A 237,188-nucleotide genomic window follows, 5' to 3' on the forward strand; every position below is an offset into this window, starting at 1 on the left:
TAGCTTGTTCCTCTATAATAAATAAAATTCCTGAAACTGGATAGAGAAGGATGCGTGGAAGGTTTCTGGCTGACCTGACAAACATACCACATGGAAAACATTGGTTTAAGATGGAGCCTTACAGCCTGTCAAGAGTAAACAACTTTAAATTAGATTTGTACAGAGCAGAGGTTTCATGTTAAATATGTTGCTGCCCTTTGTATGAAATTGTTGTAAGAAATACTGTACAAATATGGTGAATTACATTTATATTTTAACAAGGAGTTTTTTCACACCCCCTACCTAGATGTGTCATGTGTAACGTTTTTCACTGTAACCTGTGAAGCAAGTTTTGACAGAATTTGGGGCAGGATTATAGAGGGCAATATGTTTTGGGCCAAGAGTTTTAAGAATCCTCTACCCACCATAACCCTGTCTGTTAAAGTTTAGAGATTCCTCTTTCCTGCTCTGGTGGTGAGAAAATTAAACTTCCAGTTAGGCACAGGGTCACTAATTACTGTAGCTGGGCTCCTGTGTGATGAGGTTAAGCTGTTATTAGCTTGCTCCAAAAAGGGTGAGTCGCCCTGCTGTTATTGTGCTTGAAAACCATTTCTACTCTTTAAATAAAGGGAAAGACTTGAATTGCTTTGTTGACTCCTTGGACTACAGTCGTTTGCTAGGCATGAAAAAGACTGATCTACAAAGGATTTGTGAAACTGGTGCTCTCCAGATAAGAGTCAAAAACTACTTGTTTTAATCTTTTCATCTCAACTTCATTTAAACCCCCCAACAAGGGCTCGGAATAGATTCTTTTATATAGACCTAACTAGAATTTCATTCATTTTTCACAAAATGTAAAAGCATGTTTTTCAGTTTGTTGGTTGAGTCACTGATACACAGACAGGGCCCGGAAATGAAGTATAGAGTATCTAATTAAAATGCTATTTTAAGATCAAGCACACCTTCTATTTACAGACACTAGTCATCAGGCAGGATAGATCCTGCTTCTGCTGTTTGGTCCTGCTAAATCGACACCACTGGCCCACCGAGAAGTAAAGGACGTCTGAGCCCTTTATCCCCGTCTCTGTCTCACACTGGTTTCTAGGAGCTGGTTTGGTAACTGCGGCGCGCCTCTCCTATCAGCTGGGTCTTCTCGCTGGCATTCGTTGGCTGAAGCACAATGGGGGTGTCTCCATCTGTGAATGCAAAAAACGCTCCTGAGAGCTTGCCTCAGACGAAAGCAGACCAGAGGACTAGCTATTAGCGCAGTAATTGGAGTGTAACTACCGTAGGTATATTGCAATATCACAGTATAACAGTGAAATTGCTATAGTGTAAAGTGTATTATAGCATATCTTGTTATAATGCATGTCATAAAGATATTATAATGTAATATAATATCTGTAATAATGTAATACAGGTCCTGGGTACTGTAGCCCCACCCACCTTCTGCTTTTTGTTCTAGCCAAGCTCTCAGTTACACCACTGAAACCTTGAGAGACTCAATCACAAAATGGATTTGAACTTTGTGCTGTTGTTTTCCTTGTAACTTATTTCTGAGGTAAAGTCCTGGGTGGTGCAGTTCTGAGCACTGCAACCTTGCAGCGCTGGGGGCCTGAGTTCAATTCCAGCTCTTTCCGAAGCCCTGAGGAAGGATGGGTCAGTTAAATTGTCACCTGAATATCACCTTCTGCTTAGAATGTGGAGTGTGGTCCCCACAACAGAAAGGCTGCCCTCTTTCAGGAATCTAAGGCACTCAATATACAAGCATTGTAACTCTGTGCTCCCATTTGGCAAGAAGAACAGTCGAACTGCAGCGGGATTCCACAGACTCAGCAAGGGCTGGTACCTCCATGACAGGCTAGGGAACGAGACATCATTCATTACTCGGGCCTCTGTCCTCCCTCCACTGGCAGGGAGCAATGATTGATTCATCGGAAGCATCTGTTTAAATACCACAAGCTGGCAGCCGGCAATCTGTCTGCAAGAGCGTCTCCACACAAGCAGAAGGGAAATTGTGGAAAATGTGTCACCAGATCATGCTGGCCCAAATGACAAGTATTTGAACCTTGCGATGTAAAATTAGCGCATTTAAGCTTTGCTGAAATATGAAATAATTCTCTCCTTAAAGAATGAGAATTAACAATGATGGATCCCAGTAGTCTGGAATGGTCAGTTTTGAATCAGTTCTGCTCACTGCAATAATCCTTGTACTTGCAGAGCACAGGTGAAAACTGTGCATGCAGCCTATAGCTTTACAGTACAGCTCTTATGCTACGCCCTTGTCATTCCCCACATGTCCACAGTACAAGAGAGATATAGAGACTAGAAGAAAATGAAGAGGAGCCATTGCTGTACAACAACACCCTGAACATCTCAAGTGGGGTGTGTTAGTCACAGAGCAGGTGACCTAGCTGGGAAGACTGAGAGACAGAGGGAGAGAGCATCCTCTGGGTGAAGAGAAGGAAAATTCAGTGGGAATTCTCCCTCGTTTTTATAAGGGAAAAAGGTGAGAAAGGGTGAAAGGGGAAATGTCGGGGGGAAAGTCCAGTGCCACATGCTTTAGCGAATTTTTAATAATCATTTAAAAAATACATTAAAATGCTAACAATGTCAGCTGCTATATTACCCCACAACTCACAACTGGCAGCCCACTGAAGCTCAGCAGGTGTGAGCCTGGTCAGTACCTGGATGTGAGACCTCCTGGGAAAACTAAGGTTGCTTCTGGAAGAGGTGTTAGTGGGGCCAGTAGGGAGCACTCAGTCTGCAGTCTTTGTGGGTCCTAATGCCCCAGTATAGTGATGGGGATCTTTATGTATTGTAAAAAGGGTGCTATCCTACGGATGAGATATAAAAACCAGGCCCTGAGTCTCCTTGGTCATTAGAAATCCACGGGCGTTTCTCTGTTTTCCTCCTCACTGTGGTGGCGCTTTTTGGCTGCATTTTCTAGGTGGGGGCTACACATTGGTGGTGGTGAAGAGGAGTCCCCACTAACTGTAAAGGGCTAAAGTGGCATGTCCAGAAAAGCATTATAGAAGTGTAAGGGATTATTATTTGATTTAATATTTTAAAACAATAATTAACAATAATAAAAGAATTCATAACCTTTATAACTTTATGATTAATGACTTACTTCAAGCAATTGAGAGAACCTCAGGGGAACCTCAAGAAAAATGGGGTTTTATCAAGAAAGAAAGGTTTCTAGGAACCTAGGAAGGTTTTTGGTAAGTCTTTAACGAATAATTAAACCCAAGGTGAATGGAAACTTGGGCTTGTGAAGGACTTCTGAGTGCCTCTCAAACCTCTTCCACTGCTCTCTCAAAGCGCCTCTCCGGCCCCTTAAGCACAAGAGATGAGCAAACACGATCGTCAAGATGGGTGAAACACCTGCCTTCTGTAAAATCGATTAAAAGGACTGATCTATTTTTTCCAGCTATATCAGTGTGTGTTAAGTGGATGGCATGGCATGACTTAGTTTTGCACCTAGAGAGAGGCACTTGTGTCTATCATCTCTTCCAGTACACCAACCACAGAAAAGCAATGCATTAGGCATGTGAAATGCCACATCGAGTGAAAATTTCAAAGACCTCTTCATTTTTCAGGACCCTGTCTATATAAAGTTTGTACAAGGCAGTTTGTACCTGCCTTTCTGGTGTGAAAAACCTTGACTTTCTGAAGCAGTTCTCAAGGTGTTCATCTTGAATGATGTGAACGCAAACTTAGGTTGTGCCTGAAATTTGCAGAAAAGTTTAGCCAGACTCCTCCCACATAAAAAGGATTGGTTTTGTTTGTATTGTTTTCTTGAATAAAATAAACAAGAGATGTTCCCAAGTCTGATTTTCTTTTTCTTTTTAACAGATGCATTATAATAAAAGGTGGAAGGAACCAGATTCAACGTATTCTGTTTGTAAGGACAAGATTTAGAGAAGGGAGCGTACCCGTTGGACACAGGTTAGTTTTATGGCAATGGATTTTAATATTCTTTCACAGTTACGTATTTTTCATACATGTTTTCGGTAGTTTGAGGGTTATTTTCAATATACATTCTCTATCAGGGATATCTTTGTACACAACTGTCCTGCATGTTTATCTTATGGTTTGGCAAAAAAACGGTGCGAATCTGACATATTTTAAACGTGTAACAGCATGTGAGCTTTTCTATTTTTGTGAAATGACTGAAAATAACTCGCACAAAAATGCATTTTGACTAATGACTCACATAAAGTAGTCATCAGTGCTTGTGGAGACCCACTGCAGACAGGCAGCTAAGTGGCCCAGAAACAATATGTCACATCCTGGCATCTGGTAGAAATACCTACAGTAGCTTATATTGTTGCTAATTAACTGGGTGACTTTGTCTATTGGGAAAAACACTCTTAATCTTTATCAGAGCTTTGTGACATCAAAGTTTAATGTTTTACAGCCTTTTCTAAAATAAATTGGTAATGACCGTAAAAAATTAAAAATAAAACACAGAAGTGCGATTAACGTACTAAGCTGTGATTTTATAAATGTATTATGACATCAGAAGCTGTCTCTGCAAAAAAATTTTTTTTATGAAAGAGCTCCTTGTGAAAGTTGTTTGGAATTATTGTCAGAATACCCCCTGGATGGAATGTCCATCGCAGGGCACACACGGACACAGAGATGCACACCCACACTCTGGGATCAATTGTCTCAGAAGCCAAATAACCTGCCAGTTCATCTCTTGACAGTGGGAGGAAACCCATGTGAACCCAGGTTGAACATGCGAGCTCCACACAGATAGCACCACCTTGCTCTGCAAGGTTATGTATCAATGATAAACACTAAGCCGCCTCCCTGAGATTCAACCAAGTGACAATTATTTTGATGCTTAGAGAAACAGTGGAGTGACAGCAAAAAAGCAGAGAGCTGTTATATTCTTTGTTTTCACATGGGTGTTATTATTTAAGAAAGGAAATACAACCTTTTGCTGGACCCCAACAGAGCATCAGATTCAAATCAAAAATAACTTCACACTGTAGTTGTTTTCACTGTGTCATTGTTCATGACTAACTCTTGTCATTCTCCTGAAAAGACTCCTCCTAAAATGTCGCCTGCAGTGCAAGTAAAAAAACAGCCGTTCATGATAACTCTCCTAAAATAGCCAGCAGCTACTGTACATCACCCTGCAGCTCACAACGGGCAGCCTGCTGATGCTCAGCAGGTGTGAGCCTGGCCAGTACCTGGATGGGAGACTCCTGGGAAAGCTAAGGTTTCTGCTGGAAGTGGTGCTAGCAGGACCAGTAGGGGGCGCTCACCCTGGGGTCTGTGTGGGTTCTAATGCCCCAGTATAGTGATGGGGACACTATACTGTAAAAAGGTGCTGTCATTTGTTGGTCCAGACTCTCTTTGGTCACTAAAAATCCCAGGGCATTTCTTGAAAAGAGTAGGGGTGTTACCCTGGCATCCTGGCCAAATTTCCCCCAGCCTTTACCAATCATGGCCTCCTAATCCCTATCACCCCTCTGCTCTCCTCCCCACTGATAACTGGTGTGTGGTGAGTGTACTGGTGCACTATGGCTGTTGCATTATCCAGATGGGGCTGCACATTGGTGGTGGTGGAGGGGAGTCCCCATTACCTGTGGAGTGTCCAGAAAAGCGCTATATAAGTGTGAGAATTATTAGTATAAAACAGCTCACGGAAGAGCTTTTGGATGGGGATGTGTATACAGACATGACGTCCTTGGGCTTCACGGGGTCCGAAGGTCACACAGCCAGTGCGTTCTGGGGCGCGGCGCTCACCTCTCTCCATGTCCGTGCGGATCTGCTCCTCCAGGTCCTCCGGGGACACGTAGCCGTCCGGGTCCTCCTCTCCCGGGACATGGGGCTTGCACTTGCCGCAGCAGCAGTTACAGCAGCAGCACAAGCAGCAGCAGAAGTAGCAGCCCGTCAGGAGGCCGCAGATGGCAAAGAGACCCTGGGCGACAGCAAGGCCGACTGCGGTTAACTGCGAGGGGGGACTGGCAGGCAGCGCTCTGATCTCAAGAGTGAGTCAAAGGTTTATTCCCTGCTGCAAAGAGAAGGAAGGAAAACGCAACGTTTCGGCTGTGGAGCCTTCTTCGGGTGTGAGGGGAAACATTGTGTTGCCTTTCTTCTCTTTTCAGCATGGAACAAACCTTTAGCTCGTTCCTTTGCAGCCTACGCCTGCTGACGCAGCTCCCTACTTGATCTCAAGAATGACAGGCACTGGCTGCATCGCGGAGCCACACAGAGATCAATGAGCCTGGATTCAGCTGTCCCAGTGCGATACTCCACCTGTCTCGAGGGGCCCCAGTTCTTGACTTATTGTTCATTTTCCAACACTGCTCTCCGCCGGGACATAACACAGCAAATCCCGAGCTATGCCAGATCTTTTGAGAAAACCTGACCCGGAATTAAGTTAAACAGCTTTTGCGCTGTCCTTTGACAAGACAAATTGGTAGAAACATGGAACTGGCCTTACCTGGTAGGAAAATTGCATACTTGATTGGAAATAAACTCACATAGGATTGGTGAGAAACATCTTCCTTCAGATGTTTTCTCAAGAACCCTTTTTTTTAATTTTGCACTTCATTTTCATTTTTAGCTTTCAAGCTCATTTTGAACTTGCTTCATTAACAATCTCACTGTAGAATTCACGTATGCCTCTTTCTGAAGTTTTTTTAAGGACATATTCTCAATTGTGTATCAAATAAAGATGGATATCATCTGCGTCACTACTGGTCAAATCCATGTTGTCTTTTTGGTGATGAGTAATTGTGGATTTATTTCTACATAAGGTTGTGACAGTGTTTGAACTTAAATTGATTTTTGTTTGTGGGAAATTTGGACAGGACACTTTTATGCCCCAGCCTTTGTGATTTGTTTCTCTATTGTGGTGATGAATTGAACTTAAACATTACCAGTGAAAGGATCTGGAATATTGTAAGATGCATTCAGCACTATCTAGTGGCGAAATAACCACTTGGAATTCTATTAATTTAACAATATACTTTTTTCCCTTTTATTAATACTTTTCTCCTGGACAGCCCTGGTTTATCTTTTATCCTTTGGGATTCCTCTAAAATACATCCCAAATGTTGTCCACTTTTAGAATTTCGATGATATTCCCAGGACATCTTACCTTTGCCCACCAGCTGGAAAGCATAAAATATGTGTTAACATTTTCTTCTCCGAACTGCTGTGACACATAGAGACCCAGGGAACCATACTTGTCGTAAATGTTCTTCTTTGTGGCGTCACTCAATATAGAGTGGGCATTGTTTATTTCCTTGAATTTGTCCGTAGCATCAGGATTCTCCGGATTCTTGTCTGGATGGTACTTCAGAGCTAGTTTTCTGAAAGAAAAGAGAACACTGGCATCTCACCATGTGTGCTAATCTAATCACTGAAAAGCATATTCACTGCTTAGTTTAATGAGCTCATTTTTCAGCTTATGTCACAGAGTGGCAAAAGTGAGTACAGGGCAGTGGCTTGGGGGCTAGACTGACTTTAAGTAGGCATTTAATGGCCAGAGATTCTGTCAGGATCTGATGTGTCCTTTTTTCTGCTTCCCTCATTTAATTAAGGTCTCCAAGCCTTCCTGGTGAAAACAGTAGGGCAGCTGGCAATCAACAAAGACTGAAGGACACTGTTCGTTTAGACACACTTTAATTACCACACAATCAGTGGTACTGCAGCTTTATCACTCTGCAACGCAGAACCATTGTAACTCTAGTCATTCTCCCGTACAGACTCCTCCTAAAACTTCCCCTGCACTGCAAGTTAAAAAACTGCAGTTAAATTAACTGCAAGTTAAAAAAAGTTATTTTATTGTCCTAAAATACCCAGCAGCTATATCACCCTGCAGCCCACTGAAGCTCAGCAGGATTGAGCCTAGTCAGTACCTGGTTGGGAGATTTCCTGGGAAAACCTAAGGTTGCTGCTGGAAGAGGTGTTAGTGGGGCCAGCAGGGGGCGCTCACCCTGCAGTCGGTGTGGGTCCTAATGCCCCAGTATAGGGACGGGGACAATATACTGCATAAAAAGGCACCGTCCTTCGGATGAGACGTAAAGCCGAGTCCTGACTCTCTGTAGTCATTAAAAATTCCAAGGTGTTTCTCGAAAAGAGTAGGAGTGTTACCTCAGTGTCCTGGCCAAATTTCCCCCGGCCTTTACCAATCATGGCCTCCAAATCCCCATCTCTGAACTGGCTTCATCGCTCTGTTCTCCTCCCCGCTGAGAGCTGGTGTGTGATGAGAGTACTGGCGCACTATGGCTGCCATCACATCATCCATGTGGGGCTACACACTGGTGGTGGAGGGGAGTCCCCATTACCTGTAAAGCGCTTTGAGTAGAGTGTCCAGAAAAGAGCTACAGAAGTGTGAGCAATTATTATAATTATAAGAGCCCAGCGGAGCAAACGCCACCAGAGAACAGCAAAATAGTGAGACAGAGCTTCTTAACCTCGTCCCATTCCCTTCCCAGTGTAAAACAGGGAGTGGGGAGAAAAGTGCGCTCTCCCCCGAACGAGGATGAGCCACTAGTTTCTGACCACAGAGGGAATCGTGTTACAACGGAGCAGCGTAAAAGCCAGTGAGAGAATACGAGGCAGAGCATTACAGCAGCGGACACTGGAGGCACCTGGAGGCAGGAGCTGAGAGAGAATGGAGAAGCGTTGCCATGACCTCCAAGCAAACGAAATGCAAAGCGGTTCAGCAAGGTTCCGTTCACTGTTTAACAGAGGTGCAATCCCTCTTTCAGTGAGAGGAGAAGTGGAAGCACCCTGAAGCGCACGTCATGCCATAGACATAGAGACGCAGGTCCTGAGGCTGGGAGGCTCAGGTGAAACATTGCAAGACCGGGAAAAGTCTACCAAGCTGTTGGAGCTTTAACCCATTTTAAGTCATTGAAGACAAATACCACACAACGTGCAATTTGTGACCCACAATGTGCAACACAGCCAACATGCAATTTGTGCCGAAGATGAACAGCTCTAAGTGATGTGGCTTCATCAGGATGACGACAACCTGGAGAAATGGCTCCATTAATTGTCTGTAGATACATTTATTTATGTGGCTGATGTCTTTATAAAAAGCGACTTACATTTACACCTCTTTAAACAGCTGTGTATTTTACTGGCGAAGTACATTGCTCAAGGGTACAACGGTAGTGTCTCACCTAGGATTTCAACTCTTGACCTTCTTATAACAAGCTCCACAGTGCTGCCTCGTCTTAGCCAATTAACTATGTCAATTAAGCAAATAAGTTCAGAGCTAGAATGAGGATGCTGAGGATGCTAGAGGTCTAGCAGAGCAGTTGTCATCCTGGATGACTGGAGTTGCCCATCCCTGCTGTAACTTAGTAAATAATACAATGGCTTCATTTTTCTGCACATTAACAAGGAAACTATTACTGATCAAATACCCAAGATTTTGCAGATACTGTATGTCTTTTGATATGATCAAAAATCACCAGTCCTGCATTTGCTAAAGTAAAAAGAACTATGTCAGTTGGTGTTGTTTTATTTATTTATAAGCAGGCAAAAGCTCCCACCCTCACTCCCACAGCCCACTGGCCCACCTGTGGAGCCCTGGCTACAGGGGCAGATGGCTTCCCTCACAGCGGGCTTGCAGACACTGGCTGGGGGGCAGCCTAGAGGGGGTCAATGAACTAAGGTGGAGGAAATAAACAACCCGAAGGCAGCTAGCATGAATTCAACAATCCTGTCAGCCCCCTTCCCAGCAGCCCCTGGCACAGAAGCTGCATAATTAATGTCCTATCACTGCCTGCAGTACAACCCCAAGCAGATACGAGCGACGGTACTTAAGTAAGGAGCTTGTGAAGTATTTCCTGCCATTAACTTAGATCTCCAGGCATACAAATCTACTGTGGAAACTAGTAACAAGTACACTGTCATCAACAGAAATCACTTTATGGCTTTTTTTTACACCTTCTGTTGAACAATTAGTTAAATGGCAAATTCATGCATTTGGAAAGCCTTAGAGATATTATCCTTACAATTTTTAACAAAGGTATAATCCTTCATTCAAGCTAGCAAGTCAATTGACACATTCTCACTTACAATGATGACCTTAAGATCCATTTATACAGCAGGGCATTTAATGGAGCAAACAATGGGGACAACAGAGGACAACAGTAGCATCCTACCTAGGAACTGAACCTGTCTGTACCCACAGTCTATTGCAGCTGTTACAGTATGTACCCTGGCCAGGATACAGACACTGGGGCTGGGCAGATTGTCACAAGTACAAGATGGCAGAGAGGATGTAAATAGGAATATAGATGAACACCCCACAATATCTTTTCCAGAAAACAATTACTCTTTAATCTGACAGGCAATGTAAAAAAATCAATATACAATAGGTCAGTCTCTATCTGTTTCATTTGATTTTTTTTGGGTGGTAGGGAAGCACCAAAGGGATATGGTTGTGAGGCTGGGAGTTCCTGATTGAGTTGATTATCTGAGGGTTTCCCTAACACCTACCTTTTCTACCACCCTAACACACTTTCTATCCCCAGGATCATTAACGACATTAATGAAAACCTTCCCATCTTACAGGATGATCTGTCCATCCATCCTTTTTTCTGACTGCCCCATCATCTCATATCCCCGATCACCTAATCTGTGTAACCTTCTTGTTCCCAGCTCCCTTGACCGCCCTCAGCAATCATCCCCACCAGGCACTTTCCCCTGCAACAGAACTCGCTGCATCAGCTGCAAATATATATATTCAACACCACATTCATTCAAGATCCCTCAGGACAATTCCAGATCACTCAGATGACATCTTGTACCTCCACCAACCCTTTTTACTGTATCTCTTGCAGAAAATGCCCAGCTATCTACACTGGGGAAACAGGAAGGAGACTCTTAGACCCCTTCAGAGAACATATCAGGGCTGGGAGGACCAAAGATTTCTCCAAGCCCACAGTTTCTCATTTCACCTCTAACAGTCATGATCACACTGATCTCTCCGTCTGCGTTCTCAAACAAGGGTTTCTTAACTCCTATAGCAGACAGACATCCGAACCCAAAATTATCCTGAAACTAGGATCACACCTTCCTCCTTCTCTCAACTACAGACTCATTTCTTTTTTAATCCTCTCTCTTCATTGGCAGGTTTCGACTTCACTCCTCTCCTCACCTCTCTTGACTTCGCACCACCTGAGTGCCCACTCTGCCTCCCCCCTGCTCCCGCCTCCTCTACACTCCCAGCTTTTGTTCTCCTATGCTTTATAAGCTGCTGACTTTCCTCTCCTCTCTTTCTCACAGCCGAAGAAGGCTCCAGAGCCAAAACGTTGTGTTTCTTTTCTTCTGTTATCAGCATCGAATAAACCTTTACTTGTTCTCTTCTGAAAATATACCCCATATATTTTCCATTACTGGAAAATAATGCCCATTACTGTTATTGCTTATTCCAAGAACTCTAACAAGTTATTTAAACAGGCCTACCTTTGCTATATCCATGCTGGCTCCTCTTAGGAAAACAATAAGAGCTAAACGGTACTAAAAACTTTTAGCATGCACTGGCTGATTTGGTTTCAAGGAACAAAATGTGATAAAGATAAATACAATCCTGTGTTTTCTTTAATAACCTTCTCAATTATACCAACAAAAAGAGGCACAAATCAAGTATCTAGATGTGTACAGGTATGGTAAAAAAAAACCGCAGCAGTTTCAACTGACTGCAAACCAGTTTAAGACATCTGGGACCTATTAGCATTGTTCTGACACCTATCTGTACCATTCCTTGTACATTAGTTTAACAAATTAAGAAAGAAGATATGGAAAAGACAAAAACAATGTACTGAGCTTGGTTAGACATGTAGATGTGACAGATGTTCCAGGATAACCAAAATGCAAAATAACCATCTCTCATCTCAATAAATTTGAACTTTAGAATTACTAATGATGATAATGCAGAGTTGTTGCTCAGTGGGATTAGGGGTTACAAATGTTCTTCATTTACAGAAAGCATTAAATCAACATAACTGTTTAATATAATTTGTTTTCTGTTGTGGTACTTGAGAAAAATAATAATTGCTCTTCAACGTTTTATTACATTGTGTGTACAGTTGCATATTAATTTCTAATTAAAATAATAAACTTCAAAAAGATGTAATTACTGCAATGATTAAATATTCATTAGCAATAAACAGATCACCGGGAAGAGCTTTTTTTAATGCAAACCATTTTAAATAGCCATTTGAAAGAACATTAATGAGAAGAGTTTTTTAAAACTGTGATGTGCACGTTTTGTAGTAATGAATCAAGGACAAAGGAGTTTTACTTATTTAATTTTCTTCCAGAGTGATTTTTCATATTTTGGGAAGTAGTTCATAACTAAAAGTTAGGAGAATGAAAACGAGAGATTTTGAATCCAGTTCCTGTCTAGAAGGACATAGGTGAATATCCATTTTAAAGTTTGTTTCTTGTTTTCATGTGTTTTATATGTGTAAGTAAATGATTTTTTATTTCACTGCACAGTTTTATAGAAACTACAGTGGGTGCTGCATCAACATGTAACATGCAGCAAAGAAACATGTAGAGGTTAATTCCATGCTGAAATGTAAAAAGAAAAAAATGTTTAGACAGTAAAAGCTGCCTGTGGTGTGTGCTTAACAAAACTAATCATGAAAGAAATACATCAGGTGCTTCTGAGAATGGTACATTATGTCCGATTCTCTTTAAAAACTTAAAAAAATAAGCAAAAATAAAAATCTCAAACTGAAATCGCAAAGAAATAATTCGACTCTTTCTTCTTCTTTTCTTACAAGTTACTGAAGTTAATTCCTGGTGTAGCCTGCAATATACATTGAACGCTACAACATCTACACTATAGAAAGTTTGGAATATTCTCAAGTTTGGCAACTAACTCTACGACTCCAGATGAAATAATTTTCTGGAGTCAGTAAATCCCTGTAGTGACAGAAGAAGAGTCTGTTTTATGTTATTTCCTCTGAGCGGAAATGCATTTTTCATGCTTCCTCTAGGACTGCTCCCGAACAGCAGCCAGTATGATACTTTATTAATATAAAATAGTATTTTTAGGACTAAAACCTTAAAAGAAAGAACACCATCTGTTCCGTTTCATTAATATTTTAAAGTCATGGGTCCATCCATCCGTTTTCTAAACCGCTTTGTCCGGTACAGGGTTGTGGGGGAGCCGGAGCCTATCCCAGCAAGCAACTGGCACAAGGCAGGATACACCCTTGGCAGGACGCCAGTTCATCGCAGGGCACACACAGACACAAACATGCATACTCACTCCAGGGCCAGTGTTCCCAGAAATCAATTAGCCTATCAGCAGTTTGGACTGTGGGAGGATACTGGTGCTCCTGGAGGAAACCCACAGAAACGGGGAAGCCATACAAAATTCCATACAGATCCAGGAGCTCCCAAGGTCTGGAACTGAACTCATGGTGTCATTTTAATGAATGCGTTTCTTACTAACTGCAATTAGTGTGATTTTGAAAGGTCTAATCTTACATGTTTACAGAGATGACAGCTCCATTTTCTAGTTTGGGTCTATTTTGTCAAAATCAAGAATTGAGAAGGAGGTTTGAATTGTTTTATTGATTTCCAGAAGATGGTTACCTTGGCATAATGCAAAAAAAAGCTGCTGTAATTTGTGAACAAACGAATAACATTGAATCATTTCCTATGTTGCCTGAATAATCAATAAAAGAATTTAGCTGATTCAACTTTTAGATTTATAATAAAGCAGTAAGACAGTGGCTACAGTTGGCAGTTAATCTATAAACTACATTAAAAAGCAATAAAATGGAGAAAGAAAGATAGAAATCGAGGTATTAAGCAAATAAAAACTTGAAAATTGAGAACTGGTGAGAGTAGCAGCAGACAGACATGCATTTCCCCTCAACCGGAAACAGATTTACAGTACAATGTTACTCATTTAATAAACACTACTGTCCTGGAAAGCAAATATAAGGGGAGAAGGAGGTAAGGACAAAAGACATTTCAAACAAAAGTTACGGAGGATGTCAAATCCTATTCTTTACCATTTCCATATACTGCACCTCTGACGGTTTCAGCTTACCCAGTTCCACATTTTCACCCAGTTTCATTTCAGAATTCGTCCCTCCACCCCATTCCCAATCTTCACTCTTGCAGCAGCTCCCTGCTTCATTCCTCACAAAGCACCCTCATTCTTACGATCAGATCATCATTCTCCTAGCCAGGCAAGATAAGCCCATAATGCAAACCAATTGAATTATGCCTCTACACCACCTTAGTCAGGGTTTGTCCAAACAATTGAAATGATATTTGCTCTTTTCACAAAGATCAAGAATTATGCATCATAAAATGGCAATAAAAAGACCTTTATAATGGGTGCAAGCATCTCAGTTTTCAAGCAGATTGCAAGCGAGTTGCAAGGTAAGCATAGAGAGTATGTAAAAAACAACATTGCCTTTACTACTAGTTTTCTATTGAACTAAATTATTAATAAAGTTATTTTACATATACACTTGTTTCTTGTTACTTACAGTAAGCCACCTAGCAAGAAACTGTTGTTGGCAGTATTGGTCATAGATATATTTCTTTGCATTGTATTGGTCTATCTACTATTTACACACTTAAAATTAACAAAATGAAGCATTATTACTTACTTATACTAAACTATTACTATAATTAGGTATATATATAATATACTTTTTCAGAGCCAAAATAGCTCGGTCAGAAGAGCATCAGATTTAGAATCCAAAGGTTCTTTTTTCAAATTCCTATTCAGGTGTTTCCTAAGGGGCCAACATAGATTTAGAAAAGGTAGGTTTTGTTTAAATGGCTTTTTAGAGTTCTTTGAATAACCAACAAAAGTAATGGACACATGAAGACCATACTATGTGAGGTCTTTTAAGAAGGGCTTTAATAAACCACATAAAAGACTAAAATTCCTGTTATAGGAGGTAGGCATCCAAGGAGAGGCATGTGTGTGGATTACGTACTGATGAATGGAAAGATAACGGAGCACCTGTGGTGATGTAATTAGTGGTGTACCACAGCGATCTGTATAAGGACCACTGCTCTTCCTAATTTGTGTAAAATCTAGATTCTTGTTTATTGACTAAAACAGTCCCATTTACCAGAAATAACACACATGGTCTCCCTGTGTTCATGTGGGTTTCCTCTGGGTGCTCTGGTTTCCTCTCACAGCCCAGAGACATACTAGTAGGTCAATTGCTTTCTAGGAAAACTGGGCGTGGTGTGAGTGTGTGCGTATTTGTGTCTGTGAGTGACTCCTGCGATGGACTGGTCGAGGTTATATCCTGCCTTGTGTCCATTGTCTGCTGGGATAGAGCCCAGCTCCCCTGCAACACTGAATTGGATGAAGTGGTAAGAAAATGGATGGATGGAAGAGTTAGAAGAAATAACATGTTAAGATATATACTTAAAAGCATAGAATTTTAATCAATGGCTGCTAAAATTGTACAAAAACAACTTGTAGTACTGAGAACTGTGAACAGTGCTAGTTGGCACAATATAAAGAAATGCTGTCAATATGGAATCATTCCAGAGAAGAGGCATCAGATACAGTCACATACCATCTTAAAGAGATGTCCTTCACTGACTGGCTAAACGAACTGGCTTCTCAAACAGAGAAGATAAAGATGGGACCTGATTCAAGTAATAGAAATCCTAAAAGGCAACCCAGTGGACTTCTTCATAATCAAAATTGATAGACTAAACACAGGTCAGAAGAACAAGCTACTGAATGTGAAATTGCATTACATCCGGAAACAGGAGGTGCATTCATACACAAAGGGTTGGCAGAGTTTGAAGCAAGCTACCAAGCCGTGTTGTTGAAGCCAAAACCCGGACTTCTTTCAAGAAATGGTTGGATGAGATCCTGAGATCAATTAGCCATTAGCCATTATCTCTAAGTCTGCTTAGATTACATGGGCCGAATTGATATGTTCTTATTTATAACTTCTTTCAACTTAAATTGTTAAATAAACACATTTAAAATTAATTTGGAATTTTAAACACTTTTTTAAGAAACCAGAGGGTTCAAACCAAGCAGCTCCCAAGAACACTGAAGTAGAACAAATTCTGCACTGAAGCTTTTTCAAATAAGGCTGGAGGTCATTATGAGCATTTATTTAGGTTTTTTTGGTGATGTCTACGTTAAGTCTAGCTAGCCTGAACAGAAGGAGGATGTTCTGTATAACTTTGTGTAACTGTATAACTGATTAATATTAAAAATCTCAGAAAGGAAAGCATTCACTGTAAGACATCTGTTGTCTCTAACAAGGTGAAGAAGCTGCCAGGTCAGTTTTGTGTTTGGGCTACAAACCTGTAGGATTTCTTTATATCTTCATGGGTACAGCCTTTTTCCAGACCAAGGACTTGATAGAGAGCCTCTCCTGAGGTGGACAGGGAGCGTTGTCTTTGCTCAGCCATGTCATATAATCATTACCTAAAACTGATGAGAGAAAAACAACAAATAGTATCCTTTTTCATAAGATCTGATTGATAGGAAGAAAGCCTGTGCTACCCTTTTATTGGAATAACATTCTGAAATGTGGATGTCCTCAGTTGAAAGATGTTCTAACAAACAAGGAAAATTTGCCATTATCTTCATCATTATTGCATTTTGCAGCAGAGAAGCTACTGACAGCAGTGAATCCATTATAAGACCAATAAATGTTATCAAATCAACCTTGAATTCTGACTCAGTAGTAATTGATTCATTGCGGTGACCTTTTATCTACTGTTTATATGAGATACTGTCACATGAAAGTAATATTTGTTTATTACATTTATTTACTGTTTACATTTGTGCTGTGCAGCTTGTACATTTCCATTCACTCATTCCTGGACCACTCTAGAATTTGAAATTAGTATGAACTGTACACATATCTCAGCTATTTGCCAATTTAACAGTGTGAATGAGTTTGGCATACATAAGTGACATAACAGAATTTGATCTACCCCTCCCCCAAATGGAAGTCAAGGTTAATGTCCTCCTTGAATGGATCTACCCTTAAATATCTTGAATTATCTTGGAAAGTATACACAGTACAGGCCTGGTTAGGATCTTGAATTAAAGAGAACCCCCTGGACATCCTGCCTAAACCTTCTGATTTATTATGTCTTACTCAGTATACACACTAGAAAGAAATATCCAGAACAAAAACACAAATGTTATTGTCTTTATGGTAAAGTCAATTTCTCAAGTTATGAGACACCTAGAATGTACATTTATTTTCTAGGTCAACTCTAAAATGTCAACTACCTTGGATAAAATTTCCAAAGTGATTCCACAAGAAAAATCTGCATGATTTTCATGAAGACAGGACCTGAAATGGTCTCCTTAGCCTTTCAAAAATGTAAATTAAATAATAAAAATAATGAAAAAAATAAATGGAATAAAATATACCACTTTAACTGTTTTATTTTACTATTTCTGCTTTTAAATAAAAGTATTTTTACACTTTGTGGTATTTACACTTATACAGTACACTTATACAGGACTTATGTTTTCATAAAAAACTAGGTATACACGCTATAAAAAAAAAAATAATTAATAATTGCTTAGCACTTTTCTGGACAGTCCACTCAAAGCGCTTTACAGGTAATGGGGACTCCCCTCCACCACCACCAATGTGCAGCATCCACCTGGATGATGCAACAGCAACCATAGTGCGCCAGAACACTCACCACACACCAACTATCAGTGGGGGAGGAGAGCAGAGTAATGAAGCCAATTCATAGATGGGGATTATTAGGAGGCCCAGGATTTTTAATGACCAAAGAGAGTCAGGACCTCGGTTTTACATCTCATCCGAAGGACAGCACCTTTAATTTAGAGTATAGTGTCCCCATCACTATACTGGGGCATTAGGACCCACATGGACCACAGGGTGAGTACCCCCTGCTGGCCCCACTAACACCTCTTCCAGCAGCAACCTTAGTTTTTCCCATCCAGGTCTCCCATCCAGGTACTGACCAGGCTCACACCTGCTGAGCTTTAGTGGGCTGCCAGCTGTGAGTTGCAGGGTGATTTGGCTGCTGGTAATAAAAAGGCGGATGTTTGCTTTTCTACTTCTATTTTGCTGGAAAATTTATAAATTATCTATGTACTTTGGTGCTTTTCCACACTGAAAGGCGAGATGAATATTCCTTTGAAAAAAAAATATTCCTTTGCCGATGTATCTAGTTACAAAACATGGTTCTGAAAAACTTTGGTTGTCTAGTGTTTTGTGATAAGTAGTCAGCGTTGTTGTGTTTTGATTTTGCTGGTAAAAATACAGTATATATTATTCACCTGTTGTGCAGTTTATGTCTAAAGAGCTGTTGTCATAATGCAGATTATTTCATCATGTGCATTTAAAGCATTGGGGTTAACACTGCTACTACTACAAAAAGTACCATGGGGTCTTTCTAACCAAGTAATCGGTCCTGACCAACTCCTGCCTTATTTAACTTCTGAGATCTAACGAGATCAGTCTGCAACGTAAAAATACTGGAATAAAGGTGCACTAAAACTAAGTTCTTAAGTAAAAATCCCCAAATAAATTTAAGAAGACTTAAGTCTGTTAAGGCTGTTACTTTCCACCACTGCTATAAAATATTTGTTACTAGTGGCTTTGTTTAGTAGTTTGCATCTACCTCTGTTACGGTGCTCTTTATGTCTATTGTCGCAGATTTAAAGTGGAAAAAAATAAATCTGCTAGATTTATAGATCCCAAACAGCAGAAGAATGCTCAGTCTTTGTTAGAGGTCAAAATCTATACAGTATATCTAACGATTTAATAGCTGAAAAAATGTAAACAATAAAAAAGGGTTACCATTCAAATTAGTTGTTATCATGAGATTTATTACAATGTTATTGATGTAATCCATTCAATTAAGTAAATTACACACTGAAAATTAATTATAAAGAAAACAATGTATTGAAACTTCACACAAAAAAAGGCACGATGGCCAAAATGTTGTGTTTTTCTTTTACTTTTCAGTGCGGAATTAACTAGTTTCTTCCTTCACAGCTTGCATGCTGATGTAACGCTCCACTGTAACCCAAATGTTATATTCAAGCAAATGGCCTTGTGATGGAAAGTTGACAAACACTGGCAAAACAGTGACAAACTGTTTTAATCTTCAGCTTTAAGTGCTGATCCTGTTATCCTGTTTTACAGTCTTAAGAATATTAAAATTATAGCATATTACTGTACACGATAGCAAGGCCATAAAATACCATTTTTAGGCCATACCATAAAATAGTAGCATCTTTTATGAATTAGAACCACTGGTGTTTATCATCATGCAGATGAAGGTTAGCTACAGTATTTGTTGTCTAATATGCCAGTACAGCAGGGAGTGAAATACTGTGAAGTACAAAATGATATCAATCCATCAGTTATTGGAAAGCTGCTTTTCAAGGTGAAGGTCATGACAGTCAAGATCTACAGTATCCTGGAAGCACAGAGCACAAGTTGGAACTGAGAGCACATGACTACTCTTGCACTGGAGAGGTTTTTAGTCCACTTTAAAGTGAAAGAGACAATTTAGGACAGCCAATCAAAGCTACCCAGCATGCCTTTGGGAGGTGAAAACCCACAGAAATATGGAAAAAACACATAAACTCCACCAGGAGGGAGTTGCATCTGTTAATAAATAGAAGATAGCCACTTCTTCACAGCAAAAATAAAAAGTCATTTTTCTAAAATAAAATGTCTCAACTTTGTTTCTTCCTTTCCCTTAATAGTGGAATCTCTTTCAACAGTTTTTCATTTTGATAGTTTAATTTCACCCTCGCGCTTTTTGAAGGTTGTCATTAGTGGACACTTAATAAAATCCAGTTTAAATTAAAGGTACTGTACCTAAAACCTGCAACACAAACAGAAGAGCATGGTAATGGGGTTACCTGTTATAGTATTTTACCCACATATGAACAGACACCCTCAGACTATGAAACGAGGATGAATTAATCCTGGAAAAAATACTGAGATCTGCTATAACGTACCAGAGATAACATAAACAGAGTACAACATTTCCGAAGAAGGAAAAAACAGAAAAACGTTCACTGTTATTTCAAGACAGTCGGATTCTGTATTCCTCTAGTGTTCACTAAGAAACATTATCTCTTGAGGTTTTCCATTCATTATTGATAGGGCTGTGGTCAAGAAAAACCAAATATTTTAAGGCACAATCCTCTCGAATGAATATTAAATCCAATGCATATTCTAGGCAGGGGCTAATTACCTCTGAGGGTATGTGTCTAACTAAAGTCCTCCAACTGATTCACAGTGATGATTCATATTAATTTTATAATTACCTTTGTGAGAACAATACTGCCTTTGGGGATTGTATTTGCATACATGGGCTCTACACATTTTATATGTTGTTTAACCACTTGCTATTATTTGTTATTCAGCACACAATGTCTTTTTTGTGCTACATCCCAACCAGAGCTCAAATGTTTTCTCAAAGCTGATGAATAATTATAGCTGCAACAGTCTGCAACTCACAGAGGAAACTTGTTCAGAATGTGCATAAATGAAGCATGACCGCTTGAGAAGATTATTAGGAAATCTGAAAAATGCAGTGTTATACATGTTTTTGATCAAAATGTCATTCATCTCTGATGTTACATCTGATGTAGCTATAACATCAGAATATGAACAAACAAATATATTTTCCTACAGTATGTGCTGTTTCCCTGTGATCACACATGATAGTTTGTAATGCAGTGGTTTAACAGTTTGATACTCCTTCTGTTTCAAGTTTCTAAGAGCAATGCCAGTCAATTTCACAGACCTTCTTGTACAGCATATATTGTATGTAATATCATGCAAATTAACCAGGCCTATCTAAGGATATAAAGGTTTGTTTCGTACTTTTATCACACATTTGCTTTTTACAGTAAAACCAGCTTTGTAATTGCTAACATTTAGCCAAAAAAAACCAAGTGCACATACAGATTGGACCTGAAGTAAATATGATAAGTGCAAAGCTTCAATAAACACTAAGCCCAATTTCCCATAATGCAAAACTGAAAATAGTTAGACGTACAGCACTGAAGAGCAAGACTAGTTAGAACCCGCATTCTGAAAGGTGCACTTGATGCCTGAATGATGTCTGAACATAATTTTTTCCTTACCTGTTCCACAGTTAAAGTCCCCCGTTCTGAGCACACTACAAACCAAGGTAGTTAGGTCAATAGAATCAGGTTGCTCGTCTTTGTCTCATCAGGCTAGTGGCTGGGAAAAATAAAACATTCATTGAGTCCTGGGCTCATATTTCCGAGGCAACCAATAGCGCAGAAATAGCGAGCACCTACAGTTTCGATCAGGTTTCAAGCCTACGGTTATGGTGACCACGAAGTTCCACTTAGGGCAGGTTGTTCAAGGAGGTAACGTTCCTTCATCGGGAAGCCCACTGCAGCCAAGCGTCTGTCAGAAAACACAACTCCAGCCTCTCTGAGCCATTCATGATGAGCTGGACTACTGGAAACAAAGCCCTCACTTAATGAACTGACAGTGGGGCAAACCCAAGTGATGAAGTCAAGAGATTTAAGCAGAAGACAGGGAACTGCAACTCCACGAAAGCAGCACAGGCCCAAAAACACTGTTTATTGATTAGACCTGTGCAGGATCAGACAGAAAAGGTCTGTACTGTATATCAATAAATTAGTTAATGCGTTTGAAAAAGCAATATATCAGTAAATTTATGATTGCTGAATTTGCCTTTTTTTAGAAAGTGTCTTAACAACTATAGAAAGTGCTTGAATGGATTAATAACACCTACAGTGCCTTGTAAATTGTTTTACCCATTGCAATCGTGTCCTATTTTATTAAATTAAAGCTCTCCCTTGTTAAAGCTCTCCTTAACCAAATACCTTCCTTATGCACTTCCTTATGCTTGGTTGTACAACACAGTTGTGTTCTTCTATCATATTTTTACTTGCCCAGACATTTGTGGGGCGGTGTAGCACAGCGTAAGTTTCTACTCATAAAGTTCCAGCTCCAGCTGTGTGCATGGGGACTAGCATTGCTGGGAGTAATCCCTGTAATGAACCGGCCTCCTGTCAACCTAACAATTATCACACTATATAAAACCTACCTGTTCTTGCAAACAATTTAGAATGTGCTGTTGCAATTCGATTAGACCACCCTTCCCATCATCACACAGCACAGAAACTGCCCTTATTAAAGTTACTAAAGAACTTCTTATGGCAGCTGATTCTGGCTCTGTATCCTAATTCTAAGACCTGTTTGCTGCTTTTGACACTCTAACACTGTGTCTCTCTTAGATGTTTCGGTTCTGAAGTTATTTTCGTTTAGTCTGGTGTTCCTCAAAGCTCAAAACGCTGCCCCCTGCCATTCAGCAGTTACTGTACATGGTCCCACTTGGTCAGTTATTAAAATCGGATAGAATGAATCATCATCTCTATACTGCTGATACTCAAATCTACATCCATACTAAACCTGACTCTGAAGTAGCTATCTCTGCACTCTCTTATTGCATCTCTGACATAGAAATGGATGAAACAAAATTTCCTTCATATAAACTGTGATAAAATTGAAGTCTTGCTTCTGGGAACCTTCCATCAGCTATGTAAAGCCAATGCAGTAACCCTGTCTGTGGATGGCACTGTACATGAATTTCAATCTAGACTGGGGGTGATATTTTATCCAAGCTAAATGTTGTCATGGATGTCGGGAGGCATGCCTTGGAATGGCCAGGAGACCCTATGCATAGCGGCAAAACAGGGGTTAGCCCGGGCTCAGGGGCTCAGACGATGTCGGGTAGAAACCTATGCCCTCAGGCTGCGGAGGAGACGACCTGGTGCTAGGCGGGTCTCAGGACATCCAAACCCTCAATGCTGAGCGAGGAGGAAAGGGTGACCCGGAAATATATAGTCCCAGACAAAGACACACCGGAAGGACAAGCAACGCACAGGGAAACTAGGGACAGGACAGAGTAGGAGCGCCCTCTAGCTGTAGAGTGCGTGACAAATGTTTGACCCACATATCCAAAATACTGTTAAAAACATCATTCTTCCATCTCAGAAATGTCTCTATGTTGCCTAATCCTTTCAACTTGAACTTGAACACCTATGTTGCCTCTGACTGTAGCTGAAAGGCAGATCAACACATTCATCTTTTGCAAAATTGATCATTGCCCTGCTCTTCTCGCTGAGGTATGTAAATCCACACAGAACAAACTTCAGTATGTCCAGAGTCCTGACCAGGTTGTGTGCAAATGATCACATTACTCCTGTTCTGGAGTCCTCGCATGGGTTCTTATCCGGTTTTGAGTCAACTTCAAAATCCTCACGATCACCTGCAAGTTTCTACATGGCTTGGCACCTATTTTACCTGTTATGTTCCTTCTTCCCAACTTGCAACCTTAGTTCATCGGACTCTGGTCTGCTGTTTGTCCTCTGAGCTTTATTATTATTATTGACCACCACTCAATTGCATTTCTTATGTTCTTACATTCTATGATCTTCACACTAGTCACAAATAGTTTCTTAAATGTTGAAAATCAAACCCCACTTACTTTTTTGGTGTCAAAATTCCATATTTGTAACAGCTCTGGTATCGTGCATGTAAGGTATCAAGCGCACCAGACAAATGAAAATGTTTTTCAGTGCACCACTATACAAGATTTAAAAAAAAATGGATGTTTTAGCTGAATAGAGAAGTTGATGTCTGTTTCCTAGAAAAAAATGTGAAGCATCAGAGTCTACACAATTACAACACAAAGGATTATGAAATGGAATTGTTTTCTTTGTGTTACATATAGACCAAATTAATGTTACTACTTTGTACTCCTTCAACTTTGTATACTACTTTAGCACTGACATAGTTGTACATTGCGTTTTGGTTACAAATACAGTGCAATCATATCATGCAGCACAGTTTAAATATTTTAACTACCGTTAGTGCTTTTTTTAAGTAAACATAACGAATGTCAAATTAATTAAGATCAAAGGCAAATTGCAAGAAAGCAGAGTTTTTAGTTTCACGCACGAATGATGTTGAGTGAATATAATTGTAGAAAATATCAACCTGTTTTACATTAAGAGGAGATTTTGTTGTACATGTTCAGCATTTATTTATTAAAGCAGTCCATATTTTTTATACTTTTTTTACAAGATTGCATCCATGTTGCACATGAAATCAAATATAAAAATTCACAGCAGTGAAATACATTATGTTATTTGCGGCACAGAAAAGCGGAGGGGAAACAAATAAGCCGTTTTTCACCTTTAGAGAAACAGCGCCACCTAGCAGTATGATATGTACTTGTTCTTACTGTTTTAGGAACAAGTAATAGGTTTATTCCATGCTCCAGGGCCGAAACGTTGTGTTCCCTTACTGTTTTAGTATTGGGTAACAATTCAATAAATGAAGTTCCTATAAATAAATTAAGCGTAGAGGGAACCCATACTTAATATATTTAGAAAATATTTGGAGACTGTCGATTAATGTGATAAAGTGACCAATAAATCTTATTCAAAAACCCAAAGAAAAAAGTGCTTGCTGAGAAAGTGTGACTGGATTTACTGTATCTCATTAAATGAATATCTTACAGTGACAGGTAAATGAACTGAGTATCTTTGTATTTGAAAAAAAAAACATTTCCAGGACACTTAGATTCAAGTATTCCAAACTGTCAAAGAAACTGACATAGTAAAACAGCTGTGAAACCAGAGGACAAGAATCCCAGTACTCTGGCTTCCTTATTCAAACTGCTGGATAAAGTCCTCAGAGCAATTAGCTGTTCGCAATCAAACAAGGGCCCAATGAATCAGAATAAGCTACTGATTTACAGGTTATATGTTTAAAATTTAAATACTCCACTCCCTTGTTAGCAGCTACTAACAAACTGCTCGTATTTGTCAGAAAATTTAAAATAGTGTGCCTTTCATTTTATTTGTTTCTGTTCAGTCCACATTATCTCCCTGACCATATTTTTTCTTGCTTAAAACATCTGTTTTAATTTCTGTCTGTCAAGCTCATTCCATGACAACTTGGTGAAGTTACAGTCAGGGGATTGGAGAGGCAAACTATATTTATAACTATATTTACTGTATGTATTTAATATGTACTGTATAGATAATTTTCCACCAACTCTTTGGGGTATTGTCATGCTCAAAAACCAAACCATTGACACACAAGGTACTCCCAAGAGTACATTCCAGGGCTTTGAAGAGCAGAATGATATAATTCTATACCAAGCATATCTACTACTGTATTTGTCCATCCCCTATTGGGTTAGGGCTCAAACAACATGTTTAAAATCTCTTTTCTTTTTTTGTTGTTTGTGGCATTACCCCCTGTTGCTGAAAGGTTTTACTGGTTTGTACCAAATTTCTCCACTAATTTCTTGGTCAGTAGTTTCTCTCTTTCTGGTGTGGCTACGCTTGTTAATACACTTGTTAATCCGCATTCCCATACATGAAATACTGACTTCGCTTGAATTTTCCCTCCCATATCACCCTTCGTCTTCAAATGTAAATACATTGTCATCATGTTTAATCCCATTCCTTTGAGAAAATATACTGTAATTAACTCACCTTTATCAAAATGATCTGACTGCTATTGATTACCAGGCCCATCAGTGTCTAATCCTGACCCGTAATTTCATATCTTTGTGGCCTCAGTTATTTCTGTGAGTTTATAATTCTGCTGTTCATTATAACTATAGCTTTTTGATATATACTGTATATAGTGTTGTATAATTCTTTATCTTATGGACTCCTTTATCTTCACCTGTAGTGTAAACATATTTCAGATAAGAAAAGGCATTTAATTCATGTTCAAAATTACATTGAAAATATTATTTAAATAATAAATAAGTCCATTTCGGAGCCACATCCCAGATGGGTGTCATTTTTGGTTGGTTAAGATCATTTAATGGCATTTGAAGTTCTAACCAGGGTTTCTACTATAAGTGGATTTTAATTTATAGATCCAAATTAATTACAATTTCAGAGATAGCTATAATATATAATGAATTAGCAGGTATATTTACAATATGTGCATCCTCAAAACTATATATATATATGCTGTCTTTAGGGAGGGCTCAACACATGTATAGCCAATTTGTTATGTTGTTTCTCAGTATCGGGAGAATATTGGCTGTACATTTTCTAAAATGGTCTTGACATGTTGCCCTTTATTCACCTTCAAAAGACTCAACAATATTTATGGGCCTCAAATCCTATAGACCCTTCACATATCCTGCAGGTCTACTTATGAAATACTAAAGGACAGGTCATACTGGAAAGAGATTAATTCAAATACCAGCATGAAAAACGCTGTCTGGCCAGGTTTTGAGGTGTTTTCTTCCAGTTGCTCATTGTGACCAAGTCGAAAGTCAATGTTTCACGTCATACCTCAATTTGGCCACAAGATGGAACCAAAAACAAATATATTCTATTATTTTTAAACCATTTACCCATAGTTTCCTCTTGCCAAACAATGCAACCCCGGAATAAAAACGTGTCAATAAAGATTTAAATTTGGCTCCATTCAGTAAGTTAGCACACAGAGTGTGTTCTACAACACAGCTGGGTTGAAGGAGAAGATACAGGTTAGGTTTTGGATTAGGCTTGAGGTAAGAGGTTGAGGTAAGAGTTGGTTTCAGATTCAGAATTGAGGTGGGGTACTGTTGGTGCTAGATTTGGAATAAGAATTAGTTTTAGGGTTAAAGCTACAGTGGGATATCAGAAAAGGGTAAGGTTGAGGCAATGGAAAAGTTTATGGTTACAATTAGGATTAGAGTTTGTAAAGTTGGATAATAGAGTTTTAGTTGGGTTTAGGGTTAAAAATCTCTGTTTCTCTAATCTAAGTAAATTGTTGAAACTACATTTTAGTTTTAGGGTTGTAGGGCAAAGTTTGTTATTTCTGTGTAGCTAAGGCTTGGGATAGTGTTGTGTACAGGTTAAGGCTTACAGTGAAGGTTAACATTAAATTTGATCATAGTGTTAATGTCATTGACGGAGTCAAGGTTAGTGTTTATGCAACAGTGTTCGGTGACTTGAGTTTAGCTACAGTCAGCATCAGTGACAACACAAAAGAGTGAAAAAGCAACACAAGGATTTCTTGTTGCTACATTGAAAGATATCAAATAGATTTTTACATTTCGAAGAAAAGATCAAACATCCATAAAATGAAACCTAGAATGAGACGTCTGGTTCTGTGCTTTGACAAAAGAATAAAGGGAAATCAACATAAAATAAATCATATATTCATTATCATTTAGTTATCAAGATTTAAAATAATCTCTTGACGGGTGTTGTAGGATAAATATAAAATCATCATGTGCTGAAAAAAAAGAGAAATAAGTGATTCAGCAAAGCAATAATAAATGGTTTAACATAAGGCACTGTGCAGGCAACTACTGCAAACACAGGAGCACATTACCTGCTTGCAGCTAACTCCCAGGTGGTGAAGATCAGGCAGGGCTCCTGCCACGTGTGGCAGAAGAATGGTTCAAGCAGCTGGGCAAAATCAAGGGATTATGGCAGAATATTCCAGATATGATCAGATCAGCCCAAAATAAAACTTTTTTTTTTCAGCAAGTAAGCATTACAGCATATTTGGGGGGGAGGGCAGGAGTAGAATTTAAAGGAAGGTTCCCTGGGCTGAGTTTCAGATGTAATGTTCGCATGGGCTTGTTTTTCTTCCTAACGGCATCAGCAGCCTTTTGTCAAGTGCAATGGCTCATGTAATATATCCATTATAATGTGGTGGGGATGGCAGGGGTGGGCAAGTACTGTATATTCCCCAGAGAGCTGTAGGGAATGTCCTGCCACCCTCAGTCACCTGACCAGCTGCACTATATTTATACAAATGCACTCTCATGTGTTAGTGTTACATTATTAATAATTATAGCTAGTGTTACTGCATCCCAGCAAGATAATGCAAAAACTGAAGATTAGCCATCTCAGTCTCGAGAGCAGAATTCTTTTCCGATGTTGTGGATCGACCTCTAGGCTGCTCTAGCCAAGAAGAAAGAGAAGCCCAGTGCTCAACCCAAAAGCTGCAGGAGCAAAAATATATCTGGGAAAATGTTTTAAAAAGCAAGGAAAGACCGGAAGATATAAAGAAAACAAAGAGTGGACACAAAAAATTGTTAAGCGAGGGTGCCCAAACACATTTGTCAAATAATTTGTTTTTCCATGTTGCTGGCATGGTATCCAGGTTTTATTGTCTGCTGTCAAGCGTCAAGAGACCCATGTCTCTGAAAAGCACAACTGCTGATCTAAAACTAATTGAATGCTAATTAATGAACTTCTCCCACACAAAACTCAAATGATCCTCTAAATGAAAGAATTCCGGTTTCCCCCGCCCTCTGTGTCCCTGGTGATTTCAAAGCAAGATTTTCAATTACAATTTACTTGTTCCGGTTTATTGTGTCTCCCCGGACTGGAAAGGGCGTGTAATTATGCTTAAGAGAATTAATTCAATGCATCTCCTGGGGTACAGGTAGGTGTGTTGTATACGTGATGCTTGGGAACGAGCTTCCTGCCTGGGGCTTCAGGATATGTCCAGGGACTGGCATGTACTGTACATGTACATCTGAAATAACTACTTGAGAGGGCTTCCCTTCCTAAATCGTCTCACAGGAACATATGAGCTTTTGCAACTAGAAAAGAGAAAGAAAAGTGTGCAATACTCCTCTGAACATTCTCGCCGATAATGTTAGAATAATTAATGTTACAATACAATTCATGTGAATGCTGCAATACGGTGTTACAATAAGCTTATTTTAGAAAAAATATTACATGAAGGTGTTTCAGTTACAAAAGCTCTCAGTTTCATCCCGAATGTGATATAAATTCAGCAAATTCTGAAGACAGAGCTGGTATTCGATATGAGTAAAGAGATATTTAGCATATTGTTACAAGTGGAGGGGTAACAAAATGAAGAATAAGCAGGAATTGACTGACGGCTTAGTCAACAAGCAAAATAATCATAACCCCCAGCTATGGATCTCTCTTTTTTTCACTTGAGTGGTTGGTATAATCAGAGGCACATGAATCCGTTGTTGTTTGGCACAGCAAAAAGAGTAATAATCCCGGCACACTTGGTTAAACAAACACCTGTATTTATTAACAAATCCAAGTTCCCTAGAAATACAGAATAGCAAGCTCTCTTTAGCAAGGATCAAATACATAGCTCCAGTAAGGTTTTTTTTTTGGAAGATCATGAAGTAGGGACTCTAGCCTGACACAAGCTTCAAATTCCTTCTTCTGCTGTCTCCTCTCTCTCTTGTGATCTGACCTTCTTTTTCTCCTCTTTCCTTCCCCTTTCTCTGTCTTAATCTGAGTTTATATGGTGTCTTTCTGGACAGTTGATCGACACTTAATCATTTACATAGGACCTAATTAACTACCGTAAAGCTCTGCACCAGCAGCCATATCATCCTACAACTCACTACTGTCAGCCCACTGTAGCTCAGCAGGTGTGAGCCTGGTCAGTATCTGAATGGGAGACCTCTGGGGAAAAACTAAGGTTGCTGCTGAAAGAGGTGTTAGTGGGGCCATCACTCTGCTCTCCTCCCCACTGAGAGCTGGTGTGTGGTGAGTGTACCGGTGCACTATGGCTGCTGTCGCATCAACCAAGTGGGACTGCACATTGGTGGTGGAGTCCCCATTACCTGTAAAGCGCTTTGGGGAGGAGAACAGAGTGATGAAGCCAGTTCATAGATGGGGATTATAAGGAGGCCATGATTAGTAAAGGCCAATGGGAAATTTGTCCAGAACACCGAGGTTACACCCCTAGTCTTTTCGAGAAACACTCTGGGATTTTTAATGACCACAGAGAGTCAGGTTGCAATAGTAGTAGTAGTAGTAGTAGTAGTAGCAGTGGTAACAGCAACAATAGTAGTAGTAATATTAGTGTTCAAATTTATCATCTTTGTGCTAATTTCAGGCCAATGTTTTTGCACTTGCTCAGGGATTCATGAATATAGCGCACAGTGTAATATCAAGAATCCTGCTGTCCCTTCGCTTGCCTTTGTGAATGGTTTGCACTACCTTTTAATTGCTTTGTTTACCCGTTTACCACAGAATCCGTGAGCAGGGCTGTGCTGTTGCATGCTGAAGACCTCACCCTGGCTCCTAGCTCTTCTGTGAATCCCAGGCTTGTTTTTCCATGGATGTTGAGCAGCAGCCAGGGACTTTATTAAACACTCTGTTGACATTATTGCAAGAAACATAAGCATTACTTTCTTGGTCACCCAACATGTTCCTGCACTGGCATAAAGTAAATAGCTTTAGGTGGAGTCTTTGATAGTGCAGATTTCAGGAACAGATTGTGATCACTTTTCCGTGTCCCTGAGGTTACCGCGTGACAGTAAATGAAAGCTTAAGAGTTTCAACACTGTAAGAGTATCATTATTTCTGAGGTTGACGTAATTGGTCACTAAACAAAATCCATCAACAGCAAAATAAAAACGGTGTTAAAAAGACATGAGTATTGTAGAAAAGATGTGATCTTTGAACACTTTGGAAATAGTTATAATTCTTTAAATGTTTTACATTATTTCATTTTTTCTGAAGTTTGGGATAGAACAGTTATGTAACTATATGATCACTAGCACACGGACTAAGACCTCTCTAAAATAATGTATAAAGATGCTTTTGAAGAAAACATTTCATATAAAATAAATGAGACATTTAAACAGTGCGGCTTTGTGGGAAATTAATGCCACAACTATGAAAAGATTTTTTAAAATTAATATCGTACCAATTCAGTTAAATAAACCTTCATGATAAATGAATGGTTTAAATGGATCCCACTAAAATGTGACTACTATATAAAATGAGTTCAAATAAAAGACTCACACCTCTACAGTGAAAGACATCAAATTATGCATAAAGGACTGTTATTAATGTATCCTATTTAGAGACAAGATTTTCTGTAAAATACAAACACGTTAGAGGGGAAATGTATAGTTTAACCAGAAAATATTAATTTTATGTGGTTATTTCAAAAGTTTAAAGTGCAGATGTTGGTGTTGAGTCTTCATTTTGAGAAGAAAATGCAAGGGTCTGCGTTTATTGTTCTCCTCTCTGAAAGGTAAAAAATGCAGTTTGGACTAAAATATCCTTTGGGATCTCACAACCATGTGTACCGTTAGAAACCTGCAATACATACACAGTAAGAAGAAATCTCTTTAAAATGTCACACCCTTGGCAAACATTTCAAGCATGTGACTGCCAGCTGTTGCTGTATATTTGAGCTACTGTTATCAGAGACAATCAAGCTTGAAGGCTTGTGTAAGTATATTTGAAGAAAATGTGTTTTTATTATATTTAATAGGAAAAACTGAATTAACAGGAAATGCCATGTGCTTTGTTCTTCCGCTATTAGTGTCAATCAAAGTATTTTAAAGTTTAGCTTTTCTTTCTGTATTCTAGACTGATAATGTTGAAAAAAAAACTTTGCTGCACCCCGTTCTCATCTCTTTTCAATTTTTTTTTTTCCGGCCAGATGTGATTTTCTACATGGGACAATCTTTAAATGCACATTGAAACTATGCAATAGAATGTCATTTTAACTGTTGCAAGAGTCAAGGTAGGTGTGAAAGTCTTTGCTTTTCTAGGAATGATGGTGAAAACTCGTGTATGTCGTATTGAAAGAGCCTTCTAGCACGTGAAGTATGGTAAACCTTCAGACCAGCTTTGAGAGCTGCAAGCTCAGACCTTCCAATCTCTTCAACAGTTCGCGCTGCGAACATTGTCTTATTTGAAAACAAGATTAGACTAAGCCGGATCCACCCAGTCTATGTACTGTACACTCAGGTGTGTTTGTAGTCATCTGCCTTGACATATGCTATCAAATCTGCAGTTAAAACAAAGAAAAAACAAATTGTCAACATAAACAGAATTTCATTGCCAAAATGCAAACATGTTAGAAACAATACAATATACCTTTGCTTCAAAAAACAGCATTCGTGAATGTCTCTAATTTTGATTAGACTCTTGGAAGGAATATATTCATGGAAAGATTCTCCATTGGCCTCACAAAACATTTCTCCTTCATCGAAGGCTGGCGTGACCAAGGATGACTCTTTTACTTTTTCCTGAGTGTTTTCTAGTAGCAAGAAAGTAATAAAAAAGCTTTAATTTATTGTTTTTAGCATTCACGTCATGTCCTGAAACACAAATTAAGTGTCTAATGAATAATATCTAGTCGCAGAATTCATCACACATCCAACGGTGTTTTGCATAGTCAGCAGGAGCAGCAGGGAAGAATACCCTTACTGAGCCTTGTTGAGATCAAGTAACAATAATTTACCTGGGTGGTGACAGAGAGCTGTGACATAGGACAAGCCAGTGTCCCATGCAAAGATGAAAGAAGACCTGAAATATTCCGGTCAGGCAGAGGAGATGGAGGTATTGTGGAAAAAAAGAGGCCGTGTGTGCAGTCTTCTCCCATCTGTTAAGGAGAAGTGAAGGAAAATCTTCTTTCAGTCTTTCTACAGTTTGCCTTTATAGACCTAATGAAGTCACATAATCAAAACAGACATCTGTCTGCTCTCCAGTCAAACACTACATTGTCCACGGAAAAAAGGACATTTCATCTGGGTGGACACTGCTAGCCCCCAGATTGGATCTTCAGCAACTATAATACTGTAGCAAACCGGCTGTTTCCTTCACTGGGCTAGGCAAAACATAAAAATCCTTTTTTGTTTATCCTTAACAACATTTATTTAGCAATTTTATGGCACTTAATTGGGAATAAAAAGGTCTGTGTGCTGTATACATCCCAAAGTTGTTTTTTTTCTGACGAATCACATTACTTTCTATAAGGCAAAATCAATATATAATTTTCATAATGTGGAGTTGCACACGGCTAATTTTTAAAATACAAAACATTTCAGTGTTACAAAAAGTATTGCAGATAAAGTGTCACATAAATCATACTCGAAATGTGGTCTGGACAGGTGCCCCAACTTGATTGAAAACTGAGTCTTTATCAGTTACGACCAGAAAACCCTTATTGTTGGCAGGAAGTGTAACAAGTTACTTCACAAACCTTTTGGGTCTTGAAACCTTGGCATACATTTGTATTTAGATCAAGAGATAAAGAGCCTGGCCTTCTGAGCAGACTGGTAAATTTGGCAGCATTGCCTGGAAAAGACTAGCGCGGCGTCTCATCCTGCCCCCTGCTGGCAAGCCAGTTTGCTGTTGTCGCCAAGTTTCTCCCCAACAACACTACAGGATTCAAACTCAAAAAAGAAAAAAGGTTCACGCCAGATCGGATGACTTTTTTAATTAACTTGATTGAACCTCAAACCAGTGTCAGAGAGCAATTCATACCGTCGATCTGACTCGATAATCTTCACAGACTCCGGTGTAACATAAAGCATTTCAAATAAAGAAACGGTTCATCATAGACAAAGGGGTCATACTTAAATATTAAAGTTTACAACAAGTAAATGTAAAAAAGAGCAGCCATGACCATCACAAGCATGATGGATGGATCATTTAGGAACAGCTTGTGCCAATTAGGAAGCAGGTGTTTTTTCTGTTATAGACTAACAATTAGCAATCAGCATACAGATATAGTGTGCTAAACAGGACTGTTATGAAACACACATAATAACATGCATCAACCTGTGTCTTCACATTACTCACAGACTGCACGTCCTGTAATGTTTTGGCAAACCCAAGTTTCAAAGATCACTTCAGCACAAGAAGCAGCGCCCAGGTTTGTTTTTAAACACATTACTAGCGGCACATTGTCAAACAGGCGCCGTGTCAGCAAAAGGTCATATTTTAGGCTGGTTTTACATGCACACGTTATTAACAAGACGATCTCGGGTAAACGCTGATCTGAAAACAAAACATAGAAGTGTTACTTTTTCTTACTGTAGAAATACCCAGCAGCAGAACACCACAGCCTTCTGAACTCTTCTGGTACCTTTGACAATACTAGCCTGTGTTTTGTTTCTGTATTTGTGAGATGATTGAAATGTTATCTCACAAGAACTTTATAATTAGCTCGCAATATGTTTAATTGTTACCTTATAGTGACACAAAGGCAGACCAGTTGTACAACACAGAACAGGTTTGTGCATGTCAGTCCTAGCAAGGGATAAGGCTCTATCCCTATGTAAGAGGAAAGCAGCTCAGCAAATATGGATATTGGGCTGCCGGTAAATAACAATTAAAAATGAAGGGTAACGTTTGAGCCTTCTGTAGCAATTAAAACAGAGCCACCTCTTTTAAATCCAGTTTTAACATTAAATCCCACCCAGCCCAGTACAGTTATCACTACTGGTACCAATGTATTTGACTGGAGTAGCCAGTTCCAAATCTTTAAGCTACACTTCAGGGCAAGCAGAACAGACAGTGCGTTTGAACCCTGCAAGCAAACTGATTATACTGTAAAACTCTTATGACACAGTAGCAATGTAGCTAGATATATCCTAAGAGCATCTGTCTTAACGTTGCTGAATTGCATAGTTCCGTTTCTGAATTGTATTGATTATTCTCTAATTACATCAGCACATAAAGCAAATTACAATATACAGAAATATTGTTAGGAAATATGTGCAGTTTAACAAACTATTTATTGTGCTTATTCAATTAGTAAATAACATATTGGAGGACGGAGGGCTGATATGCATAAAGCATAACTACTGCAATGTACTCGCAATTAGTGAACAAAGCAAAACGTTCATCTTCATATGAGATTTACTACAACTGGAATTCTTCTGTGAGGTTCCCCCACTCAGGGAATAATTCCCGGCTCCTGTTGTCTCGTCATAACCTTTCCACTTGGCAGTGAGAGCAGTTAACACAAAAATCATTGCTCAAGTACGGCGGCATGACTCACACCAGCTCGGTAATCACCAGCCACGCGGCCGACCGGCGCGAGGGCAGACCCCGGCTGCGGTGGAATACCCTACTCGAGGTCCGCGAGCTCGTTCCGACAGCTGCATGAATCACAAAGCCTCGGAATCACCCTTCCGGCGCGGCCAATGGGCGGCGAGGTGACAGAGCCCGGCCGCCGGGGCGCCCAATCACCGAGGGCGTAACAGCAGGGGCCGCCTCGCCATTGGACCGAGCCGATAAGAGCGCTTCGGCGTTCCCCCCCTCCCTCCCTCCCTCCTCGGCGCTTCAACAGCTCCATCTCTGGCAGGTGGTGCCTGTTCTCATGAAGAGTCTGTAACGTTTAGGAAGAACCCGGGGGTAGTAATAGGAAATCACCGTGCCCTGCTTTTCTTTTTTTTTTTAATTCTTTTTTTTTTGTTTCGCTTTTTTAATTTTGTTCGGGGTTTTTTTTTTTCCCTCTCTCTCTTCCGTGTGCGTGTGGTGCCAAATCAATGTGCGGTTGTGCCGATGGAGCTCCAAATGCCGTGTCTCTCCTCTCCTCCCCCTTCAGAGCCAGCTCCTTTCTGTTTTGTGGTGCAGTGAGTGAGCCCGATGTCTTTGAAACGCGGCGTGAGCCCTGTGCCTGCAATGTGAGCGAAGGGGGGAAAAGGGACTGAATAAAGATGTTGATACTTGATCAGCTGCTGCTGCTGCTGCTGCTGCCTCTGTCGCTGCACGTAAACACAGACTGAACAGCCCCGGGTCGTTGTAGCAACAAGCTTTTATTATTTCGTTGGAAGGCTTTTCCTGTTTATTATTATTATTATTTTTTGGTAAGATTGAGAAGTGATTGTGCCTTTTTTTTGGGGGAGGGGGGAGGAGGGGGGCGGCTTTGATTTTGTTTCCTACGGCGGAGCCCTGGTCATGATGAAGCGCGTCTGAAAAAGAGACTTACAAAAAAAAAAAATGAGGAAGCATTTTTTAAAAGACACAAAAAAGACGGAGGCCTCTTCCTTTGTAGGCCCCGATCTGGACTGAAAAGCGGGGGGGGGGGGGGGAAAGAGGGGCGAAGAAACAGCCCGATGAACAAAAAGCCGAGTAAAATGGGACACAAGAAGACACGCGAGGAAAAGAGAAGAAGATATATTTTATTCATGCCCGCTGTCCACGCAAGTCCGATGTCTTTCCGAACAAAAAGTACTTTTTGTCTTTAACATAAAACTGATTATTTCAGGAAAAAAAAAGAGGAAGACCGCCTGTTTATGGGGGCTTCATAACGTTTTTTTAAATTCTTTTTTTTTTTTGGTGTGCCCTTTACTGCGGCTATTTATTTTTTTTTTAATTGTTATTTTTTTAATTTATTTTTTCGCGGTTGTTATCCTTCTGACTCTCTCGACTTCTCTTCGACCCGGAGTTCAATGGAAGTATGTTACCAGCTGCCGGTGTTGCCTCTGGACAGGCCGGTCCCCAAGCACGTTCTCAGCCGGAGAGGAGCCATCAGCTTCAGTTCCAGCTCGTCTCTCTTCGGCGGCCCGGACCCCCGGCAGCTATCGCAGGTAAAAAAAAGAGCAACCGAGCGGCTTCCTAATAACCGGACCCTCATCATCATCATCATCATCAATATTTTTTTATTTAATCGTCCCCCCCTACGAGCCCGGCAGCGCGCCTCTGCCTGCTGCTGAAAATGAAGAAAACATCACCGTCACAGATAGGGACGTCTTCTTCAGCGGACTGTGCGAGGACAGGACGGTGGAGGAGACGCGTTTGGAGGGTTATTTCATACACGTCCTTGAGTTAAAATACAACAAAAGGGGGATATTTCTGCGTGGGGGTAGTGGTGGTGGTGGTGGTGGGGTTATAGTGTGTGTCGTATCTCCACAGGATGTAAACAGACCCCCCCCCCCAGTGCCCGGACAGTGTCAGCTATAGCGGAGACCGTCCTCCGCCTTCATTCCTTCAGTCGGCGAGACCGTGGGAATGGCCACGCACTCGTCCGGCGCCTTCCGCGTGGAAGTGTCGCGCAGTTCGCGGCAGCTTGCTGGCGTGTCCTGAAACGGAGACTAAGACGTTGTTTTCCCCCCCGCGAAGGCGCCCAGCGTGGAAGTCACCTCCCCCCCGCTCCACGACAGTGCTACTGTCCACATCCATGTTCAGGCTGTATTTCGTGGGTGAGGGTCGCGGCTCGTGGAAATTTTTGCCATGAACACAGGCCCAACACCTGAGTAGATTGTAATACGAGTTTTCTGGATGTTAGAAACATGAGCATCGGCAGAATGGTCGTTTCTAATGACGTCTATTTAAATCTCTGCGTATTTTAAGCTGCTCACTTCGTTTCCCTGTTTGTTTTTGTGTTTTCATGTTCAATTTCTCAAGGGAATTCGCTAACGTTAGAAATGCCTGAAAGCTAAAATGGTCAAATGTTGGACAGATGCTGTCATTTTTGATGAGTTCAACGAGGGAGTAAGAAATCCCACTTAACAAGTGGTTTCTAGGAGCAACTCTTGTACCTAACATCTTCAGAGCTCATTGTTTTATTACGCGGAGTGCTGTACGGTTAGTGCTGCTTAAGTCAGTTTACAATATCTTCACATATTCCACAAACACTTCTCTGCACTCTTCTAAAACCGTCTGCTAAAATGGACACAAAAAGTACCTTCTTTCTAACGAGTAACAATCTGTTTTTTTTCCTCATTAACCACGTTATGGCAATGTGACTTTCATTTCCTATAAAAATGTTATTTTTCAAGGCTCTAGTCAGAAAAAAAGAAAGCAGATACTTTTGGTTGTAGCAACATTAGGTATTGTGAATACAAGTTTGTTGCTGTTTTGCTGTGTACCAGTTGCTGAAGCAGATGCTATCTCACTCTGTTTATGCTCAAACCAAAACTGTGTATAGGTGACCGAACTCAATTCTAGGAACTTAAACATTTTTTTCCAGAAGACTTAAGGTTATACCGTAGAAAAGAAGTGAAGTCATAATTTAAAAGATTTTCTAGCACTGGGGCATTGTGAGAGATTTTGTACATTTGTGAAATGTTTAAACTGAAACAGTCTGTAATGTTAGTTTGAAACATGCCTGAAGTATCTAGTATCTAGAAATGTTTCCTCTTGTGTCTAATGGATGAAGCTAAACTAACATCGACAGTGTAACTGAAGAGGTGGCTCGTTGTAACTTGAAGTTCAAATGGTAGATTTTAGTCAGCCTTGGTCATTTTCAACGTATATTGCTTTTGTGTGTAAAGTTTGCTCATTTTTCAGCACAATACATTCTATTCAATAGTAATATTGGGAGAACATTCAACTAGAGCCCATGAGTGAGGCCTTTGCCCACATTGTGCTTTACTAAAGAAGAAGCTTATGGTGTCGGGCTGATGTCAGTCTGAAAATAAATAGTGAGCTTTTTTCACCACTGGAATACCCCCCTAGGTGTGAGTTCCCATTGGTTGCTATCTAAAGAATCAAAGTCCCGTAGCTTACCAGCAAAAAGTTTTTTTTAATACACAATCCATTCAGTTGGGTGTTAAGTTTCACTGAGGGTTTCAGATACACACTGTGCTTTTTGTGAGTAATCACAGCAGCCTGACATCAGATACAGCGCTTTGAGAAGCCACCTTTAAAGGCGCTATATAAAATAGTTTATTATTATTATATTACAGTATGAACTGTTGCGTGCGATTGTATATTGAATGTGATATTTTAGCACTGCTTGTTTTTCAGTCTTACCTTTTCATGTTATATACATGTTGAATTTCGTTATGATGAGCATAGTATGTTTGAATCTCAACCTCTTTGTGACTTTTTGATGTTTTAACTCCAGTGTGCCACTTCAAGCTTAATGGCATTCGTACTGTACGTTTGTTGCTGCATACTAAGTTGAGGAAAGAAGCCGTAGTAAAATAGCCGGAGGTCTTTTGCAGAGAACAATGTGGGCACTGAAATAAATTATTGTAAGGTCAAAATCGTAAGGCTAATGTAAGCTGTGATTTTTAAAGCAAAACCTCATTAGTTTTCAGCATCTTTAACAATACATTTAGAGATCTTTTACGAGCAAAAAGAGAATGACTTGTACCAAAACACATTTGGAGGTATATGTAGTTAGTGAGGTTAAAGAAGTTCACCTTGAGTGCCAGATCTGTCTCGACTAGATTTATGCCTACCAAATCAGGTTCTTGTATTGCATTGATACTAGAGGAATTAAATGGAAAAGCTTGCGCGATGGATTACAGAAGCTTATTTGTTCCTTTTGGGAACAAACCCGGGAATCGTGCTTGATTTATGTGAGCCAGTTGATAAACTATTTCAGGAGATAAAGAAGAATGCTGAGGGTGGAAATGAGAAGGCATAAATTAGTTTTAGTTTGCGAGCTGCACCCAAAAAGTGAGTTTGGTGCAAGTCTTAAATTGAGTGCTGATGCAGAAATGTAGGCCTGCTGGCTGTTTCTTACCCCTGAAAGTGAGCCAAGTCTTCTAGACCTTAACTGGTTTTGTTGTTGCAGTGGAGATTTTAAACTCTGTCCAGATTGTAGAGTCTGTACAAAACAAGGGAGGTAAATGTGGTTCCATAAGAAATTGCTTTGGCCATCTAGTTAATAATGGAAATGGCTGTATTGACTGCTGGGGTCACACACTGTCACACAAGGCTGAGTCTTCAGAACGGGTGCTAAGGCCTGTTCAATCAGAAAATAAAATACAATTTTGTGTCTTAATCGTTCACGCCAGGGTCCAGATGAATTCCAAAAATGTGATGCACCCCTCCCCGAAAAAGTAAAACTTACAAATGATTGTGATTTTCAGTGATTGTATGATCAAAAGGCGATTGTAGAGAAGTGAACTGTGCTATGAAATGAAACCTGCTTTGTGACTTTTATAGGCCCCAGTTCTTGCAAAAGAGCACAAGCCAGTCAGTGGTGAATGGCTGACACGAACCTCAGTGTACAGGGCATCAGGTCATGCGCTGTACTTGATCTACGGCTGACAGTGCAACAGGGTTCTTTCTTGGAGGGGCCAGGGAGATTGTTGCCAACTTGGCTCTGCGTGCTTTGAAACTTTTTCCTAGTAGTGAACAGATTTCAGAGTTTTTTCATGGGTATGGGTATAGGTAACAGTAGCATTTTAAACATTTGTTACTCAGCCCTAGGAGACCCTGCATTGTAGATATGCAACTACATTTACATTTAAAATGTTAGGTTTTGTTTCTCGATTGGATCTGTGCTTGGATCTTGCAAGGTTAAAGATCCCAGATAAAATATATATTTTTAATTAAAATCAACTTTGTCATTTTGTCATCGTGTGTCATTTTAGCGTCTGCCTGTGCCCGTTTGAACCGGTGTGTTAAGATTTGAAAACACAAAGTTGATTGGCAAATTAATCAAATAGAAATGAGACCTCTAGCAAAGTTTCTATTTTGTATGGAAGCATGTGGAATAGATTACATTAAGGAACAACTACATTAAGGAAAAACATGCCCTTGGCAATAAATACCGAGTCTAGTATGTGAGGTTATTTTTACTTTCTCTTAAGGACGACATTGTAACCTGGCCATTTTAAGTACAAACGGAGTCACAAACGTTTTAATATTAGACATTACAGTTGAGTTACTACATCATGTAGTACTGTCAATACTGGTTGTAAACGGTGTTTTCTAGAGCTGGTGACCTGAACCAAAAACCAAATGGACTGAAAATGAATCATCTCTGCTTGGAAGAAAGTGATTTCATTGGCAAACATTATTTTAGCTTTCAGTTTAAAGGGAACTGCAGTGCTATTTTTATATTTTTGGGGCTATAAAGAATCGGCATTGGTGAGGTATTTCAAAATACAATGAAAGTAAAATGCACACAGTAACGTATAAGACCCTCAACGAAATAGATTAACTTTCCACATATGCACAGTGCCATAGTCTGTGATTCAGAATGAAGCAAGAAAACTTCCAGTAAGGTGGAGCGACCCTATCACCTTGTAAACAAGCAGAATTGTGAATACATCTCTTCTAAATATTGTTCTTGACTTCGAGACAGTTTTGCCGATAAATACTACTTGTTAACTCTGCATGCGAATCACAGTGGGACATTTCTGCAGTGAAATGTCTGCTGCACAACCTGTATTCTCTTATACATCGCATTACATTAGTCATTATAGTGACTAGTGAGCAGGAAGGCCACCTTGCATTGCAGTTCACGTGAACTCTTGCTTCCCCTTGTGGCAAGGGCAGTGGTTTGTGACAACACGGTGCCCAAACAGTACTTTGACAAACTTCATTCGTGATTTGTAAAAGTGTGGCGAAAACCGTCCATTAATTTATTTTGTAACGGAGATTTAATAACTGGTCTGAGAAACTGGAACCGCGGCTACCCTTGAAGGTTTTGCCTTTACGGTTAAAAGCTCAGATGTCCCTTGCATCAACTTTCAGTCTTGTTGCAATTCCCTATCTCTGGTCCCATGTCCATTTACTGCCCAAGCAGACCCCTGTCTACTGAGTTCATGACGTAGTTCCTGTGTTTCTGGCCTGGGCGAATGAGTAACGGATAACGGGCTCAGTTAACAGGGGCATCCTGCCCTGACACTGGAGCTGAGACTTGACACCCAGGGAAAGTCTTGGCAAGCCCAATGCAAAAGGACAGTGAATCGGGACTGAACTAAGCTGTGATCCAGTTCAGTGTGAACGCAAATATGTTGGGACCTTTATTTTATAGCTCAAGAATAAATGTAACATATCTGCTTCCTTTTGTTCCCTTTTCCCCCACAGGCCGACTGTTTTCTGAAGGAAAATCCAGCGTGTTTGTTAGCTTCTGTTGCTTTTCCTTAATTACCTACCTGTCGGGGCTTGGCTACTATTGTGGTGGTGATGTGGCAGATCAATGCTAATCACTCCTGCTGCTATGTGTTGCAGAACTTCTATCTCTTGCAAGGCTTGAGTGTAGTATGGGGGATTCATTTCCGAATGTCTGAAAAGTATATTGAAATGCATGCGGTCCTCATGAAGAGTTTGTGCGGCTTGTATTTCTGAAAACGGTCAGTCTCGCCGGTACTTGGAGACGAGAACGTGAATGAATTCTCTGTGCTGTGGCACGAGATGAAAGGTCTGTAGCTGTCACCCTCGCCTCCCCACCCACCCTTAAAATCTGATTGATGACCCTGTGGGTGTGCAGTTTTGGAAATTTATAACCTCTTGCTGGTTTTGCTACTATTGCTCTTGCCACATAGTCCTGCTTGTTTTTTAAGTGAGGATGCTTACAGTGTGAGGTCCAGCGTTTGACAAGCAAGGTTCCCCAGGTCTTTAAAGAAAGATTGTCTGAAGGCTGGGGCTCAGCATATAAATTGCTTTACCTCGTTTGCACGTGAGATGAATCAGTTCTCCTCCAGGGTTATCTGACTGTGTGTTTGCACTGGCTGAGCACCCTCCTTGTGGTCTTCTGTTTATCATTGCTGCTAGGCAGTGCTCTTTGACAGTGTTGCTTCTGTGTTTTTTAGGTTATTACTAGGCCGTTACAAGCAGCTTGTGGTTTGATTGTGAATGGTTAAATAAGGTGCAAAACATTTTGCTTTGTTCTAAATTAACTTATGTTTGCATGCATTTTAAAATGCATAGACCTAGATTGTAAGTTTTGGCAGTCAGAGTTATGGTAGTAGGGAAATTTAATTCACAAAGCGCAAACAAGAATTTTCTGTGTGCTATATCACAATTGCCATTTTTTTTCACTGTCAAGTTTATCTCATTTCAGTGCGGTTGGGATTTGGCTAGTGAATGAGAATTGTTTTTCTCTGTGTTCTAGGGTTACTATGGTTGTGAAAGCAATATCTTCTCCCTTAAGGTACCTTTCTGAGACTATTGCATGTAGCTGGGGAGCAGAATTCTTGCACAAATACTTTTTTTACATTTCCTGTTGATCTAATGGAGGAATCGTCCACATTTCACTGGAGCTCATACTGCATATGAGTGATTTTCAGTGAAGTTTACCTCTGAAACATGAATGTTGTTCCAAACCCTGAGTCACTTCACTGGTCTTTTACTTAGCAGAGTTGATTCTTGTTGTGAATGTCAAACTTTGAGGTTTGGAGTATTGCTAATGACAAAAAGATTGAAATTGTTCCTCTGACTGGCCACCACCAGTCAGACCTCAGTTTTTACAGCCATGTTTGTGATCAGAGTTTACAGCTTCAAACACTGTTAAACACATCCATCAAGTATATTTGAAGTGCTCTGTATGCATCAGTGCCCATTCAATACCATCAAGATGAGATTTTCCTCATCTTAACAAAGGCTTCTGTCCTGATCCTATGAGTCTGTCCAAAATCGCTTGTTTTCATTGAGTTGAGTGCTGGTTGGGAAATACTCATGGAACTTTCTACACCAGCTGGTGTTTACTTATACATATGTAGATGAAGTTGTAATGGGCATCAACAGCTTTGGTAAACCAGTTTTGTTTATTTACTCTTCAGCACTATGTACGTTTGAAAGGACACCAAGGTCTTTTGACCATACACATGCTCCTGCAACTTTTGTCTGTTATTGCCTGGCACATTGCAAATCACTAAAGAAGTATATTCGTGCATTGATGGTGGCGTTGGGTACTAAGGAGTAAGGTTTTGTGTTTTCTTGTATGCTTTTGTTGCAAACTGTAGAGCTTGCATAGACTGGTTATCAAGATTTCACTACTGATTGAAGTTCAATGGCAAATGAAAATACAGATTTTTTTTTCATTTTTGATTTTTATGCTTTAGCAGTTTTTTACTTTGTCCTTTCATATTCACAACTGGAGGCTTTCGTCTCCTTAAGCAGGATAGCTTGAACGTTACTGCGATGTCTGCTAGTTATAAATGTGAAATGGTTTAATATCTTATAAATGCTGTTTAAGTTCTCAGGAACATTTGACAGGGAATGATTTCACTTGTGCGAGCTTTCTCATGCCTCTCTGCTCCTGTGTGCTCCTCCTGCACTCTGGCAGCATGCTTGGCTAGCGTTGACATCGTTCTGAGCTGCTGCAGACTCTGCAGACTCAGCACTGATCTCTCTCGGCTCCGTTCCCTCTGCCGAAGCACAGGCACATATGACCAAATTAGATTGCGTTGAGCATTTTCTTCTCCTAAAGTGTCTATTTTCAAATGGCATTTTTTTCTAAACAGAGGTTATTGTGAATTGTTGTTAAAATCTTAACTGTTTTTAAAATGGTATTCTGTAAGCTAGCTCTTCAGTCTTTAGCATTGCCTGTGTTTTGTATGGAGATACCTATAACATTTAAATCAATCTACAAATCTAGTCTCTTTCTTCAATGTCAAAGAAAAGAGCAGTGCACAGATGGGTGTTATTCCTAATGGGCTTTGCACTTTTTCATAATACCCAGAAGCATCCTGGAGAAAAATCAGATTATTTTTAATCAGCTTAAATATTTCTGTTGTTGTTTTCCAAATCTGATGACCTTCTATTTTATGGTGCCCTGCAAGAACAAAAGTAGAGGTTTTAGTAGGGCTTGGAGATCAAAATAAAATCTTGGTTCTGTCCTGTTGACCAGTGCTGAAAACCCACAAATGTATCTTACTTTCCTTTGAGTGGATATGATCATTCCTGTCATGGTTTTGACCACCCAGGGAACTGCTTCAAAGCCCCATATTAGGTCCTTAGGTGGACTAAGTTGCAATCAGGTCAGTCTAGGTGCTTTGTCCACATGTAAATTGCATCTGTAAAAGAACACTACTACAGCTACTGTATCTGTGAACGCTGCATCACAGAGCCTTCTGTTCTTGAGCAAAACACCATGACCAAGGTTGATAAAGGAGCCAATTAGGAAGTAAAGTAGAGACTGATTGGGGAAGGTCAATTATAATACAGAACATGACCTCTTTTTGGTTTCTTTTTCCTGTCCTACTTTGAAGTAAGACTTCATTCTCATTTCAAAAGAGTTACCTATACTCCAGTAAGTCCAGGGTCTCTTTCCAGTGCTGAGCTGGGCTATTAAACCTCTAGAAAGAATGGAATTGGTGGATTCCTTTCGTTGGGGCTTTCGTCTTCATCAGTTGTAGCCTGCAGTAAGAGTTACAGTAATGTGCCAAAGTGCTGAATGTCCAGGCTTTTTCCTGAACAGTAATATCCAAGAGTCAGAGCGCTCTGCAGTTAGCCACATATTCACCAAGTGCGATATGTAAGCAACAAAAAATAATATAAAAATAAAAACTTTTTTATTTTGCGGGGGGGGGGGGTTCTGTGTTTTCTGCAGTGCCAAGTAGATTGTTAATCTGCAGCATGTTTTGGTGGTCAGTGCGTCATTCCTTATTAGATTGTGCTTTGTTTCTGAAGTAAGAGAGTTTGAAGAGTTGTGGGGTGTATGGTGTGGTGAGAGGATGCTTAAACAGTATCGCAGTCCTGGCATACAGCAGCGGATACACTGTAGCGCACTTCCTCTTATGGTAGCTGGGTGAAGAACTGAAATGCGCCATCAGCCCCCGTCTCTCCTGGGGGCTGTGGTCACCCTTGGCGTCAGCTATGCCAGTCTTTAGGACCCGCCCATTCATAGTCCCTGAGCTACTGCGGTTGTAAGGGGCTCCTGTGGATTCTTCCTCTCTGCCACGGGAGACCGGCCCCGTGCCCTGTGTTCTGAAACAGTCTCTTTTTGATGGGCGGAGCGGTGGCTCTGTGGCTGCGGATCTGCACCTGTGGCTGGGAGGTTGCCGGTTCAAATCCCGCGGCCGGCAGAGGAATCCTACTCTGTTGGGCCCCTGAGCAAGGCCCTTAACCCCAGCTGCTCCAGGGGCGCCGTATAAATGGCTGACCCTGCGCTCTGACCCCAAGGTTTCTCCTCGTCTGTGTGCCTGTGTGGCTCAGGGAGAGCAAGCTGGGCAATGCGAAAAGACAAATTCCTAATGCAAGAAATTGTCTCTGGCTAATAAATCTGATCTTATCTTTGTCGTTCCTGTGGGTGCTTGAAGTCGGACTCAAGGGGCTGTCCTGCCCGTGGAGCTGGGCGGATGTGCTCAAGCCTGGGCTCCAGGGGCAGCGGTCTAACTCTCCGCCCGCGCCGCAGGAGCGCGACGGCACCGCCGCCACACCGTTTGCAGGCGGTTAACTCTAAATCTTTAGATTATTAATAGCTCTGTAGAATAAAGCTTTTGGACTCTTAATGGTGAACGTCAACAGAAAACTGCTTTGGCGTTCAAATTCTTGTCCCTTATACAGTATGCCTGTGCGAGAAGTCAAATTGCAAGTACATTTTATGCGTGAGGCCCGAACAAATAGTGGGTCTTTAAGTGAAGATGAGGGGTTATACTGTAGTAGTATTTCTACCATGAATACATTTCGTCATATGAAAGTCACTCTCTGAATATCTAGGAGTGTGCTGCTGTTAAACTATTTCATGTTTAAGACTCTGACCTGGGTTCCAGTTTGTCTATTCACAAAGACCTCATTTGACAGCCTCTGAAGACCCGAAGGAGTAATATAACAAATGGGGGGAGGATCTTAGACCATCTGAAAAAAAAAAGCTTTATAGAAATTGTGTAATCATTCAAAAAATGTAAAGTATGATTAAAATGTGAAAGTACTCTGTATGGATGACGCATCTCCTCACCGAATGCTGTGTATTTTATGATTAAGATCTCCGACACCTAAACCAAGTCTGTGTTTGATGGTGTTTTCCTGTTTTGCAATTCGTAACAGGTGTTATTGCTGTGGAGATAGGAGAGCAAGGTGCCCGAAGAGTTAATAACGATCTTGTTTACCACGGATATCAGGGCACATGATCAGGGAAGCGAACAGGAAGATCCTCTTCTGTCATTTGATTCTCTCCCTCCCTGCCCATCCATTTCAGAACCACTAGACTGGGGAATCTGTCTTTTCTTGGGAGACCAATCCCTGTGCTCCCTTAATGGGGGTTTGAGCATTAAATGTACAAAAAGGACCGATGATGTCCCTTTGGAAATAGAGGCTTTGCAGTACTACAGTTTGCCAACCGCAATTGCAATAGTTCAGTGTTGCACCTGGTAAATTCATGCAGTTTTTCTAGAAACTTTTAGTTGTTGCCCTCCTCTTAGACAAAAGGCTGTGTTGTGTTAAAGTTAAGTTATACTAATCTCTTGTGCGTAAAGCAACAGAAAGTTGTAGCTTTGCTTCAAATCAGGTTGATATGGTGTCCTTAATTAACCTCTTGATGGTGTACCAGTGTTTTTTATTTGACGCAATGCATTACATTTTAAGTGCAGGGACACTGAGTCACTCTATACGTTCATTTTATTTCCCTGTATAGTCCCTTTAATCTTGTGTTGGGTGAGAATTTTTTTACACCATGCAAAAGTAGAGTACAAAATGTAGACTGATTTATGTAAATCAACATAGAATATCTCTTGGAGAAGTACAACACAGGAGTAGTTTTGAATTCTCTTTAACACTCATGAGGCCTACAGTTTTTTGTTCACACGGGCTGTTTATCTTTAGAAAGCCTTGATAAGGTTGCTTTCAATACAACTTGTCGAATTGACGTAGTTGTGGGATGTGGTAAGCATGCTGTTTAGTGGATTGCATTTCACAACCTGTTTGAGTAGCTCCTGCAGTGATGGTATTTTGAAAGCCTGTTTTCATTTGAAAGGCAGCAGAAGTATCTGCTTCAGTAAGCAGTATGGACCTGTTTATACTGAATATTATCTCCTCTCCATCCATACCCTTGCTTCATTCAATAATGTCTAAACTAGGTTTAACTTTCTGCTCTGTGAGATTTTGATAGTCATCACTTCATCAGAATTTTCCTAAAAATATTACCCATAATGAAAGATGTAGTACAACTCAAGCTAATAGTTGATTTCAGAACAATGTAATGGCTGATTTTGTTACCCAGTTTATGTAATTGTACTATGCAGTTTCCAGAGTTCAGTAAATACACTACAATATTCAGTTACAGTACAGTATACAATACGGTATTCAGTTTTAACTAGCTGTTCAAGTCTCTGTTGCAGAAGTAAAGAGAAAGCATTTTCTTTTCAGCAGGCGTGATCAAATATGGATTTTAAATTGCTATGTAAAAATGATTATTCATAAGAACAAACAGAAATTACTACTAGAGGAGGCTGATTGGGGTATTTAGAAAAATTGGTTGCAACGGTGAGTGATGCAGGGATCTCATTCAGGCATTTTTTGAGGATACCCAGCACTTCAATATTGTGTCCTAAGAAATTCCACTTCTACAGGGCTGTGTTAAGGGGGAACTGCGATGCTATTTTTGATATTTCGGGGTTAGAAAGTATCTGCATTGATGAGTGCATTTCAAACCACAAGAAAAGTAAAATACACACAGTAACGTGCAAAACCTCCAATTTGCAGCACAAAATAGACTACATTTCCAGGTGTGCGCAGCACCATATTCTGCAATTCAGAACGAGGCAACAAAACGTCCAGTGAGGTGAAGCAGCTCTATGACACTGCCAAAAAGCAGGCTTGTGAATACATCTCTTTTAATCCGATAGAAATATTGCTCTCAATTTTGAGACGGTTTTGCTAACAAATACTACGCATTAACCCTGCGTACATATCACATTGGAACATTTTTTGCAGTGAAATGTCTGTTGCACAACCTGTACTTATTCACTTGTACATCACATTATAGTAGTCATTACAATGACTAGTGAGCAGGAAGGGCTGTTTCACATCACAATTTGTGCTAACTCTTGCTCTTGGTGAGACCAGAAGTTTGGGACAACATGCCGCCCATACAGTACTTTCACAAAGGTCACCATTTTGTGCTTAGTTTGAAATTTTTTAATTTTGTATTTATAAATACACTTTATTTTGTTACTGAGCTTTAATAACAGGTCTGAGAAATTGGGTCTGCAGTTCCCCTTCAGCTGCTTATCCATCTTTGCGAGGCAACTGGAGTTTCCAGCACAATTTTAAGGTTTATTAAATTGTCGCTTCTGCCGTTTTTCCCCCCTTTTTTATTACAAGAATAAAGTTAAATTTGTGGTCCTTTCATTGAAAATCAAATTTACCAAAGCTCAACGTGTCACTTGCAACAAAACATGCCAATTTGAAGACAAAGGAAATCACACTGTGGTTGGTTTAAGTTGTGTTGCAGTATTGTAATGTGGCCTTTGTTTACTGTCTCAGTCTAAAGAAACATTTGCCTTTGAAGAGGGTGATCTACAGCACAGGGCTGTATTAACAGCTTATCCAGCTTTGCGATGCGACTGGGGTTTCCAGCGCAATTTTAGGAATGCGAAGTCTCCTATGCTTCATCACACAGAGAAGTGGTAGAATTCACAGGGATGCTTTGAATTTCTGAAGCGCTGTCGAACAGTCTTGCTTTAATCTCTGAGAATTTATGAACAAGATGTGTATTCTGGGTAAACGAGGTCATAGAGAGTGTGTCGCCCCTCTCCTTGTTGTTCCCTATGGTGAGTGTCATCTCTTCTGCTTGACTTCAGTTTTTTTACTTTGCATTTTATTATGCAACCTTTTCAATGCTGTAGTTGAATGGATTAAGTGGAACTGGTTTTGTTGCCACCTATTTAGATTTTTTACATGTCCTCACTTCAGGTTAGGAGTTGCAAAATCATATTAATCTTATTAATCAGTCAATAAGCTAAGAAGCCAGCTGTTAAAGGGGAACTACAGTGCTATTTTCATTGAGTTCAAATCACAATATGAATAAATACACCGTAACGATTGTCACAAAGTAAACGGAAGTTCCAGGTATGCGCAGCGCAATATTCTGCGATTCAGAACGAGGTGACAAAACCTATGGTAACTTGAAGCTACATTGTAAACGAGCAGGCTTGTAAATATATCTTAATCCAATAGAAGTATTGCTCTCGACTTCCAGACAGTTTTGCCGATGAATACTACAGACTTGTTCACTCTGCATGCAGATCACGTTGGAACATTTCTGCGTTGAATGGTCTGCTGCACAACCTGTACTTATTCGCTCGTACATCGCATTACAGTAGTCATTACAGTGACTAGTGAGCAGGAAGGGTTGCCTCACTTCACAATTCGTGGGAGCTAGAATGCAAGTTTGTGACAGCGTGGCAATTTACAGTCCTTTTGCATAATTTACAATTTTGTGCTTAATTCAAAATGAGTAAATTGTTTCTATAATGACAATGAATCTATTTTTTTTGCAGAGATTTAATAACCAGTCTGAGAAATTGGAACTGCAGTTCCCCTTTATTAGTTTTTTAAGTGTAACAGACAACAGTCTTTAACATGAAGCACTCTCCTTGGTAGGCTTAGGCTATGGAATAAGGTTTTGTCGCTGACATCCAACTTGTTTACGGTAGAGGTTGGTCATTAAATTTCTCCGTAGTAAAATCGTTTTCTCTTTATTAAGCTTTTGTAAATGTGGATTGCCACCCCTCATCTGTTGCTGTAACTTAATGTTATTTACTGAAAATGGCTTTTAAAATAAAATGAATTACAAGGTTTTGATCTTATAATCTTAACTCTTCAGTCAGATACAGTTTGACTGCACTGACGTTTTGTAGTTTGTAGAAGTTTTCATCTTTAAACCAGATAAACACCTAGGGTCTTTTGAGGTTTGCTTAAAAAAGGGAATTCCAATTGCACAATTTCTACTAAATGTGAAGCGATATGCAGCCATTTGCTGAGATGTAGAATTGCTCTCAGTAAACAAATCATGCCTTATCACTTGTTTGCATTCAAGATGCATATTGCAAATTCTAAGAAATATTTACATTCATCAAATGCTAATATACTGTAGATGAAGACACAACTTTAAAAAATGTTACCTAACACTGTTTCCTGGATATTTTTTTTTACTTTCTTTAAGATAATCTGCTGACAAATAACACATTTTGCCTTTAAAAATGTTCTGTTTGAGCATATGAGTTTGTAGTCAATATACTGAGTGGGGAAAAAGATGATTAAGTATCATTTATAACCCAGCAACATTAGAAAGCTTTTAAAGAGTCTAAATACCCAGGCAAGGCACTGTAAACTGTATATGCTTCATGGGTCTTTTGACTTATTTTTGTCAATTGCAATCAACACGCATTCATTTGCCGCCTGTGCCCTTTCTATCATAAATATGTAATTACCCTCTTTGTCATGTGTTGAACATACACTGTATAAAATTAGCTCAAGCATATGAAGTACAAACACTAGGGCACTATTGGTATTCCTGCATTTTAAGCCTATGTAGTATTTATTTTTGTCTTGTTCTCTTAGTTGTGGATAAAGCCTGGTATTTCTGATTTTACTGTCAAAATTTCCCTTTAGCCGATTTAAATCCAAAGTCCATAAAAGCAAAGTTAAATCGAGGGTTTACTGAACATATGACTCCTGAACAAGCATGGACGAAATGAGAGCAGTGCACTCTGTTCTCTGATATGCCCAGGGCCAGGTTGTGATTTGCTGGCATCGCCACGGTGCCTTAGTGGACAGCTTGCGTCGCACTAACAGCACTTGAAGCTCACAGTACCCCAGCACGTCCCTACAGCTCTCTGGGAGTCTGTGTTGCAGTTGGCTAATAATGTAACCCAGACTCGAGCCAGTGTTGCTTGTAACTGTAAGGCTCAACACAGTGTTCCTAACAATCTCCGTCGCCGATTGAGCTGTCTTTGAGTCCACGCAGTATTATAACAGGTTGTTGTAAGTGACTGTTGAAGTGTCTTTAAGAATCTAGATACAATGGGTAATGCCTGGCTAGTGTCACCACATAGAGTTTCGAAGCTTCAGAGCAAGGAGGTGTTGGCTGAGATGTAGGAGTGCAAGATTCAGTGATCAAAGTAATCGTGAAGTTTACCTTGGTTAACCTTAGTTAATTAAGCTCCTGGCAAGTGTTTGAGTGTTGTCAACAGTCTAGGATCACAGCATAAAACAGGCAGGTAAAAAGAAGAGGAGGGGATAGAAACTCAGAGAGGTTAGAGATCCTTGTCAAGATCATCTGGACAATACTTAATGGGAGTTAAGTATTTGAACCTTGTTAAGCAGTTCATGTTCTTGATGATGTTAAGAGAGCTTGCTGTTCTGATGTTCTTAGAAACTTTGATTTCCTCTGTAAAGAATCCCTTGGTGAAAAATGGCCTCTCCTGTTTAGTGGGTGCATTTTTAGAATAGGGAGACACGATCCCATTCATTTTGTGGTATTTGAGTTTAAAGAGAGAGATTTAATTGATTTACACTAATTATGCCAACTGCTCAGGTATATTCTTGGCAAAATCTTTACAGGTTGGGGGTTATGATTGTTTAACTTATTGATTAATCTGCTCAGTCAATTTCTGGTATTTCTCCAGTTTTGTAACCCCCTATTTGTAGCAGTATTTGTATTTCAGGTTATATTTTTAAAAGTGAACTGGCAATGTGCTTTTTAATTTTAAAGCTGAGTTTCCCTGTGTGTTCTGAAAACGGCTTCACAGAAAATGGATTCCCAAGCTAGAAAAAAATTTGGTTTATGATAAAGTACAAGCAGTACGTCTCCGAAAACTAAAGTATGTGAAAAACATTGAACAGCTTCTGGTGCTCTTGCATTCAGTGGCCTCAAACTGTTGAATTCAGTGACCTTGAACTGTGTCTTGCCTTTTAAGTATACCTGATTTATTAAACACTGAAGAAAGCTCTTTAGATAAGCACGAGGTCTGATGCTCACCAAAAATATTTTATCTTTTTTTTTCCTGTACTGTATTTTGCAAAAAATGTTTGCAAGCTGGACTATGCTTCAGGCCAGTTAATGCTCTTTAAGTAGCAGACCTTGAAATGCGTCTTGATTAGAGTTTCCACAGTCCAGGAAGTTCTCCCATATTCTTTAAGAGTATTTTTTAATGGGCTCTGAGGATGTGGATGTTTGCTTTGACACTAATTTACATTTTGCTTTGCATTAATGGTATGATATCTGTAGGAAATAACTTCTGAAGTAGTGCAGCTTTGTGCTTTATTGATTAGCTGCTTTTAATGTGATCTGTATTTCTTTTCTGAGTCTTGCCGCTCGTCAGTATTTTATGTATTCTTTTTGACAACATTCAGATCACAAAACTCTGTTCATTTTTCAGTTTGTGTTTCTAAAATGCCTAGTTCTGGATTGTGATATGGAAAATGTGAAAGAAAACAGTCTGTTCCATTTCGTGTACAGAACAGTGCTAAAGAAAACAATTGAGGAGTTGTTAACGTTTAGCCAAAGCGTGACATTCTGAACAACATTTCTCGTATATTGTAACTTATTTTACATTCTTAAAATTGCAACGAGAGAGAAAGTGACGCAGTGACGTGCTTTTTAGTACCAAAACAGCCTTCATGTGGCATTTACCTGTGTCAAAACAAAGATCAGAGCAACCTTTCAGAAACGGGCTGTGAACAAAACCCGCCTGAGGCTGACATCTTGCCTATCTTGCAAAACAAAACAGTGTTGCATTTATAGCAAAGCCTTGACCCATCTTTTAACCAGTCAGTCCGCTGCTGAGCTCTGGCCTTTTATTTTTCATTGTCACTTGTAGTAGGATGTTAATGAACAGACTTCTTAAAACATGTCATACTATGCTGTGTGAATTAACTGATTTTCATGTCTCTGGGAATGTTTAAGACTTTGGCCACCTTTGAGCACCTTTGCTCACAGTTTTGAAATCGAACCCCTATCATGAGCTAATGCACTGCAATTTTACACAAGGGTTTGCAGCCTTCTGATTTAATTCAAAAAGCAGAATGCCTGTGCTTAGTTTTTGTGAAATGAAGAAATGAAGAAATTTGCAGTTTGGGCCAAACTGTGCAATAAAAACAATTGATTAAATATTCCAGATCATAGGAAACCTGACACAGAGATGTATATCATTGAGCGCTGGAATGAACAGTCTAAGGTTTGTCCTTTGTCTCTAATCCTACCAAGAAGTTTCCGTCATCTGGTGGATTTCCATCTGTATTTATTACACACGAGAGGTGACCTTTTGCACCAGGATGTTTAGAATGCTCACTGTATGCCAGTAACAAAGGCACAGTTTACATGAATCATGAATCATGAGCAAATGGACAGGTTCGACTGCTGCACTTGCACTAAATCAAAAGGGCGATCTCTGAAGTTTTGTTATTCCAATCTCATCTGAGTAGGATTTGAAACTTTGTCAAAGTTTAATGATTTTATTTGGGTCTTTAAAACTTCAAACACCTTCTTTCTGCCTGTCCCCGTACCATAAGAACCTAAGAAAATGCAAGAAATGCTACCAATGAGAGGAGGCCTTGGGCCAGATCGATCTCTTGGTGGCTACTTGCTTAATCCGAGGCTCTCGCCCAGCTGTTTCCTGAGGGACCCCAGGGCATCTGCTTCAGTAACATATCTTGGCATTTTGTTTCACATCCCCATGAGCCTGTGTCCAAAGACATGCACTCTCTGGGCTTACTTCATCACTACCTTTTCACGTTTCTGAATACTTGCCAAGTGTCCTTTTGAAGTCAGAGAGGTTATGTTCCTTTAACCTGTTTGCGTAACAAATTCCTTTATGGCCATATCTCTGATATGCTTGTTAATCAGATACGGATGATCAAATGAAAATCTGGAATTTCCCCAGTTGTTTAAGTATAAGGTACAAGTTCTTAGCTGAAGGAGTTCAGGTATTATAGGTAGGAGTTTTTTTTTTCTCTCTCCAACATGAGTGTTGATCAGTTATCAGTTCTACAGGTCAGATGGTGTTTTGTTTTACTTTCCGTGCTGTTTTCGTAGTCTGCAAAGGCAAAGTGTAAGTCTTTGTTTCGGTGTGACCTATATATTTGCAGGTTTCTTGTAAAAAAAACAACAACAAACAAACCCAAATGAGGGTTGTCTTGTCTGCTGTTCGATTTTTGTGAATTCAAACAGCATATTCATGTGAAAGTGGGTGAACGGATCCACAAACCTGCAGAAAACTGTCATAACCTGTCTTCGCTTTCTTACAGACTGGCTCCTGTTGGTTGGACCGTTTTTAATTCCAGTCTGGCACCGTGCCGAAAGCTACATTAATGCTAAATGCTGAAGCATAAAGGAGCATGGTGAAGAATGCACATTCCCCATCAGGTGTCTTTGATGATTGCTTTTGACTTAAAAAAGATCACTGTAGGCTTAGAAATCCAAAAAGCATTCAGGTATTCCTGTGGAATGGTGTAACATACATTCAGTAATTAGAAAACCAAAAAGGAGGTTGTCATTTTTTTCCTGTTGTGTCATATACACGTTTAGCTATATGCAATCTGTAACGATGGATAGAATTGGGATTGTTTTGGAAATAAATACTCTCATTTTGAGCTCTCCATCCCTGGTCCTGGATTTATAGGTGTAGGCAGGTTTTATATGTAATCTGTAAATCATCATTTTCTAAAGGCCTGGATCAATTTATCTATAGTATGATCAGTTAAACAGGTGGTGTTTAATTAAATAATATCACTTAGAAAAAAATATAAGTAGTTTTCAAGGATTCATGTTTCCTCATTGAAACCTTCCTTAATTAATCAGTTGCTGAAATGTGTTCCAGTAGTTCTTTTAAACTATTATTCTCTGGGTGATACTGGCATTACAGAGGGCATTCTTAAATAATTATAATATGTGCCACCTTCCCAGAAATTATCGCATTTGCTTCTGTAAACACTCTGGTTTGAGTCAGTCCAGAGCTGTGCAGTCTCTGTTCCTGTTTTAATTTGGGAATGAGAGGCTGCTCCAGTTATGTGAACTAGAGTTCTAGATCCTACAGGCCTGTGACCGAAGGCTGATAATCTGCAAACCATCTTGCAGTGCAGCTGCAGATGAGGAGCACCGCTCGTGGTTTAGAAAGCTAGAAAAAAGCTAGGAAGACACAAGTTGTAATTATGCAAGATGTAATTGCGAGATCACTCCATTGGGTAATCAAGAGTGACTCAGATGAGGCATTTGGTCATTGATGATGTGTTTCCGATGTCATAGGAGACACCACCCTGCTTATAGTTTAAGGTTCAGAAACTGGTTTCTAATTATGTCAGCTGAAATAACTGTATTACAGTATAATTGCAATACAGGAGGTAAGCGAATTGGTACAGTCTGCTTAGTGTCTCATTCTGCGTGGTGTGATGTCTTCTTTCATTTGCGTGACTGTTTGAATTTGCATGAACTTTACTTTGAGCAAGGTTGTATGTTAGCCTGATTTAAAGAGATGCACTAAATTAGCGGACCTAAAACATGCAGTATCGGTTTTTTCAAGTTCAAATTGCTTAAACAACCAAATACTTTAAAATGACCAAATTGAAAATGCCACCATGTGTATTTCTTTGTGTACAGTATTATTAGGGTGAGTGCCAAAAGGTTGTTTTCCTGTAAAATCTCCAGTCTACTCAAAGCAGCATTTTATGGAAAATATCATACAACACTGTAGAAAAAATGTCTACAGCTGCCACTGATTTACAGTTTGCTTTTTTGCAAGCCGCAGAAAAAAAGATTTACAAAAATTCTTCCTTTTCTGTAATGTTTTCATGTATTCCATTTGTTTTTTGTTTGAAGTGTAGTTTACTCATGAGCTTTTTTTTTAGATAGGAGCTGTGGCAGTGTCTCAGTGGTTTGTGTTCCCATGATTTTCTCGGAGAATGCCCATCGCTTATTCTGGGTTTGTTCATTGACACGGGGAACCAGACAAGCAGCCCAACTATCTTGCAGCTTTTTGTTCTGGCACAGTGTTTAGAGGCACAGTAGCTCCGTTTGTGTAGTTCAGCATGGTACTATCAGAGATTAAGATCCTTTGTCACTGAAGAGTTAAGCATCAGCAAGCATGCAACTTTTGTTCAGCTCCTATTTGCTCTTTTTGCTTAAAGCAATTTAAGAACTGTTTAGCCATTTCAACGGCAATTCTATGGTAATAAGCTTTTTTGATTTTTTAAACAAGGAGGTATTGTATAATTTTGTAGATATAAACATATTAAGGCTAATGTTGTAACAGATTGTCTGAGTGAGTGTACCTTTGCTGGCAAAGATGGAAAAGTTTTGCATCTTTGTTTTTGCTTTTTCTATTCAACTTCTGCTTTAAGGCACTAGTTTGGATAGAATGTCTCAAATTAAGAGTATGTAAATGTTTTGCGAATGTAATTTGAGAGGGGAGAAAGAGCGAGTGTGAGGGGAGTGAGAGAAAAATAAACTAGCTGCTGTGCCAGGGGCACAAATCATGTAAATGTAGAATTATGGCCCTGGCCAAACAGGATCAGCCAGTGTAGGCAGGAGTGAAGAATGAGTGGGAATATTTTTAATGTTTAAGGTCCAGAACCTGAAATTAGGAGGACAGTGAAGTGCGGAGAGCAACTGCAAGGTAAGGAATTATGACAGGAATAGTGAGCAGGTGACACAGTCAGTCAGGTACAATACTTCGCTGATTAATGAGAATCATGGAAAGTGATTAGTGAATACTTGTAGATAGGAGGATGATCTGAGTGAGAGAAACCCAGAGAAAAGTGAACTAAATAGTGGACTACGTACTTCCCCAAGAATGGGCCAGCTAAAGACCTCGGAGCATGGAGGGGTTCTGTCCATGAGACTGAATAATGGGCCTTCACAAGTGGGAGAAATCTGTGACATGCTGATTTAAGACTTTGATTTTCATGGTTAATGTGCTGGAGAAGTGATAGTGACACTGTGAGACCTGCACATACATGTCCTCTGAACAATCTGGAAAAACCTCTGTGACAAACTACCATTGGTCTCAGTAAAATTGAATCTAGTGTTTTTTTTAGCTCCGTAACATTGCAGTGTATCTCTTAGTTCATCTTGTGCAACACTACCAGGCCCACAGTGCCTTACAGGAGAGCTAACACCAACTGGAATTGACCATCGTACAGTAATGTCACTTCAAGCTTGCAGGAGCTTTGCTGTTGCAGTGAAGCGAACAAAGCCCCTCAGCTAATTAAAGTCCTGTGAGTCCTGACATTGCTCAGTCAGTCAGGGTCTGCTACTTCACAGTCACTATCGGCTAATAACATTGCCCAAGCTCAAACAAGTGACACCTGAACTGTTAGGATTGAGCTAAACTTTTTCTGAGTTAGTACAAAGCTTTGCAGGTTTTGATTATGGGTATTGAGAGTACATCTGCTGTGTATAACATTTGTCCCGTCTGAAAATTGTACTATATTGTTCACCTGTTAATAGTTGGATGTCAGTAGTTGTCTGTGCTTTAAGCTGCAACCAACATCCTGTTTACTTACTCTTTGAACACTTTAATATAAGCACTTGTGACTGGGTTCTGAACTCGGTATGAATTTATTTGTCCAAAATATTACAAAATGAACCTTAAAACTAGGCCCTTCTCACTTTATTTAAAGATGTAAAGTTAATAAAGTGTGCCAGCGTGATAGTGGCTTGTAACAGTTTTGGTATTTCGTGCAGTGCAGCTGGCCTGGCAGGAATTCAGTTACTTTGAGGAACCCAGTTGCTGAGCGCTGCAAGCTCTTATCCTGCTGCTCATCGTGTACTGGGGCAGTGGGCCTTGTGATGGAACTATTTCTCTCTGTGGTTCTCCACTGCAATCTGCTGTGAAGTCACTCCAGGTTGAGAGGCCTAATTTGGTCAGTATGCCTTCAGGCAGGCACATACCTTCACTCTGTTTTTCGACTGGCTTGTTCAAGGCCAACACCAAGACTGACAGGTGTGTCCTAGAGGCCAGTGGCATACCTTCTCCTGTCCTATCCTGGCTGGGCTGATTGTCTGCATTGCATGTGATCTAGTTTCTCTGTGGACTAGTCAGTTAAACCAGCTTACTATACTGAGTTACTTGTATCTGGTAAACAGAAAAGATTATCAAGTACAATGATAACGGATGCCTATGTAGTTTCAGGGATTTTTTCCATTAAACATTTGTCTACAGTATAAAAACATTGGTCATAGTGGCTAAAGCAATTTGTATACTATGTTTTTATAGTTTGAGACTCAATAGTCATGGTGTTCAGAATGGAATTTATCCTCTAAGAATTAGATAATAAAATCATGATAAACTGTGCAAAAAGAAAAACAAAACAAAAAACATTTTTTTTTATCCTGGCATTTAGCTCCATATCCTCCATCCATTTCTCTTTTTGCGGTATATGGGCTTACCTCACAGTTCCATGGTGTGGTCATCAAAACCACCTTACCCATCTGCGTCTTTCGACCCAGTTGAAAACCAGCAATGCCGATCAGCTGTTACTGGCCGCTCCCTGCCCAGTGTGCCTCCGTAAACAAGGGTCTTCATCACCGTTGATGGAGGTCTGACGACAGAAGCGTTCCTGGTACTTACCAAGCCTGTCCCTCCTCTCTCCTCCACTCTCTGACCCCCCCCACCACCACCACCACCACACACACCAGGAGTGTGGAGAGTGTTTACGAGTTTGTTTGGCTGTTGCTACAGAGCGAGAGCGACTGCAGGGCTGAGAGCGTGAGTGTCCCCGCCCCCCCTCGCTGGGATCTGCAGCTGAGGAGGCAGGAACTCGGCTGGGGAGCAGGGGGCACAACGGAGCAATCCCAAGCAGTCAGTCCCCAGAGCGGGGCGGTCAGGTGATAGCAGTCAGGGTAAGACAGCTGCACAAGGCTCTGTGTCCTCCAGAGCCTGTGCCACTCGCTGCCGCCAGCCTGCCTGCCTTCCTGCCTGCTGTGATTTATTGAAGTCCTAACTATTCCGGCAGCTTCCAGTGGAGAGGGAGGAAAAAGAAAGACTATGATCCTCGACGCTGGGGAGATCCAATGGGAATTGTATTGATTTGGTCCCTGATTGTAGCCCTAATCAGGTGGATAACCTCAAAGGTAGGTCATCTAGCAAAGAGAAGCTGGTGCTGAGCTAAATGCATTGAGGGCTATAGACTCCTCTGCTGTGCCAAAGCAGTGTTGCTCTGGCACAAAGAAATTCAGAGTTTTGCATGAGTTTGAATTCCAGTTTGGGTGGTGTGATGTTTGGATCAAGTGATTTTTGGGTCTTCGATGTCTAACAATACAATTGAATGACTTGCTACGGTTTTGTGTAGTTTGTGAACCGCTGGTAGTGGTGAAGTCAGCATAAATGGGATCATACAGGTATGTTATCAAGAATTATTTTTTTTAATCCATCCAGCATTTTATGAGTTGAACTGTTTGAGAACACTCATGATATACTGTTTTGTAGATGTACTGCTCAGTGACTAGGTCTTTAACTGCTGCTTCACTGTGGTGCTCTTTATGGGAGTCGGACCCTTTCAAGTGTGTCACTGTCGAAATGTAATTGGACAAGAAGACTTTTGAACGTTTAGGGTGACTTATTTTCTTGATGTGTTCAGCTCAATACGCTGTGTCCAGAGTCTAAAATGGACCAAAAACATCTGACGTCAGGCACTGTGAACTCTGCACCTTTAAACTTTTTTTAGTATGATAAGATTATATTTTGAATAGTTTGAGAGATACACAATGTCCTTTCTTATATCCTTTGTATTTCAGAAGAAAGTAGTCTTTGTTCTTGTCCGATTAATTGAAATCCTGTTGTAATTGTAGCGGTTCATCATTCCACATGATGATCAATCAAGAAATATAGTTGGCAGATAATGCTACATAACCGAATACAGCAGAGAACTTCTCCTTGGCGTGCGTCTCTGTCTGGCTTTGCTGGCCAGACTTACAAGGGTTACTGTGGATCACTGAAACTAAATCCGACAGCTAATCAGACATTTCCCTCTCTCATGTTGTGCATAGTGTTACTCGGATTCACTTAATTAGATTTCTTGGGATCTGTTGACTCCTTGTTAACGTAACTCTGCTTTGTCTGTCCCATCAAAACCAGTGCATTCCTAGTGCTAAATGCATTGATCCTTTTTGAGCTTTTGGTTGTCAGAAGCCTTGCGTTGGCAAGAAACATTCAAACATTTCACAGATTGAACCAATATGGGATCTGTGAATAAATTGTTCTTATTTTTTTAGGATTTTGTGGATATATTATTAGCATACAAACAGTTGGCTGGACCAGAGAGGTCTGTCTGTCTGCCTCTCTTCTGTAGTTAAGTTCTGTAATATTTGATTAATAGCTGTAGACTGCCATCCCTGTACAGTATATCCAACTGGCGTTTCTCACTCAGTTTCCCAACTTTTCCCAGTATTTAATATTGCTTATAACTCCTATGTTAGTAAATATTTGTGTGTGTACATGGTGACATGTAAGCGTGCACATTTCCTGGAACCTGAGCCTGCATTTAACTGGACAGAAAGGTTTGAATTGGAGGGAGGCCACTCTGTCTGTCTTGCCATGTGGGTGATGTGGATTCAAGACTCTTCAGGCCTTTCAATTCAATGAATATACAGTACATGATTCAGTTTTGGTGTTTGTGATAAACACACAGTTCTGCCCTCACCTTCATGCCCCTTTCCCAAAGGTACTCACTCTTGTGTTCCTTTTGTGACCACAGTGGAATGAAAGAATCGGTCACTGGTCAATTTCTTTTGAAGTTCAGCGACACTTAAATCAAATTTTCTTACATTTTCCTTTGGGATCTGCCTTGACAGAAATAAGGGTCTGGACCCTCTCAATAGCTGAGAAGTGTATAAATCTGTAGGGGTTATTTTCATAATCAAAGACAAGTGCAGAAAATGGAAAAAGGTGAAAGACGTCAACATCAATAGCAGTAATGTTCAAGATTGCCGTCCATTGAAATGAAAACTTAACAGACACAAAAGGGTCCCAAAGAAACCACTGAACTTTGTTGTAATAATGTAGAACAGACTGCCCTTCCCAGCTATAACAGCCTTATTGTGAATTATTTTTTTCATGCTCCTTTCTGTCACATCCCTGCAATCAACAGTAATTGGATTAAATCACTAGTGGAAGAGTTCTGTGTTTTTGTTGTTTCCTGTACTTATTGTTCCATTAGAACCAAACCCAGAAGAAGGGATTGGGGTCAGTTCTCTGCTTTACTTTCAGTTTCCTCTTCAGGCAAATTCAGTTTTGTTTAATGCGAAAAAGGAAGTGGAATTGGAAATGACATGCTGACATTGACTCCAGCCTTGTCTAGAAAATACACCGTAAACGAAAATACGCCTGTAATACTGGTGAGTTTTATTGATGTACCCATAATCCTTTAAACTTGATGGAATCCGTTCCTTGTTTTGTCCATCCTTCCCTTTTAATATGTAACATGAGGCAAATGGGTGTTTAACAGAAATGATATTGTTAAACTCTGCAATTCTGTTCTTATGTCATGCAGTGAGACCATTCAACTCTTGCGAGTGGTTTGTGCAGCTGCTTGAATTGGACCTTGTGACAAATCAGTTAGCTTTAGGAGGTGCAGATCTGTTGTCAGGAATAATTTATGATTAATAATTGCTTACACTTATATAATGCTTTTCTGGACACTCCACTCAAAGCGCTTTACAGGTAATGTAAACCACCAATGTGCAGCCCCATCTGGATGATGCGACGGCAGCCATAATGCGCTCACCATAGATGGGGATTATTAGGAGGCCATGATTGGTAAGGACCAATGGGAAATTTGGCCAGGATGCTGGGGTTACACCCCTACTCTTTTCGAGAAACGCCCTGGGATTTTTAATGACCACAGAGAGTCAGGACCTCGGTTTTACGTCTCATCCGAAGGATGGCACCTGTTTTCAGTATAGTGTCCCCGTCACTATACTGGGGCATTAAGACCCACATGGACCGCAGGGTGGGAACCCCCTGCTGGCCCCACTAACACCTCTTCCAGCAGCAACCTTAGTTTTTCCCAGGAGGTCTCCCATCCTGGTACTGACCAGGCTCACACCTGCTGAGGTTCAGTGGGCTGCCAGTTGTGAGTTGCAGGGTGACATTGCTTGGTGTAAGAAGTACTGTACATACTGTATGACCACTCTTTTCCCCATTCTGCATGCCCTTATGATCTGGGATGTCAGTATAGCAATGTACACGAGCATTAAGATGAGAAAAGTAGATTTGTTCCAAAGTATTTGGAACAGTAGGGTCTCACCATTGCTAATTTAGTTAATTAGTTAGGTTTCTAAATCCTAATGAGAGTAATAAACCCTTGGTATTGGAAAAGATAACCATGGTCCACACAAAGGACCAGGGCAATCTGAAAGAATATCGAAAGCTTGAGAAGAGGTCAGGATTCCAGATCTGGCACCAATACCTTTTTTTTCAAGTAGTGAACTGTGTGGTACATGTGTGTATAGCTTTCAAATGAGGCTTTTTTTTAATGATTTTTTTTAGTTTTCCACTTTATCTAAAGGTGATGATGGCTTGTTTCCAAGCCGACAGATCTATCAGCTGTGTATTAATTATGTTTTAGGAATGCTTTTGTCTAGCTATCTATTACTTGGCATCCCTTGTTGCAAAAAAGTAGGGAGTTGGTGACAGTTTTTAATTGCTATTCCAATGGAATTTAAATGTAACAGATGGACATACTAAAATGTGTAGAAAACCTCATGTACCATAGCAATAAGCTTGTGCCAATGATTTGCGTTTTGTCATCTTGTAATTATTTAGAAACCTTATAAGTGACTAAAGTCACATTTAAGGTGGGATAGAGAACAAGCTTTAAATTTAACTAGAACTTTATATTTAGAATCCACACAATGTACTCCAAAATGCTGGTTTTACGTAAGTCAAAGAAAATTAGATGATTCTGAGTTGCATAAGCATTGAACTAATTTGCTATAGCAACTCCTAAATTAGTTCAGGCACAAAAGATTATTTTGTGCCACAACTGGTGTAATAGTCTCTCTTTCCGTGTGATCAAATTGGTTGAACTTGACTACAGAGTGCAGACACGTACAAATTCACATTTAACTACCTAGTTAAGTGTGAATTAGAGCTACTTGTCTATAGTACTTGTGATGCAATAAATCATTCAGAAGACCAAGGAGCTTTTGAAACAAGTTGCATATAAAGTGGTAGAAGAGCACACATGAGGCGAAGGGTACTCATCCCGTTGAGTACAGTGAAGCTCATTGACAAGTGGGAAGTGCACCATACCGTCCAGGCTCTACCCAGATCAGGAAACTCTAAAGCCAACGGTGGTTTTGAAAGATTTGCAGCCCCTTTGAGAAAGAAATTTACAGTTTGCAACAGTGTAAAAATACTGCATACTGTACATGTTGCTGAAGGATTGTAATCTAAATGCAAAGAACTAATACCTAGTGCAGCCACCCAACATAGCACATCAAGAAGTGAATTCTGTCCCAAATGTTTAGCTTAATTTTGGCAGTATGAGGTTATGGGGATTATTCTAATCTAATTACTCATTTATTTGTCTGATGTTTTTATCCAAAGCAACTAACGTTTGCAAACATTTATACACAGGGGTATTATACCAAAACAATTCGGATGAAGTGCCTTGCTCACAAGTACAACAGCAGTGTCTCACTTGGGATTTGAGTCCATCACTTTCCAGTAATGAGTGCAGAACACTCACCATTGTTCAGCACTGCCTGACCTACTGCTCCTGGGACTGGGAAGCCTGTCAAAAGTTGAGGGGAAAATGGGTGGCGCAAAGTCCAGGCAAATCCCAGAACAGACCCCGCTTGAGTTGGTCAAGAATCGAAAACGGAGTTGAAAGGTCACATTAGGGCGTAGCACAAGGCCAAAGCCACAGTGGGAATGCTCTGATGACAAGAGAGTAAATGCCCTTGAGTGGTTCCTGAATCGGAGTCCTGAATTGGATCCAATATGAATCCATTATCCAAGTTGTGAATGCTGCAGTTTATCAATGAACTCCAAAATACCAGGAACCAAGGTCATGAATTACACCTTTCGGCTGTGTGAAGCTGATAGAGATCCACCAAGTACCGACTGAGGTTGCAGAATAGTTATAATTCCAAATTTGATTGCATATTTTCTTTCCAGGTTTTGCTGACATTTAACCTCTTTCACAAGTTATCAAAAAAGAAGTAAAAATGCTCTGAGCATTAGTTTTTAGAGTTCAATTGAAAAACAATGTTTTCGTTTATAACTAACACATCAGAATCTGATTTAAGTAGAGGCTGAAAATTTTTGCAAGGCTTTGCAGCTTTCAGAATTGTTTAATTTCAGCAGGGGCTCGACGTTGGCAAATTTGTTTATTTGCAATTCGATCTGGCTGATGGGGTTGTGTAAGGAGGAAGAGTGGATCGGATGAAACTGAGCCAAAGGTTGTTAACTACAACTTTCGAATTCGCAGTGTCAAACACTAGGATCATGAGACAAATCTGACTAGTGAGTGAGCCTCTCCTGGTCTTATTTTGAAACGGACACTTCAGGTTCTGTGTAGGCCGCGTCGGGAACGATGGGCTGGAGACGACTGTTGGAGACTGTAGTTTTATCGCCCGTTTCATTACAGTGGGGCGCTAATTAATCACGGGGGCAGAGAGAAGGAGGGACCCATGCTATTGTAGCATTTTTTACTTCAGGTTTGTAATTATTATTTTGAGGAACAGGTGAAGGTTTATTCCCTGCTGAAAGGAAAAGAAAAGAGACCCAACGTATCAGCTGTGGAGCTTCTTCAGGTGTGTTATTATTTTGAGTTGATAAGTGTTATTGAAATTAATTTAAAGCCAATCCCTTACTAATTTACTTATAGAAGGCAGTGTAACTTTATAGTCTGCATGGTTAAAAAATATACTGCAGTGTAGTATAGGGGTGGACTTTATTGTGTGCAAATTTGGCTATTCGTGACAGTTCTCTGCAACAAACCCTCATAATATGTTCGAGACCTTACTGTTTATAGCCCTACTGGCAGTATAGTTCTTAGCTGTGACACAAAGCAATTTATTGTATAAGTTTGGCTGGAATTACTTCTGGTGTCCCTCAGACAAGTGTGAGGTAAAATATTTGCAGTTAAAATGCAGCAAGAGGTGAGGTAATTTTGAGATTACCACATACCACATCGGTGCAGTCTGAGACTTTAGATTGGTGGCTGATGGTCATGAGACTATGCCAGTTTCTGAGGTTACAAACTTAAGCGACACATGATGGTGATTCAGAATATTATGGACCACAGAGCACTCCTGTCTGGGTTTGGTATGGAGAAAGCAATTCAAGTTTTCAGTCTTTAACCTTGGTATTATAACACAGATATTGAGTAGTGTTCCTACAGAGATCCAGCAGAGTGTCCAGCATGTTACAAACAGTGCATTAGTACTCAGTGTGGGTTATAACGAGAGAAAACTATTTTACTGTAACGAGGGTTGTATATGTGCAGTCCTAGCATCGTTCCACTGGTTACCAGTTAAATATTGAATCAACTGTAACATCTTGTTGCTTACGTTTCAGGCACTAAATGACCTGGGCCCAACTTAAATTGAAGGATTTTCTCTGTCAGCATTGACATTGTGCCAGAATGGAACTTCTGCTTTGTCAAAGATACTCTTACTTATCCAAGGACAAATTAGTGCTTTCCGTACTATGGTTCCACACATTTGGAAGTCCTTTCCTGGGTCTATTAAGGATTTGATTATGATGATTGTTTTTGTTAATCACCTCATTTTGATAGGTTTTAATGTGTAATTTCACGTGTGTAAATATTTCCTGTCGTTCTGACCTGTATTCTGTTTTACTGTATTTTGTGAAGCGCTTTCATATACTTTTAAATACGAGCCACAATATAAAATACTATTACTTCAGATGCTTGTGTGCATGTATATATGGAGTATAGCGGCTGTACTGTTTATTTTTCATCCTGAGATCTATGCCAAACTTAATTTTCATTGATGTTGAGGTCATTGTACCTTGGCCTCCAAGTAAAAACTCTTAAGTAGTTTTCAGGTAAACAAAAACTGCCAACCTTGAAACTTTGAACAGAAACAGATCTTTTTGAGTGTGCTGTAGTCTGGAGCCTGATTTAAAGTATACAGTGTCTGGAGTCTAGACCTTTGAAGGCTGTGTGCACAGTCACATCTGTTTCTGTAAGACATCATAGGCATTTGTCACAGACTCTACACTCTGTGTAAGTAGTCCTTGTGCATACTAAATAAGGTTTTTAATAGTCCTTAACAAGACTTCCAGCAACCAGTACCCTTAATATTTTATTCTGGCAAGCTGAGATATGTTTTTGTAAAAAAGGAATAGTTGGTAAGTGTCACTAATGATTAACATTAAATGTTTGAGCAACAGCCTTGTGAAATATGTAACGAGGAATGCTTTAAATGCCTGCGTTAGATGTTTCTTATTTTGCTGCAGAAAACCATAGAGCAGCTCTTTTGTGCCTCTGTTTACGAGGATTTTGTTTTGCATTTTAAAGCTCAGAGGGATGAAGGGGGAGGCGGGGGGGGGTTGAGTTGGTAATGGATAAAAATCAAGTATGCAAATTGGTTCAGCCAATTGACGTCATAGAATGAATTTGATGCCATCTTGGGACACCCCAGCCAACTATCTGAATGTAGTCCTGGAGGTGTGCCAGTGTTTCCTGTTAGCTGTTTGTGGTAGAGCTCCGAAAGCATGAGCGCTTTCCTCCGAAGGCTGCGGGGGTACGAGGCGCAGGGCCCCGCAGAGGGGCGCTTTCAGGGTCTGTATCGTCCTCAACAGTGCGCTATTGTAAGGAAAACAAGAAGGAGCAGCAGGTGTATGTGGATAATATAGCTCCTTGGAGGGGGGAAAAAGTCATAATATTTAAAGATAATGGATTTATTATAACCTGCTTTAATACCCTCATGGCAGAGGGCAGCGAGATATTGCCATAGGAGCGTGTGATGTGAGATTATTCTGACGGGTGGGGGTGGACTTACTGTGACCTTGCAGCTTCTCGTACTTGGGCTGCACGCAGCCGCAAGAGCCTGGACTCCTGCTGAACGTTTCACAGCTGCCGCTTTGGTTTCTCTTTCATAACCTCAAACCCCGATGGGGGGGGGGGGGGGGAATAAAAGTGGATAGCCATTTGTCTGTACATCGAACTGCCTGAGCTGTTTTGTAGAATAAAGTGTAGCAGAAACCTGGTTTTTCAGTTATTTAGAGGTAGCTGTGTTGTGCATCAGACAACAGAAACCGTTCTAAAAGTGGGAGGGGATGAGGGTTGATATTAGGTGGTGCTCGGCACAAGCATTGTATTTAAATATGCCAGCAGCCATATCATTCTGCAGCTCATAACTGGCAGCCCAGTGTAGCTCAGCAGGTGTGAGCCTGGTCAGTACCTGGCTGGGAGACCTCCTGGGAAGTTAAGGTTGCAGCTCGTCAGCAGGTCTCTCAACGCCACTTGTCTGATTAAGAAAGATTAAGTACTTTCTTAATCTTGTCTGATTAAGAAAGTACTTCCTAAGATGGTTTAAAAAGGCTAAGATATCTCCCCAGATCCTCACTAACTTTTACAGATGCACTACAGAAAGCACACTGACAGGTTGCGTCACAGTGTGGTGTGGCAACTGCAGTATTGCTGACCGCAGAGCCCTACAGCGGGTGGTGAAAACTGCCCAGTCCATCACTGGGGTTGCCCTTCCATCTATACAGGACATTTATGACAGACGGTGCTTGAGGAAAGCTCTAAGCATCATCAAAGACCCCACACACCCCAGCTACAGACTGTTTGACCATCTACTATCTGGAAAACGGTACCGGAGCATTCGGGCCTGGACTACCAGACTCGGAGACAGATTTACCCCTGCACTATCAAACTATTAAACTTCCAGCCTCTCTCACCTACGATCTGAACCCTTACTGTGCCTTCTCTCTTTATCAAAATTCAAACACACATTATAATCTAACTCTACCTCACGTCAAGAAGTTCACGCCCCATAATTTTCTATCCTTTATTTCACTCTGTTGATGTATGACTTTGCACAGCTGATGTTGTTTTGCACATTGCCTGTTGTCTCTATTTTTCTTTTCTTATACAATTGTATTGTTGTTGTTTTTTGCCCTGCTTACCGTCTGAGAGCTAGCTAAATAGCATTCCGTTATACCATATACCTGTGTATGAGTATAATGACAATGAACTTGAACTTGGTGTGCAACAGTTCTGCATGTGATTTTGATGAATCACATGTCAGGAAGGTGTCAACTGAGAAATAGTTTCATGACTGTGGTAATAATGTGGTAAGAATTTAAGTAACATACAGTAGATGATGATCTGAGAGAGACCAGTATTACATAAATGTAGTGAAGAAACAGCCATATATCCTGCAAGTACTTATTCATCTGTGTTTATACAGGTCATTTGTATACATTAACATACATTTTAGGATGTAGTTGTAGGCTGGATTAACCAAGATTTTTCAAGTGATATGTTGCTAAGATACAATCTCTAATGCTGTTTAGTGCTACTGATGCTTTAACTAGAAATAAGGAACTTTAGAATCCGATAATAGTTTCATGTCTCGTTTTCTGTTTGAATGCAGAAAAAGCACCTCTTATTCAAATGATAAAAACTGTAACATTGAAGTTGGTAACCCATAATTCACCACTGTGCCTTAGGGTGTAGGTAAAAAGTAACTCTTTAAATCTTCACGGACCTAAATACAAATATGGTTCACCACTGTGCCTTAGGGTGTAGGTAAACAGTAACTCTTTAAATCTTCACGTACCTAAATACAAATATGGATGATATTTACTGTTACAGGGCAGAAAAGGGCTGTCTTTACTCTTGGTAGCCAAATCATGTAAAAAAGTTTTGCTTTGCTTGCCAGTACGCCTGTAACTGTGGGTGAATATCTGTTCAGAAAACATGATCGCAGAAGTTGTCTGACATGGAGACCAGTTTGATTAGCCAAATTGCCGCAGTGGAAGGAAGGCATGAATCATGATGAGAAAATTACTTGCTGTTCGGGATTACTGGCTACAAATGTGTAAGAAAGTACTGCACCAAACTGACTTTTTAAGATGCTGCTTTTAAACATTTCCTTTCCTCCCTTTTTCTTTTGCCCAGTTTTTTAGAGTTCTTGTTTTATCTTATCATGAGTACAGCGTTCTTTAACATAAGTCAATTTAGACTTTAAACAAGACTTTAAGAAGTCGATTCAGAAGGGAATGCAGCGTATTTTGTCTGTGTGGATTGTGTGGGAACGTCCTAAACGATAAAAAATAAGATGGGGAAGCTCCGAACTTGATGTAACCACCTATTAGGCTAAAAAAAATCTTGAACAGATAAGACTGAGAGTCCTGATTCAAGAATTCAGAACTCAGAGGAACTGACAAAGTCAATCTAACATTGTGAAAGCGAATACCCTGACCTTTCAAGAAATTGCTACATGCAGTGCACGAGTAGCTGCTTGCAACCAACTGAATTGAATGGGGCCACATATCTTCTTCCTGTTTGTAACCTTTGTGTTTTTTGCAGCTCCCCAAAACAGTCCTTTCAGCTTGATTTGATCAGACAAATTGTTTTAATGTAGTGTTGTATTCTACCAGTGTCCTTTCAATTACCAGAAAACTTGTAAAACACATCTAGTTAATACGGTTTATATTGATATTTTGATTGAATTTCTGAATTGATATTTTTAAAGTAAATTTGAGTTTATACAACTCCTGTTTTTGCAACTTTAAAAAATTTCATGATATATTTAAAATGCATAGATTTCCCTTTACATCATGGTAGGATTTCCCAGTGTTGGATTTAAAACGCCTTTATCCCACTTGAGAGTAGTGTTCCATACTTTCAGAATGCTCATTTTTCTTTTCATTTTTTGCAGAGACGTGGAGCAATCTCCTATGATAGTTCTGATCAGACTGCTCTGTATATTCGTATGCTAGGTAAGTGCTGTTTCTACTTTTGCTGGAACTCCTGTAAGTTGAGAAAACAACTTTGTCTGGTTGTACTGAAAAAAAAGTGGTTTTCAAGGGTGTTTTTTTAATTCACTTATTTAACAATTCAAAGATTGCCAAACTACACAAGTCACTGAAACCCTTGCTTCCATCCAAATGATCTTTAAACCCATGCTGAAACCAAAAATATAGAACAATCACCCATTGATCAGATCCCATGCTTATTTACACAGTAAAGACCACTGGGTTAACTAAAGACCACTGTTATCTAAAACACGTATTCTAGGAAATCTTGAATTTCCTTTCATCTATGTTGAGTGTGAATCTTAAATTACAGTACTTCCAAAATGAAGTGAATATGGCAACTTGTTTTTTTTTCTTGTATGTTAAGCTTCAGTCTTGTCATTTATTGTTTGGTGTAATTGCATTTGTTTGCTGATTAACTGGAATGATCACTAGTGAGTGCTCTTGATCTATTTGGCATTCCAAGGTAAGATTTATTGTTATATCAATTCCTGAATAAAATATCAGGGGCCAACGTTTTCTTTTCTACCTCTTAAAAACTTAATTAATCCTGCTAGTTTGACAACAGACCCCTTGAAGTGAAAGGTGGTCTTGAGCAGGTTTGCATGCAGTTGGGTCCCTGCTTCATACCTTACACTCATTGCAACGTAAATGAACCTGCCCTCTATGTTCCTGCATGAGTGATGAGGCAGTTAGAGAAGTGGAGAAGGACAATTCTTCAGTGACTTGTTTGCTCAGACCTCTAGTAATTTTACAAGATGAAGAGGAATTGTGATTTCTGTGAATAGCTGTATTTGTCATTGTGACTTTGTTCCATGTGTGCTTCAGTTTATAATTTTTTTACCACAGTCTTGTCCAGTGATGTCAGCCTTTTGTTTGTGTTTTGTTTTTTTTCCATCATAAAATTTCAATGGTTTTTGTGTTCATCACTTCCCATCAATTTCCATTCTGAATATGGTGCGTTTGTCCACAACTTCATCAGTTCAGTGAAACATCAATGAAGAAAAATTAAGTAAGCAAGTTATTAACTGAAATTTGAAATGTTGCCTAAAATAAACCAGTGCTAGGAAAGACAAATAGTCATCACAGATGTTAAAACAGCAGTTGCACACAATACAGTTGAGTTGGCAAATCCAATTTGCAGATCATCTAGAACATGAACTAGACTATAGTTCTAAATGAACTTAAATGAGCATTAGTGATTCCACCTTGTTTGTGTCTGATGATGTTATACAAAACCCTGATAAATCTTAAAAACATTGACTTGTTTTGCACATATACGCATCATATTTTCTAAATTTATACACACCTTTGACGAAAATCCAGGCCTTCAATCAATTTATACTAATTAAAAGTGAAAGATGTATATGCCTTTCAAAATTGGCCATTATGTTTAATACACACTTTTCATTGTTATCTTATTCTTCAGTCCATTTGAGACTAAGCCTGAGCTCCGCGACAGTATCTAAGTATCTTGGTAAACTTTGTAATCTCACTGGTCCTCAGTTTTAGTGAGGGACACCAGGACCAGGGCATGCAAATCACACCCAAAGCTGAGCAGATCATTTCTGTTCTTAACAGAAGGATGAACTTATTTTAAAAATGAGCTTCACCTTTCTTTGCTAATCATAATGCTGTCATGATTCTGTCATTTGGTCACATTTGTAAGCAATATGCTACTTTTTTCCCCCAACTCTGGTTTCATGTTGCCCTAGAAATCTGCCACAGACCAGATTCATGAGGCCAGCATATGACAGTAATTTTGTAAACATTGTAGCCTGATATTGCTAGAGTTTCTGAAGATGTTTAATTGCTATTGGTCTGTTACTCTTGGTAACAAGCTATCCTTCATGATCACTTTTGTGTCTACATCACAAATTTGAGTAAAACATTCTTGCATCCGCTTCCTGATAGGTTTGCAACCTTTGCTTTAACCTCAAACCTTTTGATAAATAATCTTATATATAATCTTTTGTCTGAGGTCCTGAGTGGTTTTTTTAAAGTACAGAGACATTCAAGGTACATGCTAGCAGCTTTTACAAACATACTGAGGCTTTATTACCAGATTTATAATTGCACTGTTGATATATTCAACATTTTCATTAGTTTTCACATTTTACTTCATAAAAGTTGAAATATACAAATGCACCTACATTTCTTTAGCTAACTTTTATATACAGTTCATGAAAGACATGAATAATTGGGAGGCTTCTTGCTGTTGGACAAGAGTTCTAAAGGTCAAGTCCATTTGATTTCTCACGCTGGGTTATGCAGCTCTTGTGCCAGTGCTGTTGTAGGCGAGTTTTCTTTTTAATTAAGTCTAACTGTTGAGCTTAAACATTGATGGCTTTGTAAGTTGCAGTTTTACTAAGTAAGAGTTACACTTTTTCGTTTGATTTGTCAGTAGAAAACTGGCCATAATTGCTGTTCATTCTTAGTCGATATATCCTTCATTAAAAAATAAATTTGCTTTTAAAATCTAGTGGTGGCTGTTTATGTTATAAGAAAAAACGTACTTATTCAATCTTCTATTTTTCCAAGAACATGAAAACACTTGATAGGGCAGCAGAATTTCTTAAACCTGCAGCTAATACGTAACCGAATGAGACACATTACCATTTTACAGTTTGTAGTAAAATTGAAATGACTGAGTGCAGCACATCGATGGTGAGATTGTCATTCACAGGCTTAGAGCTTGCACCTCACAGCTCCCTTGATAGCAACGACCTGCCCTATGGCAAAGACCCCGTGGGATGTGCGCTGTGGGCTACTCTGTGGGCTAGAGTCTACGGTTCTAGGGAGGAAGTGATGTCATAGTCTATGGTTCTAGGGAGGAAGTGATGTCACTTCTGTAATATGCTCAGTGTCACTGAACCCAGTTTCACTTGCACTCAACGTGCAGACAAACACGTCGTAGCCCACCTTTCAATACTAAACACATTTTATCACCCCCTAAAACTGCAGTTCTCGTGACATTTACAATATGTTTTTATTTTCCTTTTGCAATAGGTTTTTTTAAATATGGGTTTACATATCCCATGCCCTTGTCTTCTAGTCAAAAGCAAGGCAGCAGAAGATAAAAAAAGAATTTTCATTATGCATTCCTGCTCAAAGACGTCTCTGGAGAGGTGGAAGTACTGTTCTTTGCCAGTATAATTCTGCGATGGACAGAATTATTAATGACTAAGCAACTTGCTGTTGCTAGGCTTTCAGTCAAGTGACAGACAATGTTGCAAATAAATCTGCCTTGCAAATGAATACAATTGCCTTACCCTCCAAAAACTGAATCAAAATGTGTTTTTCAGCGAAGGAATTTTTACCAATTTTTTTTTCTCGGTTAATATTTTTCTTGTCAGTGAATTAAGCTTTAAACTGCAATTATGGGGAAAAGTTTGCACATTTTGAACTACTGTTCTGTATCTTTATATATATTTTCTGAGAACTGATGCAAGTGACCAGGAGTAAGAAAAGTGTGAAGCTGTGAATTATAGGGCGTCCTTTGGCCTGTGTGTTATACCCAAGGTGCTTTTTGTTCCGAGAGATGTGTGAATCTGAGAGCCCTTCAATGAGTCATTGATTCTTCTACATACCTGTTTAAAACAATCTGAAGTTATTTTTGTTGCGTGTTTGAATTATTTCACAGTATTCTTCAAGAACATCCTGGTCAGCACTGCTTGCTTGTTCCGTTTTGCATTGTTTGTATCAAAGATTTCTACCTTATGTGTTTCCTTTACCTTGATTATTTTAAAACCCACGTTTCACAGATTTAGTTTCATCATTCACATTTTGTGATATTAAATTTTAATTCACAGTTTTGGTATTTTGATAGGGGCTTGTGTAATATTCAAACAGCTGTTTTCAAGTAAGTAACTGCTAGTGGGAAAGTTTCTAATTTTACAATCATCAGCAACTGAATTGCTGAAAGCTGCCATTATTTTGTATTACAGTTTGTGCAAATTTTCTTGAAAGCCTTTGAAAGATGAAATATTGAATGAGTATTAACAGATGTCACGCTAGGTTGCACTGACAAGCATCATTAAAGAGTGTGTTTTACGTTTTGGTTTTGTTTGAATGCAAAGCACAAGCTTATTTATCCGTTTTGATGCCCCTGCTGACATTTACTTTTAATAATCATTGGCACGATGCTGCATGCTCATTAGTTGTCATACATTATAAGCTGCTATTTGTCATTGCCAGATAAGCTGTTTTTCAACTACAGGCCTTGTTGAAAGTTTCTTGAGGGCTGTTTTTTTCCTGCCTTCCAGGAGATGTGAGAGTAAGAAGCCGGTTGGGATTTGAACCAGAACGACGGGGCTCTCACCTGTACCTGTACATCGACTTCCGAATTTTGCACTGTAAGTATGAAAGTGTGAAAAGTAAGTATGAATATGATATTGGGTGTTTTCTGTGCTGTGGCATTCTACCCGTGCAAGACCCGAATAATCAAAACAAAATGTGGATTTTGCAGATAATAAACACATTTTAATTTTGCAGACACATTTTTAATTATCCAGGGCAAGCTACAGCAATCACAGTTTGTGCAATGAGTATTGTGGTTTCATGTGCGACGATTGTGTTGTGCAGTATGTAATCTAATTAGGTCAAAGATATAAACTGGAGAATGGATCACTGTCATGAATTATGCAGTAAAAACACTGACCTCATGGAAAGCTGGTTTTGTTGTGGCTGTCAAGAAGAGCAGTGTAGTAGATGAATCATAGGGTTCAGGCTAGTGTACAAGTCTGATTAAATGAGCTTTGAGAACAGGCTGGAGCGTGCTCGTAGATGCAGCAGTCCTGATGTTAGCAGGTGGATGGAGCCACGAGGGAAGAGAGCAGTTAATGAGAGGTGGAAGAGAGTAGTTAATGAGCAGGAGTAGAAGACGTTGAGGGACTGAACTAGAGGTTAGTGGTCAGTTTCAAATACTGGACATAACCTCATTCACACCATTCCTGAGACTGACAACATGAATAAAAACAGATGGGTATGAAAGTGTTTTAACAGTACTTTTATGTAAATTGTTCTATTGAAATCATGGCAAAAGCAAACTGCGAATTCAGTGCATATAGGCATATTCTAGTATAAAAGCACAAAACGGGGGTCTATCCAAATATAAAAAGAGCAAAGGGGACAGGGCTTTTTTTGAAAGGCATTGTGGTGTTGTCTCTTTTTTCCCCGAGTTCCTTTCACTGTCTTCCCCTTGTTTTTAAATATGGATGTGTGCCTTGTCCCCAGCCCCTGGCGCAGTCGGGAGAGCCACGGTGTCCGAACCTCTGACCACGTCTCTTTTTGTTGCCTTCTGCTGACGGCATTTTGCAATAACTTCCACTGTGTTAAAAACATGTCTGGCTGCCAGCATTGCCATGCCTGGTGATGAACTGGTTCCGATCAAGAGGGTGCCGTTCAGTCCCCCTGGCTCATTTAGTTTTGCAGAAGCTCCTACTAGTCTTGTAGCCGCTTCTTAAAAGAAGGCCAGGGCGCTGCCTTCAGCAATGTGACCTGGCAGCCTGTTACATACACCCACCTCCCTTAACGCAAAGAGATGTCCCCCCGTTCTCCATTTTAAGTGCACTCTTCCACAGTTTCCGGACTTGTCCTTTATTTTTGTGTTGCGCTGTTAATAGTTTTTCTTCTGGATCAGACAGTGTTGCACATGCTGAACTGGCAGGGCCCTCTCCTGCCCTGGCCACTCTCGTACAGTTCTGGGGGAGGGGAGGGGAGGACCGCTGTCTCAGCAGCGCCTTGCCTTGGCTTGGCTACAGTCACAGTGGGGACGGCCAGGGCAGCTGCTGGTGTCCTCCGTCTGGGGATGGTATTCTGTGCTCACATTGGCTCCGCTCTGACACCACCCCACTCCCTCAGCATCCACAACAGCTCCATTCTGGGACTCATCCAGACTGCTCCAGCCAGTCTTTCTAGCCCACCACTAATCTGAATCTAGACAGTACAGAGTTATCATAAACCATTTTAAATATTGCCTTTAAAAGCAATTGTGTAGTGCTTTACAATATTTTTACACAAAATTGAATTAAAACTAGAAAGACAAGGAAAATACGGCCGATGCAGAAGATAAAACAATCACAGAAAAAGACTCTAAACAGGCTTTTGGCTAAAAAGTCCGTCAGTCATAGGACAGTAATAATAATCCAAAAGAATTGGGAAAATTTGAAATGGCTATTGATGAAAACCTTGGACATTTTGCTTAAAGTGCACAACTCAAGATGTTTAAGACTAGTTTTTAAAACCCTGTTAAATTTTTGTGAAGAATGACTGATACGATTGGGACAGAATAATTAGCAGCTGGCTTTTTGTTTACCATCAAATGTAGTTTTACCTAACAATAAATAGTTTCTTTCTCACAAAAGGCTATGAGAAACAGCTGACAAGTAAACTTTGGACTCGGCAGATCTTTTCAGTTAAACCAGCTTTTGTCTGGGGTATTTTTCAGTTTTCCCTTGCGATCTTGTATTTTGGGATATTTCATAGGCTCCCTCTCACTGTTTTTTCTTTTTTTTTTGGTTTTAGTTTCAAGTCCCAGGTACACTTTTTGAAGATATTTTAAAAACAATTATGTGCATTTTCAGTACTTAATTCTAAAGCGCTAAACAAAACATGTAGTTGAAAGTATTAGTTCATTCCAAAGCCATACACAGCACTAAAAATGTGCAGGTTTAATATTTTGCGATGCCTTCTTTTGGTTTAGGCAACGCAGCATATACTTACAAGACCAGCAGTCTCACTCTGAGGAATTGCAGTTGTACAGTATTTGTACAGTATGTAGGAGCCCATTGAACTGTTCTGGTGTTGCGATTTACAGTGATCAATTGAGGGCACAGTGTTCACACTTTAAGATTCCTCGATGCAAGGTGTAATTTGGGACATAGACACAAGTTACTCTAAATTACCTTTGGGCTTTAATGTTCCCACCTTACAGGGTATGTTATGGGAGCTTCTGTGAGGGTCACTGGGGTCACTTGGTAGTTTGGGATGCATAAAGTTTTGTTTTTTTGGGGGGGGGATGCACCGGATGGCCTAATACCTCCTCAAATCTCCTCTTGTCACTTTTTCTGGGAGAAGTCGTCTACATACAATTCATCCCATGATGGCTGGATCCACCTGGTCAGTCCCTTGTGTGCGTTTTGTTCCTCTGCCTTAATGGCGGACGCGTCGCGTGACTCACTGCAGTTAAGAGTTCTGGAACTCCGAGTTCGAAAAGCTGCTGCTGCTTTTTTCCAAGACGAAACAAATTAACTGAAATTCTGTGGCCGACGGGTTTGTCTCGCCTGCTGGGCGTTGTGCTCAGCTTGCATGGGGCCGAGTGAGAAAGGTGCGTAGTAAGGTGGAAAGAGGCCCTTTCCCAGGGAAACATTCAGGGAACATTTTCAGACTTGATTTAAAATGGCTTGTTGGTTTGTTTAGTTATCTTTATTAGGTCACTTAACTTCTGTATGATTTGGCTTGAGGAATGTGAAGTCAGGTTAATGTTGAAAGATGTGTTTTCAAAAGAAATTTGAATGGTGTTTACTTTCTGTCATTTAAAAATGTGTTTCTCTGAAATGTATGGGGAATTTGGAGGTGGGATGCACTTTGACAAAAACATCTAGTTTAAGCCCCTAACCAGGAACATTTTGACTTGTTTGCTGTACTAGTAAATTATTAAGTTAACTATGACAGAAAATGCGATCTGACTATACTTAGAAACTATGTGGATCTGGCTGTGTGGATGGCAAAACAATTTAGTGTTTTTAAAAAGGATTTTCAAGCTAATCCGTTTTGAAGCAATGTAGAAAGATCGCTAGTGTCACTCCGTTTTCTTTTTTGTGGATATTTCTGCAATTCTAAATGTGAAACCAATGTTATGTGCTTTAACATGTAGCTCCTCCAAGCAGAAGTGCTTTAAAATCTCTCCTCCCCTACGTTTAAAAAGTTGTCACAGACTCCTTTATGATTTGAGGTGTTGGTTATTCCTGTTTTACAGACGTTTGTTTACAAAATAGATTAATAAAAAAGCATTGAATATTCTTTTTTTATTAAACAAAGGCAAAACCTGCTTTGTCTTGGAAATCCTGGTGATGGTGTAACCCCTTTGGTGTGTTGTTTTCTTTTGCCCTTCTCCTGGTGATGCCCCCCCAGCCCGCCCCGAGTCCGCGGGCCCTTTGTCTGCCAGAAAGGTCCGCCGGCTGTTGAGTTTCCAGAGGTACCTGCACTCCTCGCGCTTCTTCCGGGGCGCCCCTCCCCAGAACCCCCTCTACATCCTGGACGATGACTACACCGGCCAAGCCAAGGTCTGGGCGCGAGAGAAGAGGGAACTTCGCTGTCCGGTTTCATCCGTGGCTTTTGCCATACACAAACGCAAAATAGCACGTAACGCAACATAAAATACACTTTCAATCAAACAGTAGTCTTAGATGTGCATCAGTATACACGCATCCTGCTCTACCCATATCACCATTTCACACAGTCTGATAGCTCCATGCAGGGAGCAGTCACTTAGCTGTGGCTAATATACTGATTGCACACGGAACAAAGGATTTCTTTTAGACATTTCTCTTGACCACAGGCTTTCTAAAACACCTCCTTGAAGGGAGCAGCTGAAAATGGGAATGAAGAGGGTAAGAGGGGGGTCGTCATGCCCTTTTCGCTCTGGGGAAGCTGCTTTAAAAGAAAGTTATTCTTTTACTTAGGAGGAAAAAAAAGAGACCTGGAAAAGACAGTTATGAACTGGAACTGCTAAGATGTTTCACCATTTAGAGACGCTGCCTGTTTTGAAGTTTTGGAATGTGAAGCTGTCATTAGAAGAGTTATAAAACTAAAATCGTTTGTTTACTACAGAAAATCTGTTCTGTTTGTGAATATTATGTCGATGTTTAATGTTAAGCACAGAATACCTTTTAAATTTTTTAACATTAACATTTCTGATTACAGCATGAAAGCAAGTTCTCCATAAATTTGCTGATTTATTGTAGCTCTTGTAGCACAATCACTGTGAACACAATTAAAATCCTTTGCTGATGTGTAAATCTGTGTGGTCATTTTAGAAATATATTTTTTTACAGTGTATGCTGGAAAAAGTTGGAAGCTGGAACTTCGACATATTTCTGTTTGACAGGCTAACAAATGGTAAGTTTGATATACAGTAGTCTAGGAAGCTCTGTGTTGGAACCTGATTACATTAAATGATTCCTAAATTTATTTTACTTCCAGAATGCTTATTTATATGTTTGGAGCAGCTCACCGTTGGTAGACACAGCCAGGGCTGGGCTTGAATCTCTTGGCTCCTGTGATTTCCTTGATGCCATTTCAAACAAAATCGCCAAATTAAACAGGAGCCATTGCTGTGAGCCCAGAAGGAAAGAAATAGCTCCTAATGGAATGATTCCTAATTGGACAGCCGTGAAATGAAAAAAAATACAGTACATTCTTGAAACAGTGCATTTGGCTAACGAATTGTGATGGCAATGGCTTTCAAATAATTTACATTGATATGGCTTTGCACACAAGAATATAAACTTCATTATTAATGTCAGCAGCTTGTACATTGAAGGGCTGAATTAGTATAGTAACTGAAGAGGGGGGTGTGAGGGAGTGAGAAGCAATCTCATAATCCAATCCATGTTGTTAATTCCGTTGTTTTTATTTTTTCCAGGAAACAGCCTGGTCTCCCTGACTTTTCATTTGTTTAACCAGTATGGATTGATTGATCTCTTCCAATTAGACATGGTAAAACTCCGTAGATTTTTAGGTAATTGTTTTCCTTTTGATACAAGTTGTGCATGCGATTGTCCTGGATGTTTTAGTTGGGTTGGAGACTTTTTAATAAATATACATTTGTGAATCTTCAGTGATATTTAGAAAAATTGGGTTTTCAGTTACAATGAAATGTTCACAATGTTTCCTATTTAACAGAACATTGTGTTTAATGAAATAATTTGTGTAGAGCATAGTTTACATGGTCTTAAACTATAATGAAACAGTAGGAGTGTGGCTGTGCTTGCACATAAGCAGTGAGGTGGTGATGGAGAAATAAAAATGTATATATTTTTATGCCCTCTTGGAATTGTGCAGTGTTGTAACAGTTTGATTAATCTGTTTGTGTTTTTATTAGTAATGGTTCAAGAAGACTACCACAGTCAAAACCCGTATCACAATGCTGTTCATGCTGCTGATGTGACTCAGGCCATGCACTGTTATTTAAAGGAGCCCAAGGTGAGGAAGGCCATTTTATTTTCTGCACTGTACTGTAAGTGAGCTTAACCAGCGTGTATGTTTGCTGTCGCGGTTTATTTTCATTCTGGTACGGCAGATGGCGATAAAATGAATCAATGTTACTGGTGATCTTTTTAATGCCAGTTTTTCCAAACTAAAAGTAATATTTTTCAATGCATTGTCACTGGGGATCTTTCTGGACAAATGTGACCAGTACAAGCAGGATGGGTTTGACCTGAGCCAGGGGTACTCTGTGTTGGAGCAGTGTGTGTGTGTGTGTTCAGTAGTAGTGGTGTTTTTAAACTAGGAAACTGAGGCAGATGGCTCAAAGTGGGACAGTTTAGGAAATTTAGGACTAAGAACACGAAGATCAAACTTAAGAATATATCCATTCTTATGCTTATAGCTCCATGCAAATAACTTGAAGACTAAAATGCAAGAACATGAGGCTGTTGCACAATTGCAATAAATAACTTATTGTGATATTGTGGGAAAATATGAAACCTGTTTAGGGAAGAATGACAGGGCTGACTGTAGAATTAACAGGTATTCCTTGTTTTGGGAAAAAAAGGCTAGACAGAAGGGGAGGTGAGATGGAACTGTAAATAACCTGCGTGCCAGATAAGGGAGGCTAGAGGGGTATGTAGAATCTACATGGGTAAAGTGGAACAATATTAGCTCAGGCCACTTAAAGAGATTAGGAATAGAGTAGAAAATGACATTATTTGGAGATGTCAGTTTTCCATGCATAAAAGAAAAGCTTTTATGGTCAATGAGTGACTCCTTATTGACCTAGTCTTTTCAGACAGCCCTGATCTAAGGGATGTATGTGATAAGACCACAGTGAGGTTGTAACCATAATATACTGGTTTTTGATAAACACCTTAAAGCACCAGTCCAACATTACGGTTTATAATATTAGAATAGCAGGCTAAGAAGTAATGAGGCACGGTTTGCAGGCAGTGGACTGAGAACAGATTGTTGTGGAGTCAAAGGAGGAAGAAAGGTGGTTATTCTTCAAAAACTATATTAATAGTTCAAAACATATTACTTGCTCAGTTGGTTAAGTTTTAAGCTAGGGAAATAAGGACTGGATTGTTTAAGAAACTGAGAAATCAATGTTTTAAAGATAAAGACCTAAAAACTGATAGTACACCTACTGCATAAATATCATTCCAATGATTTAGGTTTTGGTTTAGTTAGAAACTAAACTAGCTGAATTTGCAGATCATACAAAAACAATAGAGTCACAAACAGAAACTGCAGGAATGAATGTACAAAAAGACTTGGACAAAATAATGGACTGGCTAGATGCTAAGCAGATTAAAGTTAATGTCAGCAAGTGCAAAGTGATGAACGAAGGAAGTAGGAGCATATCACATAGGTGACTTTTACAGTGTACTTGTAAGATTTTTTTATTTTATTTTTGTCATTATACCACAAAGAAGAGCAATAGGAATTATTCTGTGCATATTGTTAAATATGAGCAGGTTAAAGACCATATACATGTAAACTCTACAGAACACAGAGATGTATGCACTGACTCCAGTTCCTGAAGGATATATGTAGGGTAAGCCCAGGAGGCTTTCAGATTCATTGCAAAGAAAATGTGTGGAGACTCATTTAGGGTGGAAAACAGGAATTTGAGTTGTAGGAGATAGTCGAAAGCTTCAAGTTTATATAGTAAAGGGTTGGATCTACTTGGCTACTTGATGATTCATCTTTTTTAAATTGGGATGAAACTAAATCACCATTCATTTGCAACTTTTGTTAAAGGTCATGACTTATGATCGTGACACTTCAAGAAATTGGAGCAAAGTTTCCATTTTTGATTATACTGTATTTCCAGATATTAAAAGGACTCCCTGTCTTGAAATGTGGCTTTTTGTTCCTTTTTAGCTTTCCAAATCCCTCACTTCATGGGATATCCTCCTGGGTCTGTTGGCAGCTGCAACACATGACTTGGACCACCCAGGAGTTAATCAGCCTTTCCTCATCAAAACAAATCATTACTTAGCAGCTCTATACAAGGTAAGAGCAGGCACTGTGGCAGAGTGTGATCAGAAGTCAAATGTTTTGTTTTTTAATACAGGTGATGACGCCTCCTTGTGAGTGAGGAAAGAGGAGAGATAATCCACAAGGTTTTGATCATATTTGTATAGAATAGGTTAGACTTGATTAATTCTAGCAGGTATATCGCCCTGCAACTCACATCTGGCAGCCCACTGAAACACAGCAAGTTGTGAACCAGGTCAGTACCTGGATGGGAGAAAACTAGACAAACTAAAGTTGTTGCTGGAAGTGGTGCTAGTGGGGGCCAGCAGGGGGCACTCACCCTGCGGTCTGTGTGGGTCCTAATATCCCAGTATAGTGACGGGGACACTATATTGTAAAAATAAATGGCACCATCCATGGGAGGGGATGTAAAACCAAGTTTCTGACTCTCTGTGGTCATTAAAAATACCAGGCCATTTCTGGAAAAGAGTAGGGGTGTAACCCTGATGTCCTGGCCAAATTTCCCCTGACCTTTTCCAGTCATGGCCTCCTAATAATCCTCATCTCTGAACTGGCTCCATCACTCTGTCCTCCTCCCCACTGAGAGCTGGTGTGTGGTGAGTGTACTGGTGCACTATGGCTGCCGTCACATCATCCAGGTGGGGCTGCACACTGGTGGTGGAAGGGAGTCCTCACTAACTGTAAAGCACTTATTATTATATTATTATAATTGGGGGTAAGGGATTTAATTCAGTTTGTATAGACAGAAATAAAATGCTGTGTATGTGCTAAAGTTAACAGTTTGGACCTTTGTGTAATAATAGCAACCAAGAAATTAAATGTTATATCTCGCAAATTATAGAACCGTATGCGTTATTAGAGTTTTTAAAATGGGGAAATGGTACTGGATCATAGCAAATTCATAACTGATACATGGGTGGGCATTGACATGATCACCATTCCAGGTATAAGGGGGGATGCTTTGAAGCGATTGGCCTATTTCAGGGATGTGGACTTCTCAGTTGTCATCTGCCTTGTTTTAAAGGGTGAAAGTGTCTTCACTGACATTTTAAGAAGGGAAATTATCTATTTCTAAGTCACTTAAATGTTTTAAATTGAGGTCCTAATATATGTATTTTTTCATATTTAACTAGATTTTTGCTTAACTTTCCACATGTCATATTGTACTTTTCTTCCTGAGAACTTTTAACATTGATGAAAATTTTAAGCCCTTATGCAAATTGTCTTCAGAATATACTGGCATGGATAGAAATTTTATTTGCTCTTTACTGCCTTAGGGAAATTAAATTTCAATATTATCTATGTAAAGAAGCCTTTACACAGTGAAATTAAAATGTGACAGTAGCAGCCTTCAAAGGGCACTAGATAATTAAGCAAATCCACTAACATCACCTTGCATCCAAAACCTGTTATTTCCATTATAAAGATTTATATACTGTGTTAATCAAAGCTGTGAGTCATGGTTGCATCTTTATTTTCCTTGACTGGAAAGTATAGGTTCATTTTGTGGTGTCATGAATAATGCAAGTTTCCAAAGACATGCAGCATCCTGTGTTTTCTGTATATGCAAAGTATGTACTCAACTGGCACAACAGCAGAATTCTGCAGCTAGCCTTAGACAAAAGAACTAAAATATTATCCAGGATATTTTAAATTGTTTTAAAGGATTCATTTGTGGGTTTAATGCTTTAGTACTTAACTACAGTACTGAAATCATAAAATGTATTGCTGCTTGCTTGGCTTTATGTGCTGGCATTGGCAGCAGTAGAAAAGATGCCTTTGTGTTAATTTGCAGAATACCTCAGTTCTAGAGAATCACCACTGGAGGTCAGCAGTGGGCCTGCTGAGAGAGTCGGGGTTGTTTGCACATCTTCCTGTTGAAGAGAGGTGAGAACACTGAGTTTCTGGAGTCAGAAACTTTGATTTGATGTACAGCAGTTTTTACCCTGTAGACAAAACAGCATTCTACATAAATGTCCAAATCATCTAAAGGTATTTGTCTTATTACGTATAATAACATCCGTACTACTTCACTAGGTGCCTCTTTTTCCCCCCCATGAGTATTAGACAGTTTAAACAGATGTCTTTTAGCTTTTATAGAACGGGTTGGATTTTTTATTTTATATTTGCACACATTCTGTGCTGTATTATAGTGTCTATTTAATGCACAATCTGACAGGGTTCAACTAAAATCTGTGGCTACAATTAAAATAAACTTGTTTTGAGAAGCACACATATACTAAATGTTAAAATATTTTATTAGGCCATGCATTATTTTTAAGGCCATGCATTACAAATGATTAAGGTTAACTAGGTAATGCGACACAGTTTGTAACTTGGGATCATCATTTTGACAACTCTTGATAGATTCTTTATTTTAAAATTCTTAATGATTACGTTGTTTACAGTGTGAACTTCATTGATGTAATAAAAGTATTTATGCAGGTTTGAGAACAGGTCTATGGTTTCCTAGATTTACTTTCAAACATACGCTTGTATTTACTTGTTGGTAATTAATAATATGCCACAAATGGTAAAGTAATAAATCAGGAAATAAAGACATAAACATGGTAAAAAACTGTTTATTTATGCCTTTAGTACTAAAAGCAAATCAAATATAATCCAATTTGTCAAGTAAATGGCCTCTTTGTAATTTTCTGTTACTATATTCTGACAAAATTTTGAATGTAAATTAACAGTACTGTTTTGTAGTGTATATCTGAAATCTGGTTAAAAGACCAGCTGTAACTACTGAAGTGATGACAACATGAATGAAGACATGAAATATTAAAACTGGGTAAAATTACTCCCTCAAAACTGAATGAACTTTGTTCAGACCATTTCATATTTCATCATTTCTTGAAAGGAAAAAAAAAGGAATTGTAATATCAATTGCAATATCGGGGCACTAGTTTTAGTTAATTTATTTTGATTAATTGTATTCTGATGCAGTATGCTGACCCTATATAATAATAATACCCCCTCAGGCTGAAGATGGAGAGTCAGCTGGGCTCCCTGATTTTGGCCACTGATATCAGCAGACAGAACGACTACCTGCAACAATTCAGAACACATCTGGACAAAGGGGACCTATGCTTAGGAAATGCAGGTCACCGGCATTTTATCCTCCAGGTATAACCTTTGTTTTTTTTTAATATAAAGATAATTATATATCTTTGAAGCAAGAGCTTAGCATATTGGCAAACTTTTCCTGTTGCAGTCACACCAAGAGCCTGCCGATGTTTTCTGCAGTAGTGCCTGCTTGTCTGGCACTCTGTTAAAAGTACCGCAGCAGTATCAGCTTTATTCTTTGGGTTTCCGGTTGCACCTTTAGATGGCTCTGAAGTGCGCAGATATCTGTAACCCATGCAGACCTTGGAGACTGAGTAAGCAATGGAGTGAAAAAGTGACAGAGGAATTCTTCCACCAAGGTGAGAGTTGTTCTAGATCTGCTCTTTGTTCTTATCTCAAGTTTTCCATCAGCATAGAAAATAGGATGTTTCTTCTGGCTACACCTTTGTACTGGTGTACTGCCCTGGGCTGCGTTTTGGTGACCTAGGATAGGATGATTATTGAATTGGTGCAGTAGTTTGAGGAAACGGTAAAATCAGTTAGCAAAGGACATGGTGGCCTGGAGTCCATCGCTGCATTTGATCATCCTTATGTTGTGATATTTAATATGTAAAAATTAATTTTTTAATAACAAAAGATAATTGAATTGATTGGTTTATGTTTTATATAAGCCTGTTTTTATAAGCCTGTGTCAAAGTGTTTTTTTTTCAGGTGACATTGAAAAGAAATACAAACTTGATGTCAGCCCACTTTGTGATAGCCAAACAGACACTGTTGAAAATATTCAAATAGGTAAGATAAATTGACCAAATTTTTGGTCGAAACTTAATAGTGTGGTCTTTTAAATTGTTATACACGGTATGATGGCTGTGTTCCAGTTCAGGGATCTCCAAATCCAGTCCTGGAGAGCCCCTATCCAGATATTCATACAGGTCACCATAAATCACCTGTGATTTAAAGATTAGGTATACTGAGACATTACTTGATTAATTGATCAGTTACTTAATGAAGGGAACAGTGATCATTGAAGGCCACAAGAAATTGATTTTTGTTCCAAATGACCTCTTAATTACTTAATTGACCACATGACCTGTTTAACTGATCATAGCTGATTTGTTCCAGGCCTTGATGAATTAATTGATTATTAAAAGCCCACCTGGAAAACCTTCAGGATCTGGGTTGGAGACCTCTGGCCTAATGCACATTAATCAAATAAGCACTTTGAGTTTTAAAAAGTGCACCTTAACACATGTAGTAATGATGATGTGAAGGCACTTGGGATACCTACCAAGGCCACATTTCAAAATTACTTCAGACTGGCATTTGTGCAAATCAAAAGATGACTTTGCCTTTTTAAAAGTGTACTTGTAATCTAATTTCTCCTGAGGCATAATTATAATCCATAGCTAAGCATGGTCTGCACCTCCTGTGGTTCCAGGCTTTATGACCTATGTGGCGGAGCCTCTGTTTGTGGAGTGGGCTCGCTTCTCAGATACGCGCCTGTCTCAAACCATGCTGGGGTACCTGGGACTGAATAAAGCCAGCTGGAGGGGGAAGCTGCAGGAGCAGACCAGCAGCGGGGATGACACTGACCCAGCCTTGGAGGAAAAGGACTCTGAAGTATTACCTCAGGGAAGCAAGGAGTTATGACTCTCCGCCGAGACCTGGCCAGACAGGGCAGAAGTGTCAGAGGGGTATAGGAATGGATTGGGACTTAAGTGCCATCACTTAATGGAACACCTTTGCCAGAGTTCAGTTTGCATGCCTCTCAGCTATTAAAACCACTGATTTTATTTTATCCCTTGACATAGAGCAATACATAGATACCTCATTTTGCTTCTGCTGTTTTATTTATTCTCCATTCTTTTCTGCATTATTCACTGAATACATAACCCTTTTAACCGAGAGCTAAAGGGAACAGTATAAGAAACATGTTGTGGTAAAGTGCCATTTGTAACCTTTTTAAAAAAATTCTTTAAACTGTTCTAATAACCTTGAGTATTTAGATTACTGGCTGTCAAAGACTGCACAGACAACCTAAGTATGTTCAATTTTAAAGGTTTCGTTTTCCTGTGTTAAAATGTGAAAAGCCCGCTCCTTTTGCTGCCTCTATGAAGACTGTTTACAAATGTCTTTTTGTATTGTTTTATAAGTTAAATGTTGGTTCTGTAATTGCCTTTTAGCACAGGTGTCAAGAACCACTTCCATGGGGGATTTTATCCTACTGATGACATACAGTACAGTACAAACTTCAGACTGCAGCTGTAACAAACACCAGATGCCATAAACCCTGCAATGCTCCATTGTTTTTTTTGTTCTTGCACTGTGAAACTCTTTGGACGCACAGCCCAGGTTTCAGTCTACAAGGTACTGGGAATATGGCCTTTTCCCTGGATTTCGAAACTGGGAGCAGAACGCTGGCTTTCTTTCGGAATATTGTTGCTCTTTCAGTGGTGGCAAAGCATGTAGCTGTCACTGTCCTTAACACTTGAACAACTGCTCTTTCATTAAAAACATCAGAACTGAATTAACACATTTAGCTCAGGGTGTTGCCAATTTATCTGGAAGAAATTAAGGGGGAGCATGACGCCTTTAAAGCAGGAAGGCTTGTCCCTTTTCAAGGCAAAGAAACACGTTTACTGAAGCTGAAGAATGTGACAGTTTCAACAAGAAGATGCATTGAAATGCAACCTGGAAGACTGCAACAGATGCCTTAAAACTATGCACAAAAGCTAAGTGACCAAACCAGTTTTTATTTTCATGAAGTGCTGTTTATTGTTCTCTTAAAGCATTGTCCACCTGTTGGCCTTTAGTGTGACAAAATTTGAACATTTTTGTAATAAAATTGAAGAATGATTTATTTTAAGCATCAAACATTCCATATGTTTTGTATTTTAAATTTAGTTCTGTACAGATAGCACAAATGTGTTGGTTTTGTTTTTTATTTTAAATGATAACAGGTGCTTTTCTTATTTTAGGTAATGTTTTTTGTTATTACTGTAAAAGACTGTTTGATGAACCTGTTTACAATTTGTTGTAACAGCCATTTTGGGGAGAATACTTCAGCATCAAGCCATTTTGTATAGGCTTTGCCATATTGACCTTTTGATACATGCCTGTTGCAGTTACATTTTGATGAATAAAACAAGCTGACAATTTTGCAATGTTTTTTTTTAAGTAGTACTAATCTTTTAACTTTTTTTCTAAAGGGTTAGTAGGCTCTTTGTATAGTTGTGAGGAACTGAATGTAGGAAATGGTACGTTTTTTTTTTTTACTTTTTTCAGTGCAAAAGAAAAGCAGTACGATAGGTTAGACCAGAGGTTCTTAACCTTTCTGAGAGTGTGACCCTTTTTTGGGGTAAAAAATATTTCACGACCCCCCCACCCCCTTATATACCCCCACAGATTTAAAAATCATCAGGTTGTATAAACTGGAAGTCTTCTCACTCAATGATAATTTTGATTTATAAAGCACCTTTCATACCATTTTTCGCAACTCAAAGTGCTTGTTACCAAAAATTGTTAAATCTTTAAGCATATTAAAATAAGTAACAGTACATTAAAAGAACCATGCACAAACAACACAAATAGGACAGAAAGTATATAAGAAAAATCAAGAGTAAAAAGGAATAAGTTTTGAGCTTCCATTTAAAAATGTCCACAGAGCCGGCCCCCCTGATATTTTTAGGAATAATATTCTGCGGTTTGGCCGCGTAGTAGTAAAAGGCTGCCTCTCCAGTCATCCTATGATTACTTTTTGAAATAATCTTGAAAAGTTGTGCACCTGTTGCACTGGCCTTGATGGTTTTTACAGTACAAACAGCTTCATCCGTTACTTGTTTGAGCTCGGGCGGCATTTCCTTGGCCGCAAGGGCTTGTCTATGAACCATACAACGCCTCCACAAAGCGAACAGAGCAACGGTCTGTACTTTCGCGACGAGCCCAGGAGTGATTGCCAGTCATAGCTCGGACACCCGTCTGAGCAGATTCCCACACACGTGTTCCGGTCAATTTCGTGCTCGCGTACACGTGTCCAGCACAACGAAATGTTGATCGCCAGTGGCACGCTCGGGAAGGGAACAAGTAATAGCTTTATTCCATCCTGAAAAAAGAAAACACGTTTCGGCCATGGAGCCTTCCTCATGTGTGAGAAAGACAAGGTAATGTAGCGGGAGAACAAAGGCTGGGAGAGAGGAGGCGGGAGCGGGGGACAGAAAGAGAGGCCAGTCAAGAGGTGGGAAGTCAGAATAGATGTAGAGAGGTGTGAAATGAAACCGTATTAGGTACTTTTCGCTCGGGAAGAGGACGACAGAACAAAATATCCCCGTTAATCTCTCTCTCTTCGACAAATCTGGCGTAAACGAGCGTTTTTCGATCTCCGGAGACATCAGTGGTCCTGTCAAGTTGTAAAGAAAAATACACCCTAGATTTGATCTTGGCGATCACCTGCTCCTCCACGTCTCTTGCCATACGCCCAATACGGTTACACACGGTATCACTTGACACTGATCTCAATGCTAGCTGCTCTGCAGCGCTTTTCCCCCACACACGATTGAAATCGATTCCTTAGCGCACGGTAAGAGAAATGTCTCACCTAACGTGTGTGGCTTCCCAGTTTTGGCAATCCAGTAAGCTTTGACGAAAGACACCTGCAGTGGCTTCTGGTTCACAGTCGTGGCTCTTTGGAGGGCAGATTGTTGGCCTCTTAGTTCCTGTAGCTTTTGTTTTTTAAAAACTCAACAGGTTTATACTGCAAGGCCGAGTGTCTGGTCTGCAGGTGGCGTAGCAGTTTGTAGGGTTTGAGGCTTTCCTTAGCCAGCACTTCGCCACAAACCACACAAGAGCGGTCGTGCATCCTCTGCATCACTTGTGTCTGTGTAAATCTGTACTTTTCGTCGTATTTTCTCATTTTCTTCGTTTTTTTCCCGTTAGGCGTTTTCTGCAGTGCGTTTCTCCACGTGATCTTTAGCTCTCACCCTTCCGGTGCCACCTATAAATAAACGCTCCATTGCTAGGCTAATCCCGATTTGCTTGCAGAAAAAAAGGGCTACAAATATCAATGTGATGGTGACACAAAAAGCCGTTTTTCAGATGCAGGAAGGCAGGTACAGATTATTTTGGTGGTAGTGCCTCTGCAGTTAAGTTTCTGACTCCTGCGAATTAAAGGAAGAATTGTAGACCCCCCCTCAATCGAAGGGACACCTCAGGAAAAAGTATCTATGTAAATGTGGAATCCCTACACCTTGATGTGATGACAAATACATAATACATATGATGATAAAGACAAGCACATTCTATTTCCAGTTAAGATGCAAAACAAACTTGCAAATAGTACAGAGGAAACTGAAGTTAGGTGGGTATGTCATTGTACCCACAAAATGCTAAATCCCCAAATCTGCTAATTTTATTTTATAAAAATAACGTAATATTTTGTGTTGGAAAAGTATGGAAGCTTATTACCGCCAGGGCAAAGAAAAAAGTTTTGGGGGTTTATACAAGATAGCATTGCGTTTAATTAACTTGCTGAGTTTAAACAAGAGAACAATGTTAAAACGGAAAACGGAAGCTTATTGGCACTACTGAGAAAATATTTTTTTCATTTAAACGAGGTAGTATTTCGTTAAACCGATAAACTTGTTGCATTTCTACGAGATACCATTCCGTTTAAATGCAATAATTTGTGAACAGTATTGCCCACTATTTTAATATCTTGCGTTACATATGCAATAATATTGTCCCATGCAAAGTACCATTAATTATAATTTATTATTCCTTACACTTATATAGCGCTTTTCCGCACACTCCACTCCACGTGCTTTACGGATAATGGGGACGCCCCTCCACCACCACCGATGTGTGGCATCATTTCTACTCGTCACAGAAAAGGTGAAAACGACATGCATTTAACTCGGGAATGCTGAAGGTGTTGTACTTCATGCATACAAAAGACAGAACACATGTTCCTGTAAATTAATGCTTTAGCACAAAGAGAAGTGTGACGGTATTCTTCTGATGTTGAAGTCAATGCTAGTATGCATGGCAATATTATTGCATGATATTAATAAAGTAGGCGATATACTGTAGTTCACAAATTGTGTTTTAACGCAATACTATCTCATATTAACGCAAAAGGTTTCTCGTTTAAACACACTATTATCTCATATAAAGGCAATCATTTTCTCGTTTAAATGCAATACTGTCTTGTATAAACGCACTTTTTTTGTATCATTCCAAGTACACCTCAGATGTAATCTAGTTCCATGAAAGGAAACGGCTAATTGCAGACCTCGAGATGAATGCAATCCACCGAATGAATTAGCGGAGAAATCGGAAGTTGGTACAGAACATAACACAGGCAACATCAGCTGGGATTTTCTTAACCACTTTTACTTGTTTGCATGATAAAATTACTGAAAACAGCTTGTACAGTGATGTTTCCAAATACATCGAGCAAGGTACTGTTTGAAAACCAATATTGACATGACAAGTGGCTTGCATTATATACCAGCATGATTCCAGTTCCAAGAGCACTCTGAAATTTTGTCATTAACACAGCAGAAACTGGATAAACTATACAAAACATTTTTATACAGACACTGTATAACAGAATTAGTCTGCTATTGAATACTACTGCATAAATGTGTACATTTGCTTAATTAAACCTAATTAATATGATTAAATGCATTCAAAAGAACGATGTTTTCAGTTTCAAACTTCTACAGCAAATATTTTAATCTCAAAACGGTCTCACAGAAATACCTTTGGTATCGTAGAGCAATAAAATGATATGTAGAAATAATTACAACTTGTCGTCAAATAATCACATTATCCTTCTAATTTATAATCCAAGAGCTTTTCTTACAGCACAACTGTTTACTCCATGTATGGCATCAAAAACAAATGTACTTTTTTCTTACTGAAATTTGTCCTTTGACAAATGCAAAAGAATTGAACATTAAATTACAGCATATTTTTGCTGTTCTCCGGATTTATTCTGCATTGTGTGAAATCAATAAAGTATATAGAAGATCAGTGGTCTCAGACACACCATCTTACAAAGCAATTAGTTTGGGAAGAATATGTCTGCTCTATCACAATGATATCAATTTCAAAACGTCCACCATGAAAATTAAGTATAATGAAATGCCACATGCTCGTACTTTGAAATAAAATACTTGAAATAAAAGCTTGTACTTTGAAATAAAATCTGCATGAAAACAATTAATCAGAAAACACCAAACAAGACCCAAGTTTTTCCATCTGGTCTCATTTTTAAGTGCTGCATCTTTTCTTGGGAAGATGGGAGTATTAAAACCTGACTATGTGAAGCAGGTCATACTCGAGTCCTTACGGTATATGCATTTATGTCATGCAGTAATCTACAGAACAAAACAAAAAACAATCTAGAACTTAAGTTTAGATTTTTATAAATAAATAAAAACAAGTTTTAAATTTTCCACTTCCAGAATACAATAAAATGCTTTTGCCCATTTGCTTCAGAGAGTATTGTCACTTTTTTTGGTAACTGAATACATCTTAGAAGAACACAATGTTCCGACATGTACAGAAACGAAATGGCATTCCATTTCCATGACACATTTCAATTTCTTTATGTGCCTTCTCATTACAGCCTTCCTTTGATAAACCTCTCTTCTGCTTTCTGCTTCTCACTTCCACAGTCCTTCAAGCTCTTTGCAAAACCTGCTCTCAAGTCTAGGTACAGGGACAAAACAAGTCCGTGTCTGGGAGAAGAACATACCTCATATGCCCTCTCGAACGCCAAGAGTGACAGAAGTGAAAATATTCTGGCACTTGTATCATACTTAAAAGGCAAACACACTTTAAAATTCGAGAGACTCGAGAGTTTCTAAGACATTGTTGCCGTGGCGGTGAAGATGGAGTGCTCTCATCTAAATCAACGGCAGCTTATATTTGGACTTACTTTTTTATAAACTGTTAGGGTACCGTTAAATTAATTCAAAATGGGAAAAAAGTGAAATATACCGTCACAGAGCTCAGATTCTGACTGGTCTCCATTCTGCTGTAATGAGGACCATGCAGAAGAAGGCACTCGTGGCAGCTTCATAAAGAATACCCCCTCTTCACGTCTCCCAGATTGATGCCATGCATTTTTAAATGAATGGGTCCAGTAAGAATTGGTAATAAGCCCTTAAGTAGAATTTAATTAAGTTACAATTAACCTAAAATAAAGATTAGCAGATTCTATACATCAAGTCAAGAAAGGGTCCCAACCTTATCAACATACTTGGGAAAATATCAATCTGTCCTGTGCCAATAAAAGGGTGTGCTGGCAGCTGCAATGCGGAGAGCAGGACAACTGGCAGGTTTAGTGATGCACTAAACTGTTATAAAAAAGAAAGGCCATTACTAATCTGTACCATTTTAGACACTTGATTCTAAACAGAAGTACATTCTAGTAACCAACATCTCGATAAGTAAGGTTTGTCGAATTTTGACTATAGAGAAAGAATTTGCTTTGCCAGGAATATCCTGACTTATAGTGTTTAGTGTTTTACACTATCTTAAATACAAAATATTTACATATTGACGTTATGTTTTAGACACGCTGCTGACTAAATCCCTCCGTTTTCCAGTGGGCTTCAGCATGTGTTGTCCAAACTGAAAAAAGCAAGGGAAAATAAAGACGTTAGATTTCTCTTTACACACAAATATCTGACACTTGCGTAACAAAAAGCAATTGCATACCCATTACATACATACACAAACACCAGGTATGTGTTCCCTTAAGCCATTAATTCAATATGATTTTCATTTTACTAGCGAGTTACTGTTATTTTTTTCTTTTGTGTGTCTACAACCTGCCAAAGCTTAGATACTTTACTTCGTTCCAGTCTGCATGTCAGCATCTGTCCTGAACACCTGCGCTGAGTGAGGTTTTCTTTAGGTAATCCAGAGGTTGGACAAGCTTCTCTTTAATCGCATCTACACCTCTTACTGTTGTATGTAATGTACCTCGGTGTTTCAGTTCTGTGTGCTAGAGCCTCTCCTTTATTCTGCACTGCTTTTCTTATTACCAATGAAGTGCTGGCAGTTCTTTACAGTTTCACACTGTGGCCCGTTTGATGCTGAATCAGCTTACCGGTGTGGTCTCGCCACAGGTCTGCGTTTCGGAAGCCGGAAGGTTAATATCGGTTTCGCACTGACTGTCCCTCTTGTACCGATGAGCGAATTTCCGTTTCAAAGCTGCAGCTATAAGAGCCGCTGCGTCTGCAGGCTCACACGGCTTCGCTCTGGCTTGGCATTGCTCCGCTCTGTTGGAATCAAGGCACAGATGCAAAGGTCCTCAGCAGCCGTGTACGCAAAACTTGACTACACCGAAGATCTGAGCTGCAACACTTCCAAGCTGGATTCACAATGCTTTTACCAATTGATAAAGAATTTACAGCCGTCAAACAGGACATTGAAGTGTACAAGCACTATGAAAAAGGAGGAAACAGTATTTTCACACGTGTACATTGCTGTGTGTTGTATATTTATGTAACACAGTGTAAATAATATTAACCTGTCCTAACTGTACCTTCTGGTTATTCCTCCACTACCAATCTGTGCCAGAGAAGCCAAGAACACACATGCATTGTTGCTCTCAGTATTTCCTGAGCGCAAGGGATGAAAGTACCATTAATCGTTATAAATTTCCTTACATAACAAGGAGCTTTTAGGGCAACAGTGTGGAGCAGCAGTTATGGATCTGGCCTCGTAACTGAAAGCATATAAAATTCCAGCTGAGACACTGTGGTTGTACACTGCCCCTGGGCAAAGTAGTTCTCCTGAACTGTTCCAGTAAAACTCCCTGCCGAACAAATGTAAGCAAATGTATGTCACTTTGGATAAAAGTGCCAGCCAACTAATTGAGCAATACTGGTAAAATTGAGAAGAAGAGGCACATCTGTATACCAAAAAAAAAATCATTCCAGCCATGTTGTCAAAGCTGACACCCCGCCTTTTTTTCAAAAAAGATTGATGGCGATCCTGGGAGTCATTAGTCACTAGCAACCAAACAAGCTAGGCAGAAGAAACGGCCTTGACATATGTTCTATAAACGCTTTTAAAGATGTTTTCATCCATTTTCCCCTAAACGTTGAGCTCCACAAGAGGTGTAAGATCGAGAGACTGACTGATCGTGGTTCTCTACTCACTTCACAGAGCGCAGTTTCACTTTGCTCATGTCTTTGAGCACTTCTAGCATGCTGGGCATCGCCGGCTGCTTGGGGCCCGAGTCCAGCAGGCCCCGGCCGGCGGTCTTGTTCCCTCGCCGCTCCCTGATGAGGTCTATAGCAGAACTGCAGCGCTGAAGGCCTGGGGGGGGCTGGGGAGGGGGGGGAGGAGGTGGAGGAGGGGGCGGGGGGGGAGGAGGTAGGGGCGCTCCAGCTGGTAAAGATGCAGAACCTGAAAAAGGACAAACAGAACATGAGAAAAACAACAGAACACAGGGCACAGTTTTCTCCTCTAGTCAATGAAGCAACCTAATTTGCTTAGATAGCGCTCTACTATCAGATAATTATTTCACTCTTTCACTATCATCTTAGAACATTCTGATCTGGGTATTTGCAACAGATCTCCCCGTTTAGGAAGGGAAATCTACACATGAAGTGTCCCTCTAGAGGGGTCTTAGTCAGTAACCAGAACACGGCGATGTACTGTAATCCTACCACCCTAATGCAGGTCCCTAAGAAAACTCGCCTAGGACCCTGCTTTATCCAATAAGTAACATAAGACCTTTTAGCTTAACCACCAAATACCATCTTCATTTACCAGTTGCTGGCACGGCTATGACTGAGGCTGTTATGAGGAATGGAAATTGTTAGTTTTAACTTTAACTGGTTTTCTTTCTTTTAAGACCGGTGTGAAATCTCACCCCGAGATTTACTTGTCTCACTCTCCAAACAAATTGTAAGGGTTTAATCAGTCACTCTCCTGCTCTTTCGTGTGTCTTTGACAGAAAGGGCTGTGCACTAGTGCAAGGACTGTCTCAATGCCGCCCCCTTGTGGCTCTGCCCCTTTTCCACCCTCTAAACCTGGGTGCCCTGTTACAGTATTACAAACAGGCTAGTTTACTTTTCACTCATTAAACTTCAATTTTATGATGTATGGTTTACACTGTGTTCGGCAATATCATACTGGTTCCCAGTAATTCAGTGTAATTATGTAAAAGTAGCTGCTGCCCTCCTTTGAATGTAACAGAGTTGCACTGAGGCCTCAATGTTTTATTCACAGTGGCTGAGAGCATCTGCTTATTTCTGCCTTTACATCTTTCCACATTAGTACCACATAGTACTAGTACTTCTTGACCAACAAAAAACAGAACAGTGTAGATATATGAGAGCTATACAATAACACTTTAAACATTAACGCTAACCACTCTATTCCCCTATTGTAAAGTAGTCGATAATCTTTTAGTCCATTTAACTCTTAAGTACGCAATTCAGACTAAATTGTGTTAATATAAACAGGGAAAGTGTATGATGTTTTTCCAATGCCATCTGCCTAGTCCCTCCTGCAGAGGTAGCTGTACTGGAAGCATCTATATCCCTGTCTGAACCAAAGAATAACAGCTCATGACTTCCATCACTTCCATTCCGATCACTGAAACAAAAAAGATGAAGATTCCACACTTCGTGGCTGCAAATCTCACCACATTGTTTGGGTTCTAAGCTACAATAATTTTAACTTGTTGGGATTCATTAATATTTCATTAACATTATTAAAATTGTATCTCTACAGGAATGCTGCTAAGAGACAATAAGTGGTCTTCTCCTTCTTGCTCCTTTCACACCTGTTTGTCTTGTCTTTGGAACCTCAAGCTCAGGCTGTTCATGTATTACTTACGTTAATAATGCTTAGCACTGTATACTGTTCTACAGATGATACAGACTCTATATACATAGACTCATCTCCATTTGCAATGGAAAAAAATAGCTTACCAGTCAAACACTTCAGATACCTTGGTATGGAGATTTACTCATGATGGTCACTGGTATTTCATGCACCAGTAAATGCATAAATAAGTAAATAAGTTTAATGACATTTTTGACAGATGTTTTTACACTAAGCTGAACATAGTGGACCAGCTTGTCCAGTTTCCTTCAAGCTCATGGTGAAGCATGAAGTGCTGTTGCTGTCACGGGCAAAGCATTATTACCTGGTGCTTCTATTGCTGTGGCCTAAATTTAAATCCCTTAATCCTTTATTAGATCCAGCAGTAGGAGGTGATACTAATGATGGTAATGTGGCTGGAGAGAGGGGAAGGGAGGGTTTTATTCCTTTTATGCGTTTGCTCAAAACCAACAAGCTCAAACAACAACTGGCACATGATATTAATACAAAAAAGAGGTCAGTGCTAATATACCAGACTTAATCGTATAACAGTGAGAGGGTCTCGGGTTCAAATCTTGAACATTGTTTCCAAGTGCCCTGCTGCGCAAATCTGTACTGTACAGGTTGTCAAAGGAGAAATGTGCAATTTACTTAACTGGATAAAGGATTACAAAAAAGAATTAATCGTTGTAGCAAGATTTGTCCAACTAGAGCATTATCTGTTGTGGGTATCTCAGATTTAAGGAGCTCTGTATTATGGTACCTATACCATTAACTTAGGAATCTCTCCATAGCTAAAAAATATTCCTTCTAAAGGTACCAATACAATTTTTTTATGGCTCTCTAGTGACATCTACTGGTGACAACTGGTACAAACGGTGAGGAAAAGCACCTAAAAGAAATGGAAAATTGTTCACAAGACGGCCAATTCCATGTTCTTTACCTGCAAACAAAATCCTGAAGAGACTAAATAATGGTCAGAGAAGAACAGGTTTAAAGATCAAAACACTTCAAAAAATAAAAGACAATTCCTACCATCAGCCTGAGTCTTTTGCTCCTGGATGAGCACGATCTGTGCGATCTGTGCTCGGAGTTTAGCCAGTTCATTCTCAAGTGCAGTGATTTTCTGGATGGCCTCATCGTTGGCATATGCAGGACTCTTTGGCTCTAGGTCTTCGCTGTTTAGGGTTGGTAAGGACAGCTGCTTTTGAAGAGGTTTACCAAAATATTGCCGTTGGTGAGCAGTAAAAAGAAAGTCTGGTCGAGCTTCTACCCTATTAAAAAATTGTAAGAACATATGCATAATGTATTACTATATTGTGATACTATTACTTCCAAGCAACTACATGCTTTGAGTTAATAAACTCATTCTTTTTTTCCATTTAAACCATGTATGAAATATATATTCATTTCATAATCTTCACTTTTCAACAACTTTTCACAGCTTCTTGTGGAAAGAGGCAAAACCAGTTACACATCTTCATAATTAAGACTCCCAATTTCTAAAAACAACAATGTAAATTAGTGAATAAATATCCTGGAAAAATCATCTTAGGTTTTGAGTTGAATTTAACTGTGAGGAAATGATCAGCTTCTTAGTTTTTATAATTTCAAATCTATTTTACACCAGACCCAATAAACAAATGTTGTAAACAATGCAAAACACATACAAAATACAGATGTAATATAGTGTAACAGTGAAAAAATGTAAAAAGCAGGCGGAAGGAGTGAATAGATAAGGAAAAAAAATCACTGCCTGGTACCCACTGAAGGCTTGACATGATTATACACCTTCAGATTCATGTTTCTGGTTTTGGAACAAGCTTTGGTGAATAAATCATCTAATTAAACCTGGTGAGTTCAAAGTATGCCAAAATGACATAAACTCGTTTCAACATGTACATCCCATGCAGGTCTAAACATGCCATGAATCATCTACTACCTGTGTATGTTAAAAGACTCTTCTTCATCTTCGTCAATCCAAGCAACGTCTGCAAGTGAAGTTACAAGTCCGTTTTCTTGAGTTGTGCACTGCAGACTGCTGGGGGCATCAACATAAGGATGAAGCTGAAAATAAAACACAAAATTTAGTCTCTTTCCATACTGTGAATCTGGAGTAAGAAAACGATTATTCATTCATTAATAATATGCCATGTAACTCTTATTTTAAGGGTACTCGAAGATTTCAGTTGGTTTTGGCTGAACTGTCAGTGTATTCTGGTTTGCTTAGCATTGTTTATAATAAGCATTACTGCCACTTAAAAAAAGTGCAGAACAGATTATTCAAAACACAAAATCAAAACAACCATCATTGATCACACAAAGGCTGCATTTCAAAACTAAACACATGCAGAACACGTATACAAATTAGAGGTCACTGCAAATGTCTGGAGTCTAAAAATCGTGTATAGAATATGAACTTGAAAGTAATAGCCTTCACAACTGTTAAAAGCAACAATGCAAATATTTTGAAGAGATTCCACCGTAATCAACTTCGGATTCACATTACGCCAGCAGTGCACAGCTCCAGTCTTGGAGAACTCTAAGGTTTTGTTTTTTTTTTCTTTCCACCAGAGCTCTTAATCACCTCCTTAAATAATGAACTCTTTCTTTACATCCAAACCATTTGCTTGGTTGAACAAGCTGAAGTCTTAACTTGTTCTTAAGAAGCCGGAGAATTAAGATCAAATGGAACATGCAAAAACAACTACACGGACCACGTACGAGACCAGCCGAATATACTTTGGAAAGCACAATGTAGCATGCAAGAAGCTTCAACTAGTATAAAAAATAAGAGCTGTATAATTCTGTGCCATGATAAACAAATCTGATACTAGGATTTATCTGTGTTATCAGAAGGGAAGTTTTTGGTATGAAGCAGAAGGGAATGGCAGGGCCAAACAAACATCAACACATGCTATCATCTACCCAAGACATCAGAAAAGAGAACTGACCTAGAGGAGGTTCACAGCATTTCTCACCAAAAGCACAGCTAGAGAGGAAAGAAGGAAGAAAGAGCAAGATACAACCGGCCATCAGAGAAAGACAGTACAGAAGAAAGAACAAAACAGTGACAGTCATTTAGATTCTTTATCATTTCAGAACATGGTCTTGAAGCTTGAAAAAGGTCATTTTTTTTAATCTCTTCCCCCCAAAAAATTGTGATTTAAGCACACCTGGCAAAATATTAGAACAACTCAATTTTAATGTTTTAATGGTTAGTGTCTGGTCACTACAGCACTCCACTTGTAGTGATTGATGGCAACATGACCGCACAGGGCTGCAAGTCCTGAGACCTTACTGCTCCAGCATACAAACACCCACGCTTCGCATGTAACAACAGCTTCCTTGCAAGTTCACATAGTGAGCTAAGCTCTGGATGCCCTAGTTGCCAGACTCTAGCATTACTAAAACTTTACGGCTGGTTCCCCAGGTTCCGGAGGGCTGGCACGTCTACAGGCTTCTCGTGTCTAATTAAAGTACTGGGAGAAACTGTGAAACTGGTCCATTTAAGCCAATAAAGAACCAATTTACATTATGAGTGCAGTGGGACTGAAATCCTGTAGAGAGACAGGCCCTCCCTGAGCAGGACTGAGGATCCCCATTTAAGTAGATGAGCTTGAAGAACTGTTGAATCTAGAGCTCAGAGATCAGTGAACTAGGTGATCTAGGAGAGGAATGGGACAGAATCCCACAAGACAGCATTTAAAAAACCTGCATACCATGTGCTGCAGATGTAATGCTTATATTGCTTAAAGAGGTTACCATACAAAAAGCCTATCACTTTTACAGCAGACCTCCTGTTGATGATAAAATGTTAATCAGTACGAGGAATTATCTTATATTGTTTTCTGAATAAACTTTCAGTGCACATACTAAAAAATACTGTTGCATTTAGAAGTTTCTACTGCTGCTCGGTATAGAACATTTCAAACTGTAGCAGAGGTTTTAGATCCTGGAAAGTAAATATGAGATGAATTAAAAGTTTATTTTAAAAACCCACAATTAAAGAGGAACTGCAATGTTATTTTTATATTTGAGAGTTAGAAAGAATTGGCATTGATGAGTGCATTTCAAACTACAATGCAAGTGAAATGTGCACAACATGTAAAACCTCCAAATAACATTACATAATATGCAGACTTTCCAGGTATGCGCAGCGCCATGTTCTGCGATTCAGAATGAGGCAACAGGACCTTCAGTAAGGTGAAGCGACCCGATCACATCGTAAATAAACAGGCTTGTGAATACATCTCTTTTAAGCCAATAGAAATATTGCTCTCGACTTTGAGTCAGTTTTGCTGACAAATACTACTTTACTTGTTAACACTGCATGCAGATCACATAGCATTTCTGCGGTGAAATATCTGCTGCACGGCCCGTACATCACATTAGTTATTACAGTGACTAGTGAGCAGGAAGAGTTTCACTTCACAATCCTCCCGAACTCTCACTCAACTTTGATTGGGATGGGATTTAGTACACATTTATCTATTACACCAGAACTACCTACATTTCGAATTGAGAATTATAATACCAGCATGTCCAATGTGGAAAAAATACATTCTGCATTGTATTTTTCAACTGTTTTATCCTTCCCTCTTTTGCTGAAGACATTATGTCACAGGCAATAGAGACCAACATATTCTATGATATTCCCAGCGGTCTACCTAATTCACTCTTTAAGTCATAGATTCAGTATGAATCTATGGTTAATTGAGTCACTAATGGTTAACTGAGATGAGTTAGCACTGTGATTTGAAAAAAAAGTTTACCAAAATTAAACTTCAATATTTTATTTCACAAGACAAAACATTACAAATAATATGCACCACAACCCACAGAATTTACATCAACATACATATTGCACAATGATTAAAAAATAAAAATCTCTAAGACACGATGTATGACACCTACATAATGCACTCTGCAACTTATTAATTCGCCATCTGTTTGTTATGCAGGGCTGTTACTCAACTTCTTAGGAGAGTTGCCATACAACACACTCTCCTTCTGCCCACATCAGCTGCTCTTTTGTAGGTTTTCAGAAAAAAAGTCTATGTAAGAATTTGAACTGGCCTCTTATGAATTTATTATTCTATACCAAACTTCTTCTTTATAAAGAAGAAATAATTTGTATATCACAACAAGAGCAAACAAACAGATGGGAATTCATCAGGAAGGCAATATGGTAACAATTCTGATATTTCAATTTCTAAAATTTGCAAGTATAGTTCCATAGGATTTTTCTTACTTTTACTCTATTATCTGTGAAAAAAGGGCAGACTTGTATTATCAAGGCGTTTGAATTGATATGATATAGGATCTGGATCAGCATCCGACTTTGGAAGTCAGCTGGAGAATCATTTCTGAAAGCACAGTATGTGCTGTGTTATGTCCCTGCAGAGTAACTACGCCCTGTACTCTTATCCTACCTGAAACCGCACGCGTGGGCAAGGTCTCAGAGGGAGGCTGGTAGCTATCCTCCTTACAATACTTCGAGAAGACCCATAGGGCTTGTCGTTCCAAAGGGCCTGAAAAAGAAAAGGTTGGCTGTTAGCTGGTGAATGTGTTCATCAGCAAAACAAGCCCAATGAATTTTTATTTGGAATATTAACGCTGCTTATGGTTCCTTATTCCAAGAAGATCCAGGCACGATATGAGCCAGTGTCTTTTTTTTCCCCTCCCCTTTCTTTTCAATAGCAAACCTCTCTCTGTGTAGCATACCCATTATCATTCACAAATAAGGCTCCCTGCTCAAAAAACACTACCAAGTTCTTCCCTTAGTAAATAAATTTCCAACCTTTTCAAATTCATTAAGACTTTGATTATGATTCAATTACTTTGATTCAGACTAGATTATACTAAACCTCATTGCACTCTGCTTAAGACACTAACATTTAAGCTTCCACAGTGACAGAAGCTAGAAGTAATTTCAAAAGATAGAAAACAACTACAGTATATCTTAAACATGCATGGAGTATGTAACAGGACAAGCTGCTTAAACAAGGATATACTTCTTCAGCTGTGAAGCGGAGAAGAAAAGATCGCAATAAGCAGATTTCGATATTTGTGCAATATTTGTACACGCTGTGGAGTAATACAGGGGTGTTTGGTGTGGGGTGCGGAGCCCCGGATTCAGGGAGGCGCGTTGCTGTGGAAACCACACCTATAAGTGAATAAGTGGAATGAGCAGCAGGTGTAGAAGTGGTTTAAAACCATGCTGAATACTTCTCAGGACCTTAGTCTTGCTGTAGCTGCAGTGGTGAGAGGACGTGGGAGACTAGTTCTCCCAGATGCGGAGGCTCTGCTGTGAGAGCAGGACAGTAGCGGGTGTGAGACGCTACTCGGCGGGGCGATGTTGGAAGAGCGTGCCGCCGTGTATGAGTGAACAGAAGCTGGCTAGCCGCTGTAGTAACCCCGCCAGAGGGTGGAGAAGAACGACGATCCCGTAGGAGATTGTGAGAGGAATAGCCTGCGAGGAAGGGAGTGAGAACGTCAGACTCAGAGGAGACTGACAGAAGGAAGAAACGGAGCTTTATGACATCAACCGAAGATTTAAAGGGACAGCGTCCTGCTAGGGTGTGAGAGCAGGGCTGTCGTGTCTGCTGTATGAGCGAGTTGTGATTTGATTAGTGAGTTAGTGTGCGTGGAGGGACCCTCCCCCTGGCAATACATAGTATCGGGGAAGTGAGTGGGGTCTATCTGGCTACAGCCCTCTTGGAGATAGCGCAGTGGTGGCTGGGCACAGAGGGAGGTGTGCTGGCAGCTGTGAGTTCACAACCTAGGGGCGTGAGAGTGAGGCACCAGAGAGGTTGTGAGTGTGTAGAGAGGGACAGTAAGTTGGGTCTTCGGCACGGTGTGTAGCATGGAAGAGACGTGGTTAGGAAGGTAGTGCGTGTGTTTGTGTAACCCAACCTGGTGACATCGGGAGAGGACGTCAGGGCTGGAGGTGGACCTGGGAGGCCGAGGCACTGGTTGTGTGTGAGACAGTGGCCTAAAGGAGTAGGAGCAGGAGGCTCTGTGTTGGTGTCTGGGAGCAGGCGGTTCCTAGCAGTGAGGACAACAGGATGAAACTTGGTGAGCCTGGGCGAAGGGCCCAAGAGTAAGGGAACATGGAGTCACGTGTCCTGTTACCCCGATAAGGGGGCCGGTGTGAACACCACTCTTGGAGTGACACACACACTACCTTCCTAACCGCGTCTCTAACGCTACACACCATGTATAAAGAAGAAGAAAAGGAACCTAAAAGAAACTAAAAAGAGGTGTGTCAGGGCTAATGGGATACCTGACCACACCCCAGATGCTGGCTACAACCCCCGTGGCACCACAATGCATTCTCTACTAAGTCTTTGTGAAGGGAGTCACTGACCACTGGCCACGTGCACACATTCAGGGCACATTGTAGGTGGTCCTAAGTGGCTTGTTATCCACATAATGTCAGAAGAACTTCAGGCTGCAGGCTTCATGCTACATGAGGCCCAGAAACCTTGCAAAAGAATTCTAAGCTACTACCTTAGGTACTGTGCAACTATTATAGCAAACCCACAAACACAGATACTAATCTGTAATGTAAAAGTGTTGCTTCTTATTACTATAAATCTAGAGACAGTCCAAGACTTTACATTCCTATTACCTCATAGGTAAATAAGTGAAAAATCAAATGTAAATCTGTTTCCCTGTACCCCTCCACTTACAAGAAAAATAGTTTCCTAACTTCTTATTTGTAAACAAGAAATGGTATTTTGCCCATCGAGCTCATTTGGTTATTAATTTGAGCACTATACACCCTTTTTGATAAACAATTTATATTGAAGGACTACCGTCACATTTAATTAGATTTTCCTTTTTGGTGTCTAGTGATAAAAGACCATGCGACATCACATGGTGGAAAAAATAATTGAGACCTTTCCCTGTTACTGCACTGTTTTTCAGTCGTAATATTTGTTGGGTAAACATTTCTGCTGTACCTTAAACACAAACCTGCCAGAACAATGAACACCCTGTTAAAGAAATTCTTTCTTCTCTTGAAAAACAGATTAAATTGATACAGCAAATTGACACCCAAATGGAAAATGTGAAATGAGCAGCTTGTGATTAATCTTAGAGTGGTTATATCACATTTATCCTAGGTCAAACTGAGGTGCTCGTCAGTTCACTCTGGGGGTTCAGTCTTGTCTTGTTGGTGTTTGACTGCCTTGCTGTGATTTGAGTAGTGTGAAAACTGTGCTGGCTTTTGAGAAATCTTCAAAATACAAAAAGCTTAACTTTCACTATGGAAAATGACAGAATGATCTGGCCCATTCAGCCCAAATAGGACACATCCTTCTCCAGCCTCAAGATCCTTTGTTTTACCCCTAAACAGTAGGAATTATAAGAACTAAGCTGCAGTATAAGAACTGATTTACATAACACCAACTAATACCAAATATAGTAAAGTAAATCACTGCATAAACTACAAGTAACCCACTTAAGAAAAGACTTCCATGATCGTTTTTAGCTGCATTTCGAGAATACTGACTTAGACCTTTATAGAAGAGGAGTATGGCTAGTTTATTTCTAATCCTACGGTGCCTTAAAATACTTACTGTAAATTTTCTTAGGACAAAAAACAGTCAAATTAAGACATGCTTACTATTAACATCCACCAAACTATGGTAAAGAGCACAGAAACTGCATTATCAGAACATGTTTTTAAACCATTCATAAATCGTTATCATAGGCCATAATTATGGAAGAGAGAGAATAATCATCAGGATGAAAGAATTAGGAATTCCTAACTCCCCTCATTCCAGTTCTCCCTGCTGCTGGTTCTTGTAAAAGACCTTATCCCAATTCATTGACCCACAACTCGTCAGTGTACTGGCACTACAGTACAAGCCACAACGTCCTTGAACATGAGCTGTAATTTCCAAACGTTTATTAAATAAATGTGACGGGACTTTTTCCATCACATAGATCACGGTAAAATGATCAGAAAGCTATCGGAGGGAGAGAAAATGATCATTATTAACCAAAATAAAGATTTTCACAGATCATTATTTTGGCATGGCAGGCTTTCCATACCAGGAGCTCTTTAACTATTTTTTACATGATTAAATAGTAGAGATACCTCTGTAAGTCAAGACATCAATACAAAGCATGTCATATATGCAGGGGATTTGAATAGATGACAAAATTAAGTTATATGGGCAATGGCAATAAGGACTGCCAGTGAGAGGAGAAACAAACAAAAGGCACAGTTTTATGGGACCTCAGTACTGAATAAAAGAAAAACAGATACTCACTAAGTCCATGACTGCTCCTGTATATTCCAGGATCATTTTAACGACCCGAATCAGATGGGCAATCATCTAGGGAGTTTCTGCAAGGCATCTTCAACATCATCTTCTGGGTTTCCACAGGTTCCCTACTGGACTTCCATTCTCCTGCCGTCTGAAATGTGAGCACCAACAGGATGGAAGGCACTGAGGCATGCAGCACAATGAGAAACATTTACATGCAAATCACAAGCACGCTTGAATTGCAGCTCATACTCGCACAATGGAAACCAGTAACTATGCGTCTTAAAGAAATGAGACAAAGTAACAAGTATTGCACTTTTTTTTATCCAGCAGCAAATCACTCTGCAACTCACAGCCTACTGAAGCTCAACAGCTCATCAGTGCCTGGATGGGAGACCTCCTGGGAAAGCCAAGGTTGCTGCTGGAAGAGGTGTTAGTGGGGGCCAGTAGGGGCGCTCACCTTGCAGTCTGTGAGAGTCCTAATGCCCCAGTATAGTGATGGGGACACTATACTGTAAAAAGGCGCCATCCTTTGGATGAGACGTAAAACCGAGGTCCTGACTCACCGTGGTCATAAAAATCCCAGGGCATTTCTGGAAAAGAGTAGGGGTGCAACCCTGGTGTTCTGCCCAAATTTCCCACTGGCCTTTACCAATCGTGGTGTCCTAATAATCCGCATCCATGAATGGCTTCTTAACTCTGTTCTCCTCCCCACTAATAGCTGGTGTGTGGTGAGTGTACTAGCACATGATGGCTGGTGGTGGTGGAGGGGCGTCCCCATCACCTGTAAAGTGCTTTGAGTGGAGTGTCCAGAAAAGCACTATAAAAGTCAAGTGGACTTCAGAATCTGCAGCAAACACCACAAGCCAACTGAGATCCACTGAAGTGTATTAAAAACTGATAACAGGCGGCACAGTTCTGAACAGATGGATGATAAGATGGATGAACAGCTGGATGAAACCTTGGGACCAATTACCTGATAGTAAGCAAACAGGCTAGACAGCTCGATCGTCTCCCTCTTGTATGAAATACTTAATAGAAAAAATGTATTTATGACAATCTATATTAAAGCAAACAAGAATATTATATTCAACAGGACATGTAGAAGACTGCTCTGATAAGATAAAGTCATGCAAAATTAATATTAATAATGAGACAAGTATTTTTAAAAATATAATCAACTACTTAAGGCATGTAGAAATGCTGTATATATGTTTAAAATATAATACTGAGTAAACACTAATAAAACTGACAAGTTTTTCACAACTCTTATAAACACAACAATCAACATGATTCTATTCCAATTTCAAAGGACAGATGCTTTGTCCTCAACTGTTCGGAGTCTCCTTTCATATTGCAGGCAGTAAGTAAGAACAATGACCTTTGCCGTTTGCTTTCTGTACTTTGTGACCGACAACAATACTCTATTCTTAAACCTTATCAAACAACATGTTTTTCACAAATCTTTTTCCTTCTCTGACTTAATTACAGACTCTTTACCACAACGACCCGCTTGACAATGAGAATCAGCCAAGTATTGTTAAACAGAGAACACCCTAAATTATACTGCAAATAAAAAAAACATTCTTACATAATAGCATTTAAAAACCTTAATAATACATAATAGTATTTAAAAACCTTAATAATACAATCTCAGGATGACTGACTGTACAAAAGAGCTAGAGAGCACACTGTGTTACATTTAGTTCTGAGTATAAAGACCCGTACAAAGTCTTTGAGCTGAAATTCCAAACGAAACAACGGGTGATGGCAGTAAAAAGGATTTGGAGTGGGCTTTTACTCATTCCTAGCTCTACTGTAAGTAACTGACATTAACATTAAATAAGAAACTAAATTCCAAAAACATTAATCCCAAAAGATTGTTTTTGCAAAAACCACGTCTAAAGGTATGTAAAATACCTTAAAAAATATAGACAAGAGTATTTTACATAAAAACGCATAGGGCCACTATGTTACTTTATACAGCATATAAGGTTCATACACTACAGCCCTCAAATTCTCAACCATTTGAATGCATCAACAGCATTTTGACAGACCTATGCAGAAACTCAATTACTCACAGATATTGGTACTTTAAGAATACAAAAATACACAAGCTCCAGCATTTATTTTGGAAAAATTATTTAAATTATTTTGTGTTAAAAACTGATTCAACAGTACATGCCGACAATACCGTGCATGTTTGTAAGCTCTGTTAGCAAGCTCAGTGTTCCAGCTAGTGGAGATCAGCATCTTGCAGATCTGAACAGCATCTCTTACCTCCAGTCCTCTTGCATGACTGTACAACACACAAGGAGTACCACAGGAACAGTGAGAGGATTAGATATATTAAAAATGGATTATTTAATGGGAATTTGCACAAATCTAAAGAGGACTGTTCATCATTGCTAATGAAAGAACTCTGAGCTAATGATTCATCAGCTCAGAGTACTTGAAACAAAACCAATAATTTTGCTCCTATTAGTCATACCACTTTCCATTTTCAGCAATTAAAGACCAGTTTCTGCCCAAGATTTTGTGGAAATGAGGTAAATGGTAAACGATTAAGAGCAAAGACATGTACAGTACCTTAGACTGTATTTGCTATCAACCCAAACTCAATGACAACATCTACTGTCCCTCACCTCGCAATACAGATCTAAGCCCTCCTGAGGGGGCAACAGTTTCTTAAGAAAAAGACACCTTCTGTTTTATTTGTACAGTACAAGCCAAACATTATTTGACCATTTTACCATGTAGACCTACCATTGATATAGCTTCCTTTTGAAGTATCAATAGGAAATAAAAACACTGCCACCACGTGCTCTCAATTACTCATTTCCTAATTGCTGATGATTTCTTTGGTTCAGGGACCTCACGACTGTTAACGTGACAATAGGAATGAGGAACAGATAACATAAAGAGAATCAACCTATCGAGAGTAAAGAGCTGCAACTCCCGCATCCAACAGGTTATTTAGGATGTTGCTTAATCTTAAGGCTTTCTCCTTTGTCTCCCGCTGCCAAAACACGCACCTGTTTTTTCTACATCTTATCTGCAATTTTTATGGTTTAATTTGTTTGTTTTTTTCCAGAAAAAAAGAAAATCTCGCAAGGCACCATATACAATAATGCACAAATGTGAACAATCATCATGGCATGGAAGACCTGGTACTTAAACTGTTCAAATCTAACAACTATAGTTCTACCATTTAAATTGTAGAAAACAGCTGCAGCGGACTGAGGGGATTTCCACCGAGACTGACTGTCAAATGATCAAAACATTACAATCACAACATTTCCACAACATCTCAATGATCGTGCGCAAACACGGACCGTGTGCATTGATGCGATTATACATCGACACTTCGCTCCAAAGCAGGGCGTTAAACATACCCTGTAAAAATAGAAGCTCCTAGTAGATTCGCTAGGAATCTGAAACATGACCGCTGATTTATAGATACTGTTTAAAAAAAAAACTACTCTTGATTCTAGAGACAAGGAGTAAAAAACGAAGGTGAAAGGCTATACGACCCCATTAAACAAATAAACCCAGTACCGCCAGGACCTCAAAGTGAGGGGCATCGGGAAAAATTGAAGTTATTGTTCATGGTCAAGACGCCCTAGACCAGCAAATATAATTTGACAGGCATTTCAAAACGCACCATTGGAAGGCAGGCTAAAAAAAACAAAAACGCGTAAACTAAATTCCTTCCGAGCGACTGTGTAACCTCCCACTCAGACAGGCCGCTGGCGTGAAGGACGCGCTGCTCGGACTGGGACATAGCGTGTTGTTATCCTCGACTCCGGCTCAGCCGGACCTCTTAAGACAGCACGACACCCCATGATCATAACAATACCTCAATACCTTTTGAACGTTAAACAAGCTCTACGAAACTTGGCGAGTATTAAGTGTCCAGGGCAACCGGTTTTGAACTTCACCGAACAGCGGCAACAGTTCTTTCAGACGAGCACCGTTTATTTTTTAGGGAAAGCAAAAAACGTTTCTTCACTGGTTAAAATAACTAGGGGATAGCAGTATTTGCTTGCTTAAAACAATAAGTAAAGTTATTAACGTGCCCTCTACCCGATAACTACCGTATACGCCAAAAAATATATATTTTTTTAATATAAGCAACCTTACCTCCAAGCCAACCGAAACCCTTTTCCCAATATTTCCACTCCCGGCAGCGCCGGGGCGATGGAAGAGTGGGAGGGGCTGGACATCGTGTTGCACGGGCCGCCGACGGCCAATCAGCGGCTACGGGCTTCCACACTCAACCAATAGGTGGCTTGACCGCTGCCAGCGGTAAGAAGTGATGGGGAGAGACCGGAAGTGCCCGCCTTCTGAAATATACCGTGATGCAATTGGCTGCCGCTCTGTACAACCAATCGGAGGGAAGCACGGAAAAGGCAATTCCTTTATTTATTCCCAGTTCTTAAACTGCATTAACCTGGGCTTTGTTGTTCTAAGCGGGGTAATAATATGCTGTTTAGTACGATTTTTAAAATGACGTAATTGTATTTCACCAACGCAACTTTAACGATTAAATTGTATCATAAAACAAAGACCCTATGCATCCCAGCGTTCAGACACTGGGAAAAAAAATGAAGTTATCATGACCTTTCCACTCTAAGAAGGCTTCTCCTGAATGGCGGCTGAACCGGGCGAGTCGTACTGAGTTATCCAATTACAGGCAGCGAAACAAGAATGTGGTTATTTGTGACCTGAATGTGGAGGAAAAAAAAACACACAGAATGAGGATTTGACTGGACTTTTTACACTGGGGGCTACTTCTGTGTTGACTGGAAGCCAAGCGACGTTTAAAACGCGGGCAGCTGGACACAACTCTTTCATCTCCCCGGAGAGCCAGGGCTGACGCGGATCGCAGTGCCCAGCCGGAGAGGGATCCTCGGTAAGGACAGCAGGGTGTGTTTATCCCCCCCAGAAGGTGACATGGTGGAGCCGGAGTGCAACACAATGAACGAGAGCGCAGGAGCTGGCCTGGCCTCTGTCACGCATCTGTCAGTTACAGCAGTGTGTGCACAAAAACCCAAAACAGTTTCTGAGCAGTCCAGGAGCGTCCCTAGCTTTTATTTATGATCATATATATATATTGTTTGTGGCCTCACATTAAAGGGGAATGTGCGTTTCACAGTTAACGGTGATTTGCTGTTACTGTCATGCCCGTTCACCTTGCTGGGTGACACGAAAACTTTTTTTTGTGTGTGTGTGTGTGTTCCCTCGGCTACGATTTGGGGCTTTACGTATTTTTTTAACGCCAGTCGTTCATAAAGTAATTTAACTTTACCTTCGTTGACGATTGCCCGAGCCGCTATTGAATATAACTATATTAATGGAAGTCATTTTTTATCGTGGGTTATTACATCGCTGTAGCTTGTAGCCTGTCGAGGCTCAATGTCCCGCAGTGTCAATTTGGGTTTTAACTTGTTGGTGACTTGACCACCTCAGTGTCTTTCACGGGTGGGCTGCTGTCCTGAGAAAGACATCCTGTATACTGTTTGTCGCGGAGGTAATATGAGGGATGTGAGGTCAAAAGCATAACGACTTTTTAAGTGAAGACACTTTCCTTAATGTATGAGGAAATACCAGTCCTGTTAATTCAGTGTTTAAAAGAGCTGTGGAGACAGTTCAGTAAAATGTGAAGGGGCAAATAAATAAATCAGTTGTATCAGTGTGTGAATGTGCTAACCAGCATTTACACGTGAAGCTGTGGGATTTAAACAAAATGAATACTACAGCTTTATTTAGACAAAAGAGCTGACAGAAGAGCAAGGTAAAAACTAACATCTTCCATCTGTGAATAATCAGACCATTTGGCATTAAAAAAATTGGAAATTGAAAGTGCTCACTCATATTTTAGAAGACATCAGATTTGCCAAAAGACTATTTTTGCAGTGTGTGGGGTATTCTGTTTGTGGTCACATATGAGAGTAAATGATTGAATGGATGCCACTCAATCTGAAATATGGATTACTGGAATCCGGACATCCACATTTTTGTCTGGTGACCTTTTTAAAACGGTCCGCAGTTTTAAAACGTGCGAACTGAAAGAATACGTGTTGAAACCCCTCATCTGAACACTGCTAATTCATCGTTAATTGCTAGGCTAGATAAGTGATGTACAAACCCAGATATTGCTAAGTATAGTTTAATAAACAATATCAAACCTTTCTGGATGTGAACAGCTGTTACCATGTTCTTGTTCTCAAGTGACCGATTAGAGCATGAGCTGATCATAAGTAATAAAGCTTTAAAGAGAACTCCCACCAAAAGAGTGAATACTTAGGTTAACAAAGATTCATCCTTACTGGGTAAAGTTTCAGAAGTACGACAAATAGAGATGATCTCAGTGTGAGAAATCATACTCATTATAAACGTCCTTTTGCTACAATCTAACAGGCAGCTACAATCTGCCTCTCCATTGAGTGAAATTTTGGATATCTTAAATTTCCTGTGCTTCAGCTCTGGACAAGCAAAGCCCCTAGGTGTCAGAGGCTCTGTAACAGTAGAGGACATCAGCCTGTGTTCAAGGTTTGTGTGGAGATGTTCAGTGTGTTGACCATGTTGAAGCGCGTCTGATGGGAACTCTGTAAGAATGTGCACACATGCCAGACTCCGTCACAGTGTGTAAAGTATTTCTCTGGGTCTGCCAGTGCCTCAGAAACCTTTCAGATCTTCAGCATTGTAGACGGGCCTGAGCTGTCCTCCTCTGGGACAGGAGAGGATGGCAGGCTGTCGGATATTTCGAGAGAATTAACACCCTGACAAATAGAGATGATCTGAGTGTGAGAAATCATACTCATTATAAACGTCCTTTTGCTACAATCTAACAGGCAGCTACAATCTGCCTCTCCATTGAGTGAAATTTTGGATATCTTAAATTTCCTGTGCTTCAGCTCTGGACAAGCAAAGCCCCTAGGTGTCAGAGGCTCTGTAACAGTAGAGGACATCAGCCTGTGTTCAAGGTTTGTGTGGAGATGTTCAGTGTGTTGACCATGTTGAAGCGCGTCTGATGGGAACTCTGTAAGAATGTGCACACATGCCAGACTCCGTCACAGTGTGTAAAGTATTTCTCTGGGTCTGCCAGTGCCTCAGAAACCTTTCAGATCTTCAGCATTGTAGACGGGCCTGAGCTGAGGATGGCAGGCTGTCGGATATTTCGAGAGAATTAACACCCTGCGAACATCGGCATTAACACGAGGAGGCCCATGGCTTCGCTTCTCCTCCTGCGATGTGAAAACGAACCCCATTTCCCTCGTCGCTGTCTCAAGTCCGCATTTTTGTCCCCGCAGAGCAAGCCGCCTGATTTGATGTGCATGTCACAGTAAGTGGCTGCCATGAGCTTGGAGCCCGACGCCCTGGCTGTAGTGAACCAGCTGAGAGAGCTTGCAGCTGATCCCCTCAACAGGAGAGCTATCGTCCAGGATCAAGGGTGCTTGCCGGGCCTCATACTCTTTCTGGATCATCCTAACCCTCAGGTTGTCTACTCGGCGCTTCTGGTAAGGCCTGGAAACCTCACACTGCTATAGCCGGGTTACACTTTGTCGCCCTATGTGTCTGTTGAAGAGGCGGCCTGTTCTCTTTTATCTTTACATTTTGAATCTTTGGAAGCATCCTGGGCTGTTTCATTGTGCTGGCCTGCTGAAAGTTAGTTCTGTACTCTGTGTCTCTAGGGCTTTGCGTTTAAATGTTTTTGTCGAACATTTTGGAAAGATAGAATGTAAATGTTCTGTCTGTTATCCTTTCAAAACAGCAGATGACGCTAATTTTCATGAATGGAATTAAAATGTCTCTGTGGAGCACAGCTGACAATGGGTTAGTCACAGGGGTCAGACAGCAGAAACTTTCGATGAGAGAATCATAAAGGCAATGTTAACTCCCTTTTGAGAAATACTGTGAGAACGTTTCTTTCAGTTTACTTGTGGAAATGAAAAAATCGCTGTCTGTGTTAAACTACTGTCACTCATGTTTCAAAAACATACTGTATAGACCCTGTTCATATCCTCACTCGGGAATCAATTTGATGTGTTTATCTTTCTAAAACAACCTATGCTTTCCCTTTTTGCTTAGCCTTAGCTTTTTTGCCTTTACTTTTTTACTTGTTTTTCTACAATATGCAAATCAAACTCAGAAGTACCTTTGTGTGTCTTCCCCTACAAACCCTTTTCCTCACTTTACTCTCAGCGTTTTGGTTATGTGTCTATTTTGTTTGGCTGTTGTTTTCAATGATTAATTGTTGCTTTAATCCTTAAACTCGGGATGTGATGTTATTAAGCCGTTGCTATTCTTAATTCTGTCCACACAGTCTGTTATAAATGATGCGAGAGGACAGTCTTTATGTTAGACTAAAGACAAAAGTGGAGATAACTAGATAAAGCTATATTGAATTGTGGATCAGTTGATTTAAGTGGTGAATTTAAGCAATCTGATTTTTCATTATTTTTTCCATCCTGCTAATTTCCTAGTGACTCTAGACTCCTACATGTTTTATTTGACCAATTTATAAAAAAGGTTCCAAACAAAATGTGCAAAAAACATTTTACTAGTGTGGGGCTCATGAAGTTAGAAAGGTAAGGCCTTTGAGATGCAGTAATTAGCTGCTTTATGAATTCTTATACAGTGTAAACTAGAACTATGCTCTGGTTATTTGCACAGAAGCTTTGTAAACATTAAGAAAGTAGTGTTCTTTCGTTTGTTCTCTTTTTATTTTTTTGTATTACGATGATGCCTGCTATTGATTGTCTGAGGATTCATTCACTTTTTCACGAAGCTTAGGTAAGCAGACACTTGTTCGGCATGTAACAGCCTCTCTCAGATAATGTAACAGTTTTACTTAGAGTTTGACACTTTTCTCTCAGCATCCACAGCCATAAAGCCGAATATTCCTGTCAAGGGCTGCGGGAGCCCAAAGCCTGTTGTGGAAGCCAGCCCATCATGGCCACACACTCTCACACGCACAGTTTAGAGATTTTCACATTCCAGCATATCTGGAATGTGGAAGAAGGCCGAGGCACTCAGAGAAAACAGATGGCAATCTTGGTAACATAAGAACAGCTAGAGTTGAGTGGAAACCCTTTAGTCTAGCCTGTTTGGTAGCTAATAGCAGCCAAATAATCTGAGGATCTTGGCCACTGGCTATTTCTTGAAAGAAGGCAGGGTTAGCAACTTCAACAATGTGGGTAGTTTGTACCAGACCCCCTCATCCCTTTGGATAAAGAAGTGCCTTGTCTTCTCAGTTTGAAATGCACTTCCACATAGCGGTTTGTGTTTCACTGTTCTTCAGGAAGAAGTCCTCTGGTTTTTCTTTGTCAAGGCCTCTGAGGATTCAGAAGGCTGAAAAAGGACTAAAACGTTTTAGTTCCTTCAGCTTGTTAGTGTAGGACCATCCCTTTAGCTCCGGATTGTATCTGGTTGCTCTTCTTTGGACTGATCCCAGAGCAGCAATATCTTTTTCATAATCTGGAGATCAGAACTGTCCACAATATTCTAAACGAGGTCTTACTAGTGCATTGTACGATTCCAACATAACATCCCCTATTAAATTCTGTGCTTTTAGCTATGGATTTGAGTATTTTCTATATTTTGTTAGTATTTTTGTAGTATTTTATTTGTCATTTTAATTTATTCTCCACATTGTCTAGAAGAGGGACTTCTAATACTGTACCACACACCTGCTAGATTTTGGTCCCGCCAAACTCTTTTACACGTGAAACTTAATTGACTTAGTAATTGCATTAGTTCAAACTCTTTTGCTGTTTTTATCTTTTAAAATTTTATAAGGTTTTGTTTTATCTCGTGTATTTTGTAAGTAAAGCGAAATCCCAGAATTTTGAGGCGAACAAAATTTGCAAATATTCCAATCAAGCAGCTTGGTAAATCAATTAAGACTTAAATCAGATCATTAAGATCAGCTGGAATAAAAACCAGGATCAGGACTAGAAACTTCTAGTCTACAAGAAACTTTGGATTTGTCAACATACTGTAATATATTTTATAATCTAAAAAACACATAAGTACAGTGGTCCTTATAGAGATCCCTGTGGTACACCACTAATTCCATCATCCTTAATCTTTCCTTTCTCGTTTCTGCTTATTAACCAATTCTCAGTCCAATCTAAATAGAACATATCTGTCCTACATATGTGCATTACTTTTGATGTTTGTTTGAAAAACTCTAACATGTTTGTTAGTCAAGATTTACTGTCCATTTTCTAAATATGTGTTGATTATGCCCTAGTATCTGATTGGCATTTGCCTTTCTGTTGTGTGTAATAGCTGGACATATTTACGGTCCAAACTCTGTACCAAACAGGAGGTAACAGGTGTTACATGTCTTTCTGATGTAAATTCTTGTTTTGCCTATTGGTTCACAAAAACACATTTTTAGCACCTAAGAAAATTAAATGTGCACTTTCTGATGGCAGGCATTTGTAACTTCTGTTACAAATTGTTGGAGAGTACTGTTCTTTTTTTCTATAATTTAGAAATAAAGTTTTAAATAAACAAATCAGTATTTATGTTACAAATAAAGAAATTGCCTGCTAGTTAGTACAAATGAAATGATGAAAAGACATTGTAACCTCGTTAGCACCTGAATCAGCTTCTGTTTCTTTATGCTGCATCATTCAAGTTTGATAGTGTGAAGGCTTTAAGTTCATTGTGAAGAATAATTCACATTCTCGCTCTTATGATTAATAACGCAAATATTCAAAGGGAAAAATATTTGTCCTGGCTTTTGGCAGAGCACTGCTTTTGCATGTTCCCAGATCATTACAAAATGTTCTCCACAGGCATGGAAAGGTAAACAAAAGACACGTGATCCAAAAAAAACAGGCAAATGCCAGCGAATACACAGGCTCTGTAGGATGAAAGTCAGCTGGGCTCTGGGTGGAGGAGCAAACATTGTGTAGGCGGTGGAACAGGAATGATGCACAGTGTTGTTAATTTCACCGATTGTCCATAGGATATCTTCAACATCCCTTTGCTTCTATTTCTAGTGTTGTGTGTTACCTTTTCTCATTTTTGACAATTGAGCTGGACGAAGAACAAAGCTCATTTTGTTTTGCTTAAAATGCTGAAATACCAAATAGCAAAATATTGTTTTGTAGTGTCATAGCAGGTTTCTGCTTCCAAGATATTGAACAAGAAGCACCGTTTAAAAGTAATGGACTGCATTTGGTTTCTATTGCGTTGTTATGTTGAGTTCTCAGAAGCTTGTTGTGTCCTGCCTCAGGTTGAAACGTGAGGCAGAAATACTGGTTATCTTCGAGTAGCTGAAGCTGATCGTTATCCACCCCCGAAGCACTCGTGTGGGTGCCATGCAGCAGCCTTTATGTCCCACGACTCAGCAGATGGGTTAGGGAAGTGAGAAATTGGTCTTGTCAAAGCAGCACCTCCTACATCGCAGTGTCCCCAGTTATTGTATGGGGGCATTGGCTTTTTGGGGTTCTGCTGCACAGGAGAGAGTGCCACCTACTGGTCTACCTACATTCTACACCACTTCCAGGAGCTGCCTGGATTTTCCTGCAGGACTCCTATCCTGACCATTCGTTAGTTTCAGAGATGTGTTGGAGCCAGATTAGAATGCTGCTGTCTAGCTTAGTGCTGAGTCAGACAGTGCTCGTGTGCTAATTACCTTTTTCAATTCAATTCAATGTATTTTTATATAGCAGCTTTCACAACAAGGTTGCCCCAAGGCGCTTAACAATGCAAGTAACCATACATGTTGTGAATAAAGACCAGAAGACAACAGAGGAGAGGAACCAAAAACTCCTTAGTAAGGAGAAAAAAAAACCTCTAGGGGTCCAAGGTCAACTGGCTGCCCAACCCCTTTGGGCATGCTAACATTATATAATTAAAAAAAAAGGAAATAAATGAATGACCATACTGCCCAGTGATGAGACAGTGTATATTTGGTCCTGCTCCTACAATACCTTCTTGTGCTTCTTTATTTTTCTTTTGCCATATTTTAATACATTAGACCAACAAGTGTGACTCCAGGCCTGTTTTCTTCACCGTCAAACAGTCAAACAGTAGTTCGGAACAATCCAGCTATACAGGTGAATCAATGCGGAGTCAAAGATTAATTTATTTTTTGATGCTTCTTCCAGACGAGCACTTTTAATTGTGGCTGTCAAATTACTTGCATGATCTGTTGATGATGACTTTTTGAGTTGTTTTGTAATTAAGCCTTGTGTGCTCCCCACTCATATTATGCTTTTTCTGCATACAGAGCAGTGAGGTATGGAGATCTGAACCCCGTGCTGTGAGTGTTGACACATGCATCTTTGTCCTTCACAGGCTGTGCGTTACCTAGCAGAATGCCGTGCCAACAGGGAGAAAATGAAAGGCGAGCTGGGGATGATGCTGAGTTTGCAAAATGTCATGCAAAAGTAAGTCATTTCTGCAGGACTCAATTCAGATGTCACTTCCCAAAGAGAGAAATTCCAAAAAAACCTTCAGTGTCTTTTAACAGACTGTTGTTTTGCAGATTTGAAAAATCTTAATATAGTATCTTTTATGTCAGGCCATCTCGGGGTGCTTTACAAATAAACGTTAACCATAAATGTGAATGAATTGCATTGATATAGTGCATTACATCCCAAAGGAATTTACTTATAGCATGGAAACCTATCACCAACTGAAGGGCAGCTCTGTAGAGAAGTGACAATTTGCTTTACTAGTTGAATTAGTTGAAGGTGGATTTTTCATTGTTGATCAAGTTTTATCAGTTGTTTTTATTGAATCTGCTTCAACTTTAGCACTGATCTGCTGGTTTGGGAATCTGAATCTGCAGAGAACAAACTGGAAAATACTATCAAACGATGTTAGAAAGTCATTGGTGCTATCCCACATCTTGCTAGTTACGAGTCTTGCATAAAGCATATTCCTTTCTAGAGAACCCTTCACTTGTTTTGTGTAATGAATTACAGTACTCCCCTCAGAACAGATTCCCAAGCTAAAAACAAACAGCTTTAAGTCTTCATTCATGCCTGCAGCCTTAACCTTGTATTTTTTCTTATGCATGTATATGTGTGGTGCTTTGTGTTTTTCTCTCTTGCCTGCTGCTGTAAAACCAATTGTCTCTTGGGGATAATAAAGACCCTCTGTACTCTGCTATTCCACTCTGTCTGCTAGCGGGGAACTTCACATACTGTGGGCCAGACAGTGTAAGCTCAGAGTGGAGTCTAGGTAAAACACTAGGTTAAATGCCCCTGCTCTTACGAGTGTCATGAAATGTTTACTGATGCTGTAGTCAGAACCTCTGTTTCAAGTCTCATTAAAAGGACAGCATCTCCTGTACCCATACTGGGGCAGGAGCTTGGGGACTGTCTGGTCCAGAGAGAGAGGTGTCAGTTACTGGTTCCCTTCAACGTCTCCCATCCCCGTGCTGACCAGGCCCAGTCTGGCTTCCTTCCTGAGGTCTGAAGCGATCAGCGCTGTTCTCATTACAAACACATGAACACTCAAAACCATCAACTTGAAAGTTATAGTAGTGGTTATTTGCCTAGGTGATTGTTCGGTTGCAGTTTCCCAGGCTTTGCTGAAATGATTATTGGTTCAAAATGCTAGAAAAAATGTTTTTACATTTGCTTTCTGCAGTTTTGGCTTACTTCCTAAAGCTGCAGCGAGGGACTAAATTGTTTAGGAATAATTCTTTTTCTATGTTAAACAATATGAATTTCAACATGGCTTCTCCTATCCACGGCTGAAATAAGGATGTTCTTTCCATTTGTCTGTTGTTTTATTTTTGCTGTTCACTTCAGGGCTTTTCAGGTGGCAACAGTTTCTGTACATGTCTTTATCTCTTTATTGAATCATTCTATTGAGCGTGTGTTCACCTCAATTCCAAGATCACATGGAGCAGATTGTAGCAGCAAAGGCAGGTCATATTTAAGTGTCTCAAGTGTATTATTTTTTTCTAAATAGCGGATTGCATGAGCGTGCCACACTCACAAAGAAGCCCATGATGTTTGGCAGCTTGTGACATATGAATACAGCCTCATCCGTGTTCTCTGCTACAGAACTGAATTTAATAGATTTCCAGCACATACTGGTAATGTTGCTTCTTCTCTGCGTGACTGTGATCAATTCCTTTTGACAGGGTTTGGTATCAAAATAGCAGCAATCTGTATTAGGCACTATACCCGTCAGTTGATCTGTAATCGATTATTGGTTGGTCGTTGTAGTTTGTCTGAATTGCAATTGCAGAAAGGTTTCTTCTTGTATGAGGTTGCTGCTAATCTTTATGCTTGCAGACAGCCCTGCCAGAAGTTGGCAATCCATTGTATGAATTTTTCTTTCTTCAGGCATCCGTGTGACCAGCCCAGTCACTGACCAGTCACTTCATGTAGGATCACGCTTGTCAGGGATTGCCCTGAAGTTTGAGAGGCTCCATCAGCTTATTATTTCAAGGCTTAACTTTGGCGAAGGTCATTTATTGCTGGGGTCTATATCGAGTCTGAGTAAAGATAATTGAGTAACATCTGCTATGCAGCTGTGCTGTGTGCTCATGGTATTGTTGTTTTTTCAAGATTTACAACCTCAAGCTTTCACACACCAACAGCTGTCCATTTCAGTATTATTTAATTCGCCGTGATCCCCTTTGCCAGTCCACGCAGATTCTTGCTCTGTGCTTTTTTGCAGATGGGGCAGTGAACGTAATTATCGCACAACATTGCGTTAGTGGAGTTTTTAAACACATATCTTGTACAGTGTCCTAACAAAGCCTGGGAATGTATGCACATAAAGAATCTAGCTTAAAGCAGAAAACAAATGATTAGCCCTGAATGTGTAGATGAGGCAAACAGTTAAAATATGCTAGTAAGCACACGTCCAGTCCTATTACTGTTGACTTTGTGACACATCTGCCATCTACAGCCTGTGGGTGCTTTGTTGCAACCTTACAAATGTAATGTGTAATAGAAGGTTGACAGTGTGAGTTAATGTTTTTGCAGTGAAAATGCCTCATTCTTTCAGTTCTTAAAAGTAAAACAGTGTAGGTGTCAAGTAGGTAGCTGCGTCAGCATGTGTAGGCTGCAGAGGAAAAGGTAAAGGTTTATATATAGCTGGGCATTTTCTGTAAGAGATGCAGTAAATAAGGTTACTGGAAATACATGATGTCATCTGGGTGATCTGGCGTTGTCCAGAGGGGCCTTGAATATGCGTGGTAATGGATATATATACTTGCAGGTGATACAGCAAAAGTGCCTTGTGGGGATGATTGCTGAGCGCAGTCAAGGGAGCTGCGAACAAGAAGGTTACACAGATTTGGTGGTTGACCATATAAGATGATGTGGCGGTCAGAAAAGAGGGTAGCGGTGGAGGGATCATCCTGTAAGACGGGGAAGTTGTCATTAACGGTCCTGAGGATAAAAATAGTAAGGGTGTTGGGGTGGTTGGGAAGCACCGATGGAATGCGGTTGTGAGGCCAGGGGTTCCTGATTGAGTTCATGATCCCAGGGGTGTTTTTGGCTCGGGTGAGGGCCCTGTCAATAACATGGGTGTGGTATCCTCTGTTGATGGAAAAAAAAAGAGTGCAGATTGAGGACGGGGTTATGGAAGTCCATGTCATCATTGCAAAGTCGTTGGAGCCTGAGGAACTGTGAAGAAGGAGAGAGTTGTTAGTAAGTGTGGGGTGAAAGGAGCTGTTCTGGAGATAGCTGCGTGAATCTGTGGGTTTGTAGTAGACAGGAGTAGAGAGTGGTGGATGGTTAATAGATAGGTTTATGTCCAGAAACGGAAGAGTAGTGGAAGATATATTAAGTATACTGTATACTTGAGGGATGGGTGGAAGGTGGTGAAATGATGCAGGAAATGCTCTAGCTGGTCGTTAGAGCATGAGGCAGCCATCGATGTATTGCCTGTAGAGGTCAGGGACAAGGCCGGTTTAGGAAGCAAAGAGCATTCTTCTACCCGACTGACAAAAATATTAGCATAACTGGGTCCCATCCTGGTACCCATGGCAACTCCCCTGACCTGCTGAGGTGTACACCTTTACTTGTTCCAATGTAGAGTATTTTAATTCATTGTTTTAATGCAATGGTTGTCCTTTTAATAGCTTCACCACATTGTCTAGAAGGTGAAAGGCTTCAGCATAGACACTCGTGACAATTTGGTGACTGTCAGAGTCTGTTTTTAAAGCAGAACGCACCAGGGAGCAGTCCCTTGCAGTGCTATATTCCTTACACTTGGCAGGGAGTTCTGTATATAAAGGTGCAGGCTAAACGTGGGAACCTCAGGTTCAGGTGGAATGTTATGTGCTAGAAGAACAGTGACAACGTTCTCCTGCTGCATTTTTTTACCACAGATTTCCTAACCTTTCTGTTCATGTTGAAGGCATGGAGGGTTCTAGCTCCAGTTTGTCTTTTTTACTTCGATTTACTTCGGGACAGAACTTTCCGGCTCATAACCTTAGATTTGCCGATTCTGGCCTTTTTACTCAGCCGAAGACAGAACGGGACACCGTGTTCTCAAGTGCAGCATCATGTCTGTGAAACTCCCTGTCCAAACGCATTTGAGACTGTATTTTCAAAGCTCAGAGACTTTTCACTTCAGTTTTTAATGTGTAATAGTGTCTCACTCTTTAGTTTCACCCAGTCAGTTTGCTGCACTTCTTTCTTTTAGCATTTTTTGCTTCTGTTATGTGCTGTGTGTACTATTGTATGGCGCTTTGACTTTCTTGAAAAGCATCCTTAAATTTGGATTGTAGCCGTTGATTATTATGACTGTTAATGCTCCACTTTGAATCATTCTATGTATGTTACTTCCAAAACGTGAACATTTTATTCCTGCAAAGAAGAACGCAATGTGTGCTGCACTTTTCCTATTCTGGTGTTTGATTGAATCAAAGGGTATTTAAAAAATGTCTTTATTCCTGCCTTACGCTGTCATTTAAAATGAGATGCAGATTTTCTATTCGTTGTGCAACATGTAGTTCTCTATTTATGCTCTTGTAATTTGCATGTTTTAACATGTCTCAAGAATATATATACCACTTCTTAACTGAGGATGCTACTCATTTGCTCTCGATCGCAGTCAGCAATAGGCAAATTACTGGAGTATTGAAGGCAACGCATGTTGCACATGTAATTTTATTGTATTTGGGAGTTTAATTCTCTAGTTGGGAGCAGACCTAAAACACCCCCCACTCCATTTGCGTTCATTCTTAAGGGATATGAGTTCTTATGTGTTGTGGATGGATGCAGCCTGTATACTTTGGTCTCCTTTGTGCACAAACCTGTGCCGTGTTTGTCTACTTCTAGGACAACGACGCCGGGAGAGACCAAGCTGCTTGCTTCCGAGATCTATGAGATCCTGCAGTCTTCCAGCAGCGCGGAGGCAGACCAGGCTGAAGGGGCCACCTCCTGCAGGCGCAAAGCCCAGTTTTTCCTGGGAACTACAAACAAGCGTGCCAAAACAGTCGTTTTACACATAGATGGGCTTGATGATGCTGTGAGTGACTATAGTCTTATAAACCAAATCCTGATGTTATTTTAAATAAGCCTCTGGTGACCTGTAGTAGTTGGAATGACCTTTGTTGAACATGTACCTGTAGATCATAATCCAGGCTTCCTGATAGTTAGTCAGTAAAATACAGCGGTAAAAGCTCCAATGTGTTTCAGAGCTGGGAACAAACAGTTCAAATTAAAGGGGAACTGCAGTCCCAATTTCTCAGCCCGTGGTTGTTTAATCTTAGTAGCAAAAATAAAATCATTGACGGTATGGAAACATTTTACACATTTTGAATTAAGCACAGAATTGTGAACTTTTTTAAAGTACTGTATGATGGCCATTGTTGTTGTAAGCTACTGGTCTCGCCACAGGCGAGAGCAAGAGTTCAAGTGAATTGTGATGTGATGCGGCCGTTCCTGCTCGCTAGTCCCTGTAATGACTAATGTAATGAGATATGTGAGTGAATAAGTACAGCAGACATTTCACCACAGAAATGTTCCAATGTGATCAGGATGCAGAGTTAACAGGTGTCTTGAAGTCGAGAGCAATTTTTCTATTGGATTAAAAGAGATGTGTTTGCAAACCTGCTTGTTTACGATGTAATAGGGCCGCTTCACCACACTGGATGTTTTGTTGCCTCATTGTGAATCACAGAATATGGCTCTGGGCATAGCTGGAAATTTCATGTTCTGTGGTTTAAAATGCACTCAACAGCGCAGATTCCTGTTAACCGTGAAATATAGGAACAGTGGTGCAGTTCCCCTTTAATAATATCGTCAAGTCAGTGAGAGGTTTGACTCTAGCTGAAGGCTCGGGCTGAACTGGAGCAGAAACCAACAGGGGTGTGGGTCACCTGGACCACGATTGGAAACCACTGATTTAATGCTTCTCTTCGGACCCGTTTTTAAATTAGTGCTGTTTTCCGCTATGTTGCACCCCAGAGCCGGCGAAACCTGTGCGAGGAGGCGCTGCTGAAGATTCGGGGTGTCATTAGCTTCACTTTCCAGATGGCGGTGAAGAGGTGCATAGTGCGAATCCGGTCGGACTTGAAGGCGGAGGTGAGTCCCATCCGGCAGCAAATATGCCTGCTGTTTGCCACTAGTTCTGACATGTTCCTAGGGTTTTATTTAATTTCATGGATTACCTAAAAGCTTTTTTTTACTAATGTGTTTTTTTTGTGTGTGTTTTAGGCACTGGGCTCTGCAATCGCTTCTACCAAAGTCATGAAAGCTCAACAAGTTGTGAAAAGTGAAGAGGGAGATGAGGTGAATGTGTGTTGAATGTATAATCGCTACAAGCAGGCAAAATTTTCTTTTTAAAGCTCGGGGTCTGGGGAGGGGTTTGCATTTTCAAGCTTTTTTTTTAAGTTTTAAAGGGGAACTCCAGTCTGTGTTTCTCACACCGGTTACTAAATCTCAGTAACAAAATAAATTCATCGACAGTATAGAAAAATTTGGAATTTAAGCACAGAATCGTGTACTTTGTGAAAATACTGCATGGTCACCATTGTTGTTGCAAACCACTGGACTTGCCACGGGCCAGAGAGTTTGCTCAAATTTCGACATGATGCTGCCCTTCCTGCTCACTAGTCACTGTAATGACTACTGTAATGCGATGTACGTTTGAATAAGTACAGGTTGTGCAGCAGACATTTCATCTCAGATATGTTCCAACGTGATCTACATGCAGACTTAACAAGTAAGTTGTATTTGTCAGCAAAACCGTCTCAAAGACGAGAGCAATATTTCTACTGGATTGAAAGAGATGTGTTCACAAACCTGCTTGTTCACAATGTAATAGAGCCGCAACACCTCACCGGAAGTTTGGTTGTCTCCTTCTGAATTGCAGAACATGGCGCTGCACATACTTGGAAATGCTGATTCTAGCTAACCCCGAAATATAAAAATAGCATTGCCATTCGTCTTTAATAAGGATAAGGAAGAATAAGAATAATCTTTTATTTATAAAGTGCCTTTACAAACCCGGTGACACAATACATATTGATAAAAAGTACAATAGAGGGGAAAATAGAATATAAGGCAATCAGGTATAGTACCTGGTAAAAAGATGGATTTTGTCAAAGAATTTGAAGGCACAGCCACCAAGAGATTTAGCCCAGGGTACAGGGAGTAAAGGACTCTACAGAATGAAGCTTATGGAAGGCAGTATAAAACAAGAAGGAGTCAGAAATGTATGATGGAGTCAGATTTTTTTAAAGCCTTAAAAGTCAAGATCTTATTGAATATGTGACTTTATAGGCACCCAATGTAGAAATGTAAGTCTAGGACTGATAATCTGTCAAGGTCTGGTGTGTGTTTGAGATCTAGCTACAGAGTTTTGGACACATTGCCACTTACTGAGAAGAGTGTTAGGGAACCCACAGAGTAAAGAGTTGTGGAAATCAAGCCAGCTGTCTCTTAGAGAAGTTAGGATTACATTTCACTACAACTCAACAAAGACTGATAAAGGGTTTGGAAAGCAAGAAATTTGACATCTCTTAAAAAAACACATTAAGGAGCTTTGATTAACTTTGAGGAGCTGTTTTGGATGACCATAAGGCCTTGATGTACTTTTACCTCTTGAAATTTTTTTTTTAAACTTGTTGTGCATGTAATTTTAAAAAGCAGATGAAGTCGACCACGTTTATACACACAAACCCACCGATCTGTTTTACTACTGTTCTTAACTGTAGGTGCTGAAAGAGTGTCATGCAGTTGGACACGCAGATCCTGCAGAGCTTGGCTTAGCCTGTGGCATTTGCAGTGCGAATATTACTTTCCCCCGCTGCCCTCTGCTGTGTTCAGTTTCCCGCTCTGCCCAGGCCTGCAGGAGAATCTTCCGGAAAAACTGCCCCCCCCCCCACCCCCCCCGCCTCGTGGCCCGCTCTCAAAATACCGAAGTCGCAGGGCCTCAGGTCCCATGGCCAGCCGTTCAGCCCCGTCATGAGATAAAAGCCATTCCAGACGTAATTAAAGCTCTGATTTTTTTTTCTTTCTGGAATTGTAAGGACTTTTGCCACCTGGAGGACAACAACAATTGCCACCCCACAGCTGTTCCCAGCAAACCTGCAGCTCCTCTCCCTGGCTACCGTTCAAATTAAAATGTTCACAGGCTTATAGAAATTGTTTCTGGGTACGCCACGGACAATAAGAAAATATCTCCCGTAAACAGAAATGGCTTTCTTCTCCGTGGCTGATACGCAGGAATTAAGGTTGACTTTTTTCAAAGAGAAGTTTTCTCCTAGAGATTTCTAGATGCCTAAAATTTCATGGGTAGACATGGCACTTTAACAGCTGTTCCAGGAACGTGAAAGGGCTGGAGTTTATTCATCTTTGCCTACAGGAAATTTGCCGATTTTTGTTTGCTATAACGTAAAAATTGGCCAAAGGCCAAAGTGGAGGGTTTTAATGTGCATTGTGTTTTTTTATGTACTTGCAAATGTTGCAGACTAATTAGATTAAGTTCCTTAATACCAGCAGTTCAGTGTTTTTTGACATAAGATTACAGTGACGGCTAGGGTCTGGTTGAGTTATTATGTCTCGAGTGTGTACTATATGTACTGTAAGCAGTGTACTGTGCTGTGTACTGTATGTCCAGCACTATTTACAGAGGACATTGTGTGCACTGCTGTGTCATTAATTTAATCATATCACCCACAAGAGCTAAGAGGCATTAGATGTCAACGATGACGAAACAGTCTATGACCCTGTCTACAGAACTCAATCTAATCTTGAGAACCGCACTCAAAAGAGTTACAGCCAGTTTAACACCGTACTGAAGAACGCCTTTCTCCTTAGTCAGGCTTCCTGCATCAACACACATTCAAACAGTTAGGTTACAGTTCCCAGAAGTCCATTGGATAGTACGGGTACTACCCTGTCACACACTCATGTCTGTAAAAACACAGTGATGGGCACTCTCTGTATGCAGCTGCCTGTGCAGACAGCCTGTCGGACGCTCTCTGTATGCAGCTGTATGTGCAGACAGCCTGGCTGATGCTCTGTAGATGCAGCTGCCTGTGCAGACAGCCTGGCTGACGCTCTCTGTATGCAGCTGCTTGTGCAGACAGCCTGGCTGACGCTCTCTGTATGCAGCTGCTTGTGCAGACAGCCTGGCTGACGCTCTCTGTATGCAGCTGCCTGTGCAGACAGCCTGGCTGACACTCTCTGTATGCAGCTACCTGTGCAGACAGCCTGGCTGACGCTCTCTGTATGCAGCTACCTGTGCAGACAGCCTGGCTGACGCTCTCTGTATGCAGCTGCCTGTGCAGACAGCCTGTCAGACGCTCTCTGTATGCAGCTGCCTGTGCAGACAGCCTGGCTGACGCTCTCTGTATGCAGCTGCCTGTGCAGACAGCCTGTCAGACGCTCTCTGTATGCAGCTGCTTGTGCAGACAGCCTGGCTGACGCTCTCTGTATGCAGCTGCCTGTGCAGACAGCCTGGCTGATGCTCTGTAGATGCAACTGGCTGTGTAGACACCCCAGCGGACTCTCCGTAGATGTTTTGGTAGACTTTGTTTTCTCTGTTGTTGAAAAAGCTGCCCTTTTCTTTCCCCATTTGCCTTCCCTGATTTTCTAGGTGATGATCCCATTCCAGGAGGACGCCCCAGTGGAGGTGGAGCAGAACACGGAGCTTCCCGAATACCTGCCGGAAGAAGAGAGCCCCTCCCAGGAGCAGGACAAGGCCGTGTCCCGCGTGGGCTCCAAACAGGACGGCAGCGGGTGGCTGAACACTGCCGCAAACTTTTTATCCCGCTCCTTCTACTGGTGACCCGGGGGCCGGCGGGGGTGGGGGGGGCCACGAGAACAACTGTACATATGGGGTGGGGGGGTGGGGAGGCTGGGTCCCTGCAGGGTGGAGGACTGCCAAGTGCAATTCGCAATAATCTCACTGCAAAATCAAGAGAACAGGTTGTGCACAAACATATGCTGCATTTTTTTTTTTACTATTAACGATTGAAGCCATCAGAATATAATGACTTAACTCTGAGTTGGCCTTTTCTGCTGTTTCCTTTTTTGTTTTCTTTTTTTTTTGGTCTGTCAAAACCAGTCTTTTTTTTGTTTTGCTCTTTGGTTATTAACGGGTCCACCTTTTTAAAGCCAAATGTCTTGTACAATGAAGCTTTACCACACAGATTTTGGTGGAGTTTAGAACCATTGTGTAGGGATCTGTGTTCCCCTTAGAACAAGCTCTTTTAGCATACAGGAGATTAACGTGCATGAATTCAGGAGGTTTGTTTTTGGACTTGAAACTGTAATATTCCTTTAGTTTGGTTGTTTTTTAGATTGATAATCACACAATTATTCATTTCCTTAAGCTCTGCTGAGTTTTGTCAAATGTGCACTAATTCTAATATGTTACTTTCAGGCTGCCTTTTTGTTTTGTTTACACCGGTTTGTATTATTCTTTTGTGCCTGTGTTTGCTGTTTTAAACACTATTTATGTTTTCCCAGTCTTTTCCTTTACGAGAAAGGTTTTATAAGGCGGGCAGCATCCACCTTCTCAGTAAAAATAGCCCCTTAAAATACTCTGGCTGGCCTCGATGCTGCCAAAGGTTATCTTAAATTAAATTGGTTTTTGTTCTTTTAAAAATGCATTCAAAAGTGAAAATAAAGAGAATTCCTATTTCGGTATGTTAATGGCTCATTTCCAATATATCACTGTCAATAAACAATAAACAAACCTGCATAGCAATATAGGGAACTCCAAAGCCTTTCAAATAATTAGTATCCTGGCTGGGATTCTAGCTTGTATATACTGATTACCCTAAAACCAGATGTTTATACAGTTCTTCACTGCACACAGCAAGTATTGGACTGTAACTTTCTGTTCTGAATTTAGCCCCAACTGACCAGGTAGCTGGTTTCTGTGTATCCATTAAAGAGTAGAAGGGGCTTCTGTTTGGGAAAAAGGACTAAATAACATCTAAAATAAAATGTTTTGAAGTGATAGGGTTAAAGTTCAAGCCATGTTTTTTCTTTTACAACATGTGGTATTTAGGCTCATACCAGACAAAAAACTGTCAAAACCCGTACATTTTTGTTTTCAAAACTGGATTTTTAACCTACACATCCTGTTCAGTTTTCTGTGTAAACACAAAGTCACTTAGTAGCTTGCCAAATGTGTTTTTGTACTAGTGCTCTCTTCAGCAAACTTAATATAAGCATCTGCACAGTTCAAAAGCCGCACTAGTTCAGATTTTTGAAGCCAGCAGTGTCCTTACAATGGTGTAAATTAAGTGATATTTTCATGCAACTTTTGTGAGGGATACTGGAGCTTTTTTATTTATATTTCTGAAAATAAGGTTTGTGCTTAAAGAAGCTACTGCAGAGTCCAAAATTGCTTTCAATCGAATTATGCTCAGTTCGCATAAAAACATCATTATCTGCTGCCAGGCAGTAACAGACCTGTGTAAAAACAGTATTTCTTATTATCATTATCTCACCAAGACGTTACAGCTCTTTGCAAAAGATTGTGCTGAGGGGCTCTGAACAGGTAGTACGACAGTAAAATCCCACTGACAGTTTTGGGATCTAATCGTTGAAAATCTTGAATTTAAGGAACATACTTGTCCATAAAAAATGCCTTTTTTAAAAAAAAAGTGGTATGTTAAAAATGGAGATGCAGGATCAACAGTTTTCAATATTGTTTTAGAATGCTGTTTTGCTCTTCTGAAAGAAAAAAAGTTTTTTTTTTCCCGCCTGGCTTGTGTAAACGAGCTTACAGTTCTCTGCAGTCAGATTGAAAAGCAGTTCTTTTATATCTTATTTTAATGAATGGCTTTATTAGATTGTCAAAACTCCTCTCCTGGCCCAGTAATGCTTTAAAGGAGCTTAACACCAGGTGTAGGTATAACTAATAGCAAATAAGCCCATATCCAAAAAGCATTACAAAAAGATTACACTATAGGTTATTGAAGTGAAATAGCACTGTGGTAAACTTTCGACAACAGTCACTCTAGTTACACTTGAAGTATTCAGATGTGCAGGTTGCTATGATGCAATTAAGACGTGATTTTGTTTCCTTTGCATGCTACCTATCACAGACAATGCAATTTTCTGCTGAATTTTTAAAAGGCTACATTATTAAACTTAAAGAATGTAAAATATCTGCCTATTTATGTCAACAATACTGCACTGAATATCAAATACTTTTGAAAAGGGTAACCCAAGCTCTTGCAAATATTGCAAAAATTTACATTTGCAGCTGTTACTTAACACTGTTGTGTATTTTGGTATAATATTATTCTGTTTGTGCTTTGCAGCATGTTCTTATTTTTGTTCAGATGTCATTAAATACCAATCACATTGGTTTTACAGAAAACTGAAAAGTGTCTCAAGTTATCACTGTTATAGCTTCACATTTGCAAAGTGTATGTGCTATTTTATGTCGAGTGTTAACGATCTCAAAGAAATCAAGTTTTCCATTTGTAACTGATGCAGAGAATATGAGTTAATAAAATTAAAATTAAAGATGCATGTTTTACTATGGTTCATTACTATGCTGTTGTTTCTTAAACTTCTATTGCTTTGAAGTGCAAGATGCATACATTTCTTTTAAAAGAGCACAGAGAGCCTTGATCTTACTTTACTGTAAGATCCACAGACCATAAGTGTGTCCACATTTTTTTCAAAAATAAATGTAAACTTTTTTTTAAAATGCTCTTATTTTGTTACTTTAAGTGACTTTTAAGCATGCTTGCTTCTTATGGTATCTAAAATCAGCTTCAGAGTAATTCATTGTCTTAAATAAGCTTTTATTTGTTGTCATTCATATTTTGTGATCAAATATGTTGGATGTCCCTGTCCTTCGAGTGCACAATAACACTTCGACAATTTTTAAAAGATATAAAGTGAAAACATTGCAAAACATTGATATGACATTGTGGTATTAAGAACATTTAAAAACAAGAGGCAGTCGTTTGGTCCTTCTAGCTGTGGTAGCTACTCTAGGAGCTAATTAATCAATAGCATCACCCAGGTGGGGCTGCACATTGGTGGTGGTGGATGGGAGTCCCCATTACCTGTAAAGCGCTCAGAGTGGAGTGTCCAGAAAAGTGCTGTATAAGTCCAAGGAATTATCTCACCATGCCATTTCTTGAACAACATAGATGAATATTTTGTTCCATACTCCCACAACCCCTTAGATAAATAAGTGCCTCCTGTTCTGCAAACCAAATCTACAAAAAAATAAACCTGAGAAAAATCTGGCTATAAACTAGGAAGAGTGATTGCTCACTAGACTGAAGCGAAGAATAAAGATATTAGTTTATAAATCAGCAAAATAATACATTTTCTATAAAGCAGGGAATAAAGTACATGCAGGCTGAGAGGCTCAAGCATTTTGTCAAATCTAAATTGTTTCTGCTTCCACTGCCCTTCTCAGTTCTTCTCCTGAGAGTCTGTTACACAAACCCCAGTGCTTCAGAGATGAGCTTGGTTGCCATTATACAGTTTGTTCCTTTTCCTGTTAAATTAGAAATGCAGTCAAGAAGCATGCAATGCATTAGAAGTCACTGGACAGATCATTGAAATGGCTCTGTGAGAAAAGCTTGGGCTTCTCAAATGTTTTCAAGTACATTTTAAATGCTGTGTTTGGCATTAACATGCCGATGCAGTCCGCTACAAACAAGCTCAGAAATTATAAGGCATCTCCCTTTTTCTGTTGCAAGAGCTTGTAACAGATATTAGGTCTGGCACAGATTTGTCTCCCTCAGCATTTACCAAAACAGAGAAAATGAGTGGCCTTTCAGGTGCTCCGTGCCTTCAGACGCGATGCATACAGTTCTTGTTTCAGTCCTGTGAAATATGCACAGCCCCGGACTTTGATAAAATCAGGCAGGGTGGCTACCCTCCTGCTAATGAGAGTAATAGCCGCAGCCTACAGGGCACTGTGGAAGAAATCCAACAAACACATGACGTGCGTGCCATTTCATCCAAGGCTTTTCCAGTTGACCAGGGCCCCAGTGTTGACAGGCCTTGCCTGTTGGGGGAACCTGGAGCTCCACCAGTCCTGGCCTTTCGCATCAGGAGCCACACAGCCGGTCAAGGGACACGGGCATCTGCTTCGGGGAACCAGAGGGCAGCAGAGGGCGAGCGCAGACTGCACTGCTGCGGAGTTCAAAGCGCCGAGGACAGCATCTGCAAAAAAACAGAACGTGTGGAAATCTGTTTTCCCGTTCGGTGTGGCAGCACAGCAGACACCTCCAGGTTACTGCTTGGCGACTGGGGAATGAGCAAAGCAGGCACATCCCAGACAGAGGCATTGTGTTGTCTCAGGACCGAGAGATCAGTGTAGGCTGCAGTTAGAATCTGCCAGGGATCGTTGTTGGGGCAAGCCTTGACAGTTAGGGGCAGGGATGATGCTTTTCTATCTTCCTGTGGAGCTCTTGAGAAATTCCACATGTGCTGTAAGCACAGGTGCTGCATATTTGACTCAAAAACAGAATCCAATCAAAAGAGGTAGATAAGGTCAACGCATGAGCGACAGAGATTTCAAGTCCAGTACAATCTATAAACTAATGTATGTTTTAGCATGCAAAGCACAGAATTCTGGACATAGTACTGAAGTCTGTTTAGGACCCCCATGCTCTTGGAGTTCCCCTGTGTTTGCTGTTTTTTCTTCCAAATGGGCTCAAACCAGCAAGCAGATGAGTCACAGGCACCAGTTAGCACTGGCAATTAATTAAGGGCCCAGCTGGAACAAAAACCAGCAGTCACAGGGGAACTCCAATACCAGGACTGAAATCCACTGCCTTAGAAGATACTCCAATAAGTAAGGTGTTGAGTAGTATAATCTTAATGAAATACATGCATGTACTGTATCAATATGTGACTATCAGACTGAACAAAGGCCTTAACCCAGCAATGTTACATCAATGAAAAAAAAATACCTTTGTGACATTGCTAACATGAACTTCAAGTAGAAAATAACAGGGTCAAAAGTAATACCCAGGTTTCCAACTACCATCAAGGTTTGAATTTCAGCATCATCAATAACGCAGAAGTCTTCAGCTGCGCGAATCTGATTTTGGAAGCCTATGAGAATCACGGTTGTCGGGGTTGTCTTTCCATTTGTGGTAATTATAGACCAATACGTCTGATTAATATTACATAATAATAAAAAAAAGTTATTTTATATACAGCCTTTAAAAGTACCTCAGAGTACTTTACAGTAGGTGTAAAAAAGAAAACAGCTGTAAGACTAGCAGATTAAAAAATAAGCACACATAAGAAACATGGTTAGAAGTGCAGCAGAAGATACAGTACATGGTCATTAGAAAGTAGAACAGACATAGACAACAATTAAATAGAGGTTTTTGAGTCAGGATTTGAAGGAGTCTAGGGAAGGTGGCTCTCTGATATCCTTGGTGATAAAATTCCACAGCTTTTGGACATTAACAAGAGACGTTGAACCAGACACCTTAGTCTTGTTGCAGAGTGTAAACAGGCTTGGGGGACAAACGGAAGATAAGAATCAAAAGAACAAGGTTGCAAGGTGAGGAGTAGAAAGATAATAAGTCAGACAGGTATTGAGGTGCCCAGCCATGAAAAGCCTTATACTGTAAGTGAGCATGGGGATTTTGAAGTCGACTGGAAACCTGTTAGGAAGCCAGTGCAAGGACTCCGAGACAGGAGTAATGTGATTACTTGCACGTGTCCTGGTTGGGATTCTTGTTGCCGAATTCTGGACATATTGGAGTTTATTCAGTGTGGATTTAGATAGCCCAGCAAGTACTGTAGGGCGTTGCGGTAATCAATTCTACAAAAGACAAATGTGTTGAACAGCTTTTCTGCTTTTCTGCCGAATAGCATGACCTCAATCTTGTCACAGTTTAAGTGAAGGAAACTTTCCTCAAATCCTCAAAATCCTCAAAGACATTGATAAGGTGAACAGTGAAACACAAACTAGTGTTATAGATGTGTATTTAAAACCAACAACAGGGTGCCCTTCTTATGCAAATTGTTGTGAGAGTGTGAAACAACCTAGCAAGCCTTCTAAGTGGAAGCCTAGAGTCTTTAAATAAATGGATTGACAAAATATGGCTTTATGAAAGAATGGTATATATGTACTGTTTTTATTGTTTGTCTTCAGCACTTTAATACAGGCATTTTAAATGGGATCTGTAAAAAGGCATAAACTAGTTTTGCTCATCCCTGGGATCCCACTTTGAGAACAATGCAAAGTTCATGTGGTATACAAGCTGACCAGCAGATGTCACTGTTTAATGCTTCTCAGTTGTGCTGACTTGCTTCTTCTGTAGTGTTGCTTTTCAAGTCTTTACTGTACATCCGAATATATTTATTTATCTGTAGCATCAAGTGATTTGAATTAAGTCATTACTTAATTCATTGATTTTAACACACTAAGACATGAACCCCAGCCAGTATACAACCAGTTTCTCATGAGGGTGTCTGAAACCATTCTGACCACTCTGAATTGTAGACTGTTAAGAAGGATCTCAGTTTTCAAGCTTTTTTTTTGCAATCAAAGGGGCAAGAAAGCAGTTTATTCTCATATTTTATCAAGTGTCTTTCTTTACAAGTACATTCCTTCCCTAAAGATTTTTTTTTTTGGCTTTTTTGCTCAGATGGATAATACAGATGGACTAATAGGCCCATCTGTGCTTGACTGTGATTAAGCTTTGTGTTTAGGATTGTGTTTCTGTTTACATTCTCATGGCCTCGGTGCTTCTTCAATCCTTCCGTTTCTTGCATATCAAACCTCCAAAACATTTCTCATTTCTCATTTCATCACAATAACTTAAGCTTCAATTTTCAACTTTGTGGGTCACCTCCAGGCCTCAGGTTGTCTTCTACAGTCCAAAGACATGCCATTAGGTTCATTCACTTTTGTAAACTGGCCCAAGTGTGTGTAACCTGCAATGGACTGGCATCCTGTCCAAGGTACATTGTGCTTTATGCCCAATGCTTCCTAGCATAGGCTCTGGGCCAGTGTGCCCCTGAATTAGGAAAGCTGTTATTGACAGTGACAGAGTGCTTAGAAAGAACCTTATAATTAAGGTAATTCTCTCCCTTTTTAAATTGCATCTGTGATAGTTTGCGATAAACTGTGCCTGCAAGAGTTTCCCCTCAGAGCTGGAGTCTGACACTTTCTGAGAGAATCATTTACAGAAGGTGTGTCCGATGCAAGCGCGGTGTGAACACCAAAGGAAATAACACATACTTTAACACTGGAAAAAGAAAAGTTCTAATTGTTCTTCAAAAGCCAAGGATCCCCTTTCACACGGAATCTATGAAAGGCTACAATCAGCCCTTTAAACCTGTTTGCTTGCTAGTAGTTAATTGTTTAAAAAAAATGTGTTACAAATCACTTTGACGATCGATGACCAGAGAGATATGCCTAACATCAATCTGGGAAAATTACCTTTTGGAAAGGAGAGAGCAGCCCTTATTAATTTCAAGTAAAAGAGAAAAAAAAACAACGTTTTCTTGTCTTATGTTCATAACGGAGTTACGAGAAGTGCGAGCTTACTAGACGTTCTCCCATTCTTCTTCTGCACCAGCAGAGGGAGAGAGCGGGGTTAGAAGACCAGGCCTGCCGTAGGACAGCTTGGTTGCTTAGTTACTTAGACACTACAGCTGGGGGCCTATGGAGCAGGAATTCAACAGGGACTGACAATAAAGAGGCCCCGGGAGGCTGGCAAGAATGTAGTGTGAAGGGACCGTATTTAACATGAAACAATATTGTTTTCTATTTGCAGAAATGTTGAACAAACTACGTGACAAATTCTGAATGTACTACACATATAAACTATATGTCACGACAAGTGAAAAGCTGTGGATGAAAGTTTAAATATCACGGACACAATTTTACAAAAACCTATTGAATAGACGGTGACTGAATTGTACCGTATGCTTCAGTCCGTTTTCTTCAGTTTAAAACTATTCTTAATCTGGGTGAGTGTTTTATTCAAGAAGCTTGTTTTTACAAGCTGGGCTCACAGGAGCAGAGGTTGTGTATTCTGTACAGTAAGAGCAGCCAGAAAGAATACTGCGTGTGATTTTTAATTTTTGACGATCGCGCAAAGAATAATCGTTGCTACTTGTTAGCAAAAGATGAAATTCTTATTTCTTCTGAGATGGGGCCAAACATCATTACAATAAATACAGAGCAATTCCTTTTATAATATCTGAAACAGAAAACGGTGAAGCAATAAGACGTGCATTAGATAGAAAGGTGAGGTACTATTGCTGTGTCTTAGTACTATTCCAAATCATAAGAATGAAAGAGTCCAACATTATTTAGTGCAAACAGTGTGCATATAGATTTCTCTGAGTGGATTTTTCGGAACAAAAGATTGCAACTGAGTGATAAAGCGTCTGATCGCACCAAACCTAGCGAAAGCATGAGAAGGATTAAACGCAGGCTGCTGTAATGTGTGTTTACACTAGAGGGAGCCAATTAGCTTGAAAACCGTTGTGGTTTCCCCATTAATTTTTAAGTGTGCGTGTGTGAAAAGAGAGATTATACTCAGCGCTATGATAATAAATAAGTATATAGATTAAATTAAATGATAATATCATTGGAGAGGAATATAATAAATTATCAGTGGAAACTGGGAACTGCATTCTGAAAGGAATCAGAGGACACAAATGGAAACTAGTGGAAATGCGTAACTGAGCACAGGAGGCACGTTTTACAGAAATATGTCGTAAGTGTCTTGAAAAGTCTATTGGGTCTGAAGCTGACACCTTGGCTTTTTCCAAGAAAAGCCCACATGAAATCCTTGTACCAATTAACTTATACCCATTAGTAAAATAATAATGCAAATTATTATAGTCTAAACATAAAGAGATTGATAATTGATAGAGTTTTAGAATTAACTTAACCATGTACTCTCCATATGTACTACCCACTAGAATGATGGGATGATAATAATAATAATAATAATAATTATTATTATTATTATTATTATCATCTAATCTTGTAACAGCTAGTTGATAGCAAATGCAGAATGTGCAACAAGGCAGAAGAACATGTTAGCCATATTGTTGCAGGCTGTACACCAACAGACACAACAAGGTGGCCAGGTACATCCACTGGACTATGTGCAAGCATCTGGGGGTACAAGTGCCTGACAAGTACCAAGAGCACGTACCCAAAAAGGTTGTCAACACCACCGATATCACCATCATGTGGAACGTGCCTGTAGTCGCAGACCGAAAAATACTAGCGAACCATCCTGACAATGTGCTGCATGACAAGAAAGAGAGAACAGGCCTGCTGATCGATACAGCCATTCCAGACGACTCGTACATCATGATAAAACTAAGAAACTGAGAAACTGAGTAAATACAAGGACCTGGAAATTGAGATCAGCAGGATGTGGAATGTGAAGACGAGAGTTGAGCCAGTCATAGTTGGAGCAGTAGCGACACTCAAAAAGGGATTTGATCATAACCTTTTGTTGCTCCCAGGCCATCCATCAGCAGGCAAGGTGCAGAAGATCACACTTATGGCCGCTGCACACGTCCTTCGTTAGGTGCTAGAGTAAATCTCTTCGATCTCTTGTTGAGATCTGGATTTACAAAATACCGCAGAACAATATCTGGTGAGAGGAAGAAGAAGTTATAATAATAATAGCAGCAGTATAATTATTCAAAGTGGAAGGAAACATTGGCCTGTGCAGATCAGATTGAAATTTATTGCAACATAAATGTTAATCGTAAGACCTTACTTAAACACATAGAGAGCTCATGGTTAAGCTAATTCTAAAACTTCCATCAATAATGCTGTACGCTAAGCTATTCAGGTTCAGCTCTGGGTCTGTAAGAGTGTCTGTGGGATTTGTTTCTATTTGTTTCATTTTTTAAACACGCCAAAAGAAGAAGAAACGACAGAACCCCCTCCCCCCCCCAGCCAGCCATACCACTCCGTGGTGCCCCCTCCACATATCCAACAAAGGGCCTGCAGGAAAGAGTTGGATGGCTACAGCAGAGCCAGAGGCACTGTGCAAGAAGGCTTTGACCACCTCGACCACAGCACTCCAGCTTCCTCTGAAACAGCCACAAACACTGACAGAAACCAACTGGCTTTGTGGATCCTAGCAGTAGCCCTAGATACAAGATTTTAAGATTTTTTTTTTTAAGGAGAGGATCCAGCAGTGCCAGGAACTGGAATTTGGAGATGCCCGAAGCAACACCTCCAATTTTTCTTTTTATGATGGGACCAGGCCAACAAATCTATTTCTGCACTGCAAGAGATCTGAGTTATCATTCTTTAAAAAAAAACTAAACTACTTGCTGGTACAGCAAGAAATATATTTGTTTACTAAAAGTTTGCAAAACAAACTGTGAGAGATGATTAACAAGTAACAATTCTTGCATTCCTATTGTGATAGCTATCTGCATTGTCTAAAACCTGGGTATGTTCCCCTGAGATATCTGCCTACTTATGTATGAATACATTATCCGCATGATATAAAAGCTTTACACCATTAATGTAAACTTGCAAAAAAAAAGATTTTATGGAGATACCAAAAATGTACATCTCCAAGCTGAGACAATCTGACAATTTTATTTGAATTCCAACTCCCAGTCAATGGGAGCAGCAGTAAATTACTTACTCTTTGCTGGAAATGATATGACACATGTAATTTATGTCAAATGATTTCCTAAGATGCAAGTGTAAAGATCACCATTTTGTAGATGTAATAACTCTTCTGAGGAAGCTGGTGTTGTGATTTAATTTAAATGTTATAGTTCTTCATCTCAAATATGAAAAAAGTAGGATAACACTGAGTTCAGTGCTCAGAGATTATATAAATGCAATGCAAAGTAGCAAGGTGCAGGTTCTGAGGTCAACACCCTGCATGATTTTCCAAGAGAAGCTCACGAGTTTTCAGTGGAGAGCATATTGAATTAGAAGACATGAAACTGGTGTAGTCAGGAATAAAAATTTGTATTGCAAGGAGGGAGATAAAAGCAGAGAATAGATGTAGAATTAAAGATTCTGCAGAGTTAACAAAATAAAGCAACACCAAACTACTACTAGTAGTACTAGGCAGTGAGGCAGTGAGACAGTGATTAGAAAAGACTAAGTCACAACAAGAGAAACTATAATGCAGAGCTACAATGTTTCTATTGTTTACAATGTACTATTGTATTCACTTCCAACGAAAAGATAAAATTATTCCCAGCAAGCCAGATATCAATGTACTTTACACTATTGGAGTGAGGAAATCTACTGTAAAGCAAATACATTTCACTCTGGTACAAAGTTCATTTGTGTGGGGCACACACACAGACACACTCAAAGATAAGATGCAGAGAAAAAAGATTCAGCAGTAAGAATGTGCTTGTTATGAATATAACAATTAACTAATCTAATATTGAAACAATGACCCATAAAAGGTTTGTTGCAGCAATATACAGTATCATGTTAAATAACTGTATAGAAGGGTTGCACGTGACTTATACACTGTATATCATAAAGTTTAATTTATGTTTTTCAGGCAAAATATGATACTGGCTTAATTTGTGAAGAGTCTGAATGCATGCATGTTCACTAAGAGTGACAGCCATATGGGCAGGCTACAAGACATGAATAAGATTAAAAGGGTCATCAATACAGTCAATGAAGTAGAAAATAAAATGTGGGCAACTGCCTCTGTGGTGCATAGTACATCTCATTTGTCTGCATGCAGTTTATTGAGTGACTGCATTTAAAAAAAAAGAATTTTGCTATAAAAAATAAATTTCATATCCTCCTCTTAGCATTTTTTTTCCAGTTCCACGAAGGTTCACTGGACATGTGTGTTCTGTTTTCTGTTTCTTTCGTTGATACAGATGTCAGGTGCCATATCAGAAACAGTTATGTTATGACAATCATACAGGCAAAGGCCCAGCAAATGCTGTTACCATTTGTTCAGCTGGGTGTACTGGAGCAACTGGGGTAAAGTACCTCACTCAAGGTTCAATAGCAGTGTTGGAAACAGGGACTTGAACCCACAATCCACTACTCAAGAACCTTACCTACTACTCTACTGTGTGCTGTCCCCATACATGAGGGAGGAATGAGCCATATGCAAGGAATTACTATTTTTAAAAAACAAGAATGAGAAAAACCTCTTTCAGTCTGAAACTTTAAAATCAACAGTACGGAGCCTAAAAGTATGGGTACCATCAAAATGGAACTTTTTTGTTCAAAAATTGTTTAAAAACACTGAAAATGTCTTTAAAAAAAGAACTTCATCTGGTGGGAGTACTGAAGCTAATTGCAGGCACACACTGCGCGTTTGGATGCAGATGGAAAACGAATCAAAGGCATGATCCCCAACAGCCCTGCAGATTACTTCTAAAATCCACGCTTTGCAAGATCTGTGTGATTCTTTTCCGGTTCCTTGCGGTGGAGGTTCAGTTGGTAAGAACCTATAATACAGCTGAAAGCGTTCTTTCGTAGTTCGCGAAGATCTGTGTGATGGAAAAAAAAGTTCCATCAGAACTTGCCAGACCTATTAAAAAGGCACATGCCAGTCTCATGTCAACTAATTCCTGGGAACATTCTAAGTAGCTCCTGCTCATGCTGTGCAAGGAGTATTTACAAACAATGTGTTTGCAAGTTCAAATATAGCGGGGCTGTTGTGTTAGAGTGTTCTGGAGTGCAGTAGGAAGAAGCCACAATATACAGTACACCGTAGTGTACTTTTAGATAGTGTAAAAACAACCGGGAGCAAGAATTTGGGTGAAGTTGAAGTGCAAAAATTGAACTTAGCAGAACAGGCTAAGTGGGGGCTGAGTACAACAGCTGAGTACCATACGGTTGTACGGTGTAGAAAAAGCAGGGGAATGTCGTTCATGTTACTGAGAACTATTGTATTTTTAACTTTCGCATTTTAGTTAACAGATTTTTTTTTGTCTCTTTGGGTTTGAAAATCTGTGTTCAAACCAACCCTGACACTGCCATGCCCTCTGACAACACAAAGTGTCGCATTTTTATCAGGATCTCGCCTTTTCCGGAAATGATTTTTGTGCATAAAAATAATCATTGTAATTTAGAAACAGACAAACAGGTTAGCTTACTTTCATTGCCAACTTGAGTATATCACTTATGCAAAGAATTGAACATATTAAGAAAAAAACTAACAGCCATTTAATGATAAAATGCATGGAACCTTTTTAGAGGTTTTGTTCTTTTCTGGTACAGAAACGTTATGACGTTATAACATTCTCAAACACACTGGAAATGGCATTCTCAAAAATATGGAAAAAAGCACTGTAGACACACAGCTCGCATACATGCGCCAGTATGGTTCACTAAATATTATTTTAAGAACTAAAATAGTAAATAAAACAAATAGACTAAATATTATCTTAGAATTTTATTTCAGTTGTTTCTGTTACGGTTTTCACACTTAAGCAGATCGTTTTTTAAAAAAGCGATGTTTAGACAGATAGGTTCATTCCTATCTCGATTGTGCGCCGTGTATGTGAAATGCTGGGTAATGTTTAAAATGCATCCTGCAGCTTGGTTTTAGCCTGTCCAGGAAGACTGTGCTGCCGGCGCCCTGATGAAATGCGTGAACACAGGAGATAATAATAATTGCAGCAATAGCTCATTATAGCTCCCAGATGATTTGGAGCTGTCAGGAGAGCGCTGTCCTCTGACATCGCCACAGCCGTGCGGCATCGCTGACTTCAGGCGCTGATTGGTGGGATGAAATATTGCCGGTGAAAATTAAAAGGTCCCAGTGTCAAAATAATTCATGATATGCATATCTTCCGCCCTGATGAAATAGCTGATATCTGGATTAGTAAGATAATAAAACTGATCAGGCTACAGTTAAACAATTTCAGCGGGAGAGCTGTTCATTCTCTCGGTGTCAACTGTACTGGTTTAAGGGGTCAGGCCTATAAAAGAAAACCATCCCTCCCCCAAGAGCACGAGCACGCACCTTGCCATCGCCTCATGGGGATGTGAGTCAGAAATTCTCTTCAGAAAATGCCCAAAACTTTCCATCAGTGGGTCTGCCGCCTACCATTAGTGCTCAGCATTACTGTGTGACATTCAAATTCCCCCGACTGACAGGTTATTAGGAAAGCAGTGCAGGCTGTACATAATTAAGCACCATATCTTTGACCTGTAATGTGAACTGATAGCGATATTGTAATGGAAGAAGTATGAGAAATACTTTATTGAAACACTAGGAGATGAGAAGGCCTTTCAAACATAACAGCAGGTTTTTAGAATTACATTTTCAAGTCTATCTTAGTAGCAGGTTGTCATGCAGTCAATAGTGGAAAAACTGAGTTTTATTTCTGTGTACAGAGGACAGGTAACAGAATGGAAAAAAAGACTTTTTTTTGGTTTAATTTATTTCAAATTGAAAGAACACTTCTACAGCATTTAAAACAAAAATATCAGCCAGGGACTAAACGTTTTTAGCTATAAAACATAGTACATTATATCTAATATGCTTTCACAAAACTACTGTAAAAATGTACAATATCCTGCACATGGTATGAGTGTTAATACTTATCAAGTGATCTTCTGACATGTATTGTTGTGTGTAAGCGAATTTGCATTGGGCATTTGTCCTATTACTTTTCTCTCTATTTTTTCTAAGCAAACCTACTGTAAGTGCATTCAGGTTGGTGGGTTTCCTGGCTGTCACGGCTTTCTTAAACTTTACACAATGTATAACACTTCCGTGCAAAAACCTCCTCTTGATCATATACATGTGTACTTTGTATTGCTTTAGCACTGAAGTGCGAAGCATCCGATGATCCTTTGATGATTATATGTAGAATCTCACACAGCAATGTTTGATACTCTGCCACATACTGTACATACTGTTTTCACAAAAGTATCTCTTCCTTGATGATTTCATCATGATGGAACTGTAATGTACTGTACTATCTGATACAAAGAGGGCAGGAGAGTGGTTAACATTACTGCCTCACAGCTGGTGGGCCCGGGGTTCAATTCTGGACCTGGGCTACTATCTTCATGGAGTTTATATGTTCTCCCTGTGTTTGTGTGAGTTTTTTGCCAGGAGCTCCAGTATCCTCCTGCAGTCCAGAGACATACTGGTGGGTTAATTGGCTTCTGAGAAAAGTGGCCCGGGTGTGTGTGTCTGTGTGTGAGTCCTGCGAGGGACTGGTGTCCTGTCCAGGGTGTACCCCGCTTTGTGCCTATTGCTTGCTGGGATAGGGTCTAGCACCCCTGTGACCCTGAACTGCATGAAGTGGTTAGGAAATGGAGAGATAAAATATTTACCAGTACTAAATTGCTAATACGTACTGTATATTAAGCAATAACAAAGGTATTCACACAAACACAGGGTTTATGTCCATGAACATGCTGACATAGAACACATCCAGTTAATGACCATATCAATTCATCTTGGAACAGTGGGAGAAAACCAGGGCACCCAGTGAAAACATGGAGAAGTTACAAACTCCAGGCGGATAGTAACCCAGAGTTGAACCCAGGGCTAAGTGCCAACCAGTGCCATGTCACCTATAAATATTTTAGTTTGTTCATTTTATTTCTTTTTTGTTATGCTACTTAATTGTTGTATTGTTGTAATTGTGTTTTATATTGTGTATTCTTTTTATTTATTGTTGTATTCTTCTTATTCATTGTTATTGTCATCCTGTAAAGCGCTTTGAGAAGCCACCTTTAAAGGCGCTGTATAAAATAAAGTTTATTATTATTATTATTATTATTATTAAGTGTGATACAATAATTTAATCCTTGACCTGTATTGTAGTACATATTTCCAATTTTCTTGGAAGGCAAAAATGTCAGTGTTGTAGTGCACTGTCTCTGCCTTGTGCCACCAACAGAAACTCACCAGTCCTTTCATTGTTTTTTATGAGCCATGGATCTTTAACTAACACTCAATTAAACTCAATTAAAGCTACACCTTTAGTCTAAATTACTGCTCAGTAATTTGCTTAAAATTAGCCGTTAATATATTTTCATATTATTCTAATTGTCACAGTGGGTATACTGTATATACACAAAATAAAAGAAAATTAGAGAAGTGTTTTCTTATAGGAACATTTGTCTGGGCTATGTCAGTTGGGCACTATGAGGTCTCTCTAAAACAGTTTGAATCTGTGGTTCAATCACATGGAGTGGAATCATGGCAGGTAACAAGTAAAATATTGACAACCACAGAGGATGAGGTAGAATCTATAGGAGTAGAATTCAGCTGCACAATACTACAGGCCTCACAGTACATTGGACTGGTATGGTGACATTAGAACTGCTTTGGGTTCTGAGGCAGCATTTAATTTTACTGCGATAGGAAACCTTAACGTTGGTGTAGTGGGTTCAAGATGTGTCTGGACTGTGCATGACTCAACCGCTCACAGTCAAAGCACAGAGCAGTTTCAATTCAGACTCTTACTACCCTACTACTACTACACATTTTAGACTACGAGTGTTTTGTTTTTGCAGTATATATTATTTTTAAATGCCATGCATGCAATACCCTGTACTGGTCTGCATTTAATGCCATCTGCCAAGAGTTTGCCCAGTCATGAACTTTATATAAAAATGTTCTCTTTCTGTATTATTTTTGGCTGTTGGGACTGTTGAGATTGAAAACTTGATAACCATAGCAAACCTAAGGAAGTGAAAACCCATCAAGATCTTTAATCAAGGAAACAATCGTTTAAAAATATTCAAAAGTGTGTGGAAAACAAAACTAAAATAATAGCACGCAAGTCCAACAAGTCATTATTTTATCCTTTCGTTGATTTATTTACCATTTATATAATTATATTAATAAGATTCCAAAAGGGAAAGGATACATCATTTCCATCTCTGCGTAGGATTTGAAAGTGCATTACACAACAACTAGTTTGTTGGCTGGAGGTTCTGCTTGCTCTTTTCAACAACTACTGGACCTTGCAATGAGCAGTTAAAACCATCTGGTATTCATACAATTCCAACCGAGGTGTGAACACGATATACAGTATATTCAGTTTGTACTGCAGTTTTACCTGAACAACAATGCAGACAACGTTTTGTACAGTACGCGTAGTAAGAAAATCATTCTCAATAAGCATTATAACAATACGAAGCCAAGTTTTTTTTTTATCATTTAGTTAACTCTCCCAGTTCCACTGAAAAGTAAATGAAACTGAAGCTGTGAAGACTTCTCTCACACGGTATGTTCTGGTTCTCTGCCTTTTCTGTGTTGCAGGGCTGTTGCACAGAAGGCCTGTATTCTCTGCTAGCTCTGTTTGCTAACCCATCCTTACCCCCTTTCGTAACTATGGCAGATGGCTCTTGATGAATCCTTCATAATCATGTCAGAAAGGCAGCTCAGACCAGAATTCATCTTTTTTTTTATAAAAAAGAAATCATCTGACGGAAAATTACACAAAGATGACGGCCGTCACGAGGCAAAGAAGGGCTTTTGGAAATCCTGTTCTGAAAGAAGGATTTTTTTTTATTCTTTCAAGCATGCATACCCGGCGCATCGGTTTCTAAACATTTCATTTATATTCAGAAATATTATTAACCCTGAAAGACATATCCATCCCATCCCTCTCCTGAGTGTTCCTGCCTAATTGTGTCCGTGTTTCCGTTTGTCGGTTCCCCTCTTTGCAGTGCCTCGTACCCACGCCCCTCCTTGTCCCTTATCCCTCTCCCTCTGCTGCCTTCATTAGGGCCCAGTAATTGTGGATCAGGTGAAGTTTGTTTCAGCTCATTTCAAGGTCATGCACCACTACGACCATTTTCCTGACTCAAAGGGCACATAATTTCACAGCCATGTACTCCTCATTAATCCACCTTGAGTGGGTGCTCAGGAAGTTCCAGATCAGAGATTTGTTTTTGTCTTGTTTTCTGACTCACTGCATCTCTAGAGCATTAGATTAACCCTTATGCTGGGTTTCATATACCCTCATCCAGCCAGCGACACATTCTGTCTTTTTTAATCCTTTGTATTTAGAGATGAATTACCTCCTCTTTAGGAGTTCTAAGTAGATCACGAGATTAAAAAAAATCAAGTGTGAACACCATCTCTGTAAGAGCCATTAATAATGTCAGGGATTCACTGCCCAGAATTGCCAGAGGGGTTTGCTGTAAGACCTGCTGGTCAACCATTAAAAAACATTTATCCACCCGAGAAGGTAGGTTTCCATTAGTTCAAAGTGAAAAGGAAAGCTTAAAAGCCAACAGATATGAAGAGTGGGATTAGCTTCTATTGGTCATAGTTTAGACAAAATGGGATTCTGTTTTCAATATGATGCTAATAAAAGTATATACAGTTGTATTACCCTAAATCACAACAAAAACAGAACTAACACTTTCTGATTTAAAAATCTCAAGCAAATGCTCAATGTATACATTAGCAATGATTATTTTCATTTACTCCCTATCTCTTTTTCTGTTGTAAAATTAAAATAAAAAAGCAAGAACTTCTCTTCTAATATTCTCGTGATTTCACAAAGGCAGTGAGTAATTTCTATTAACAAGGAGTTTTGGCATATAAATCGCTTCTGCATGTTTTAATGATTGTCTTTTTAAAATGTATGGCATATCTCATAAATCAGAGTAGCTCATGTATCTAAGAGAAGTGGTTTCTTATGCTGCAATTTGTAAATCTGGATTTCTACATAGGTTTTGAAATACTGTGTGAAATGTCTGTCCTACATAGAGGGGAAATATGGGTAAAATTAATAAAAGGTTTCTGAAATTATTGACCAAAGCCTTTTAATTACAAAACAAGTTGCATCATATCACATCCTGTATGTACAGTATTTATCTTTGAATAGTAGTGAAAACCCATCATTTTAAATGGAAATTCTATGCTTGAATGCAGTTACTTGTAGGAAACATATGTAGGCAGAAACTGTGCACTAATAAATGTTGTGCATTGTTACACATATTTCAATACGTATTATGTTTTTTGAAAGAATGGTCAAAAAGGATTCTGAAGTATTTGACTGTATGAGGACATTATGCTGTCTACAAACAATTTAATCACATGCTGGCGAAAAGTTTATTAAGTGTTGAACTTCTGTTGTTTTCTTTGTCAGTGAAATACCCAAATGTCCCACATTTAGTAACACCGTCTGTACTTTTTAGAAGTATTTGCACTTTGAAAATGTATACATCTCTAAGGAGAGTAAACAACGAGTCAAAACTGCTTTGCTCATTGAAAACATTTTCAGCTTTTTTTAAATGATCATAAATATGCGAAGTTTAAAAATGATAGAAACTCAACTACCATGTTTATTTTAGTTTATTTGGCTTGTTGTTCGGAAATGAATAATTCATAACCAAAAAGGGGTAGAAGTAAAATTAACATAAAATAACAATTTGCAAATTTATCGTTCGCACTAATTACTTGCCTTATTTGCCATGACTATAATATTAAATATTCATAAATGTGTGATTATTTCCTTGATTTGACTTGGGTTTAAATTTATCTGGTAGTTTCAATATATCAATTTAGAAAGCAGCACAGTAAAGGAAAGAAACAATGAATAAAAAAATCATGTTTCTCCAGGCTTCATATAACGGCCTCCTTGTCTATATATTTTTGTTAATTTAGAATGTTTTAGATGTTTTAGAACGTGCTGTGTGACAGCTGTCTAGATTGCCTCTCTTTGCACAGCTGTCATTGACTTGCTTTGGAGTTGCGGATGGGACATTACCCCAGTCCCCCAATTGGATCACTCCTGCAGTCATGTGGGTGCCTGTCGAATACCATGTGCACTGGGGTGCGCAGTTCCTGCCCCATCAGAGCTGCTGGGGTACAACCAGTGGACTCCCGAACTGCCGTCTGGTGCGCCCATGGACTAGTGGCGAGGACGCTTTCCCTGAAATATGACTGGACATATTTTCTTTTTCTTTTACTTCCATCACACAAATTATTTATTATTGTACAGCACTGATTCTTTTAAGATTCAAAGATATAACAACAATAATAATAATTGCTTACACTTATATAGCGCTTTTCTGGACTCTCCACTCAAAGCGCTTTACAGGTAATGGAGACTCCTCTCCACCACCACCAGTGTGCAGCCCCACCTGGATGATGCGACAGCAGCCACAGTGCACCAGTATGCTCACCGCACACCAGCTCTCACTGGGGAGGAAAACAGAGTGATGAAGCCAGTTCAGAGAGGGGGATTATTAGGAGGCCATGATTGGTAAGGGCCAATGGGAAATTTGGCCAGGACACCGGGGTAACACCCCTTCTCTATTCGAGAAACGTTTTTTTTTGTCTCATCTGAAGGATAGCACCTTTTTACAGTATAGTTTCCCTGTCACTATTCTGCGGCATTAGGACCCACACAGACCCCAGGGTGAGCGCCCCCTACTGGCCCCAGCAGCAAACTTGCTTTTTCCCAGGAGGTCTCCCATCCAGGTACTGACCAAGCTCACACCTGCTGAGCTGCCAGCTGTGAGCTGGCCAAACGATAATAATACTAGTAATTATAACCAATACAATGTGCTTCCCAGACCTGAATGCCACAGGAATAGGAATAAATAAAGATAAGCAAAACATAAAACAGTAGACAATACAGCAAGTGCAAAACTCTTCATCTATCCATCCATCCATTTTCTAACTGCTTCTTCCTATTAAGGGTCATGGAGGAGCTGGAGCCTATCCTGGCATGCAACTGCCGCAAAAAAGTAAAGCGCTTTGAGTGGAGTGTCCAGAAAAGCGCTATATAAGTGTAAGCAATTATTATTATAATTATTACTACAGCCCATTGGAGGCCATACATACTGTAGACATGAGACATGCACATACTGTACTCATGCCAGGGCCAATTAAACTGACAGTATGGTTGTGGACTGTGGGAAACTGTAGCATCTAGTGAAACTCCACACAAACACAGGGAGAGCATGTAAACTTCATTCAGAGGTTCACCAGACAGGAATTCGCAGGACCCAAGACCAGAGAGAACAGAGCCACAGATTTAGACTATATCAATTTTTCTATGATTTTATCAATGAGTGCTTTTCAAGATACTCCCAATGCTGTGCAATGGAACACACATAACAGAAAAAAATATAGAAAAACAGCACAGACAATTCATTTACTAAATGATCAATTAAAGGATACAGTGAAAGAATAGATTTTTAAGTAAGTAAATGTTAGGTTCTCTCATGGATATCTCACACACTAGACTAAACCACCGCTGTTTTCTTTTAAACTGCTTGATGGAGTTCACATGTTTAGTTTGCAACTGAAGAAATGGTGGCTGCAATGTGTTTTTTCCCCCAGTGATTTTTTTAAAGTATACAGTAGCATTCCTTTTAAGGGAAGCTGGTTCTTCTCTAGTTTTGAAGCAACAGAGCTGAGCCTAAGTAAAGCCTCAGCAAGTAAGTTTCATCAACATGGGGGACACAGTTTTGCCATCTTTGCACTTAACCTCCAATTCCTGACATTGTCATATCAAAATTGATTTAAAATATTTCCTCTCTGCTGAATGACGTTGACTAAAACACGAAGTGTGGGTAATTTACCTCTATTTGCACATTAATTCGGGCCCACCTGTGATGCTGAATGTGCTAAGTAGGTACATCAGTTTTAATTACAGCCCTTACTGAGTGGATTTAGTTAAATTACTGTATTAATTATAAAATTTGCTAGGTATCAAAATGACTAACTGCTCTGTAAAATGCCTTCCCTAAACCGTCTGTTTTTCCCAGAATACCTCTATGTGGGTCCTTCATATGATCTTCACATATACTGGTGATGTGAAGTGTTCAAAGATCTAATTAACTAATATTACACTTTGAAGTAAGGTGCTTAACTAACGTAAGCTATGTTGTGTTTACTGTACATATCGCCCATTTTGTTGTGCTGTTATTACCATTGTTGTCATCCTCATTTTACAAGTTCATAACTATATATATAATAGAAATAAAACCTATTTCTTGTTCCTATATATCTCAGCACACTATGAAGAAAATAAAGCAACCAACAATAATTTATTCTGTTGAGACATTTGAGAACTAGTAAAATATATGGCAATATGTCTCTATAATTAGACCACAAAATAACCTGTGCCAACCATTTTACTCTGCTAAAGTCCAGTTCCAGCACCGTAGTTAGTATTTCCCAGGTAAAAGTCCACAAAGAAGCCACCGTGCAAACTAAAATAATTATATTTTAAAATAAATGTTACAGTCAAACATAACATCACACATGTGTACATTTTGTCCATGTTTTTAATTATCAACAGAAAGCTCTACAACTCTGCAATACTACCGTGCTTCAACAGAAAACTTACTTCAAACAAATGTCCTCTGCTTGTATTACTCCTGTCTCGGTAACCGTTTTATTTGCTATCATCACTTCGTTAAGTTCAACTTCAACTCTAATAAAGGACAAATAAACACATTTGCAGGGATTGATGGTATTCTAATAATCGTACTAAAGGAAATGAAGGGTATTATTTATAGATCGTTAATGGCACTCTTTCAGTGGTCACTCAATAGAGTAATAGCTATTGACTGGAAAATTGCTACTGTAGTACCCAGCTATAAAAAGGATGACAGAACCAAACCAAGAAATTACCGAGCAAAAACCCTTGCTTCTATTTCATGTAAGGTTACGAAAACAATAATTAGAACTAAACTAGAAGCTCATCTGAATAGCAGGGGAAAAGTCAACAAGTGTTTTTAAGCCTTTATTAAATTGAAAATGTCAACTGAGATTTACATGTACTATGATGGCCTAAGGACCCTTTAAAATTGGGTATTTACTTCTTAAGAGATTTTTGACCAAGCGACAATAGTAATGGATATGTACACAACACGTGATATGGTATTTGTAGGTTTTTGTATGCTTTTTAATAAAATCCACATAACACATGTATTCACATCTGGGGACCTAGGCATTTGATGTAATCCATGTGTTTGGATTGATGACTGGAATTGGAATAGAAAACCAAAAGTAAAGATAAGGTGTGAATGCTGAAATAGGGTTATGGAACTACTGGAGTACTACAGGGATGTGTATTAGGGCCAGTGCCCTTATTTAGTTTTATAGGTTATCTAGTTTGTCATATACAATCCATAAACTAGATGAGTTTATTTGCAGATGATACCAAAGAGGATTAACAAACAACACAGATGCAAGTGTCACGCTCATAAACCCCTCCTCTTAAGGATGCTCCAGCCCTTCCTAGTTTAGTGTTTATCCCCTGCACCTGCCTCCAGTTCCTGCCCCCCGTCCTATAAAAGCCAGGCATTCCTGCCAATCTGGGCTCAGCTTTGGAAGATGGACGCCTGGAAGCCCGCCTATTTGCGAGTCCAGGAGCAACTCGGCGGTATCGGCTTCAATGGCATCCTGACCCTCTGAGTCCGGGACTGGGAGCATCTGGTCCCGTGACCCCCCTTTTATTCCCCTGACCCTCCTCCGAATCCCGCTCCAACCCTGTCAGGATGGATCTCCCGGTTTTGGACATTGGAACATTCTCGGATTTGCCTTGGACTCCTTGGGACTGTTTGCCTTGGACACACCCCCCTGAATACCATCACACCTAGAACACACCCCCTGTATTCCTTCCAGCCCCTTTGCATGCTTTTTTCCCCCTCATGTTTTCCTCACTCCTCCCCAGATTGTGCTGTCTGCATGGGGTCCTGAAAGAACACTTCATGACAGAGTAAATTAAAAAGAGACAAGAGGTAAAATTCCAGACTGGGTAAACATTCAGAAGATAACATTTAATCTAGACAGGTGCAGAAATAAAAAAAACATAAGTTTTAAATATAAGATGAGAAACACTGAGCTATGTGGCTACTGTCAGGGAACCTATAGGTAGAATCGGAGGATCCTTAAGCATGATCGGGATCCCACAGAACCCAGAGTAGCAAAGGGACGAGCCAAAAGACGAAATCCAAAGGCTAGGTGAATAAGGGAGGCAAAGTGTTCGGTAACAAGAGATATCCAAAAACAATCCAAAAGTCAAAATCCAGAAGGCAAGGTCAAGAGGCAGAGGCTTCATAATAGGAGATCAGTCAAAAGGCTTGGAAAAACACACTGGAGAATACTACAAGAGGCTTCTCAATAGTGAGCATGGGAAGGTCTGTGAGGGGGTGTGATTGGATGATTGGTTAGGGAGTGAGAATTTTAGGAATCTGGTGCATGTGAGAATGAGATGGGTTCAATCAGGGATGAGATTGTGAAGCAGTGGTTCTGGGAATGCAACGTCGTTTGCGAGGGAGAGTGTGGGGTGTGGCAGGGATAGATCGGCGTTTCTGAGGTAGAGTGTGGGGCGTGACAGTTACCTATTAAAAAGGAATAGGTGCTGGTGTTAGCAAGAGGATTGTACTCCTCTCGGTTATTTGAGAAATCACGAAATAGGAAAAAATAAAGATAGGGGAGACACTCTAAAGTATACACTGTGAACAAAGGAATTATTGTGCCAAAATTGAACAGAAAAGAATACACTGGAACCTAATTAAGACATTATGAATCCTCAAAGCATCAACAAACTCAATGCAATAGATGTCTCTATAAACAATAATGAAAACATGAACCAGTGGAATCTAAGGCAAATGCATTTACTGTACAAATGAAAATAATTTTCACAGAGGCTTGTGGGAGTCTGGAACAAGCTACCAAGTACTTTGGCAAAGGGACCACCAAGATTCATCAAGAACATCACAACCAATCAACACACCAGAATGTTAGAGAATACTATACAGAAGGTTTTTTAACTAATTATTTGGTCAGATCCCACCCTCAATTAGTTTGCAATTCATGGAACAATATGGCTTTTGTCTGGGATGTAAACACCCTACCTACCCCATATTTGTTAAGCGAACAAAACAACAATCTCAGACATGAAGAAGACTCCAAAGCCAAAATGCAGTGTTTAGTTTTCTTTTTGGAATTATGCTAACACAGATCCCCACTTGAAAAAAAAACATGAATCTATACCACGTTCTGCCTTGCCTTAACGTAGAGTACTTTCTGTGAACACGCTGTCTCCGCTCCCTTTTCTTTGTGAAGAGAGCTGACACATTCTGATCTTGACCCCACACTTGCTCACTGTAATGTAAACATGATAACCATGTGCTTAGTCCACAGACTTGCATGCTTTCACACGCACACACACACACACACAAACACATAAAAATGGTCCACAACAATACCTTGTTCCTAACACTGCACTCTCTCCTTCTCCAACATACTGTACTAGATACTACATACATATACAGTACATTGCATATTATATGAAATAATTATTTTAATGCCTTGTGATATTTTCTGGTCATAACTGAAGGTGTTGTAGAAGAGCAAATTGATTGTGATAGTAATGAAATCTTATCAGAAAGTGGTGAAATGTGCATTCATCCAGATATTACACAAGGTAAATGAAGGACCAACACCTGACATTCACTGTAATATTGCAGTAAATCAGTACACACAAGATGATCACTTTCACTGCCCTTTGTAAAACATTTGACCGGATGGTTACTGGAAAAGGTCAACCAGTTGTCTCTTTCGACAGCACCAACGGTAATAGTACAGTATGAGTGATATAACCTTTGCTTTCAAGTCATCCTTTTTTGCCAGTGGAAACAACTGTCATTGTACACGATTGTTGTCATGGCAAATTAGGTCTGAGCAGGAAGCACTGTTGTATACATTACGACTTCATGCATTATGTCTTCCACAAATGATTAGTTGTCTTTATTCACTCCTGTGATGAAAACACTTGCAAACACTTTCACAAAGTCTTCTGGGACAACATTTTACTGTTTTTAAGATTTTCCAGTGTAGTACTGTAGACTTCCAGAAATTTAACATCAAGTGTATTTTTTCAAATGTATTGCAGTTTGTATTACAGTTTTGTATTGTACTGTATTACAGTTTATAACCCTAGAAGTAAAGTCCTTAGCCAAAATACTACCTCCATTGAATAATATGGTGGGTCTCTACAAACAAAAAGAACAACTTTAACAGATTTTAGCAAGGAGACCTCCAACCTTGGTCCTGGAGAATAACAACCTGCAGGTTTTTTGTAGGTCACCATTACATTTACAATTTCCGAAGATATGGAACAAATACATTGTGATCTATTAAACAAGCACATTTTTTAAAATTAAACAATGTGGAGATCATTAAGGGCTTCAATACAACTACTCTCCCGTCCTTAAAGACTGGAGGTCTCTCAATTAAACTGATTACTTGCTTGATTCATCAAAGCCGACCAGTGTTTAAAAACAGGTGTCCTGTAAGGCTAACTGGAGGTGGGGGTCACTGCTTTGGTATATTTGCCACAACAATGAAATATCTGAAGCATGATCTCTTACCGCAGGGTTTTGCAGCCCTTGTCCTGGGGACCTACAGACCTGCTGGTTTTCAATGCAGCTGAGCTTTTTACTCAGATAAATCCTTCATGGGACCTTTTAAGTTCCAACGAATGCTGGCCTAGTTTGGAACCTTTGCAGGTTGTAAAACCAAACAAAAAAGGATTCAGGTACCGTATAACAATACTCATAAGATTAGAGCGTACACAACATGTGTGAGACATTTCTTTATCTGGAAGATCTGGAAAGAGTTAATTTTATCACATCTGGTTCTCATCAGAAATCCAGGTTTAGTCAATAGCTAATGACTGTTTAAAGGACACAATTGTCTTCTATCAGATGGATTCTTATGTTCCTCACAGATTAATATTCAAGTATTACAATGAAGCTGCTATTGTAAATAATAATGTTTAATATCTGGTTTGTTAATATGGTGTGTTAATGAATCTGGTTAAATGATGGAGTGGCACACTAACTGATTTATTGATTGAATGATTGATCAACCACTCAAAGTAAATGACTACGAGTATCTGTTGTGTGTAATTTAACTTTAGGATTATTTCACGCATGACATCCTAATTTATTTAACAGTCATTGCACATTGTGGGGGGAAAGAAACGACACTTATCTCACGCTGATAGCTAATGTTGTGACACAACACAAATACAGCAAGAGCAAAGGTTGTGTTGAATTTCCGCCTCATGGACAAAATATACTCCATACAGTAAAGATGTACAAATAAAATACAGAAAGAGTGAATGAAAGAGAGTAGGTTTTGAATGAATAAATAAGAAATGACGAGCTATGAGTCAAATGTAATCACTTAATATTGTGACTAAACAGTATGACATTCGGTTACTGTGACTACGAAAATCAATTTACATTTGCTTTAAACATTTGAAAAGAATGTAAGTTATGGCTGGAATCTTTTTCTAAGGTTTGAGTTTACATGGGAAAAAAAGCAGATTGCATTCTTAAGCCAGGTCTGAGGACTTGCAGTGCACGACACAGGCTATTGATAGTTTCGTGTTTGAGTTGCTTGTCAAGAATGTGGGCTCAGCTGAAAAATTGTCAAGGGTTGGATTTCAAAGAATAGAGGGCTTAATTTAGCCCTTGGCATGGGCTTTCATGTTGTAAAGCACTAGATTAATCTTAATCGCTCAGCAGCATTAGACTATATGTCATTCTATTAAAGAAATCACATTATCATACATTTCATTAATTAAATTCTAACCCAGCCAGTCCACCCTGCAAAGCATCACATCTAGAGGGGTAAAGAAGGGAAGGAAATGAACAAAGGGCAAGCACACTTAACTGTCACTTTCTCACAAGTAAAATAAAAAGGGACATATTTGCAGGTCAGGAGCCTTTTGGGGCTTCATGAGATGACATTGCCTGGTTAGTTTAGAGGCAAATTTCTCTTGACAAGGGTACTCGTGTTGGTCTATGACAGTGTACAATTTTTGAACCTTCTGAAAAGGTGGCAATACAATTATGTTGGCAGTCAGGTGTGTCAGAGGCTAAGAGCATCAAGACAACTTATCTGATTATCCCTTGCAGTACACACAAACACTAAGTGCCTTCAAAGAGCTTGAAATGTCATAGATACCGGCATGATGAATCTTCAAAGTGGATTTCAATGGGGAACAGAGGACTGTTAATGGCTCCACTTATCTTTCTGAGTCTTGCATATCGGTTTATGTATTATGGTATCAAGCTGCAATCTCCCAAGTGCACAGAGCCATAATTAGTATGCATAAATGGCACTTCAGGTGGGCATTAAAGGCTCACAATAGACACTGAGACATTTGCCAGGGAAAATTGAAAAAAAAATGAATTTAAAAGTTAATGAATGCCAGGAAAGGGGTTGTAAGGATGCTCACACAAGGGTCAATGCACAGAGAAGGCATTTACATAATTGTTCAAACAACTGAGAGGCTATATGTATTCTAGATTGAGGAAGATAGTGTACATGTGTCAGCTATGTGGCTGGACATTGGCAGGCAAACTCCAGGATAGATACTGATATACTTACTTGTACTTATAAAGCAGATCTTAGTGGAATCTATTCAGGCAACGGGATTAACACCTCCTCTAATATGAACAGCGACATGGGGGAAGAGATTTTCATATATTGGTGCTCTTACTGTCAAGTTTGTCAATTCATGGACAACAAGTCGGTACACAATTGTATATGTACTAATAAAAACAGTGAAAACCTTTCTGGTATGACCTTGGAAGTCCCATGCAACCAAATCTGAGACTTTTCCATTATCCCAAGTGGCACTAATTCGCTTGCCTAAAAGAGTGATTAAGTACAAATAACTGACAAACATGGTGGCTCCCTTGCCTCCTCTTTGATTTGCATGTTTACTGTATGTTAGCTACGCTTCAGCATTGACCTGCATTGTCATTTCCCTGATTACCTCCCTGATTCACTTTCCTTGTTTAGTAATGTGCAATCAATCATAATCAATTAGCCAAAATGTTGAATCATTAAAACCATTATCATTAATTAAAATAATTATCACTTTCTGCCAATGCTTCATTACCAGCGTAGTGTAATGTGTCTGCTGCAAAGACGTTTTTTTTTTCCTCTTGGCAAAATATGCAAACAAGATTAAGGTTTGGGAACTTTCAAGAGATGGATTGATGAACATACATTTTTCTTCATGGTTATCAAAGCTTAACTTTCTGGTGCCCTTTATAAAAACCTCTTATACAGTGGCAGTCAAGAGGAAACTTACTATTGCAAGCAAATTCCATTTTTTGCTGCCTGAAAGAATATTGAATTTTAATTTTCTGCTTGGGATTAATATCTGTTTGTTTTAGATGTGACCTTGTACTGTACCATTCAAATTGTATTTTAATTACACAAATTGATTTTTTTCAGATTGTTTTCTTCACTGTGTCCAAATATTTCGAATACAACCATTATGTCCTTCTGTCCACATGGCTACTTCTTTCCACTGATGTGAGTATGTTGTTTGGCCAGCGTGTGTGATGGCCCACACCTGTCGGAGAGCTTGCTGTGTTACGCAGCAAGGGGGGAGAAACACGGAACATGAATTAATCTTGATATGGTTTATGAGGTTAAAGAGTGACAGTCATCAACTGAAAATGCCAGCAGCTAACAGATACACATTACAATAATGCTTGGAAGGTGTAAGGCATGAGGCCAGGGATAATGCGAATATGGCAGAGGGTGTGGACTAATGTGTGTGGCTCAGAAAGACAGAATTGGAAGTAGAGAACAAAATGATATGAATGAACATGTGACAGCATGCAAACATTTTTCATAAATAATGAATTGATGTAGGGACTTGTGGTTAGCTGTCATGTGATAATTCAGGAGGTGCCGCACTGGAATAATGAACTCTAAAAGTATAAGCAGTGACACTGCTGTCGTGTAGTGAAAATGCGGGGAAGGCTCTGAGTCTCGGAAAGGAAGGATTCCATGGAAAAGAATGTCTTAGCTGCCGTATTTCCATGTGGTTGATGCCAGTTGGAATCCATGTTCTAGCGGGAGGTCTATGCGAGTCGTTAGTTCTCGAAACCGGCCCTCATCATAATAGAAGAAAAAACCCAGTGTACTCTGCACTGTGTTAAATACCTGTGTGTGTGTATCTTCTACATGATTCATAATGATCTTTATACAGAAAACTTGCTAGTGACTTCACTGCAAGTACTAGTGTTAAGGTTCTTTCTAGAAGAGCAAAAGCCTGTGTTTCCAATGAGTGGAAATGTACAAGTGTATGCCTTGGCTTGGAGTGCCGGAGATACTTCGATGATGCACTGCGTGACAGGGTGGAGCGGGAGGCGCCGCAGCGCCCTCCGGTAAAAAGTCGGCGCCCCGGGTGAGGGCAGGGAAGCACCGGCGAGAGGTGAGCAGAGACCACAAAGAACACAAAAAGGGGTGAAAAAAATAAACAAAAAGACAAAAAAGAAACATGTACCGCTGTGCCTCGTGACCTCCAGGCTGGGCTCACCCTGGTTAGCGGGGTTACCGGTTTGATAGAGCAGGGCGCGCAAGGCAAAAACAAAACAAGAACTTAGTGCGTGATAAAGGTGCGTGTGCCTGCCCCGGTGAAAATATGTGGTAGGACAGGCAAAAAGAAAAAGACAAAGAAGGCCTTAAGCGGGTGCAGTCCCCTCCGGGACTGTGGGTGTAAAGCTCCCCCTTCCAGGGGGGTTCTGAGCATCTGGAACAAGCTACTCTGAAATGTTTATACCCTGGCGTCTTTCAAGAAATTGTTGGAAAGGGTCCTCAGATCTATTAGCTATTAGAAACCCAACACTTTCTACAGACTGGTTATTAAATTTCGGTAATAAAATAAATTGATTGACCGTACAGAAATGTTGTGAACTTTGTGAAAATACTGTATAGCCGCCATATTGTCACAAACCCCTGATGTGGACACAGGCATCCCATATGGGCTGTAAAAGTTATGTTTTTGAGACAAAAAAAGAAAATGGATGGATAAACTAACATGCCAAATCTATGTTCACATGGATACTGTTTCCATATCTATGTTTTCTGAATATGTGAATTACAACTTTGACTATTACTAGGAGAATTTGCTGCTACTACTAGTAGTAAAAACAATACTGTAAGAATTTGTTCAACATCTCACATGATATATCAGAGAATGAAAGGTCACTTCCACAAAATGCCCTGTAAGACAAAAGAGTAATACAAGTATGGAACCTTTCTTTTCTGTACAGCTTATAATACTTAATTTCCAGCATCTTTGATTACTCAGTAGGAGGATTTCAATAAGCACAAGAACAAATCACAAAAAGGCAAAATTTCAATTTCACATTTGACTCTACAGCACCGTTCCATTTTTTGTCCCCATCTCTTAGACTATATACTGTACATTTACACCTGAAGAGGGCTCCACAGCCGAAACTTTGTGTTTCTTTTCTTCTCTTTTCAGCCTGGAATAAACCTGTACTTGTTCCTTTACTGTACAGTTGGTTACCACTGCTTGTTGTCTCATAAACATAACCTTTACTGCACATATGGGATGTTGTAAGTGAAATTGCCCATAATAACTTAATACCATTGTAAAAACATCCATATAAAAATAAGTGGCTCCCAAAAGGATATTAAAATGGTGCACCGATGTCTTCAGACACCTGTGACATTGAAAGCCCCATCAGCACTTGTACTTTTATCCCTTCAAAATAATGTAATTCTACAGCCCTCGCTTCTGTCTCCATCATGCATGGATAGGACTGTCAATTGTTCTGAAAGATGCACATCCTTTTTCATTATGGAATAGGCAGAAAAAGACTATTAATGAGATTTAAAAATCCTAGAAGCGAACATGGGAAAAAACCCCAGGGGGAGCACACAGCCATCATGCTTAGTCAGGACAGTAATGCTGTCTTTCCAGACAATTTTCAGCTTGCTCATCCTCAAGACGTGTCTCTTAACCTGGAAGGGACCTGTGGTTTCAGAGCTCTTAATAATTGGCTCGCGCCAAATCTCCTGTTGAAGTGACTTAAGCTGCTGGGTCTGTACATATCTGCTTCAGTCGAACTTGAATTTTTTTTAGGTACAGCTAAATTTGAAAGCCTGGCCCCTAGAGGTCTCTCCTGGTCTTGTTCACATTTTCAAACACTTTTTTCAGTGCCTTTCACTGCCTTTTAGGAATGGATAGGCATAATTAGGCGGCTAGGCGGAGCGGTAGCTCTGTGGCTAAGGATCTGCGCCTGTGCCTGGAAGGTTGCCGGTTCAAATCCCGCAGCCGGTAGAGGATTCCTACTCCGTTGGGCCCCTGAGCAAGGCCCTTAACCCCAACTGCTCCAGGAGCGCTGTACAATAGCTGACCCTGCGCTCTGACCCCAAGCTCTCTCCTTGTCTGTGTGTCTGTGTCTCATGGAGAAAAGCTGGGGTATACGAAAAGATGAATTCCTAATGCAAGAAATTGTATAGGGTTAATAAAGAAACATTAAACATTATTACAACATTATAATTGTCTAAAAACAGCATTCTGGGTTGGTGCACAATATCTATGGAAGCTACTGGAGGATAGTTGAGCCACAGAGAGTGCTGTATGACAAGACACACCTCAAACAGTCTCTGTTTATGACTCATACCCTGTACATATTTAACCTTGCGAGGCCCAGAAATGATCCAATTGAGACAGGAAATCAAACACAAAACTTTAAATGTCAAAGTCTTGTTACAATGTTTTGTTACATACTGTATATGCAAGGTAGTGTCTCAGAGAGCTGTGTAAGTGTTCATTTTAAAGTTTATCTCTAGCTATATTAGCAATGTTTTATAGTATATTACAATGTTTGTTTTTTAAAACGTTCTAATAAATATATCTATATTTTGAATTTGTTCCTCTAATTCCCAGACTCCAGGCATGAAGATCTCCATCTGCTGTTTATCACAACCCATATTACACCATACAGAATGTAAACATGCAGGTGAATACAGTTGTTGTCAATAGTTTCAATTTGTGTCTTCTGGTTTGCATTGCACTGTTGATTCTGAAAAAAGTCCATCCGATCAAAGTGCCTTCTCATTTTCTCCTCTGTTCAAGACTGAAGAGGTTTAGGTCTTTTAGCCCGTCAGCGTAGGACATTCCTTTAAGCCTGGGATTGTATCTGGTGCTGTTCTCTGTACTGAATCCAGAGCAGCAATATCTTTTGTAACACCGTGACCAATGTTTTACAGAGTATTTCAAATATCCTAACATTTTGTTTGCCTTTTTATTGTTTCTCTGCATTGTCTAGATGAAAAAATGCCATCTCAAAATCACCTTCTAAATCTTTTTCATTAGAAAAAGATTAAGAAGGTGCAAACTCAGCTTTTCCCATTTTATATTTTTAGCTTGTCTTGGCTACCTGTATGTAATACTCTGCACTTGCCTATACTTAATGTTATCTGCCAGGTGTTTGTCTAGTCTTGAATTCTCTCTGAATCTTCTTTTGTAGCTTCTACAGTGTTTTCCTCTTATTTTGGTATCACCTGCAAACTTTTTTCTAACATTCTGTGTTTTTTTTAACTATATCCAAATTAAGAATCTTCTAAATCCAAATACAAGCATTATCTTGAATGTCTACTGAACATTAGTGTTTTATGAGGAGCTTCATCAAGCGCCTTCTTAAAAACTGAATGTACCATAATATACGTGCTGTTTATGTCCATTGCAGTAGTTACTTGTTCAAAAAACTGTAACAAGCTAGCTAGTTTAGCAAGACTTAGTTGTGCTATGCTGATGATCTTCTAGGATCCTTTTTCAAAGTAAATGATCCTCTACTTTAGTCTGAATTATCATTTCTATAACCTTACATGTACTGTAACAGAAGAAAGATTGAGCTATAATTACTTAGTTCAGTTACCCTTTTAATGGATGGGTACCACATTAACAATTTTCCCATCAGTGCGTATTACCCCTGCTTTAGGAAACTGTTGGAAGAGTAGTGTTAATGGCCTATGAACAGTATCTCTTGTTTCCTTAAGTACAGTTATCAGAATTGTACCATCAGGCCCTAAAGATGTATTTATCTTAAGTGCTCACAACCTGTAGCACTTCAGCCTCTACTGTGCTAACACTTTTTATTGTAAAACTGTATCTTTCCTCAGCAGGTATACTATGCATTTGCTGCTTATTAAATCCTTTTATACTTTATATAGTTCAATCAACAAACATTTTATCCAGGTTTATTGGCTATGGCAAAAAATAGATACCTTACACAGACCTTACATAGTATGCACCTACATACAGTAGGTACACACATTTAACTAATTTCTTGAAATTATAGTGAAGAATAACCTGTACTATTGTATATGTATTTTTGAAGAATCATTTTAATTGAATAATAAGGCACATTTTTATGACCAGTTTGAACATTTTTGTGTGATTTGTTTTTTTTTACTTAATAATAAAGTCAGTTTTTGTAATGAGCAATGTTAACCAGTCCGATAATTAGATGGCAGAATTAAAGAATGTTTACATAGCTGGTTGAGTAACTAACAATTATTTTTATGCACCCTATTAGTGTGTAATAAACTACTATGTTCAGCAGGAAGGCGTTTGCTGACAGATGTACAAATGTTGCTTGTTCTGGGCAGGGGTAGCAATATGGCAGATTCAAATCATCTGTGCTCTTCAACAGAGTGACAGTTGGTCAATCGCAGATGCCTCTGCAGCATTCAAAATCCATAAGTCTTGATCTGCTGAAAATAACTTAACAGCACTGAACATTAATTAAAAATAAACTATCCTTTTGTCAGCAAGTAGTTTTATACTTTAAATCTGACTTTTTTATATCTGAAAAACTTCCTTTAATGGTTATATCAGTGATACTAGATTTGATTTGACACTGTATATACAGTATGATGGGTATTCAGCTGCAAATCGCAGCTTCAATCATACCTTCCCATCTTTTTACTACAAGAGAATTTCTTGTTGAAATCCACAAAAGTTGGGAAGTGTGAACTGGGAAGGCAAAGGGAAGCAAGGTAAAGATTCTAAGCAGCAAATCTGATAGGGCAGTGAACCTTTTGAAAAAAAACAACTAAACAGACAACTAAACCAAAGGTAGTTCAAGTAGGTGACACCCGAGGAAGGCTCCACAGCTGAAAGGTGTTTCTTTTCCTCTCTTTTCAGCATGGGATAAACATTTACTTGTTCCCAAAGCATTATATTGTATTTGTAAATTATATTTGTAAAATTCAATTTAGAGGACCGTGGACAACCTTAAATAGTATGTGAAATTTGTTTTATGTAAAATTTCTCAAAATCAGTTTACAGTCAGGTTAGCTCACTCAATGTCTGCAGTATTCACTGCTTAGAGTGCCTCCTCAAATTAACTTTAAGACCCCTCTTCAACCCTGTCAGCTCATTCAGACGTACTAAACCACGTTGGCAACTCTTTCCAGTGCTTTTGGGAATGTTCACAGCTGTCTCACCTTACTTTGAGATGGAACTTAATCCACACTCTCTGCTCAAACACAATTTCCATGCACAGTGCTATTTGAGTGGTGAAACCAATGCCTTATAATGAGATAAAAACTCCAGTTGTATTCCTCTTCTGATGATAGCAAGTTTACCAGGTAGGATGCAACAACTTAATATACATAGACTATATATTTTCTGCTACCTGATGAAAATATTGATATTTTTCAAATACGTCCATTTTTCAAATACATACTTTTCAAATATGTGTATAGGCAGGTGCATTCCAATTAGCCATCATATTCTACTAAATAGCAGTATCAGGTCTCATACAGTAAGTTTCTTTTATGGCTCAAACAGGCTTTTATGTCAACTCCCACTGGAGCTCAGCAGGTGTGAGCCTGGCCAGTACCTGGATGGGAGACCTCCTGGGAAAGCTGAGGTTGTTCACCCTGCAATCTGTGTGGGTCCTAATGCCCCAGTATAGTGACGGGGACACTATACTATAAAAAAAAAGGTGATGTCCTTAGGATGAGATGTAAAACTGATCATTGACCGATCACCTTGGTCATTAAAAATCCCATCACAAAATTTCACAAAATGAAAGATTAGGCCCTGTTCAATTATTACTTTTTTAAAGTCCTTCTAAAAAAATACCGTATACGAATGAAAATATATTTTAAATATCCGAAAAAGAAATTCAGAACCTGAAATAACTTACACAAACCAAGGGTAACCTGGTACAGTGTTCCTGCTATGAGGATAATAAAGAATACAGTAGGTAAGCAGCATTACTGTAGCTAGGCAGGATGGCTGGTTTATTTTAAAGGCATTCTGACTACTTATGATCAAGGAATCTGAGGCAGGCCTTGTTGCCCGTCTTGTCGTGAATGATGCAGTCAAAAAACGCAGACATGATTTCATGGCTAATGATTCACACACTAATATCAATGTGGGCTGGAGTGAGGATAACCAAGTTGAGCTGTCTTAGCTCAAATGATTCAATTAGGCCAGCTGTCCCTATTTGTCATGGCTCAACTCGTTTTTAAATTACCTTTCCAAAGTGCATACGTGCTTCTGCATTGAACTTACCAGCTCAACAGTTTCAGAAAAAAAAAAGATTGGAGCAGAATTCAAGCTAAGGAATGTAATAACCACATTATCCACTTTACTGCTGAGTTCAATTACTGAAATATATTTGACTATATATAGAAAGGATAATCTAAAATCAAGTGCAAATCATAGAGCATGTTTCCACAGAGAAATGACAACTGTCATGTTTTGCACGAAAAAATCTTATTTCTAGGATTTTAAATCTCTTTCATTGCCGTGAACAGTCTAGATAAGCTCCACGTTGGAGGAAGGTCACAGTGAAAAGAGAAACTGTATGATAATACACTGCAACATAAATTGAAAGAGCAATGTATTACTGTAGCTGTTTAACATCTCCATGTTTCAAAGTGCAATTCACAGAGGCCTGAAGTCTACTTTACCGTGAAACCTGAGCCATACTTGAAAATACTCTCAAACTACACTATTTTCAACTATTGTGTTGGTTAACGCAAAAGTGAAGGTTCTTCATGAATTTATAGTAACTAAACGAATCATATTCCATTAACATAATTGACATTTTTAGGTCATGGCACTGCCAGCTCAAAGTGAGCCAAGTGTCAGGCCCAGTCCAGGTTTTCAGAAGAGGACGTGGCTGTGAATGAGCATTGTGTTAGGTACTGTATGTGGTTTGGACAAATCTGAAGCAGTGTTGTATCTATAGAAGTATTAATCATGTTCTGTCGTGACATTTGTAATGAGTATGCATCCTTTTGTCCAGAAAGCAGTTTATTCGTGGGTGTGGATTGAGCCTATTCCAGAAGCACAAGGCGAGAGGCTTGATTACACGCTGGTCCTGTTGAGGTTAAGAATAAGAATAATACATGTACAGTATATTCATCCATTTTCTGTCTGTTCTAGAGGGTCGTGGAGGAGTGGGAGCTTATCCTGACAAGAAAAAGGATGAGGTGGGTTACACCCAGAAACAGGACACAAGCACAGAGGGATACACACACAGTGCAATACACACACACAGACACAAATTTGCTCACATTCTCACCAGGGGCCAGTCTTATATACAGTACAGTAATGTGTATATACAGTATAAGGCAGCCCAGTGGTGTGGCAGCGAGAGATGTTGTCTTCCAGTTCTTGAGTCCTGGATTTGACTCTAGGCAGGTGCTCATTCTGTGTTCAGTATACATGTTCTCCCTGCATTTGCAGGTTCTTTCTGGATGTCCCAATTTCCTCCCAGCTCCATAGTCATGTTTGCTAAATGAATTGGTGTCTGTAAGTTGTTCCTGTGTGCTTGTGTGTGTGCACTTTGACAGACTGGCGTCCCATCTGGGGTGCGGTATCACTGTGCTCTGGGCTGCTGCCAGTCTCACCAGGGATAAGAAGCATTCTGACCGTGGGTGAACGTATACGTAGTGCAGTATATATATAATTCTATATTTCCCTACAGAGCATAATTTTTGCAAACAAGAAGAGGCCATATGTCCAGTCACACACATTTGGATTTTTGTTATTTGATCCGAAAATCTCATCGAGTCGTTTCTTCAAAGAAGTGATGATATCAGCTTTTTGAATATGGTACTGTTTAAACAGTTACAGGTTGGCATTTTACCAGCACATTGTAAATAAAGGTATATACTCCTGTATAATTACATTTCTTCTCTATAATTATATCATACTGAATTACATTTATAATTATAGGCCACGATAAGAAGAATAAGAAGGCCACTTTGTGCTATCCCACATCAGTGTCTAATTCCCATGTGAGGGTGAGTGTTATCTCTCTGGTAAACAGGCCAGCTCACTCTAACACCAGTGTGCTTCCACTGAGTATCAGCTGAACTCTAAACCAAACACAGAGACTGGGAGAACATGTGTTCTTTACTGGACAAGCTCAGTGAGCAAGACTAAGAGCTATAGCCTGTAGCATAGGGCGCATGCAGTCCTCAAGTGATTTCAAGTGATAGTATCCTTCCCGGGCATCAAGGGAAGTGCACCAGCAGGTGGCGCTGTGAGTTATATTCAAGCTCAGGAAGCTAAAATCCTCCACAAATTGAGATTGTAATCATATGTACAGAATGTAAAGTTTAAACATCTGCTGTTTAGAAAACGCTGAGTAGTTTGTTCTTTTAAGTTGCCTTCCTCTTACAACAATGTGCGGTAGATGTGAATAATTAACAATTGAGAAGATTGAAGATGCTTATAGAATACAGCTTTGCAAAGGTATTAGTTTCAAAAAGAGAAGAATACTCAAACCCAACATTCGATGCTGTCCAGATGTAAAGCAGTACAGAAAGTAGACTCAACAGGATGCACACCCTATACTCCAAAATATATTACTTAACAAGCTGTCAACAGTTTGGTACAAAACCCTTCAAACTGACAAACATACTTGGTTTACTGAAAAATCACTTTACATAGATGTTACCCAACCATCAACATTCCACATGAAAGGAGAATATTCTATGCTTAAATTAGAAGAATAGGCCACTCTGATTACATCAATTATAATTAAGATTCACCAAAGCTAAAACATCATCAAAGGAGAATATTAATTTTAAAAGAGTTTTCAACACATTTCAGATACTTTTCTTAATAATCAACTCTCATTTACAAAGAAAAGGGTTAAAAGCAAATTCCATTGAATCCATCCCTTTTGTAACTGCTTCTTCCAATTCAGGTGACAGGGAAGCCAGAGTTAATCCCAGTGAGCAAAGGGCACAAGGTGGAACACACTGTGGAAGTCTGTCACAGGGCAGACCGGCAAACAAACACACCCAAACCAGGGCCAATTTTCCACGAAGCCGATTAACCAACTGTCACGCCCACAACTAACCAGAGTCCAACGCGGAAACGTCCTCACCCTAATTGAACTCCAGCACTGAGCACTTCTATCAAAAACGATATTGCTCTGGCTAATCAACCAACCACGGCACTTCACTAATCAACGCACCTTACACCTCCCATAATACTTAAACCCTCTGTTCACTACCCGGCATTGGTCTCTCCTTTAGTTCTCTAGTCTTCTCGCCTACGACCACGTCTACAGCCTAGCCCCTTTCGGATAAGAGACTGCCGAACCTTCTCCTCCCTCCTATTCACCCACTCGTCTTCGACTGCAAAGACACTGCATAGGGTCCAACTACTGGGCTGGCCTGCTGGCCGCTGACACCAACCACTGTGGTCCCAGTCTTTGGACTATGGGAGGAAATGGAAACTGGAGAAAACCCCCTTGAACACAGGGAGAACATACAAACTCCATGCAGGTACTGGAGAACCCCATGTCTCGAATTGAACCCAGGGCCCCAGCACTGCATGGCAGCTTTCCTAACCAGCGTCCCTGCATGCCACCCCCTTCAATCTATATGGTGTTAATGTATTTAAATGGGAAACCCACAAAGACAATCTCAATAGAAGAATGTTGTCAATGTTACCACCCCTCCTTGCGATGTGTACTTTTTCAATGTCCACACACCTAAGAAAGGAAACAGAGTCACACGTGACTATAAAGAGACTTGTTTGCAGGTCATCTACAATCGATTCATATTAAAACTACAAGGATAGAGTAGGAGGAACAGTGCTGCATCACATCATTGCTTTCTCATTCAATAAAGACTGTGGTTTTTAAACAGACACAAAGGGGGAAAAAAACTACTTTTTATATTCTATTTTAAAGAAATGATTAATTTCTAAATATGACCATATTATTAGACTAGATAACAGATTAAAAATAGATTGGTTGAGAAAAAAATAGAAAGGTCGATTTTATTTGTTAATTTTTTTTGGTATAATGGTGGATTGTTGACCAGGAAATCAAAATAAATCTAAAATAAACAGAAAACCAAGCAAAACAACTAATTTAATTTCTACAGTAATATAAATCTATACTATAATGGCAGATATTTTATTCAGCTTCTTAAATATATAGGTAACAGTTCTAAATAAATATGAATAAACAAAATCAAGATTTTGTATTCTAAAGAATCAGAAATATCAATTGACATTATAAAGGATATGAATTATTTTCAGATGCAGTTTAATGACCTAAGTGTCCAAGAAAATACAGTTGAACAACCTCCTTTCAAGGCTGAAGCAACAGTGTTTTCCTCAAACCAATCAAGCTAGACAGCCGGAATGGCCTCCCGTCATTTATAACCTTCTTATGCTATATTCCGACAGCTCTGCCGTGAATGATCATTCACACGTCCCTCAAAACACAGCATAGCATCCGCAGATATGACACGATATGCTCCATAAAAATTGTGCACATGCTTATGGGTCCGTGTAAATACAACCAATATTTCATTTTTCCACTCGACTTCCGTGCTTAGCTTCATTTGCTCTCATATGATACAGAGTACAAAAATATTTTAAAGGGATTATTTGTCCAGAGAAAACAAAAAAAGCAGATTAACAAGGAGTAGTGGTATTGTAGCACCGCGTTTAGTATTTATAGTTTATTGTTCTGGAAGTGCTTCACTGCACAGTGAAAGATAAAGAGAGAACAGAAAAAGTCAACCCTGCACCATTTTTCTTTTTAAATTGGATTCAGTTTTGAATGTGCCTGGAAGAGAAGTACTGTACTCAGCTATAGAGCTATACATGATTAACCAGAGACTGCTTTCAAATACAAGCTGTGAAGTGAGCCTAAAAAAATCAGTAACACCGAGTGAGTGTTAAATAATCAGGGTGCCAGAATGTACTGACTGTGTTCCTGATGTCGTGCTGTACTCTTTTGAGTACATTCCAAAGAACACCAAGCACTAAAAACAGTGCTGTCTTTTTCATTGTGAAATACATCTTTAACCGTGCAAATGTGATGTTTGCTCCTGCAGAGTAAAACTGGTATACACGTAATTAAATTAAATTTATAAACAGTATAACTAGCCATTTACAGTAGTTATACATAACAGAACATTACAGGAGTAGGCTGCTACAATGACAGGAGAGTTGTTGAGCTGAGGCACTGAAGGCACCTCTACAGCCAGTGTTTATACACAATACCTTGTAAAAGTATTCATCACCTTTCAGTGGTTTCCCATTTTCGATAAATTCCTGATGCAAGAAATTGTATATGGCTAATAAAGTGATCTTATTTTTGGGAGTTGCAAATAATGCATTCACACTTTCTAAAGTGAACATTTTTAATCAAAATTTGAGTGCTCGTATTCGACACTTAAATGTTGAACACTTAAAGGGAAATGCAAGAAAACAAATGAAGAGAAAAATTGTAAACTAAAATAGATTCATTACTTAAGTTTTCATGAGTCAGTACTTGGCAGAAGCACCTTTGGCATTGATCTCAGTCTGAAGTCTTTTTGACTAAGTCTCTACCAGCTTTGCACACCAGGATGGTGCAATGTTCATCCGCTTTTTTCTCAATTTCGCTCAAGATCTGTCAAATTGGTTGGTGTTGATTGACAGCAATTTTCAAGTCGTGCCACATATTCTCTACTCATTCACATGGAAGCTTTATCTGATTTACTTTCGTCTTGATACGCCACTTCAGTGTACAGTAGCTTTAGCCTTGAGCTTTGGTCATTGCCCCTAAGAAAGAGAATTTTTTTCCCCCCAGTATTATGTCTTTAGTATACTAAAGCAGGTTTTCTTCAAAGATTTGGCTGTACTTTGCTCCAAACGTTTTCTCTTTCAAACTTGACAAGCTTCCCAGTCCCTGCTGATGAGCAGCAGCGCCATAACATAACTCTGCCACCACCATGCCTGACAGTAGGGATGGTGTTGACTGAGTGATGCTCTGTGTTGGATTATTGCCAGGTCTAATGCTTTGCATTTAAACGAAAAAGTTTCAGTTTTGAATCACAAGATCTGAAAACCTTTTACTACAATGCTTGCAGGATTTGAGATGGGTTTGCCTCTCTTCCATACAGGCCAGCTTTGTGCAGTGACTGGGATATTGTTGACTCTTGGACATTTTCCTCTATCTCAGCCAATGAACCCTGTAGCACTTTCAAAGCCACTGTTGCCCTCACAGTGGCAGTTCTAACAAGTTTCCTCCCTGTCCATAGTTTTAACATCCTTCTCCTCAACTGTGCCATTCTATAACTTTATTTTTGAGCTCATTGGTTTGCAGTTGAATCTTAGCTTGAAATTCATTACTTGACTGAAGGATCTTACAGAGACACGTGTATTTGTTCTGAAATCATGTGAACCACTATTCTGTACACTATAAGTGTACAGAGGTCATTCAACTAATTGTATAGATAGTCGAAGTAATTTTGTGCACTAATTTTGGTTTGCAATAGCATAGATGATGAATATTTGAGATATCAATTCATTTTAGTTTGTATTTGCAATATGTTTCTCTCATTTACAGTAACACATTTCACCCATAAAAGTGTTTAGGTTTAGTATTCAAGGTTTGATTACTAACATTCATTTTTAGTTGAACTTTATATGCATCATTTTAAATGGCCTGATTTCATAAGACACTGTAGACTTTCTACTGTGAATCAGGCCATACTTACTTGTCGTAGAGCAGCAGATAGTTAAAAAAACAGCAAGGGGTCATAGCCAGAACCACTAGAAATCAAGGCACCAAGGGGATCCATAAGCAAAGTCCTAGCGAACATGCAAAGTCCAAAACCTGAGAAAATCTGAGAAACCAATCCAGAGGGAAATCCAAGAAACTAAGTTGAGTGAAGCACTGTCAGGGAAGAAGGTAAACTCACAGAGAATGCCAAGACTAGGATAGAATCACTAAGATTGAACAGTAGAGTATTGCAGATAATAAATGACCAGGTGGTTAAGTGTACACAGGTGGGACCTGTATTTTTCCTGTTCATGTTGTCACAGGAACAGACTGATTGACGGGTCCTGTGGTGACTCTAGTACAGTTGGTGATACTTCGGCGAGGGCGGTTATGACGTACTACACAATGCACCCAGTTCCTTATATATAAGGAACATAATACTTTTACGAACAGTGCTGTGGTTTAGATAGTATATTTACAAAAAACTGGATAAACATTTGCATATTCAATTTAATTACCTAGGGCAACTGATTAATATATGAATTATATAAACAAGACACCTGACATCTGTACTGGATACGAATGATCTAGAGTTAACAGCAGCATAAACAGATTGTATTAAATATTTGTTCTGCAACCAGTTTTCTCCCCTCTTGGTTTGGATAAATTTTGCTCTAGGCCCACACAGCTGTTAAGAGAAAGATCGTCTCCTGTACTTTTTTCCCTAGGAAGTAAAAGGTTTTCAGTTACAATTAGAACATCTCTAATACTTTAATTGCAAAACTGTTGGCAAAGCACAGCTGTGAAGAGAGCCTTGAAAATCAAATGATTTTTGCTGGGTACCACCTGGAACTGTACTAAAAGTCCCTATGCAAGAATTAGGGGACAGGTTTTTTACTTTGTTGATGAAATGTATGACGTTTTTATTTAAAATGTATACAGGATGTGTTTTAAGTGGTCTTAAAAAAGTCTTAACACCTTTACAGTCTTAAACTGAACATCTGTCAGGAATTGTAAAAACATATAGATATTTTGAGATTTAGTTTTCAAAAAGGCTGTATAGACATGGGCTCTAATATGGACTAAGACGTGACTGATTAGACTGAGCTCCTTTTCACATGGGGAATTTGAGATTTTTGTTCACTGAGGAAGAATCTCACTCCTGACATCAGGATGTGAATTACTTCCACTAAAATAGTTCTGTTTCAGTATTTTTAACATTTTCTCCAACAAGTGGGATCACTTCATAAAACACTTTATTTCTAAAGAAATACACCTATATGTAAATACATGTGTATTTAAATAGATATAACAAAACTACAGAAAAAATAATAAACTGTATTTTAAATGACTTTTGATAATCTGAGAGGATTTGGGATTACCTGTCGTGTTTAAAATTATTTAATATTCAATTGGTAAGTAACTGGGTAATAAAACAGCAGCCATGAAGCAAAAGAGCAGCTTAAACTGTCACTCAAATTGCCAATACATTACACAAATTAGGATATTGCGACAGACACGTTTGATAACATACAGTATAATCTGTGTGACGCATATCATTATTTTAAATGATTACTTTTAGGAAGAGCTTATCACTGGCAGTGTCCTTGGTAGATGGAATATTCAAAGACAATACAAAGGTACACTGACCAATGTATCACAACACAATTGGTCTGAAATATACCACTTTTTGCCGTGTTGTATAACAGTAGTAAAAAATTTCATTTATCACTCAAAGAAGTTAACATAAATTTTTCCCATTCGAAGATAATTCAGATGTAAGCAGCAGCTGACAACGCAAGAGCCTGAAGCAAAAATATCTCTCTCAGTAAAAAGTGGCTAAACTGTCATTGACTGAGTAGACTTGTGGTTATTATAGTGATTGGGATACTGGACTGCAATCTCAAGATGGCAACTGGAGGAGGCAAAAAGGTCAGATTTATACAACTGAATTAACACGATTTTGGAGGCTACTTGTTCGTTAATTCAATTCACATCCATTGTGTCAGTTTTCTAACATACCGTAGAATTGGAAAAAGGAAGCCAGTAAACACTAGAAACCACAAAGACAAGCACGCACATGGCCACACAGGCCTCATCTCAATATCGAAAACAGTGAGACGCATTTTTCCATTTTGGTGGATTAAAGACTTTATCTTCCCCAAAACTTTTTTGAAGATCGGTATGTATCTTCGAAATAAAAGGAAAATGTAACAGTAAACACAGGAAAATGAGAACCTTCAGAAGAAACATCAGGAGTAAAATCCATAAAAGAGAAAATATACAGTATGAAGTGTAATTATGACAACACAATAAAAATGTTCTTGCTTGTTTTGTTTTTTTGTTTTTTTTTGGGGGGGGGGGGGGAAGGAAAGGAACAGGCCTCCTAAGCAGAAGCTGTTGTAAAATCAGGTCTGTTTCTCCTGTGGGCTACTGGTACTCAGAGATGTGGGCATTCCTGCTCAGTTCCAGTGAAGGTTCTTTTGCAAAAATGAAACATCTAAATAGCCAATGTCAATGTCAATGTCAATGTTAGCATTGATGCTGAGCAGCTCTGTGGCGCTGGGTTCAATTCTGGACTGCGGGTGCTATCTTGTGGAATTTCTATGTTCTCCCCATGCTCATGTGGGTTTCACATTCTCAAGACATACTGGTTGGCTAATTATTGCCTTCTGTGGAATATTGGCCCCGGTGTGAGTGTGCCTGTGTTTGTGTCTGTCAGCCAGGCAACAGCCTGGTGTCCCATCAAGAATGCACTGTATCCCGACTTGTGCCCTTTGCTTGCTGGGATATGCTCCTGTGACAGTGGTTAGAAAGCAGTGTAAATGGATGGATTGAAAAATACAACCAATGCACCATCACAAACTGTGGAACACTTTATGGAATTCAGACTGTACCCAAAGTAAATAGATATTTTCATTCCAAAGACAAGCATTATCAAAATGTAGTAAAATAAGGTTTAAACCATTTACCAATCAGACTTCACAAACACAAAAAAGACAAACTTTCATTAAATTACTTTCTTGGTTCAAAATTGTTTGCTCTGTTCTGGTGCCCTTTTCACAGATACAGTACGTGCTACAACAATCATTTTCCAGTTTATTTCCTCATTGGAAAACAACTGAGTGTAATATTTATTTAATATATTAGCCATTTCCTCTTGGCAAAGAAATGTTTTCCTTAATACAATATTTGAGACATTCTGTATCTTTTGTTACTAGTCTTTTTCTGTTGCTAGTGCTAAAAACATTTTTTATTATATATTCCATTGTAATATCTTATTCTGTCTCCTGGTCTTTAAAAATAGTCTTTTATCTGAAATTGAAATATATTGCACTCCATGTTTTTAACTTGATAATGTTCTTGAAGTATTTAATTTTCTAAAATACTTTTATTGTCTTCTCATATTCTTATACCAGTCAACAGAGCTGTACCCTCCGCAGTTGACCAGGTGCTCTTTCTGTCTGCAGATGAGGTGAGGAGATCTCTGCTAAACGTGAACACACGCAAGGCTGCAGGACCTGACGGCATACCCAGTCGCGTCCTCAGAGCCTGCGCCAATCAACTGGGAGGTGTATTCACAGACATTTTCAACATGTCCCTGGCCCAAGCTGTAGTTCCCATCCAAGACAACCGCCATCATCCCAATACTGAAGAAAACCACAGGGACATGTCTTAATGACTACCGACCAGTGGCTCTAACTACTGTTATCATGAAGTGCTTTGAGATGCTGGTCACGGGGCATATTAAGGACACCATTTCAGACACACTGGACCCAAACCAATTCGCCTATTGGCCCAACAGATAACGCAATCTCCATTGCCATACACACTGCCCTATCCCATCTGGATAAAAGAACACATATGCAAGACTACTCAAGTACTCTTGCTACTCGGCTCCTTTTGCCTCTCCCTTACATAATGTGCTATCCTTGCCAGAAGTGCAGTGCTCTGCAAATGAAGACGGGATCCAGTGGAAGATAAGTGAAGGGCTGAAGAGCCGAGTGAACAAGCAGAGAAATGCAGTCAGAAGTCGAAGTAAAACCAGTGAGGGTTGAATCTGTAAAAAAAACAAGGAACTAAGTAGGAATGCAAAGTTCAAAACCCCTAGCAAACATTAAAATAAACCAGAGGATAATCCAAAAGCAAAGGTCTAAAAAAACAAGCGAAATGCAAAAACAAAGATGTTCACAAAAAAACCCACCAAGACCAGGTGAAAGTAACAGTAAGGTCCATAGTATTGTCAGGGCAGGTTTTAAATACCATGAATAACTGTAAGTATATTCAAATGGAATTGACTTCTGTCTATACCTCATTGTTATTAGAAGGTTCTGATTGACAGATCCTTAAAGTGTGGTGTTTTCAGTGTGGTTGGTTGTCATCAGTAAATATGAAACACATGCAGAAGCTGTCCCTATCGTGGCAGTGGACTGCAGTCTTAAAAAAGTACTACCAAAGTACTTTCAACTTTCATGTATCCGTTCCCACTAAAGACGATAGTACACTGGATTATTGTTACACCACCATTAAGGGAGAATACCGCTCCATTTCATGTCCACACTTCAGAAAGTCTGACCACACCTACGTGCTCGCAGGAACTTGCAGACTGTTTTGAAATGACTGGTGTATATTTAAAGATTAGTCCACGGATCTAAATGTGTATACAGAGGGGGTCACATCCTTCATGAATTAAGATGTGTGTTCCTACCAGGAAGATCGGGATGTGTCCCTGGAAGAACAAAGACAGTCGCTGTAAACTGAAAAAGTGCGGTCTGCCGCCTTTCAATCAGGTGACGGAGAACTGTGTAAAAAATCAAGGTACGACCTGGAGAAAGCTATCAAAGTGGCAATATAGCAACACAAGGACAAACTTGGGGGTGACTCAAGGCACATGTGGCAAGGCTTGCAGGCTATCATGGCAACACCAGCGATATTTCCTCTGCTGATGTATCTCTACCAGATGAGGTTGTTGTGTCCAACAAAGGAGACACGATCCGGGTGTGTATGAAGCAGGCATTACCTTTATTACGTGTGCACACGGGAGCCACAGCCGGTGAAGCACTGACTCAATTCACTGATACAAAAGGACGCTTTTTATTCAAAATCACAAACAGAAAACCCACCATGAACAGTTTCAGTACAATTCCATGCCATACTGTACATGGCGTAAAGCCAAGGCTGCTAGCCTTGGTACGTGATAAACTGTAAGAATATTCTTGGGTTCCTTTTAATTATTGTTTAAGCAGACATTATGTACCTCTAGATTTTGTTAATCATGGCTTAAGCAGATATCAGGCACTCTCAGTTCGGGTCAGGCTGCCCGATGCTGGCTCTGCCCTTCATGTTCCAGGTGCATAGCCAGCTCACACTTAAGTTGCAGTTAGTAATTTTCCATTATTCTAGCAGGATAGTTAGTAAATTATGTTAGTAAATTATTTATGCAGTAAAAGCAAAAAGGGATGAAATAAGAGAAATAAATGTTTGATCCCTCAAGGTGAACACCTTTTACTCCTGCTTTGAGGCTCACAAAGCTCCCAGTGTACCGGGGACTTTGTGTTACAGCTCTCTAAACGTGAGGTGTGTAGAGCCTTTAAGGGAGTGAAAACCCATAAGGAACGTGGCCCAGATGGTGTGTCCTTAACCTGTGCAGGTCAGCTAACTCCTGTGTATACATAATTTCATAAGCTCTCTCTGTCCCTGTCAGTCATACCAGAGTGCTTCAAGAAAACCACATTTGTGCCACTGCCCAAGAAGATCAAGGTAACTTGTTTGAATGATTATTGCACAGTGGCACTCACTTCAGTTTTCATGAAATGTCTGAAAGCCTAGTATTGTCTTATATAAATTGTACTATTACCTATGTCTCCCTTGACCCCTTTCAGTTTGCTTACAACCCAACTCAGTTGATGATACCATATGTCTAGCTCTACATAGTGCCATAGAATATTTACACAGATGGGGCACCTACAGTATGTTAGGATGCTGGTCATAGATCACAGCTCGGCCTTTGACACAAATGTTCTGACTAAGCTGGTCCCGATCTCAGGTCTGGGTTTATGAAACTCTATCTGCAACTGGATACTGGATTTCCTGATGGGCAGACCTCAGGATGGAGAAAATTGGCAACAATATCTCCTCTACAGTGATCCTAAACACTGGAGCTCCCCGAGGCTGCTATCTCAGTCCTAGGCTGTACCCCTCGTTCACCAATGACTGTACAGCCACTTACAGCAGCAACCACAAAATTCAACAAAACCCCCCAAAAAACATTGTGGACTTCAGGAGACCTAGAGAAAGTTAATCTACAATCAGCATCAAGGGCACAGCAGTGGAAACTGTCAGATGCTTCAGATTCCTTGGTGTGCAAATCTCCACCATCTTGGATTGGTCTCACAACATGGAGGCCAATCTGAAAAAAGTACAACAGTGCCTGCACTTTCTGTGGTGCCTAAAGAAATTAAGTATGGGGAAGCAGCTACTCACAATGGTACAACAATACTACCATACACGACAAAGATGCACTACAAAAGGCTGTGGCAACGGACAGAGGATTATAGGATATGATTTACCATCAATCAATGAGATTCCCACCATCCTCTGTCACAATAAAGCCCAATCCATCATTCAGGATCCCAACCATCCCGGCCACAAACTGCTCTCCCCCCTGCACTCTGGCAAGTGCTATTAAAGCACAGACCACTAGGTTTAAGAACAGCTTCCTGTCAAGGAGGACTGGACTTCGATGGATTGGGATCCTATGCGAGGCACTTCAGATTTAGAAGGTTAGGAGTAGAGACGGGAGGCGAAGACGTGGTCGAGTACAAGTGCTGGGGTCAAAATCTGGGAAGGCATTGAGGGTTCGTCGGTACCAAATCGGGAGGCGAAGACGTTGTTGAAGGGAAGCGTAGAGTCGAAATGCCGGGAGTCTAATTATTAGTTTTGCAGGTTAGGAAACGTACGAATACGCAGCTCAGGGAGGAGACCTCAATCGTGAGCGAGGAAGGGAACACTAGTGAGGGTTTAAATAGTGCTGAGAAGATTGGTGCGTGGACGTTTAGGGAGAGAAGAGCTCGTGGGAATGTGGGAGCACTTACATGCCTGAGTGCGATTCGTGACACTTCTACCCTACTGCAGTGCGCATCCTTAACAGCTAACTGCAGTGCCTCAGAACTCAATGCACCTGTGCACTATGCACTTTTGACTTGGACTACCATGTTTGTTTGCCTACAACATACAGTATTGATTGTTCTCTACAACGTATTTATTGTTCTGGTTGTTACTATTTATTATGTACCATTTTGTAATTTACTGTCTGTTATACTGTGTCATCTGTTGCACTGTGCATGTTCTGAGACATCGGCGCAAATAAGAATTCCAATGTATATATATATATGTACATGTATATATGGCAATACACTCCTCTACCTCTGCCTATATCAACCAAACCCTCTCTGGTCTCAAGACCAAATGAAGATTATATAACTGTACCAAAGATGAATAATATTCATAACTGAAGAGGCATACAAGTATAACTGTATGGGAAATCTCTCGTCCAGGGCTGAGGCCATAACACCACTACTTTCACAAAGTTCATTTTGTGCTTAATTGAAAATTTGTCATTTTTCTTCTGTGACGTTAATGCATTTTTTGTTACAGAGATGTAATAAGGGGTCTGAGAAATTGGGACTGCAGTTCCCCCTTACGTCAATGGATGAGCACTATACATTCAGTATTCAACCCAGGGCCTATTATATAAACTATTCCTCTATTCTCTAATATTATAGCGTATAATTGGATTACATTTAGTAAATCCCTGAGCTGACAGGCAAGAACTGAACCTTCAGTGTTCACTTTGGTGCCATCTCTTAAAACTTGCCTAAGGACTGGTCTCTGCAAACGACCGAGTTCTCTACATTTATAGAGAAAAGCCTACAGATCTGTTTAAACCCTTGAGCAAATACCTGCACATATTTTTTCTGTTTTCTTAACCCACTATCCAGCATCTTGGAAGGACAAGGATAACTACTCCGTTAACAGCTTCCTACAGAAATCACTGACTTGAGCTGATTTTTCCAGTTCTCTAGCCTTATACTTCCAGTCACTGCTTTTATCCTTATAGTGTCCATAAAAAGTGGACAAACATTGATGAGTGCCGGACAGATAGAGAGACAGTGCACTGCTTTTCAGAATTCCTTTCATGCCATTTTAACCACAAATACAAGCCTCCCTTGCAGTTTATTTTGCTGAATTATCCTCTCCAAAACCCAGCTACCTCACATCCTCACTGATTTGGGCATAGCTATCCCCTAAACTGGTGACATGGGGGTTTCACAGCAATCTTAATTGGCTAACCAATTACTTAATTGGCTATACTCAGCACAAGCAACAGGAAAGAGACAACTCCAATTAAAGTGGATATTGATGAAAAAAGTTGCACAGTATTAAAGTGGCTGTCATATAGATGGGAGGCCTGCTGCTTCTGTTAATATAGAAACTGATGATATAATCAAGTCAATAAATATTTTTTTCTTAGTAAAAGTACACATTATTCATGTACCTTCATGTCTGTAGGTTTCTGAATCAATCTGTAAATATAACAGATGTAAAGGAAGATAGCAAACATCCCTTCAAGAATCCCAATAAGGAGATTTATGTGTACCATATGAAACCATTTTTTAAAGCATATTACTCTCTGCCCTTCACAAGTTTCAAAACCTCAAATTATCTTAATTTCAAGCTGTGTGTTTTGTTTTACCTCAGTCTGATTCTAGATTCTGTACTCCTCCCTACCTTAAACATCAGGCAAACTGCATTATGGGACCCAAGCCATGCCAAAACACAATTTGGAGTGTGTCCAGCACTTCATTGGAAAGTAATGGTTTTCACTGAACTGAGTTATGACCAGCTGTTTGCAGACTGTCTGTGACATACTGATAGAGCAGAACACCGTATGTTGCTTTCCAAATCAAATGATACAAGAAGTGTGACAGAGTGGAGAAACATCTGTCATTAGCAATTTTCAGCACGCTCCACTAATTCTGGACAAAATACGGGTAATGAAGTTACTGCAGGAAACTTCAAATACTGTCAGTGCAACAAGGATATAAGAAGCCAATTCTCATAAAGGCCTATAATCTAATTCATTTGTTGTGAGAAACATACAGAGGAGGGTAATTGTTTTTGATCACAGTGTTTTAAAATGCAAATCACAAATGTTCTTTTTTAATCAAAGAACAAAAATCAAGGACAGAAGGCCGATGTGCTTCTTTTATTTAAGTATCCTCCCTGGTTGTGTTGGCCATCAGCATAGTGTCACAGCGGATGAAGTAAGTAATTGACGTGCCTTATTGTTGCTGGCCCTGCTTGCCCCAGTGGTACAAAACGCTTGTCTTTCTTGCACAGGCAATCACAAACCAGACGGAAAGACTTATCCAGATAGTCTACACCTTCATAAATTTGCATTTACCTAAAAAAAGGCAAAATTACAGTAGAAAATAGGAATGTATTTCTACTGTATATTCGTCTCATGAGACGTTTGTGTGACTGTATTAGGACACTGTCTGGCTAGTTCAGAATTCCAAGAGGTTTTATGACTGTGGCTGAAATTCACTGAAATACTGATTTCCGAAGTCATGCAGGCTTATGTGATGTAACCCGAGGTTCTTGAGCAGCCTTTCCTGCTCAGAAACCAAGTATTCATAATCGAATTCCTTAGGAGTTCATGCAGCTGCACAGTTTACAATTACAGAAATGAGACTATTGCTGAAATATTTTTAAAATGAAATTGCCAGAAGAGTGCAGACATACAGGCCAGTGGGTTGGTAACATTCCAGGCAATGTTTCCACTCTTGAGTGTTTCTGACAGCGTGATTTAGTTTCAGTCCTTTTGGTTCTGAGGGGAGGAAATGGGGTTAAGTCAATAAATGCCGTCCTAAAAAAAAATCAATAAATAATAATAAAACCAGCCATGGAAAAGAGCTACAGCACATTCTGTCTGATGGCTGATTGTTGGTGTTGTTGTGTCTAGTAAGATTAGCAGGCTAGGTAACAAATGTGGATTCTCAGGCACGGTGACTGACTAAGAGCTCGACGCACATCGACTTCTTCAGGTTCTCATGCTCAGTGACTAAAAGAAACATTCTGTAGATAAATACACTCAAGTGCTGATTTGCTTTAACAGTTGTTAGTTTAAGAAGTGTAAGAGAAGGGTGGGCGTAATGAGGCAGCGTGCAGTATGCAGTGCAAACAAGGGGCCTATATTTGGCATAATGTTCCACAGCATAAGGGCCATAAAATGGTGCATGTGTTAGTATTACGTTAATTATTATGGATGCCACATGTTAAGCAGAATGTTGTACCATTGCAAAACTACTTAAAAGTTTAAAAATCCTTACAGCTGATTGCGCCGTAGTAATTACAAAGAGGAAACAGTTGGAGATGGGTGACTATAAACCCCTTCTGTCGTAGCCTGAGCTCAAATCTGATTTTCTGTATTACCTTGAGTAATTATGTGTTTATACCGCACATGTTTGTGAATAACCAGTGGGATTAAACTTTTAATAATCGCTCATTAAGCTCAAGCGATGATGAGACCCCTCCAGAGGAAAGCACTAGCAATTAATAGGCAATACATCATCATGCATGCATTTCTGCTGAATGCTCTTACCAATACACATCTATGGACTGCAGGACGCTATGATTCTGTGTTTTTACTTAAATCACAATGTGTAGATTTGAAACAAACAGAAAACGTGACACCTTCAAACTCACTTTCTCAAATCTCACTTCTCTAGCAGACACTTAAAAATATGATTATATATATAAAAAATATAAGACTCATCTGCAGTGTAGACATATTTTGTGCCCTATGCTTCTGGAATAAGCTGCAAATTGTCACAACCCTCACCAGGAGTTAGTTGATTTCTGATAATGGATGGATTGATAGAACTGTGAAATCATAGTAAACCTTTGTCTTTTCAGTGGGATAGAAGTAAAAAAACATAACACTGTTGATACTACCATGGAACTGAATACTGTAAATAGACTGGAAATTGTCAGAGAAAAATGAAAACTGGAGAACTGTGGTTCAAACCATACTGGACTTCATTACTAGCAGAAAAACCGAAATCTAGGGTGAAGAAAGGGACCACTTGGAGACAGGGCTGGTCTGATGTACCACCAGCCCTAAGGATAGGACTGGTCAGAAAGTACCAACCTCTGTCAACTCATTGGTTGAAAAAGAGACCCCTGTGCTTGACGCAGGACAACACCAGCCCATTCATATGACTCATAATGGCCAAATAATTAAACTAAAAGACCAATTAAAAATAAAATGTAAAGGATTTTTCCCAAACATATTTATTCGTCAATTTAGAATTTATTGGTGTCTTTAATATTCTTCTGTGATCCATCCAAGAAAGAGCAAGCCATTACATCCCTGGGCTTGAAGTCAGGTTCTACACAGGCTAAAACAACAGAAAAAACTATGAAGGACCTGATTTCACATGAATCTGTGCACACAGGAGGAAACCATGAGGAACCATTTTACAGAGAAGGTTGTAAGAGCTTGTATCAGACTACCCACCCTCATTGATGAAGCTGCAAGAAACAGCTACAGTAGATGCGAGTTCTGGATTAATTAACTATTATCCAAACAGGTTTGATGTACTGAATGGCCTCCTCACCTTAATTTGTCTTTTAATGCACTTAATCAGAGAATTGGCTAAGTTGTAAAAAAATTGATAAAATAATTTAAAATTAAAATACAAATAGTCACATTAATTTAATTGAGAACACAATTTTGATACTGAAATCATTGCCTCTTGTTCCTGATTAATAATGAGAGTGTCCCTTCTCTCATATCAAACCAAATATTTAAGGCAGCGTCAACTGAAATAAGAAAAAAATGCAGTCGTGGACACAGTCATGAACCCCTTGTGAAAGCTGCAATATTTCGCATGGAATTAGATTGTGACAAATTCAGTTTTAGCTAAACTATTTTACTATAGTACATCCTGGTGTTAACTGATGTACTGTAACTGAAACTGTAAGGTAATAACAATCCTTTGCTATTCATTACTGTTATTGTGCTTTTAACCACATGCAGTTTTTACATCAAAGAGAACTATAGCATTACACATATGTACAGTATGTAGCCCTGGCTTGTTTCTAAACACAGATGAGTGCTCCTGTATTGTCATAGCCTAACTATAATGCAGCTGTAATTGGGCGGTTACATATAATTGCAAGTACTAATTACTGTATGTGGTGCATGAAACTAACATTGCACTGTTTAATTAAATGCATATGATTTCATTAATATTTTAGTAAGGAATGAGTGTATGTAGTGACTGACTACAAACAGTAGTCTAATAATAGATTTGTATGTATGAAAATCTGTAAAACTGTATTTGACTGGTAATATATCACCGTTTCAGATGGATTCTGAGCCAAAAAAATGCCACTGATCTGTCTTTCTGTTTCACATAACTTTACTGATATGGATCTGCTTTCCTGTGGTGCTATGATATCCTGCAACCAGATATTGTTGCTTGTTAGAAACTGACAAGGTCCTGTTTTCATTGAAAAATAGAAGTGGTCACATTATCCATTCTAATCATAAAATTCTTTAAAACATATTCAAAGATATTTAGTGTTTTGTCATTATGGGTATTCATTTACCCAATTTATTTTGCTGTGGATAAATAAGACTGTTGTGCTATAATTTTTTAAGAAGAACAACTAATTCTTTATGCAATATTAAATAATGTTACAAGACCTGTTCCAGCAATTATCACATAAGAAATGTTATCTAACAATAAAAATATAATTGATATAATAGTATTTTTTTTGTATTTGGCTTTGGGACTAAAGTTGTCTTGGTTTACTATCAATCGTAACAACAAAAAGGAAACATTATTTTTTCAAATGTCTGGAACCCACACTACAAAGATAAGGCTCATATCAGTCATTTAGCTGAATTAAAACATGTATTAAATTTTTTTTCTTCTCTTTCTCCGTGTTGATTCCCAGTATATTTGTATAATGTGGTAACTTGTCAATTAATTACCTCACCAAGACTTGTGGGCCACACTGTGATAGATTTGGCAGTGTGGCACGCTTGCACAGAGATCTTCAGCTCCACCATGCTGTATAGAAAGCTTTGTCAGTCTCCTCTTGACCTTTTTTTTCTTCTTTGTCTCTCACCTCCATCTGTCGAGATTCCATATTCGGAAGCAAAGAATCATTTCCTGTCCCATATAAAAGCTGACATAATCTGTTATTCACTCCGTGCTCCACCCCTCCACCCCTAAGGTACAGATATGTGGGAACCTATTTCATTTAAATAAGCAACTACAGTTTGTTAGTTTGGGATTCATTACCAAAAGGCATAGATTCATTGCCTCACAGTTTAATTTATGATTTAGAATTCCTTCAACACCATTACAAAGCACTGCAGGTATGAATTCTATTTACTGTATGTCTCCAGAGGCTCTGAAAGCCCGCGTTAAGTTGAAAATATATTACATAAGGAAATTAAATGCCAGTAAGTGCTTTCTGAAATAAACAATAACCTGTTTGTCTATAGGGGTGTTTTGTGTGTTTATACAGCCCTGTAGAAGCGTATAGGTGGACAGCTAAAACACAAAAGGATGCTCCTGGTTCCTGTTCTTTTAAAATGGCTTGAAGTAAATGATGTGACATTCAGACATATCTGTCAGGACTGCAAATCCTATGCTTCAGTCCCTGTTAAAGTCTGTTGACATTGATTTGTGAGCTTAATGCCTGATTACAGGATGTGTGACAGATAAATTTTATCAAAATTAAAGCACAATTAAACATTTCATCTTCCTAATTACTGGCTGTAGATTTGGCCTGATGACCATGTGCTGTAAGAAATCAGCAACCATTACACATTTTAATGGGACACAGCTGTCTTACAGCTTGGTAATATTTGCACAGTGCACCAGAACTGTAATTTATGATAAAAAGGCAAAAAAAAAGGGTGGTAGTTTCTGTGCCAGAGTAGATTTAGGATTCATATACTTTAATGAGGTTTGGATTCATAGTGGATTTCTCCTTATAAAAGATTGATGTATATGCTCTTGAGCTCGTAAATATCTCAAAACCTTTGGCGTTTGTTTGCATCTCTGCATTAGGTTTTAAGAAGCAATGCCAGGCAGTTTTCTCATTCGAAAACAGAGCCTACAGTGTAATTCTTCTGGTTTCCCCCCCCCCTTTTTTTAGAGTTTCCCACTCGGCTCGCCAGCCAAAAAGCAAATGAGGGAAGGAGGATGAAAACATCTGAGTGTCTGAGTGCACTTGAGTCCACTCTGTGTCTGGCAAACCTGTGGGAGTTGCTGAACTCTTGAGGGCAGAAGGGTTACACACACATGCAAGGGGGGAAGCTGTGTCAGCGTGTGAGCTGCAAAAGAACAAGTACAGGTTAAATCCATGGTGAGAAGTAAGAAGCAAAAAAAGCACAATGCCTGCGTGTGTATCATGCAGTGCATACATGGGTCATACTGTACATTAAAGGTGTTATACCTTGACGGTGAATGAAAAAAGTGTGTGTGCAGTACAGTATGTTAACAATTCAGTCACACAGCCACCAGATGGCATATACAGTATAATGTGAATATTTTGGAAACACTTAACAATGCTAATGGTCCATTCTCTATGAAAAATTGTTTTCCATATTTTGCCTTACATTTCCATTGCTCTTTTGGTTGTTTTCTTAAATGCTCCGGGATATAAAGCTCTCTGCTTCTGAACTTTGTGCATTGATCACATTCACTTAGTGGCTCAGCTGGTCTTTCAGAACTTCCTTAAAACCTCAAATGATGCGAAGGAGGCAGTGCAGAAAAAACGTCCTGTCTGTGGGCTGTTCTGTTTAAGGGCCCACGGGCTGTTTTCTACCAAATCCTTAGGAAAAAATCAGGTTTGTGACGGAATAATATTTGTCAGAAAACAAAGTACAAATGTGTTAAACTAGATCATATCAAAATATCAGTTAGGACTTTACAACACTGATTTTGTGTCTACAGGAAAGCCTGTGACCAATGTGCGTCTCCTGTGCATAAGTAGGGGAGTGAAATCTGGACTCCGTCCATCCATTTTTTGATTACTTTATCCAATATAGGGTCACATTGGAGCTGGAACCTATCCCAGCATGTAACGGGAGCAAGGCAGGATACACCCTGACCAGGACACCAGTCCGTCGCAGGACACACACAGACACGCACACACTTGCACAAGGGCTAATATTCCTAGAAGCCAACTAACCTATCAGTTAGGGGTTGGAAAAAAATAGATTCTTAGATGCATCATGATTATCTCTTGTACGATTCTGCATCACATCGATGCACAAAACTCCATAATCGATCTTCTTATAGCTTGGTCCCGTTATAGTTTTATGTTCCATGTTCCTGGATCCCTTTTCCCGGGATGCATCTCCCCGTACCTATACCTTGGACTGCGCCCTGATTCCCCTTTTTGGACTTCCCTCTGGACTAGATCGCTATGTCCCCAAGCACCGGGTCACTTCCGTCACCATCCCCCTGTCTGTCATCCCGTCCTGATCCTCACCATGTTTTCCCTATTGTCCTTCTCCAGCCACTTCCGGATTATACCGTCTGCATAGGGTCTTTATTACGCATTTCACGGGAGTCAGGACCGGCTCCCATGACAGTGTCTCGCGTACTCCAGTCCCAAAGTAGGAAAACAAAGTCATCACATAAAGACAAAAAATCGAGATGCATCGAGAATCGATTTATTATCGCATTGTGGCACCCTGAATCGTTATTGAATCGTGAGGTGCCTGGAGATTCCCACCCCTACTATCGGTATGTTTTTTAACTGTCCGAGGCAACCAGAGCACCCAGAGGAAACACATATGAACACAGGGAGAAGAGATTAAATTCATGCAGATAGCACCCCAGGCCCAGAATTGAGCTCAGGGCCCAGGTGCTAGGCAGTGATGATAACCTCTGCTCTACCCTGCCGCCTGAAATCAAGACTCTAAATGCAAAACTGATTTCCAAACCATAAGCAATATTAAAAGACATGGAAACGTTTTATGACAAATAAGATGAAATGAACAGAAATAAGAGCAAAGAAGAATCTGTGACGTTGTGGGAAGGGTTAGGTAATTAAGTGTAAGAAAGTAAACCTTGAGCTTGAAAATACTTATGAGAAAAAAACTAAGATGTTTATGTTGACACATCATTTACATCTTCTATTCAGTGAGGGGCAGCAATAAAAAGGTAAACTGAATGTTAGAATGTATATTTAAAAGAGAATAATTTAAATCAAGGGATGGTATGCTAAAAATATACAGCACACAAGTACTTATTTAGAATTTTGTGATCAATTTTTGGGAACCATGTTTCACAAAATACTGTACATTGCTGCTCTGGAATAAGTTCAGAGAAGGACTTAAAGGAATGTAATATGACAACTGCCTAAAAGAACTAAGCAGTAGTAGATGGGACCTGATTCAGTATTTAAAGTCCTCAAATGTATCAAAAGGCAATCAAATAAACTTTTCCAAAGCAGCTGTGTAGCACAAATCAAAAGACATAAGTAGAACTTAATAGAGACCCCTGGCATTTCCAAATATCCACCTAAAGGTGTGTATTTGCTTTCAATAATTCTTACTTTTTAATTATTCATCAAAATATTGCAAATGCAAGACCTCCTGTAAACACAACCATTAAGTTTGTTTTCACCGTGTAATTATGTTTTTACAAACAAATTAATATTACAATTTTGACAATAGCTCTTTAGACATAAATGGGTGAATAATATATATTTTTACCAGCAAAATCAAAATGCAACACCACAGACTATGTACTGTATCATAAAACACAAGACAACCTAAGCTTTTCAGACCCGTGTTTTTGTAATAAGATACATCAGCATAAAGCAAATGAACTGTTTTTTTAAAGGAATATTCATCTTGATCTTCCGTTTAGAAAAGCACCAAAGTATATTGATAATTCCTTGGTTTTCCAGCAAAATGCAAACACAAAACCAAAAACTAGCTAAAGTAAATAAAGAAATGTTCCCCTTATCTTGAAAAAAGTGCTTTCATTTTACACTGGAAATTCACAAATTTATAAAAACATTACAGATTGCAACAAACTTGGCTGCTGAAGCTCCCCCATAAATTCAAATTGACCGGCTGTAGAAAAAGCTAATCTAACAGGTTGAAATAGCTGTCATTCAGTGAATTCTGATTTTATCAGAGACTTGAACACTTGTCTCTATCGCATGCATGTGTAGTTTTTTTTATTTTACAAAACCTGTTTCTTATGAGTACCGTATATGCACATAATTTTTTTAATAAAAAGTGGAAAAAAGGTTAAAAAATATTTAAGCCTCTCTAGCATGGACAGTAGTAAACTACAACAGTAAAAAATAGTAAATTTATTCTTTTATTTTATTGTTTTACATTTTTTGGAAGGCTAAGAAAACCAGTTGAGGTCCTGTCTTTATAAGAAATATTGCAGATTTTTTTTATATTTGTTTAATCACTTTAAAATGTGTATCCAAGATAGTAGACATTTTAGAGACGACCAAGAAAAAGATGATCCACAGCCTAGGTGTGCCACAACTTGAGAAAATGACTTTTGAAGAAAGCCAATAAAATGTGTCTGTGTTTTTTTTCCTGTTTTTGTTCTGGATATTTCTTTCTAATATGTGAACTGAGTAAGACATATACTGTACTGTAAAAATCTATCAAAAAAACACAACAAAGTTACCACTTCTGTGCTGTTTGGTCATTAAAATCGATTTCTTGGTAATCTCTCAAAGTTACAATGTCATCCAAACTCATGTCATCCAAAACTGAAACCACACACATTGGTGATAATGCTATAAGAAAGAAGTGACAGAAAAAAGTCCCTCTGAAGTCTGGAAGTTGCATGCAACCTTTCAGGAAATGCAGTGAATAAGCAATAGAAATCAATTACAAGATGCTGTTATTAACACTTAGTAGTTGGATTTATTTTTGCCAAACTGCCTACCGAATATTGTTGTATAAATCTGCTGAGTTGCTTTCCCCACAAACATATTTTTTTCTTTGTTTCTCATAAAGCAAAGGCTCAACACTACTTCTATTAGATTACCTAGTGCCAGTGCAGCCACTGCAGAAAGGACTGAAAACATCTTAACAAAGGACATGTCTCGTCTACATGGTGCAGTGTACTATGAAAAAAACCAGCATTGAATTACTGCTTACAGTCCTGCAATATCGCACCTGATAAGGCAGACGTGTGGTTTCCTAGCACTGCTGTGCCAACCAAAGTAAAATGGTTTTACTAGATAAAGGAACCCTGGGTTAGTACCAAGATAGAGATGTTTATATTGTCTGCTGTCAAAGCAGGAAGTCAAAGAGGGGTTACCAGCGTCCGTACATGGAGAAGTTTTTTAATGGCTTGAATAGATTGCGGGGGTTCATACTAAACTAATCAGTATCTCTACTGTTCCTGTGCCAGGGAATTAGCCTGGGAAATTCACCAAAATCTGGGAACAGCTTGGGAACAGATTGTCTGAGAAGGGTGCAAAAAGCTCAGAAGTGAGCCATATAAGCTGTATACAGCAAAAATGCAGGAAAAGGTGCCTTTCAACATTCATATCAAGTCAGCTGGATATTTTCAGTACTGTTCTTTCATCCACTAGTTTTATAGAATTGAAAAAAGTGCTCTGGATACAGAGATGAAGACTTTAAGACTTGGTTTTAAAGTTCCATTACCACTTGATGTCAGGCTAAAAAGGACATAATAAAATACATTGATAACATCAGCTGAAGTAAAATGTGAATAATGGGCCTATATCTTGGTAAATTTTAGTCATTTCTATGCTACTTGTGGATTACAGAATAAAATTCAAGAGGGAGAACTATTAGTTAATACATTTTCAAATTTCTATTTGCACCATGTTAATTTTACATTTATAATTCACTGTTAAAAATCATTTTCTTTATCACTGAAGTCAAACAGGTCAAGTAGCACATTAGACACAAAAGGGACTAAACTGTAACCTGAAGCTGTAAAAAATAATACAGTATAATATCACTGATATGCTTCACAATAAGGTGTGGCTTCTACTGTAAGCTTCTAAAAGTGCAGTGTCTTGGAAAACGCATACAGTACCACTGCTCAATTCCATACAGCTGGTTGCTTACAGATTTTAATTTAATTTTTTAAGAGCTTGCAATGTTTATCACTCTATTGAAGACCTCAACAAACTGCTCTCCAGGCAGCTACGTTCCTAAATATAAAAGTACATCATCAAACGTTTTCACCAGATTTGCTTACTTAAGAGGGTACAAAAAACTGAAAAACAAAGAACACTCTTATATTAAGACCCTTACACACTTTTTAGAAAAAAGGCCACCTTTTTTCATAGGAAACTCTTATTTAAGGTAGATTGAACTATTTGAATACCTTTCTAATAAATCATTTATTGAAAGTGTGCTAACATATTGTTTAATTTGCTGGTTTGTCAAAATCAGTCCTGTAGTAAATTTTACTAGGCTAGGAATTAGTAAAGATAAGTAGCAAAATCGAGGAGGGAAATCAGACTTAAATGCCCTCAACAAATATACTGGAGGTTGTAAAGAAGATTAAGATTATTATGGAGTGGGGGACACACCCCCTCCACTGTGTGGAACTGAACTGTCAAAATTTGGGTTGTTGTGCAAAGCTAACAGATACTGTACCTGCCCAAGAAGACTTGGTGTGGTAATTGCTGTCAAAGTGCTTCTATTAAATATTGAGTTCACAGGTCTGAATACTTACTGTATGTAGTCAACATATTTAAGTTTTCGCTGACACTTAACTATACTACTAGGTACTATCTTACCCTTAGAAGTCTTCAGTATGAGCTTTCAAGTTTCAGATACAGTGTTAGATTTAAAATAAGGTGTATGCATCATTTGTAATCTCACAAAATGGGTCCTTTTAGGAGGGGCCTGAATACGTTTGCAAGGCACTCTTTACATTCTAGTAAAGATGTCAGGAGTAAAACTATAGTTTTATTTTAAAAATTACTTCTCTGTCGCTATTTTTTGCAGCAACTGCCCCGAAACCATCTTCTTCTTTTATAAGAAAAAAAAGACCATCACAGCAGTCGATTTAAAAATAGTACACAATCCTTGAGCAGGGCTTGTCAGTCACACTGTACCAGAGAAGCCTTTTCAGGTCGTTCTCAATGCTACAGTCTCACAGTGCTTAGACACTGGCCAATCACAAGGGCAGAGGGATCACTCTGTTGATCTACAGGAAACTAAAGTTATATTTTGAAGGTTCTCAACAATTCAGGCCTGTTCTCTAAATAATACCACTGTAATTGCCACGTTTGTGGATTACAAAAGATGACTTACTTCCATTCCAGGTCCCAAACAAACTCATTGGCTGATGTGTCCCCAGGCAGGCATTCTTGCTGAAATTTCACCTTTTCAGCATTTTTTTTCCTCCAAGCTAACAAAAAACACATGCGTCTATGAATAAGCTATAGTGGCAGTGCCAGCTCTAATCAGCCTGAGCAAACTAACTCGTCTGTGGCACTGTTAGAAACATCACTCAAGGTACTTTTACATATTTTCTTATTTGCTTTAAAGAATAATTCAACAGACCGGACTGCACGGGAAAACTGCCTTTTCACGGGTGAATTTATAATTGTGTTGGATTGCGCTTGTCAAAAGCAAACGAACAAATATTTCCGTGAGACATCATTTTGGACCAACGTGAACCAGGCCCAGGCACACAGACACACTTACACACTTACTGTACACGTAGACACGAGAGCTTCATTGTGATCCAGGTTTTGTGAGGCCAATCCAAGGTCATGTGACTTGCCGGCTGAGACCGGGATTTCCTGAGTGGGAGCTCACAGCTGGCTCCACGCGTCCCGAAGCAGAATCACTCCAGGCTGTCTGAGGGCCGCGCCTCTCCTGTGGTCAGGGGGAGCCTCTTGCTCGTGGCTGCAGGGCCTGGCGGCTGTGAAGATGAAGTGCTGGATTAGTGGGTGGCTTGGAGGAATCTGTGTGGGCACTGGTGTTGTCAATTGTGAGCAGAGAGACACGGTATTACTATTGGCCATTCAAAGTTGAGTGGGTATAGAATAAAAGATAACTGCTGCTTCTAAATTTAAAAAAAACTATAGTTGGTTGAATTCAGATCTCATGTAATCATTTTTATGGAACAAATTCAATTATGTGTTGAGCTGCAGAAGGTGTTAGAGCACAATTAAGTGACTATGCCTACAGAACAGGCCAAAGGTAAGGGACCAGCCTTTTTTCGTGTGTCTTGAGAAACACTGTGCTCTACAGAGTGTATCTGCTAATTGAACCAATGTCTTCATCAATGACCATTTTACATTTATGCATCTAACTATTTTCTCTCCGTTTCATCCAGTTCAGGGTCCTGGGGGGAAGCCGGAGCCTATCCCAGCAAGCAACGGACACCTGGCAGGATAGACTCCAGACTGGATGCCGGAGTACACACACAGACACTGATACACACATGCTCACAGTCAGAAGCCAAATAACCTCCCAGCATGCTTTTAGACTATATGAGGAAGCCCAAGTGAACACGCAGGCAGGCCCCCAGGATTTTATCCCAGGGTCCCAGCTCTGTGAGCCAGCAGCGGTAACATCTATGCCACCCCATCTATCCATTTGTGTGACAGCTACTGTAAATACTTTTAAACGCAATAAATATTGATAAATGTGAATAAATCAGATCTGCCTGCGACGGAGGTACTTTAATTAAATATTTATTTTATGCTCTTTCTTAACCCATTTTAAGTATAGTGGTGTGGTGGTTAGTACTGCTGTCTCATAGATACTGATTCTGGAGTGGGGAGCCTATGAAGTTTGTTTGGTTCTCCCTATGTTCATGTCAGTTTTGTCTGGGTACTGTAATTTCCTCCCACCTTCCAGAAACATGCTTTAGGCTGATTATATTTATTAATTTTAATTTTAAGAATCAGGAGTGGGGTACCACCCTCATAACCTGTCTTGTCAGTAGCTCTGCTGCAGTGCTAACCAATATATGACCGAGATCAATTCTGGGTGAACAAGAGAAGCTCATTTTAGCTATAGGGTTAAAAAAGCCTGCAGTAAGGCCCCACAGCTCAGAAAATATATAATATCTCAGTGTCATTGCTCTTCTCAAAATATTAGCTGATGTTATCAGTTTTCTAAAATAAGTACATACATGAATGTCATGCAGCCAATGACTTTAAAGAGTTTAAATATATATATACACAGTATATATAACAGTGTTTACTATTATTACGCAAAAGCAAAAAGCTGGTTCATGAGAAAGACCCTTGAGGCCAACACCTACTGTTAAACAAAACAACTGGCCTGCTGATGGCCTTTCTGTGGTCAGCGCATTTTTGGAGTTCATTCAGCCTATTTCTTTCGGGTGACACCTTCAGTCTGTGCCTTTTCTTGGAATAGAGTTTGCTTCCGGCATTTTCCATGATATCCCACAGATTTGCAATTGGACGGAGATCAGGTGACTAACAATCCCTTTAGAGCTAAATGACCTTCCTTAATTTCTAATTATATGCCTGTGTAAAGGGAAGCTGGGAGCTGATTGGTTGCAGTCAGATTTCTGCTTAAACTAGGACTTATCACACAAGCTATTTACTTGCCAAAGTATTTAAAGTGATTCATAATCGTGAAAAAGAAGACAACATTGCATCACATTTGTGAAAAAGCACTGTGAAATTTTGCTCTTAGAATTGCTAATGTTCTTGTTTTGATTGTAATCATATTAATGATTCCACCTGATTCCACCTCACACCTGAAGAAGGCTAAAACGTGTATGCTTTCTTCTCTTCTCTACAGGGAATTAACCTATTACTTGTTCCTTTGCAGCCTACGCAGGCTGACACAGCTGCCCACCTCGACTATCATATTAATGATACACATCCAAGTGACAGAGTTACTTCCATATTGATCATGTCCAGTGATAGGGTTAGTTATAATGGATTAGTCCACCACAGTGTCATTTAATACATTATGTTTCCTAGCGTTTTTAGTATTTGTATTTGCGAACTGTTATTCCTTACCTGTACTAATCAGGCTTTCCTGTGTCACTATCAAACTTAATGGAAGTTATTAACTGAAATTCGGGTAACAATGACAAGTCAATCACACAGCTGTACCTATTCAGTATCATATAGCTACATATACTGAACTCAAACGTCTCCCTTCACATTCACCTCAAGCAGCTCTCCTCTGCCTCATCTCCACCTTGCAGCTGTCTCTGGGTTCTCTCAGTCTGAATGGGGTTCGAGCCTCCTTTTCCACGTCCTGTGGCCAGGAGGCTGCCCATTAACCGAGCGGGTTAAGCCAAGCTTCTCTCACAAAGTATTCCAAACATTCACAAAGCATTCATGTCCTTGGATGTTGTTGTCCCTGGTGAAATTCTATTAAAGAGATCAGAATAAAATAATTGAAGGAGGGTTACAAACAACAGGAAGCTATGGTTCACCTTGCTCTAATCAGTAAAGGGAATGTCATCTAGTCATTTCTTGAAGGATCGTATAAGAACATAATAACATACAGTAAGAAGGGTTACAAAGGAGAGGAGGTCTTCCATCCCATTTAGCTTGTTTATTTGCTGCTAGTAGCTCCTGGGGATTTTTAATGAAAGACCCCAGAATATCGGCTGCCTGCTGCAGACCCTCAAAATGTCATTTCTTTTTAATTACCACAGGTGACCCTCCCTATTCCAAACAGGCTTGTATTGGTTTGTCCAGCCTGAAGTCCACTGGACTGCCTTTTCCAGTATACTGTATGTATATGGCTAATAAAGTGATCATATCTATCTTATCTAGTATCATGGAGGATTCTGAGTAGTTGAAGGAAATTTCTTCACAATCTCCTTGGTCAGTACTAGAGAGAAGGATTTTCTTTCAGTTTTGAATATACTGTATTTCTAATAGATGCTAGAAAATAATGTGTGCCTGCATCTTTAATTTTTAAAAAAATTACTTTATGGACATAAATATCAGTAATATCATAATTGGTTTTGTATGATCATTTGGATGTGTTTATTAAATATCATTAGGTGGTGAAAAAAGCAGTAAGGCACTGACGATTTAAACAGTTGTCTCCATTGGATAAACTATGGAAGAACCCCCTTCATTTTAAGAACTTAACAGATTCTGGAAAAAGGTAATAAAAAATGAATTTAGTCAAGGAAAAAAAATGTTGGTCATTTTCCATTTACGAAGTTTCATAGCTTAAATACTGTACTCGAACAAAAGCCAAACATCCAAATTTGATAGGAACTCACCAAAGCCACAGGCAGGTTTTATATCAAGTGCTGCTTTGTACTTGACAGGATACAATGGTACTGTGCCTGGGGTTTCCCTGTTGCTAGGATATCAGTTTGGAAGTGCGTTGTTTGTGGGGGAAAACGAGAATGAACTGGAAGTACAACACATACAGTATTGTTAGTGTTAGTGAGCTCATGTTCTAAGCACAGTAACAATGGTAAGGCAGCCCTGAGGAAGAGGCTGCTCTGCCGTATAATCTGAAGTTTGAGGACCAAATTGAACAGCAAATAGATAGAAGCTCTGATCAGGACACTGTTTTATATTGCGCTTTTAAGAGATGAATAATACACTTGTTTTGGTCAAATCTTGGACAAGGCCGCATAGCTGAGTTGAGTCATTTTATAAATATGATCAAAACTGAAAACTACTCAAAGAAACATTAGCAAAATCTTCCAGTCATTTTTTTTTCTACATGAAAACACCTCAAAATAATTTCAAAGGCACAATGTCTGCATTTTTTAGATATTTGATTCAAAAGAGGACTATGAAACCCTGGCAACGATAAGTATATGCTGAGAGAAATAGCTCTGACTAAATGCTCAAGTTAACTTATTGAGAAGAGAAAAGCCAAGATGGGCAAATTATTTTTTTGACAGCCGACAAAAATACCACATTTGACAGATTACTTTTTCCTTGTATTTAATTTTATTTCCAGGATTCAGTGCCTTACAAACTCAAGCCATGCAAGGTAACGTGTATTCTTTCGAGAAAAATATAGTTGAGGTCCTGTGTTGCACAAATAAATTGACCTGTCAGACTCGTGGCTGTTTATAGAGCTGGTCAGTCTATGGGTTAGTGTGTTTTTTTTGTGTGTTACAGTGAGATGTAATGGATTTTCCACGTGCCATAAGCACAGTTGTTACCACAGGCTCACTTGTGTCATTTTGCGTGCAGTAATGAAGCCTGACGAGTGGTCTCATGCTTGCAGATAGCCGGCTGTTGTCCTAAAAATGCAGTACGTTGCCTCAGGACAAGAAATCAGGAACAGCAAAGGACAACGGTATGCGCAGAGCTCCCCACTGCTTAGTTCCCCTTAGCTGAACAAACTTGGATCCAACAGCACAGTCTTGACCCTTTTTACTTACGGACGAAAAGGAAAACTCAATAAATGAAGGCACAGCAGACTCAGAAAAATGCTGGAAACCTCGAAAAGGCAAATAAAAGGATCACAGTAAGCACAAGGTTCAATATTGTTTTAAAATCTCAGCATCTGGAGGGATGGTACAGATTCCAAAGTCACTTCTATTACATTGACAATGCATTAGATATTCTGTATTTTCATTTTTATGTGAATGAAAGCGAAATCATTTGTACATTTGTCAATCCTGCCGCAACACAATAGTAATCTAAATCAATTGCGGACATTTTAATGATATTTTCTGTAATTTAATCTGATGCTTAATATTTCCTGATGAGGAAAAGGAGAAATTGTGCTTACATTTTTTGCAGAAATCTCTAAAAAGGGGGATTCCACATTCACAGTGTGTAGCAGTTTAAACAGATCCTTCACAATCTTCTGATAGCTGAATACTAATCAGTGCCTTGTCATTATTTCCTCATTAGAAGCAAATACTTTTGTAGTCTGTAAAACACAAGTTATTGTGAAGGGTGTGCAGAACAGAATGTTATTTTAATCTGGCTGTTTGGTGCAAATCAGGGTCCAAAGCTTGCGCTGTATCCTGGGAACATACTGAGCTGCGTGGAATAAGAAACTCCGCTGAGATACTGGATGCTTGAGGGCTTGTTTCATGTGATAATAGCTGGAAGCTGTGTGTTAGGATGGTGCAGGCTGTTTACAGATGCTTTCCAAAGAAAGTAGCAGAATGTGGAACTAATTGTGTTTACTCCAGATAATTATCAAACACAAATGACCATTATTTACAACAAGTGTCTTGACAACTCTAGCTTGACTCAAGGGCTTTTATTAATAATTGGGATGAAAGCACTTGGCATGTCGTACTGGGATATTTTATATCTTGTTTACTTATTTTTCTAGTGTTGCAACCTTTAGCACCCTACACATGACCTCACTACCTTGCTAAGGTGGGGTGTAGGATGGTGTACAATAAAGTGTAGCTGATCTTTCTGTTATAAAGGGACAAAAGACTTTCCTCAGAACGGCCTTGGTTTTTTTGTTATATAAAAAAATGCAAGTCCTTCCTTAGCATGAAATGAGAATATGCCTCTGTTTTCGGATTATAGTGATGTTCATTAAATACCACAATGAAAACCGAAAGTGTTCCAAAAATTTTAGAAGCATCTGCAGTGTGTATCTGCATTTAAAATTGAGAAAAGAAACACTTCTTTTCACAAGGCATTGTGGGGGTATAAAACAGGATATCTTGCTATGTTTTCCAATCTGATACCCTGGTTTCTTTCAAGAAATGGCTGCTATTAACTAACAATGGCCCAGATAGGTGGAATGGCCTTGTTTTATTTATATCTTATGTATTTATGTAACTGAAGAAGATTTTTGTTCATGAGCAGTAATTTTTCTAAGCAAATATTTCTTAATTTACAACCAAGAAAACTTTCCTTTGACAAGGGTCTAAAAATAGATTTTAGTTAATTGTCAGGGTTGCAACGATTATTATTAACATTTCCCTTTCAGAGCCTTTCCCTTTCTTATTTGCCTTTGAATTTAGCTTTTTTGTCAATGGCATCTTAAATTGTCAAGGGCCCATTTTCAGATTTACAGTTATTGTACTTTTTACTTCTGCCTCATAAAGAAGATTAATAATATAGGTTAATGGCAGTTGGACATACAGTATGATCTACTTTGTAGTTAAACTGGCCAGGGTAAATGTAGAATTTTAATTTATTATTTAACATACAAAATACAATGGAACTCTATAATATGAGCATCATGATCCAAGAAGAAGCATAATGTTTTGAGTTGAGATTTTAAGTAGAATACCTTTCCAATAAAGTGGTTTTACATTTCCAGGTTGGATTTACTGCCTAGATCTCACGATGTGGGCAGAAGTGGGCAGATGTGTTAAAAATGATGCATTTTAATATTCAGGTAGATGCTGCAAAAATATGCTATTACAGTACTGTATGTCATCACTGTGATTCCAATTTCAAAAACATTCACAAACTGCATGGAACAGAGCATACTGTATATAGCTATGGACAAAATGAGAACAATCTTGGTTAAGAATCCAAATAGACTCGAAATATTATAAAGAGAGATCTTTTAGTCTTTTGCTTGCTAAAAGAGAAAGAAATGATCCTGATATTTTATTCAGACATTTTTTGAAGGAAGACTCATTCTAGATTCTAGATATGGTCTAGCAGACCATATTTATGGTACAATGTAGATAAAACGGTACTATAATTAAACAAAGAGTTCTGTTTGGAAACATAAAAACATAATAAAAGATACAAAGGAGTGGAGATTGTCGCAGTACATGGCCATGTTTAGTATTTAGTACGTGTACGAAAATCTTTTCTCGCCATTTCTAAATGGTAGCTGCCAATGTATTGGCTCCCACGATATTGCTGGATAGACTCCTACCCCCATTTCAAATAACGAAAAGAAACGTTCTATTTCATGAGCATGAGTTTCACAAGATTGTCTGACTCCTTTATTATAGTAATTATAGTGCTAATGCACCTGCTAGTGTTGCTGTGAACTCTGGTTTTAACCCCTCTGCCACTTGCACCTTCCATCTTGCTCCACAACCTCTACATCGGCTACATCGTCTATAGCAAGATTTTGCGGGACTTCATCTCATGTAAAGTAACATTTGCCCTTTGAGATTGCTCTCATGGTGTGAATACATATCAATAACTGCCTGCAGTGATCATTTTTATATATTACAAATATATATTACAATTGCGAATACTTATATTTACAAAATACCTAATAGGTTCTTTCCACAGTAACTAGGAAGTGGTTCACAAAGTCCTACATGACACTAAGGCCTGTGCTGGAGTAAACCTCTCTAACATTTTTCTGAAGAGATAAAAGAAGTGATGTATGTATGTTGGATGGATTATTTAATCACAATAAAAGTGGTATCTTGACTGTCATGTATTTGAATAAGTATTAATCTGTGCTAACAGCCAGGTTATTATTTGTACAAATACAACACTTGTTTTTGTTTTTTATTTCTTAATAAAAAAATTTGCAGATGCATAGAAAAATGTGTCCATGTATAGGGCAAATTACACGGTAGCGAATAAATATCGTCTATATTAATGACAGCAGTGAGGCGAATGCAAATATATATATATCAACATCCTGGATTGTTAACTAGATTATTGTTTATTCTTTAATAATCTTCTGAGATAGGGCAGTGACAGCTGAAGAAGTCTGTATTTGTAGAAGAACAGCATGACGGTAGAGAGGAGCTGAGTTCCTGAGGGAGATCTAATGGTTCCACTCTTTCCTGCACAGAGATAAAGACTCATAATAAGCGTGTATGTTCACCATCTGGCTCTGTGCATGTGGTCCTTATGGAGGCGAAAGCAGCACAATCTGTAAACGATCAGGAGCCATAGTGCTCTCTCCAGAGAATCCGCCATGCAATCAAGGTGACAGATGGCACGGCCACTGCTGTGGCCTCATGGAGAAGATCAAAATCACCTTCAATAAACTCTGACTGGAATGGGCACAAGCCCCTCAAAAAGTCAGTTTGTCAGTCAAACTGTGACAGCATGCTGCATTGGGGAAACATAGCAGCCAGCTCTCTGTTTTCAATCTTTTCCATCTGACTGAGCCTGAACTGTGATCTTTCTCCAGTTGTCCTTTCTGTTCATGTTGTTGCAGGCCAGCAAATTGCCAGATTCATCATATTATTGGAGAAAATTGGGAACATGATGTTGCTAATATAGGGTACAAACAGCTGCCGGGACACACAAGTGGAGGTTGAAGCACCCTTAAATTCATACAGGTGCACAGAAACACATAACACACAGAAGTGTGCTATATGTGGTTATGCTTTTTTCCCCCCCGAAGCTTACACAAAATACTAATTGCAAAGGTAAGCTGTTTATTTGTTGTTGTGTAATTTCTATAGCTTATCAGAATCTGTTTTCTCCTTCATTTTACACGTGCTTGAGAAAAAAATAGCTAGAAATGAAGTCTGGAAGTCATTACAGTTATAATGAAGTCATGAATTAATTAATGTATTGCAGCTGTACTAAACATACTGGCACAGTAATAATAATAATTACTCATTTAGCAGACAGTTTTATCCAAGCCATTTGCAGAGACTGGAGGTAAACTATGCATCACAAATGTCTGTTGCCACCTTACAATAGGACCTCAGTTTTATGTCCTGTCTGAAGGGCAGGGCAGACTGAGGTTAAGTATCATTCTCAAAGGAACAGACAGTGAGTAAATGTTAATAAATGAACGTCACAGCCCCTTGACTTTGACACTTGGATCACCTAACCTAAACGTTAGCAGCTATTCCATATGAAAAATTTACTTTTTCTAGAAATACTCTGAACAGAGCATGTTGAACCATTTACATACAGTACCTCTGGCATGTTTCTGGTAGCTGCAGTTTCTATGTTTGGAAAGAAAGAATATAATCCGACTAACATGATTTCACACATGTTTCGCCAATGTGGGGCCGAACTCATGTCATCGATGTGAAAATAACACTCTGGTTTTCAAAGCTTTTTTTTCCTCCAGTGCAAAAGTTGTCCTTTTTTCAGAATGGAAACACCATCTGTCAATGTAAGAAAACTCAGCAAGAAATAAGATGGAAAATCTCAAAGGTTGCATCTTCCTGGTTTCATAAACTTATGGGTTTCTTTTCTATCTCACAAAAATGTATTCTGGCTAGTATCCTGGCAATGTTTTTAGTATACTTCCAACAAAAATTACCACCTTTCTTATAGCCAGAAATATGAAAGAACACTACTTTATTCCCTCAATTCTATTAAATTGTATTTAAAAAATCTGCTATACTGTACAATGAGTGCCATTTGAAATTGTATACCATATATCATATATCAGGAGATTCGCTAACTCCATTGCTCTGTAAGTAACCCTTGTGAAAGTGGTTATATAGTGGGGACATAGGAAATGTGGTAATAAAAAACCTAAATAATTCTGAGTGTTGCACAAAAGCATAGATGTGTTGTTCCTATAAAAAAAAACATATAAAACAGAAATACATTAAAAATGTGTGTTAAATGACATAGCAACGACATGAATTGGCTGTACAGTACATGTTCCAGCAATCAGGTGGTGTGTGTTAGTTTGTGGGAGTTGGGCCCATTCCTGGGTGAGACCTTCTTGGATATTCTATAAGTATCCTGGTTACATTGGAAGGGTCTCTGTTGTTTCCTATAACATGCCCCAAGAATGCTCAATAGAGGTCAACTCTGGAGCTCTTATCGTTCCAATTACAGCCTGCTCAAGATAAGCAGCAATGATCCTTGCACATTTTGGGCTGGTGTGAAGTTTGGGGAGCTGCATTTTGTCAAGCTCCAGGCTTTTTACAGGAGTTTTGGCTGACTCAAAGCCAACCAGAATATTTTTCTTCATCCGAAATATAAGAATGGGATTTTGGTCCCTGTGTTGATTAATGGCATAGTTAATAAATGCAATGTCCTTACTTTCCAATTATGGGGTTCCAATCTTGGTGGCAACTTGCATTCTTAGAGACCACAACAAGCTCCAGTTCAACAATTGGTGCTTCATCTCGTTATCGTATTACAACAACAAAACGTTATATTTGTCAACTCAGAAAATAAAATGCAAGGACAGTCTTTATAGAACCCTAATATGATGTTATGTTCTTCTACAGTGCAGTAAAAACATTATAATCACACATATTTTTCAGGCATTGTATTTTTAAATATTTGTAGTATTTGTAGTGACATTTTATTTGCAAATTGTAATACATTCATTGATATGGTACAGTGATTGCACCATTGTGATATTGTGAAATATGTGACTACATCTCAAACTAAATGTTAATCTAGTTACAACTAATATGAATTGAGGATTATCGCCATTTTATAAATTCTATAAAATAACAAAAGAACTGCCAGGAATGACACAAGTGGTTTTTCAGGACACAGTCATATTAGGTAGAGCTAAAGGAATGAACTTTGGACCTACAGTACCTTAAACATTGTCCTTGAATAATATACCAGCAAAAAGCAAACATGCTCATACTTAAATATAAGGAAAATATAATGCCAGAGAAAGAAACGCACACTGTGTTGCAGGGATTTGTGTGAAGGCATAACCCAATTGCGAAGGCTCGTTGCCAGCTACTTTTCCCTTGTGCGGTGCTGGATCTACTGGACAGTTGTTCCTTTCTTCCTCGACGATTTTAATCAAGATTCTTTCTTGTTCTAACACAGGAGAGATCTGCCTTTCTTTTAAGTGATGTTAAAGCACATTTCTACAGCAGCATATGATTTACTTGATTCGAACGTTTTGACCAGGATGATTTTAGGAACCTAACAATGTTTTTACTTCTGTGAACATTTGCAGCAGTGACAAAAGCCAGTAGCGTGTTTTCAAAATACATTCTGAACTTTGTGGTTTTAAAAGTTAGCCTGACAGCTATTTCCCTAATGAAAGAATGCAAATAATTGTTACATAGCAACAGAAAATTAAATCTATCATGTATTTTCTCTTACATATTTTGTAATAGATACTAACAAAACATTAAAAAATTACTACAATACATACATCATCATTATATAATTAACCCATTTTATTACAACTGTGATTTGCATATATAATTAAAAATGCTGTGGTTTCTGCCCCTTCCTAAATAACGTGAAGTTCAAACTAACCAACAGAACACTGGATTTGATGAAAAAATATCATTTGTATGTCTTATGGTTTTTGTTTGCACTCTATATCTGTCGTACAAATGTCTAAAGAACAGTAATGTTACGCCAAGTTGAAAACAAGGAGTAACTTTAATAAAGCTAATACAAAGATTCCAATTAAGGAAGCACTCTGTTTATTCTTTTTCATACCTGGATGTCGCAGTATAATGACTTTACCAACTCATCTTTCAAGACAGAATTTTCAACTACCAAAGAGTGTTTTCCGAAACTCTGGGGAACCAACACAAGGAGCTGTTTGCAAAGCTTAAAATGCCTTTTAGCTCACTATAAGTACACAGCACTTGTAGGATGAAGTAAAGCTGTAAGCTGAAACTTGGAAGGAAGCCTTTCACATTTCTATTTCCCCAAAGTAACAGATATATTGGAAGGCAGATAAATCTGCTAAGTGTTGGACTCAGCCAGCATCTAGGAAAAAAAAAAACAACAGAACGATAAAAGTGAACAAATGTCTGTTCCTGTCTTATTTGACCGAATTCTACTGTGAACTGTCAACACTGAGCAATCTAACTGCAAATATTCATACAAGGTATTCACTTAATTGACTTATTACCTGGACATTCTAAATGCATTAAAAGATTATAATCCCATCTGTCTAGGAACTGAAAGAAAATGTGATGCTTGTTAATATTTGCATCGGACCCAGACTGAAGTAGTTAATTCCCTTTTGAATTGTTTTACTGAAATATAGGTAAAAGAATAATAAATCCGTCACTATCTTTTCCTTTCAGTTGCCACTTTTAGGTGGCTGTTACCATACAGTCTTCGAAACGGTATAGTTACAGTTATACAGTATGATTTCCATTCTGTCATCTGCTTCTTTTCTGGGTATTTTGCTATTGCTCTCTTTCTTATCCTCACCCACTGTAAACCATCCATTTGTAATAAGCTGCTTAAGTTGCCTTCACACAGGTGCTCTGATAATCTACAATGTGAAAAGACTTTCACTCAACCTTAGTTCTCATATAAAGGGTCTTATTATCTACTATGATTGAATGGAGAAGTTTAGGCCGTCTCTTCGGGGCTCTTCATGTTTTGTAGGTACAGTATCTTGAATCAGCTGTGTCTCTTAAATCGTCAAGCTGCCAAAACGTTCAACGTGATCAATTTGTGAAGTTGATTCATGTGTGAGATCAGTCAGCTTAACTTGAGTGCTGCAACTGGAGTGAAAACCCAAAGACGCTGTGTCATTCCTGGACTGGAATTTAACACTCCAGGTTGTTTTGTTTAGTCACACCAGTGGGCTTCATCATTAAACTGCTGTTGTACCTTTTTTACAAGTCTCCTGTATCATTAGCAAACTTGCATTCAGAGGTGCACCAATCGATAGCCCTGTGCTTTTTTAGCATTGAATTGCTTTGTTTAGATGTACCATTTCTTCACCATACAACCAAAAGAAGCACATTTACTGTTAAAAAGCAGTTCATACTACTGATGTTTTCTCTTCTTTCTCAGATTCTATTGGATGTTTACTGCATGGTGCTCTGCTTAAATAGCAGCCTGCCATTCAAATCTATTTTCCAGTATATCTTCTTATGAGTTTTCTTTTAAAGGTGTTCTCTGTTTCTGCTGGAATACTTAAACAATATAAGAAGCATTAAGCGACGAAGAACAGGCATTAAACAAAAAATCACCCAAAATCAGCATTCGTTATACATGAGTTTGCATACCAATACCCATTTCGAAATGCATAAACTATTAACAGTTTGCAGTTGATAAAAATCCCCCATGCACCCACACCTTTAAAACCAAGAACAGGGGCTTTACACAAGAGTTGTGGGAGTGTAGAACAAGCTACACAGCCATGCTATTAAAGCTGATACTCTGGCTTCTTTCAAGAAAAGACTGGGTGAGATCCTTAGATCAATTAGCTACTAACTACCAAATCGGCAAGATGGGCCAAATGGCCTCTCATTTGTAACCTTTCCAAGGTCCTTATATTAAGTAGTTCAGCGCTGTCTTTCAACCCTTTAAACAAACCATTCGCTTTGTATTGTTCTACATCCTCCTGAAATCAATGATTAATGATAGAAAAACAATTGTGGTGATAATAATCTCTTATCCATAAAGAGTATGCTACCGTATATATATCTATCTATTTTTTTTTTCAAAATGTTTGGGTACACAGTTTAGAAGATAAGACGATACCCTTTCAAAAATGGAACAAATACCAATACTAGAAACATTTCTGACTGTGGTTTAAGGGAGATACAGGGGTCTGCTGGCTTTTTCGTCTGTAAGATTATGTCTTTAAATCCCCCCATTCAACTCAATGGCGACAAGAGCGAAAGTGTAGATTGTGACATTTCACTCCCTCTCTGACAGTATACCCAGGGTTTGACTGCTCTGCTAATTATCTTCCACTGACTGGCAGCAAGTACAGTGCCATCTGGTCCCGACGTCAGCAAGTAGGATAATTATTTTTAAAGGGAAGGGGACTGATTCTCTGACCGGTTTTGAATGGAATACAATTTATTGTTCTTCAAGGAGCATTCCTATGGCATTTGATGAGTTTGTCTCTGAGCAGTTGCAGTACTAGTTTTTGCCATATGCAATTAACTAAATTTAAAAGGAAAAGGGTACATCTTTAGTTGAGGCTACTAATACTATTTGTTTGTAACCTGTAAAAGATTAACAGAGCCTTAATAAATGTAATTATCTCATAAGATTATTAATTCTTGATAATGATTACTTGTGTGATTAATAACACATGTTCAACTGTTCTCATATAATGAGAAATGTAATAGCTTTATTATCTACCAATTCTGTCTTAATAACTTTTCTTTTTGCAATATTAAGACACGAAGAAGCAAAATAAGACACAATTTTTGAATGGAGTACCCAAGAGATGGTTACTGTATATTCTTTTGTCCCTATTTATAGAGTATCTAATGTATATCTCCATATATACAGTATATAGGGTGTCTGTATCTACAGGTAAAAGAACAATTTACAGACAATGGGTCCTGCCTGTGTATCAGCCCTTTACAGTCCTGTCTGTTTTCTCTTTCTATTAACCATCTTCAGTCTGAGATTTAATTGTTAAAAGGTACAGGCAGCAGAATGTCCTGCTATGTCCCACATGGATCCTTCAGTGCAATAAAAAATACAGAAGGACAGTACACTGAAAACGCAAGCATTTATTTCCAATGGACGCTGATATGCTTATGATATCATATGGTGAGTCTGCCTGTGCCAGTCAGGACTGATAAAGGTCATGGTGTCACTTGGGCTTAGTGTTAGAGACAGAGGTCTTGAATGGTGACATTACAAAACTACAACAGAGAGATGCATTTTTGCATGGAAAGTCAGGAAGATATGAAAATATGGAAATCAGGAAATTGAATCAACTTTGTCAAAACCTGAACACTTCCAACACTAGAGATTTTGCTTGCTTATAGAGCATTTACTGTGTCACCTAAACCCATTTAATTAACACAATGCTCCATAAACTGTATACATTACATAAATGTGCAATTGCATATTAATTGGATGTATATTTTCCCGGTAAATGAGAGTATGAACTTCACTAGATTAAAACACTTTTTAATCTTGCAAATGATTTAATGTATTTCATCTGATTTAATGTGAGATTGATGATTGTATTTTTTTCCAGTCATTAAATATAATTTCCATAATAAATAAAATGTTAATAGGCAATCATGTGAAACTGCTTCACAATTTCTATTATCTTATGCAAACTAATGACTTTTATTAATCAGTGGGTGCACACCAATTTTATGTGAGGAACTATTTTAGTTATCAAATTGTCTGAAATAATAATAATAATAATAATAATAATAATAATAATAATAATAATAATAATCACCACCACCATCATTAGCACCATCACTTTAGGCACTATAAAGTACATATTATTTTTATCTTTACAAGAAAAAGAATTATTTAGGTACTATATAAAGGAAAAGTTTGTTGGTTGAAACTTGAAACAGCTTTTATTGTTATGATCCATATGATCTGCAGTGAATTTAAAAGCCTAGCTTGTGGTTTCAGAGAGTCCTCCAGATGTGCTTGCATAAGTTTTACACTTGAGTCTCAGCTACAAGGGGACTAAAGGCGTCTGTGGGAACTTGAAAGTGAACTTTGCATAACCTGTGGGGGATGAGTGAAGTTAAAGGCCAGTACCAGTCAGTGTAAATTTCTACAACTGGAGTCTTAAGTAGGAGGAAAGTAAAGTAGGAGTGGGCCAGTGACCAGAGAGACCTAGCTGAGAAAACACAGAGACAGCTGAGGGCATATGAGAACGAGACATCTGAAGAACTTCCACAAAACAAGATAGAGAATAATAACACGAGAGTCTTCAAAACCCTGAAAAACAAGCTCAGGGGCTAATTCCTTTCTGAAGCCGTTCTAACAGTTGGCAGTAGTCATTTAATAAACAGCAGAAGGAAGGGAAATGTCCTGCTATGACATGCGTGTTTTTGAAAATAAATAAATGGCATGCAATTCTTAACATGGATGGTTAAGAATTATGCAATAGGCTGGCACAACTGGCAATCGGAACAACTGGCCTTCTGTGTATTATTTGTCGAAATCTGTGTAAAATATAAATCAAATAGTTGAGGATAGAAGGATAAGAGCCCTGAAACAAAAAAGTGTAGTCCTGTGTTTGCTTTTTGCTTTTATTTTCAGAAATGATAGGAATGGAATCATTCTTCTTGTTTCTTTGCAGCCAATGCACACTGACACAGTCCCCAAAAAGACCTATACTGAATTAATTTGCCAATATAATCCTATTTTAGCACAACATGATTGTATGTTCACAATGTACAGTATAATTACTGCTGTACCATTTAATAGAAACTAAGACTGATAATGCAATGGGACAGCCTTTGAGTTCTCTCTTTTGCTCTGTGGATGCCAGTGTAGGTGGCTAATGGAATTTCATTTGCAGTCTGCAGTTTGTTAACTACAGTAGGTAGTTCCTCACATGGTAGCATGGTGGCCACTAGCAAAGGGGTGTATCAAGTACTAAGGGAGAAATCCCACTATACTGTATCTCCATTTTGAAGGGGCGCTCTTTATAATAACAATAAAATTAAACTTTATTTTATATAGCACCTTTAAAGGTGGCTTCTCAAAGCGCTTTATAGAATGACAACAGCAAAAACAACAATTAAAAATAAACCATAGAAAATACACAAGATGAACACAATGAGAACACACAGAGGAGACAGTAGATGGTGGTACTACAGTCCGTAAACACAGTAGGAGCAGAGGGGTAAAGAATGGAACCAGTTATGTAAAGGCTCTTCTAAAGAAGAAGGTTCTGAGTCTGGATTTGAAGGAGTTTAGAGAAGGTGACTCTTTGGTATGCTTGGGGAGAGAGTTCCAGAGCTTAGGGGCACAACAGGAGAAGGCCCTGTCACCCATAGAGTGTAGACTGGCTTGGGGGATAGTTAGGAGAACAGAATTAGAGGAGCAAAGTTTGTGAGATGGGGAGTAGGGCGATAATAGCTCAGACAGGTATATTTGAATCTCTTCAGCATAGAAATGATAGTTGAGGCCATGTGATCTTAAAAGCTGACCAAGAGGAAACATGTACATGCTGAAAAGTAGGGGACCCAGTATCGAGCCCGGAGGAACACCAGACTTAATGAGACCAATTTCAGACCTAAATAAGAGAGACAAAGTGACAGCGATCAGTGAGGTAAGACTTGAACCAGAGCAGTGTCAGAAACTCCAAATACAGTCTCAAGACGAGAAAGTAAGATGTAATGGTTAACAGTGTTGAAAGCAGCACTGAGATCAAAAAGAATGAGGATAGAAAGAGAACCAGAATCAGAAACTATTAGAAGATCATTAATAACTTTGACCAGGGCAGTTTCTGTGCTGTGAAGTTGACTGAAGCCAGATTGGAGGGGTTTGAAAAGGTTATACAATGTGTAATGCACATCACATATATTTTGTTTTGCTTTCACTAATGTTTACTAATCATTGTTTACTTAACTTGCTTATCTTTCTAAAACTAGCTGCAAAGTATCTCCAATCAAATCATGAAAGCTGAACACACAAAAAGTCAGTTTTTTTCACTGTAGTAAAGCTTTTTTAAAGAACATCATCATAAACCGATAATCACAACAAAATAACACAATGAAACACTACAGTGAAGTAATGCAGTGAAATGGCAAAAGCAAAAGCTCACCAAAATATCCAATCCCTAGACTTGAAGAAAAATTATAAAAATTCAAATACATATCTACTAATCGCTGGCTCAGAAAAAACTGAAACTTTTTATGGCTGACCGCCTTTGTAAAAGTCGGTCTAATTGGTTCAAAATCCTGTCATTCATTTTGTTTTCAACCATTACAGAAGAGAAAGAAATTCCTTTGTAACACCAAAGGCTCTCCTTTGTTTACATACAGTACTGTAGTTGTCACGATCGTCATCCCACCTCTTAAGGGCGCTCTGACCCTTACGCATTTTAGTTGATTACATGCACCTGCCCCTTGTTTTGCCTGCTATTCCTTAAGGCGCTCCCGCTATTCCTCGCTCAGCATTGATAGATTGACGCCCGGAAGCCCGCCTACCAGCAGGTCCAGGAGAGACCCGATGGCATAGGCTTCATCACATTGTCCTGACCATCTGAGTCCTGGACCGGCTCCTGTTACAGTAGTAATCAGTTCTTATCAGTGGTCTGCAATTCACACCTTGAGCTAAGCTAGGAACTTTAGTCAGTGGGGAAAAAAAAAGAAAAATTATCTAGCACTGGCTACAGGCTTGCTATACATATTGCACTAGCTTTGATAGCTTTTTAATATTTTTCAATAATTTGTGATCATGTTGTGGGTATGCAAGAAATATTGTTCCAGGTCCTGTCTTCACAAAAAATTATGTAGAATTTTTAGATTTGTCTAATTTATCTCAAAATTTTATTCAAGTTAGTAGATACACTTGGCAAGGACTACAAGCTTTTTCAGCGATTTTGCAGGGCCAAACCTTGACAAATTGATCTTTGAAGACAAAAACATAAATTCTGTTGCTTGTTTTAATTGTGGGTTTTTTTTTCCATTGATAATACTGTCTGATGAGTGGACACAGTAAGACCTGTAAGAACTCTGATGGTTTGCTTCAGAATTAAATTAAATTAAGCCCTAAACTAGGCTACTGTCCCTACTGTCCCTACTCCAGAGATATTACAAAATGTTTGAGGGAACATCATTCCAGGCAGAAATTGCCTCTGCAGGTCTGTGGTACTACAGTATATTAAACCAAGATTTCATATTGATTCAAGAAGGTTAGAATGAAAAACTCCTTAGATTACCTCTTTGTTTTTAAAAAATATTAACACAGATACTAAATTTTACTGTATGCCACAGTAATTACATATTTTTTAGAACATTTTGTTGTTTCTTAATGGCAGCCCTCCTCTTGAGGTTAAATTAAGAAACTGAAGACAGTTTTAATTTTACCATGCACACGCACAAGAAAAATTACGCAGCGAATCAAGTGTTATTCACATGGAAAAGATCCCCTTCCTCCTGGACGGACTGAGGAAAGAATTTGCAGACGTCATCATCAGTTAAAACAAAGCAATTCCCTTTCTGTGTCAATGCTTTGTTACAATAATTTGTGTGCAGCAAATATAGAAAAAGGTAACAGTAACTAACCTCTTCATGTTAATTAAGTAAACTATTAATTACATTAACTATTCAGTGTGTATTTCTAATGCATAGCTAAACCTTTTAACATCATAAAGGTAGCAAAATCAAATGTCATGGGTTTCATTGTTTGTACTGCTTGTAGGGGGACAGTTTCACAGAGCTGGGCTGTGAAGTATGTGTTACACAGTAACTGTGACCGAGCAGATCTTTTTAATATCCACTCTGTTCACCTCTGTTGGACGGAGGGCTAGAAAAGATGCCCAAAACCAGCTCAGGCCAACCTTTCACATGCACAGAGGCAAGAACATAGAATCTGAAAGTGCCAAAGAGCCATCAAGCTTTACGTGGATTATTTTTTCTGCTCATGTCATCACTGTAGATATACCATACAGTATTATGGTAAATTCAACCTTTTCCGTTTTAAAAAATAGGTATTTTTGAATTAGGACAATTACTAACTTGCTTAGCTTGACTTTCACATTCTTTATTTAGAAACGTGACAATAATTAAATCCCCAAACTCAATTTCACAATAGACTGCAACTTCAGTGCCAAAGTTCAATCAAATAGACACAACGACAGCACACAGGTGGATACCTGTCTGATACGTGTTCGGGATCTTCAATACAATTCAGCATCTCCATCTGAAAAGACCTGAGGACAGATTTTTGATGATCATAGTCTATGTTGAGTACACAAAGATGTACTTTTTTAGAGGCGTGGGACCAAAATTTTAAAGTATAAAATATATAACTAACAAAAATGTATGCAGAAAGAGCTTACTTGTCCTTTTGTTCATGCATCATGTGTTCATGGAGAGCTGTTGACTAACCCTGCTCTTGGTAGGGTTATGCCTACTGAGGGCCAGTAATGCCTATTGAGAAATCCTTGTCACTAACAACTAGTAATATGGCCCAGGTCTGAATTTGTGCTCATAGAACTCAGCCAGCTAACGCAAGCTCCCTTTCCAGCTGAGCCAATTGGGAGGTACATACTGTAATTAATTATTTACTGTAGAAATATGTGAAATTTAAAGATAAAATTATGAAGACCAGGGGGGAACTGTGATGGGATCCTGAACAACAAAGTTTGGTAGGAAAAAGAAGACAACATTTTGGATCATTGCATTATGCTGTGCACTTGGATAATTTTTCAGCCCTTTATGTAGATCAATTCAACAGTGCAACAAAAAGTGAATTCACAAAAAGGAGAGTTGAGGAAATAAATAAGTAACAACTTATAAATAAATATAACAACAGCTATAGCTGGGAAGTGTCGAAAGCTTTAAAAGTCAAGACAAAGGCAAATATTTCTACAACTGTTGGTGGAAATAGAACAGTTACTGGTTTTGTGTTACAAAAAAAAGATAAAACAGAAGGGAGTGAGTTCTGCGCTAATGAACAGCTGTGAGAGGCAGCCAACAAGCAAGTCAAGCAGACTGATGAGCGAGGACGAGAGATAAGTGTGTTAATGTTGAGGGGAAAAGAAAGTAGGGAGAATAAAGAAGAAGCTGCGAAGCATTTGGAAAGTCAGATGAAAGGACTGAATCAGCTGGAAGAGGAGATGGGAAAGACGAGCAGAGTTGTTATGAGATGTGCTGGAGGCATGGGATATCATGAGATAGCAGCAAGTAGCTGGGGTATTAAGAAGCAGCAGATTGCAGTGTGTTAGACTACAGTAGATCTGCAAGACATGATCATTCAGGAAGTAATTAAAAAGAAACAGGGATGTAGTTGAAGAATTGCAATTATTAACAGCATGTCCAATAACTTCTGTGCATAAAGATCAAATAAATACTTGCAGTGTAATCTACACATTAAAAGAACAAGAGATCAACACTTTTGTAACAAAACATCTGAATTAAAAGGGATTTTTTTTAGGAGATGAGCTAACACTGGTGAAGCTCCCGTACAGCACAGGACTGCTGGAAAAATGCTCCAACACTAAAGGTAAAGGAAATAAAAGGGAATATGTTTCTTTTTTATTAACAGAGATGGAAACTGTGAACAGAAAACTCGGGTGAAAATATCAACTTTTCATGCATATTAAACTAAATTAGCATTAGAAAACAGACAACTAGACAATTAAATTACAATTTACAACTATATGTGCAAAGGTTTTCAAGAGGCGCTAGATTCAAGTTAGATTTAACGGGAAAACATGAGACCGTAAGACAGGATGAATGGAAGCAAAAGAAGGGATGCTTCACACTGATACATGCCGAGAACTGCAAGGGGAGCAGGGAATGGAGAAAGAAAAAAACAGGAGAGACATGCAAAAATATCTGCGGGTGAAGGGACTAGAAATCATGCAACATTTCAGGTAAAGATTAATATTAAGTTGAAATAAAAGAGTAAGGCCAAATGTGATTAGTTAAAAGCAACCAATGTCTTCTTTTCTTTGTTCCAGCTGATTACCATAAAATGAGTTACATTTCTTTCTGTTCTAAGCTTCTCGGACTAGAAAACCACCAACGCATTATTCCTAATTTAGGGTTCTGGTCATCTGCAGCTGGGGTAACAGAACTGCGCAAGATCCTCTGGAAGGTAACAGACATGAAGAACCCATTCAGCCCATCTAACCTGTTTGAAAGTCAGAAGCTAATTGATCCAAGCATCTCAAGCACGCAGCCATGTCTTCAAAGAAGCCAGGGTAACGCAATCTACAACTTGGCTGGGCCAGCTTGTTCCATAGCCCTGAAACATTATGTTCAAAATAAATGGTTTCTCTTCTGAATTTGAAATGCACTTCCAGGTAGGTTCTACTCACTGTATGGCCTCTGGTCATGTTTTAGAGTTCATTCTGAAGAGGTCCACTGGGTTGACTTTATCAACGCCTTTGAGGATTCTGAATACTTATTCTTAAATATTCCAAACTAATAAGGTTCAGATCTTTTAGCCTGTATGATGTTCATTTTAGTGCAGGAGTAACTGGCTGCTCTTCTTTGGACTAACTAAGGAGCAAGTGACCAACACTGTACACATTATTCAAAGCGTGGTCTCACAAGTACATCTATTCTTCCATCTCAATTGTACATCAATAGTTTCACCCTATTCTTCCATCTCAATTGTACAGATCTATACATTTTGTGAAAGAATGGCGCCCATCCAGGTTCTATCCTGCCTTGTGCCCGTTGCTTGCCAGGATAGAATCCGGCTCCCTCACAACCCTGAAGTGGATGAAGTGGATAAGAAATGAATGGATGGGTTTCCGTAGATTCTGTTTTTTTTTTTACTGCTTTCCCACATTAACTAGACAATGTGGCCAATGTGTTATAAACCACATTTTTTTCACATCTAGCATATCAAGTACATTGGTTCCCATTTTGCATTTATAGTTTAGCCTTTTGCTACCTGTATGAAATACCCTCAACTTTTTTCTGTTGTCTGCTAGATGATTGCCCAATCTTCTTGAATTTCAATTGATGCTTCTGTAGTGTTTTACAATCTTCCTGTTATCTGCAAACTTGACTAGTTTACTAATTATATCAGAGGCTAGTGTATTGATACAAATTATATGAACACCTACAGTAGCCTTCTTAAATGTGGGTAACAGGCTTAGGCTACTGTAGGTCATTTTTTATTTACTTCTTCTCAGCTTTGTCCTGGATTTTTCTTTGTGTCCTTTCTTTTCTTTAGTGTGGTTCTTTGATTGCTGCTACAGTATGTTCTCTGGATCATCTTCACAGTGCTTTACTGTGATGATGTGATGCATATCATTTATTCTCTGATATTTTCTTAAAGTGAATGTGTACTGTACCAATACTTTTGATCACTTGAAATCACTCCATGGAGCACAATGTTTTTGTTCTAATATTAACATACAGTAAGCATGGAATTACCAAAAATTAAAACATATATTCTACATTCATGTTAATCTCACACTCACAAATACAAATTGCTTGATTTTAAAATAAAAATAATATTTTTTGACTCCCCTATCCCATTTCATTTAGAGGGCACCGAATGTTGTTTTGGATATGTACATTATATATCACAGAAAAAAAAGAACAAAATCATCAGTACTAAATAAGGTTATTATTTAACTTGATTTGCATCAGGGGGTTAAAAGGAACGCAATCCCGTTTGCTAATGTTCATTTTGACATAGCTCCCTCTGCCTTGCAGACCAGACATATCGTACTAGTGGTTGATCTGGATGCTTCTGAAAGAACAACATGTCTAATGATGCATTTGATGAGGTCGAATTAACCTGATTCCAGCTGTGGCATGATCAGGAACATAGAGGTCATGTTATACCCTGAGTCAATAGAGACGTAAACTGAAGCAATAAGTTCCAGCTGAACCACTGTGTATTGAAAAGAAAGGGTTTCTGAGAACAGTGCTTTCTAACGATGAACTGAATAACAACAACAGAATTCTGGACAGCTGAAGACATAGGAATGCGTATCAGTCAGAACAGCCTGCCAATAGAGGAATGAAAACAGTCTTTCATAAGTACTGTATACCAATTGTCTGCAAATTATACAGAGAAATTATTCATTTTTAAAAAACAACAGCATACCCCAACCTTTAAATGTATCCTAAATGTTTAAATGCATGCCTTAAACTAATATGGATAAATGATTGCTGAAATAATTTTAAAATATGTATTGTGTGAGGCAAGAAGGGTGTTTTACTTAATTTTTGCTTCACCAAAGTAGCAAATGAGACTTCTTTGTACAGTATGTAGCATTATTGTATGCAGACATAATGTGTCAATAATGTGTTTTTCAATTCCGTAAACTGCCCAAAGAAAAGATTCATCAGAGGCACAGCTTCATAGCACTCTTCATAGCCTCCTTCTGAGTAGGTCCCACACATCCTACAGTTTTGCTTACAGATACAATGGCATTATAGAAATGAATCAGCCTTGTTCAGCGCCCAAATTGCTTTATGAATATAATCTAATTGTGATTACCACTCCATATGAGACCCCATTGGAAAAAAAACAAAGTTATTTCTTCTTACTACAGGCATTCTGTTAATCCTGTTGTACAATACAAAGATACTTTACTTACTGATTAAATAAAGGAATTCCTAACTTTCTGTCTTTCTCAAAATCTATTGAAAAATGATGCTTACCTCTCAAGGTGTTATCTTGCCTTGTGCCCATTGCTTGCTGGGATAGCCTGCAGCTTCCTTATTACCCTGTATTGGATAAAGCCGTTCGAAAACAAATGGATGGGTTTGACTAATTACTCTTGCACAAATGCATGCTGGTAACAGAAACAGGAGAATGTCTAAAATTCAGTGTTTCCTGGAATAATTAACGGCTTATTTTGAGTTTGTTCATTGACATAAACATTTTTCATTACAGCCTTTAAAAGGGAGGATGCCTTACAGATTTTAAACCCTATCAATAAAATCACTAACAGTGATGAGGACTACTGAGGATTACTGATGACTGATAAATGAAAGAAGCAATCATCTTGCACAAAAAGCTGCATCGATACTTACAGTATGTTTAATGTAATACTCTCTACCCCTAAATTCATACCCAGTTCTAAGAATAATATACGAAAACACATTTTGTTTTTATTTTTACAACCAAAAAAAACCGCCTCAAAAATATGAACAGAAGTTGCAGAAAAAGCACATACTGTATACGAATAAAATAGAGACAATGACGGAGTCAAATAACTTGGAATTGCTGTAAATCCACACTTTCATTAGAGAATTCAATATACAGTACTGTACACCTATTGTTCATGAAAAGTACATTCTTTTTAAAAAAGACACGTTAAAAAGGGAACGGAGAATTCTGATTATTACCACCAGTAATGATTGGCTGTAGGGGGTCAGATACAGTATTAAGTCATTTTGATTCATGAATGAGATCACACTGTTCATATTGCTTTGTCAAATGGGGTTTTTAATTTCAACTTCTTCTGATTGATGCATGTAATTTATGCTGATTAGAAATAAAGCATCATATTTTTTTTCTTTTTTTTCTCCCTCCAAACCAGGGGAGATTTTCCTGGAAACAGATAAAGGAAAACGACCAGTAATTAGTTCTAATATGACCACAGGCACACATGGTCTGAAATTTATGTCCTTCATTAGGATGGCAACTATCTGCTGTATACATAAGCTTTGCTAATGAAATTTGTCACGAAAAAAGGAGCTAGTGACTCATGCTTCCGTTCTGAGATACCCTTCCCAGTGATACCACTGAGGTTTTAGTTTGGACAAGACACTGTCTAAAATCCAGAACGCAAATGAAGTTCCGAAAATATTTTACAGCTCAGTGAAATGTGTCTGTGTCCTCCATTTCTAATTTGGTCTCAATAAGGTATCTGTTTATTACAACTTGTGAAGCATTTCTCCTTCAAAATATCACCTGCTGCTTAGAAGTTGAGAACTGTTGAGGATTATACAATTAACTTCAAAGTCTAAGAAAGAGAAGAGTAAAAAATATGTATCATTAAATGAACAGCTCCATCTCCTTTTTGTCCAATGTTTTGTCCTAAGCTTTCCAAAGTTAAAGGATAGTAATGCACATCACCAGCAAAATGAATATGAAGAAATGTAGAACAGTGTCCAAAAATCAGCAACCTCCTCTTGTCATAGTAATCACATCACTTTATTGTCCTGATTCACTGACACATTTAATATTAATTACTGTTCTTTGTAGTTAACTGAATGAAATGGAATTTATGAATCTCAAACCCAAACACAATTACATTGTCCTAGCAAAATTGAGCTGTAAAAAATGACTTCAACGTCATCAGCTGTCCACCCTGTACTGTCAGCATGCTTGCCTCTGTCTTGTTTTATTTTGAATGACAGGTGTCAGCCTTGAAATATTTGTGTTTGTTTCAATCAGTGATGCGCTATTCGTGTCTCGTAAAGCACATGAAGATCTCTGCTACCTTTTTCTTGACTTCACACAATGGTGCTTCACCCTGTTGTCATCAGCATCACCGAGTAATGGAAATAAAAGGGCTGTTTTGCCTAAACGTTATTATTACACCTGAAAGAACAACTGTGTAAGCTTGTCTTTATGTCCTATAATTATCTAAGGACCAAACATTTCTCCTGTCATGCTTTGAGGTGTTAAAAGATTAACTATAATAATTTATTTTAAAAGCAAAACACATTTTTGTGTGCTGTACTGTGACAGAATGCTCTATCCCCTGCTGACTGCACCATTCCTACACGCAATTACATTTACTTTACAGCAAGGCCGCCATTTATATATTCAGACATCAAATTTATCTCACTAACTCTTTTCCTGCTTTGTATCTTGCGACTTATTTCATGAGAGCACACATGTAAAGTAATTGTACACTAGAAACATTACTATGTAAAAGTTAATCCAACACGTATTATTGGTATACTGACACACAACCAGCTTCCACCAATTTGCATCTCCTGGTTTAGGCCCTCCAAGGAAACAGCCTCTAGCCCAGGCCCTCTTTATACAGTAGGTGTCTGCACAGAAACAATGTTCTCTCATGGCAGGGGCTCAGTGTTGAAAGAGGCCTGCTCACTGGCCACAGGGCAGATCAGTTTGTATCTGAGTGTGAGAGGTCACAGAGTGTTGCTGTATGCTGTACCTCAGCACTGTGAATATTTTGCCACCTGTTTTTTTTGGATCATTTGTTGTTTCTGTTTGAGGGGGGGGCAGGGGAGTGGGAGCCATTAAAATTATTGCACTCAAGTGCTACAATCGGCTTGACCATTTCTAAGTTTTGATCCGAGATGCCTCCAAATAGATCTACCCACACCTAACACCGGGGTGTGACACTTACAAATAACATTTGATGTTTGCAGATGGAATATCCACGGTTTCTGACACATTTGCTGTGAATGACAAAGGGTTAGCACTGAGAATACATTCTGTACAGCTAGCTGTCCTTAGAATGAATGAACATCCTGGTAACAGAAATGAATGTAAAATCCAGTGTCTTGGAGATACTCTTACAACTTTTACCAGTTTCTCTTTGGCCAACTAATTGCCCATTCCACATGCCCATCAGTTTTCCTGTTTCAGTGCACCTTCAGCACTTGTACAGAAGAAATACACCTTCAGAGAAAATGGAATTCAAGTTCCACAGCTCAGTTCACTTTTAGTCCTAGATCAAAGTTTGGTGCATTCCAATCGGACTCTTTACATATTTATCACCAACACAGAGAGTGAGCTTCAAGACATTATGAAACAGATGGCCATGTGTTTGCCCAGTTCTCACTATCACTGTGAACAAAACAGTTGTAATGGGGCAAGGAGTGTTTATTTAGCCTATAATCATCCTGGATAACACCCTTCTCAAAATGGTTCACTTCATTTTCAACTATGGCCAACAATGATTGACAAGTTATCATTGAATGAGAGACTTAATCTGTGTATACAGTGAGCAGCCACCACTTTTGTCCAACTATCCAACAGGGCTTGGAACTCCATCAAGTCAACGAAAATGTATGCCAGGCATACATTTTCAGCATCCTAGCGTATGACACTGAGATGTGATTGAAAGACAACAAATGAAAGAAGAAACAGAATAGTTTCCCACTGCCCATGATACATTCTTATAATTACGTGGCAGGACAAGATGATCCATGCTGAAAACCTTAACCAGACAAACATGACAAGCATCCTCAGCTTCCTGAAGCAAAGATGTTGACAGTGTCTTGGCCACATGCATAGGATAGAGGTTGGTTCTGTTCCCAAAGCCATACTTATGGAGAAAGACTCACAGGCCATTCCAAGCTCTGCTACAAAAGCAGGTACAGTATAAGCCAGACATGAAAGCCTTTGGCATCAAGGCAGAAGACTGTGAGTCTTTTGCCAGCATTAGTACCAGGTGAAGGAGAGAATGGAAACACAAAATGAGAACTGGTTCCTCTGTCTCAACCAGAAACATCACGACAGGAAGTCAAACACCACCCACCCCCAATCAACAGTTTACCAACGTACAAAGAGTCGCATATCATACTTTATCCTCTGTAGTACTCTCTGCTAACACCTGCAATTCCTTTAGAGACTGGTGTTTGTGGACAACACTGCTGTTATGGGATCGGTTGATTATGTCAACCTGAGTACCGTGAGTGGATTGACACACAGGTGGACTAATGTCTATCTGACAACTTGGTTTCCATAAGGAAAAAAATAGAATTTATTGTACAAAAGATCACAAACAAGACAGGGCCATCCGGCTAAGGACGAACAGGACGAAGAAAACCCCTGTGGAATCTTTGGCCATTACTGGTCAATCCCAAGACTGTTGATTCTTACAGCTTTCATGGTCTTCTCTTCAATCTCAAGTGGAGATTTATCATAAATACCACAATGAAGAAAGTACAACAGCAAACGTTTTTACTCAGACAGCTGAAAAGTTTGGGTGGGAGTCATAACAACACGAAGCAGTACCATCCAGCAATTATTGAAACAGCATACAATTTCTATCACTGTGTCACCTGAGAATGATAATATCATTTTGAGAAAGTTATTAAAATGGTACTGTACCTAAGATCATAGGCTGAATTTTAATCTCCTGCCACACTGAATATTACAGAGAACATCAGGAAGCTAAGTCTCTTGCAGAAGCTCATTCTCTCTCTTTTGTTTTAAATTATTTCATCTGGAAGATGTTATAGATATCAACACAAATATTTCTCCATTAAGGAACAGTTATTGTATGTTTTACAACTATATGGGCTTTGTCATTATAGAAAATATGTTGTGTTCTTTGTGATAGTCTGCATGTATAGTATCATTGTGCAATATTTTGTAATAATTTGATTGTGTTTCAAAAAAGAGCAAGAAAAGGTGTTCGCATTTTATATGTGTATCCATTTATTACAGCACCATGTCCATGTGCAAGTTTAATATTTTAATTAAAAGAGTCATTTACAGTATATGTTTAAATAAGTGTAATATTGAACTTAGTGGTTGTTTGCAATCAGGGTAAGTCTCTTGTGCACTCTGGGACACTTTCCATGTAATCAAACAAATGCTTATTTCTATATAAGCAAACATATAGTAGTACAGTATATATGCAGTATAGTATATAGTATACTGTATATGCAGTAGTATACATAATAATATGCAGTACAACACATAGTAGATATTGCTATATATACTGTATCATGCTCTGTGCATTATTTCATTTTTTTACTGTTTTTTACTGTTGTAATTTAAGGTAACTCTTGCTCTTATAGTACTATACATTGCTTACGTAAACATCACGGAATTCCCTAACCATTTAAATCAACTCAGCTAAAGCAAATATCATTAGCTATCATTTCTGACAACCATTTTACTCTCATACAGTATGTAAACATTTTCTTTTAATGAACCGCAAATTACGCACCACTAGAGACCTGTTTCTGATAGTTGATGCTCATTCAGGTGTGAGCAACTGTCTGGAGATGGCGGATTTCACTCTATGGGTTTGCTTACCTAAGCACTGTACTGTATATACGGTATACTGTATATATTTCTGTGTCACACCATAACTTATACTGTAAAAGTATGTATCTCACCACTAGTTTTTAATATTGACCACAAATCATGGTGCTGTGTATGCTTTTATGGGTATATCCACATGCCTAATACTTAAAATAATGCTGGCATTGAAACTGGATAATACTGTCACTTTAATTTTTTTTAGTTGCTGCCCGTAAACCTGACTTTTTTCCAACAACTTGATTTCACAAATGGAAAAACAGCATCTGTTTTCCTGCAGCTTCACATATGGCTATCATTGTTGCTTAGATGAGTTGAAGCAGGTAGCCGATGGAAAGATGTCCCTGTGCTCTGCTGTGGACCCATGGGAAAGCTCTGCTCTGGTCTGCTTGCAAGGACCACTGGGTCCCCTGACAGATGAACCTGCATATGAAATTAGGCCATGCTGAATAGAACGCCGATTACAAAATCTTCACCACACAAGATGTTTTGCACCTTCCAACCTCCGCAGATAATACAAGTACATAGATCACACTATCTCTGCTTCATGTACGCTGTGCTTAACAACAATAATTGAGGAACATTAGAATTCTGATCAATGCAATTTGCTGTACTGGAAAAAACTGTAGAAAGGATTCACAAGCAAACTGGATAATGAGATTGCTAGTGCGTTGTGGTGAGCTCTGTGCAAAGAGTGGTTTTGAACATAGAAATCCGATTCCAGTGATTCAAGCAAGCTGATCCCAATTCAACAGGAAGAAATGTATTCAGAATGAAAAACAAGCATCCATAACATGTCTGCAACTGTTAGTTGAAATGATTCCTTTTTGGTAAGACAGCAGGCATACAGTAGTTTTAAAATGCCGTAACGTAAAAAGTAAAAACTAAATGTACATGTTTGTTTTCTTCTGAGAACCTGTTAAAAAACTGAAGACTTCTGAGATAATAAAAATACTTATATAGAGCTTTTCTGGACACTCCGCTCAAAGGGCTTCACAGGTAATGGGGTCTCTTCTCCACCACCACCTGGATGATGCGACGGCAGCCATAGTGCGCCAGTACACTCACCACACATCAGCTATCGGTGGGGAGGAGAACAGAGTGATGAAGCCAATTCGTAGACGGGGATTATCAGGAGGCCATGACTGGTAAAAACCAGTGGCCATGATGGTGAGGTAACAACCCTCCCCAACCAGGTGTTCAATGATCATTTTCCGTGTTTGATTAGAAGGACCTTTATTGTTCATGTCTCTTCAGCCAGTTGTATTGATGTAGACTGTGGCTGGTGATCACATTGTTGTCCGATAATCACTATTATTGTGGACAGGGGGCTTTGAAAACTGTTCCGGTGTGTCAAACTGTTGTCTGTTTCTTTGACCTGCAACATAGAATCCATAGAACCACCACCAGAACTGAAAATGTTGATCCTTTTGATAGATCCTGCTGATACTTCATAAAGAACCTTAATTTTGGAAGTGTCTTCAAACACAAACTGGACATTTTGGTTATAGTCATAGGTCAAACAAGTCACATATTAATATGTTGGCAGTTCTGCAAGGCAAGAAAATCGCACCAGACAGAATACAGACAGAATACAGACCAGACTGTTACAATACAATGTCAGAAAGTTTGCTCACCTGCATAAATTATGTGGTTAAACCATTTGTAGTGTAACTGAGACCTAAACAATATTTAAAATACTAAAAACAATATTCAGTGTATTGAATTATACTGTGTCCCTACATTGAAAAATAAAATATAGGGGTTAGAACACAAAGAGGCATCAATATTCAAACAATTTTCAATATGATAGAAACACATTCTTACGACAACAAAAACTGTGCAAGGTATATGCACAGCACACGCATTGTACATGAGCAGTTGGTTTGTTTAATATGCAATAAATTATGGACAATATCTTCAGCAAAATACAAGTGCAAACTATTGTATGATATTGAAATTGTGCTGTTTAAAAATTGAATGTGTACAGGTTTACAGTATAAAATATCAACATATTTGTCTTCTAATTCCCATGTAACAGCCTCTGTTAAAGGTCAGGAATGGTCAATAAAAGAGTGATTAATACAAGCTCCAAATCTGCTGTATTCTGTAGTATTGCCCAATGAAATGTTGACTGTGTTTCTGATCTGTGAATTCAGTTTTTTTTTTGAGAGACTGCAAAAACAAACTATCACGTTTTTACATTTTGGCATGCTAATTTAAATGTGCTTTAAACATATATTTATAATCTTAGATTTGTATTTATATAATATAAGAAAGTTTAAGTCTTCAAGCTTAACAAACAACATTCATATTAATATAATATAGCAGACATTCATGATTTTGAGCCATGTTCTGTTAAAATATCCCTCATGATAACTGAGCTAAAGAGTTTATACATTTTATTGCCATATGTATAGACAGAGATAAACATTCACTAGATTCTTATGCAAGAATAGGAGCAACAGTAGTTTCCTTCAGCATAAAAGGCAAATGTTTACAAATTCACTGTAATGATTGTTACACACAGTTGTTTGCTGTTATTTTCCTTTTTTCTTCAAAAATAGAACAAAACTTTCTTAGCAGCTGTCAGACAGATAAAAAACTGCTTCAGTTCCCAAGAGAAATTTGTGTTTACAACAGCAGTCACCTGTCACACTGATGCAGAAATGAGATTCAGCAGTCTATTGTCCAAATCAGCAATTTCTATCACTCTAAATGGTCTCTAGAGACAATCATTATCACAAGACATGCTCCTAGGAGTAGATAAACAGTGTTCAACATGCCAGGCCATCCCCAGAAAGATGGACAGTTCCATCCAAAAAAAGTGAAAGGGCCTGGAGCTTTATTGACATTTAAATCAAAAATAGTTAGCAATGAAAGCATCTGTTGAAGGGAGCTTTGCACAGAACCCTGTTTGGAATATGCAAGGATTGAAATACAGAACTCCTGACAAGCAATTTACCTTCTGTCACTCTGCATGTCCAGCAGCATTACTGGGTACTTGTTGTGATAGCCCTTTTAAAACCACACATGTGTACAGTTTAGCAGGAGAGATTAAGGACAATTTCAGACAGGAAGTAACAAATTGGAGGGTGTCACTCACAGTCGCTGACATCATCATGTGCAAGGCAAATAACTTGATTTCTGTGGTGAATAGCTCACAGAATCGGATGTCAGTCATTCTAATAGAACCCTGACTGCTATTTTTATGACTGAGACGGCTTCTGATTAGAGGCATTAATCTGAAGTATTTACCTATGTTAACGCGATGACTAGCATCAGATTATACATATAATCATTTTAGATGTTCGGTTGCATTTTTTTCTCTCCCTTTGGATAGAGGGCAATCAGAACACTGCAGAAAGACAAGTGTGCCGAAAGACCCAATTTATTTTTTCTCATTGTTGAGAGGAATTCCTTTTCAATCCCCTTTGTCAGAGAATATTACATAAAATTCACTGGCGTTCTATCACATCAGCTTCTGAATTATACATTAACCTATTTTTAGTGACACTTTTGTCCAGCACATTAAATGCCTAAATGTATAGCTTTAAATAGCTACAGTATATTAATACTTTAGCATAGCATTTACAGCAGTGTGGTACAGTGACTAGGGCTCTGAAGACTTATGGGTGCAAACCCTATGCAAGATGCTGATGTTTTACCCTTGAACAAAGTACTTGGAATAGATTAATCCTTTAAATGCTCTGCCCTATTAAATTAGATTTCAAGCCAGTGTAAATCCAAAGTTGTACTCGATTGACTTACTGTACCTGGGCAAATAAAGGAACTAATAGAGCATTTTTTTTCTCTTTCTCCTTGTAGAATGACTGCAATCTTTTTCTTTAGTGCAAGAAGTCTTCAGCTTCCTGAATCCTCCGCAACACCCTACCAGTACTGGCCAATGTAACGGCTTAAGAAATCACTTTATGTTGTACAGTAGGTTTGGAATAGCTGCTATTTCCAGAAAGTGGCCATTGAAGCACTTATGCTAGGAGAACAGTCATTTCACTATAGTGAGTTTTAAGAACAACAGTATTACAAACAAGAGGAGGCCATTCAGCCCATTCAACACATTTGTGTTTTCAGTAACGAATTGATCCAAGGATCTCATCCTATGGTTTCTTGAAAGAGGCCAAGGCTGGACAGCTTATTCCATGCTCTCATAAGCCTTTGAAATATAAATCAACTATATATCATTATTGGATTAAATAAAATATATGTATAATTGATATTATAGCCTTTGAAAAGTCCTTTAAATTTATTATGAGATATGGAAATAAATCAGCTATTCGTATCTTTATTTTCAATTAAAATGGGCCTACTGTTCTCAGTTGCATTTCCTGTGTGGTTTCCAGTGACTGACCTGAACCACGACATCTTATTTCTGTGTCCATGTGGAGTTTTCTATGCTTTATAAGTAGTAATAGATTTTCTCCAAGACACAGATGGTCAAGTATCTGCATTAATGACTCATCGTAATCATTTTACTGATATCTATAATATATAAAATAAGAATGACTATAGAGGTATACAAGAATATTGGAGGGCAAATGCAATTTCAGTGTTTAAATGCAAAAGTTTGTTGAAATGTACTCAGAAGAACAGAGAAAGAATACTGTACATAATCAAAAAGCTGTTTGATCTTGGTAAAGGCTGTGACAGAATGACAGCTTTTACATATTTATTCAGTTATTGGTACATACTGTAGTATCCAAATATCAAAGTATTTGGCTGCTTTTAGATTGTACATGTGTTATTCAGAAAAGGCAAAAAGAAACAAGATAAAAACATTACGTTTTCTTTGTTTCTTCGGTACTTTTTTGCAATCTAAATTTATTGTGTATTGGCTGGTTTAACATTTATCAGAAAGATAATTTGGATGCAGTTTAAAACGCCCTGAAACATTAACTAATGTGTTAAATAATGCATTACACTCTCAATCTCCAAAATATGATCCAAAATAAATACAGCTAACAATTTTCATTTCAAAATCCACACATCTAATTGTTAAACACACTCCATTGGGCTCTAAAGATGTTGCCACAGACTTTTCATTAAACATTAATGCGCAGTTCCAATGATTTCATGCACTCCAGTTTTTACATCACCATTTTAATGAAGGTTTCAGAAAGCATTAAAACTTACCATAAATCGCGAAAACAATAATAATGGAAAATCTGAGCGCTAACTGATCGTAAATTGATCTGTATGGGGTTCTGCAGGTAAAAGGTGACAGCTGCTTAATTTACTGTTGTCAGTAAGGTGCCTTAATCCTGTAACTGGCCCACTGATAACACATGCATAGGAGGCCCAAATATGACTCTGGCTTTCTGATTATGCCCCCAACAACCAAGGTCACTTTAATTAACTGTCAAATTACTATTTAAATGATAATACTAATCACTCAGTTTGCAATAGGGAAAAGGTACAGGCTGTCCTGGATATGTGAAAACAGGAGAGGAAAATGCATAAATAGCGCATAAATAATCTGTTCCCAAGATGATGTTGTACTGTATATATGCTTTGTGTGCAGATAGTATTTTTTTTGCTAGCGTTACGTTCCACATCCCTCCTCTAGAGGGCGCTCCTACCTTTTTCCGTATTCAATCAGGTTCGATTATTTCCCGGTGTGTCTCGTTTGTATTTTGGTTGAGAAGCCTAGCGTCGACGCAGTTCCTGGCTCAGCTCTGGAAGACGGACGTCTGAAGGCCCGCCTACCACCGGGCCTGGAGCTAGCCTGAGGGCATAGGCCTTCTCCCTGACGTCCTGACCTCTGAGGCCGGAGCTCGGAGCTCCTGGTCCCGTCAAGGTTTCATCCTCTTCGTGTTCCTGTTCTTGTGTCCCCTTCCCGGGGATTTTAATCGTCTACGTCCCGGATGGGCCTCTCGGATCCTGGATCTCTCGAACTGTTCCTCAACTGCCCCCCTGGATGTCCCTTGGACTTGGTTGTCTTGATTTATTCCCCGCGCGCTGGATCGCAGACTGTCACCGCTCACTGTTCTCACTTAAAAACCCTCATGTTTCTTTCCCCGATCTCCGTCTCCAGCCTCTTCCGGATTAAACCATCACGCATAGGGTCTTTACCGAACACTCAACGGGAGGCTCCTGTAACAGTTAGTGGGGCCTTGCTTCACTACGTGCTTGGAGGTAAAAAATGAAAGGTAAAGACTTATTTTCTCTTCCCTCTCTGCAAAATCCTTTATCCTTCATCAAATATTGGTCTTCTTGGAGTATGAACATTTTTTCTCTTGTCCAGTTTTTTTTTTAAATTTGGAGTACAGTGCATAAGAGGACTCGCCCGCTGGTATCAGATCTAGCAAATATTCAGTTGTTGTGCGTATCCTTTTAGTCTGCTATTAATATGTTGTTTTTGGCAGCAAGAAAGCAGTTACAAATACTGTATAAAGCATATTCGCAGGAATCACACAGTTAGCAGAATGGAGGCTTTTTACAGAATTAGACATTTGTCATCCCCTCCTCTCCATGAGATCATGAACTTTCTTCCTCTTACAGTATGAGACGAAGAAAACAATTCCAAAAGAATGTCTCAACTTCAAATTAATATATATACTGTATATATCATATACTGTACTAATATTAACAGTGCTGTATTTTTAGTACATAAGATGGAAGCTAACTAAGTAAATCTGGTGACAAAATACAGGTAGCTGTGTGCTCTCAGAGGGCTTAATTGTTATCAAACATAAGGATTGGGTGGTTTGATCATTTGCAAGTGAGCAAGTCAAACATTTGTACGCAAATCCAAACAGTGTAGTAACAGTATAATCCTTCAAATGATTTATGATGCATGAAAGTATGTTTAAGAGTGGCACAGTGGCAGTGCTAACACTGCTACCCCACAGCTCGTGGGTCTGGGGTTCGATTCCGGACTGTGCTGTCTGTGTGGGGTCTTCATGTTCCACCCAAGCTCACACAGAGCTTTGGTCGATCTTCAGGAAGGAGCACAAACAACATACTGCAAACAAGTAGTTTAACAGGAGAACCTAATACTTTGACGGAACAGCAATGCAGCAGCACTTGTAACTAATGCCATGGTTGAATCTTGAAAAAAAAAATTGGCTTTTCGCAGTTCGCATGTTAATTTCCATCGGAATTTGTTTCCATTTTTTACCGTTTTAACACTTCCTGAATACTTGGTTATTTTCAGCTCTGAAAGTCAGATGCCTCTTATATTTGGCTGCGTCTTTGATTTTTTTTCTCTTTTTGTGATGCAGCAGTGGTTGGCAGAAATTTCTGGCCTCTTATTTCCATCTACAGTATCTTTGAGAAGTTTTCTCGGCTCCCAGTTACAGAAGTGGCTTTGCCAGCTTGTGTGTCGTGTGAGTTAGTTCTGAGCAGAATTCTGCACTTCCACAAAGTTTTCCTCGGTCCTATTGTGTATAACCTGTCCTATCCAGCAACCCAACAGAAACTAGCTAATAAAATCAACCACAGCCACACTGTTACAGCATTAAAAAAAGGCATTGCAGCTACTGCATTACATCCAGAAAAAAGAACATACTGTACTGTGGTTTGTTATTTACATATTTTGTCTCCTTTTTTGGTTGTGAATAATAGATTTTTCTACATTTTTCTGAAGCATGTCATTATGTTAAAATCTTATATTAAAATTTTGCAATGCACTTGTACAAGATGATATTTAGAATATAATTATTTATTTCAACAATTCTATTCTATGCAATTTTGGTTTCCACATAATGAAAGAATCAGGATTATGCAGATACTGTACAACTACTTTGCTATTGTATTAACTCCTAATTCAGGTTACTTGTGTCTCTAATCCAATGCTTTAGTTTCAATGAGCTATTAAGACTGCATCTTTTCACTGGTTTACTTAGGGCCTCTCTAGCTATCTGTTTTCATTCCTGATGGTAGTAAAAATGATTGCGATATTTAAGAAAACCAAAGGATTAAACCTTATTTATGTCTGTTTAATTAATCTGATACCTCCACCTGAAATGAATTACTATATAAACTGGACAAATAATAATAATAAGACAATATCTTATTCTTGGATGTACACATGAATTACAAATAATCCAGATAAAATTTAAGAACACAAGAAAATTTACAAATGAGGGGAATAATAAACAACATTTTTATTTATTTATTACAGTTTTTTTTCGATAGGTGAAAATGATCTACGTATACAGTATCTCTGTCCCATTTTGTATGAGTACTTTTAACGCATTGTAACATTGTTACAGACTCCTAATTCAAGTTCTAATTCAATACAGAGTTTATGACCTTTTCAGTTATGTTCTGAGCTTGTTATGAGGGGATTTGAATATACATTTGACAATTCATAAATATACGTATAGGAGCATTCCTTGTAACCATGTTACAATATTATAGAGAATCAGAAGAATAAAAAAGTCTTGAGATTTGGATACATGTTGATAGATGTGGTGGGGTTTTGGCATCTGGCATTTTTTTATCATAATATTTCACTGATACAACTTTCTGTGTTTTGAAACAAATATAGTAACTAAAATATTCATACTCAACTTCAAATCATATCATTGTATTCATAATGAATGAATTATGTAATTGCATAATTGTATGTTATTAAGCAGATTTTAAAGGATATTGGTGCCAAGCAGACTGCAGAGTTCCTGTTCCTTGTTTGTATTCAATTTTTACTGCTGCAAGTTTTCCTTTTTGTGAATGGACAAATCAAGCTTTAATTATGCTTAAACAGAAATTATTGGGGCTTTGGGAAGAGGCTTTTCTTCTTTAGCCACAGATAAATTGTATGAGCTTCCATATGATGCTAAACAACAAACAGCTCTGAAACAATTTAAAAGAACATGGAAGATTCATTTAAATGATACATGTAGTGGCTAGGTGAAAGGCCATGACTGTGGAAAGAACAGTGTTTCAGGAATGCACCGTAATGTGCTGGGTGGCTAGTATAAGACTGAGTTCCCACAACAGCCAAGAAAAACAACATATTGCATCTCCACAGATTATGCTGGTCGACAAATTGTAAATATAAATAAGACAAAGCATGATAAGAGATTCCATTTTAGGAAATCCAACTAATTCCACTCTCTTATTGTCCATTATTGCAAGCCTCGTCCTGTTACAATGTGCTGATATATGTCCTGCTAAATGCTTTAAACCTTAGCCCAGACTGCCTGTGATTTATTCCAGCCAATCTCAACCCCATCACCATTAGTGCCCATCTGCTGCTGTTTCCATTCTCAGGCCTCCTAAAGGTTACTAATTTCCATTCGGAAAAAGCCTGACCAATAATAGCTTCCGTTCAATCAATCAGCAAAACGTGAACCTTTAAAAAAAAAAATTGACAGTGAAATGAAATTCCGATGTGGACTACAGTGTCAGTGGCAAATGGGGTCCAGAAATGTCATGGAAACTGTGACTTCTTTGAATTAAGTGATGCATAATTTTATAATAATTATGATAAGATAGCTGAACTAGATTGATTAATGCTATCGTTGGCCATATGGCATTTTTTTACATCACATATAAATAATAGCAGATCACAATCCTAGGTCAGCGCAACCTTTAAAATGTGCAAACATAATCCTGTAGTTTTTTCAGTGGTGTACTATATATACTGTACAATATACTATAATTGTTTTAAAATAATTTCAAGGTCTATGAAGGTGAAATTATTGTCGTCAATTCCAAATAAACAAAAAAATACTTTCGATGTTTAACCTCACATATTTGTTCAAAGAAGAGAAAGCTCTAAGAACTCAAATTATTCTAATGCTACCATTTTTAAATATTCTTTAACATACATAAACTTAAGTCAGTTAAATACCTATAGGTTATAATATTCCTACCTAAATATAATGGGGAGGAGAACATTATAGTGATGAGAATATAATGGGGAGAGTGATGAACCCAATTCATAGATGGGGATTATTAGGAGGCCATGACTTGTAAAGGGAAATCTGGCCAGGACACCAGGGTAACACCCCTACTCTGTTGAAGAAATGCCGTGGGATTTTTAAAGACCACAGAGAGTCAAAATTCAGTTTTACTTCTGATCCAAAGGCAGGTTCCTTTTTACAGTGTCCTCATCACTATACTGGGGCATAAGGACCCACACAGACTGCAGGGTGAGCACCCCCTACTGGCCCCTCTCACACCTCTTCCAGCTGCAACCTTAGTTTTTCCCAGGTGGTCTCCAATCCAGGTACTGACCAGGCTCACACCTGCTGAGCTTCAGTGGGCTGCCAGTTGTGAGCTGCAGGGTGACATGACTACTGGAGATGAAAATGATGTAGAACTGAATTTGCAGCTGAGAAGTGGAATATATCCACTAGTGTAAAGTAGTGATGCCTACTCACTACTGGATGGGAACCAAATCCCTAGTATGAATCCTAATGCTTTGGATAAGCCAAGTATTCCACATACTGTATGGTGTGGTACTGTAAGTTTGTAGGGTCATTGATTATCATTAGACATACTGTAATGGGGTTTTGAGAGCCTAAAAGGTGAGTACAGTACAGTACCCTCCACGTGAAGTATTCATATTTCCTTCCCTGGAGAGAATCTGAGACAGCGACATTTGATTTGTTTAGTATCTCGGTGGAAAAAATAAATGAATGTCAGTGGGACTGTCAAAAATCGGATAAAAATCTGATTGAACATGCTTGGCACTTGAAGAATGTCAACCTTTTTGCCTGGAAGATTGCTCCCTTCAAAAGTGCCTTTCCTGAAGTAAAGAAGATTATGCACTTCATTTATGAGAAGGTTATTATGATGAAAAATTAGAAACAGAAGAAAACTACAGTATATTGATTAAAAAGAGTACAGAAATAATGATGCAATGTCATCTGGTACATGTCAAGTTTGCATTCTAATCGTTATTGCTCATCGTTACTGTACTCTCTCATACAGTAGTTTCAATATTGGAATCAGATTTTATTGTGATGCAGTTTTCTGGCATAGACTTGAGATGTCAGTGTGATTCAACACAGACATGGGGATGAGATTGAGCTTGTCTTAAAGACCTGTGTAAGCGACAGATTTTTGGCAGGTTAAGATTCCTTTGTCAGCTTTGAGATGCCTGAAGCCAGTCACTTGTCATTTCAGGTGAAGTCTTTCTTACCTTGAAGGCCAGAAGCAGCAGAGTGGATATAATAGAATGTTTAAACATCATCTTGGAATCTGTCCGAGCCAGATAAACAATAGACATTTTTTTGTCTTTGTGCAATCTTTCTCTTCAGTTTCTTTAATACTGATCTAACAAGGCTTCGCAGTACCTTTGCACCAAACTTTTTCTCTAAATAACTGAATGGTTGTACTTTATGGTTGTACTGACTATAGATGTTATACAAAATAGCAAATACAGTATAAAACACTGTCATTCCTTTCTTCTTTAATTTGACTATAGATAGTGTATGTAATTAGACATGTAATCAAAGTAATTGTACATGACTTACAAACGAAAAATTCATGTTGTTATTTAATTAATAAAATTTTCTGTTAGGCAAAAAGAAAAAACAAAACACAGACAGTCCTAAGAATACAATAGTAAAAGACCCCATCTACAGGTGACTGTTACTGTAACTATTACTGTCTACTTTTATGTTTTTAAAATATTTTCTTTTGTATTTGATCTTTACTGCACTCTGTGAAAAATGCTTTCCACAAAATATACTATAAAAAATAAAATTTGATTGATAGAGTTCAGGATTACTTTTATGTTCATTAATGAAATAACTTTTGACTTAAAGGAATAACTGTTAATTCTTAAACTCACAATCCTGAATATTTTCCTTTACAAACTTCACTCATTAATATTGATGACTACAAAAAATATTTTAAAAATGAGTGCTATGGTGACATGGTTCAGGATGCTGATACATTGTTTTTTACAGGGCCGGTTAAATTTATTTTATCTCAATTGTCAGACAGCCTCAACAACTATGACAGTTTAATCTAACAATCTGAAGAGTCCTACTTAGATTAATAGGACAAACCGAGACTTCTGATGCACACACCTTCTCCGAGGATATTGGCTGGGGGAAAAGAAAGGAGAGCACTTTTTATCACGATGCTCTTTTTGTTGTGTTGTTTTAGATGGACTTCCTGCCATTTTTCTGGGGCCACTTGTCAATCAAGGTCAGATTAACATCAACCAAACATGATGAGTACAGACTGACAGGTGTGAGTAGTGCAGACTCACTCCCTGCTCTTATACCAACAGCTAAGTGGGGCAAATCTAGGCCTTAATGTTGGTACAGTATGTGACATGGGTACTTTAACCACACGAAAAGAGTAAATACTGCAATGGGACAGCAGTAAAACAATTTGGCTCTTGGTGAACCATTTAAAAAATGAAGTGTGGGAATTCTAATGACACATTTTATGACCAAATTCCCTGGAGATCATTGTTTTTATCAAAGCTAGAGAATAAAAAAAACGGTTCAATTGCAATTCTTGTCAGTACTTACAAAGAGGTTCTTATTACTGAGAAAATAGAGACGAATTATTTTAAATTGTCTTTTAAACTTTATTTTTTAGTCACCTTTCTATGACATGACATTTCTATGACTTTAAATAAGTTTAAATATATTAATCCATTGTTGCAGATTGCTTATAAAAGAATACCCTTTAGAAAAATAACTTAGAAGTGTCTCTTAGATTTTAGATAAAGTTTGTGAAACTGGGAAGAGCAAACACTCCTAACTTCAAAGGAGAGAGGATGTTTGCTTAGGACTGGGGGGTCCCTTGAGCAGAAAGAATGGTAAAATTTACCTTGGTATACCTAGGGAGGTTGTGGATTAATGATTGGCAAGGAGCAGCACAGAAAGAGACAATATAAGATCACATTAAGAGCACAGACAGAAGAGAGGAGGCGAAGAGAAGGAGAAGCAGGAGGAGTCCAGAGGAGTTGGGAACTTAATTTGAACCTTGTTAGAGAGAGCGTGCTTTTCTGTGTTTTAGGGAACTTGAGTTTCCTGGGTAAAAGATACCTCATTTAGAAACATCTCTCCTGATCAGGGTGCACTTTATAGATAGGGAAACAGGCTCCCATTTATTTTGTGGCATCCAGGGTGCAGAGAGAGAGATTTAACTGCAATTTGCTTTGTACTTAGAAAGCAGCTCATCTTTTGTGTTGGGTTTAGTGCTTAGCAGCAGTCTGGGGTTTTCTGGGTGACCAGAATCTCTGAAACGCCTTGTCTGTAAATACTGTATGTAATGTAACTTTATGTGTTGTATTTTTTGTGTCTTGTGTAGCCTATTGTTATAAATATTTGTTTTAACCAAGTGTGCCTGGATTATTACTCCTCTCAACAAGGCTGTGCCAGAGAATAAAGAATTCACATGCCTCTAGTTATACCAGCCGGGCGGCTATATGGTTAAAAATCACGTACAAGTCAGGGGTTATGAATAATTATTTCACTGATTGACGAAACCACTCGGTCACTTCCTGATTTTCACCAGTTACGTAACCCCCCCATTTGTAACAAGAAGAACATAAGAAAGGTTATAAATGAGAGGAGGACATTCTTCCCATCTTATGTATTGTGGTACTTTGTAATTAATTGATCCAAGGATCACATTCAGGTGTTTCTTGAAAGACGCCAGGGTATCAGCTTCAACAATCTGGGTAAAGAAGTGCCTCTTCCACGCAGTTTCCATGATTCTGCGGATATCTGCTGGGTGGAGGTGGTCAATGCCTTTGAAGATTTTGAATACAAGCTCCCTTGTATAACAAAATAAAAAAATATAGAACAGAAATAGACCATAAAAATGTTTAAATAAGTTTCAGAGCCACGCTATATATTTACACAAGATAAAACAGAGAGACTTAAAAGGATTAGGAAAAGCCAAAGCACACTATGGCAATAATGCAATTTACGTTCTGTGATTTCTGTTTTGCTTGCAAATGTACAGTACTAGGGCAGACTTTTTTTTGATGCTGAGATTTAAGTGTCCAGGCGCGAAAAAGTTGCCTGACTACTGGACACTGCAAGAAGACTGCAATTTTTTTGCCAATGTCTTGCAATTGCAGTAAGCAAAGCAGAAGGCTTCTCCGGACGCTGTCATTCCACATGCTCCTGGAGTATTCTCAGAGGTGGCAATAACTGTTCAGACAGGAGAGCTTCTATCTTGTCTCATAAGAGCAAATAAGAACATAAGAAAGTTTACAAGCGTGAAGAGGCCATTCAGCCCATCTAGCCCTTTTTATGAGTATAATTTATCCAAGGACCTCAATCAGCCACTTCTTAAAAGATGTCATAGTATTGACTACAACAACATGGCTGGGTAACTTTTCCCTCCTGTCCTAAATTTCAAATGCATTTCCACATTGTCTCCATGTGCAACAGTTACAGATGTGACTAGTTTACCAACTATTCCAGAATCTAGATTATTGATGTAAATTAGGAATAGCAGTGGTCCTAGTACAGATCCCTGTGATACTCCACTAATTACATCAGGTCCCCTTTATCTGAATTATTTGTTTATTAACCAGTTCCCAAACCAATTACATGCATTCCTCATGTAATTTGAGAATTAATCTTTAAAAGCCATCATTGCCAATGTGTTTGTAGTTCGTTTCAGCCTGTTTTATGTTTGTCCCTGATCTGTTACCTTGAATTGAAGCCCTCGTCCAGGCCTGTACAGTCTATACTTTCCAAGATAATGCAAGATGTTTAAGGGCACATCCATTCCAGGTGGAAATAGCCTGTGGAGGGCTGGAATCTTCAAAGATGATAAAAACGAAATTCACAGCAAGTGAATGCCTAAAATAATAAGATTGTAATTATTCAACCTTATTTGTTGTTTATTTTTTTCCCGAGGACACAGGATTTAAAGTTACAAAGTAGAACTACTTTGGCACCAATCCATTCCGATTTTCTTTATATGAGCATTCCCTTTTTAGCATGTTACTGAGGGTGTGAAACA

The 237,188-nt window shown here is 39.1% G+C and overlaps 4 protein-coding genes and 1 long non-coding RNA gene across 8 annotated transcripts; 2 read left to right on the plus strand and 3 right to left on the minus strand.

Moving 5' to 3' along the window:
• Positions 1 to 1,080: 1,080 nt before the first annotated feature.
• On the minus strand, positions 1,081 to 16,407 carry dnajc5b (DnaJ heat shock protein family (Hsp40) member C5 beta). The gene is made up of 4 exons (XM_088919163.1): positions 16,301 to 16,407; positions 7,106 to 7,319; positions 5,746 to 5,920; positions 1,081 to 1,175 (listed from the first exon to the last, which is right to left on the minus strand). Exons 1-4 carry the CDS (start codon positions 16,405 to 16,407, stop codon positions 1,081 to 1,083), a joined length of 591 nt encoding a protein of 196 aa, XP_088775289.1.
• Positions 16,408 to 31,374: 14,967 nt separating this feature from the next.
• On the minus strand, positions 31,375 to 33,588 carry LOC148831789 (uncharacterized). Its single transcript, XR_016091249.1, has 3 exons — positions 33,015 to 33,588; positions 32,274 to 32,414; positions 31,375 to 32,069 (listed from the first exon to the last, which is right to left on the minus strand). It is a non-coding gene; the product is annotated as an uncharacterized LOC148831789 (long non-coding RNA).
• Positions 33,589 to 35,841: 2,253 nt separating this feature from the next.
• On the plus strand, positions 35,842 to 88,812 carry pde7a (phosphodiesterase 7A). Of its 3 annotated transcripts, none has more exons than XM_088919436.1 (13): positions 35,842 to 36,354; positions 70,266 to 70,326; positions 74,628 to 74,717; positions 78,496 to 78,647; positions 79,419 to 79,482; positions 80,009 to 80,104; positions 80,468 to 80,568; positions 82,468 to 82,599; positions 84,380 to 84,471; positions 85,572 to 85,716; positions 85,919 to 86,015; positions 86,368 to 86,448; positions 87,095 to 88,812. In XM_088919436.1, the coding sequence occupies exons 1-13, from the start codon at positions 36,217 to 36,219 to the stop codon at positions 87,304 to 87,306; spliced, it is 1,461 nt and encodes a 486-aa protein (XP_088775562.1). In that variant the 5' UTR covers positions 35,842 to 36,216; the 3' UTR covers positions 87,307 to 88,812. The 3 variants fall into 3 exon arrangements, with proteins under 3 accessions (XP_088775562.1, XP_088775563.1, XP_088775564.1); XM_088919437.1 differs by having other exon boundaries at positions 74,631 to 74,717; XM_088919438.1 differs by lacking the exon at positions 35,842 to 36,354 and adding an exon at positions 59,376 to 59,468.
• Positions 88,813 to 92,022: 3,210 nt separating this feature from the next.
• mtfr1 (mitochondrial fission regulator 1) lies at positions 92,023 to 110,995 on the minus strand. Of its 2 annotated transcripts, XM_088919290.1 has the most exons (8): positions 110,940 to 110,995; positions 106,800 to 106,947; positions 102,948 to 103,046; positions 99,455 to 99,579; positions 98,548 to 98,786; positions 95,835 to 96,084; positions 94,778 to 94,949; positions 92,023 to 94,296 (listed from the first exon to the last, which is right to left on the minus strand). In XM_088919290.1, the coding sequence occupies exons 2-8, from the start codon at positions 106,863 to 106,865 to the stop codon at positions 94,228 to 94,230; spliced, it is 1,020 nt and encodes a 339-aa protein (XP_088775416.1). In that variant the 5' UTR covers positions 106,866 to 106,947; positions 110,940 to 110,995; the 3' UTR covers positions 92,023 to 94,227. The 2 variants fall into 2 exon arrangements, with proteins under 2 accessions (XP_088775416.1, XP_088775417.1); XM_088919291.1 differs by lacking the exon at positions 102,948 to 103,046 and having other exon boundaries at positions 110,940 to 110,982.
• Positions 110,996 to 111,546: 551 nt separating this feature from the next.
• armc1 (armadillo repeat containing 1) lies at positions 111,547 to 131,750 on the plus strand. The gene is made up of 7 exons (XM_088919439.1): positions 111,547 to 111,711; positions 114,113 to 114,319; positions 119,121 to 119,212; positions 124,085 to 124,274; positions 125,216 to 125,332; positions 125,465 to 125,539; positions 128,853 to 131,750. The coding sequence occupies exons 2-7, from the start codon at positions 114,158 to 114,160 to the stop codon at positions 129,042 to 129,044; spliced, it is 828 nt and encodes a 275-aa protein (XP_088775565.1). The 5' UTR covers positions 111,547 to 111,711; positions 114,113 to 114,157; the 3' UTR covers positions 129,045 to 131,750.
• Positions 131,751 to 237,188: the final 105,438 nt, after the last annotated feature.

The sequence above is a fragment of the Atractosteus spatula genome, chromosome 6 (assembly GCF_055471065.1).
Source record: "Atractosteus spatula isolate fAtrSpa1 chromosome 6, fAtrSpa1.hap1, whole genome shotgun sequence".
NCBI classification, from domain to species: domain Eukaryota; kingdom Metazoa; phylum Chordata; class Actinopteri; order Semionotiformes; family Lepisosteidae; genus Atractosteus; species Atractosteus spatula.

What these genes read in the sequence shown, in the direction of transcription:
- mtfr1 (XM_088919290.1), bottom strand. Translation starts at nt 106,865, where the DNA reads ATGATTGCCCATCTGATTCGGGTCGTTAAAATGATCCTGGAATATACA. An exon ending in CAGGAGCAGTCATGGACTTA is followed by an intron (nt 103,047 to 106,799) that starts GTGAGTATCTGT and finishes TTTCTTTTTCAG; the next exon opens with GCCCTTTGGAACGACAAGCC. An exon ending in GCAAAAGACTCAGGCTGATG is followed by an intron (nt 96,085 to 98,547) that starts GTAGGAATTGTC and finishes GTCCTTTTTCAG; the next exon opens with GTTCTGCATCTTTACCAGCT.
- pde7a (XM_088919436.1), top strand. Translation starts at nt 36,217, where the DNA reads ATGGAAGTATGTTACCAGCTGCCGGTGTTGCCTCTGGACAGGCCGGTC. An exon ending in AAAACTCCGTAGATTTTTAG is followed by an intron (nt 80,105 to 80,467) that starts GTAATTGTTTTC and finishes TGTTTTTATTAG; the next exon opens with TAATGGTTCAAGAAGACTAC. An exon ending in CATCTTCCTGTTGAAGAGAG is followed by an intron (nt 84,472 to 85,571) that starts GTGAGAACACTG and finishes ATACCCCCTCAG; the next exon opens with GCTGAAGATGGAGAGTCAGC.
- armc1 (XM_088919439.1), top strand. Translation starts at nt 114,158, where the DNA reads ATGAGCTTGGAGCCCGACGCCCTGGCTGTAGTGAACCAGCTGAGAGAG. An exon ending in TTGCAAAATGTCATGCAAAA is followed by an intron (nt 119,213 to 124,084) that starts GTAAGTCATTTC and finishes GTCTACTTCTAG; the next exon opens with GACAACGACGCCGGGAGAGA. An exon ending in TAGATGGGCTTGATGATGCT is followed by an intron (nt 124,275 to 125,215) that starts GTGAGTGACTAT and finishes GTTGCACCCCAG; the next exon opens with AGCCGGCGAAACCTGTGCGA.
- dnajc5b (XM_088919163.1), bottom strand. Translation starts at nt 16,407, where the DNA reads ATGGCTGAGCAAAGACAACGCTCCCTGTCCACCTCAGGAGAGGCTCTC. An exon ending in TTTCCAGCTGGTGGGCAAAG is followed by an intron (nt 5,921 to 7,105) that starts GTAAGATGTCCT and finishes GCTGTCGCCCAG; the next exon opens with GGTCTCTTTGCCATCTGCGG. An exon ending in CCGCACGGACATGGAGAGAG is followed by an intron (nt 1,176 to 5,745) that starts GTGAGCGCCGCG and finishes TTGCATTCACAG; the next exon opens with ATGGAGACACCCCCATTGTG.